The sequence below is a fragment of the Panthera uncia genome, chromosome F1, assembly GCF_023721935.1.
Source record: "Panthera uncia isolate 11264 chromosome F1, Puncia_PCG_1.0, whole genome shotgun sequence".
In the NCBI taxonomy this organism is placed as follows: Eukaryota; Metazoa; Chordata; class Mammalia; order Carnivora; family Felidae; genus Panthera; species Panthera uncia.
The window spans coordinates 14527367-14795171 of record NC_064813.1 but is presented as its reverse complement, the minus strand read 5'-3'; the positions used below and the strand labels follow the sequence as shown (position 1 = coordinate 14795171).

Here is a 267805-nt window from a genome sequence, read left to right as displayed (position 1 = left end):
TCAACTGATGAATGGATAAAGAAATTGTGGTTTATATACACAATGGAGTACTACATGGCAATGAGAAAGAATGAAATATGGCCCTTTGTAGCAACGTGGATGGAACTGGAGAGTGTGATGCTAAGTGAAATAAGCCATACAGAGAAAGACAGATACCATATGTTTTCACTCTTATGTGGATCCTGAGAAACTTAACAGAAACCCATGGGGGAGGGAAAGGAAAAAAAAAAAAAAGACGTTAGAGTGGGAGAGAGCCAAAGCATAAGAGACTGTTAAAAACTGAGAACAAACTGAGGGTTGATGGGGGGTGGGAGGGAGGGTAGGGTAGGTGATGGGTGGTATTGAAGAGGGCATCTTTTGGGATGAGCACTGGGTGTTGTATGGAAACCAATTTGACAATAAATTTCATATACTGAAAAAAAAAAAGTAAAACTTCCACCATACATCTCCCCATACAGACCAACACAACATGAGTCTGTTACACAAAGTGAGTCTGTTCCTTTTTTCACATGATATTTCTTCAAACATGGAAGCACATCAATTCTTCCTTTTTCTCTTTTGAGGCCAAATTTTCTGTCTTTCATTGTTTCCTTTGTAAATTGTTTCCAAGTCCCTGATCATTCTGTTATTTTCCTTTGTATGTGCTCCGATTTATCAGTGTGTCTTAAGACATAAACTTCAGAGGTAAACACAATAGTAACAAGAAGCTCAATGGCTTCACAGTACATTACCATAGACATTCTTCTCTTCATTCTGTGGCCAGACTAAGATGGAGTTAGTGTTTTTCACAGTTGACTCATATTTAGAAGATATGGATTAAGATTCTGTCGGGGCGCCTGGGTGGCGCAGTCGGTTAAGCGTCCGGCTTCAGCCAGGTCACGATCTCGCGGTCCGTGAGTTCGAGCCCCGCGTCAGGCTCTGGGCTGATGGCTCGGAGCCTGGAGCCTGTTTCCGATTCTGTGTCTCCCTCTCTCTCTGCCCCTACCCCGTTCATGCTCTGTCTCTCTCTGTCCCAGGAATGAATAAAAAACGTTGAAAAAAAAATTTAAAAAAAAAAAATTAAAAAAAAAAAAAAAAAAAGATTCTGTCATTTTAGGGGCCATCTGGGTGGCTCAGTCAGTTAAGTGCCTGACTCTTGATTTCAGTTCAGGTCGTGATCTCACAGTTCCTGAGTTTGAGCCCCACATTGGGACCTGAGATGACAGTGCAGGGCCTGCTTGGGATTCATTCATATTCTCTCTCTCTCTCTCTCTCTCTCTCTCTCTCTCCCCCTCCCCTGCACTCTATCTCAAAATAAATAAACTTTAAAAAAAGATTATGTCACTTTAGTGATGTTCTAAATCCTTTGCCAGGTATTATGTGAGGGCATACAACAGCAAGAGAAGTATGGTGTTAACTTCAGATCCTAGGCTTTTGACGTTTTCAGTATAGTTAGCTTATAGGCAAGAATTCCCTCTTATTTGAAAAGAATGAGATCTTCCCATTTGCAACAACACAGATGGATCTAGAGGGTATAATGCTAAGCAAAATAAGTCAGTCACAGAAAGATAAATACCATATGATTTCACCCATGTGTGGTATTTGAGAAACAAAATAAACAGACAAAGAAAAAAAAAGACAAACCAAAAACACTCTTAACTACAGAGAACAAACTGATGGTTACAGGGCGGGGTGGGGGGGGAAGGGGGGGCTGGGGTAGAGATGGGTGAAATAGGACATGGGGATTAAGAAGAGTACACTTAATCACGATAAGCACTGAGTAATATATAGACTTGTTGAATCACTATATTGTATACCTGAAACTAATATAACACTGCATGTTAACTATACTGGAATTAAAAGGAAAAAAAAGAAAAAAGAAATAGCTGTGCCCCTCCCCCCCCAAGAAAACAAACAAAAAAACCCCCCAAAAAACAAACAAACAACAAAAGAATTCCCTCTTACTTAATACTTTCCACGTGGGTTGTAGGATTTATTTTAAAATTTAAACCTCATTCTGATTTTCTGGCTCTGATTGATGGTTCTTCATCAGCAAACCTGTTTATAAGGTTCTGCCTCTCAGAAAGGTTTCCAGGAGCAAAACGCAGTGAACCTGAGAGCAGCTTCTCAGATCTTTGCTTTTTTCCAGGTATAATCTCAGATGCTAACTCACAAGTTTCCCTAGTTTGGGTGCTAATTATTCTGCTTATCCTTTCTTTTCCTTCCACGTAATATCTGTACTTTAATACAGGGTGAACTATAATGCTGCAAGCACCAGACTTGTAGTTCCGGATGGTCACATGTATTTTCTGTTAAGACCTTGGGAATTCCCTTCTGCTCTTGTTCTAACAAGTACTGATTTTCTGATCTCCAAGGCATGCACTGAGGTCCATGTTTTCCAATATTCATTCCAAAGCGGTACATGGTCTAATCCATCTAGGTCCTTCTTTCCTTATACTAAGCCTGCTACTGGCAAGAATAATGGAAAATAGTGTGAAACGAAGACTAAAACATTCCTAACCCAGCAACGTGCTGTAATGATCATACTTTATGATCTAAAGCATTTATAACCCTAATCATTTCTGCATATCTTTAGCATGCTACTGTCCATCTCTGGAGGATGCAATCAATAAGTATATGATCAGTGAATAAAGTGACCGGAACTATAGATGTTCCTCTACATCTCCATATACACCTAGACGCATAGGGTACTTAACATCTATCACAACCAAATGGACCAATTCTTTGCTTTGCCCACCAAATTCCTGCAGAGACAGATGGAAAGCCATTATAATAAAGTCCTATCTTTTTTCTCTTTGAAGTCTGCCTTCCCTGTTTCTGAGTCCTGGTCTTCCCTTCCCGAGACTCAATGCCTTCAGTCATTGTGCTTTCATTTCTCCACAGCCCTCGCTGCAAGACCCCACTCAGACTTGTACTCTATAGCATTTACCTAATTTCCCTCCAACAAACAAACAAGTAAATAAATAAAAAACACCAAACCCCCATCCGTCCTGTGCCCCTTACTCTCAGGGCCCCAAAATATGTCTAGAAACTGACCCCAAAAATCTAGTTGTATTAAGACAGGAATAATACTGATAGCTTGTTAGCCTAGTGGTTAAATGTACTAGCTTTTGGAGCCAATCACCTGGGTTTGAAGACCAGCTCTACCACCTACTAGTGAAAACATGGACAAGTTACTCAACCCTTTTGTGCCTCAGTTTTCTCATCTGTAAAACAGGGCCAATAATATCTATTTAATACAGTTGTTAGCAGTATTAAATTTAAAGAATTTTAAAGAATTTTAGCACATTATACATGCTAAGTAAACATTAGATATTACTCCTTCCAATTAATACTACCAATTAAACATTTTAGAGGTCCTGATTCAGATGAATCATGGTAACTACTCCTTCCAACTAGTCACTAATACCTAACAATTCATCCTCCTTAACACCTACTTAATGACTCCCATTTCCTCTCCCTGGGCCATTGCTTAAGTTTAGGACCTCATCTGTCTCTCTGGATTTCTTAAATAGTCTCCCTGGCAGAGAGAACGGTCTAAACTATAAACTTCAGTGCTTCAAAAACTTCACAAAATCTCCTTACTGTATGCAGGATAAAGCCTAAACTGTTTGGTACAACATTTAACATCCTCCAAGATTGGGGCCCCATCTACCTTTCTGGTTGTTTCTCCTCTTTATTCTCCATCACATCAATCCTCTGGCTACAATGAGGTGTTGTGTCCCCCAAACTCAAGTACCCTCTCTTCTATGCACTTTCTCAACTTCCCCCATGCCTGCACCAACACTGTACTAAGTTTACATTCTCTTACATTCTATGCAATTCCTTGCTTCCTTTTTTTGTTGTCTTCTCTCCTAGATTCTAGGATGGATGATCTCTGGGGATATAAAGCAGTCTGGCAAGAGTAGTGGGTGGGGAAAAACACAGGGAGTTAGTGGCTAAACTTTTTACTGAAAAAAATAGGGGAGACCTAGACATTAAAGACGTGTGGGTGATATACATAGAAGCCAAGCAGGTGTTTTCTGAGAATTTTTGTTTTATTTATTTATTTATTTTTAAAGATTTTTTTTTTTAAGTAATCCCTATACCCAATGTTGGCTCGAACTCACAACCCTGACATCAAGAGTCTCATGCTCTACCAACTGAGCCAACCAGGCACCCCTTTCTGAGAATTTTTAATGGGGAGGTTAATAGTATTTGGAAAAAGCAATGAGAATCAAGGACACACATCTCACCCCGGGTACCACGGTACAAGGGTTGTGAGAGAAAAAAATCGTTCACTTGAAAGGGTTGTGGGAGAAGTGGTGTCTACAAAGGAGATTTGGATTTCAGTTAGGACAAGCTAATGAAGACAGTAATGGAGGAAAAGGTTGTGTATTTAGGAGACTTTCCTTAGACTTGACTGTGAGAACAAAGACCAGAAGAAGGGTTTAGGGGATCTGACTGGGAAAAGATGGGTGATGGAGCCCAACCAAGGAATATATGGAGCAGTGTGAGGTAAAGAGAGGTGGGATACCATGAAGGTGAGCTCAGCTCTGACCACACTGCCTTCCTGCATTTAGTCCCCAAGCAGTTTGAAGTGGTGAGGTAAAAAGGAATAGTGAGCAGAGCTTGGAGCCTGGAGAGGGTCCCAACAGAAGTGTGCAGAGCTCTGTGGGTCTCCCTTTAATCCTGCCATGGAACAACTATAGGGGTTCAAAAGAAACTCTATGGGCTTGTTTTCAATCAAGTAGATGCTAAATAATAATTGGCTTTATTCACTTATCAATTATTTATGGGTGCCTACAATGTACAGGGCACTGTTCTAGACCCGGGGTAAACAAGTATGGCTTCTGTTCTGGAATTTACAGTTTAGTGGAAGACGGACAGTTCCTAGCTCCAAAAGGAGAGATAGGAAGTAAAACAGGAGATGTATACTAAGGTTTTCTTATTTTCTGAATTAACTTATGAGACTGATGGAGGTGAGACTGAAATCATGAGGCTGATGCTCAAAAGCCACTCAAGAAATTACTCATTACTTAATAATCATAATCTCTCAATATATGTCATTTTCTTGCGGGTATGCAGTCCTTCTCTTGAGTTAATTTTAAGCTGTAATTTACCAAGCACTGTCATTTAAATATGAGAAAATGTATGGAAGCCAATTTGGAAGAGATACTGGGTATGAGCAAATGGGAAAGACCCATGCTCCATTTCATTTTTCTGGGTGGAGGCGGTGCAAAGTTGCCCATAATGGAATGTTGAAGTGCCTTCTGCTGGAATGTGCCCTGAGCTTGGTTAGTCACACTATAAAATGTAAATACAGGTATTTAGGACCATATGCTCAACTTCAAGTCTGTATATTCCCTTTGTACTATGTTGGGTCCCTATGACTCAGCAGTTGAACATGAGGGAAAGAATGCCAAACTCAAAAAAGAAGAATGTGATCCATGGGAAGAGCATGGCTGACAGGAGAGTACTTGCCAATGAGAAAATACCATATTTTTTATGCAATTCGGGATTTTTTTAGGCAACGCAAGAGGAAGGAATGAATGGTGCATCTCAAACTCCATCACAAGAAGTGATGCTGCTTCCAGTGAATTCACTGCCCCAAGAGAAAGCAGTCTTGTAAATTTCATGTTAAGGCCAGGAATGCCAAGAGTGAGGTTTGGATAAGTTTTTAAAATTTCCTAGCCAACCTACCAATTGGAAAATAGGACAACTTTCGCTCTCGAGGGTGAGAAGCTAACTGCATCAATGATGTCCCTTTCCCTCCTCAGCTCAGGGACTTTACTGCCAGTATTCCCTGGGAGTCTCCTGGCCTAGAGAAAATTTTTAAACAAAAATAAGAGCAATTAACACCACTTCTCAGCAAGACTAGAGATTTCTAATGTAACCATTTTGAGAAAAAACTAATAAACCACCCAAAAGGTAAAAGGGGCAAGGCAAATTCTGTTCACCCAGAATTCTTCAAGCTTCTCTTTAGACCAGTCCATCCATCCATCTATTTGTCCATTTAGTTATTTACTTAGCAATCACTGACTGAGCAGTTATCAGTTATCTCACTGGGGTTCACCAGTCAATAAGACACAGTTCCTCTTCTTGAGGAGCTAATTCATAATGTAGTAACAAACACCAGACAACTACATGGGCCATTTCCATGTTACCTGGCAGCTGTTGTGATAGAATTAACACAGATACTATGGGGAAACATGATAGGGTAGGTGAATCAGCATAAGAGTCTTTGAGGAGGGGATACCCAGGCTGAGATGGAAAAGGAGTAAAAGGCAAAGGACAAAGGAGAAGACGAATGTTGATAGAAAACAAGGATGTGCTATTCATTCCTGGGTAAAACCCACAACTACTGGGTTTGCACCTCGGTTCAGTTCCCAGTGGTTTCTGCAGGAGCAAGGGATCTCTTGCAGCTACTACTCTGGCCCAAAGCAGTGAGGCTAGTAATGGTGGGGGAGGGTGGGGTGATATAAATGTTTTCAGAAGATAATCTGAAATGAAAGTTTAGTGATGAAAGCTGGAACCATATGGTAAAATTCTTCCCTTCAAAACTGACACTGAGGCCAGGACCTAAAAGGGAATGAAGTTAGTAAGTAAGAGAATAAAGATGAACATTCCAAGTACAGCAAATGCCACATGTCGAGGCAGACAGTGTGTTGTAGTACAGAGCACAAGGGAAGAGCCTGGCAAGAAGAGGCAAGGAATTTAGTGGGTGAAGACTAACAAGGTCTAGTAAGGTGGTCCAAATTTGTGAAATATTATTTTGAGTATCTCCCAAAGTGACAGACCTTTGGCCTATGAAGGTAATTACTGAAAGCAGCTAAAAGTCATTTGGAACCCAAAGTGATCAACAAAGTGGTGAATAGTCTAGAAGAGTTTTTTTAAATCCAAAACAAGGTTTGCACTGTGAAGTGATAAGATAAACACTCTTTTATTATAAGCTGTCTCTGAAGACCATCCAAAATAAAAAAAAAAAAGGCTCCTAATACGCTCTCAGAAACAGTATCTTTTTAAAATAAGTACAGAGTCCCCAGAAAGTGACTTCTTTAAAGTAATAGCACTCATTTAGATGCTTGTTATCTCAGCTGAGTTCTTCTTCTTCTTCTTCTTCTTTTTTTTTTTGAATCAGCTTAGTGAGATCTGATCACCCAGGTGTGTCCCCTGACAGTTGATTAGATATTTATGAAGATGGCATTAACATCGAAAAGCACACTCTAGATTTTGGAGCAATGAAATGATTAAGTCTTTGTGAAGGATATAACTGGGCCACTCCCCTTCTTCAGCTGTCAGTCTAAGCAGTGTCCTTATTTTTTCCTAGATTCCCCCCTGAGTTTCTTGCATAGGCAGAGTAGGGACAATGATGATTTTGCATCATTAACAGCCACAAAACCTCTCAGGAAGTTCCCTCTTGGTTTTACACAAGTGGTTTGACAAGTAGCAAACTAGGGCATAGATATGATGGGGTATACCATCTGAGGCTTCCCAGATTTTTATCACACAGTAAGGGTGGGACAGGGGAACCATTTTGATCAAGGAAGTTTTCATTCAAAAATGAATTACAGTTGGCTATTTAACTGACACATGGATCAAGATGCGGGGTTTAAAAGTCCTGGTTGAGTACTCTGGGCCCTTTTCCTGGATTTCAGAGAATCATGGTTTATTTTGTTATGTTTTGTTTTAAAAAAGGAAACATGACATCTGATCAACAAACACTCAAAGAGTTCACACTTAAAACATTTGTTGTCTGTCGATCTACAATGCAGAACTAAAAGGAATGAATAAGAGTCAAGGAGAGGTAGATTTCAATTTAGTACATGGAAGAATTTCTGTAATAATTAAAACTGCTTGAAAAAGAGATTGTTTATTAGGTAAGGGACCCCCAGCCTCACCCCTGCAGTCCCTCCCCATCACTAGAAGCATTTAAGCAGAGCTGGGCTAGATATACAGGATGGCCTCCTACACCTGCCAGGGTAGGGGAGAGTTAGTTTAGCACAGATTCTGAAATCAGGGGAGCATTCTAGCAATACAGACCTATTGAATTAGGATCTAGGGTAAGAGAAGGGGAGCCTAGTAATCTGGACTTTTAACAAGCTGCCCACGTGATCTAATGGGCAGCTATCCAGGCACTAGCACTCTACCTGGAGTATGTGAACCACTGGTCTAAAGACTATTTTCTGACCACTTGGTGAATTCTCATCATCTCTTGCTCTCTCCCACAAAACCTGTGTGTTAGTGTCAGTGATGGAAATCCATCATTTTACCATTCTGGTTGGGAATTACTGTCTTATTAGATGACCTTTGAGAATCTCTTCTTATTCTAAGATTTAATGATTTAAGATTAATTTATTAATTCTTAAATATGCCACTGAGGTAGAAAAAACACAGACTTGGGTTGAATGCACTTGGACTGTCTGGAAAGCAATTTTCTGACCTGGACAATATTAAACTCTGAAATAGACTGTGGGACATCTCTTCTTCAGGATCTTGGCAAACAGAAGACACTTGGGGAAGAATTTAGGAAAGGCCACTGTGAAATGCGGAACGACTGGAAAAAAACCTGGAAGTCCTTTCAATTCCTAGGATTCTATTTTTAAACCTGGCTAACATAAGAACAGCAGTATTTGGAGTAAAACCTTACTCCCACTTCCTTAATGGAGCTACAGAAATAGATGCTTCCCAACTGAGGAATAAACAGCATGTCTGGGATAAAAGCCAAGTTGGAACTCAGAGGTCCCCATCTCCACTTCTTAATACCTCAGTTTTTGTTTTGCTGTAATAAGCCATTTCTTGTCACTGCTTTGACTGATAATCCCAGCACGGTGTAATGGAAGACTTTCCTATCATGAAATCACTCTCATGGGGAGGGATAAGTGAACTATTTGCTTAGGAAGCCCTCCTTAGAAACCAAACTCCAGTGAAAAGGGAAATTGCTTTTCTAAAATGGGTAAGAGGTGAGCTTCACTACTGAAATAAACTCCCCCCCACCCATAGCCCAAGTTCTTACTAGTCTGTATTTTCCTCAGCTCAGTTATCCTTTCTGCTCTGCAGCAGAAAACCCTCATCTGAAGAAATGTTGGTAGAAAAATTCTCTTTTCTTTTTGCCTGCTTCTGCTTGGATAGGATAGGATCTAAAAAAAACCCAAGCTGGCTCTCTTCTGCAACTGCCCAAGGGTTCAAATGATCTCACAAACTACACCTTCCATTTAAAATTCAGAGGATTCCACTAGGAATTTCCAAATAGGCTGTGCATAAAAGTAAGGGCAATCCTATATTGATTTGCATCAAAGTAACATTGATTTGCAAGAGATTCATCAACTAGTTGAGAAAACATCACTGAAAAGAATTCTATATTCTAAAGCTATATCTGTGCCTCCATGGACAGACCATAGAAGCAATTCTTTCATGTGATCAGTATAATTTCTATACAAATAACCTATAAAAAATTTTGTGTCCCCAAGAAGGAAGGAGCATGAGTAGGTGCTGGTATGAAATTCCTCCTTCCTTAATGGTTCGCAGTATATTTCTTTTTCTCTGATGACTCCCTCCTGTGAGGTGGAAATTCACCTCTGTTTCATCATTAAGCCCTGAGAAGTATGGCTGTGATAGCAGTCATATAATTTTAAAGCAATGAAAGACCTTATTTGCTAGAATTATGGCAGGAACACTACCCCTCTTCAGAAACTCAGACTCTTCCAGGTTTATAGGAGAGGGCAGCAGAGGGGCTGCTGGGTCAGACTGGTGAGGAGGAACCAAGTGGAAAACAGTACCACTCTGAAGACACTGGAGAGAAGGGGATTTGGAGAAAGGGACTGACTTTTAATAACCACCATGAGTAATGTGGGGGGAGGACAGAAAGAGATGACCAAGAAAGATTTCAGGGGGTTTGCTGTATGGTGTCCTGTACAGAAAGTCTCTGTGGCCTCCTACACCCCAGTAAAGCTCTATGTAAGATTGTCAACACTTGGGGGCACCAGGTGAGGATTCTTTTTAAAGTGGCCCTTTATAGTGATGTGGTTTAAGGCCAGCATGATGGAAAGGACAGCTGGTCTGAGCTTTTACACTGATTAAATAATCATTCAAACCAGGTTTATTTCTGAGGTAAGCTCAGGAGGGCAAACACACATTTGAAATGTTTTTGCTCAGTTACTGAGTCTTAGTTATAGGTGAGTCAAAGCTGAGGCAGATATTCTGTAGAATTCTAATAAGATCTTTTAAACTGGCAAGCTTATACATGTCACATCTTTCACTGTGACTTTTAACTTTTAATTTTATTGCCATTTTAAGAATATATGTACACACACATAGTTTTTGCTTGTTTCTCATTTAGACAAAGGAAGTGAGGAGAGGGAGAGATATTAAGGATCTGTGGCCAATGCTCTGGACTCAGTTTTTGAAAACCCAAAATAGGAGTAGTGATAATCATCTACCTAACTTACTTCCTCATGATTTAACCTAAAATATATATCTTTTAGGTTTATTTATTTTGAGAAAGTGCACAAGCAGGGGAGGAGCAAAGAGAGAGGGAGAGAGAGAATCTCAGCAGATTCCATGCTGACAGCATGGAGCTCAATGCAGGGCTTTATCTCACCAACCTTGAGACCGTGACCTGGACTGAAATCAAGACTGAGCCACCCAGGCACCCCTCCACCACAAAATATATGTTAAATGAAAGGGGACAAGATGGTTTGCACAAGAAATCTATAAATATACTTTATTATAGTCATAGTCAAGGAGGTCAATAATTAAATCAACTTCATGGTAATAAAACTCAAAATAAAAATTGACAGATTTGTTCCTTGTGTGAAAAAAAGTTTTACAGCTTAGATCAAGACCCACTGTCACGGTGAGGTACTGCAAGTATTCCCCTTATGATCAGACACTGCATTAAAATAACCATTATCAACATCATTACTCAAGATTATTCTGGAATTACTAACTCCCATGACTAGGCAAGAGAAAGAAAACCAAACCCATAAAAGACGAGGTAAAATTACATTTTTTCCGCAAATAATAGATACATATACCTAGATTTGAAAGCCTTAGGGTCAATTAAAAAACTACCAACAACAAGATGTATCAGCATAGTGACTAGCTAAAAATTAATTCACAACAATCAATAGTCCTCCAATACAAAAATGAGTGACAAAATATAGTGGGGGAAAGATATCATCTACAATTTTTTTTAAAAAGGAAATACCAAGAAACAGACAATAAAAAATATGCAGAACTATCTAAACAAAGAAGAATGCCAGTCACATAGTTGGCCCTCAATAAATATGTTGTTGGGCAAAGGCATAAAAGAATGAATTGAAGCCAGAATGATGAAAACCACTTTGCGCTGGTAGAGGTAGAGAGATCTATGGACTCACAAAAGAGAATCTAGAGACAACCCCAAATCCATGTGGGAAATCAGCATAAGATAAAGATGGTACTTGAATCAGTAAAGAAAGATGGATTACTCAATAAATGATGCTTTGATAAATAGCTAGCCATTTATTTATTTATTTTTTTAATTTTTTTTAACGTTTATTTATTTTTGAGACAGAGACAGAGCATGAACAGGGGAGGGTCAGAGAGAGGGAGACACAGAATCTGAAACAGGCTCCAGGCTCTGAGCTGTCAGCACAGAGCCCGACACGGGGCTCAAACTCACGGACCGTGAGATCATGACCTGAGCCGAAGTCAGCCGCTTAACCGACTGAGCCACCCAGGTGCCCCTAGCTAGCCATTTAGAGAAACAAAAAAGCAAATAAAACTAGATTACTATCTCACCCCTTATATCAAAATAGATTCTTGATGTAGAAGAAAATAGAAACTTAATTTTATCATATGAACAGGCCTTGCTTTCTAAACAGAATCCAATCCAGAAACCTGAATAAAAAAAAAAATCTAAAAATTAAGATGTTTAAAAATTCATCAACACCAAGAAACAAATCGCCACAAACTAAGTAGAGGTATGATGAGCTTGGAAGTTAAATTGGATCTGGATTAATTTGTAATAGAAACTGAGTGAAGGAGGCAGTCATGAAAGCAAGAAAAACAGAAGAAACAATGCCAAGAAGATGAATAAAATGATTGAGTATAAGGTATAAGGGCAACAGAGGAGAAACAAAAGAGCACCTCAGGAAACAAATGGAAAGCTTGAGTCATTAAATGGTTCACTTTTGTTTTGACTGAGGCTCACTCAGAAGCACATCTGCTCCTCCCGAGCATATCAGTATGGTGATCCTGGTATTTGGATGAAGTTAACCATGATGCAGCTGAATAGGTACACGTCTAGACTAGAACTGACAATATGTGGCCTCCATTAGGTAAATGATTTGGTTACACTTCATACCAAAATACTAAAAACAGCAATAGGTGTTGTACTTTATGAGCACTATCAGTGGCAGCAGGTTTCTCCAAGCACAGATCCGAGGCCAGGCTGATGATAACCTGTGGGGTAACAGCAGAAGCAGGACTCAGTAGAACAGGCACTCCTCTTGGTGTTTTCCAATGAAGCTACTGCCACACTCCCACCAGCTGGTCAGCTCATTACCCTTTACACAGATGTAGGTGGAATATCCTGGAGCCACTTAATACCACAGGCAGCTTTGGAAGAAACATTCTCTCTGGTACTGAAAGAGAACTTAGTCAGCCAGGAAAATATGAAATGAGTGGGGAACTGTTTCTGTCCTTTGCCCTCTTAAGTGAAGTTTTCAACATGTGGATGCATAAAACAAGGACCAAGATTGATACGAGGGAGTTTCCACGGAAGTTCAGGGTGGGAGATGTTGTATCTGAGGTTTTGGCATAAACCATGCAAACTTGCTTGTGTCTCTGGCAGTTGAACTCAGTTGTGGGTGTTTTAATATCTCTCTAGGTTCCTGTGGCAGAGGCCATGGTTAGTTATTATCTACAACCCCAAAGGGCCAGAGGAACACACACCCATTTTTATCTCCCACTTTTCCTTTTATTGGGATGCATGATATTTGTACCTATTCTGAATGAAAATAATCAAGTCTGGGCTCCTGAGTCTTGGCCCTTCCAACACCACTAGATCAAGTCAGAACAAATTCATCTTTATGAGGAACCACTCCTGGCTTGAATTAAAATTTTTGCTAACCCTCAACGAATTATAGCTTCAAGACTTTTGTCATCAATGGAACCTCTTTTTTGGTACCACTGGTAATAAACCCATTAAATTCACACTCCAAATGAGGTGATGAAGCAAGACTATCAAGTCCCCCCTTCGATCTGCTGTATCATCTCACCCCTGCACTGGCACACCCACCATCTCCTGGCTCTACATACACTTTTGCAATCTAGGTTTGAGATGAAAGCCCCCGTTCTGTGGCAATCAATTCCCACCAGATGAAAGCCAGAAAAGAAACGTCACAGGAAAATTCTGGAGATCTACTGAGCCACAACGGACACATTTTTCTAACTACCCAAAGGATAGTGATTTGGCAAATATAAAAAAAAAACCTCAATGATATAAGTTGCTTTGTTAAATTCAATGAGAACATTTTTATCTCTCAAGGGCAGAAGTACAGTTAAAAAATTTGAAGGCTTTTTAACTTAGGTGTAAGTAATTTACCTAGCTCCTTACCCCTCCATTGAAAGACGTAGCCAACTTGTTCCAGAGATTTCCCATATGAAAATCAAGAGGGAAATATTGGAGGCAGGTTCTCAGCAAGCTTTCAGAGTCACATGTGAGAGCAGGATGTATGATGAATACACAGGAAGGAAGCAATAGTTCCCAAAGTGATTATGAGGCCTTGTAGGCAGAAAAGGAAATGATGGTTTCTAAATGTAGAAAAAAAAAAAAAAAAAAAAAAACACTTTGGCCCTTGCCAATAGGAGCTCACCCTAAGGCAGAAGACAGAGTCAACACTTGCTCTTTCCACATGGTTGGGCAATGGTGGTGTGGAGCTCTGAGATGAGTGGGCACATAAGAGCTAAGACAGTGAACTCAGCACATTCAGTGGCCATAATGTTCACCTATCTCATCTGAGCCTTAAGGCTATAGCTAGCTTGCTCACCAGAGACTTGAGGATTCAAGAGTGTGCAATTATGTATGTGTTTTTCCATTGTCATGGTGTCTAGTCCGTGTAAATGGAGATGCTATCCCACAGAATGCCCTGGTGATCTTACTCATTGCTGAATTTGCCACCCTCCATCACTATCTACATTTCTATATGTCTTGACCTGTTTTGACATGTCAAAAAAAATCCCCTCTAAAAATGTCATACATGAAAACAGTCCTTTACATAATTTTAGCATTTTCTTTACTTCCAATTTGCATCTTAACCAATGTAAATTTATAAAACACAATTTTATTTGATGATAATTAAGATACCTGAGCCAAGATAAATGTTATCAAGGTTTTAGATTCCTTTGTTTGCAACTGTCCCATCCACTCTGAATACTTTTTTATTTTTTAAAATTTACATCCAAATTAGTTAGCATATAGTGCAACAATGATTTCAGGAGTAGATTCCTTAGTGCCCCTTACCCATTTAGCCCATCCCCCCTCCCACAACCCCTCCAGTAACCCTCTGTTTGTTCTCCATATTTATGAGTCTCTTCTGTTTTGTCCCTGTCCCTGTTTTTGTAGTTTTGTTTCCCTTCCCTTATGTTCATCTGTTTTATCTCTGAAAGTCCTCATATGAGTGAAGGCATATGATTTTTGTCTTTCTCTAATTTCACTTAGCATAATACCCTCCAGTTCCATCCACGTAGTTGCAAATGGCAAGATTTCATTCTTTTTGATTGCCAAGTAATACTCCATTTATATATATGCCACATCTTCTTTATCCATTCATCCATCGATGGTCATTTGGGCTCTTTCCATACTTTGGCTATTGTTGATAGTGCTGCTATAAACATGGGGGTGCATGTGTCCCTTCAAAACAGCACACCTGTATCCCGTGGATGAATGCCTAGTAGTGCAATTTCTGGGTTGTAGGGTAGTTTTATTTTTAGTTTTTTGAGGAACCTCCATACTGTTTTCCAGAGTGGCTGCACCAGCTTGCATTCCCACCAACAATGCAAAAGAGATCTTCTTTCTCTGCATCCTTGCCAACATCTGTTGTTGCCTAAGTTGTTAATGTTAGCCATTCTGACAGGTGTTAAGGTGGTATCTCATTGTGGTTTTGATTTGTATTTCCCTGATGATGAGTGATGTTGAGCATTTTTTCATGTGTCGGTTTGGCCATCTGGCTTTCTTTGGAGACATGTGTATTCATGTCTTTTGCCAATTTCTTCACTGGATTATTTCTTTTTTGGGTGTTGAGTTTGATAAGTTCTTTATAGATTTTGGATACTAACCCTTTACCTGATATGTCATTTGCAAATATCTTCTCCCATTCTGTCAGTTGCCCTTTAGTTTTGCTGATTGTTTCCTTCACTGTGCAGAAGTTTTTTATTTTGATGAGGTCCCAGTAGTTCATTTTTGCTTTTGTTTCCCTTGCCTCCGGAGACGTGTTGAATAAGAAGTTGCTGTGGCCAAGAGGATTTTGATGGCTTCCTGTCTTACGTTTAGGTCTTTCACCCATTTTGAGACGTGTTGAGAAAGAAGTTGCCTGCTTTCTCCTCGAGGATTTTGATGGCTTCCTGTCTTACGTTAAGTCCTTTCATCTATTTTGAGTTTATTTTTGTGTAGGGTGTAAGAAAGTGGTCCAGTTTCATTTTTCTGCATGTCGCTGTCCAGTTTTCCCAGCACCACTTGCTGAAGAGACTGTCTTTATTCCATTGGATATTCTTTCCTGCATTGTCAAAGATTAGTTGGCCATACTTTTGTGGGTCCATTTCTGGGTTCTCTATTCTGTTCCATTGATCTGAGTGTCTGTTCTTGTGCCAGTACCATACTGTCTTGATGATTACAGCTTTGTAGTATAGCTTGAAGTCCGGGATTGTGATGCCTCCTGCTTTGGTTTTCTTTTTCAAGATCACGTTGGCTATTCATGGTCTTTTCTGGTTCCATACAAATCTTAGGATTGTTTGTTCTAGCTCTGTGAAGAATGCTGGTGTTATTTTGATAGGGATTGCATTGAATATGGAGATTGCTTTGGGTAGTATCAACATTTTAACAATATTTGTTCTTCCTATCCAGGAGCATGGAATATTTTTCCTTTTTTTTGTGTCTTCTTCAATTTCTTTCATAAGCTTTCTATAGTTTTCAGCGTATAGATTTTTCACCTCTTTGGTTAAATTTATTCCTAGGTATTTTATGGTTTTTGGTGCAACTGTAAATGGGATCGATTCCTTGATTTCTCTTTCTGTTGTTTCATTGTTTGTGGATAGGAATGCAACCGATTTCTGAGCATTGATTTTATATCCAGCAACTTTGCTGAATTCATAAATCAATTCTAGCAGTTTTTTGGTGGAATCTTTTGGGTTTTCCATATAGAGTACCATGTCATCTGCAAAGAGTGAAAGTTTGACCTCCTCCTAGCCAATTTGGATGCCTTTTATTTCTTCGTGTTGTCTGATGGCTGAGGCTAAGACTTCCAATACTATGTTGAATAACAGTGGTGAGAGTGGACACCCCTGTCTTGTTCCTGACCTTAGGGAAAAAGCTCTCAGTTTTTCCCCATCAAGGATGATATTAGCAGTGGGTCTTTCATATATGGCTTTTATTATCTCGAGGTATGCTCCTTCTTTCCCTACTTTCTTGGGGTTTTATCAAGAAAGGATGCTGTATTTTGTCAAATTCTTTCTCTGCATCTATTGAGAGGATCATATGGTTCTTGTCCTTTCCTTTACTGATGTGATGAAGCACGTTAATTGTTTTGTGGATATTGAACCAGCCCTGCATCCCAGGTATAAATGCTGGTTGGTCATGGTGAATAATTTTTTTAATGTATTGTTGAATCTGGTTGACTAATATTTTGTTGAGGATTTTTGCATCCATGTTCATCAGGGAAATTGGTCTATAGTTCTCCTTTTTGGTGGGGTCTCTGTCTGGTTTTGGAATCAAGGTAATGCTGGCTTCATAGAAAGAGTTTGGAAGTTTTCCTTCCATTTCTATCTTTTGGAAAACCTTCAAGAGAATGGGTGTTGGGGCGCCTGGGTGGCGCAGTCGGTTAAGCGTCCGACTTCAGCCAGGTCACGATCTCACGGTCCGTGAGTTCGAGCCCCGCATCAGGTTCTGGGCTGATGGCTCGGAGCCTGGAGCCTGTTTCCGATTCTGTGTCTCCCTCTCTCTCTGCCCCTCCCCCGTTCATGCTTTGTCTCTCTCTGTCTCAAAAATAAATAAAAAACGTTGAAAAAAAAATTAAAAAAAAAAATTAAAAAAAAAAAAAAAAATAAAAAAAATAAAAAAATAAAAAAAAAAAAAAGAGAATGGGTGTTACCTCTTCCTTAATGTTTTGTAGAATTCTAATTAGCTACCTTTCTAGAAAGCTACAGCTTACCTGCACCCTGACACTTGACATTTTCCTACAAGATTCCTCTAAGGTCTCTATTTCCTAGGTTTTGGGACTATTTTGTATTGTTTGTCAAATGCCATACTTATGTCTGTGTTCTTTTCTCCTTGACAAATATAAAATTCTAATGGGCTAACTCAATAAATCAGGCACAGGCCCACCAAATACTCCTGAATTTTTTGGCCTCTCTTTCTCAAGATCCAAACAGTTTCCTCAGAGGCCAAATTGCTTGATAGCTTCATGGGTATCTAATGAGGTGGACAGGGTGAGGCAACAGGCATAATAGGGCCACTTAATGTAGTTCATTGTTTTTGATGCTGGGTCTTTTCTGACTTATCATTATTTTTTACATGTCTCACTTGTGCGGATCACCTGCTAGGCACCTCCAGCTTATACTTAAAGAACTGTATTAGAATCAGTAATGTTCAGGATGATTAAGTAGATTTACATGTCTTTTGTGAATACATGGTAGTTGGATCCAAAATTATAGAATACAAATTGAGCACAGAAATGGTCATCTATATTGATAGAGATGAGGTTTCAGGTTGAGCCCCTATAGCAGATACCACTGGTACTCTTCCCAGATCCCCTCTAATCTTTTCTCATGTTTCTGTGTATCCTCACCAACTTCTGTGTGCTTTTTCTTCTAGTGCTCCCACCTAAGACTCCCCACAGGTACTCTCCTAGCTACCAGAGCTGTTTTTCCTAAAAGGGTAGGAAGCCAAAGAAGTCTTAGAAAGTGTATTCCACCCCCCCCCCCCACCACCGTTGTTAGCTGATGACTGAGTAGTGCTGGAATATGAAAGCCCAGCTCTCTTACATAACTCATAACCTGTAGTTTCCTTTAGGATCATACTGAAGCTACTCTGTAGGGCACTTTGCCTGAAATGGTATTCTTTCTTGACTCAGTCCCCTCTCTCTCTTATTTTCCTCAGTCTCTTACTGAGATCTGAGATTTCCAACCTAAGATAGCCTTTAACATGATTAGAGGTAAGGGTTACCAGAAATAGAGAATTTCAGTGCAGACTGTCACGCAAGAGAAGCCAACATTAAAAAGGATATTGATGGTAGTTTGCTGTACACAAAGCTATATGGGGATTAAAAGGTTAAAATGGTATTTAAGCTATTCTGAATTTGACAGTGATTAGGTCACTACATATACATGAAATATGGCCTTCATAGATTAGAACAAATCCATACTGGATTATAGAGAGATCTGTAGAAAAACAGCCATTAGAAATTCATAGTTTACAATCAGGAAAACAGATTAATTTCTGGGGGAAAGTATTCCATTCCCATACTTATTCTAATATTTTAGTCACAAATATACACTGAATATCTACAATACATACAAAACACTCTGCTAGGCACTTGTAGTTAGCAAAACCAATAGAGCTTAGAGTTTAGTGGAGAAGGCACACTAAAAACTAATCACATGTACAAAAAAATGGGTAAGCATTGCCTTTGTTAAGTGCCTTGAACAATATCTGCAAAGATCTATGAGAGCACATAACAAGAATCCAGACTTAGGCTAAAGGGCCATGGGTTGGCATCCTCAAAGTAGGAGTGTGTAAGCTGAATCTGCAGTATCAGAAAAGTTAACTGGGCAACGGACAGGAAAGAGCATTCTACAACAGATCAGCATATACAAAGCCCTTGAAGCAGTAGGAAAACATTCTTCAATTTAAGAGAGAAACTAGTTTTTACCAACTATTAAGAAAATCTCTCAAAAGGATTCGACTTTTGGTGTTAAGAATTCCAAATTCTTTGATTCAAAACTTTCCTAAGATACACAACAATAAACAATCTAACTTTCATCTGGGGGTAATTCAGACATTAGGCTTATGCAATTCAGTCATTTAGATAAATAACCATGAGCACTTATATTTTAATTTCAACTCAAACTATTTTTGCATTATTTAGAAACACTGTGATTAGAAATTCCATTGGAGGGAGCAGAAGTTTACCTCCTCTTGATCTCAGGGGTGCTCTGAAATCCTAGGTTGGTCTTTCAGCTCTGAAACCCTAAGGACTGGAAGCACCACTTTTAGTGTGGATCACCTTGAGGACATAGGGGGGAAAACCCTACTTCCAGTTCATGAAGATTGAATATCACTTTACTGTCTCACTTGTTACCTGCTCAACATTTCAGAAAGAAAAGGAAAAATTATGCTTTCAGGTAAGGATATATAGCCAATAGTTCATTTAGAAAGACTAAAAGTAGAGTGGCATTTAGGAAGAAGAAAACCCAGACTACCAATGCTCAATGAAGGCATGGCATTGGACTGGGTAAAAACTTCTAAAGAGTAATAATGGAATTCCCATGGGTTAAAAGAGTTATGACTTGACTAGCCTAAAAATTAATGGTGAATTTCCCTCCAGATTTTTCTCCATGCAAAGACTCATTTGTTGTGACTAAATTTCTTACACCCCATTTCAGTTTTAATAAATAAATTTTCCCTAACTGAAGATGAAGGTATATAGATTTAAAGGATTGGGGAAGGAAGGTAATGATCTGCAAGGATTCTTATGAAACCCACAAAAGTAAACTTAAATCCCTTTATGAAGGGAAATGATATGTTCATTTCACAATGGCCAAGAGAGAGTGTATTCTTTTCTAATTAGTTATATACTTTGACCTATCCTTAACTCTTACTTCTTAGGAGTATATGAAGAAATTTTCAGAAGTTTAATTAAAAGTCTTAAAGATGCCCTAAAATAATTATATCGGCCCATAAAAATATGACTTCATTGTATATTCTCTGGCTCAAGCTACTTACCAGTGCCAGCCTAATATCACAGTTGGGTCAAAAGGCAGTCACCACCTTCTCTCAGTAGAAACATATTATAAACATATGTGATATTACATATGTTTGTACATGATATTACTTTTACAAAACTCTAAATCAAGTTTTCAATTCTATTCCAAATATTAATGCACCAACCAGTATTTTTAAATTTGGGCTAACTTCATGAAGGTTCTGAGCCAGTGAAGTTGTATTATCTTCAAACCTCAAATATTGTCATATGACCCTCAGAAAAATTGAGTATGAAGTATCTTTAGACATTTTTGTCTTCAATGAATCCCATGAAATTTTTATATGTCTGATTATTTTCTAAGGTACCTTCTATCTCATTTGTAATGAAATATAACCTATAAAAATCACAACTGATCCACTACCTAGTTAAAAACAAGCTTACACAGTTAGAAAATGACCTGGCATTTATACTGGTTCAGTCTGCTATGAATAATTAGGAGAATCATACAAAACATTAAATCATGAAAAAGCTTTGTGTTACATACTGGTATTGCCACATGTGGTTTTACGAATATTTTACAGCTGCTCTACTCGTTCTTCATCGACATATCCAAATACTCAATGACTAATGATGACACTGGTAGACATAAACTAATAACAGTTTTAGTCACTGAATCTTAAAACTGGTTAATGCACATTCTGAAACCCACTTGAAACATAAGAAGTTTGTTTAATTTTACCACAGGGACAATATTTTCAAGCCTTTGCTAAGGTCAATACCGCACCATGTTTTCATCATGACATTTAATTTTCATACAAGAGAAACTAAATGAGCTGAGTTTTGAGCTCAGCATGCTGGTAGCAGCTTCTGGCCTGTCCAGAAATTATTTATTCCTAGGCTGAAGAATGTCAAACATATATTTTAGAGAAGACATCAGTTATCTACATTACAATCCTAACAAAACCAGTTCAAAATTTCAAAGAATCATGAAAATACTTATTTGTATTTTAAAAGTCATTTTAAATCACTTTAACTAACTTGAGATATCCATACTTTATAATACACACACACACATACACACACACATTGATGAATATAACCAAGTTGACACAGTCAGTTTCAGGCATAGTTGTTAAATCTCATTGAAAATAGAACCCTCTTTTCACTATGTTCTTTTCCTCAATTTTATTATAATCTAAGGTAAGGCAATATTATAGCATGCTGACTGTTACATGATTCAACAGAAAATTCAAAGTGAAAGGAATCAAATTTTATTCTGATTCCATAATTAATTCATGCATTGTTAAACAGTTTTGTTTGGGGGTGTTTTACCTTTGGAAATGAACTTTCAGAGAAATTTGGCAGCACTACACCTTCAGTGCTTTGCTTTATCTATGCTGACTATATATCAAAATAAAAACTTCAGAATTACAACTGTCAACTCTCAGTCATTGACACTAATAGTGAATGAAAAAAAATATATAACATATACAAATATATATTATATAATTTATTTATAATTAGCATCTACTTAAAATCCAAAGTCCTTTGCTTTATTTATTACACCCCCTTCTCAACAATGTGTTTCTATCAGAACTTCTAATAAGTAGCAAAATTGACTAACTTTCATCTTTTCTATTCACTTTACACTTTCCTCTCTAAGGTTTTCATGATCAAGGATACAAGTCTAAAAATCTCTAAACCAGGAAGAGAAGAGCAAAGATTCTAAAAGCTTTCAACAGAAACAATTCAAAAGAGTTAGTTCTTGGTCATCTGGTTTGTGGTATGCACAGTTCTCTTGCATTTCATTCCTTTTTTAAGTGATTGGAAAAAGCAGACATCAGAGTGTTGATGGATCCTCCACTAATTCCAGAGGTCTAAAAAATATTCTGAAAGGTAATAATTCTAATAAAAGCAAGTGTCACCTACACATTAGTAACTCATTTATAAGTGGGAGGGAATACTTCTTGTTTAGTTAAACATTCCTTCCAGCACATAGTAACTGAGCATCGTTTGGGTTGTATTGTGGAAAAGTGTAAGTTGGGAAAAGGAGTAGAGAGTTCTCAGGTGAAGAGAGCCAGGACTCAGAGGCCACCTACAAGTCTGTGAAAGAGTCAGGGATGCCTTGATGAAGACGGTCAGAGGGGAAATAGGGAGCAATGTTAAGTAGAAAGATGCTTTTGAGGTAAAATTGAGAGGACCTGACCAGTTGATTTAACGGGGTGAAGGAAGAGGAGAAGTCTAGATGATTCCAGAATTTTCAACTCAGATAATGGAGGAAATAAGGGGATTAGTAATAGGGAAAGACAATGCAAGAAGAACAGGGCATTTTAGGTTTCTCTATGGTGGTGACATGTAGAGAAGAGATAATAAATTCTAAATTAGACCTGAGGTAATCTGCAGGAGGAAGACAATGGAAGAAATTTCTAGGAATCAGTTATAAATGTGAATCTCTAGTTCAAGGGAAGTTTAGGGTAAGGGTAAAAGACATGTTTTAGGGCATACAGGTTAGAGCTGAAGAGAGAACTGTTGGAAACACTCCAAGTAAGAGCGAAGGGCAAGAAGAGAACAGAACATGGAATGCTGATAAATAATAAGAGACAGAAGAAGAGTCAAAAGAGTAGTAGAGAGGAAGAGAAGAAGAAGAAACAGAATCTATCTTGAAGTTGAAGGAGGAAGACTTTCAAGAAAGAAGAAGTGGTCAATAATGTTAAATACCATAGCCAAATTCAAAGAATGAGAATGGCAAAGAAGCCACTGGATTTGGGAAATAGGATTTTTTCACCAGTGACCTTTGAGAAGGTCAGATCAGAAGGGGCAGAAGTCAAATTTCAGTGAGTAATAATGCATGAAAGGTAAAAATGTAGAGATGGCAAGTAAGTCCTATATCAATAAACCGGGTAGGAAAGAAAATAAATGGTGGTTAAGGGATGGTGTAAAGTTTTCAGAAAGGGGAAATAATAAACATATCTGTGGGTTGAATGTTTGGAACTTATGGAGGGAGGGAGAGAGAGAAGGGGGGGGAGGGAGGGAAATGGAGATGCAAAGAATGGAGTGAACTGATGAGACACAATTCCTAAGGATGCAAGAGGGAATGGGACCAACAATTTAGGTGGAAGAATTCACCTAGCAATTCAGAAGTATCTCCTCCACTTCAATAAGGGGAAACAGTGAGTGAAAATATGGGTATAGTATAAGAACATTTTTACCCAATAGTGTTTCTTTTTTCAATGAAGCAGGAAAATGGGTCACCTGCTGAGGCTCTGAGCAGAGTGGAAAAGTTTGGTGTGTTTTCTGTGAGGAACAGGAACAGAAGCTACTTGGGAAGAATAAAGAACTGTTCAGCAAGGTAGACTGAGATTAGGGATGATACATCTGTCATGAAACGAATCATGCACTTTTTCTCCAGGAGGTTACAGCAGACCTAAATCAGAGCCAGAATAATCACAACACTAAGTCTCAAGCTCAATGTTTTCAGTTAGCAGCATAATGGGGAGATAAGAAAAGCTGTATGAGATACAGAGATGATGTACTTGGAAGGAAAGTGAAGGCAATTAGGGACATGGGGAAATAGATCTAATAAATCAGATCAAGGGAGCTAGAATTCAAATTTATTTTAATGATGAGCTTTACTGAGAATGAGGGAGAGATATATAGAAGGATAAGAGGTTGTGGTCAAAAGGGAAATTTCAGAGTGCAAGACTTGAAAGGTCACACTCTTCCAGGTGCTGACCCAGTCCAAAGCATATCCATATAAGTGTGTTGCTGAGTAGAGAGGATGAGATAATTGGAGAAGAAAGATAAAGTTACTATGAGGATGTTAGATAAACCATCAGCATAAAGAATAGAATGGGATGTTGAAGACCAACTGTGTCCCAGTTATTAAATTATGCATCAGGTATGGGGAGTAGCCTTCAGTTGGACAAATGACTACAAAGAGAGTGACAAAAGGGGGAAAATTTAATTGCAATTAATAATATGTTAGTTAAATCACATAGGGTATGAAACTTCAGCCACATGACTCTCGTGAGAAAAGAGTATTGCAGAGTTAAATGGCATGACTTTCAGTGGAGTACAGGCTGTTGAGCTAAGGGCATAATTGGGAAGAATTTGAAGGTGAGCAAAGAAAGCAGACCCAGCCTCCCAGGCTCAAGAGAAGGAGCTACAAGAGAATCAGTGCTTCTACCTAAGGAGGTTTTAAAGGAAGTGGTATTACTGAGAAGACAGGTGAATAAAGAATATAGATAAAAGGTGGAAATGGGAGAGATTTCAGGATAGGTGTTATTGAAGGGATAAAAACATAGACTTACCAAGAGTTTGGTGTCTGTGCATAATATTAAAGCATAATACAAAAACAGCCTTCCTACATAATTTAAGCAGAGGACTAGAAGATAGAAAATACATTGCTTTTTAAAATTATAGCATCTTTAAATTCTAGAGCATTATAAGTACTCCTGAAGTATTTCATAAATGAATGAGTTAAGTAATTGAAATATTTTATCCATCTATAATGAACAGGAGGTTTGGGGTCATTTGACTACTACTGGTTTATACTGAGCCAACTGCACCCTCTAGTTTTACTGCCGTTGGCTCAAAGTTTATTCACAAAAGCTTAAGTTTAAAGATACAGCCTGTGACTATAGATGTAAATAAAGTTAATTAGACACAAGGGGCTTATGTACATTGCTTAAGCCTCTTCTTGAGCCAACCTAGCTTTATAAAAATAGATGTGTTTCTTTCTAAAATTCCATGGTTTTTGAAAGATGTTCCAGAAAAGATAAATTCATTGGAGGTGATTTAGAAACCATCAGAGAAGCCAAGACTAGGAGATGTAATTCCATGTTGAGGCTCTACTGTCTAATTTCAACAGAGCACTATTGCTTTTATCCACTTATAGTTGGTATTTCTTTTTCTTTTAATGTTTATATTTATTTTTGAGACAGAGAGAGACAGAGCATGAGTCGGGGAGGGGTAGATAGAGAGGGAGACACAGAATCTGAAGCAGGCTCCAGGCTCTGAGCTGTCAGCACAGAGCCTGACACGGGGCTTGAACTCGTCAACTGCAAGATCATGACCTGAGCCAAAGTCAGATGCTCAACCGACTGAGCCACCCAGGCTCCCCCTTTGGTATTTCTATAATTAGATTTTCTTTCCTTTATCTATCTTTTTTTTCTTTTCTTTTCTTTTCTTTTCTTTTCTTTTCTTTCCTTTTCTCATTTCTTTTCTTTCCTTTTTTTTCTTTTCTTTTCTTTCCTTTCTTTCGTTCTCTCTCTCTCTCTCTCTCCTTCTCTTTCTTTCAAAGGTTGTGTTGTGGAGGAATGTTATTTCTCTGAAAAGAGCACAGATTTTCAAGTCTAACTAATAGTCCAGGGCTCACAAAGAGACTAGTGCCTGTAAAATCCCTGATTTGAAAGTGTACTCTGGGAGTATGAGTGAGGCAGAGGTAGACCTGTCCTTACAGAGCATGTAGCCCAGATTCAAACCAGATCAATGCCTGACACTGGATTTCAGTGGAGCCAGGTTGTAAATTATATAGGGTCTGAAGGAAGAAAATTTCTCTGGAGAATGATGACATTATCCTAGTCCTCAAAAACCGTTTCAAATAATGAAATTTTTCAAATGCAAAATCTATCAGAGAGTAAAAGTCATACACATGGGGAGACAAGGTAACATAGGTGAAAACCAGCACAAACAACAGATACAGAAATAGACCCATAAGAGCTCCAAATACTATGGTTATCAGATACAATTTTAGAATAAATCTGCTTGTTATTTTCAGGGAGATAAAAGATAATATGGAGATTTCAGCAGGGACTAGGGATTACATTTTTTTAAAGTAGCAAATTTGAAAAGAGCTCTATAAAAAATCCTACAACATTGAGGACAACCAGAAAACTGGACTTGTCCTACTGCCTCAAAAAGTAAATCTCCTTGATGGTATCAGAGAGTTAACAAGGCAGTGAAGAATTATAGGGGAACAGATGCATAGATGGACACTTGATTTATACCCAGTGCGGGAAAACATATTTTTTAAAAATAAATAGTGTTGGGACAATTAAATGTCTATAGGAAAAATGTGAAACTTGACCCTACTTCTTCACCCTGTACAGAAAAAAATCAATTCCAGATATATTCATGACTTTGGAGTAAAGAAAGAATTAATGAGGTTACTAAAAGCACTAACCATAAAGAAAAAGCATACTAGCCGCAAACAACATGGAGACAAGGAAAATTTGAAGATAAAGAGAGAAAGAAAGTTGATGGTACAAGTTCCCTGAAGATCCAGGAGTGGAATCGGAGGGGAAACACGGGTGGAAATGCTGGTTACGCAAAAAGAAGCAGGTTATCTCCCTGGAATCCAAAGGGAAAAGGCAAAGATACAGTGCAGATGCAGGTAAGCTTGCAGATGGCATTTCATGAAGATGGGCAGTTCCTACCTATAGATTTTTACTTTTTTGGCATAGTAGAAGGGGAGAGAGGTAACGTGTTGAGCCTGTGGGACAATGTAAGAGATAGGACAGGTAAGAGGTTTGAGGACAGCAGATAAGCTCTTCAATAGTCATTATTAGAAATGGGAGCTAGAACTGATGAAATACTTGGCTGTTTAGCAGTTAAGATTTAGCACCATGTTTTTATCATGAGTCCAATTTAGCTCAGTAGGCTGGACATAAAAAGAGAGAGAAAACAGTTGGATTGACATATATGATTAATAGTTTGGGTCTTATCAAACTGGTAGAATGGAGGGTCAACAGCCAAAGGTGTTGATCCAATTAATTATTAAATAATATTAATAAAAGTGATGTATTATGTAGTTTAAGCTACATGGAAAAGGAAAAGGACAGGGAGGGGCTGACTGCTTGGGGATTAGGAGGGATCAAGAGACTGGTGATCCTGTTGAGGTATGAGAATAGAGACTAAAAGTAATCAAGTGATAGAATTGGAGGACGAGAAGATGAGAGTCTATGACATGGGATCAGAGTATCTGAATTTAAGATTTTAAAGGAGAGTATGGGTGAATGATGTCAAGATCCAGTGTGTGATCACTGGAGTATGTGGCTTATGTGGAATATACATAAAGGTCACTGGAGTGGAAAAGACCAAGAACTTGAGAGGCCAGGGTGTTATACGGTCTTCCTATGTACATAGTGAATTCACCAAGAATGACAGCAAGGTGGGCATATGGGAGAACACTATGAGCCAGGCATAACAGGAAGACAACAGATAAAAGCAGAAAACGATTCTATACTGAACCGAGTTATATAGAAAGATTTCTCGTAAGACAAATTTAGATCTCTATCCATGTCTCTCTCTATCTACCTATCTGCCTATTTGTCTACCTAATCTCTATCATGTCTATCTTAACACTATCGGTCCATAACTGTTTATACATGTATAATAGGTGGACATGCTAAAGATTCTTTGCAATGAAGTAACTGGCTTGTGAGTGTTGTTACTGATGGGTAGATACTACTGTAATTTTTCATACATCTTGAAAAATGACATGATTGATTCTAATGCTTTAATATACTAAGATGTTTGTACACAATTTTAGCTGAATCACATATTGGCCTTTTCCCTCCCCTGCCACTTACGAGAAAAATTCTTCTGACTACATCACTGATCAGTATCCTGATTCTATTCATAAACATACTACTGCAATTCTTTCTAATCCTTTATCACCTCTGTTGATAAAATGGAAAAACATTCTATCTCCAATTACATACTATTGAACCCTGGGGTAAGAAACAATAGTGTTTTATCTGAGAAGGTATTAGAAGTAGGCTGAATGAGGTAGAAGAGGCTGTGTGTGGACTTCCTCAAATATTTCTGGCCTAGAATTCCATTTCCAATTCAAGCTTTTGGAGTAAGCTCTGATTGATCTCTCTCTCTAGGTTTCTTCAAAAAGGCAAATACCCACATCAAAAGGATAACCAATAAACTCCTGTCATGTTGGTGTAAACTAATTTATCAGATCACTCTCCTACAAGATCCCTACAGGGTAGGAAGACCAAGCAAACATGGAACATTCAGGAATTTTCAAGGAGACAAGCACTGGCTGAACTGAAGATGCAGCTATAACGCCTTTGTCTTTTCTGCTTTATGCAAAGGCTTTTCCAAAAAAGGGGTCATGTATTCTCATATGCTTGCCCTCTTTAAAATAAAGCATATATTTATACACGCATAGATAGAAGATTAAGAAATTGTATTACATATAAATCCCAAGGTCATACACTGCTTGATAAAAAACCTATCTCATTAAACCAAAGACTTCAGAAATCCTTTATTTATGTACTACTTTTGTTTCCTAATTTCAATGGACTCTAGGAATAATGATAGATGTGATAAAATTCACATGGTGCTTAGGACAAGCCCCAATGACAAGAGCTTTTCATCATGTTTGCTATCTCAATGTCACGTTTGTCACATCCCAACAACCAAAGGAATTCACCCTGCCAAGCCCACATGCAAAGCACAGAGAAACAGACACTACTTCATGGAAGGAGCTATGAAGTCACACTGCAAAAAGGAGAGCACACAGGGATGAGAAGAATGTTTCACCGTTTTTGCAAATCAGTATATTCAAGAAAGGTGTGGAAGGACACGTAGTAAACTGATAATATTATCCACTTTTTCAGGGGGGATCAGCAAAGGAAACCATATTTTATTCACCTGTATTTGCTTGACAACTACATAAAGCACTCATTACCCTCATAAATATTTTAAGTAGAAAAAAGTAGTAAATTTTAAAAGCTTATGATGATTCCAATCTTATCAGCACAAGTTTTATTTTATGGAAACCTTAATCATTAGCATTTAAACTAATAGAAAATAGAAAACACCCAAATAATGCAATTTTGTCGATCGCGTAGCATTATTGAAGGAGACCAGACCAAGAAATAACTTCACTGCATGATCCACAAAATTGTTTTGCAGTTTCACAGCTCACAGATTGCTTTTCAGTGGATATATCTAGGCTTCTAATACTGAGTTTCACTTTCAAATGTCAAATGCACCCTTCAGGAAATACATATGCTCAGCCCGTTACCTTCGCTTATAAAAAATCTACTGCCTTTTCAGTTAACACTGACAGATGAAAGGACATTCTCTGATCTTTTGGCCAAGAACCAGTCATATAAAACCTCCCTTGGGCTCTAAGTTAGTAATATGAAATGTACAGTACTAGTCACAAGTTTTTTATGACTCAGAATTTGCAAAGAATTTGACCGGGTGTCCTTTCCTAGTTTTGGTGTTATCGAGTCTGGGGAAACTAATATCATAATGATCTATAAAAATGCCTCAGGTCTCTGTCTCTTTAAAGTAAGTATCTTTGCACTTCTGTCTCCACCAAGGGAATCTGGGATACAAATCATACGATAGTGTTTATGACACACCCAGTTCTGTTCTGCAGTTTGTACAGACCCTATTTTGTTCACTAGAGTGCTTTATTATGACTGACCTTACTACTCTCCTCCAGACTATAATACCAAGAGCTTTTGTACTAAACTATGTAAGAGGGTTGCCCTTTGCATTGTCTGTCATGTTGAAGAGCTTCCCTTTGAAGAACATCTTTCCACCACATTAACACCCATATCTCAGGCCCTTTCTGCCCAATAGCCAAGTAATCACATACTACGATACTGTATATGCTACCCTAAAACACAGGGACATCCAAAGGCATGGTACATCAGATAAGAGAGTGAGGACTCCCGTCCACCAGTCAGTCATCACCCTCAGTTCTTTTTTTTTTAAAAACGTTTATTCATTTTTGAGAGACAGAGACAGAGTGTGAGCTGGGGAGGGGGAGAGAGAGAAGGAGACACAGAATCTGAAGCAGAATCTTAAGGGTGCCCCTTAAGTTCTTTATTCCTAGATTTTACTGTCATTTGGAAAGCATGCACATGAAAGTCACCTGATCTTGTACCAACTTCTGGTAAAATGAGTGACTGTCCCGCATAGATTTTATGATTAAAATTTCTCCATCTATCAACACCCAAAAAACAAATAATCCAGTGAAGAAATGGGCAGAAGACATGAATAGACACTTCTCCAAAGAAGACATCCAGATGGCCAACACATGAAAAAATGCTCATCATCACTCATCATCAGGGAAATACAAATCAAAACCATAATGAGATACCACCTCACACCAGTCAGAATGGCTAACATTAACAATTGAGGCAACAACAGATGTTGGTGAGGATGCAGAGACAGAGGATCTCTTTGGCACTGCTGGTGGGAATGCAAACTGCTGCAGCCACTCTGGAAAATAGTAAGGAGGTGCCTCAAAAAATTAAGAATAGAACTACCCTACAACCCACCAATTGCACTACTAGGTATTTATCCAAGGGATATAGGCATGCTGTTTCAAAGGGGCACATGCCCTCCAATGTTTATAGCAGCACTATCAACAATAGCTAAAGTATGGATAGAACCCAAATGTCCACCGATGGATGAATGGATAAAGAATATGTGGTATATATATATATATATATATATATATATATATATATATATACATGACACACACACACTGGAATATTACTCGGCAATCAAAAAGAATGAAATCTTGCCATTTGCAACTATGTGGATAGAACTGGAGGGTATTATGCTAAACAAAATTAGCCAGTCAGAGAAAGACAAATATCATGACTTCACTCATATGAGGACTTTAAAACACAAAACAGATGAACATAAGGGAAGGGAAACAAAAATAATATAAAAACAGGGAGGGGGACAAAACCTAAAAGACTCTTAAATATGGAGAACAAACTGAGGGTTACTGGAGGGGCTGTGGGAGGGGGGGATGGGATAAATGGGTAAGGGGCATTAAGGAATCTACTCCTGAAATCATTGTTGCACTATATGCTAACTAACTTGGAAGTAAATTAAAAAAAAAATTGGGGACGCCTGGGTGGCTCAATTGGTTAGGCGTCCAACTTCAGCTCAGGTCATGATCTCATGGTTGGTGGGATCTGCACTGACAGCTCTGCACTGACATCTTGGGCTCTGCGCTGACGGCTTAGAGCCTGGAGCCTGCTTCTGATTCTGTGTCTCCCTCTCTCTCTCTCTGCCCCTCCCCCACTCGCACTCTGTCTCTCTCAGTCTCTTGAAAATAAATGTTAAAAAAATTTAAAAAAAAATTTCTCCATCTATGTGAATTGTTCTAAAACAGTTTGGTTAAAATCATAAATTGGCTGAAAACAAAAATGTTTCCCATCACTGCTTGTCAACTATATATAATGTAGATTATTAGTATTATATTGATTACTATATTATGTTAATAATATATTATTTTATATATTATTTATAGAACATTATATATTATTATTGTATAATTTTATACACATGTAATTTCTGTGTATCATGAGACCATTTTATAATTATTTTATGCTACAATTTGTTTTAAGTATTTTCTTCAGAAAGTGGTTTAGGCATCATTTTTGTTGCACTTGTTTAAAAATGTTCATTTAGGGGCGCCTGGGTGGCTTGGTCAGTTAAGCGTCCGACTTCGGCTCAGGTCATGATCTCACAGTCTGTGAGTTCGAGCCCCGCGTCGGGCTCTGTGCTGACAGCTCAGAGCCTGGAGCCTGCTTCCGATTCTGTGTCTCCCTCTCTCTCTGACCCGCCCCCATTCATGCTCTGTCTCTCTCTGTCTCAAAAATAAATAAACGTTAAAAAAAAAATTTAAAAATGTTCATTTATATTTTAGTATTTCTACTTTTCAAATCTTATAAAATTACTTTAAAGTCACTGGTTAATATTTTTAGGAATTATAAAATAATATTTCTCTAAATAAATTACCCAAAATGAATCAGTAAGTATTTAGAGTGCCTACCCAGTTGCTCATTTGCCATCAATTTTTAAGCAATCTTATTTTAAGCTTTTAAAAACATGCTTTAAAAGTTACTTTGTCCACTTTCTATAATATTTAACTATGTTTTCCTAAATTTTTTTAACAGAAGGTACTGTCATAAATCATTCTTTTTATCTACAAATCATTCTTGATAAAGAAAAGTAAAACTTTTCAAAAAGAACAAATGAACGTCTGGTTTTCTTTTCTTTTTTTTTTGTCAAATATTTTTGAAAGAGCATCATGGTTTAGAATGTTGCTTTGAAATTAGACTAAGAAATAAAGAAACTGGAAATATTTTCTAGATCTTTTTTTTTTAGTTTCATAGACTTTATTATACCATTCACCCTAAATCCTCAAATACATGATTACTGCTATCCCCTTTTGTAAACAAATGATTTTTGTAATAAAATGGTAAGCATCACTGGGTGAAAAGCTGCAGAGATTGGAAATATCCATTTTTGACCAATATCCTAATTTTAACAATTGTTTCCAACCAGTTGATTTGTAGAAAACCATCTACCTTCAATTTGCCCATATTAATACTCTCATTTTAAATTTCAAACATACTTGGGGCACGCTGGTGGCAAAGTCGGTTACGTGTCCAACTCCTGATCTCAGCTCAGGTCATGATCTCACAGTTCGTGAGTTTCAGCCCCACATCAGACTGTGTGCTGATGGCACAGAGCCAGCTTGGGATTCTGTCTATCCTCTCTGCTCCTCCCCTGCTTGTGTTTGCTCTCTAAGTAAATAAATATACTTAAAAAAATTTTTTTTTAATTTCAAACACAAAAATTACATTCCAAACCTCAAAGTGTTAGAAAACTATTTCTCACGTTATTCATGTAGTCTAGGTGTTTACTGTATAAAAGGGGTTTCATTGTCAGCTGGTCACAAAGACTGTATTAGTGATAATCATCAGAAAATCTAGCTTCAACCACCCCTGAAACTTGAATGTCTGTTTCTCTGGAACATTAGGAGGTTTTTCTGAACATCAGTTGGTTGCATTTGCCCACTGCTCTAGAGTTTTAAAAGATCTTTTTATGGGAGTCTGCTAAAGGTATTCTTTCCTCCTGTCCACCTGGTATACAGCACCGCCTCTGAGATTCTGCCTGGTAGCACAAAGAAGTTCTAATTAGAAAATGGATGCATGAAACTGGAGACACTAGGCAGGGAGCCAAAGTTGAGCTATTCGAGGCAGCACTCTCCTGGGTGTAAGAGTAAGGCTAAGCTGTAAGGGTTCTCTTTTTTTGTTGGCAAAACTCACGCACTATCAGAGAAAAGTCTCTTCCTGGCCCAGGCCCATCTCCATAGTTCCAGAAAACTCAGGAGGCAACTACGCTTGTCTGCCTTCATCACCAGCACCACCCAGAGTAATTCTGAAAATGACAGTTATTGGTGTCTGTGTTTTGGGAATACCCTTGTTCCCAGAATCATGGTGCTTGTTAGCACTGGTGGCTTCCTCCTCCTCATTCTACTATCAAGAAGCAAAGAGGTTATCAGCTTTGGAAAGGAAAGGTCAGCCCAAAAGCCAGGCTATTCAGGATTTTCCCAGTAGATACTATAATGACACTTCTGGGATTACGTTCTCAGGCCTGGAATGTCAAGAAACATGACAGGGCAGGATGACAAAGGTAAGAGAGCTAGCTTGGCAATCAGTAGACTGTTAGTTCTAACTCTGTAAGACAACCTTTTGCCTTCCCTATATAGTCCCTCAATCTATGCTTCTATCTGCCTTCCTCCCCGATTGAGGACCCAGTTCCATCATTTATGATCCCACACCATTTTCGTGTGGAATCCCCCAAAAGGAGATAAAGACTCACGTGCCAGTAGTTTAGCTGAAAGGTTGAAAGGGGAGTGGAGAAACGAGACAGGGAAGGGAAGGCAGCCAACAAAGGATGTTTTTTCTGGAGGGGACTGGAGATCAATTCTGTGATTCTGTTACCCAGGGTGACAATATGGAGCAGGTACCTCAGAGGAATCTTGCCAGTGTGTCAAGAAGGAGCTGAGGAATTTATACACCAAATTCCTTTGAGGGCTGCCCTGGGAGGTTGTAGGCATTCTGGTGCTGTGACCTGTCATGCAGTTGGGCAGAGCATCCTTCCCAAGGCAACCTTCAGGCCAAGGCAACCTTCAGGCCAAGTGAGGTCCTGGGCAGGAACACACTGCGGGTGAGTGCAGGGTGGGTGAATGTCTACCTTTCCCCACCCTTGTATTTGATAAAGGAATAAAAAGTAAGAGGGAGAATGAGAAGGAAAGAAAGTTTACAAAAAAGAAAAAGAAAAAAATAAAGGGGGAAGGAGGGAGAAGAAAATTTGATTTCATAATTTACTTCACATCTACTATGTGTAAAGCACCTCATCCACTTCTCATAGCATCCCTATGACACAGGCATTTTATTATCCTCATTTTACAGATGAACAGACTGAATTTAAAGAGGTCAAGTGAAATCTTGCCAAGTCATACAACTGACAGGTTAAGGAGCAGGGGGATTCAAATTCAGGCTTTCCTTTTCTGCTCAAAATTCTTAGTAGTTTCCTGTTCCTTAAAAATAAAGTCTCTCCATGAGCTGATGATACAATTTGATGGAAATGAAGACCCCTGGCCACGGAGTCAAAAGAACAGAGCTCCAGTGCTGGATATGCCAGTCTCAGCCCCACTGGCTTCATGCTCCAGTCACCTTCTCTCTCTAGGTTTCATTTTCTTGGCCAGTAAATTAAGGAGCTAGATTAAAGGATGGTTAAGGCATCTGCCAGCTCTAACAGCTTAGCATTCTTTTCCACTGTTACCTTCTGTTAGTCTTCTATGCCCAACTATCTTCCAACTAAACTGGAAAAGCCTTCATTCTCCTAGAAGCTCATGCTGTTCCAACGGTCTTGTTCTTCCCGAGCAGCTGTCCCTGCCTAAATCTTCCATATATTCCAAACGTTTCTCTCCCAGAAAGGTTTATTTTATCCCTCTAGCTAGAAACAAGATTCTCTGAAGTCTTCAGAGAAACAACATTTCTCTGAATTCTTACTGTATTTTCTTTATATTTTCCTGATTAGGTCAAATTCTGTGTCTTGTCTGGGAAGTTACCTTATACACAATTATAAGTCACCATGTACAACACGGACTCTGGAGCCAGATTGCCAGGACTATTCTCCCAGCTCCTATACTTCCTGGATATGCAAACTTGACCAAATTATTTCCCTGCTTCTGTTTCCTCTCAGTGATATGGGGATAATCATTTTAAATGACGTTAATGGGGTTTATAAATTTAAATGAGTTAACATATGTATAGTGTTTAGAGCAGTTCCTGGCACACAATAACCCCTATGCATGCATTTGCCATTATTATTCAAAATCATTAGCATTTTTGTTTTTGTTTTGTTTGTTGTACTTTGAGTATGTTCTTTCTCTTGAAATCTTGTCAGTGTGTTATATATACCATTATTATGTTTGTACCTGTCATTATCTTTCTTTGTTTCTTCCCTTCTTTGTTTTGTTTGATTGCTTTCCTTCTGCAGAAGTCCTTATCATTTGCTGTTTTGTATTAGGCAATATGTTCTATTAAGATCCTTGGGAGTTTTTCCTTTGTGGGTTCATCATTTCCTACCAAAACATACAACATATATTAAACACTTAGGTGTGTAATTTTTTGAATGAACAAACATAGGAAATAGAACAAATAATATGTACTTAATAAATATAGACATTGGTACTTCTCCCTCCACTCTACTCCCAAGTATGAGATCCTAAAATTAAAACCACTTTCAATTGTATTTTCTACCCTCAACTCTAGCCAAGAATAGACTTTTTTCTTAGGTATTCATTTACAATAAAACTGTATCTCCATCATTCTTTTCTGCAAAACTCTAAAATACCTACCTGACAATGTATTCCTCTGTGGGTAGAAATTCAGAATATCTGGGCTACTAAGACAAAACTCTGAGTGTTACCTTCAAAACAGTCTAGAATATCAACTGATAATTCTTCAAGTCAACATGAATTAGTTTCTTTACAGATAAGATAAAACATAACTTTTCCAGGTATTGGTGATATCATCCCATCGTTGGGGGATACTTTTCAAATTTCCCTTTATTGTTTTTAGCTAGTTTGATTGATTAAATCTGCAATTCTGGCTACACAGAACGTCTTGGTCAAAATGAAGGGAATGAGATGAGTTTGTATGAGGGTCAACAAGTTTAGCTCATGTTTCATTTTCTTAAAAACCCATGGCTTTAAAGACATTGACTGGGCAATGTCCTCCTTATCATGGACAATCATAGTCATAGTATTAATAAACTATAACTTCCTTGAAGATAAAGTATCTTATTCATCTCTAAAAACCCTAATCCCTAGCACAGATGTAGTAGATACTACTATCTACCCAAATCCCTTCTCCCCTTCTCCCTTGCCCATAGACACCCAATTTTGTTTAGTAATTAGAATGCCATCTGCTTTCAGAGACACTAAGCCTCTCTCCAGCTCTGAAAGAGAGGGGTGAACCTTTATTTGTCTCTGTAAACCAATAGTGGTAATCTTAACCCCTCTGTCCATGACAAATTAGGAATGAGCATGTGACACAATTCTGGCTTATGAGAACTGAGGGGAAACCTCTTAGGGACTTTTTGGGAGCACTGACAGTATTCTTAAAAGGGAACCAAAGACAAAGACATTCTTTTTTTAGCCTATGAACACTGCAACCTGCATTTGATTATGCCTAGAATTGTAGCTGCCATCTTCCATCTTGAAAAGAATCAACCCAAGACCATAAGGAAAACTCTGAGGATGGCAGACCTGAAAGTGAATAAATCTGGCTCCCTGATGACACCTTTGAGTCATTAACTTAACCAACCCTGAAACTCCTCTCCCTCTAGACTTCTTGTAAGAAAGAAACTTTTGAGCTGATTTTTCTGTTACTTGCAACTAAAGCATCCTAGTTAATAGAACTGGGGTATTTGTATGATTAATTACCTAAATAGCTTTTAGTAGTAGTAGTACCGAACAATAACAAAAATAGTAATAAGTTACAACCTTTATTTTACTCTGTGGAAAACAATGTACTGGGCACTTGTATCAATTATTTCAATTTAATACCAAATAACTGATTGAGATAGCTTCTATTACTCTCATTTTACATATAAGCAAACTGAAGCCTCAAAAGGATTAGTAACTTAATGTAATTCTTACAGTAAGTGATAAGAGTCCAGGTTTTGAACCTAACTCCATCTGACTGGATTCCACCATTTTTCAACGACCTTACATTAACTCCCAAATTAGTCTGTTTTCGTAATTATATTGTGAGTAGTTTAGGATTATCATCCCCACTTGAATGAATGAGGCACCCAATAGGTTATGTGATTTGCCAAGGGCTACAGAGGAAAGCACTAATTCAAATATCTGAGTCTACAGAAATTCACAGGTCTAAGAAATTGAATATTTCTTCACTGCTATTCCATCACTTTTAAACTGGTACACATTTTATCAGTTTGGTTTTTTTTTTTCCTAGATAACACAGATTACCTTGCATAAATAAACAAAACTGCCATTCAAAAGAGGCACAGAGAAGTCACCCATGGATGTTACTATAGATTACAAAGGGTTAAAAAGCACATTTATTCAATTAAAAAAAAAAAGACCAGGGCCAACTTCCAGAATGATAGTGTGAGGGGCACAGCAAACTCTCCCCAACAACAACAACAAAAGCATGTAACTAGGTAAAATTATTAAAAATATAAGTAAATATAGTAATCATTTAAAATCTCTACAAATTGTTCCAAGGGCATCCAGCAAATGGAGAAATATTCCTTAAAAAAAATCCACTACATCTTACTAAAAACAGCAAGAGACTATAGCATTTAAGCTGGGACTCACTCTATTGCTGTCCCTACCCCTCAGCTCTCTCTATGTTATAGAAGTTCTATCCTAAGAGAGAGGCAGGCTGCTATATTTCTCATCCCCCTCAATCTCATGTGGCAAAAGCTCTGTTCCAGGCATATGGGTCCAAGAGGGCTAGGGCTCCCTTCCCCCCACCAAAGCCCCCACACACTGAGTAGAATCTCTGCTCCAGGCACAGCAGGCCAAAAATTGGGGGACTCCACTATCCTTGAACCAATGTGCCTTTAGAAGAGTTGTTGCCCCAGGAGGAGCAAGCAGATAAGACCAGGGACTATAATCTCCCTCCAGTAGCTGCTTGTAGAAGAGGGGTATCACTTCAAAAGGAAAAGGGGCACCTCCAGCTCTGGTTCATCAGTGAGGAAGCTCTGCTCAGTGGGGAGAGGTACATTATCGGGACAAAACTCCACAGCTCTGCCTGAGGAAACTGACAGTATTTGTAATACTGTATGGAAAATGTCATGACTCAGGGCACTGTAAAAAACAAGGGATACCAATGGAGAGGAAATGAATGGACATTATATCTTCTTAATAGTATAAATAAGCAAAATGGCAGAAAAATCAGAAATCTAACAGGACGAACCAGAGACATAAACAACCAAGAAGAGCCCTCCTAGGATTATAGTCAACTCTGGGCTTCAGAAAGATTGTGCACATGTACTAGGCTGCACCCACCCAGGAACAATCAGAGCAGGACATGAGACACACTTAAAAACATTCCCCCAAGCTGCTCACAAATCAACCAACAACAGGCAGACATCTCACTGGTACTAAGGGCATAAATATAACCTCCAACCAAATACTGACTGAACAATAAGCTACTCTGACCCAAAGGCAACTCCTAGGAAACCAGGCCTACAAATAAAATCATATACATCTCCAACAGTGTGGAAGACTATGTGCACACCCAAGGCCATGCCCTTTGGGAGTAATGGGAGAGGAAAAATCTAAGCTACTAGTCTGTAGATGAAGGTAGGGGCAAAAATGTAAACTCCCTGAACGGTTATAGCAACTTTGAAGCCATACATATAGCTAGTGATAAAAAGTAAAAATCTGGGGCGCCTGGGTGGCTCAGTCGGTTAAGCGGCCCACTTCGGCTCAGGTCATGATCTCATAGTTTGTGAGTTAGAGTCCCATGTCAGGCACTGTGCTGACAGCTTGCTCAGAGCCTGGAGCCTGCTTCAGATTCTGTCTCCCTTTCTTTCTGCCCCTCCCCCTCACATTCTGTCTCTGTCTCTCTCAAAAATAAACAAGCATTAAAAAAAATTTTTTTTAAAAAAAGAAAAGTAAAAATCTAACTGGCCAAGAAGGCTTAAGCACAATTTTTGACCAATAAATGGCTTATACTGAAATATGGGCAATCCTTTTAGCCAGGCTAAAAGATAAAAACAAGAAAAAAATTTTGAGCAGGACATCAGAGGTTGCTGCCCACTGTGGAGGGAAGTAGACTTCAAAGAGTAAGGACAGCTAAGTCACTAGACAAACAAATGCCCAAGCAAACAATGACAAGATCAAGCCCCTGGGGGTGGGGAGTGGGCATCAAAGTCCAGAGTCGTTACATTATGTTACTTAAAATGCCCAGTTTATAACCAAAAATCATGAGGGGGAAGAAACAGGAAATTATGATACATACATAGGGGAAAAAAGCAGGTAAAAGAAACTGTCCTGAAGGGTCCCAGATGGTATACCTAGCAGATGATGACTTCAAAGTTGCCATCATAAATATTTTCAAACACTAAAGGAAACTATTTCTAAAGATTTAAATAAAGATTTAAGTCTTTATTTAAAGATAAAATAATGACACCTCATCGGAGGAAAAAAAAGATAGAAATTATAACAGATCGAGTAAACATTATTGAGTTTAAAAGTATGATAAGCAAAACGAAAGATTTACTAGAGGGTATCAACAGTAAATTTGAGCCACCTAAAGAAACAATCAGTAAACTTAAAAAGAGATCAACAGAGATCGTACAACCTGAGTAACAGTGATAAAAGAATAAAGAAAAGTAAAGTCTCAGGCAAATTTGGGACACCATTAAGAACACTGACATATGTATAATGAGAATATCAGAAGAGGATAAATAGAAATGGACAGAAAAAATACTCAAAGAAATAATGACTCAAAAAATGTTTAATTTCTCAAATTTGATAAAAAAAAAAAATACATTCTACACAACCAAGAAGCTCTATCGACTCTGAGTAGTATAAACACAGAAATCCACACCTGGACACATCATAGTAAAATGTTGAAATCTAGGAATAAAAAGAAAATCCTGAAAATAGTAAGATTAATACAACGCATAATGTAGAAGAGAACAACGATAGCTGATATCTCACCAGAAACAATGGAGGTCAGGAAGGCAGAGGGATGACATATTTAAATTGCTGAAAGTAAAAAAAAATCCTCCGCCAAAAATTTTAAATGGAGCAAAACTATCTTTAAAAAATGAAAGATATTCTGCGATTAAAGGAAAAAAAATCTGAGAGAATTTCAGCAATTTGCTAGCAAACCTGACTTACTAGAAATGCTATAAAGAAGTTCACAGGCTGGGGCACCTGGCTGGCTCAGTTGAAAGAGTATGGGGCTCTTGATCTTGGGGTTGTGAGTCTGAGCCCCACATTGGGTGTAGAGATTACTTAAAAATTGAAAATAAATTCTTAAAAAAAATAGAAGTTCACAGTCTGAAATCAAATGCTATCAGGTAGTAATTCAAATCCATGTGAAAAAACAAAAAGCTATGGTAGAGATAATTATGTAGGCAACTATAAAAGAAAGTATAATGGCATATTTCTTATTTCTAATCTTAACTGATTTAAAAATTAACTGTATGATACAATGTATACACAGTTGTATTCTGTAACCTAAAACATATAGAAATATAATATTTGAAAATAACTACATAAAGGGTGTTAAATAGAAAAAAACCATACTGAGTGAGAAAATAACACCAAATGGTAACTTGAATCCACAAAAATAAATGGAGAAAGCCAGAGATGGTAAAGAAGATTAATATAACAAAGTCTATAAATATATACTTGTTCTCTTCAGCTTTTAAAAATAGATATAACGGGGCGCCTGGGTGGCTCAGTCAGTTAAGTGTCCGACTTCAGCTCAGGTCATGATCTCATGATACGTGAGTTTGAGCCCCGCGTCAGGCTCTGTGCTGACAGCTCAGAGCCTGGAGCCCATTTCAGATTCTGTGTCTCCCTCTCTCTCTGCCCCTCCCCTGTTCATGCTCTGTCTCTCTCTGTATCAAAAATAAATAAATGTTAAAAAAAAAATAGATATAAGATTACATTAAGTAATAATTATAGGAATATATTTTTGGATTTGTAACTTATGTAGGCATAATATATGTAACAATAATAGCACACAATGATAGGAAAAATGGAGCTTTATAAAAGCCAAATTTCTATGTTTCATTGAAATTAAAATCAGTATAAATCTAAAGTAATTTTGGTAAGGTAAGAGTATATTGAGACAGGAACCTGTTGGGATGAGCACCGGGTGTTTTATGGAAACCAATTTGACAATAAATTTCGTATTAAAAAAAAGTATATTGCAAGTTCTAGAGTAACCACAAAGAAAATAATTTTTAAAATAATATTTAAAAAATAATTTTTAATAAAATATTATTTTAAAAATTATTTTAGGTTTTAAAATGTATTACTAGAAAATATTCCCTTACTACAAAAAGAAGATAGTAAAGGAGAAACAAAGAGGGGTAAAATAAAACAGAAAAAAGGTAAAATGGCAGATATATCAACAATCATATTAACAACATTAAATGCAAGTGGATTAAATCATCCAATCAAAAGGCATGATTTATCAGATGGGATTAGAAAAAAACAAGTTCTCATAAACCAGTATCGTATCATATGCTCATTCCTGATTTATCATTGACAAAGAGGTTGAGATTGCCACTACTGGCTTACAGGCATTAATAAAGATTCACCCTCTCCCTCAGGGCTGGAGAGAAGCTCAGTGTCTCTGAAAGCAGATGGCATTCTAATTACTAAACACAATTGGGTGTCTATGGGCAAGGGAGAAGGAGAGAAGGGATCTGGGTAGACAGTCAATAGTGTCTGCTACATCTGTGCTAGGGATTAGGGTTTTTAGAGATGAATAAGATATTTTATCTTCAAGTAAGTTAAAATACTATGACTATGATTGTCCATGATAAGGAGGACATTGCCCAGTCAATGTCTTTAAAGCCATGAATTTACCAGATGCCCTTCAGGACAATCGGCCATCACCCAAAGCAAAGAGCAGTGAATCTCCAGTCTGAAGACCTGTTTACTAATGACTGCTTTGGTCTTCTGTTTTCTTAAGGAGTTAAATTTATATCATCAAAGGCTCTTATTCAAGTAAACAACAATACTCCAATCTGGCTATGCATGAAAATCACTTGGGATGTTTCTACAAGTAAGATTCCTGGATCTACCCTGAAGGGCTACTCCAAGGAACAAATCAAAGCACACCTGGTGGAGGGTCCAAAATACCACTAAGAGTAGGGTAATAAAATAACCAAACTCACAACAGAGAGCAAGTAACAATCTCTGGAAAAACACCTCCTGAAAGGCCAGGCCCTGGAGAGTGTATGACCCTCCTTTAATATAGCAGTGCTCCCAGGTACAGAGCACACAACAAGCTTTTAAAACATATAAGGGATGGAAAACTAGCCAAAATGATGAAACAGAAGAATTCTCCTCAAAAGAAATTCCAAGAAGTAGCAACAACTAATGAATTGATCAAAACCAATTTAAGCAATATAACTAAGAATTTAGAATAATAGTCATAAAATTAATTGCTGGGCTTGAAAAAAGCATAGAGGACAGCAGAGAATCTATTACTACAGATATCAAGGGACTAAAAAATAGTCATGATGAATTAAAAAATGCTATAAATGGGGTGCAAAATAAAATGGAGGCAGCCAGAGCGTGGATTGAAGAGGCAGAGGGGAGAATAAGTGAATTAGAAGATAAAATTATGGAAAAAGAAGAAGCTGAGAAAAAGAGAGATTAAAAAAAATCCAGGATTACGAAGGGACAATTAATTAGAGAACTAAGTGATGCAATCAAATGGAACAATATCCATATTATAGGAATTCCAGAAGAAGAAGAAGAGAGAGGGAAAGGGGCTGAAGGTGTACTTGAAAAAATCATAGCTGAGAACTTCCCTGATCTGGGGAAGGAAACAGGCATTGAAATCCAAGAGGCACAGAGAACTCCCTTCAGACGTAACTTGAATCGATCTTCTGCACAATATATCATAGTGAAACTGGCAAAATACAAGGATAAAGACAGAATTCTGAAAGCAGCTAGGGATAAATGGGCCTTAGCATACAAAGGTAGACACATAAGGGTAGTAGCAGATCTATCTACTGAAACATGGCAGGCCAGAAAGGAATGGCAGGAAATTTCAATGTGATGAACAGGAAAAATATGCAGCAAAGAATCTTATACTCAGCAAGTCGGGCATTCAAAATAGAAGGAGAAATAAAGGTTTTCCCAAACAAAAGCTGAAGGAATTCATCACCACTAAACCAGCCCTACAAGAGATCCTAAGGGGGACTGTGTAAGTGAAATGTTGCAAGGACCATAAAGTACCAGAGACATCACTATAAGCATGAAACCTACAGATAACATAATGACTCTAAACCCGTATCTTTCAATAATAACACTGAATGTAAATGGACTAAATGCTCCAACCAAAAGACACAGGGTATCAAAATGTATAAAAAAACAAGACCCATCTATTTGGTGTCTACAAGAGACTCACTTTAGACCTGAGGATACCTTCAGATTGAAAGTGAGGGGATGGAGAACTATCTAGTATGCTACTGGAAGTCCAAAGAAAGCTGGAGTAGCCATACTTATACCAGACAAATTAGACTTTAAAATAAAGGCTGTAACAAGAGATGAAGAAGGCTATTATATAGTAATTACAGGGTCTATCCATCAGGAAGAGCTAACAATTATAAATGTCTATGCACCGAATTCAGAGACCCCCAAATATATAAAATGATTAATCACAAACATAAGCAACCTTATTGATAAGAATGTGGTAATTGCAGGGAATTTTAATAGTCCACTTACAACAATGGATAGATCATCTAGACAGAGAATCAATAAAGAAAACAAGGGCCCTGAATGATACATTGGATCAGATGGACTTGACAGATATTATTTAGAACTCTGCATCCCAAAGCAATGGAATACACTTTCTTCTCGAGTGTGCATGGAACATTCTCCAAGAGAGATCACATACTGGGTCACAAAACAGACCTTAATAAGTATAAAAGAACTGGAGCACCTGGGTGGCTCAGTAGGTTGAGTGTCTGACTTCGGCTCAGGTCATGATCTCGCAGTCTGTGATTCGAGCCCTGTGTCAGGCTCTGTGCTGACCGCTCAGAGCTTGGAGCTTGCTTCAGATTCTGTGTCTCCCTCTCTCTTTGCCCCTCCCCCGCTCATGCTCTGTCTCTCGCTCTGTCAAAAATAAATAAACATTTAAAAAAAATTTTTTAATAAGAACTGAGATCCTACCATGCACACTTTCAGATCACAATGCTATGAAACTTGAAATCAACCACAGGAAAAAGTTTGGAAAACCTCCAAAAGCATGGAGGTTAAAGAACACTCTACTAAAGAATGAATGGGTCACCCAGGAAATTAGAGAAGAAATTTAAAAAATATGGAAACAAATGAAAATGAAAATACAACAATCCAAACGCTTTGGGATGCAGCAAAGGCAGTCCTAAGAGGAAAATACATTGCAATCCAGGCCTATCTCAAGAAACAAGAAAAATCCCAAATACAAAATCTAATAGCACACCTAAAGGAAACAGAAGCAGAACAGCAAAGACACCCCAAACCCAGCAGAAGAAAAATAATAAAGATCAGAGCAGAAATAAACAATATAAAATCTAAAAAAACTGTAGAGCAGATCAATGACACCAAGAGTTGGTTTTTTGAAAAAATAAACAAAATTGATAAACGTCTAGCCAGGCTTCTCAAAAAGAAAAGGGAGATGACCCAAATAGATAAAATCAGGAATGAAAATAGAATTATTACAACCAATCCCTCAGAAATACAAGCAATTATCAGGGAATACTATAAAAAATTATATGCCAAAAACTGGACAACCTGGAAGAAATGGACAAATTCCTAAACACCCACACACTTCCAAAACTCAAATGGGAAGAAATAGAAAATTTGAACAGACCCATAACTAGTGAAGAAACTGAATCAGTTATCAAAAATCTCCCAACAAATAATAGTCCAGGACCAGATGGCTTCCCTGGGGAATTCTACCAGACATTTAAAGCAGAGATAATACCTATCCTTCTCAAGCTGTTCCAAAAAACAGAAACGAAAGGAAAACTTCCAGACTCATTCTATGAAGCCAGCATTACATTGATTCCCAAACCAGACAGAGATCCAGGCAAAAAAGAGAACTACAGGCCAATATCCCTGATGAATATGGATGCAAAAATTCTCAACAAGATACTAGCAAATCAAATTCAACAGCATATAAAAAGAATTATTCAGCGTGATTAAGTGGGATTCATTCCTGTGCTGCAGGGCTGGTTCAATATTCGCAAATCAATCAATGTGATACATCACATTAATAAAAGAAAAGATAAGAACCATATGATCCTGTCCATCGATGCAGAAAAAGCATTTGACAAAATACAGCATCCTTTCTTAATAAAAGCCCTTGAGACAGTCGGGATAGAAGGAACATACTTAAACATCGTAAAAGCCATTTATGAAAAGCCCACAGCTAATATCATCCTCAATGGGGAAAAACTGAGAGCTTTCCCCCTGAGATCAGGAACATGACAGGGATGTTCACTCACCGCTGTTGTTTAACATAGTGTTGGAAGTCCTAGCATCAGCAATCAGACAACAAAAGGAAATCAAAGGCATCAAAACTGGCAAAAATGAAGTCAAGCTTTCCCTTTTTGTAGATGACATGATACTCTAGGTGGAAAACCCAACAGATTCCACCAAAAGTCTGCTAGAACTGATACATGAATTCAGCAAAGTCGCAGGACACAAATTAAGTGCAGAAATCAGTTGCATTTTTGTACACCAATAATGAAGCAACAGAAAGACAAATAAAGAAACTGATCCCATTCACAATTGCATCAAGAAGCATAAAATACCTAGGAATAAATCTAACCAAAGATGTACAAGATCTGTATGCTGAAAACTATAGAAAGCTTATGAAGGAAACTGAAGAAGATACAAAGAAATGGAAAAACATTCCATGCTCATGGAAAGGAAGAATAAATATTGTTAAAATGTCAATACTACCCAAAGCTATCTACACATTCAATGCAATCCCAATCAAAACTGCACCAGCATTCTTCTTGAAGCTAGAACAAGCAATATCCTAAAATTCATATGGAACCACAAAAGGCCCCGAATAGCCAAAGTAATATTGAAGAAGACCAAAGCGGGAGGTTTCACAATCCCAGACTTTACCCTCTACTACAAAGCTGTAATCATCAAGACAGCATGGTATTGGCACAAAAACAGACACATAGACCAATGAAATAGAATAGAGACTCCAGAATTGGACCCACAAAAGTATGGCCAACTAATCTTTGACAAAGCAGGAAAGGATATCCAGTGGAAAAAAGACAGTCCCTTTAACAAATGGTGCTGACAGAACTGGACAGCAACATGCAGAAGAATGAAACTAGACCATTTTCTTATACCATTCACAAAAATAAACTCAAAATGGATGAAAGACCTGAATGCGAGACAGGAAACCATCAAAACCCTAGGGGAGAAAGCAGGAAAAAAAACCTCTCTGACCTCAGCCACAGCAATTTCTTACTTGACACATCTCCAAAGGCAAGAGAATTAAAAGCAAAAATGAACTACCGGGACCTCATCAAGATAAAAAGCTTCTGTACCACAAAGGAAACAATCAACAAAACTAAAAGGCAACCAACGGAATGGGAAAAGATATTTGCAAATGACATATCAGACAAAGGGCTAGTATCCAAAATCTATATAGAGCTCACCAAACTCCACACCCAAAAAACAAATAATCCAGTGAAGAAATGGGCAGAAGACATGAATAGACACTTTTCCAAAGAAGACATCCAGATGGCCAATAGGCACATAAAAAGATGCTCAACCTCACTCCTCATCAGGGAATTACAAATCAAAACCACACTGAGATACCACCTTATGCCGGTCAGAGTGGCTAAAATGAACAAATCAGGAGACTATAGAGGCTGGAGAGGACGTGGAGAAACAGGAACCCTCTTGCACTGTTGGTGGGAATGCAAACTGGTGCAGCCACTCTGGAAAACAGTGTGGAGGTTCCTCAAACAATTCAAAATAGATCTACCCTATGACTCAGCAATAGCACTGCTAGGAATTTACCCAAGGGACACAGGAGTGCTTATGTATAGGGGCCCTTGTACCCCAATGTTTATAGCAACACTTTCAACAATAGCCAAATTATGGAAAGAGCCTAAGTGTCCATCATCTGATGAATGGATAAAGACATTGTGGTTTATATACACAATGGAGTACTACGTGGCAATGAGAAAGAATGAAATCTGGCTGTTTGTAACAACGTGGATGGAACTGGAGAGTATTATGCTAAGTGAAATTAATCAGTCAGAGAAAGACAGATATCATATGTTTTCACTCTTATGTGGATCCTGAGAAACTTAACAGAAGACCAGGGGGGAGAGTAAGGGGGGGGGGAGTTACAGAGAGGGAAGAAGGCAAACCATAAGAGACTCTTAAATACTGAGAACAAACTGAGGGTTGATGGGGTTGGGGGAGAGGGGAAAGTGGGTGATGGGCATTGAGGAGGGCACCTGTTGGGATGAGTACTGAGTATTGTATGGAAACCAATTTGACAACAAATTATATTTAATGATAAAAAAATAAAGCCATGGGTTTATAAGAAAATGAAACATTAGCTAAACTTGTTAACCCTCATACAAACTCATCTCATTGCCTTCATTTTGACCAAGACATTCTGTTTAGCCAGCATTGCAGATTAATCACTCAAACTGGCTGTAGAAGACACAATTTAGATTCAAAGATACAAATAGGTTGAAAGTAAAAGGATAGAAAAATATATTTCAAAAGAGAGCTTGGGTAGTTTTACTTATCAGACAAAATACACTTTAAAACAAACAAAAAAATGTTACTAGAAATAACAGAAAAATTGCATAATGATGATCAGGTCAGTCCATGAAGAATATATAATAACTGTAAACATACATTCTCCTAACAACTGAGCCCCAAAATACATGAGGCCAAATCTAGAAGAATATATGGGAGAAAGAGGTAATTTAACAAAAATAGTTGAATACTTCAATACTCCGTTTAAATAATAGACAACACAACTAGGCAGAACATCAACAAGGAATGAACAAGGCTATAAAACAAATAGATCTAACAGACATCTGTACAACATTCCACCCAGTCACAGCATAAGACGCATTCATTTCCAGTGCACATGGAACATTCTCCAGTATAGATCATAAAACAAGTTTCAATACATTTAAAATGAGTGAAGTTGTACAAAGAATATTCTCAGACCAAAATTAAATTAAATTAAATTAGAAGTCAATAAAAAAGAAAATGGAAATTCACAAATATTTTTTTAAATTAAAACTCCTGAATAAATGAGTCAAAGAAGAAAATAACAGGGAAAATTAGAAAATATCTTCAAGAATTAAAATGAAAACACTGTGCCCAAAAATGGAATGCAGTTAAAGAAGTGCTCAGTGGGAAACTTACAGCCAGATAATGAAAGGAAAGGACAAGCAGAAATGCAGTGATATATTTATTCAGTAAGGAACTTGGGCTGGAGTTAAGGGACCAGATTCTTATGCGGGGTCTGTCATAAAGTTCCTGTGTAACTTCAGTAAGTCATTCAAATTCCCAAGACCTCCACTTCCTCATCAACAAAGTAAAAAGATTGGGATAAATATCTCCAAGGTCTTTTCTAGTCTTTCATCCTATGGCTCTTAGTTAGCAAGTGTCCTAACTAGCTTTTCTATTTCCCTCTGTGCCTTTAAAAAACAGGTGAAGCTCACTCAGCCTGTTTTCTTGTCATGTTGTATGATTCTAGACCATCTTAGATTTGCTGTTTTAAACTTCATTATTGTCACACAGACTCACCAGTTACTATTTTTTTGTGTTGTCTTGTTCCCCTTCTAATCATCCCTTACTTTTAAAAGTAGCATTCTCTTGCATGTTTGAATATTCTCTTCCCTCCCTGTATGAAGCACTGGTTCATTTTTAAAACTTCCTTCTCTGGCTTTACATATTTAGAGTTTCATCGGTGACCTCTTGAACATTTATGTTTTTCATGGACCCCTTCAAAAGGACCCCTTCATGGCACTTTGGGCAGTCTAAGAATGGTTTGTGAGTTGCATACTGGATGAAAGATCCACTTGCAGTGTCAAAACTGATTATGTTCCAGGTAACAATTTTCGCTCAGCATCTTAGTGTAGACTGGCAAATTCGTATCTGATGGCTTTCCTTAGGAAAGAAGTTATTCTCTAGCTCCACAGAAAGGTATTCAATGTCACTGATCTTGTTACATTTCTATTTCCTGAAATACAGGAGTAAAATGGGAGGCAATTTAGGATGGTAGATACTTTCTGCCAACATCTTGGCAAAGACAGAAAAGGCTGAGAGGTTGCCTTGTTAACTTCAGATAATCAAGAAGACAGGACCAAGGAGTTCTGAATTGGCACAGCCAGCAAGAGAAAAGGTGAGATACTGGAGAATCTAATCAGGCCACAGATGAGGCACCATGCTGCCAACAGACACTTGTAAAGAAATGTACTTGATCGATTACCTAAAGAACCTCTAGCATCTGGACTTTACTAGCCATATGCTCACTAATTTCATTCAAAGGTCAGAAAGTTTGAATTTCTTTTTTTTTAATCAGTGGTGTGATATGTATACATTTATTACCTAGATAATGTGGTACAACATACAATCAAAATATCACTTGGGCATCAATATGCTTCCAGGAAGATAGGCAGAGTATAGCTGCTGACAAGTATTTAATTCAAAACCCTAAAACAGTTGCTAATAGTCTCAACACCTGTACTCAAATCTTTTCCTTGGTTTTCATGAGTAAATAAGTGTTTATTAGGTACCACTAAGTGTGCGCATGAAGCTCTGTACGGACCCAGTGTTTTGTACTTCATCATATGTATTTTTCAAACTTTTCTAAAGAGAGCAAGACTGGTTTACATCATTAAGGGAGGATTTGACAACACAAAAACAAATGGGAAGGGGGGGCTGAGAGTGCTCTTTCTGCATAGCTAGAAAGGACTTTTAAAAACAGGTAAAATCCTGAAATGGGTAGACTGGGAGCTTCTCTAGAATTCTTTGTCCCCCCCCATCCAGAGGCCCCTCCTCCTCCTGCTCAGTAGGGCCTATTTAACTATTTGAGTTATTCTGTCCTCTCTTCCCTCTCCTTCCTCAAAGCCTGTTCCTCATTTAAAAAAAAAAAATAATAAATATATATATATAGTTCACTGACATCATGTAACCTGGTGTTCTCCCTCCAGCAATTTTTGTATATTAAGTTTCACTCTTAATTATAAGTGAACCTGTCTACCACTCCAACCTCACCCTCCAAAGAATTTCAAGCAGCAGTCAAGAGACAATCTGAGGAGCAGGCGGTGGGAAGGGGGATTTTATTAAAGTTTTCCCACACCTTAACTGTCCTATGTGATTCTGAAGCTGGAGCAAATGGCCAGGAATGCTATGCTCTCAAAGGCCACACTGCCAGTCATAAAACTGGCTTGGGTTGTGCACAATCATTTCATTAAGACAAATTTCATAAAGCAAAATTGACTCTGTTAAAAAGGCAGAAAATGTTCTGTCAGCCCAGTTCACGTTAGTTTAAGACTCTGCATAGAACTCCCTTCCCTTTCAAAAGCTGCCTTAGGGCTTTTAAGAATCACAGACAGTCTTGGGGCGCCTGGATGGCTCAGTCGGTCGAGCATCTGACTTCGGCTCAGGTCATGATCTTGCGGTCTGTGAGTTTGAGCCCCACATCCGGCTCTGCGCTGACAGCTCAGAGCCTGGAGCCTGCTTCAGATTCTGTGTCTCCCTCTCTCTCTGCCTCTCCCTCCCGCTCATGCTCTGTCTCTCTCTCTCTGTCAAAAATAAACATTAAAAAAAATTAAAAAGAATCACAGACAGTCTGGGTCTCCACAGCCAGTGTATTCAGGGCACTCCTGGGAAAGGAGTGAACCCCTTCATGAAAATGTGTTCTCCTGAGAAGCTACTTAGCACCTCTTCCCTCAGCACCTGCAGACTTTCCACAAAATTAAAAGCAAGCTAATGACTTTGTGAGTTCAAGCCCACGCCCCTGCCACCCTGGTTTTATTTACCTCCTCAGTGCTGCACTGCAATCATTTTTTCCCCTGCACTTTTTGATTTTCTTAGATTTACAACAGAAGTACTCACTAAAGCCAATCCACTCTCTATTGGCTTAAAATTGGTCAGTGGTGAGACAATATAACAGAACTGAAACTTGAAACTGTGGACAGACTCACTTTTCTGGAGATGAGTCTGCCTATTTGGGGTGACAATGTGTTGTCAGTACTCTGTAACTGGCAGAATTGATTTCCTTCCCGGTATTTTCTCCCTCAGTCCCGGGGGGGGTGGGGGGGGGTGCAAGCAGCCCAACCTGAAAACCTGTACAGGCATATACATTCTGGTGGGAAAGGATCAGTGGTTAAAGCAGAGTGCTAATGGAGGAGAGGCGTGACTGGCCTTTCACCAAGGGCACTCTGAATGCCAGGGATTCGTAGGAGCTGGCCCTGGCACTGAGAAATTTCTGCTGAGGGAATATGAGAGAAAGGTTCAAAGCAAACTCTTCTTTTTTATAAAAAATTTTTTTAATACTTATCTATTTTTGAGAGAGAGCGAGACAGAGTGCAAGCAGGGAAGGGGCAGAGAGAGGGAGACACAGAATCTGAAGCAGGCTCCAGGCTCTGAGCTGTCAGCACAGAGTCCAATGTGGGGCTTGAAGCCATGAACCGCGAGATCATGACCTGAGCCGACTAGGCCACCCAGGCGCCCCCAAAGCAAATTCTTCTGCTTATTCCTGGGAAGACATCTTCTCCAGAAGGTGGCCCATTTTTTTTCTTTAACTATAAAAGACTTAATTTAACAAAAAAGATTTCTTGCTCAACTATCTTTTGTATCATATATTTAATTTAATTTTATAAGTCCATTTATTTATATTGAGTGAGAGAGAGAGAGAGCATGGGAGGGGCAGAGAGAGACAGGGAGAGAGAGAATCTCAAGTAGGATCCACACTGCCAGTGCAGAGCCCAATGTGGGGCTCTGACTCATGAACTCTGAGATTATGAACTGACCCAAAATCAAGAGTTGGATGCTCAGCTGATGAGCCACCCAGGTGCCCCTCTGTATTTTCAATTTTAACAATTAACATGGCACAGGGAATTCTTTATGCTAATGTTATAGTTCCTTGGTTGAGCCCTAACACCAATATTTGCTTTATTTTTTTTTTTATTTGAGCAGAGTTAACACACAATGTTACATTAGCTTCAGGTGTACAACACAGTGACTGGGCAAGTTTATACATTATGCTATGCTCCCCACAAGTGTAGCTGCCATCTGTCACAAAAATAGACACATAGATCAATAGAATAGAATAGAATAGAATAGAATAGAATAGAATAGAATAGAATAGAATAGATAGAATAGAATAGAATAGAATAGAATAGAATAGAATAGGGTCCCCCCACAAATAAAACCACGCTTATCTGGTCAATTAATCTATGATAAAGGAAGCAAGAATATGCAATGGGAAAAAGTCTCTTCAATAAATGGTGCTGGGAAAACTGGACAGCCACACGCAAAACTATCGAACTGGATCACTTTCTCACACCAGATACAAAAATGAACTCCAAATGGATTGAAGGTGGCCCATTCTCACTACCCACTCCTTCCTCCCTGTGACTCTGTCCTGTCCTGACAACTTACTTCACACAGCCAGATACTTGCCCATGGCATGCTCTCTGTCCCTCGGATATCCATAGAGTGTGGCTCCTCCAAAACACAACTGTCATTGCCCCATGTCGTCCTGCAGTAGAATTTCTTCACACACCCAGCCTAAGTTGCATCTCTCATCCCTGCCTGTGTCACTCTCTATTCTGTTACCCTGTTTTATCATCTTTGCAACTCTCTCTCTACGAAGTGATCCTGTTTATTTGTTTCTGTGGGTTTGTTTTGTGTCTTACTTTCCTCAACAAAGTGTAAGGTCCAAAAAGGCAGGAATACCATCTTTCTGACTCACTGCTACATCTCCAGTGCCTGGGAAAGTTCCCAGTACACTAGGGACTCAAAATATTTCTGGAATGAATGAACTTATGAATATATGGGAATTTCTGCAGGTAAGAAGATAGCAACTATATTCAGAAATGGAGAGTCTGTAAGCCCTAGGTTAGCTCCTTTATGTATCCTACCCCTACATTCTCATAAACAGAGTACACAGAGGTGCACATATGGAATCAAATTTCTCAAGTCAGACTGTGAATTCAGGGTAATCAGGTAAAGTAATGGACTTTACAATATCACATATTTGGATACATTTCTCTGAAATCCAGCTTATCCAAGTAGGTAAGCATACAGACCCTAAAGGGCACTGCTGAGGCCATAGTCTGTCTACATAGGGTGGCTTACTTGTGTGACCGTATACAAACAGACTCCTCTGTGCTTCAGTTTCTTTGCTTATAAAAGAAAAATAGATTACTTCCCAAATTGGGTTGCTGTGAAGATTAACTGAGTTAATTTAAGTAATACGCTTAAAACAATGTCTAGCATGTCATAGCACTATCAGTATTTTCTATTATTACTATTATCATTCTCATTTCTCATACTGTGCTTCTAAGTGATGGGAATTTAAACCTCTTTTGCCACAGAATCTGACAGTCTGGTGAAGCCTATGGACCATTTCTCACAATAACGCTTTTAAAAACATAAAATAAACAAGATAATATTACAAAGGAAGCAAATATATTGAAATATATTTATTAAAATTTTTAAAAACTGTGATATAGAAATATATCTTCTTTTTAAACACATTAAATAATAAGACATGCTGGCAGAACTCATAACCACCAAACTTTTAAGTCATGAAAAGCTAAACAATAGTTCAAGATATTAGCAACAATGAAAATATTTGTGATTTCTTTTAGCAAAATTACAGCTACTGCTAATACTATGATGGTCATCACTAATAATTGAAGGGAAAGCTAAATTCTAGTTAGAGGTTAGAGAAGATGAAGATGCTAATTTTTTCCCATTGCAGTTCAAAGACACGATCATATCCACAGTTGATGTAATCCAAGATAAGAACTTCTGCTACAGGTACTGCTTCTGGCGCCTTCAACAGCTATTCCATAACTTTTATATATGTATTTTTAGAAATGGATGTGATTTGATTCCTATATATATATATACCCAACAGAAGTGGCCATGCACACACACACACACACACACACACACACACACACACACAAATGCTTATTACAGTCTGTCTGAAATGGTGAACCCACATATCCACTGACAAAAATTTGTTAAAAAGAATTTTATTAATCTGCACCCTATGAAATACAAGTTTTGTTTTTGTTGGCTTCTTAAGGAAGAAGATAAAGGCTGAAAACTGTCTCCATATACCAACATAAAAGACACTCTCAATAGCATTATCCCATTTTTGTAAAAACACAATTTTATAGATCTACTGATTAAGAGTGGTTATGGGGGTGGTTGATTATGGGAAACTTTCACTTTCTACACATTACGGTAATTTTTCTTTTCCAGTCGGCCTATATCTTCAGTTATCAAAAACATGATGATTACTTTTGAAAAATCAAACCCAGCCTCTCAAGTTTCCTGGCATCCAGAAGCTTATATTTTAATGAATGTGTAGAAAGTCAAACATAGTTATTACTATTTTGCAAGCCTGTGAGAAGTCTCAGAAAGATAACCTCTGGGGCTTTTCCCAGAATTCCTACATAAAAAATGGTGCTGCGGTTCTCAAGCCACAGTCTATTGGTTTTGTGTTACTCAAACATGAACTAGCATTTAATCTCAAAAGCTTTGAAATCTTTTTGGTTTAGTTCTGCTAATATTTCTGTTTCTGGAGCCCTCTCTCTACCCACTCCTTAAGATTGTTGCTCCTTGGGGTGAACCAACTGCTTAAATAAGGTCCATTTGCCCATTTCTTGTACTCTATTCTGCCTGCAGCAAAACATTTCTTTGCATTTACTGCCCTCCGCAAGCTCCATTCCTGCCATCAGGTCTCATCCTCTCTTTAGAGAAGAGAGCAAACTTCAGGTTAGGGAGGCTGTTGTGGGCATGGCAACTGTACAGCCACATCTGCAGATACATATTTAAGCATCACCCTGCAACACAAAGTTGATGGCAACAGTTTGTTCCAGGAATCCAGGCTTCTACAAGAAAACTGCCACTCCTCTTCCTTTCAGTTGCACATCTCATCACTTCTCAACTCAGAGGAAGCTAGCTCTTGCCTCCACCATGCTTCTCTCTAAAGTCTCCAACAAGCTCCATGCAGGCTGCTGTTCTTTTCTCATTTGTCCTCACGAAATCGGATACTGTTGCTCACCGACACATTTATGAATGTTTGACCTTCTTCACTTCTGAAGTGAACATCATGCTATTAATTTTCTTCTTTCTTCTCCTTCATAGACCCTTCTTTTCCACTCTTAAATGTGAGTGTTCACCAAGTCTCCATTTATGGTTGTAGAACTATAGCCCATAAGCACCTCCAAACTCAGCATGTCAAATCTTAAATTTGGCATTTTTCCCCAAACCTTCTTTTCTTTATTCTCCATTTCCTACCCTAATGCATAACACCTTGGGTTTCTATTTGCTCAAGGCCAACCATGAAGTACCCTGCTAGAATTCTCCTCAACCTCACAGCCCAACTTCCCTTTTGGCTCTCTAGCTTTTACCTCCTTAAATCTCTTCAATCTACCTATTTTACCCCATTATTACCTTAATTCAGACTCACATTACTACTCCTTACCTGGACAAACGCAACACTCCCCTAACTAGCCCTCTTGCCTGTACTTTAACCAGCCTCTATTTACAAATTATATATATTCATCTGGGAAATGTCCTTATTTTAAAAACAAGTTTAAATTGTGAGGCCCCTAAAGCAAAGTTATGCCCAAATTCCATATTCTATACTACACCAGATTTACTCTAAACACTGCAACTTCACAGGAAAACAAAAAAATAAACAAAAAAAAAATTTGGTCACAGGCAACAAAAACAAAAATTGACAAGGGGGACTACTTAAACTAAAAAGCTTCTGCACAGTAAACAATCAACAGAAGAAAAAGGCAACTTATGGAATAGTAGAAGATATTTGCAAACCCTATAACTGATCAAGGGTTAATACCCAAAATATATTTAAAAACTCCTACAACTCAATAGCAATAATAACAATAATCTGATTATAAATGGTCAAATGACTCAAATAAACATTTCTCCAAAGATTATATGCAAATGCCAACAGATATATGAAAAGGTGCTCAACATCACTAAATATCAGAGATACACAAATCAAAAGCACAATGAGAGCTCACTTCATATCTGTTAAAATGGCTATTATTAAAAATCAAAAGATAGGTATTGTTGAAGATGTGCAGAAAAAGGAATCTTTGCACACTGTTGTTGGGAATGTAAATGATTTAGCTACTATGGAAACCAGGATGAAAGTTCCTCAGTAAATTAAAAACAGAAATAATATTTGATCAAGCAATCCCACTTCTGGGTATATATTAAAGGAAGTTAAATCAAAATCAGAGATATCTACATTCCCATGTTCACTGCATCATTATTTACAATAACCAAGACATGAAAGCAGCCTAAACGTCCATCAGTGAATGAATGGATGAAGACAATGTGGCAATAATGGAATATTATTCAAGCCTAAAAAAGAAGGATATCCTGCCATTTGTGACAACATGGATGAAACTGGAGGACAACATGACAAATAAAGTAAGCTAAACACAAAAGGACAAATACTACACAATCTCACATTTATGAGGAATCTAAAATAGTTAAGCTCATAGAAGCAGACAGTAGAAGGGTAGTTGAGGGGAGGGGGAAATAGGGAGATATCGGTCAAAGGGTACAAAGTTTCAGTTATGCAAAATGAACAAATCCTAGAGATCTACTGTACAGCATAGTGCCTATGTTAACAATACTATACAATATACTTAAAAATGTGCTAAAAGGGTCTTATGTTAGGTGTTCCTATCACAAAGAATATTAATAAATAAAAGTGGGAGGAAGCTTTTAGAAGTGATGGGTATGTTTATGGCATTGACTAAGGTGATGATTTCTTGGGTATATACTTATCTCCAAATTCACCAAAGGTACACATTAAATGTGTACAATTTTTGTATGTCAATCATACCTAAATAAAATGGTTTAAAAAAAATAACTAAAAAATACAAATGTCATTTATTCTGTCAGAGGGAAAAAGTTCCCTAAATAACTTAGTGACACTATTAGCAACCAAAAACAAGGTACAATTTAGTATATAAGAATGGATGTAATATATGAAAGTAATAATAATAATAAATAATATTCTATTAAGAAGGCCATGCTTTCTGTGAAGGCAGCATTCATTCAAAGAGATTGAATATACATTTCCTTTATTGATTTTAGAAGAAATGGAATATACAAAGAGTTATACCTCAAGATCTATTCACAGGTATTTCTAACAAAGATTCAAGGCTATCAATAAGGCCATAGCAGGCAGTGATACTGGAAAAGACAAATCTCTTTTGGGGACATCTGTAGCCAATAAAATAAGAATTTCTTTATTAAGACATAACTGAAAGGAAAAAAAAAACAAAGCTGGCATCTCTGGCTTTCTTAAAGCAGCCTTGAATTTGTACCCCTAAAATGCATTTTCTCCTCTCAGCCTGTCTTTAACTTCTTCCATTCCTCTCAGAAGCACAGGGAAATTCCGATGTTCTCCTGTGTCACTGACCAAAGATGAGCACATCAACTGTGGTAGAAGCTGCTAGTTCCCTGGTGACTGTGTCAGAAACCCATGTATTTCTCCAGGTATTACTCAGCACACAATACCTTCAGTAAATAAACAGTTTGGGCCTCCTTTAGGGTTCAGACAATAACAACACAAATGAATCTAAGTGAAGGTGGAGGTTGGAGGTGGGGATGAGGTCAGGGTGGTAAAAGGGAGAGAGAGAAAGAGTGATATGAAGGGAAACCCCCTTCTTGACTCTGGGCACAGCTTTTTTTTTTTCTCTTCTCTAAAGTATCATTTTGCATCAAACCCAGCTTAATGAACTTACCCCTCTGTTAGACCCTGTGGTGGGGTTACAAAAAAATTTTCCCCAAGTTGTGAATCAATCTATTATTATACATGGAAAACAACTGGAAAATAACATAGGGCATTTTATTAGCAAAGGTTAGTTATAATCAAATGATTCAGAATTCTTGCTTTGAGTAGCTAGGATAAAGAGGTAGAGGAGCCAAAATTTATTAAGCAGGTTTTTCTGGAAAACATGGAGCCTAAACTTATTTTGGAAACGTAAACTATTTTGAATGGCAGAGTACAGGCATCAGTATATCGTAAGGAGTTTGGCCAAATAAATTGGGCTTGCCCTTCTTACAAAATCCTAGAAACTTGAAATCTCTTAAGGAATTTTCAAAGGTCATTTTATCTTAAGCTTTACCTCAATTCTGCTTTCCTTCACAATTATTTAAAAACCCTAATAACAAATTTACTTTGATTTTATGCTTAGTTACCACTCTTTGTGCAGTCCTAAGAATCATGAAAGAAGAAACAGCAAAACTAAAATCTCAAAATAAAATGGTCCTCTTCCTCTTTCACTTTCCCTGATCTTCATGAGCAATGTAGTTCAAAGACATTAGGTAGGACTGAGCCTGACAGGCATTAAGACATGGGGTGTAGGAGGAATATCTTGATATAAGGTGTTGCAGCCCATAAATAGTAAGGGTGATGTCTACACAGAAGTCATAACCCAAGTAAAGTGAGTAGGGAGTCCATGAATAAGGATAGCTTGGCATGGGTGGGAGAGCCTGACCAAGGTTAGTAAGATTTCCACAATGGAGGGAGGCCCGAAGTGGCTGGTGAAAGTGAGAAGGATGCTAACTTGAGTGTACAAACTGGTCATTCTTGTAGGGTTCTGCGAAGAAGACATGATGTGTCTGAGTCCAAGAAAGATACAGAGGCCATCAACATAGAAGGGAGTGCAACCTAGGGTGTTGAGGCTATCTGTATGGGAAGGCAGCCTGGCGAGATATCAGAGTCTAAGTAGACTGATAAGGGCATCCACATAGATGGGTAGAACTACACAAGTTGTCTGTGTCCAAGTGGGATGAAGAGTGGCAGTCCAGTGTCAAATGTAACCTGAGCAAGGTGAGAAGAGCAGAGCAGCCTTCTGGGGAGCATTTAAGCCTGTAAAGCACCAGAGGGCGTTAGCCTGAGAATGCAGTCAATACAGGATATTTGAGCTCAAGTGGTGTCTAAGGTCCATTTAGGAATTAGGGCAGTAACAATAGGAGATTAGTTACAAACAGGGAGGTTGGTCAAATAAGAAGCATATTCAGCATAACAGAAGCCTGTTTTTTCATTATTGGAAAAGAGAGTTACAAATTTAGAAAGGAAGAAAATTGGAATAAATTATGTGGTGTTGGATTGGAATTAGAAATACTGGCATGAAACTGTGGATTTTAATATATATAGATAAGGAAATACAGACGAAAATGTGAATTATAGAAACAGACACACAAAGACACACACACAAATACGTATATTCCTCACTTGGTCTGTTCTGAGAGGGCCTGGGAGCAGTGACAACCCAAGAATAATGAGCACATCTAGCTTTCAGATCATGGTTTCTAAATATTGTCCACTAAACGGGACCAGAACTCCTTAGAGAAATGCCTGCCTCCACATCTGGGGTAGGAAAAATACAAAATGAGTCTGGAATGTCTTGCTATGCCAGAAAGTAAGAAAGTGCTCAGAGAATAATCAGGGTGTATCAACAAACACAGAATCCAAATCCAGATTGAAGAGGCTCCTACTGGCCAAACTACAGGCAATTTCAACATCTAAAATAAATAATGGTAGCAATGCATTTTAATCTTCTGAGTAAAATGGGAATCTGCAAGACTATGTTAATATAAATAAGTGAAAAAACAAAGTTTTATTTGAAATGACATATTTACTTAGTCTCAAAGCATCCCCTTCCCCAAACACATATGACTTATAAAGGGGAAAACAGTAACTTTGCAGTGGGCTAGAGTGGGTGATATCACCTTAATAAAATGATCAAATTAGCACCATCAATATGACAAATCAAAATTGTATGCTACCCGATACGATGCAAAGAGAAGAACACAACATCACTTCTGTGCTGTTGCCTGCCAAATAACCTGAAATCTGATCATGATGAAACATCAGAGAAAATCAAACTGAAGGACACTCTATAAAGTAACAAATCTGTGATTTTCAAAAGTGCCAAAGTCATGAAAAGTCAAAGAAAGATAACTAAAGATGGAAGCAAACTAAAAAGACACAACTAAAGGCAATGTGTGATTGTGAACTGGATCCTTTTCTTATGAAGGACATTAATAGGGACAACAGCTAAAACGTCAGTGGGAAGATAAAACAGTGTGGTGGAAATGTGTCAATGTAAATAAAATTTCCTGATTTTGCTGGTTGTTACGTGTGGTTATAGAGGAGAATGTCCTTCTTTGTTAGGAATACAAGTTTTTAGGTATAAAAGAGCATCCTGCCAGTGACTTACTTTCAAATGAGTAATTTACTCTCACATTTGAATATTATAACTTCTATGTAAGTTTGAGATAGTTTCAGAATTTTAAAATGGTAAAATAGTCATACCACGTGTGAGGGGCTGTCAGGGGTCTGACAAAGGCCTTAAGTGAAGTCTCTCCAGAGTGACTCAGTAGGAGAGCACACAACACTATGGGACAGCATACCCTAACCCACCCAGCGACCAAGGGAATGACACATATGTGTGTCTTCATAGCAGACATGTCTTGATCTTTGTGTAGGGCAGTGCTTTCTCATTCTGAGTCATCTGGTAAAATGAGCTTCCTCTGATCTTTTCAGTAAAAATGATTAAAAAAAAAAAAGCCCTTCCCTCTTGAGCCCATTCCCATTGTAGGTGAGCATCTAGTAATGGGATGCGAGAGGAACAACCCTGAATTTGGAAAGTTAAAACGTGGTTTGACCTTGGCCTCTCTGAGAACTCTTCCTTCCTACCTCAGTGGTTGCTACGAGCATTAAATGAGATATGTATAAAAAGTCTTTGTGAAGTGCTGCTGTGCATATGCTAGCATTACATGCTAGGTCCGCATCAGAGCTTACATGAGGCAAAGTTAAGAAGTAGATGAGGTTACTTTTGGTTCCCTTCCTCTACTTTCCTTTTCCTCGCGTGTAGCCTTCTGAACTTACCTGCAATCTCGTGTTCTCAACAGCCCACTGCATTACTCTGTCTTGACCACTTGGAAATACCTCTCCCATCTCTTTACCAAAATTCTAGTTGTTGAGTCAGCAGAGGAAAACATGTTCCTCAATCACATATCTCAATTGCCTTACCATGTGCTAAGCCTGTAGGAACAATCTAGAAGGTACAGAGCACAAAGTCTCCACCCTCAAAAAGCTTGTACTCCAGTTGAATTACTAATACTTCTAGGAAGTGTTTTCATCTTAAAGGAGAATATTTTATTTTATTTTATTTTATTTTATTTTACTTTATTTTACTTTATTATTTTTGAGAGAGAGAGAGAGCATGAGTGGAGGAGAGGGGGATTGATAAACAGAGAGTGAGAGAGAGAGAGAGAGAGAAAGAGAGAGAGAGAGAAAGAGAAAATCTCAAGCAGGCTCCACACTCAGGGCAAAGGCTGACACAGGGCTCAATCCCATGACCCTGGGATCATGACCTGAGGCAAAATCAAGAGTCAGTCACTCACCTGGCTTGAGCCATCCAGGTGCCCCTAAAGGAGAATGTTTTTAAAGATGGTATGTTGATGTCAAAACATACATGTCCAAGTGAGCTAATTAAGCCCTATTACAGATGAGTCCCAGCCTGAAGCATAGTATGGGGATGGGGAGGGAAGCAGTATGATGGATGATGGCTACGAGAAAGGTGACCATTCTCAAACTAAGCCTCACTGGGTCTGCCATCTAGCTTCCTCACCTGTATGTACAAATAACGTAAGATTCTTACCTCATGAAATTGTTGGAGGATTAAGAGTTGATACTTAGAATAGTGCCTAGTACTTAGTAAGTACTAGGTAAATGCTAAATGCTATCATCAAATTATGAAACTGTGGAAATAAGGCAATTCTAGGCAGCAAATGACACAGCTCTAAGTAGAAAAGAAGGATTAGGAAAAGCGGGAGGCACTGGAGAAAGAAGAGGAGGAAAACTGCTGAGTATTCAATCACCCACAGGACCTCAATTTTAAAGCCTTAAATAATAATAATAAATCCTTAAAATATCCTTAAATACCTTAAAACCTAAATAATAATAATAAAACCTTAAACACGCTGCCTGTGAAATAATTGTGCCCATGGCAAAACCTCATATGTAAGGTGTGTATATGCAAATACAGTTAACAGAAAGAACAGGAAAATGAGGTTTTAGCTAACATCAGGGGAATAACATTGGTTTTGTTGGTTTTAACCATGTGAACAATTAATACTCACTCAGACACAAATACTCACAGAACTACCAATCTCAGACTGAGAATACAGGGTTTCATGGACTGCATCCACTCTCACTATATCCATGATGTCATCTCGGTGCAATCACAATTTTCAGGTTCTTAGCGTGGCACGTTTGGCTTCACCACTCCTTATATTACTCTATTTGGAACAATGTGTGCCTTCTCCCAGGTGAGAGGGTGAGGAATAACTGAGAGAGACTTATCATGAATCACCTTGCCTGTTTTTCCTTTCTGAAGGGAATAGGTAGCAAAATCTAAAAAGGAAGCATAAAAAATAGCATGACTGAGAGCACTACCATGTCAGCTTGTGTCACTCGTGCTCTAAATATTTAGCAGGAAATTTTACCATCCAAGCCATGATCCACTAAGCATTTCTTTGCAGCCCCTGCCTCGCATAAAACCCAACCGTCCCCCAAGCTCAAACAGCTATGTTAAGGTCTCCTTTGCTAATGGCAAAGGTTATGATAGTTCCAAAATGCATTTTCTCACAGTTGTAGGTTAAAGTTTTAATAAAATGAGATTTATTTTTTATCTATTTATATTTATTTATATTTAGCTATTTAGATAGAAATTAAATTATGCTGGTCTAAAGAAAGCCATGGTAATATTTTTTAATAAAAATAGCTAAATCTACTGAGAAGTTATTATACACTAGATAATGTACATTATCCAATCCTCACAAAACCTATGAGCTATATGATTCCCATTTTACAGATAAGAAAACTTAGACTTGGGAGAGTTAAACAACTCGTCCAAGTTACATACCTAAAAAAGAGCAGAACCAAGATTTTAATTCACACTGTTAAAAATTAAAGCTCTCAAACCTACCAAATGGGAGAAAGTATTTGCAAATAATATGTCCAATGAAGGGTTAATATGCAAAATATATAAAGAACTTATGCAACTCACCACCAAACAATCTGATTGAAAAATGGACGAAGGACCTGAATAGGCATTTTTCCAAAGAAGAGAGAGACGAGATGGCCAACAGACACATGAAAAGATGTTCAACATGACTTACCATCAGGGAAATGAAAACAAAACCACAATGAGATATAAAAATCAAATATCATATGATCCAGTAATTCCAATATGGTGTATTTACCCAAAGAAAATGAAAACACTAATTTGAAAAGATATGTGCACCCCTATGTTTACTGCAGCATTATTTACAATAGCCAAGGTATGGAAGAAGTCCCAAGTGTCTATCAATAGATGAATGAAGAAGATGTGATACAGATATAGATATAAACACACAATGGAATATTAACCAGGCATTAAAAAAAAAGTATGAGATCTTGCCAGCTGTGACAACATGCATGGATATATGTGTGTATATATCCATCTATCAATGGACACTTGAGCTAATTCCATAATTTGGCTATTGTGAATAATGCTGCAATGAACACAGGGATGCATATGTCTTTTAGAATTAGTGTTTTTGTATTCTTTGGGTAAATACCCAGTAGCAGAATTACCAAATAATATGGTAATTCTATTTTTAAATTTTTGAGGAACCTCCATAGTGTTTTCCAGAGTGGCTGCACCAGCTTGCATTCCTCCCAACGGTGTATGAGGCTGCCCATTTTTCTGCATCCTCACCAACAATTATTTCTTATATTTTTGATTTCAGCCATTCTGACAAGTGTGAGGTGATATCTCATTGTGGTTTTGATTTGCATTTCCTTGATGATGAGTGATGTTGAGCATCTTTTCATGTGTCTTTTAGCCATCTAAATGTATGTCTTCTTTGGAGAAATGTCTGTTTATGTCTTCTGCCCACTTTCATCAAATTATCTGTTTTTGGGGTTGTATAAGTTCTTTATATATTTTGGATACTAACCCTTTGCTTCTGTTTCCCCTAATGTATCAGCTTATATTACTATTGTATACTTGCCAAAACTAAGAAACTAACATTGACACATCACTGTTAATAGGTTATTAAGTTAATTAAGTTTCAAAATTTTTTTTGGATTTCACTAGTTTTCCTATTAATGTCTTTTGTTGTTCTAGGAGGCGATCTAGGATGCCATAGGACATTTTATTGTCATTTCTCCTTAGTCCTCTCTGGTCTGTGATGGTTCCTTTCTTCCCCATCCTCTTCAGGAAGGTTATGTCATGCATTTGTAATGCGGTTTGATTTATTTGACACATTCTGCATTCCATCCTGAGACCTTTCCAATATTTTGGTTGACTTTTTAAAAATTTGCATACAGTGAAGTTTACTCTTTGTGACGTACACTTCTATAGGTTTAACAAAAGCACAGAATGATATATCCATCACCACAGTACCATTCAGACCAGTTTCATCACCCCAAAAATTCCCTTGTGCAGCCCATTTATAGTCCAGCCTTCCTACTTCCTCAAACCCTTAGCAGGAAATGATCTGTTTTCTGTCTCTATAATTTTACCTTTATAGAATGTCATATAAATGGAATCATACAATAAATAGCCTTTGGGGTTTAGCTTCTTTTACTTAGAAAAATACATTTAAGGGGCGCCTGGGTGGCTCAGTTGGTTAAGCGTCTGACTTCGGCTCAGGTCATGATCTCACAGTTTGTTAGTTTGAGCCCTGCGTCGGGTTCTGTGCTGACAGCTCAGAGCCTGGAGCCTGCTTTAGATTCCCTGTCTCCCTCTCTCTCTGCCCTAGCCCTGCTTGTGCTCTCTCTCTCTCAAAAATGAATAAATGTTAAAAAAAAATTTTTTTTAAAGAAAAACGCACTTAAGATTAATCCAGGCTATTGCATAAATCATCAGAAAGCAAAGGTTTCACTTCTGATAAAGTTTAAATTTATTAACTTTTTCTGTTACAGATTATACTTTTTGTGTCATATATAAAACTTACTGCCAAATCAAAGATCTTACAGATTTTTTCTCATATTTTCCTTTAGAGTTTTATAGTTTTATCTCTTCCATTTAGCTTTATGGTACATTTTGAGTTAATTTCTATGTATTGTATGAACTAAAGGGTCATGCTTCATTTTTTGCATAAGAATACCCAATTGTTCTAGGACTTCTTGTTAAAAAGACTATCCTTCTCTTATTAAATTGCCTTGGCACCTTTTGTTTAAAATAAATTGACTACGTATAGATGGGTATATTTCTCAGCTCTCTTGTCTGTTCCACTAATTTTTAAGTGTCTCTTTAGCTCAATACTCAACTGTCTTCATTGCTGTAACCTTATGATTATAGCCTTATAGCCATATAATTTTTAAAATCAGAAAGTGCAATTATTCCAACTTTGTTCTTCTTTTTAAAAATTGTCTTAGCTATTATAGGTGTCATAAGCACTCTATGAAAGCACACACATGAGTTGTGTCTTTCCACAATGTCAGCTTTACTCAGTCATAAAGCAAGGTCAAGCATGTTCAGGATTCTAAACTCAATGACATTTCACCATGTGGATTAACTTGGCTTCTTACAGGGCACACAGAGCAGAACAGAAGACATTTCACACAACAAACAAGGTAACAGAGTGGGAATGCAAGCTGGTGCAGCCACTCTGGAAAACAGTATGGAGGCTCCTCAAAAAGCTAAAAATAGAACTACCCTACGACCCAGCAATTGCACTACTAGGCATTCATCCACGGGATACAGGTGTGCTGTTGTGAAGGGACACATGCACCCCCATGTTTATAGCAGCACTATCAACAGTAGCCAAAGTATGGAAAGAGCCCAAATGTCCATCGATGGATGAATGGATAAAGAAGATGTGGTATATATATGGATGGATATATATATCCATATATATACTCCATATATATATGGAGTATTACTTGGCAATCAAAAAGAATGAAATCTTGCCATTTGCAACTACGTGGATGGAACTGGAGGGTATTATGCTAAGTGAAATTAGTCAGTCAGAGAAAGACAAAAATCATATGGCTTCACTCATATAAGGACTTTAAGAGACAAAACAGATGGACATAGGGAAGGGAAACAAAAATAAAAACATGTACAGGGACAAAACAGAAGAGACTCATAAATATGGAGAACAAACTGAGGGTTACTAGAGGGGTTGTGGGAGGGGGGATGGGCTACATGGGTAAGTGGCATTAAGAAATCTACTCCTGAAATCATTGTTGCACTATATGCTAACTAATTTGGATGTAAATTTAAAAAAATAAAAAATTAAATTAAATTAAATTAAAAAAGAAAAAGATACCAGAGGCATAGGAAGTTAACAAACCAAATGCTAAGTCAGTCTATGGATGCTCAGTTGAGATAAGGCCTCAGTCTGGTCCAGATCAGGTCTAGGCACTTACTGCTTCTGTTCAAGCAGTGAAGGATCTCAGTTCTGTTCTGAGTTCAGTCAGGCAGACCTTCAGCAGCAGCTGCCTTTTTCAAGTGGTCAGACAGAGGGGTCATGTCTGAAGTGTCTGATAGTTTGCTGCAAAAGTCCTTCCATTTTAATGGGATTTACATTATTGGGCCCCTGAAGACCTCCTCTGCTTCTGCTGGTTATCAGTTTTGGGGTGTCAGCTGATGCTAGTCTTGGCAATGTCTCATAGCTGCAGTACTCTTAACCATTTGCCTCATTGCTTAATACAGGCCCCTGCTTGACATGAGTGACTCCATCTTGCTCTCTACAACACTTCTTTTGCATATACATGCAAATTTATAACCAGCTTATCTTTCTACCAAAAAGGCTGATAAGATTTTGATTGAGATTATATTGAATCTATATATCAATTTTTAGATAACTGATATCTTAAAAAGATTATGTTTCTGATCCATGAACATGAAATGTCTTATTTACGTCTCTTTAATTTCTCTGAGAATGAAGTGTTTCTTAAAGATGAACCAGTAATAACTGACAGTTAAGATACACACAACAAAGCCACAGGATTTAGAACTATCTAAGGCACTTTAATGTGATGACAAATGGCTTTATATATTTCAAAATCCTTTCAAGGAATGAAAATTTAGTAATGTATATCATAATGATAACCCAAAGTCATTTAGAGAGTATTAAGTGATATCTAGTGTACCGTTTAGTAAGGCAAAACAGTATATGCTTTTTAAAGGAATCTTTTAATTAATTAAGAGTAGTAAAAACAAAGTATGGTGCTTAAAAGAGTAAGTGCTTAAATGAAAAATCCACTAAAAAGAACATGTCATTTCCAATTACACTGAAATATTGAGAAATCTCTACAAATGACACCCTTCATCTCGTTGTAGAAGTGAGACAGGCAGGCCAGGTTTCTCCTGCCTGGGGAACTCCCTAAGAGAGAGAGACAGGAGTTTTTCTTTCACTACATTTAGGGTTTTGCAGCATGTTGTTTGATCTTGTTTTGTGATTTCAGAAAGTGGCTGACAACGTGCAGGTGCCTCTAAGAACTTCCCACAAGAAACGCAATCTGTTTTTTCTCAGAGAAGAACAAAAAAAAAGGAAGCCCTGGTTTTCTTGTAGATGTACTTTGGTTTCAGACATGAAAGTGGTCAGGTTTGTTTTTCTTTTTCTTGCAACTCTAAGTAAATCTCCTTTGACCTTACAGCTTTGGTAGCTGGAGAAGTTAAAGAGCAGTAAAGGAACTTCAATCACTGTGGACAATTGTTTCATGAGTCATACTTTTCTATCATTCTCTGCTGAATGCTCCATTAAATGGATATTAGAGCCTAACTAAATATTTGAACTATTCCACTCAATCAGGGCCAAAAGAAATAAGCATGGCTTGGGAATCTTTTCATAAGTTCTACATAGGCTCAGCCCCAGCAGAGTACCTGGGAGGAACCAATGAAAATGTTCTTTTTTGTTAAAAATTCCTATTGGCCTAAAGATCATTAACTTTTTGCTTAAAGTTATTAATTTTTTTGGAAATCTGTACTGGTATATAATGTTTTCATTATATAAGGTTGAATACAGGAAGAAAAGAAAAATAAAAGCCAAGCCTATGGAGGATGCAAACAATCATTTAGCATTAATAAATCTTGTTATTATTGAAAAACACCTGGAATCCAATTTTAACCAGTTCTCTAATCCTTGGTAGCAGAGAAATAATATCTCATTACAAGATTTTTCTTTTTTCCCACAGTGATTATGGTCTATGAATGTTTATTTCTTTTTGCCCAGAAAAAAAAAAAGGAAAAAAAATACCACAAAAAATATAATCAATGTTTGCTGTCAATATTAATAAAATGTAACATTTTTCAATAGTTAACTTTAAATTACTTAGTCTTTAGTACATTTAACGTTGGGTAAGGAAGCAATTTAATATGCTTGGCATTATGTGAGGTGAGGGTGGCCAAAATCAAGAGTGCTCAAGATCAACTGTAGTTCTTAAAATGACTTTGTCATTCAGACACTGAGTGGGGGAAAATACAGTAAACCAGAGTAGACAGATGTTCTTCAAATAGTGGCTCTAATTTCATCACAATCCTAAGAAGCCCTCTGGCAATTGCACTGGCTGGTTTGTTCCATATATGCCTCTACCCTCACCACCCTCATCACTTCATTCCATGATTATTGCAGGTATTACTAGGCTTTCTGCCTCCTGTCTTTTCTTTGCAGCAACAGATTTAATTTTCTAAAACACATCTTTTGTCATGTCACAGATCTGCTCAAAAGCACATAGTTTTTATTACTAAAAGGAGAAAATAACAACTCTCTAACATGGCCATCAGGGAAAAAGCATAGTCAAGCTTCCATCCTTTGGTTCTCATCTGCTGACTGATCTCTGAAGCCCCTTGGCTAAGAGAATGTTCTTGGGGTGGAGCTCGGAGTGAAGCAATGATGTACTAAGGCACCATCTTTGAAGAAACAAATTATCTGTGCTGATTTTCATCTGTAAAGCTTTGCTTAGTGCTGGGCCTATTTATTGTTAAAACTTAACTTTTTTTTTCTATACATATTAATTCATTTAACAAACCTCCGTTGATCACCTATCTGAAAGTCCTTGGGTTTACAAAGATAAATAATACCCTTTACTCAAAGAACTTATAGGTTAATGAGGGAAACAAAACTATTGTAATTCTCAAAGAGATGTGATCAAGGAATACTGACAGCCTAAAGTTTGCTGGGGAGGGACGGGAGGTTTGACTCACTCTGTTTTCAGAGTCCATGAGAAGGAGTTATTCAAGTTTGGTCTTAAAGAATAAACAGGAGAATGGCAGACTGGGCAAAAAAACAGGCATTTCAGGCAGAGAAAACTACGTACATTGATACCAAGTGGCTTACCACATTCAGGAACTTCCAAGTAGTTCACTGTGGCTGAGTGGTGAGAATATAGTTAAGGCAAGGGTCAAATCACAATGAGTCTTGTGAACCACAGTAAGAATTTTAGACTTCATTATGTAGAAAATGGAGTAGTTTAAGCAAGAAATTAGCATAATCTTATTTTCCTTCCAGAATATGGTTCTAGCAATTCTCTGTCCTATTTGATCTTTTAAAGGCTTCAGTTGACCCATGTCACTTGTCAGAGAAACCACATAAAAAGGACACCTGCACTCTACCTTGCAGCTCATCCATCCGTGCCCATCACATACTCCAAAACTCCTCCATCAGATGTCAGGGGCTCTTTGCCTCCTTTGGTTCCATGTTCCACCTTCTGAGTCTCACCATTCACTGATGATACTATTGTAGACCTTTTACCCTTCTGAGTATAATACTGGCATTTACCAGTTAGCATGATGCAATGCAATTCTGGGGTTAAAAGCTCTGCCTTACATGACAACATCCAGTTTAATCTTGGCCTCTTGAACATAGCTCCTTTCTTGGACTTGCCCAACTAGAATAGGGACCAAACAAAAGTAGTAGGAAGGCTAAGTTAATTACAGGCAGGTTAGAAAGGAGACAAGGAGGAAAGTTATGGAACTATTGCAATGATTATGTGTGAGATAAACTAAGAAAAGGCATATATGAAAGTGAGTGAAGAAAGTCAAGTAAGCAGAATTTAAGAGTCTAAGTAAGGTACAGAGGAATTACTTTTGGGTTCCTTACTGGGGTGACTAAGTGGTCCCATTTACTGAGCTCAAGAACAGAGGAAGCAGATGTGAGGGAGAAGACCACGAGCACAGTTGTGGTTCTGTTAAGTTTGTAGTGCCTGACAGACATTTTGATGGGAATATCCACAGGCAGCAAAACATCTAGGTTTGGAACTCAGGAGAATCTGCACTAGAGATCTGGCAGTAGTGAAAGAGATAGGCAGGAATGAGATCATCTACAGAGAGTATTCAGAGTGAGGAGAGGATAAAAGATGAAGTCTTGTGGAACAATAACATATAACAAACAAGTAAAAAAAACAATATCCAGTGAAAGAGACCAAGCACCAATGGCCAGAGAGACAGAAACAAGATGCCTTCATGACTAATCTGATATTGAGAAGTGTTCTGTTGACAGTAGAGAGAACAGTTTCAGTGAAGTTATAGCGATAAATTATTTTATTGAGAAAAATGGAAGCTGAGGAAGTGTGTTCCGGAAAAAAAAAAAATGGATAATTTTTCCAGAACCGAGACTATTAATGAAAGGAATAAGATGGTGCAAAAGCTGGTTTCAGAGGATTTGAGTGAGGTGGGTGCCATGTTACTTTTATAAACAGGAAAGGCCTGAATATATTACTTTACTTCAAGGGAAGGAGAAACTGGAAAATAAACCTGAGAGGGGACAATTGCCGGACCGAGACGCTACTGGGGGCAGGAAAAGACTGTATACAGAGAAGAACATCCCATCCATGCAACGAATGGAGATGGGCAAAGATGACAACAAATAGTGAGTCTGCAGATATGGAGGTGAGAAGCTGAGAAAGTTAGTATTGTATCTGCTCACTCTGATATTACCTTTGATATGGGAAACCTGTAAGTTTTACATTGGTAAAGGCTTGGCATTGCCACTGATGGAATTGCAGGAAAAACCCACTAGCGGTTACAAGGCAGTTGGTGGCATTAACTTGTCACTCCTGTGACTTCCAGCAGCTGAAATGTAACAGTATAAAAAGTGGGTAACATGGAAAAAAGTTCAGATTTGATCACGTAGGACTGACCCCAGTTGAAAATTAGTAGAGCAGGCATAGGGGAGATTGTTTGAAAGAGAAGAATTTATGCAGTGTACCATAAGGTCTGGACTAGAAAGTACAAGAATGAAGTTGGGAGGGTAATGGAGTAGGTGGGAAAAAAAAGCAGCTGAAAATCTGAGGTCTTTTTGGATGAAATAGTGAATAATGTTGAGAGAAGGAATGTCAGGATGTTAACTGAGATGGTCTAAATGTTAATCAAGGTTGGGTGCCTGGGTGGCTCAGTAGGTTGAGCATCCGACTTTGGCTCAGGTCATGATCTCACGATTTGTGAGTTCGAGCCCCGCATTGGGCTCTGTGCTGACAGCCCAGTCTGGAGCCTGCTTCTGATTCTGTGTCTCCCTCTCTCTCTGCCCCTCCCCCACTCATGCTCTGTCTCTCTCTCTCTCTCAGAAATAAACATTAAAAAAAATTTTTTTAATGTTAATCAAGGTTAAAACTGAGGACTTTAAGATTTCAGAGGTAGAACATTTCCAAATGATGACAATGTTTGGTATGTGACCATAGGTGTCATTTGAGAAAGCATGGTGTGGGTCATGGTTGTTGAGTAGATAATGCCAAGGTACTCTGAGGCTGGGGCATTCGGTGCTCTGTCCCCTAAACACCAAGGTAACCCAAAAATAAGTATGACTTAAGAGTTGAGGTGCAACCCTTGGATGTGGATAAATGACAATACAAATGGTAGATGACACTGTCTAGGACAGGCAGAAGACAATGTAACAAAGTGGCATGAATTGAGAATGATGAAAGTCTATAAAGAGTGATTCTGGAACAGTGATTCTCAAACTTAACTGTACTCAAGTCTCACCTGGAAGGTTTGTGAAAACACACATTGCTGGGCCCTGTCCCTAGAGCTTCTGCTTCAGCTCTGGGGGCAGGGCCCAGCAATGTGTGTTTTCACAAATCTTGCATTCCTAACAAGTTCTCAGGTTTGGGGACCACTCTTTCCAAACCACCACTCTGGAAGCATCTTATAATGAGATTTCGATAGGGCTGAATTTTTCAGATGTAGAGGAACACGCAGTTTCCCTAAGACATGATGGTGGAGAGGGAGAGGCATTCCTGGTTTCAGTCAAGGGAATAAGTGGAGAAATCATATAATCAAAGTAACCGAGGACGCCCTGCAGCAGCGGTGCTATTTCAAGCTGCTGACATTAGAATCTGTGCTCTAGGGGTCCCTGGGGGGCTCAGCTGGTTAAGTGTCCAACTCTTGATTTCGGCTCAGGTCATCATGATCATCACAGTCATGGCATTGAGCCCGGCCTTGGGCTGGTCATGGAGCCTGCTTGAGATTCTCTCTCTCCCCCTCCCTCCTCAAAATGAATAAATAAACTTTAAGAAAAGAATCCTCAGGATGTGGTGCTGGGAATATTTAAGACCCTAAATTGTTTTATTTACTTCTCTGCTGAGATAGGCTGCAATAGGCCCTGTGGGTATAGCAGCTTTGGGTCAGTTCTGACAAATTGAGCAAACTTTGATTAATCTACTGTTATTCATTTATTATTCAAGCTCCAGTCTATGTATTCCAAATGAAACAAATAAGACATGGATTGTGCTGGTTCTGGTCCTCAAATGAGTGAGTGCTAGACTGAGTTTAGTATCAAAGCACAGAAACAACTTTGAGCATCTTTCCTATAAAAGTAGTCTCTGGTGCTCTGAATGAATGCTTAATTTTAAAGTGTCACGAGAAGCCAAATGCATGCCTCAAATAACTGAGGTCTCTCAAAAAGGATTATTTTTATTTTATTCATTTGGATGCTGATAGCCCCTTACCTAATAAATTGCCACTGCAAAGTGGTTTTTGATAGTAAGTCGGTAAGCAGTATATTTCTTCCAGAGACAACATTTTAAAACTGGTCCTCAAGGCTAGCCTATCAACCTAGCAAGAAAATGCTTCATCAGGCATGAGTTCTGCTTACCTAGGTTTTATCACACATTGAGCTGTGTACAGATATGTGGAGATGGGAGTATTACACAGAAGGTACACTCAAACCTCACACAAGTTGTTCTGCAAATAATTCCCATCTATGGAAATAAATGCTGATGAGTTCCTAATTAAAAAAAAAATTAATTGAGGAGGGAAGGAACTCTATTTTCGTAGCGTGGAGTTTCCTGAGGATGTGAGGAAATTCTGCAAGGGGTACATTGAGGCTCTAGGGAAAAAGCATAGATTGTATCAAGAATAAGGAAGGTCCTTTATGGAAATAACTGAAGATGTCTAGGTTATGAAGCCCTGTATTAGCAAAGACCGAGATACAAAGGGTGTCTGGTAAACCCAGAGCTGGGTCAGCCACCTATAAATTTTGTTCTCTTAAAACAGCAAATGGAGTTTAAAGTCTTTGTCTTCTCATGGTGAAACTAGGGGTGCTCTGAGATATGGGGAATGTTCCAAAGTTCTCTGCTTATGTGTGTGGTTGGTCAGCTTGTAATCCCTTGAACAATGGGAAAGTGGAAGACAGAAACTCCTGGGGGATTTTTCTCCTGATTCAACAATGTTCAAGGGTGTTGGCCTTGGTGACATAGTCCCATGTGCAATACCAAGATTTGTGTTGATGTCTAGAGATGGGCAGGCTTATTTGGAGAGTACCTGGAATTTAGATATTAACTAACCAATACAAAAATGTAGGTCCTTTAAATATGTGAAAGTGTTGAATATTGATAGTTTTTTAATGATGCCTATAAAGCCTGTTAATAAAAGCACTTTAAGCTTTGTCACTTATAACATTACAAATCATATTTTAATTATAAAAGCTCATTTTAATAGCTCTTTGAAACTGTGGTGAGCCCTACAAGAGCCAGATATATTTAAATGGCTTTGTGGAGGTTATTTTTGTTCAGACTATTTGAAAGTTTCTTGTTGAATAAAACATTATTTTCCTATGAATCTATAAGAATTTATGTTGTGGTGATGAGGCTACCTGAATGGCATATTTAGTAATTGGTTTTAGAACTTGAGGAAATTTTGTTGACAAGTGGCTTACTTAAATTGAGATTATTCTACTCTCTTTTTGGTCTTTTATTCAGTTGTATAAACCTTCATAGCAAAACATCCTACGATTTAAAAAAAACAAACACCTATTTACTTTATATGTCATTCACAGAAGTCACAGCTTCCTTTTAGTTCTATTATTTCATTTGAAAAAGACCATAATTTGTCTGTTTCTCCCATTACTATTTAAGGGGTGACTGAGTTTTATTCATCTAGCTGGAAAAACAATATTAGGCTTCCTGGCCTGGGAATCCTCAGTGGGTTGGAAATTCTGCCCTCTGGCCTTGAGGCTCTGCCAATGGAGTCACCCTTCCTTTCTCAAGAAGTATCACGTGCTTGCAGCTAAGTTGTTTAATCAGTCTGTCTCCTGCCTGTAGAATTTTGGGAGTCCAACAGTCTTTCATTTATTTCATCCTCTTTCTATCCATTTCAGTCCAAGCTGACAGTGTTTCTGTTGGCATAAAATTTTCTGGAAACTTGTGGATCTCCTGTGTATGCCACAGGGATTTACTCCATCACACAAGAGAGACCTGCATAGGTCATCCCTAGATAATTCTATTTTTAATTTTGGCTTCTGCTGAGGTAGGTGGTGGGGCTCCATGAGTCTCTAATCTAATCACACATCTAATCTCTTCAAAGAGTCCCCTGTATGACTGAATACTATGATATTTGGTTCCTTTCAAGTCACCAGCAAAAAGCTGTCTAGCCACACCCTGGCCTTTATCACCAGAGTTCGTTTTCTTAACACTGAATCTAATTTTAGCATATTTTGCAGTCTGGATAGACTGAGAATTTCCCAATTCATGAAATCTTGTTTCCTTTTCAACTAACCATCTTCCCAAAGTTTATCTGTCTTCACACATTTTAGTTATAAGAAGCCAGTAGAAAACAGGCTATATTTTCAACAGTGCTAGAAAATCTCAACTAAATCTCCAAGTTCATCACCTACAAATGCTGCTTTCCACAAAACTGCAGGACACAATTCAACTAAGCTTTCTGTCATTATTTAACAAGGATCAGCCTTCCCTCCAGTCTTCAATAACATGGTCCTCATTTTCACGTAGCCCTTACCAGCAGCACTCCTGGTGCTTCTACTAAAAGTCTGTTCATGATGATTTATGTATTCTCTAAGACAATATATGTTTTCTCTACTATGCTCCTTACTTCTTCCTGAGTCCTCACTAGCAGAATCATTCACATCCATGTTTCTACTAACGAGTCTGTTCAAAGCATTATAGGCTTTCTCTATTATGCCTCTCAAAGTTCTTCCATCCTCTGATAACTGCCCAACACCAAATACTTCTGCATTTTTAGGTATTTGTTACAGCAGGACCCCAGTCTTGGTATCAAAATCTGTCTTAGTTTTCTATTACTGCTGTAACAAATTACCACAGACTTAATGACTTAAAACAACGTAACTTTTTTGTTGTTGTTTAAAATTTTTTAATGTTTTTTTTAATTTATTTTTAAGACAGAGAGAGACAGAGCATGACTGGGGATGGGGCAGAGAGAGAGACACACACAGAATCCGAAGCAGGCTCCAGACTCTGAGCTGTCAGCACAGAGCCCGATGTGGGGCTCGAACTCACGAACCGTGAGATCATAACCGTAACCTGAGCCGAAGTCAGACGCTCAACTGACCGAGCCACTCGGGCACCCCAAAACAACACAACTTTTATCTTACTGTTCTGTAGATCGGAAGTTTTGTGGGCTAAAATCCAAGAGTCAATAAGGCTGCTTTCTTTTGGAGGCTCTAGGAGAAAACATATTTCCTTGCCTCTTCCAGTGTCCAGAGGTTGCTTACACTCCTTGGCTCATGACACCTTCTTCCATCTTCAAAGCCAACAGCTGGTATTTTCTAATCTTTCTCACTCTTAATTTCTGACTCTCTAAGGCCCCTTATGATTACACTGGAACTATCAGGATAATCTCCCCATCTCAGTATTCTTTTCTTGGGCGGGGGGGGGGGGGGGGGGATAGCACACAAGGAGGGGAGGGGCGGAGAAAGAGAGGGAGAGAGACAGAATCCCAAGCAGGCTCTGCACTGTCAGAGCAGAGCCCGACTCAGGGCTTGAACTCATGAAACAGGAGATCATGACCTGAGCCAAAATCAAGAGTCAGATGTTTAACTGACCGAGGACCCAGGAGCCCCTCCCAATCTCAATATTTTTAATCACATCTGCAAAGTTACTTGTGCCTCCTAAGGTAATATATTCACAGGTTCTGGGGCCATTATTTTGCCTCCCACAAAGTGGGAGCTTATTTATTTGAGTCTTTTCCTCTTTCCTAATGTATTTATTTAGTGTTACGAATGTTTCTCTCTGCACTGCTTTGGTCATGCCCTACAAATTTGGTAGGTTGTATTTTTGTTTTCACTCACTTTAGGGTATTTTTTTATTTCTTTTGAGATTTCCTTTTTGATCCAGGGATTATTTGGAAATGTGATGTTTACTTGCTAAGTAAGTGACTTTCTCATTACCTTTCTGTTATTAATTTCTAGTTTGCTTGCATGGTGATCAGAGAACACATTTCATATCATTTCAGTTCTTTCAAATGTGTTGAGATTGGTTTTCTGGTCCAGGATATTTTTCTTGGGCACCTGTAATAAATTCTGCTATGTTGAGTAAATTATTCTATAAATATCCATTATAACCTATTGGCTAATGGAGTTCAACTCTACCTTTGCTGATTTTCTGCTTAGGTGTTACAATAAAATTTTTTTAATGTTTCTTTATTTCTGAGAGACAGAGAGAGATCATATGCTCATGAATGGAGGAGGGGCAGAAAGAGGGGAACAGAGGATCCGAAGTGGGCTCTGTGCTGACAGCAGACAGCCTGATGAGGGGCTCAAACTCAGGAGCCTGAGATTATGACCCCAGCTGAAGATAGACGCTTAATCGATTGAGCCACCTAGGTGCCTCTGTTGCGTAAATTTCTTGAGAGAGAGTTTTTGAAGTTTCTAACTTTCAGGTATGGATTTGTCTATTTTTCCTTTCAGTTCTATCAGTTGTCGCTATTTTTACTTTGCTATACATATTTTGTAGCTCTGTTGTTTGGTGTATACATATTGTTACTTATTGGTGGATTGACTCTGTCATTATATCCCCTCCCTCTCTGGTAATTTTCTTTGCTTGCAAGTCTAATTTATCTGATATTAGTATAGCCACTCTTGCTTTCTTTTGATTAATACATACAAGTTATTATTTTCATCCTTTTATTTTCAACTTGCCTATATCAATATATTTAAATTTCTTGTATTTGAGTTTCTTCTAGACAGAAAATAGTTGGGCTATAATTTTTAATACACTCTGGAAATCTGTGATGTTTAATTAGTATATTTAGACCATTTATATTTAAAATAATTATTTACATGTTAGGGCTTAAATCTAACATTTTAATTTTTGTTTTCTGCTTTTCTCTATGTGTTTTACTTAATCTGATTTCTTTTTCCCATCTTATTTAGGATTGCTTCAGAATTTTTTACATTTCAATTTTGATCATCTATAGTTTTTCATTGTGGATTTTGTATAGCTTTTTTAGTAGTTGTTCTAGATATTATTTTATATATACATAATTTATCAAAGTTTGCTAGTGTAGTCATTTTACCAGTTCAAATGAATCCTTATATTAGTTTTCCAGAGAAATAGGATATATAGATATATCAGAAGATTTATTATAGCAATTGGCTTATGCAGTTATGGAGTCCAAGAAGTTCTATCACCTGTAAACTGAAGAACCACGAAAGCTGGTAGTATAATTCAGTCTGAGTCTGAAGGCCAAGAGGGGGCCACTGGTGTAAGTCCCAGAATCCAAAGGCCCAAGAACCAGGAGTTTAGACGCCCAAGGGCGGGAAAAGATGAATGTCCCAGCTTAAGGAAGAGAGAAGAATTGCCCTTCCTTTACCTTTTTGTTCTATTTGAGCCCTCAACAGATTGGATGATGTCTGCCCACATTAGTGTATCTCTTTACTTAGTCTAATAGAAGAGAAACTAATTTCTTTGAGAAATAGCCTCATATGCACACCCAGAAATAATGTTTTACTAGATAATAATGCTTTACCATACCATAGCCCTTCAAATTGACACATGGAATTAACCATCACAATCCTTATTTCCCATTATGTTCTTTTACCCTTTATAGTATAATTATCTTAAATATTTCCTCAAAATACACTCAGAACCAATTAGAAATGGTTACATTTTTAGCTTCAATAATCAAATAAAATTTACAAAACTCAAAAGGAGAACGGATGTCTAATGTATTTACTCATGTTTTTGTTCACAGTGTTATTGCTTCCTTCTTGATATTTCAAGATTTCTCTTTATACTCTTGTATGTTTAAAGAACTCCCATGGTGGTGCCTGGGTGGCTCAGTCAGTTAAGCATCTTGACTTGGGCTCAGGTCATAATCTCATGGTTCGTGAGTTTGAGCCCCATGTCAGGTTCTGAGAGCCTGGAGCCTACTGCAGATTCTGTACCTTCCTCTCTCTCTGCCCCTCCCCTCCTTGGGCTGTCTATCTGTCTCTCTCTCTCTCAAAAATAAATAAACATTAAAAAAAAATTTAATAAAAATAGAATTACCCTATGACTCAGCAGTAGCACTGCTAGGAATTTACCCAAGGGATACAGGAGTACTGATGCACAGGGGCACTTGTACCCCAATGTTTATAGCAGCACTCTCAACAATAGCCAAATTGTGGAAAGAGCCTAAATGTCCATCAACTGATGAATGGATAAAGAAATTGTGGTTTATATACACAATAGAGTACTACGTGGCAATGAGAAAGAATGAAATATGGCCCTTTGTAGCAACGTGGATGGAACTGGAGAGTGTGATGCTAAGTGAAATAAGCCATACAGAGAAAGACAGATACCATATGTTTTCACTGTTATGTGGATCTTGAGAAACTTAACAGAAACCCATGGGGGAGGGGAAGGAAAAAAGAAAAAAGAGGTTAGAGTGGGAGGGAGCCAAAGCATAAGAGACGCTTAAAAACTGAGAACAAACTGAGGGTTGATGGGGGGTGGGAGGGAGGGTAGGTAGGTGATGGGTATTGAAGAGGGCATCTTTTGGGATGAGCACTGGGTGTTGTATGGAAACCAATCTGACAATAAATTTCATATATTAAAAAAAATTTTTTAATAAAAAATAAAGAACTCCACTTAGCCTCTTTTTTTTCCTGAGGTTTATAATTTTTTCAGCCTTACTGAGGTATAATTGAAAAATACAGTATATTTAAATATTGCATACTGATATATATGATAATAATATACTACAATATATTTTAAATGTACAACATGATGATTTGATACACATACATTTTGTGAAATGATTTCCTAACCTTTCTTATATGGTAGATCTATTGAAAACAAATTCTCTTAATTTTTCTTCATCTGTGAATGTCTTGATTACCTCTTCACTCCTGAAGAATATTTTTAGTGGATGTAGGATTCTGGGTTGATAGTTCTTTTCTATTACCACCTGAAAAACATTGTACCACTTATTTCTGGACCTATGTGATTTCTAATGAGAAATCCACTGTCATTCAAACTGTTTTTCCCCCAAAGGTAAGGTGTTTCTTCTTGCTTTTAAGATTTTTTTCTATCTTCAGTGTTCAGAAATTTGACTATGAGGAGTCTTGATGTGGATTTTTGGGGGTTGATCTACTGGGGATTTTCTTAATTTCTTGAATCTAATCTTTGAATACTCTTTCTTTTCTTCTCCTGGGACTCTGATGACATGGATATTAGATATTTTGTTACAATCTTACAGTTATCCAAGGTTTGGTTTATTTTTTCAGTTTTTTCTTCCTCCCTGTTTTCAGATTTGGGTAATTTCTATGTAAAATCTTTTGCAAATTCACTGACTCTTTCCTCTGTTCCTTACTTTATGCTATTTAGCTCATCCACTGACTTTTTTATTTTGATTATAATATTTTTAGGTTCTAAAATTTCCATTTGGCTCTTCTTTATATCTTATAAATATTTGTTGAGACTTTCTATATTTTGCTGAAATGTTCTATTTTTTCACATGTTTCAAGCATGTTTATAATTGCTTGCTGAAGCATTTTTATGATGGATGTTTTAAAACTTTGTCAGATAATTCTAATAGCTCTGTAATCTCTGTGTTTGCATCTATTGATTTTTTTTATTTAGTTTGAGATTTTCCTGATTCTTGGTATGATGACTGATTTTTTATAAACATGGACAGTTGAGTATTGTAAGATTCTGAATCTTATTTAAATCTGGCGTAGTTGGCTTTCCACTGACACTAGTCTGACAGTGGAAGAGGAATATACCATATCTTCACTGCCAGGGAGGGATATAAGTCCTGGTTGGTCACATGGCCTCTGTTGACACTCAAGCTGCTCAGTAAGTCTGCCATTTGGGTCCTCCAGCCCCAAAGAGACATGAGGTAATCTGTGGTAATGGATGAGATGAGGTATCTGAGGTAATGATAAGACCCTTTGCTTTTCCTCCAAAGGAAAAGCAGTCTTACCTGAAACAATTCTTTTCTTCTGCTGATACGTTTCTTGCCCTACCCTCCTTCTATACACATCTTCCCTTTTGTACAACTCCTCAGAGCCCCCCTCTACTTGTTAGATGCTATGCCCCCAACTCATGAATCATGAGTAAAGCCACTTAGATCCTTAAAATTTACTAAGTTTAATTTTTATCATTTAACAGGCTTTTTTGTTTGTGCTCCTTAGCATTTCCAGGTTGTTGCCTTCTTCGGTTCCAAGTCTGGGATATACAGGGCAGAGATACTCCAACAGAATAAGGAAATGAAGACATTAATGGTAATCAGGAGTCAATGCAGAAGAGAGGTGAAGGAAATCCCCACTGTAATGGAGAAGGGAGATCCCAGGGTTGCAGGTGTACAGGAGACCTAAAGAACAGCCAGTCCAGATTTGAGCAGGCATTCAGAGTACTCCAAGAAAGATTTCCAAGAAGCTAAAACTAACAGAGCATGTGATAGTTGAAAATTACTGGAAACATTTACATTTATGGTGGAGAATCTTAGAAAACTAAACAAACATACCAAAGAAAGACAATTATTAATTCTAGGGAAAAGAGAAAACAAACAGTTGTACAAAAAAAGACTTGTATGTAATTGTAGTTTCCTACATGGCATGGTATAATAAGAAATATATTTGATCTTTGTCCCTTGTTCCTGGCACAGAGTACCCTTGGAATTTCCTTAGTGATAGGAGTGTCTTCTATTACACTACAATCCCCTTTTAAACATACCTGTGTTTATGCTAATGAGGTGACTATTAGTGGGCTCCCAAATAGTTTCAGGATGGGGACTGGTAGCCAGAGGATCCAACCTTGTGATTACAAGGTTGGAATTTTTAACTCCACCTCCCAACCTCCAAGGAGAAGAAGGGGCTGGAGGTTGAGATCAATCAACAACGGCCAATGATTTAATCATTCGTGCCTAGGTAATGAAATTTCCATAAAAATCCCCTGAACAGGGTTCCGAGAGCTTCTGGGTTGCTGAAATAGTCAGGTGCTGGGAGAACACGGAAGAGAGGGCATACAAGCTCTGTGCCTCGCCTCCCCCCTACCTACCTTGCCCTATATATCTCTTCCACTTGGCTGTGTTGTGTTGTATCCTATATAATAAACCAGCAAGGGTAAGTAAAGCACTTTCCTGATTCAGTGAGTTATTCTAGCCAGTTATCAAAACTGAAAAAGGCGTTGTAGGAACCCCTGGATTTATAGCTGAGCTGGACAGAAGAAGAGATAACCTGAGGACCTGATACTTATGACTGTCTGAACTGAGGACAGTGCTGTGGTACTGAGCCCTTAAACCTGTGGAGTCCAACTGAATTCCAGGAATTGGTGTCAGATTTGGCTGGTGTTAGGGAGGAGAAACCACCACAGACATGGCTTGGCTTTGAAGAATTTTTATATAATTGTAGTGATGTAAATTAAATATCCATCTTACTGAAATTACAATAGAATTATAACATAAATTGAAAGAGAAAGTGTGGGGGGGGCAGAGAGAGCTCATGTGTTTTGGGGTGGGAGGGCAGTAAAAAAGTATTAAATCCTCATCTCAGTGGAAAGTCAACAGATAATGCCTGAAACTGAAACAAATCAAGACATAGCCATATATTAAGGCTATTTAGAAACATGAAGGTAAATGCAAAAGGAACAGCCTATTGGATGTAGGGATGGTGTTAGATAGAGAAGGGGTAGCGGAGCCTACTTTATCTTATGAGACATCTTCCATGTGAATGTGTAACTTTGAGTAACATAAAAATAAATTTATTTTTGAAAACTTAAATACAAAAGATCACTCTGGAGACAGCCAGGAGGAGGTAGAAGAGATTGAAGTCCTCACTGATATGGAGATCAGTCTTGGATATAACAGCCATGAAAGGCTAAGTGCTAAAGCCCAGAAAAAAGATTACAGCCATGGATCTACATTTGCCAAGGAGCAAAGTATCAATGGAGGTAAGTGAAGCCAAGGCTGACAAAAAAAACTGGTCAGGGTAAGAAAGTCAACAACTCAACCCTGGAGAATGCCAGCATTCACGAGGAGAAGGAGAAAGAGGTGCTGCATAGGACAGTGTAAAGAGACAAAGAGAGATGCAGATAGCAAAAGACAGTGTGTCTCTGAGACCAGGAGAAAGAACAGTGTCAACATGAAAGGAATCAACGTCAATGTGAGTTGCGAGGAAGTAAGTAAAACAAACACTAAAGAGTCCACTATATTTGGCAGGAGTGGTTTAAAAATAACGGGAAGTTAAGTGTAGAACATTCTGTTAAAGAGAATGACTGTGACAAAAGGCAGGAGATAGGGCAGAAGCCACATGGGAAAAGAGTCAAACGTGGGCTATTTGTGTGTTCACTTAATGTGTGTTTTTTTCTGATTACAAAAGTAAAATACACTTTATAAAGAAATGCTGCAAATAAATGCAGAAATCATATTTTGATATATTATCAATATATTTTTCATTTCCATTCCTTTTTAACCATGTCTTCTTCCTCATTTAAACTAAAAGGAAATATGCACATTTTTTCAAGGAAGAAGAATAGTTTAGAAGTGGGAAAATAATTATTTTGGGTTTCAAAACCAAAGATTTTTTATTCATAAGAGCCTCATATTTTAAGATTCATGAACATTTTACCCTATAAAACTCAATGAATCTACCTTGCGCCATAACTAAAAAATTTGGAAAAATATAGAAGAATTAGTTTTCCCATCTCAGACAGATAAGCCTCCAGACTTGGAGAAAGGAAAGGAAAAATTAAGGAACTTGTCATATTGATATATCCCTGAGACAGGGCTTTCCCCAGGAGCTCCGTCCAGGTCAAAATAGGGAGCAGAGGACATGACAGAAAATACAGGTGAATTTGAGAGATCCCAGAGAAGAGAAAACCTTATCTGATTTTCTCTGAGTAACCTGGGGCAACATATCAAGTTTTGTGGAATTCTCCATACCTAGCATGATACAAGAACATGACTGTACCATGGACACTTGAGATTTATACAACCTTATCAAATTTCTCATACTCTGGGTGACGCAGAAGTACCCAGTAAGGACACAGAATTAACTGAGAGAAAACCAGACTCAGAGAGGCCTTACAGCAAGACAAGAAAGCAGAGTCATGAGATGAATGGTCTGAGATTAGAGCCCAGAGAGGAAATGACATCTGACCTTCTTCCAATACAGACAGCTGTCTCTGATGGCGGAGAGCTTGGTCCCCAGACCCCACAGTCTTGACTTGCTGCATACTCCTGGAATTTAGTCATAGCTCCAGGACACTAACAGTAAATTTCTACCTCCCAGCAGAACTGAAGGCTGAAAATAGAACTTAGGTTTAGCTGTAGAAAAGCTGAGGAAAAGTTGTGGCTTTTATCTTACCTTAGTTACAGACTGAGATTTGTGCCCATTTCACATACAAAAATATGAAGATAAAAATATAACCACTCCCCCATATTACCAGCACTCTTAGCATTCTGGTGTATTTCTTTATATTCCTTTATAAATCTGTGTATGAATGTATTTGTAATTTGGGATCAAATTTCCTATATAGTTGTGTCTACCACTTTTGAAAAATTTTTAGGCATCATAAAAATGCATTCTAACTTTTAAATATTATTCTGGAATATTATTTTTTAATGTCACAGATTTCATTATGTAGTATTATGTATCTAATTTTATTTTAGGTTCATTTTATGAATTTCTTCATCTAAGGAGATAAGGCAAGGTGAGTATGTATGAAGATCATTGATGAACTACAGGAACAATTATAAGACAACAATAATCGTAATTTTGCCTATTAGACTGGAGATTTATTGCCTGTGCTATTAAATGAGATAAAGTAATTGAATGAATAATCATTAGACCTTTGATCTCAATGAGTAAGTTAACCAAGATGAAAACAAAATTTAAAAAAATCACCTCTTATTTTAATGTAATAATGTTGGGGGAGATGGGCTCTGGTCTTTAATGGTGGGAAGGGGGTGGGGAGGGGAGATACTATGAGAAAATCAAGCTCTGGTCATAAGTAAGGTTGGACTGCTGAAGTATATGTCCTTCCTGTTCTGACACTGAGTTGAGATACACATGAACTCTGATATTGTCAGGAACATGAATTTTTAGGGAGACTATAGTGCAAGAAAGGTCACTAACATCATATGTGGCATTAGTCACATCCAATAATAATTAGCCATTATCCCAAAAGATAATGATCCAAACCAGAAGACCTTCCTACTCTGGAACCAAAGAAAGGGTATTGTAGATGATAGGCTTTCAGTACCATTGCTTCTTTCTTTGTTTCATCACACTCAACACATAGAACTCTTACCCTTTTTAAAAAATGTTTTTAATGTTTATTCTATTTTTGAGAGACAGCCCACAAGTGGGGAGGGGCAGAGAGAGAGGGAGACACAGAATCTGAAGCAGGCTCCAGACTTTGAGTGGTCAGCACAGAGTCTGATGTGAGGCTTGAACTCACAAACCATGAGATCATGAGTTGAGCCAAAGTCAGATGCTTAACCAACTGAGCCACCCAGGCACCCCAGAACTCTTGCTTTTTAAAAAAAGCCTATGTTCAATTTGATATTGGCTCAGGCAGATGGCAAGAATGGACATCTGTTCATCTGTCCTCTCACTTTTCTCAAAAAATATCCTCATTCTCTTTGGAGAATTCAGCCCTCCTCATTCTTAGGCATGTTGTTTGGCTAGGATTGATCCCAATCCAGTTCCAGAAGTGAGAGCTAAGCCAATCAGCATATTATCTCCTTAAGCCAAGGAATTAACTCAGAATTTTTAAAGTAGCTACTGAAACAACTTCTTCCTGTCCTCTGGCTGCGCAGTACACAGATGGGAGATTTACACCACTATGGTTATGCTGGGTGGGGAACTGCTCAGAGGCCTGAAAACAATGCCACCACAGCCAATTGCCATAAAAGGCAGAACAACAACAACAACAACAACAACAACAGAAAGAAACAAAGTCTACTGAGATATAATGTGAGCCACTATATTGGACATCAGCTGAAACCAAACACAGTTTTGATGCTTCCAGTTACACAAACAAATAAATCCCTTCAAATTTTTAAGCAAATTTGAGTTGGGTTTTCTGTCCCAAACGATACAACAATACCTGAGATTAATGACTTAGGGAGAATTTGGATAAGCCATTTCCATCTGACTTTACTTTCTCTAGCTGACTGAAAATCTCTCCTTAAATACAGCTTACTATCATTCTTTTAAAAAAAAATCACACATTGACATTTAAGCTTTGAAAAGAGATGCAATTTTATTTAACTGTAAATCTTCAAATTTCCCCCCACCAAAGTTATATTTATAAGTAGAGAAAATTGGGGGCTAAAAAACGTGAGTATTTTAAGTTTCTCTCTAGAAAGGTGGTACAACCACTTATAAGAGGACCCGTTTTAAGGTAGTAAGTGTTGATTGTGTTTGTAGTTATAGTAGCTCCCTAAATATGGGAGAAATTTGAATATGTTTGTAGGCTTTAAAGACTTGACTCGGAGAAGGAGTGGTTAAAAATACAAGATGGGAGGAAAATACAGGCCTGGATAGCGCTGTCAGTTAAGCATCCAACTCTGGATTTCAGCTCAGGTCATGATGTTACCATCATGATATCGAGCCCCAAGTTGGGCTCTGCACTGGGCATGGGGCCTGCTTAAGATTCTCTCTCCCTGTGCCCTTCCCCCGCTCAGGCACACACTCTCTCTCTCAAAAAAAAATACAAGATGGGGAGGAAGTGCCTGATGAAGAAAAATATCCCAGTCCTACAAGAGACAAAAGAGGAAATCTGGAGTGTAAGTAGCAAATGTATCAATGGGCAATTTTTTAGACAGATACCTCCTACTCAGAGTAGCAGGAATGGAATCAAAGATATATGTACACATAATGAAGTCTCAAGGTAAAGGGACAACAAAATGGATTAACATCAAGTTTTCACTTTCTTATAGGCAAGCCTATCTGCTGTAAGAATGATGATGAGGGCTAAGGAGGTTTTAACCGGAAAAGATGGAAAATAAACTCCCTTGAAGCAATCCAAGAAGAAGGAGAGCAAGTCCACAGAAAAGGATTTTAAGCAACATTCAGCTCAGTTTGAAGATCACTCAGTTGTGATTTTCTGCAGATGAACACAAGAGCCCATAGGAAAATGTGAAAAAGGTAGTCTGTTGGATAGATCCAGTGTCAAGGTATTTTAAGAAAGGTAAGAGAAGCTCAGGCAATGAGAGATGCATCCTGGGGGTGCCTCGGTGGCTCAGACGGGTAAGCGTCTGACTTGGGCTCAGGTTATGATCTCGCAGTTCTGTGCTTTGGATTTTGTGTCTCCAGCTCTCTCTGCCCCTCCCCCGCTTGTGTTTTTTCTCTCTCTCTCTTTCTCTCTCTCAAAATTAAATAAACATTTAAAAAAAGAGAGAGATGCATCCTGGGGTCTAGGCCAAATAGAAAAGGAGATAGAATTAGAGAACAGGAATTCTTAAGGGTCTGGATGTTGGAATCTCACTAAAGTTTAGAAACACAAAGTGAAAGGGACCCATAAAAAGTTGAAGGACATTAAGGGAAAGGGAAAGTGGTGAAGAACAAATAGAAAATCCTGAAGAGCATCGAAATTCAAGAAGCAGCCAGAGGCAGGTTCAGGAAAAAAGAGAGAGAGAGAGAGAGAGACTGAGAAACAACAAAACAAAACAAAACAAAACAAAACAAAACAAAACAAAACAAAACATCAGAGAATTGGGGAGAAATGGGAGTCATAGAAGCCAAAGGACTTTCAAGAAGATAATCGTCAACAGTATGAAACTGAAAACAGAACCCTGGATTTGGCGATCAGTAGAATATTAGTTATCAACAGCAATTTCAGCAGAATAGTGATTAGAAATCAGATTAATAAGGTTCAGTAAACAGAAACAACTACTGGAAACTACTGGGGGCTTGATGAATGTGCAAGACCTCAGCAGAAACAGAAGGGATGAAGGAGAGTCACAGGTAGGAGTTTAGCCTTGGAGACGATTAACCATTTCCTGAGACAGGAGAGGAGAACTCTATATAAAGTATGGGAAAAAAGTTGAAGGATTCCTGACATTTTCCTCCAATACTGACTCATAGTAGATGCTAAAAACACCATATTGAATTTCTGAGCTAAGAGTTTCTAAAATATCTCTTTAAAATAATGGTAGGAACTGGAGGACATTATGCTAAGTGAAATAAGTCAGGCAGAGAAAGACAGATACCATAAGTTTTCACTCATATGTGGATCTTGAGAAACTTAACAGAAGACCATGGGGAGGGGAAGAGAGGGAAAAAAAGTTACAGAGAGGGAGGGAGGCAAACCATAAGAGATGCTTAAGGACTGAGAACAAACTGAGGGCTGATGGGAGGTGGGGGAGAGGGGGAAGTGGGTGATGGGCATGGAGGAGGGCACTTGTTGGAATGAGCACTGGGTGTTGTATGGAAACCAGTTTGACAATAAATTATATTTAAAAATAAATAATTAAATAAAGGAAAAGAAAAAAAATAAAATAGAGGTATGTTAAGTTTATTAATATTCTTTTTTTTTAAAGTAGGCTTCACACGCTAAACAAAGCCCAATGTAGGGCTTGAACTTGACCCTGAGATCAAGACCTGAGCTGAGATCAAGAGTTGAACACTTAATTGACTGAGCCACCCAGGTGCCCCAAGTTTATTAATATTCTTTAGAAAGTTGGCATTGATCTCAGAAATCTTGTATTGGAAACAAGAACAAATTTATTTATCTATTTTTGGTAAATTATTATATAATTATTTTTATGTATTCTCATACTATGTAAAAACTAATTATTTTATTTTAATTTACATCACAAGTGAACTATCAAAATATGTAAACTAAATTATTACAAATGTATCTCATTTAACCGTACCTAGTAGTTACTCTTAGTTTCCCAGTAATTTACAAAAAGGGTTTTTTTAAATCATACATTTTGTGTCTCCATGGTTTGCCAAAATAACTTAGCAAGTATGCTACTTTGTAGAAAAAGAAAAAGATCATATACCTTGCTCAAATCACACCTGAAACAACATCAACTTCAAGACTTTCACAATAATTGCAACTATTCCATCAAAATATCTTATTAAGGCTAGAATTAACTTTTTATATTTGTAGCTGGGTTAAAATACCATAATGGTGAAACCGAAACTTTGTAGCAACAGTTTTGACCTTCTAAAGCAAAGTCAGTGAGCTCTGTCTATAAAGGGGCAAATAATAAGTATTTTAGTCCTGAGAAGCAGTGGGCGAGCCATATGGTTTCTGTGACAACTACTCAAATCTGCTATTATAAAGTCATAAATAATACTAGATAAGTGGGTATGGCTGTGTTCCAATAAATATTTATAAAACAGGCAGCAGGCCAGACAAACCCCTCTTCTAAACAAGAACAGTTTCCACAATCACTTCACTTTTTGGAAACTGGCTTAGATGTACAAACTGAAGACCTAAACTTTGCCTTTATTTCTTAATGTACTGTGCAATCACTGATTCTTTTGGCACAAGCTCTATAACAATCACCTTATAATCATTTATAAAAGAAACTTTTAGACCAAGTTTTTTTTATTTTAATACTGGGAACTGTATCTTTGAAATCCAACTTGTGTTTCTTTAATTTAATATTGACATGATGTCAGATTTCCTGCTTTAAATATAATTTATTACATTGGATTTTTAAAGTTTAAGTGGGTTTGCATCTTTTTAAAGTGTATTTTTTAATATTTGGTTATAAGTACACTTTGTTTATTACTTACTTTGGTACTAAAATAAAATTGCATAATTAGTAATTTCAAAATGAAAATTACCAAGTACCATAGAAACAGAATTATTATTATCAACTGTGGCAATCCATCAAACTGATGCAATTTCTAGGACTCTTTTTCTTTTTACTACATTCTTGGGTATTTAAAAAGAAAGTCACAAATGGACTCCAAAATGGAGCCATTTAGGCCAAGACACTAAACAGGGGCTTAATATTTAACATAACTGCAGTTTCAACTTCCTTTAAAATGTAATTTTAACAGCGAACACCAATGAAGTAATCTGTCTCAGGAGTCCTCTCCATCCTGGGAAAAAAGAGGAGGTAATCTGCAGGATAAGACCCTCTGCTCTTTCCCCCTAAAGCAAAGTGACTTGGCCTAAAACAATCCTTTCTTTTGCTAATTAACTTCTTGACTCCCATCTTTCCTATAAAAACCTTCCATTTTGGGGGCAACTGGGTGGCTCAGTCAGTTAAGCGTTGGACTCTTGATCTTGGGTCAGGTCATCATCATCTCATGGTTTCTGAGATGGAGCCCCATGTCAGGCTTTATGATGACAGACCAGAGCCTGCTTGGGATTCTCTCCCCACTCTCTGTGCCCTTTACCAGCTTGCTCGTGTGTACACGCTCTCTCTCTCTCTCTCTCTCAAAATAAATTCAAAAACCTAAAAATTAGGGGCACCTGGGTGGCTCAGTCGGTTGAGCGTCCGACTTTGGCTCAGGTCACAAACTCACGTTTCATGAGTTTGAGCCCCATGTCGGGCTCTGTGCTGACAAGCTCGGAGCCTGGAGCCTGCTTCAGATTCTGTGTCTCCATCTCTCTAAGCCCCTTCCCTGCTCGCACTCTGTCTCTCTCTTTCTCAAAAACAAAGATTAAAAAAAATTTAATAAAAAAAAAAAACCCTAAAAATTGAAACCCTTCCATTTTATACCCCTACTTAGAGTTCCTTCTACTTGCTAGCTGGGATGCTGCCCCATTAATGAATTGCTTAATAAAGCCAATTAGATCTTCAAACTTACTCAGTTGAATTTTTGTTCTTTAACAGGTACACTGACTGGAAAAGCACTGTGTTGCACATAGAATAGACATGAAGCCAGGAGTGGGGCATATGGAGTTTTGTAAAGCTATAAGTAATAAGGTGGTTTCTTTAAGAGGAGTACAAAGCTATTTGGGGGAATAAAACATTTTCGTTTGAAGAAATATTTTAATAAGCCATTACTTATGTAAATATGGACCCCATGTTTAATCTAAAAGAGAAAGACAGCTCAAAGGGAGGCTAAATTTCTCTGTTTAATAGAGAAACAGAATTTCGGCATTCTCTCCCAGTGAGGCTCTTGGAAAAGGGGACTAAAACAAGGCCTAAGGGAAAAGTGGGTGGGCAGACCAGAGAAAAATTGTGTTGTGAAATCACCTGAGGCCTAAGCCTAAAAATAAAGTGAGTTGGGGCATCTGAGTAGCTCACTGGGCTAAGCGTCTGGCTTTTGACTTTACCTCAGGTCATGATCTCATGGTTCATGGGTTTAAGCTCTGCATCAGGCTCTGCGCTAACAGTGTGGAGTCTGCTTGGGATTCTCTCCCATTCCTTCTCTCTCTGCCTCCCCAATTGTGCATTCTGTCTCTTCTCTCTCTCTCAAAATAAATAAATAAACTTAAAAAAAAATGATGAAGTGAGAAATAAGCTGTGCTGTGGATTGTTAAGGAACATTAAGAAAAGAAAATGCACAATACTGAACTGTATCTTGCTTCTGATGAGGGAAATAAAGGCAAGAAAAATGCAGTTTAAATTAAATTCCCTTACAGCCTGCAGCCCATTGATAGATGTCAGAGACCTCCACTGTGTAACACTCCCCAGGATGTTTATGGCTGCCTTAGTGCCTTAATGTTTACACTTCCTTAAAAACTAAATGCAATGTTATCTTGACAATAACTAAATCTTCAGGGTCCTGTGAGACCCTGCTTTCCGCATACTGAAATTCCTTAAAAACTAACTCTATCTCTACCCACCCCCAACCAAAAAGTATACAAGCAGCCACTCTTCACAGCCCCAGGGTAGCTGTTTCTGCCCACAGGTCCTGTCCCAGTGCTTTAATAAAATCACCTTTTTACATCAAAGATGTCTCAAGAATTCTTTCTTAGCCGTTTGCTCGCAAAGCCCTCTTCAAATTTCATCACTTTACATTGTGTCATGACCCCACTGGGATATTCCCAAACATACAATTTAGGTCCATGAAACACACTGACCTTTGGGCAGTGAAGGGGATGCATCCACATCCATCAAATATGTAGAACAAAGGCAAAGAAATGTCGATAAAATTAAATTGCCTGGGGCGCCTGGGTGGCTTGGTAGGTTAAGCGTCTGACTCAGCTCAGGTCACGATTTCACAGTTTGAGCCCCGCATTGGGGTCTGTACTGACAGCTCAGAACCTGGAGCCTGCTTCAGATTCTGTGTCTCCCTCTCTGTCTGCCCCTCCCCTCCCTCTCAAAAATAAATAAACATTAAAAGAAATCAAATTTCCTTATAACTTGCAGCCCTTTGACAAATACTTGAGCCTGGCAGAATAGGACATTCCTCCAGGAACTCCCAATCTTAATGTTAATGTCTTGTTGGAGGCAAAAGGAACCATAGCTGGACAATCGCCAGGCCTCCAGGGTCCTGTAAGTCTTCTTTAACATATGAAAATGAAAATCCTTTTGGAAACTTCCTTTGTCTTTACCTCCCCAACTCCAAAGTCTATAATCAATTGCTCTTCACAATCCCAGTGTGGCTCTTCCTGCCCATGGGTCCTGTCCCTGTGCTATAATAAAAACACCTTTTTGCACTGCAAACGTCTCATAAACTCCACTTCAGATCACGTCACATACATGGTATGAAGTGGGAGAGAGCCAGAGAAGGTGACAGAGGGCCAGAGCCAGGGTTTGGGAGCGGGAATACACCACAGGGTAGCCAGGAGTGCTCCTTCTCCTAATTCCCTGGCTACCCCTTCTCATGCGCCTGTGCTGCCTCCTTTCTACTTCCGAAACTCTAAACGCTAGTTGGGCACCGTGACTCGGTCCTCAAACCTCTTTTCTTCTCCACTTACATTCATTTCCTTGATCAGGGCTTTTAAAAAGGTAGAGTTTTAAAATTAAAAATTAGTGAATTGAGAAGTCAATTTAGAGGACATGACCACTATTTTTTTTAATGTTTTATTTTTGAGAGGGAGAGAGAGAGAATGCAAGCAGAGGAGGGGCAGAGAGAGAGGTACACACAGAATCCACAGGAGGCTCCAGGCTCTGGGCTGTCAGCATGGAGCCCAATGCAGGGCTCGAACTCACGGACTGTGAGATCATGACCTGAGCCAAAGTTGGATGCTTACCTGACTGAGCCACCCAGGTACCCTCCCTATTTTTAATGTCACCAAAAGTAGGCAGGGCAATAGTCCCCACAGGGCAGATGGCACCTGAGGGGTCTGGAGGGGCTCCCTGGAATGGTGAAGGAGCTTGTCCGGGGAAATACAGAAAGCAAAGATGAAGTACAGAAGCAGCTCTAGGATTTTATGCCTTCAAATATGACTTAAGTAGAGCTTTGGAGGATAGGAAGGATGTAGACGAGTGAGTTCAGGCTTTGTGCTGACAGTGCAGAGCCTGCTTGGGATTCTGTCTCCCTCTTTCTCTGCCCTTTCCCACTTGTGTGTCTATATGCTCGCTCGCTCGCTCTCTCTCAAAAATAAACATGTTTTAAATTCTACTTTCCATCTATGATGTAAGATATTTATTTAAAAGGTGAGAAAAAAATAGACCTGAAAATTAACCAAAATGGAAGATTAACAAAGCAATTACATTAAAAAAAAAAAAGTCAGAGAAAAAATTGAGAAGTAAATGAGAATACACAGTGTTAAGTTCAGAAATACAGATGAAGGAGAAAGAGGGAGCCAGCTGCAATTGTCATATGTGAGGGTCTGAGGAAGTCCTTTGAGCCTGACTTCTGCTCAGGCAATGGGAGACAGGGAGTGGAGGACTGCGGGATCTCCTTTCTCCAACTGATAATTCATACTACCCTCAAATGAATGCTCTGAATAAACCAATTCCACTAAATTTTTCAATTACAGTAAGATCTAAAGCTCAAGAGCTGGACATATAAGACCCTCTAGAATTGTTCTTGAATCTATGTGGTCACTTATCTTCCATGTATTCCCAACATGAAACCTCCTCTAAGTCCTTAATTTCCTGGCACATTCTCACAGCCAAGCCCTGCTCACAACCCCTCCCCTGCCTGGAATACATCCCTCACTCGTCTTAGGAATTTCCTGATGAACTTGTTCCTCAGCTGCCTTCAGTACCCATGTGTCTTATGGCAGTTTACAAGGCTACAGAAGTTGAGTCGCCCTGATTCTAAGGTACCTACCCCCTAGTCATGGACAACTTTTGCATCAGGGCCTGTTTTTACTACCATATTGCTCTCCCTTCTTGAGCCTTCCCATGCTCCATGGTTTTACTGTCTTCTCAACTCCTAAAGTTTCTATATTACCTGGGAACTCAACAGAGATGTAAATCAGACCTACTAAATCAGACAACCAAATATTGCTAGAATGTAGGCTCTGGAGTCAGACTACCTAGGTCTATATGCCAGCTCTACTCCTTTACAACCTTTCTCTGCCTTAGTTTCCTCATTTGTTAAAGGCAGATGGCATCCTAGTTGCTAGGCCCTCTGCATCCCAACTGTTCCTTCCCACTCCTTCACAGAACCAGCAGTTAGATTTCTCAAATGTATTTCTGTATGTACTTCAACGGCTCTCGTGCACTTTCAAAAAAACAAAGCCTCAGCCATGGCGTTCAAGGCCCTTCATGACCATCCACCAGCACATTTCTTACCATTTTCCCCCTGGCTGCTTATACACAACCAGAACTAAATCCCTTGCAGCTCTCTAACTGCTCAGAGGAGGGATATAATTTCATATTGTCATTTTGCAGCTATGTGGCTTGGCTCGTTCTGGAACTCTCCTCACCTCCCTGAAAACAACCAGCAGCCCCTTCCCAACCCAACTCCTCAGTGACTGCTTCTTTCCCCCATCCCCTCTGTAAATGGTCAGTTCTTTCTCTGAATTATCATTCTCCCTGACATATAAGCCAATTTTACAGCTGCAGCTCCTTGAGGGTAAGGGGAACTTGCTGGGGACACTAACACGAAGCACAGTGGAAGCACATTGGAAGCACATGCTCACTGTGCTTTTCCTATGTGAGGGGGAGAAAAATGTAGCATGAGATGCCAGCTTACCTGTCTGAATCTCCCACTAGACTATAAGCCCTGTGATGGCAGTGACATTGTCTAGCATGTCTTATCCCTGTATTTCCAATGCAACCTCAGTGCCTGCCATGTGCTCAGTGCTCAAATATTTACTAGATAAATGAACAAGTAGAAAGCTAACAAATCCTATTAGAATTGGAATAGCTTCCTCATGAAAAGGTAAGACAAAGAAATGGAAGAGGAGTATTACTCATTGTGACATCAAGCACTGTCTATAAATCACCTCACTGAACCCTCACAATATGTGGAAGTTGGAATTCATCATCCCTCTTTAAGAGAGGATAAAACTGAGACTCTGAGGACCTGGGTGGCTCAGTTGGTTAAACATCAGACTCTTGAGTTCAGCTCAGGTCATGATCTCACAGTTCAGGGTTCTAGCCCTGCATCGGGCTCTGGGCTGACAGCGTGGAGCCTGCTTGGGATTCTCTTTCCCTTTCTCTCTGCTCATCCCCTGCTCTCTCTCTTTCTCTCTTTGAACACACACTCTCTCCCTCTCTCTCTGCTCCTCCCCCGCTTTCTCTTTCAAAATAAATAAACTTAAAAAAAAAAACCAAAAACCTGAGTCTCAAAACAGTTGAGGTAATTCGCCAAACGTCAAATAACTAGGGTCATAAGTCACATTTGAACTGAGATCAGTCTGATATGAAAACTTCCACTAAATGGCTTGGAAACTTTGTCCCTAAGAAGCTTGTTACTTAAGTGATAGAAGGGGCAATGCCAATAACTGGATGCCAGAGTGAAAATGTGGCAGCTATGACATAAGAAGAAGGACTGACTGGGGAGAGCTGGGTGTCTCGGGGAGGGGCAGTATGGGGTAAGGGAAACAAAGATGAACAATGGGGAAAATGGCAGCTTGCTGATGAGAAACACTGCGAAGAGAGGACTGTGCATAATCAAAATGGATAATAAAAAATAAGGGAAGAGGGCCAAGAAAGAACGAAAGAAAGAAAGAAAGAAAGAAAGAAAGAAAGAAAGAAAGAAAAGAAAGAGAAAGAAAAGAAAGAGAAAGAAAAGAAAGAGAAAGAGGAAGAAAGGAAGGAAGAAAGAAAGAAAGAAAGGGAAAGAAAGAAAAAAAAAGAAAGAAAGAAAAGAGCGCAAGGAGCCTATTAACAAGGGCAGGAAATGCTGAACATTTTTGGAAACAATTTGAACATTATCAAAAGCAAACCCACAGGGCCTTTCTGCACCTTCAGCAGCTCAGGCTGCTAAATGAATTACAGTAAAATCCAGAAGTAGGGCAGAAGAGGAGCTGTGCGTAGGAGTTCAAACCACGTCAGCCTCAGGCAGGGGGGATTGCCCCAGGGGACAGCCAGGGACCTGTCCAAGGTTTGAGAATGTCACCAGAAGTAGGCAGCAACACAGCCCCACAGGGCAGATGGCAAGAGGATACTCTCTGCACTCAAGGGGTCTGCAGGGGCTCCCTGGAATGGTGAAGGAGCTTATACGGGGAAATACAGAAAGCAAAGATGAAGCACTGAAGCAGCTCTATAATTTTATGGCTTCAAATATGACTTAAGTAGAACTTCGAAGGGTGGGAAGGATGTAGACAAGTGGAGAGGAAAAGAGAGGGTATTTTAGGAGGGGAAATATCCTAAGACTCCAGGGCAGGAATGAGCATGTGAGTGTCAGCATACACTCATTCATGCAAGGGCAGGGGGACCAATAAGGGGCACTCATGTTTGTACCAGGAAATGAAAGGAGACAGAATTGGGGGTGCCTGGGTGACTGAGTCAGTTAAGCATCTGTCTTCAGTTCAGGTCATGATCTCCGGGTTCCATGAGTGAGTTCAAGCCCCACATAGGGCTCTGTGCTGACAGCTCAGAGACTGGATCCTGCTTCGGAATCTGTGTCCCCCTCTATCTCTCTGCCCCTCCCCTGCTCACGCTTTCTCTCTCTCAGAAATAAATCAACATTAAAAAAATATATTTAAAAAGAGGAGACAGAATTTTCTATATATACATATAATCTCTAGCTGAGTGTGGACTGAAGTTCTGCATGGAATATACTGGATCACAGCATCATTTAAGACTAGATGAAACCCTAGAGAACCTCCTTACAGGCCTCTCATAAAATAGGACCAGTGAATTCACAGGACTTGATTGAGGAAGTATGACAATGAGAACCAAAGCATATTTTCTATTGTTAAATGATAAATAAGTTAAAGGATCATGCTGTTTATTATTAGGACATTTCTGAGAAGTAAAAAGCCAGCCTCCCTCCCTCCTTCCCTTCCTTCCTGTCTGTCTGCCTGCCTTCCTGCCTTCTTTCCTTCCTCTATCTTCCCATTACTAAATACCAATTGTGTTCCAAAGTACATAGTACATGAACATGACAGATGGTCCTTGCTTCATGGAGCTCCAATTCTACAGTGAAGGAAATGGGGCAGTGGAGGAGGGGGAGGCTATCTGGTTCAATAAACTGCACTTGACTCTCTTGTCCCAAAGAAGGAGAAACTGAGTGGTTCATACTCAGTTTTTATTTCTATATCCCAAGTATATTCCTAACTTGCCATAAAAATGGCTAAGCTTAACAAGAATTAAAATGATATAAGTAGTTTACAGATTAGGAAACACAGTGACAAAACATGTGGGAAAGGTGCAGGCTTTGTAATAAAGAAATACAATTTAAAACAAGTATGAGGCCCTATTGCATATTTACTGAATTAATTCTTTAAATGCATTATATGACAAAGTAATGAATTGGTTCAATCAGACAGTATATAACAAGGGCTAGAGGATTTGTCATAGCTTATGATTTAGCCATCCCATTTTAACAAAAACATTTCAAGAAAAAATAAATAGAAAAAAATAGAAATATCATTGTTTATGACAGTTTCAAAATTTGAAAAAGCTGAGAGGACCAGCAATTTCCAAAGCTTCCTCAGCATGCCCCAGGACTTCTTGCCAATATCCTGTCTTCACTTGTGCTCTCCCTAATGGAAGGTTCCAGACATAGGATAAAATTTCCCATTAAACTGTCCAAGAAAATTCAATCTACTGAGTTTTAAAATTATTTTTTTAATTTATTTTGAGAGAGAGAGCATGAACAAGGAAGGGGCACAGGAAGAATCCCAAGTAGGCTCTGCACTGTTGGCACAGAGCCTGAGGAAGGGCTCGATCTCACATACCTGTGAGATCATGACCTGAGCCAAGATCTAGAGTGGGACGCTTAACCAACTGAGCCACTCAGGTGCCCCAAATTATTATTTTTTTTAAATCAATAAATCAGAGAAGGCTATCTTCACGCCAGAAATATTCCCCCATTAAAAATGAATCCATTACAGGGGCGCCTGGGTAGCTCAGTTGGTTAAGCATCTGACTTCAGCTCAGGTCATGATCTCGTGGTCTGTGAGTTAAAGTCCTGCATCGGGCTCTGTGCTGACAGCTCAGAGCCTGGAGCCTGTTTCAGATTCTGTGTCTCCCTCTCTCTCTGATCCTCCCCTGTTCATACTGTCTCTCTCTGTCTCAAAAATAAACGTTAAAAAAAATTTTTTTAATAAAATAAATGACTCCATTACAAGTTGGTTTATTTAAATTTTTTTAAATTTTATTTTTATTTATTTTGAGAGAGATAGAGCACACAGGGGAGGGGAAGAGAGAGGGAGAGAGACAGAATCCTAAGCAGGTTTTGTGCTGTCAGTGCAGAGCCCGATGTGGGGCTCGAACTCACAAACCGTGAGATCATGATCTGAGCTGAAATCAAGAGTCAGATGCTTAACAGACTTAGCCACCCAGGCACCCCACAAGTTGGTTTATTTAAATGACAAATTTCCACTAGCATTTAGTCTGATTTTTATATTAATTATTTGGCTGGTAGCTTGAAACAGAACTACCTATTGAAATGTCATCAGATATGAAAATCAAATTCCTCTTAAGTAATTTTAAAGGTAAAGAAATAAGATTTTAGTATCATACACAATAAAAGGCTCCCTGTCCTGTGATCAAGTGGGAGTAGCTCCTGGTAGAATCACAGAGGCTTCTGCACTTTGGGAAGTAAGGTGTGCCAGGACCTGTGTTTTCCTAAGACCGTTCTGCAGGCATTAAGTTCCAGGAAATGTTAATTGGTGTCCCTCAGAGAAAGGCGTTTGGAGGTTAAATTAGAAGAAAACTTAAAAATACAAAGTGAAAAACTTTATTGCCCATAGGATATTATGTTCTGTGTATTTCTGGGAGGGAAATCTCTACTAAAGCTACTCATAAGCTTATCTGATAAAGGAATCCTGTTTGCTAGAGGCATCTGAAAAATTAATGCTGTACAAAAGACACTCGGGAATATTTAGGTTCATTTTTAATTAACTTTGTATGAAAAACAGCCAATAAAACTTTAATCAAAAGCTATTATTTAGTTCTGTCCTCTGATCCTTACTATTTTACATAATTATAATTCATTGCATATACTATTTTAAACTAGGTTTCTTCCTTGACATTATTCTTCATTATTTCCAAGTATTGACACAGTTAACATTATCATCATTTCACATGGGTAATTCTTTATCTGCAATTTTGAAATACCATAGAGAAGACAGCCATTCTCAATTCAACATATGTGCAATGTTACTGTTTAGCATATGGGGTTCCCAGTACTTTTCCTGCCCCAAAACACCATAGGGAAAAAAATGCAGCCCCATCAGCAATAATGGCTCATTTTGCTGACTGTTTCAGAATCTTCTGGGCATATGGGGGAAGGGGCAGGGTAAGATTGTAACTGGGAGAAGACCCACAATCTTCACTGGCCTTCCCCTCTACTGTCCTAGCTGGGAATTGCTGTCTTAGACTCTGTAAATTAGACACAGCTCCAATCCTCAAGAAGCTTACGAAAAAATCATCAGTTACACACACACACACACACACACACACACACACACACAGACTTACATACACATATAAAATATAATATAATACTGGGTGTAAAATAAAATCATGTAATGCCAAAAAAAAAAAAAAAAAAAAAAAAAAACACCAGTACCAAGATACTGCACAGAGATGGAAAATTATTATTTCAGCTTGGGAATTACAGAGTCCACCTGCAGGCAGACATAAGTCTTTGCTTCATCCTTTTTCTTCACCCCACAAATCCAGTTCATCAGCAAGTCCTACAGGTACCACCTCTAAACTTTAACAATAGAGAACACTTACTGAGGGTTTACTATGCACCAGCAACTTTTTAAAGTGCTTTATAAGTATATTACAATATTTCTACAAGTAAATATCATCAGTCTGATTTTACAAAGAGAGAAACTGAGGACAATGAACCATGTTGCTGAGGGAGGACCTTCAAAGGTCCCATCATCTGTGCTAAAATTGGGATGCGGAGCCCAGGGAGTTTGATTCCAGAACCTGCACCTCAATCTCAATGCCATTCTGTCCCCACCACTCAGAGCCCTGACCTCTCTTTAAATCATCTCCTTTACTCTGGAAGAAGCCACCCTCATCTTCTGCTTGGACTTCCAATGGCCTCAAAAGCTCTTCTTGCTTCCACTTTTCCCCCTTGTGAATCCATTCTCCCTACATCATCCTGGGTGATCTCTCTAAAATATTAATCAGCTTATGCCACTCTTTGTTGAAACCTTTCTAGTGTTTCCCACTTCACCTACCTAGGTAAACTTCCTACCAAGATTGAGCACACAGAGCCCTGAATGATCTGGCCTCCACTCAGCTCTCCCACCTCATCCACACCAGGCCCCCGGCTTCCCTTCCATTCCAGATCTTTCCCTCCTTAGGGACTTTGTGCTTGCTCCTCTCTGCCTGGAATGATATTCCCCACACTCTTCACACGACAGGCTCCTCTCACCCCTCTAGGCCTCAACTAACTGCTATTATCTCAGATAGGTCCTCCCTGACTGGCATATCCAAAAAGCTTCCCTCTGCTTTTCCCTCTCAGAACACCACATGTATTTCCTCCACAGCACTCTCCTTGAAAATATTTTTATCTGTTCACTTATTAACAAATTTCCTCACTAAGCTATAAGCAGACAGGATGCTGATCTCCCTTATTCATTCCTGCTTTTCCAGCAATTAACACAGATCCTGGTACAGAGTTGATGCTTAATAAATATGTGTTGAATGAATGAATGAGGAGTAGAAATTTATAAATAATATGCCAAATTGAAATCGCATGTGCCCAAGTGGCTTGTGGCTGCCTCAGGTTATAATATAGCATAACAAAAAAAGTGAAAACGTAGGAAATACAGCAGTGTCACAGATCCCTTCCAGAACGTGTGGTACAGTGTCATGGGACACGAGGTAAAATGATTTTGAAGATCTAGAGCTTCAGGACTTAGCTCAGTCACTGATTTATCTTAGAAACCATAGGAAATAAGAAGAAGAAGAAGAAGTAGAGGAAGAAGCAGAAGGAGAGAGGGATGAGGGGGAAAAAATGCTTAACATTTATTAATCAGGCCTTGCTCTATATGCTTTTTATGTATAAACTCAATGACTTCCTATAACAACTACTCTGCTATCCACTGCAGCATAATTAACTACCTCTAAACTTAGTGGCTTAAAACAAAAAGCATTTAGTTATATCTCACAATAATGTAGGTCAAGAGATTGGGTAGGGCTCAGCAGGACCTCCTGCACAGGGCTCAGCAGGACCTCCTGCACAGCAGAGGCTTGAGAGTATTCAACTGGTGAACTGGTTGTTGGAAAAGCTGAGACAGCCTTGCTCACATGCCTGAGGCCTTGGCAGTGATGGTTGGAAGCCTGGGCTCTGCTGCGCCTTTCCCTTCTCTCTCCCCATGTAGTGTCTCCAGAGAGTAGCAGAACTTTCCACACCAAAGCTCAGGGCTCTAAGAGACCAAGGAGGAAGGTGCCAGATGTCTTAATGGCTAGGCTCAGAGCTGACTTCCGGTTTACTCTACTGATGATAGCAATCACAGCCCGGCCCAGATTTAAGGGGAGGAGAAATAAATGCCAGTTCTTAATGGGAGAAGTGACAAAGAGTTTGTGGTTTAATCTGACATAATAATCCTCTGAGGCAGGGTTACTATCATCTCCAGACATCGGCTAAGCCTACTGAGGCAGATTGTTGGTAAACCCAGACAGGTCTCTGCCTTAATTTCAAAACTGGTTAAGTTGGGATAGTTAATATCTTTCCTAACTATGTTTTACAGAGTGAAACAGTGAATAGATTATCGAGTAACAATCATGTGTAGCATACTGTGTTCACCACTGCAAGAGGGAAAATGAGGAACAAAAACCCCCAGTTTCTTGTTCTATGTGGGAAAATTACTTGAAAAATAGAAAGAAAGAAAAAAAAAGAAACCATAAAGTACATTAACAAATGAATGACGAAAGAAAATGTGGTATAATACATACTATTCAATGTTAGTCTTTAAAAAAGAAGGAAATGTTGCCATATGCAACAATATGGATGAATCTGGAGGACACTGTGCTATGGGAAAGAGGTCAGCCACAAAAAAGCAAATACTGTCTGCATCCATGTACACACAGTATCTAGAACCGTCAATCTCACAGAAAGAGAGTAGAATGGTGGTTGCCAGGTGCTGGGGAGGACAGGGAGGTGGAGAATTGCTGTTCAACAGGTATAAAGTCTCGGTTCTACAGGATTAATGTGTTCTAGAGCTCTGCTGTGCAATACTGTGACTACAGTTAACCATACTGTACTCTGCGCTTAAGAATTTAAGAGGGTAGACCTCACATGAAGTGTTCTTACCACAATAGAAAAAAAGACATTTCATTAAAAAGAATGAACTATAGGGGCACCTGGGTGGCTCAGTTGGTTAAGCGCCCGACTTCGGCTCAGGTCATGATCTCATGGTTCATGAGTTGAGCCCCACGTCGGGCTCTGTGCTGACAGCTCAGAGCCTGGAGCCTGCTTCAGATTCTTTGCCTCCCTCTCTCGCTGCCCCTCCCCCACTCATGCTCTGTCTCCCTTTCTCTCAAAAATAAACATGAAAAAAAATTTTTAAAAGAAAGAACTATACAGATAATATGTGCTGTATAATACCTATTTTCTTTAAGATATTACATATTCATGTGAAGAATATAACAAATTGGTATTTCAAATTCTTAAATAAAAACAAACATACACCATATGTTTGTATGAGGAACTGTATGACCTATTCCAAATAAGACTCTGAAAAAAACAACAGAATGAGCTTCACAAGATCCAGGTGCTGAACCTAACTCTGTTCATGGCTTGTGGGACCCTGGAGAAGTCACTTAACCTTTTTTGGGCCTATTCATCTATATAACAAAGGACTGCACTATATGACCACTAGGTCTCCTCCACACTTGGGTAGCTAGGATACAAGATTTTAAAAATGCTTTTGTGACACTATTCACATGTGCTGTGGGACAGACAGCTCCATCTCCTAAAACAGCACCTAGGTCCTGGTTCCACAAGAGAAGTCCTATTGGTTGTTCTAGGTTGGAGCCCCTTACAGAAGGAAAAGATCCATGATTTTGTCTTTGTGACCAGCATGCTCCATTCAATACAAAGTGTCTATCTTAGCTCTACTGCTAGCAGATTCTTGCTAGCACAGCAAGTGTATGATAAGAAGAGAGATAATATGGTTATACCAGTCCCAGAGGCAGAAAGCAATATTGTTCACTATGAATCTATGTATCCTGGGAAATTTAAGACACCAAATCAGCTCATTCACAAACAGCAAACACAATCTTCAGCAGCTGCTACAACAAAATACCATAGACTTGGTGGCTTAAGTTACAGACAGTACTTTCTCACAGTTCTGGAGGTTGGGAAGTCTAGATCAAGATACCAGCAGATTCAGTTCTTGGTGAAGGCCCTCTTCCTCCATCGTAGGCTTTTCACTCTATGCTCCCATGGCCTTACTTCCGTGCATGCACATGGAGAACATCATCTCTCTTTCTCTTCTTATAAGGGCATGAGGGTCCTACCCTCGTGACCTAATCTACACCTAATTATTTCCCAAAAGCTCACCTCCAGATGCCATCGCATTGGGGTTTATAACTCCACCATACGAATTTTGAGGGACTCAAACATTTAGCCCATAATAATGTTTTTGCCCAATGGCTCCAGAACTCAACATTCACAAAAACACATGGAATATTCATTATCTCAGGGAATGTGTACTATACAAACTTCTCTTTGTTTCATGCTTTTCTTCCTCTCTTAGGACTATAACATTGGAAGGTCAAAATAATTATCACAGAAAAACAACAGCAAACTTTCATTTTCCAAGCTAGTCACCACAACAAACACACATTCTCGCCCTGAGCTTTGTAGAGTTCCCTTCATTTCCTCCATTACTGGCTATCAGTGGTTTGGGTATGACACACCTTCTCTCTCACTCACAGCCATAAAGTAAAGGGTACAGAGAGAGAGTAAGACACACGAAGCCATGACTCATTTTTGCATCTTTTGGTTTTTGATCAAATGCCAACAGATGGCAAGAGATAAATAAATGAGTCTTCAATAATGGGGTAAATGGAAACCAGTAACATTATGGGTGATTATTTAAGTTTCATTATTAATTTTCTTCTTCCTAAAATTGTAAATAAATGCAGTACAATAGGCAAAGGATACAATCCCAATACCTTTTGGGAGTAGAGAGAAGCTGTCCTTTTTAGCTACATGTGTGATGTACTCACACTATATGTAAGAGGTGAGGTAATAACTCTTCAACATAAAACCTCAGTGTTTTAGGTCACCCTGGAAAATGTACATTATTTATGAAACAAACTATAAAATTAGTTTCTCTTTCAAAGTGTTTTTGAACATTTTCTTTCCTTAAAAGCAGCACAAAGGGGAAAACTTTTTCTAAAATGACCTAGATCAACATCCCCCAAAACATATCCAAGATACAGAGTTGGAAGGAACCTGAGAGAATCCAGCCTCCTCTTTCTACAGAAGAAGAAAACTATAGTTTAAAGATAAATGGCTGGCTCAGGACAAAAAAGCCAATGAACACTCATGCTCATCTGTGTCAGGGTCCCCAGAGCCTCACGAGAGATCCCTTCCAATCATCCACAACACCTCTGAAAGTGGCAGTCCTAGCATTCATAATCTTTATTCCCCTGGATCACAGCATTCTGAGAAGAGCTAGAAAATGAAACAGTGGTTCTTTTTTTTTTTTTTAATTTAAAAAATGTTTTTAATGTTTATTTATTTTTGAGAGAGAGAGAGACGGTGAGCGAGCAGGGGAGGGGCAGAGAGAGAGGGAGACAAAATCCCAAGCAGGCTCTGCGCTATTAGCACAGAGCCAATGTGGCGCTCAAATTCACAAACTGTGAGATTATGACCTAAGCCAAAACCAAGAGTCAGGCGCTTAACCAACTGAGCCACCCAGGCAGCCCAGTGGTCCTCCTTTATAAGCACAGTATCTAGAATGTAGCAGGCACTTATAAATATCTGTGGAATGAATATATCAAAAAGTACATCACACTGAACAGAAAAAATTCTGACCTAACAAAAACATCTCCCCTCCCAAAAGAAAAGTCATAAAGATGATAACAAAGGATTTCTCTAAGTGTGCCTTGATGTAAGATTTACCTCCCAACATTATTTTAAACTCTTTAGGAGCTGGGACTGTATCATTCATTTTGCCTCCCCGACACCAGAGTGCCAGGAATGTTGTTACAAAAGCCCTATTTTTGATCCCGAAATCAGAACATGTAACATTTAAAAGGATTTTTGTACCGCTTCTTGGGGTGGCGAACTGTCCGGCAGATGCAGTGTCATGTTATTACTTTTACTGAGCTATAATTCACATACCATGTGACTCACTCATTAGAAGTGTACAATTCAGTAGCTCACCACCTGTGCAACCATCAACCCCAATAAATTTGAGAACATTCTCATCACCCCAAAAAGTAACTCCACATCCCTTAGCCATCACCTCCATTTCCACACCAATCATAAGCCCCTGGCAACTACTAGTCTACTTTCTGTCTCCAAAGATTTGCCCACTCGAATATGCAGTCTTCTGTGTTTGGTTTCTTTCACTTAGCATAATGTCTTCAAGGTTTGTTCATGTGGTAGCATGTATCAGTACTTCATTCCTTTTTATGGTCAAATGAATGATATTCCAATGTGTGGGTACAGCACATTTCGTTATCCATCCAATAGCAGATGACAGTTGAGTTATTTCCACCTGTTGACTATTATTAATAATGCTAACATGAACATTCATGAACACATTTTTTGTGAAGACGTAAGTTTTGACTTCTCTTGTATAAATATCTAAGAGTGGAATGGCTGGATAATTGGCAGACGAGATTTTAATATGGAAATATTTTAGTTAGCAGGGTATCTGTTATGATTTATTTGGAAAATGGGACACACTAATTGAAGTAATATCTGTCTGAAATAAATTTTGCCAAGCCTAAGAGAGAAGTTTATCAATATTTGTTGGACTGACTTTGAGTACATGGCCAGCCAATCCTTATCATTTCCCTACTGTAGACTGCTCCATGTTTCCCTAGTACACCTCTCCTTCTATCCAATAAGTCCATGGAAGGATTCTGAAAATGTATACTTAATATTTATAGAGGGAAAAATATGTTTCTATAAAATTTCACTTCACATTTCCTTAGATGGGTTCTTAAAGAGACTTGAGTCCCCTGGAAAATCTCAATAAAACTTTACATTATAAAATTGAAATAAAATTATTAATCATTATAGCTAGCAGACTGTTTTGGATCAAATTTGACAGAACAGTAAAAATACAATTTATGTGTTATAGACACAATGTATACTCTATTATAATCCTCTTCAGATTCAATGTGACCTCTAATTTGGGTTCATTTTATAAGAATGTGACATTACTATTTTTAAATTATAATAGAACTTCATATACCCCTGTTCTCAAAAATGGTCTGGTCACATGTTTGAACTTAACTGATAGTTAGTTCTTGATCAGTAGGACAACCATCACCTGACATGGAGCATTGTTTATTTGACAAAATGTAATCCACTTCATATGCTTTATGTCTGTCTTATGACATAGTTTCCAGGAACTCATTGTGGTGAAAACTGGGACTTTCTGCACCAGTATGTTGGACTGTACCCTCCCTGACCTCACCACCAACAATGTTGAAGATGACTCTCCAGTTGTGTTATCAAGGTAGCACTGGCAAGAATGTGGTGTGGGGACCTTGGGTCTGGTGGGTCAGACTCTCAGCAATCTACTTCACCAGAAAGTACCTGCTAGCTAGTGATAAGATTTTGCTCTTAATACCTCTCTCTTCAGAGAAAAATTAAAGGCCTTTACTGTTATTCACCAGGCTGATTTAATCCCCCTGGCTGTTGATCTTCAAAATATGATAATACAACGGAAAAGTCAGGCACCTTCCTTGTGCTATACTGCTATAGTAAATGCTCTGAATGGCACCTAAGATTCAGCTGGTTCCTAAATTCTGAGTTCAACTATTACAGCTTTCACAATAATTATAACTCCAGCACCCTCTCAATTATAATCATGTAAAATGTGGTCCATCAGCCTATTCTATCAAGGTCAGGATTATTATATTCAATTCAGAGATTATGTGATAAAGGGCAATATGACTTTAGAATGCCTGAATTCAAGCCCTGTTTTTCCAATTTGTAAGATGGTTATTTTGGATAAATCACAATCCACCAGAACCTCAGTTTACTCTTTTTTAAACTGGAGGTAATTATAGTATGGCAGAGTCAATATATATGTATTTGCCAAATCCTATCTTATCCTCCTCTTCTTAATCAACAGAAAGATTACATTCTCAGCTTTCCCAACAGGGAGCTTGGGGCCATTAGAATTGGACTGTGGACAGGGAGATCTGACCTTTAAATAAATCCCCTTAGGACCTCTCCCTCTTTCTCTCCCTCTCTCTCTCTCTTTCTCTCTAATATGGTAAACTCAGAGGCCATGTGTTGAGATGCATTGTTTTCTTAGATTCCATATCTGTCTATGTTGCATCCATTAACCAAACTAATCCAGAACAAACTAATGGCCAAAGTTATTTACATCTCCTCTGCCATTCAGCTTTCCTGAGAATGAGAAGTACATGAAAATCATTACAAACCCCCCAACCAATCCCAAGTTCATATCCCCAACTACCTTCTTTTTCTAATCCTCACATACCAAGCCAGTATTTCTCCTGCCCTAAATCATCCAGGGCCAGATACCAGACAAAAACTAGAGACATCACCTTTATAGTCCGGAACCCACAAACATTATTCAAACTGGCCAATCCTAAGCTGTTTCCCCATTCCTGTCTTCCCCACAGAAAACACAATTAATAGCCCTGGGCTCTCCCCTTGCTCTTGCTTCTGCCCTCTAACCAACTATGACACTTCTCCATGGAGCCTTACATGGTAGCCATACCTCTTGTTTCCAGGGGAACTATGAATAGCAATAAACTTTTCTTTCAATAACATTGATCTCTCCATATCTCCATGATATGGAGAGATCTATAAAGGTCTTAACCTTTATAGATTAAGACCTAAGCACAAATCAAGATGATGGCCTCATAAGATGAAGCATCCTTCCTGACCAGCACTGGTGTTTCCATGACTGGGTAATTAATGTTTGTTTTGTTACATCATTTGGAGGGTAATGTGTCACTACAGCTTAGTTGAACATGACCTCAATACAAAATCCTCACTTCCCAGCTTTATTTCAATGACTGAGAAAAAATACTTGTATGCAAAGTATATAACAATTTATGGTACAAAGACATATGTTCGGAACTCAAAAATTAGTAGTTATTAGGATGATAATTCAACAACAATGTCTAAAAGTAATGTCTATAAACAAAGCAAGTATGATCTATTTATTACTCCATCAAGTGAAAACAGATTTTCACCACATATGGAGCAGATCATTTGAAACCTGACTTAAAACCAGAAATTGCATTTTAAAAAAAAGTACACTCTGGCAGTTTGTTCAAAGGGATAAGGAGTCATCCCCGCATAAACTGGAAACAAGAACAAAAATATGTGCTCACTGGGAGTGGCACTCTGTGTGCTTAGACGTCACAGACAAAAAACAATGAATTCTAATGAGAGCCCATACTGAAATACAAGGGCAGAGGATATAAATTAGAGGCACTGCTTTACTATGCAGTTTCTTCGTACATGGACAATGTACGTAGCCAGGAGGATTTATTTATTAAAAGGTAATGACTTAGTTTGTATAGCTCTTTACAGTTTACAAAGCACTCTAATATTCTAACAAAAGTCATATGAAGTGATTAGGGAAACTGAATGCTGTCAGTAACAGAAAAGAAGAAAGTTCCCTGTGTACAACAGCAAATGACTGCCCCTACCCACTTCACATACTACTTCCAGAACTTAGAGATTATATTTTTCCTAACAGGTTCAAAACCATAAAAAATTAGAGGCCAAAGGCACTGACATTACCTGATGCTTGTTAGAAATTCAGATGCCCAGGGGCACCTGGGTGGCTCAGTCGGTTAAGCGTCCGACTTCGGCTCAGGTCATGATCTTGCAGTTTGTGGGTTCGAGCCCTGCATCCGGCTCTGTGCTGACAGCTGGGAGCCTGGAGCCTGCTTCAGATTCTGTGTCTCCTTCTCTCTCTGCCCCACACCCCCACTCACACTTTGTCTCTCTCTCCTTCAAAAATAAATAAACATTAAAAAAATATTTTTTTAAAAGAAATGCAGACGCCCAGAACCCACCTTAGACCTACTGAGTCAGATTTTGTATTTCAATAACATACCCACGTGCTTCCTATGCACATAACATTTAAGAAGCTTTGCTCTTGGGGCACCTGGGTGGCTCAGCTGGTTAAGCATCTGACTTTGGCTCAGGTCATGATCTCGCAGTTCATGATTTCGAGCCCCGCCATTGGGTTCTGTGCTGACAGCTCGGAGCCTGGGGCCTGCTTCAAATTCTGTGTCTCCCTCCGCCTCTCTCTCTCTGCCCTTCCCTAGCTCTCTCTCTCTCTCTCTCTCTCTCTCTCTCTCTCTCTCAAAAATAAATAAACATTTAAAAAATTTTTAAGAAAAGAAGCTTTGCTCTCTGAGAGTATTTACAATTGCATGCCTGAGATTTGGGAACCTCTAAATTGAACCAGACAAAACAGCATGTAAATAAGGGAAAACAAGTCTAGGATATGACTTCAACTAATAAATCTGAAAACATAACCCTTTTAGTGTATTATTCACAGTGTGTTCCGAAAGTGGAACCCATCAATGGAAAGGGAGACAGATTGCTTGGAATCTAGAAAAGCAAATCCCAATAAAATGTTTTCCCTATGTCTTCTGCACTATTTGAAAAAGATGGCACTGTGACCTACCAATCCATATATCTCCTCTGAGAGATGTAGGGTACATTTGATCATCGAGGTTGAGTGCTCCATATATTATTCTCATAATCTAATTTTATGTTTTCCATTCAACCCACTGATTATAATTTGGCTTCCCATTTCATGTAGTTTTTGTACATGGAGAAGAACTTGACCAATCAGACCAAAACATTCTAGATCACTGGCAATTGTACCTTCTATTATTACTTAATATGTTGGCTGCCTAACATCAAAATCAGTTGATTATGAATGTGGTCAGGACAAACAAGTCTCCCTAAGTCCACTATGAATACACAAATAAATTTTGTTTTTCTGAACATTGATGACCACTTCCTAAAAACACAGCCATGTGGGGTTATGGTGGAATGGCCACATGATATGTTGGGATAATAACAAACATTTATTAAATGGTATATTCCAAAAGTACTTTTCCTCTATTAAGGAATTTAATTCTCATAAGTCATGTACTGTTATCCCCATTGTATGGGTGAGAAAACAGAGGCACAAAATCATTAAGTAACTTTACTAAGTTATAAAGTGACAAAAAATGATTTTAACCCAGGCAGTCTGGCACCAGAACCTGCTCTCTTGACCATTGTGTTATACTGCCTCCCTTCTGTCTCTCAACAGTTGTCACATAGTGGCCTCTTCCTCTCTACTTCCCCTACCCATCCTTCTTGGATTAACTTCAAAAACATTGGTAGACCAAAAGTACCAGGAACTAGAGCTCTTGATATAACCAGGAGATTAAAGCACCAAGACTCAGTGGGTGACTCTTTCCCCTATGTGGGTGAGGATGCTCCCCTGGGGCTTGTAGGTTAAATACAGATATGCTAGATCTTAAGAAGACATTCTCTACCTTACACCTCCTTGAATTTGTTTCTCCCAGTCTTGAGATTAGAATGGTACAGAAGCCAAGGCTGGAGAGGACTAGGGAAGGAGCAGAGGACAGAGTTCACTTTGGTGGGGGCTTAGGCAAAGAGGTATCTGATTAACTCAAAAAGTAACTCCACTGGGGTTTGGGCTGAGAATTCTACAGAGATACAGAATGTGCTTTCCCTTACCTGGACCTCTGTGGGTATATTTCTCTTGGGACGATCCCAGGAAATGGCCGTGGCCATGCAAAACTCAGATTTGCAACCCTGGATCTCTGGCCAAATACTAGCGTTATACACATGCCAAACACAGCAGAAATCGCCTATCATTTCACAGATAAGAAAAGTGGTAAACTGTGGAATGGAAATCTTTACCCTAATCACCATGAGAGGGACAAAATGGGCCTGTAACAAGTTCACTAAGGTGTCTCCTATAACCTTTGTAGTCTTCTGCTGTAAATGACTAGAATTGTCGAGTGATCTGTTCTTGTGACATTAGATGAGTTCTTTACAATCTTTTCTCTGCCCAGCACACCTCTGAGAAACAATACATTTCCATTAAGTTAGAGTCACACGTCAAATGAGATTTGTAAAAAATTACGTTCCCCTTCCCTCCAGTACTAAAAAATGAAGTTGTGCTGCTCATGATTAAGAAGCATGTAGCAATATGCTAAATAAATGTCATTGCCCTAGGGAGAGAAAACCAGTTTAGTAAAAAATGAGCAGTAGTGAGACTTCAGGGTAAACCTTAAACTGAACCTATATACTCAGCCAGTTCACACATGTCTAGTGACTCATAACTGAGCTTCTTTTTCCCTCCTGGGTCTTGGCAACAACAAATAAAGAATGTTCAAACAGGCAATAACTAATAACTGCATTCTATGTTTGCTAAAAAAGCAAAATATTTTATTGTGTATTCATAATTTATTTAACCAATCTCCCAAAGTTCCCAAATATTTGCCATCTATGTCTCTAAGTTTATTATTATGTAGGAAACACTTACAATAACTTCCTGAGGGTCATGAGGGAGTGGTTTGTACATGACCACCCCAGCAAATGAAAATGTTACCATTCAGTGATAACTAATTTCTTTACAAACATTGATGATGCAGTTGATGAGCTTATTCGCTGTTCATGAAGAACTGTATAAGCCTCTAAGGAGTTATTTTGTTAATATTTTTTTTTAGAAGCTAGATGCAGAATTTCCACAAAATGGGAAATAAAACAGGTCACCCATTTTTACTTAATCCAGAGTATAAGGTTTGTTGAATTTGAGTGTATTTCTGACAGTTTGAAGTGTTTTATGCACTTCTGAACCACTGTTTACCTTTTCAAAGATTTAAGAGTTTAAAGACTTAAAAATGATTGACGTATGTGCAACCAATTGGAGTGCAAGACACTCTGATGAAATGTGAAAGACAGGTTCATGACATATCAAGGGGAGACCAAAGAGTCTACCACATCAAGATGAGACTCAGCAAAACTGAAGCTGGTGGACAATTTTTTTTTTTAACATTTATTTATTTTTGAGACAGAGAGAGACAAAGCATGAATGGGGGAGGATCAGAGAGAGGGAGACACAGAATCTGAAGCAGGCTCCGGGTTCTGAGCTGTCAGCACAGAGCCCGACGTGGGGCTCGAACTCACGGACCGCGAGATCATGACCTGAGCCGAAGTCGGCCGCTTAACCGACTGAGCCACCCAGGCGCCCCACTGGCGGACAATTTTGAAGGCAGGGAAGGGCAACTGTAAATGAAGAGAGCTAAATACCATAAATTAATCAAGAGAAATAGCAGATGGAAAGAATCAGTAGGTGAGAGCATAACATATGAAATAAGTTAGAATGATGAGAACAGCAATATAAGATACTCAGGGTAAAAGTTAAAAATAATTCAGTGCATATAATAATTTTAATAACTATTGAGATCAGCTAGAAAGAATTTATGGTATTCTTTGTATAACTAATAAGAAAACTTGAGATTAACACTTTTACACTTATATTTTGGTGCCAAACAATTATTTTTTAAGTTTCAAGGGCTCACTGAACCAAATCACTGGGTCAAATATGATCACCAAATCATCATCCAGAAGGTCTGCATAAGTTTATTTTTCTACCAAGTGCCTATTTCCCATATCACTGCCAACTCTGGAGTTTGATTTTTAATTAAAAATTTTCCAGTGTGCTAAGTAATAAAATCCTATAATATTATTGTGATTTATCTATTATTTCCAGTGCAGTTGAACAGTCTTTTGCATGTTTCTTAAATTTTTCTATTTGTTTTAAAATTTCCTAATGCCTCTTGTCCATTTTTCTACTGGAATATTCATTTTTCTCTAATTGACCAATAAAAACTTTCATATATTCTTGCCACTTATATGCCATATATGTTAAAAAATATTCTTCATGATTGGAAATTTGCCTTCTGGTTGGTTCAGACAACTCTGGTCTGTTTGAGAGGCATGCAACTGAGTTATAATCTGTTTAGGCTCAGAGCAACTCTGTACCTAGCTGACCTTCCACACTCACTGGCTTTCACTGGCTCTCCAAAAACAAAAGTCTCCCAAGGCTTATACCTGGGCCCTCTGCCTTTCTCTCCCCATGCCTCTTCCTTCATAAGCCCATTCACTCTGGTGGTTTTAACAACTCTAAGCTCATAATTCCTTAATCTATACAACTGCCCTTGATTCAGTCTGCATTGTAAGCCAGTAGTATGGTTTCATACACCTGATGAACCTTTTCATTAAAATTTCCTTTGTTCATTCACTCACTCAAATTCATACAGTACCTCTCTTAAGTATACCTAGTAAACAGAAGTCTTGTGAAGCTTTAATACCTCAAATTCAAAGATTTCAAAGCAAAGTCACCTGCTGCCCCACAAACTATCCTTCTCTCCCAATTTTTCTCTTTTTGTTAATTGTATCCCCAACTTTCTGCTATTTTAAACAGACACCAAGAATGTCATAATTCTTTGCTCTCTGTTGTTACCACATGCAATGAATCTCTTCTCATTTTTCCTCTAATGGCTCAAAAATTAACTTTTTTCTTTTTTTCACACTGCTGCCATTTTGGTCCAAGAACTCATCATCTGGCAGCTGCTGAACTGCCCTAATTTCCTAGTAGCCTCACTGAGTCCCATCTGTTTCCCACTTCAATTTGTTTTGTAACTTATGCTGGATTATTCTTATTGCGGTATGGCTCTCAATATGTCATTTCGCTGTTCAAGAATCTCAAGTGCTTCCTTCTGCCTATGGAAATAATCCTGAAATCCACCAGTCCCTCATTAGAAGTTTGTGATAAGCTGATTCTACCTATCCTAACTCATCTCCCTCTACTCCATATCAGAAACACAATGTTTGCTTAGCGTCATTTCTGTACTGTCCTCCACATAAGACTTCTCACCTTTGCTCACCAATTCTGACTATATCCCTCACTTCTAACTGTCCAAACTCCATACAGCCATCTCTTCACAGCTCAGCTCAAGTCTTCTCTCTTCCAGGAAGCTGGCTCCAACTAAAACCATCACTTAGTTTTCTTAGAACTGGAGCAGATCTCACAGAATGCCCTCAAGAACTCTGAGCTTCAGAAATCTCAAATTCTGTTCAACAACAATCTACTGAACACTCACTATGCACAAAACTCTGGGACAGGAACTGGGCATAAGAAAAATGAATAGATGTGATCTCTCCTTTCAGGGAGTAGTGCCCATTGGAAGGGACGGGTACACATGTCATTTCATTCAAATAAGTGGAGTCCTAGGTTGGAGGTAAACACAGTGCTGTGTGAATGAAAAAAAGAAGTCTTTAATCCAACTACAGGTTCAGGAAAGCTTCCAAGAAGAGATCCATGTACAAAGAATACAAAAAGTAAGAGCTATTAAGACAAAGAAAGGTGAGAAGGCTTTTGAGACAAAGGGAACAAAATAAATATAGCCAGAGACATAATCAGTAGGAGGCGAGTGAGGAGCTAGAAGCAGTATCATTAGATTGTAATGTTGTGACCGAGAACTGGTGAGGGATAAAGACAAGAAGCAACCAGAGAAAGTGAGCCAGGCATGTAGGGGTTTGTAAACTATATTAAGAACTTTGCACTCTGATCTATAAATGGTGAGGAGCCACTAAAAAAATGTTTAAACAAGAAGGTTAAATGATTGGGTTTTGCCAATGTCTCTTTACTCTCTAGAGACCAGATTTAAGGAAAGAAAGCCAAAAGACAGGAGACTACATATTGCAATGCTCCAGGCAAGACAGGATAAGGGATGTTGGTATCAGGGATGGGGTTAAAGATACAGATTTGAAAAAAATATTTAAGAGCTAAAACTATTAGGTTCTGTTGATTGGCTAGACATAGAAGGTTCAGGGAAATGAGAAGTTTTACATGGTTCCTAAGCCTCTGTTGAGTCTTGTTTGTGCAACTGGATGGTGGTGCCAGTAATTCAGCTAGAAATCAAGGAACCACAGTACACTGTCGGAGGGATTGATGGTGAGGACTAGAGGTGGTGAGCAGAGAGTGACAATGAGGACAATTTTGGATATGCTGAGTCTGTGATTCCTAGAGGATACATACTAAAGATCACATATGAAGTCAAAGATAAAAATAAAAATTTGGCATTGATCATCATTCCACTGCAAGATAAAATGATGATAGGTATGAGATCCCCCAAGCAAAGCATGTAAAGAGAGAAATGAAGACTTTAGAACCCTGGAACTTACCAGTAAGTGGTAAATGGATACACAGAAAAGGAAGAGTCCATAAAGACAAGAGAAGAATAGTTAATACTTAAGAAGCAAGCCTGCCAGGACAGTTTGGAGTCAAGAAAATAAAATCCAGAGAGTTTTAAGATGGTGTTTAAGATAAGGACTGACATCCTTGGGTTTGGCAATATCAAATTTGCCAGTGACCTAGAAATGAGCGTGGGCTCTAAATTGTGAGGAGTTGAAGAGTGGATGAAATGGAATCATGAGACATAACTTAGCTGAAAGGAAAAGGAGGAGAATTAGGGCACAAGTAGAGAGGATGAAGGACCAAGAGAAAGCTAACTAAGGCTCAAGGAAAAGTGATTACAGAGGCACACAGTGAACTAGTGCTGCTCTTTGACTCATGGCTTTAAAGAGAACAAAAGAAAGCCATACACAGTTCAGCACGCAAGTACCTCTTTCAGTCATAAGAACAGAAAAGAAATAAAGTCGCATGCACTGACACTGCCTTTGTCACAGTTCAAAACACATCTATGTCTAAATTATGGAATATTACGAAGTTTCTGCTCTTGCCAGGAACCAGAAGCATAATAAACTGCTTAGGCGTCTCCTGGAATAACTCAATTCTGGAGTGGAATCATTTTGCTTTCAGGCTAATCGAGAATCTTTTCTATGAGGAGTCACTGCACCCCCATATGGCCAGCCTTAAGAATAGCATTTTTCTCAACTCTCCACAGGTAGATTCTGGGTTGAAATACAAACAAACAAAAGAATTCTGCAGCTGGAAGAGACCTCAGAGACCCTCTCCTTATTGTACACATGAAGACTTGCTTAATTTTTCAAAATGTCTTTTTATTTTAACTCACACATTGATGTCCTATGCCTATATAAATGATTATCTGTAGATAAACACAGACAGCAAAAAACATATACACAATCTGTAAGTCTTCATTCAAAGCTCAGGGTAGCATCCCTATTAGACTCTCTGCTTTAAGTCCAACAAGTTGGTGAAATGCAAAAACCCACACAGATCCTTGTTACCCAACGAATGTTTAGTAACAGCCATACTGCCACAAGGTTAGCATGCTATTTTATATAAAGTGAGCCATTTCAAGTTATATTTTAAAAATGTACACGAGCTCAAAATGAATGGTAAAATGTGAAACATGCCTACTGAGGATCAAATCTGGAATGGTTATTAGAATGTGAATCTTAAGATAAAAAATCAGTTCCATATTATCATTTTGCATTTCTCTTTATAATTTTTTGTCTGGTAAGAAAAGTAACAGATGTCATAAAGAAAACCTGGAGATTTCTGGGGCGGAGGGAGCATTAAAATCACTCAAGGGGCACCTGGGTGGCTTAGTCGGTTGAGTGTCCAACTTCAGCTCAGGTCATGATCTCACGGTTCATGAGTTCGGGCCCTGCGTCGGGCTCTATGCTGACAGCTCAGAGCCTGGGGCCTGCTTCAGATTCTGTGTCTCCCTCTCTCTCTGCCCCTCCCCTGCTTGCTCGTTCTCTCTCTCTCTCTCTCTCTCTCTTTCTCAAAAATAAATTAAAAAAATATTTTTTAAAAAAATCACTCAAAATCCCACAACCCCAAAATAATCTTCCTTAAGATTCTGGCATTTTCAACCCCTTCTAAATGCTTTAAGTTAAAGATATCAAATTAGACATTTTATTCACCCCATGAATTTAGCTGAGAATTAAAAAAAAAAAAGATTTCTCATATTTATAGAAGTCACCAACTCAGAGACTTTAAACAAATGTCAAACAGTTAAAAGCTGACAAGGTTTGGGCAACCTTTGTGCAAAGGTAGCATCTTTAGCCAGGCCACTCACTTGCTTGTTACCACTGTCCTTAATTATTTCTAACAATCCTTAGTGTGTTGGCTTCTACCTGCATCTTTTTATCTGCCATTCCAAAGATGTTTCTGCTGAATTCTAGAATATTTGGAAAGGGAACACCCCAAATCAACAAAACTAGAATACTAAGCTTTGAAATGTTTCAAATCAAAGCAATGGTCTCCTTCTGAATGCCACATTAATAGGAGTAGTATTAGTAACAGTGATGGTAACAATTTATGAAACTCCTATAAGTGCTTTATAAAATCTCTCACTTCATCATCTTGGCAACCAGATTTTACAAACGAAGTGTTGCTAAGAAATGGCCCTATTTCACCCAACTAATGTTTAGGTGGTAAGCCTCCTGCCCAAACCCTGTTGTGCTGATTAAAGTCTATGTGCTCTCCTGTATACCCTTCAACTCAGGCTAGCTGAGGACACTTCTTTCACACAGCTTTCCCTACTCTTGAAGGCTGCATGTAGGTGGTGACATAAGAAGCAGAAAATAGAAAGGCGCCTGTGTGGCTCAGTCGGTTAAGCATCTAACTCTTGATTTCCGCTCATGTCATGATCTTATGGTCATGAGTTCAAGCCCTGCATCTGCACTGTCAATGTGGAGCCTGCTTGTGATCCTTCCTCCCTCTCTCTCTGCCCCTTCTCTGCTCCCCCATCTCTGTCTTTGTCTCTCTCAAAAATAAATAAACAAACATTAAGAAAAATAAAGCAGCAGAAAATAGAAAACAGCCCCTCCATTTGACCACATTTCTATCACATGCCCAAAGCCTGGCCCACACTATAGCCCTGCCAAATATCCCAACTGTGGTGACTGACTCCTATGTTTCCCACTCACAGTCTTTCCCATTAACTTCCCCAAGGGGATTTTATAAACTCTCAGAAAATTAATAGCAAACTATGATCCAGCAGTTCTTTTCAGCTTATCATTTCCTGGGAGCAACATGATATTGGCACGACTGCACTTTCTATACACAAACAGATTTATGCTTATCACTCAGCTTTCCAAAAGCTATCCAATATATAGGATTCACATACCTGTGGTGAACTGTAAACCTTAGCTGTCACGGGCAGATGAAGACATGCATGAATGCAGGATGGTGGCTCCTGCTTGGAGCCCTCCTGGTCCAGTCCATGCACTCATGGCTCTAAGTCACACCAAAGACTAGCTGACCTGGGAAATACGGGTTTACAAACAACACCTCTCCAGAGTGCTTCTAAAGGAGAGGAACACAAAAAGAGGCATTCTCCACATCAATACAGACCACCCAGCTCTGCCACCTAACTCCAGGATACTAGCTGTGTTATCTGAAAAGAAAATGACTTTTTTGTGGGAGCATATAGGAAACATCCCTTATAAACCCCCCAAGTGTACTTAGGTGACAGAAGTAGTAGAGAAAAATGGTCAAGAGATCAGGCTTTCAGATGAATTCAAACCCAGACTCCAAACCCTGTTGGCTATCAGTCAGTTTATGTAATTTATCAGAATTCATTACCTTTATCTATAAAATAAGAGTTGTTATGGTCACACAATTTTTTGTTCCATCAATACCATTCACACATTTGTTGAACAAATACTGATGATGCATTTATTATATGCCAGGTGCTGTATTGGCATATAAAATGCATCAGTTAAGAAAAGAAAGAGAGATTTATAAAAATTCCCTGTCCTTATGGAACCTGTATTCTAAAGGAGGATATAAATAACAAATAAACATGGTAAATATGCATTATATTAGAACATGAGTTCTGGGGTACCTGGGTGGCTCAGTGGGTTGAGCAACCAGTTCTTGATTTCCACACAGGTTACACTCTTACAGTTCATGAGATTAAGCCCTGAATCAGGCTCCAAGTCCTGACAGTGTAGAGCCTGCTTAGAATTCTTTCTCACCCTCTCTGTCTGCCCCTCCCTTACTCTCTCTCTCAAAATAAATAAATAAACATTAAAAAAAAAAAAAAAAAAAAGATAAGTCCTATGAGGGAGAACAGAGGATTAAAAGTTTGGGGGAAGGGGGGGGGGGGGGGGGGGGTGGTGTTGCAGTTAGCAATTTTACATAACAGGCTAAAACAGGATTCAATGAAAAGAAAACAATTGAGCAAAGACTTACAAGAGTGAGGTAAGGATTACGTGACACAATGTAAAAAAATGGTCTAACTACATATCACTCATGATATACTAAATGCTTGTTAAACTATGATTGTAATGTTGAAGAGGAGGAGGAAAGGACAAATGGAATGTACAAAGAGATCAAGGTCCCAGATAAGCAGATGAGTGGAGTAATGGGCTGCAACATTTGGGCTATTCTTAGGAATGTGACACTCTTCAGTAACAGTAACTATTATTTATAGAGCATTGTCTATATGCTAAGCAGAGGACTAATTTTTAAAATACTTTAGCACATATAATCCTTGTAAATAATCCTTATAAGGCCAAACTGAGGCTGACAGAGGTAAGTTATTTGCTCAGTGACACAGAGCTGTCAGTAGATTAGGGGTAGCCAGAATTGTGGCCAGGTGTTTGTTTCTGTCACTGGCACTCTTAGTCTCCACACTGCTCTCTACCTCTCAGATTTGTTCCCAGATACCAGAGAGACTAGTGGAAACATGGGTCATAAAGAGGAAACAGACATGTACAGAGTGGCAGGTCCAGGACTAGGTAGCTCCCTTCATCTGCATTTGATCATGCTGCCTCACCAAGCAAATCTAACCTGAATACTACATAAATTAGACGTAAATTCTTAGACAACAACCCACCATAAACAGAATATAAGACACTGCAGAATCACCCTATTAAGTTTTAAAATAATATATTAGAACTTCTTTGAGCCAGACAGTCTTTCCCAAAGTGTGCTTCTAGCAGCCTAGGCCCAAAAGAGGCTATACAGTAAAAGAAAAATTGGTGTCCCTTACAGGCATGAGAGGCCCCATGTCTGCAGAGTCTATCCAGTGTGCAGTATCCAGGAAGACTCAATAATGCATAAGTGCTGACTGACTTGTACAGAAAACTGTGCAGCCTGGTTCAGTTCAGTGCTCCATATGTGCAGTTGACCACAGAAGCCACCTACCATGTAGGAAAAGTGGGTCTGTGGTGCTGAGGCATGCCGCTGCACACAGGGAGGAAATGGACAGTGTCTTCAAAATTTCTTTCAATCTAATGAGAAAACATAGCTTCAACTTAAGCTCAAATCTGTGTTTAGAAAGAAAGCCCTCTCATGCACTGAAATGTTAGGGCGGTTGTACACATAGGCCTTAGAACACAAGAAAACAAAACTGAGAAATTTTACCCTATGCCTTGGTTTCACGGAGTAATGGGCAGAAACTGAAACCAACAAACATTTCTGTTAACAAGTTCACGTTCTGGAACCCTATGATCCAGCAATGTTCTCAAATGATCTAAAATGAACAAGAGGTTTCCCACCACAAAACTGGAGGATGAAACCAGCCTACCATATCCCACAATGGACACAGCAAGTTAAAGGGCTCATCACGTCAACACAGAAACACTGAGAGGAAAGGGGAAGGGAGGAGAGAAGGTGAGACACCTCCTCCCCCACTTTCCCTGAGGCTGTCAAGTCTGCCACTTGCCACATGAGTGACACCATGGACTTGGGCAGCTCCAATATACAAAAGAAAAAAAATTGGGGGAAGTGACATGGGGTGACATTCTCCATGAGAGAGATGAGTAATAGTGTCAAAATGTGCATGGTCTACTGCCCCTACAAACTTTAGCATAACACCTCCCCCATCGAAACGGTGAGCCAGCAACAAATAGCAAATGTCAGAGAAAACAAATCTCTTACAGTTGGGTCTCTTTCAGTCAAGGCTGCAGAGGGAGGCGGCCAGCTGAGACCACAGAGGTGGTAAAAAGTCACACCATGAAGCTCTTTTGTACTTTTACACACAGGCAACATTACCAAGCATCCCTATGTGCCAAGGATTAAAAAAAAAAAATACTTGATCTCATTTGAATGAATATCAAGGGCAGCCACAACCATTATATAAGGAAAAAGCATAAACCCACCATATGATAGCAATTTGTTTAAAAATACGCTCACACACAGACATACGTTTGTGTGTCCACATATATGTGTGTATTGTTTGAGTAGCTAACTACAAGAATATATATTATGCAGATATAGTCACAGGAAAAACAAAAAAGAAAACACCCTAATGTATCACTGATATTTATTTTTGGAGAGTAAAATTATTAGTAGTTTTTAAATTATTTTCCTTACCTTATTCTACATTTTTTAACTTGGACTTAATTTCTTTCTCAAGTCCATCTACTCTCCAGCTCCCAAGTAAAATATCCTCCTCTCCAAATCTCTTGTTCTACTCCTCACCCTGCATGATTACTACTGTCAGAAAAAAACAATAAATGTGAAAGGTATAAAATAAAATCCAGGAGTAAAGACGCTTAAAAAGGGGATGAACTTAATATTTATAGATTTTTCTTTTTTATTTCTGCATACTCTTACACATTTTCTTTCTTTTTTTTTTTTAATGAAATTTATTGTCAAATTGGTTTCCATACAACACCCAGTGCTCATCCCAACAGGTGCCCTCCTCAATACCCATCACCCACCCTTCCCTCCCTCCCACCCCCCATAAATCCTCAGTTTGTTCTCAGTTTTTAGGAGTCTCTTATGTTTTGGCTCCCTCCCTCTCTAACCATTTTTTTTCTTCCCTTCCCCCATGGTCTTCTGTTAAGTTTCTCAGGATCCACACAGAAGTGAAAACATATGGAATCTGTCCTTGTTTGTATGACTTATTTCACTTAGCATAACACTCTCCAGTTCCATCCATGTTGCTACAAAAGGCCATATTTCATTCTTTCTCATTGCCACGTAGTATTCCATTGTGTATATAAACCACAGTTTCTTTATCCATTCATCAGTTCATGGACATTTAGGCTCTTTCCATAATTTGGTTATTGTTGAAAGTGCTGCTATAAACATTGGGGTATAAGTGCCCCTATGTATCAGTACGCCTGTATCCCTTGGGTAAATTCCTAGCAGTGCTACTGCTGGATCATGGGGTAGCTCTATTCTTACACATTTTCTAAATTTCCTTCTATAATCAGGAAAAAAAATTTTTAAAGATTAGGAAAATCTCTCCAGAATGACCATGTAAGGGCACCCAAAAAGTAGTGTCTCCATAAAAGCAATGACAAATTGGGGGGGGGGGGGGGACTGTCAAAATCCATTTTTTTTGAATTTTGGAAATTAATCAAAGTCTTGCATTTATTCAAGAAAAACAGCTGAATCTCAGTATGAGCAGTAAACTCTGTGGCATTTTAATTTATCCCACTCCCATTAACCTCTCCTCAACTCTAAGCTAGCCTTGAAATCCAACAACCTTAGAACTATGGTAGCTGTGAAAACCAGCATCCTAGCAACCACTGGCAGAAGCAGAATGGTTTTGAAGCTCCCCCGGAAGCCCCAGGCTCAAAGAATCATCACTGTTTGGTCTGTATGGCAGTTTCCTGAAAAAAGCCTATTCAAAAGGTTTGTTGTTATCTGATCTGATGCAGAGCTCACTCTAAAACAAAAGACCTACCTTCAGGACACTTGCTGAAAACCATCTGATAATTGTTTAATATCTGCATTCACCCATGGCAGTGATATCACAGGGCCAAACAAGAAGCTAGTTAGACAATATGGAGAATAAGATCTCTATAGTGGGTTTTAAAAAGCTCCAACATGTTCCTCCAACTGATCCTCACATTTGAGCATCTGTGCATGACTAAAAACAAGATATGAAAAGGCTCTAATCCCTCAACTCTATCTGAGCTAGAAGCTTTCCACAAGCAGAAAGCAAGAGGTAAGGCAAAGTTGTGAACTTCCAGAGTGTTGAAGGCCTGCCCCAACACTCGCAGTAAAAAGGAGACTTACTGATTCAAGGAATTTAAGGAAATTTCCACCCAAATCTTAGTTGATCATTAAGCTAAGTAAACAGAGACATCAATAACTTTACACAACAAAGAATACAGACTTCATAGAATTATGTCCACAAAGCTAATAAGCAAACAGCAGCAATGAAAACAAGCAAGAACAACAACAAAACTATGGGAGAGGGAAGTCTGATTTTCAAAACTGCCACATTACATTACTGTAAGTGTCCAATATTAACCAAAATATTAAAATACATGCAAAAAAACCCAGAAAGGATGGCTCAAATACAGCAGCCATTAGAAAATCTCCTTAATAAAGCCGAGATGTTGGGACTTAGTAGACGAAGACTTTAAATAAGCTATTATAAGTCCATTCAAAAATAATGGAAATCATATATGAAGAATTAAAAAAGTATAAGAAATTAAAGTAATTAATTAAGGAAATTAAAAATATCAATAAAGATACAGAAATTATGGGAAAGGGAAGAGAATCAAATAGGAATTCAAGAGATTAAAAGTATAATAACAAAAAAGTACAATAACAAAAATAAAATATTTAGTAGAGGGAGTTGACAAATTTTAACTGACAGCAGAAAGAATCTACAAAATGAAGGTAAATTGAGATCAAGATTGAGATACCCAGTCTAAAGAACAGACAGAAAAAAAGCATAAAGATAAAATGGACACAGTCTAAGAGTTCTGTGGGACAGTATAAAGTATATAAACATATACATAATGGGGGACCCATAAAGATGGGATAGAGAGAAAATGAACTTATGGCTGAAATTTTCCTGAATTTGATGAAAAACATTAATCAATGCACCAAAAAATCTTTAATAAAATCCAACCAGGAAAAACTGTTAGAGAAACACACCTAATCACACCATAGTCATACTGTAAAAAGACAAAGAGAGAATCTCAAAAGCCACAAGAAAAAAAAAACTCATCACATAAAAGAAACTGCAATGAGATTAACAGCTCACTTTTCATCAGAAACTATGGAAGTCAAAAAGTTAAAAAGAAAACATACTCAAAGTGCTGGAAGGACTCTCAAGCAAGAAATCCGTATCCAGGAAACTTTCCCTCAAAAATAAAGAACATAAGATAATTTCGGAAAGCAAAAACTGAGAGAATTAATTGCTATCAGACCTACACTACAAATAATAGTCAAAGGAGTCCCTCAGACTCAGTTAAAGGATACTGGATAGTAACTTGGATCCACAAAAAGAAGTAAAGAGCATAAGTAAAGTTAAGTGCATCAGTAAAATATAAATGACAGTATAAATGTATTTTTGTTTGTAATTTTTTCTCTTACCTGCTTTAAAAGACAATTGTGTAAAGTGACAATTATAAAACTATGCTGATGGGCTTATGATATATAATGACATAATTTGTATGACAATAATAGCACAAAGGAGAGTGAAAAGACTGGAGTGATAGTGGAGCAAGTTTTAACAAAATTAAGTTAAGATATTAACTGTAAGCCCCAGGGAAACCTCTAAGAAAACAACTTGAAAATATATGATTGAATAAAAAAGAAAGGAATTAAAATGGTACACTAGAAAATAATACACACACACACACACACACACACACACACAACAGTTGGAAGTCTTAGCCTCAGCAATCAGACAACACAAAGAAATAAAAGACATCCAAATCGGCCAGGAGGAGGTCAAACTGTCACTCTTTGCAGATAACATGATACTCTGTAGGGAAAACCCAAAAGATTCCACCAAACAACTCCTAGAACTGATCCATGAATTCAGCAAAGTTGCAGGACATAAAACCAATGCACGGAAATCGGTTGCATTCCAATACACCAACAATGAAGCAAGAGAAAGAAAAATCAAGGAATCAATCCCATTTACAATCACAACAAAACCCATAAAATACCTAGGAATAAATCTAACCAAAGAGGTGAAAAATCTATACACTGAAAACTATAGAAAGTTTATGAAAGAAATTGAAGAAATCACAAAAAAATGGAAAAAGATTTCATGCTGCTGGATAGGAAGAACAAATATTGTTAAAAAATCAATACTACCCAAAGAAATCCACATATTCAATGCAATCCCTATCAAAATAACACCAGCATTCTTCACAGAGCTAGAACAAACATTCCTAAATTTCGTATGGAACTAGAAAAGACCCCGAATAGCCAAAGTGATCTTGAAAAAGAAAACCAAAGCAGGAGGCATCACAATCCCAGACTTCAAGCTGTATTACAAAGCTGTAATCATCAAGACAGTATGGTACTGGCACAAGAACAGACACTCAGATCAATGGAACAGAATAGAGAACCCAGAAATGGACCCACAAAAGTATGGCCAACTAATCTTTGACAAAGCAGGAAAGAATAGCCAATGGAATAAAGACAGTCTCTTCAGCAAGTGGTGCTGGGAAAACTGGACAGCGACATGCAGAAAAATGAAACTGGACCACTTTCTTACACCCTACACAAAAATAAACTCAAAATAGATGAAAGGACTAAACGTAAGACAGAAAGCCATCAAAATCCTTGAGGAGAAAGCAGGCAAAAACCCCTTTGGCCTTGGCCACAACAACTTCTTACTCAACACATCTCCAGAGGCAAGGGAAACAAAAGCAAAAATGAACTATTGGGACCTCATCAAAATAAAAAGTGTCTGCACAGCAAAGGAAAGAATCAGCAAAACTATAAAGCAACTGACAGAATGGGAGAAGATATTTGCAAACGATATAACAGATAAGGGTTAGTATCCAAAATCTATAAAGAACTTATCAAACTCAACACCGAAGAAAACAAATAATCCAGTGAAGAAATGGGCAAAAGACACGAATAAACACTTCTCCAAAGAAGACATCCAGATGGCCAACCGACACATGAAAAAATGCTCAACATCACTCATCATCAGGGAAATACAAATCAAAACCACAATGAGATACCACCTCACCCCTGTCAGAATGGCCAACATTAACAACTCAGGCAACAATAGACATTGGCGAGGATGCGGAGAAAGAGGATCTCTTTAGCACTGCTGGTGGGAATGCAAACTGCTGCAGCCACTCTGGAAAACAGTATGGAGGTTCCTCAAAAAATTAAAAATAAAACTACCCTACAACCCAGCAATTGCACTACTAGGTATTTATCCAACAGATACTGGTATGCTGTTTCGAAGGGACACATGCACCCCCATGTTTATAGCAGCACTATCAACAGTAGCCAAAGTATGGAAAGACCCTAAATGTCCATCAATGGATGAATGGATAAAGAAGATATGGTATATGTGTACACACACACACACACACACACACACACACACACTTGAGTATTACTCGGCAATCAAAAAGAATGAAATCTTGCCATTTGCAACTGCATGGATGGAACTAGAAGGTATTATGCTAAGCAAAATTAGTCAGTCAGAGAAAGACAAATATCATGACTTCACTCATATGAAGACTTTAAAATACAAAACATGAACATAAGGGAAGGGAAGCAAAAATAATATAAAAACAGGGAGGGGGACAAAACATAAGAGACTCTTAAATATGGAGAACAAACAAGAGGGTTACTAGAAGGGTTGTTGGAGGGGGGATGGGCTAAATGGATAAGGGGTATTAAGGAATCTACTGCTGAAATCATTGTTGCACTATATGCTAACTAACTTGGATGTAAATTTAAAAAATAAAAATTTTAAAAAGGTAAATTTTACCACAATTTTTTAAAAAAATATTATGGGTGAATAAATAATATTAAAATGTTTTAAAAGATAGCAAAAAGGAAGACATAATACTACCTTATTAATAGTTACATTAAATGTAAATGGATTAAATATTCTAATTGAAAGGTAGATACTGGAAGAATTGGTTAAAAACAAAGAAACAAACAAAAATATGACCCAATTATCTGTGGTGGACAAAAGATACATTTTAAATTAAAACACACAAGTGTGTTAAAAATAGAGGAATGGAAAAAGATATATTATGCAAGCAGTAACCAAAAGAGAGCTAATGTGCTATACTACTATCAGACAAAATATACTCTGTAAGAAATTTACTAGAGACAAACAAGGACCTTTTATGATGATAAGGGTCAATCCATCAAGAAGGTATGACAATTATAAACACTGATGCATCTAATGACAGAATACAATGTATAAAATATAATGCACAAAAACTGACAGAACTGAAGAGAGAAATAGAAAATTCAACAACAGTAGTTGAAGGCTTCAATAATCCCTTTCAGTAATGGATATAGCAACAAGACAGAAGAACAACAAGAAATTAGAGGATGAATAAAACTATAAACCAAGTATGCCTATCAAAACATCTATATACTCCCATCCGCTCCACCATCAACAGCAGAACACATATTTTTCTAAGTTCACATGGAAGAGTCCACAGGGTACACCATAAAATAGGTCACAAACAAGTCTCACTAAATTTAACAGACTGAAATCGTAACAAAGTACATTTTCAGACTATAGTGGAATTAGGGATCAATAAACAAAAGGAAATTTGAGAAAATGACAACACACAGAAATTAATGCTTTCCTAAATAACTAATGGGTCAAAAAAGAAATCACAAAGGTAATTAGAGAATATTTTGAGATGGAATAAAAAAAAAAACCCACAACATACGAGCATTTATGTGATGCAGCTGAAGCAGTGCCTGGGAGGAATTTATATCTAAAAATGCCTGTATCAAGGAAGAAGGCATCAATAATCTAACCTTCCACCTTAAGAAACTAGTAAACAAAGAGCAAATTAAATGCAAGGACACAAAAGAAAACAGTGAAGATTAGTAAGGAAACAAATGAAATAAAAAATGAAAAACTTAGAAAGCTCAATGAAACCAGTAACTGTCTCTTTGAAAAGCTCAACAAAATTAACAAACATTTATCTAGACTAACAAAGAAAATGACATAAGACTCAAATTACTGAAATTAGGAATTAGCGGCACCCAGGTGGCTCAGTTGGTTAAGCGCCAACTCTTGAGTTTGGCCCAGGTCATGATCATGATCTCACATTCATGGGATTGAGCCCCACATTGGGCTCTGTTGTAAGCATGAAGCTTGCTTGGTCTCTCTCCCTCCCTCTGTCCCTTCCCCTTTCTAAACAAACAAACAAACAAACAAGCAAGCAAGGAAACATTAATAAAAATAAAGCTAAAACACCACTACAACTTTACAGAAATAAAAGGATAATCACGGAATACTGGGAACAACTGCATGTCCACACATTAGATAACTTAAATGAAGTAAACAAATTCTTAGGATGATATAAACTATCGAAACTGACTCAAGGGGCACCTGGGTGGCTCAGTTGGTTAAGCATCCAACTTCAGCTCAGGTCATGATCTCACAGTTTGTGAGTTCAAGCCCTGTATCTGGCTCTATGCTGACAGCTCAGAGCCTGGAGGCTGCTTCAGATTCTGTGTCTCCCTCTCTCTCTACCCCTCCCCAGCTCACACTCTCTATCTCTCAAAAATTAAAAAAAAAAAAAAAAAAAAATTTAAAAAAAAAGCACATTGAAAGAAACTGACTCAAGAAGAAATTGAAAATCTGAATGATTATAACAAGCAAAGGTATTAAATTAGTCATTTAAAAACTTCCCTCCAAAAAAACCCAAGCCCAACTGGCTTTACTGGTGAAATCTATGAAAGGTTTAAGGAATAATTAATACCAATCACTCACAAACTCTTCCAAAATATAGAAAATGAGGGGCTCCTGGGTGGCTCAGTTGATTAAGCGTCCAATTCTTGATTTGGGCTCAGGTCATGATCTCATGGTTTGTGAGTTTGAGCCCCATGTTGGGCTCTGTGCTGACAGTCAGAGCCTGCTTGGGATTCTCTTTCTCCTCTCTCTCTGCCCCTCCCCCTCTCATTCCCCCTCTCCCTCAAAATAAATGAGTAAACATTAAAAAAAAGAAAAAAGAAAAGGAAAGAACACTTTCCAATTCATTCTACGTTATCCAGAAACCAAAATCACACAAAGACATTATAAGAAAAGAATACAGGCCAATATCCCTCAGCAATATAAAATCAAAAATACTCAACATAATACTAGCAAACCAAATCTAGCAACAAATAAAAAGAATTACATACCATAACAAAGTGGAATTTATCCCAGGAATCTAAGGCTGGTTTAGCCTATAAAACCAATCAATGTAATACATCACATTGATAAAGTGTAAGTCAAAAACTAGAGGTTGATCTCATCTGATGCATAAAAAGCATTTGACAAAATCCAAACCCATTCATACTCAAAACATTCAATACACTATGAACAGAACATATTTTCCTCGGTCTGGTAAAGGCCACCTATGAAAAATCCACAAGTAACATCATAATTAATGTTTTACCCCTTAGATCAGGAACAAAACAAAGATATCTCCTCTCACCACTTCTATCCTACAGTACACTAGAGGTTCTATCAAGGCAATTGGGAAAGAATAAGAAATAATAGGAAATCAGATTAGAAAGAAAGAAAGAAAGCTATCTCTATTTGCAGATGACATAATCTGGCTAAAGACACCCAGAAAAAAGCTATTAAAACTGATAAACAACTTTAGAAAATCTGCAGGATACAGATAAATATACAAATATCAATTGCATTTCTATACACTAACAACGAACAACCTGGAAAAGAAATTAAGAAATAATACAATTTATAACAGTATCAAAAAGTAATAAAATATTAGGAATATGTTTAACAAAAAATGTTAAGTCTTATACCTTGAAACTATAAAACATTGTTGAAAGACATTTAAAAAGACAAAAGGGGAAAAACAGCCCATGTTCATGGATCAGAAGACTTAACGTTTTAATGTTTTAAGACTTAATGTTGTTTTAAAATGACAATAGTTCCCAAATTGTCCTATACATCCAACACAATGCCTATCAAAAACAGTGTTTTTATGCAGACATTTGCAAACTGATTCAAGAAATTAATGTGTAAATAAAAATGAAATAAAATACCTAAACAATCATCAAACATAAGACAATAAAAAGAACCAAGTTGTAGGACTCACAATTTACTTTTCAAAACTTACTATAAAGCTACAGAAACCAAGACAATGTACTGACATTCAGATAGACATATGGATCAATAGGACAGACTTGAGAGTATAGAAATAAATTTTTACATTTATGGTCAACTGATTTTTGATAAAGGTAGGGAAAGAATAGTTTTCTCAACAAATGATTTTGGGATAAATGGATATCCACATGCAAAAGAATTACAGTGGATCTTTACACAAAAAATTAATTCAAAGTGGATCACAGACCTAAAAGTAATAGTTTTAATCATAAAACTCTGAGAAGAAAATAAAATGGTAAACCCTTATGACACTGGATTGGGCAATGGATTCTTAGATATGACTCTAAAAACATGAACAAAAGAAAAAAATAGATTAAGTGGACTTCATCAAAATTTAAAACATTCATGCATCAAAAGACACCATCAAGAGAGTGAAAAGACAACATAAAACGTGGAAAAATACTTTTGAGTCATTATTTGATAAGGAACCTATATCTAGAATGAATGTATACAGAGCTTCTACAACTCAACAATAAAAAGACACCACAGTCAAAACCATACAAGCAGATATTTCTCCAAAGAAAATATACAAATGGCCAATAAGCATATTAGATGATTCTCAACATTAGTTGTTACGGAAATGCAAATTAATACCATAATGAGATACCATTTCATTCCCACTAGGATAATTAAAAGCAAAAATATAGAAAATAACAAGTGTTGGCAAGGATGTGGAGAAACTGGACTTTCACTCAACACTAATAAGAATGTAAAATGGTTCAGTTATTCTGGAAAACTGTCTGGTGGTTCCTCAAAATATTAAATATAGAGTACCATGTGGCCCAGCAATTCTACTCCTAAGTATACATCCAAGAAAAATGAAAACATGTTCATACAAAAACTTGTAAGAGAGGGGCACCTGGGTGGCTCTGTCTGTTAAGCGTCTGACTTTGGCTCAGGTCATGATCTCGTGTTCTGTGGGTTCGAGCCCTGTGTCGGGCTCTGGGATAACAGCTCAGAGCCTGGAGTCTGCTTCTGATTCTTTGTCTCCCTCTCTCTCTCTGCCCCTCTCCTGCTTGCTCTCTGTCTCTCTCTCTCTCAGAAATAAACATACATACATACATAAATAAATAAATAAACAAACAAATAAACTTGTAAGAGAATGTTCTCCAACATTATTTATCATAGCCCCAAAGTAGAAACAACCCAAATGTCTCTTACTTGATGAATAAACAAAATGTGATATATTTATACAATGGAATATAATTCAGCAATTAAAGAGAAATGAAGTATTGATGCATGCTATAACATGGATAAACCTTAAGAACATAATGGTAAGTGAAAGAAGTCAGTCACAAAAGATTACATATGTATGAATCCACTTATATGAAATGTCTACAATAGGCAAATCCATAGGGACAGAAAGCAGGTGTATGCTTTCAGGAGACAGGGTGCAAGAGGAGAATGGAGAGTGACTGCTAATGGGTAGTTTCTTTTGGGGTGATGAAAATGTTCTGGAATTAGATAGTGATGGTTGTTGCACAATTCTGTAAATATACCAAAAAGCACTGAGTTGCACAGTTTAAAAGGGAGAATTTTATGATATGTAAATAATCTCATTAAAACTGTTATTGAAAACCATTAGGAAATGTTTAACAGGCAACAGGATGTGTTTCCTTCCTCTCTCTGACCTTTTCTCTTCTTCTCACATTCATTCACTTGTTTGGAATTCGTGGTCTGGCTCAGACTGAAATCTGTAAGGCCCTCTGCCACACCCCCCTGCTTTGCATATGACGACTCTGAATCACCACCAGGAGAAGTAACCAACTCACTGAGTTAAGGTGTGTGATAGTGCCAGGGGATCTACAATGAGCAGTGTTCTCTCTAAGGCCCTTTGGGGCTTTCTATTCACCCATGAAGGGAAAGGACATGCTATAGGAACTAAACTCCAGGGGTTCTCTTCCTTCCCAGGGACTTCCTAACCCACAGGTTAACTTTAGAACCTTTCAAACTAGACTTCCTTTTTCCTGGTTGTCCTCTTCTTCTCTCTCCAACCCCCTGTTACATTCTCCTCTTCTGTCCTACTCCTCACCCTAAACACCTTTCTCCTTCCTCTAACTCAAGCAGCTTTCCTCAAAACCCCCTTCTCTCCTGTATTTATCCCCACATCCCCTCCAGTATCTCTGCTGCTGCATCCCCAGGGCCCTACCTCCCAAACCTGGCCATAAAACAAGGATAGGTGATTTGAGCCATGTGATGGTCTCCCAAAGAATTAAAGTCCATCACCAAATTTCCCTACAGAGTATTTAACAGATAAAACTAACAAGTAGCTCTTTAATATGCATTGTTGGCTTCTGAAGACTGAAACATCTTTATTCCCTGCACATGTCTCATCTTCTTCTTAACACCCTCAAGCTAGTGTGAGTGATATCTAACAAAGGAGAAGAAAAGTCAAGCTTTCACCTCTTTGAGGAGTGGTAAGTCCTTCCAAGAGGTTAAAACTTGGTTAAGCATAAGAAATGAACTGATACTTAGACCATGAAAGTGAACGCTTTGCATTATTACAGGACACACACACACAAGCTCAAATATTCTCCAATGACTAGACGAGTTGTTTGCAGTAGATGACCTTTCCTCCTACACTTATGAGGATTTCCTAAGAACTAATCACACCGATTGGGTAAGACAGTTCTAACCCAGTATCTCTCCAACTCCCTTCAGAAGTAGGAGTGAGGTATCTCTGACACGTCATATTCCTAGTCTCCAGGCTCCTAGTGAGCCCTGGGAATGAACTCACATGGCTAAATCAGGCTCAGGGATGCAAAGAATGGAAAAGTGAACTTCAAACCAACAACATTAGGAGTTTCAACTGCTCATTCCTCTTGCTGCCCTAGGGCTGGCTGCAGGACCGGCTTTACGGATAGGTGGACTGCACAGTTGCAGAAAGCCATTTACTTGGTTTAATGCTCTCATGTCACTGTCTTGAAATTCTTAATGACTTCTTAACTAGAGCCTTACACTACCATTCTGCACTGAGCCCCCAAAATTATAAAGCCAGTCCTTGCTGGCTGATACCTGTGAGAAGAGGGACATGTGTTAAGTCAGCTTTGGTCCTCTTCTTCCTCCCCTCCTGTTTTGCAACAGATTTCCCTGGTCTGCTCCTCATATAGGAGACGGCAAGGAAAAAATAAGGGAGAGTTGAGAAGGATATATTTTTCCCAAGTATATAAGTAATCAGTTTAGGGTCATTATTCTTACTTCACTAGGGAAGATGAAGGTTTTTCAGGTTTTCTTTTCAAGGAAAAAAGAGTCAATTGTGTAAGATGCAAAATATAGTGTGTGTGTGTGTGTGTGTGTGTGTGTGTGTGTGTTAACCAAGTAGCATTCACTGTGCTCCAGATCTTGCATCAAGAACTTTATATAAACCATCTCATTCGTTCCTCAGAACAAACTGAGGTAAATGCTACTATTATCCACACTTATGGATGGAGAAAATGATGCTTAGAAAGATTAAATAACTTGCCCTAGATCACATAGCAAGCAAGGGCACAACTGTATTGACTCTAGATCCAATCTAACTGCAAAACCCATGTGTTCCAACTCTGGCCTTTGCAGCCTGGGTTGAGGGTGGTTTGCATATAACCTCCATTGGAAACAACTACTGAATGCTGACTACGTGCCAAGCATTTCTTATCTATGAATTCACTTAATCCTTGCAATACTCTTCTGACATGGATACTTTTATTATCTCCATTATAGAAACAAGGAAACTAAGGGGCAAAAAAGTTAAGCAAATCGCCCAAGGTCACTCTACTAGAAAGGGTTGGGAATGGATTTTTATATCATACTATCTGGCTCTAGAGTCTGACCTTTTACCCATGACTTCATTCTGTTTCAGTGTAGGAAAAATTACCGAATAGAGCATAATCCAAGATTTCTTCTGAGCATAAACCAGTGTGGAAAAACTACCAGGTTATTTCTTGAAAATTAGCCATTCTCCTAAACTGACTAAGGAATACAATATTCTGACATGAGAATGCCCTGATACGTTTCCCAGGACTCCGTACTCAAGGACTGACAATTATTATACATCCCCATAGCAGTCACCATGTCCTTATCGCCTGCCTTCTCCACAATCCCTGTACCATTCCATGAAGACATGCCTTCTTTCCTTCTCCCTCAGTTTTCAAGGGTCTCTTAGCAGCAATTCTTGAATCTCCTAATCTAAGAGACATGAGGAAACAGGCATCTAGCCCACATATATTGATGGCTATCTCCTCACCAACCCCCATCAAGCCACACTGTCCTTCCTCTGGCCTGGGGCCTCCCAGCTAGAATAGAACCAGCTCACTCTGAACACTAGCTGTGACCTAAGAGGGATGAACAGTGGCCAATGGGAGAATTTCCAGATGAATAAATTCGATGACTTTCAGGTCTTCCTGTGTTTTCTTAGCCCACCATTATCTGCCCAGTCTTTTTCTGGGCAGGTGAGGACCCTTTTTTTTTTCATAAGAAAACAGTCCTGCTTTCTCTCCCCAGAGTGGCCACAGTGTAGGAAACCACACACTGACCTATATGTAGTGACGACTTTGACATATGTGGTTTAGAAATGCACCCATTGAGGAGGAGTTGGGTCACTAATCTTAGCAGTATCACTGGATTATTTCACTGGTTTTTCATGCAAGTTCTAGAGATAGAAGGGGTTTTTCCCTGATGGGGTGTAGAGGAAAAAGAAGAATGAAGAAGGGGAATTACTTGTGACATTCGCCTTCCCACTCTACTAGATGACTTGTTATGATAATTTCAAAGGACACTGATCAATAATATTAACAGTTCTGACCCCCAGAATGGACTGAATTGCCATGACACAGAATTCAAAGACAAGTTGGATTTTCCTCCAAAACGTCTGGAGAATGCCTACAGAAGGTTCTCAATAGATATCTGAATTAGTACTGACTTGTATTTGTTTGTACTAATTTCCTGGATGCACTTTTGCCCCAGCTAGACTATAAGCTCCATGAAGGAAGGAACTCTCTGACAATTCTGTTGCATGGTCCATTTCACATTTCATGGTTCTGAGCATACTATAGGAATTCACAATCAAGGATATAATAGAGTAGTTGAGTATCCAAGAGATACTTCCTCGATACTTCCAAGATACTTCCAGGTGTGCTTCCTTGGAGCACTCCGGATAAATCAGAAATATTTCAGATTTCCAGGGTACAAGCTATTAGTTTGTTAAGCTATCCTGAGATGGGAACAATTCTTGTGTTTGGGGCTTACTATAAGAAAAGAAAATCTACATTAGGTTCTTCAATTCAGACATTTAACTATACAAAAATCATATCAATAAAGTAAGCTATGTGTACTGTACATCCTTGAGGCCCAAACAAATTTAAGAGTAGCAAACATTAGCTCTCACACCCTACATCTTTTTTTAAAATAATAAACTCTTAAATTTTCAAAGTCTTTACATATTCATTATAAAATCTGAGCTCATATTGACCCCCAGGGCAGGGAAATACACACTCAGAGAAATTGACTTGCCAAATGTCAGAAAGTTCAGGGAAACTAAGACAAAAACAAAAACAAAAACAAAAACAAAACCACAAAGGGCTTCTAGTGCAGTATTATTCTTCCTTGGTCATCTACTTTCTTGGCAACCATCCTTTTATTCCAGTTGTTGACAAGAATGCCTTGAATATGAATTTCAATGAAGTTTACAAATCACATACAGAAATTATATCATCGTACATACCAAAGTCTAATTGTGTTAGTTCATTCTGTTCATATTAATCTACCCAAATTCCAATGCATCTTATTTCTTTTCTTCAGTTTTATTCTTGACTATAGTTCACAACTTCTAATTTGTCATCTACACCTTAGTCACAATTTCTATTTTCTGGCTTTATATTTCAGCAAGTTCCTTGCTGAAGTTATTGCCCATTCAAGTTATTGTCCACTTGCTTAGACCAATCTGAGTGTGGGAGGTATGTGTATGGGTGTGTTCATGTGTGTGTGATTTGACAACTAAGGTCTGTTTATTTGGTATTTGGCTTATTTACAATTTTTCTTCTTACAAAAATGTGAATGTTTTTTGTTTTCAAATGGGATGAATAAATTTTTATATTGGATTTTCATCTCCCAAGGATTTCTTTTTTTAATGGTTGTCTTACTTTGGGTTACACAAAAACAGAAGTACTGTGTACAGGCAATTTATTTGGGAAGTAATCCCAGAGAAAGCAAGGAAAATAAGACAAGGAGAGAAGAGCCAATAAAGGAGATGTTAACAGGTGAGTTATCAGTGTGGGCAACAGGGAGAGATCCTTGATGAGGACTTTCTGAGAAAAAATATGGAATGCATCTCAGAATCATACCACTTTCCCTTGATACATACACACATACACACACATACATGCACACGTTTCCAGGTAGCATTTCTTGCTCTGAAGGTTGATCTTAGTGACAAAAAAGTCCAATATTAGGAATCCAGATGGTCTCATACTTGTCAGAGAAGGAAGTTATGGCATGAGCTAATGAAACCAACACACTGAGTTAACAGATACTTGACCATTCTACTCTAAGGACACTCTAGTCAACCTGACTGGTTTATGAGTTTGTTTTGCTGAAGTTGACCAACCACTGATAAGACTAGCTGAGATGGGAACAAATGGAGAAAAATTCTTCCAGTTGCACAGGAGGGGCCAAGCATGAACAAAAGTAACCTCTGTGACAACACACCCTAGATCTTACTCCTCCACTCATGTTTACACTGCCATTTAATGAACATGTGGTCCCATAAAGAGATGGGATTCCTGAATGTTTGTGCTCAGAAGGGAGAGTACCTCCCTTTTTCTGTATACACAATTAGCATATTCCATTCAACCTAACTACCCTGTGACATCCTGACCTCTTATTCTTAAATATATTCAACCCAGCCCTTCAAGGAGACAGATTTGAGAAATTTTCTCCCCTATCCTTGCTTGGCACCCTGCAATAAAACACTGTTCCTAGCCACAAAAACCAGTGTCAGTGCTTGGCTTGCTGCACATCAGGTAATAGATTTTTGTCTGGTAACACTAATAGGTATAAAGAAAACTTTCCAGGGGCGCCTGGGTGGCTCAGTCGGTTGGGCGTCCGACCTCGGCTCAGGTCACGATCTCATGGCTTGTGAGTTCAAGCCCCGTGTCGGGCTCTAGGCTGACAGCTCAGAGCCTGGAGCCTGTTTCAGATTCTGTGTCTCCCTCTCTCTGCCCCTCCCCTGTTCACACTCTGTCTCTGTCTCTCTCAAAAATAATTAAACATTAAACAAAAAATTTTTTAAAGAAAAAACAAAAAAGAAAACTTTTCCAGAACTAGAACAAATTCTAAATGCCTTACATGATGACAGTCAATGCTGTTTTATGACCCATGAGCAGAAATTTGCCCATTCTCAGACTTCATCTTCAAATGGTGAGAGAAGCTAAGGTCAAGGTCAAAGAATTACTAGTAGCTACTTACAGCAAACCCAAGTGCAATACTGTTTGAAGACAAACTCACAATAGAATAAACTCAACAATAAGCTTAGCAAAATCATCCTTAAAATGTTTGACTCTAAGTAAAATAGCTTGACCTGCTCCAACCTGGGCAAAGCTTTCTTTATACCTATTAGCTGATTCTAGTGCTAGAGCTGACTAGTATGAGCACCATCTGTGTTTCTGACCTTGATCTTTTTTTGACATCTGAGATCCTAAAGGATAACATGGAGCAATAAATTTAGTTGTTCCTAGTACCATTCACAGATAATTTATACTCTTGGGAAATATTGTCTTGTTATATTTTTCATTAGTTAAGTTTAATCCTACATCACCTATAGATCCTCAGGTAAAGCCTCTTTGCTATTAGGAATACTTTTGGAATAACAGTATATAATAATAACATAATACTTCTAATAATAACATAACCGGCTGAAAATCTTTTAAATTTTCTTTTCTAGAACCTATGCAGATGTCCTTTTGAAGACATGCTTATTTATTCCTCATGAAGATCTAATTTTACTGCAATCTCTTAATGCCACACTAACATAAATGTTAGCGCTTAGGGAGAAAGGTATCTAACAAAAAGTATCAAAATAAGAGAAAAGTGCTGCCAGAAGGCAGATAACTTTTCTCTCCCAAAATTAATCAGGAAATAGAAACAAAGAAAGTAACCAGATGCTAATAAGCGATTACACCCAGAGGTAGCACTTGGACATAAAAGAACTTTGCTATGTAATATAATCCAAGACATTTCAGGAAAATATGTAAGTGTGACCTTACATAACTGACCACACATCTGTTCCATTTTCTAAGTCTAATTAATTAAGAACACAGTAGCAATCTACAGGGTAGCGTATTTTTCACAAACAACTTCTATAACCCGCATAAGAACTTCATGGAGTAAGTAGTAATCCCTTGATTTTACAGATGGTAAAACGAAGCTCAGAAAATTTAAATTATTCACTTAAAGTCACACAGCCAGTAAGAGGCAAATCTGGGACTTCCTCAGGATCTGAGACCCAGTATGAAATCCCTTCCCACTGCACCAGGACTGGCTTCCACACATGAGGACATGATTCTTTTGTGCCCAGGAAGATGCAAACAGACTATTGCCCAAGTCGTCACTGAACAATTTTAGGTACAGACACAAGGAAAGGGAAGAAAAAGAGTGGGATGGGAAGAAAAACAGAAGAAGGGATTTCTTTGAAGTTTGAGAACAGTAATGGTTTCTAAGCAGTTGAATTAAAGATAACACGCAATTTTCTTAAAAACTTTCTTCATGATAGTTCTAGACACCTGAGTAGTTTCTATCTCTCTGACTGCCTCAGATTCCAGACCTCTTCACTTCTAACCTGGTGTACCCATCATGAATGGTATCAATTCTTAAATGGAAAAGTATTTACACAACATGCAATTTAGATCATCATATACTTGTAGACCTGTAACGAATTTACCTATAATTAAGAAATTCTTCCCACCCTCTGATGGGTACACATGGAAGTTAAATGAAGCTCTCTGAAGCCTTCTTTGATATGCTGTCAAGTAGCCAAACTTGACTGAGAATCATTTATGGTATAATTGTCTCTAAGTCCTTCCATTTCTTTAAGTATTTCCATATTAAAAAAATGGTTTTATTCTGGCTTTTTTTTTTTACATTTTTTAATGTTTATTTTTGAGAGAGAGAGAGAGAGAGAGAGCGAGGAGGGGAGGGGCAGAGAGAGAAGGAGACACAGAATCGGAAGCAGTCTCCAGGCTCTGAACTGTCCGCACAGAGCCCGATGCGGGGTTTGAACTCATGAACCATGAGATCATGACCTGAGCCAAAGTCAGATACTTAACTGACTGAGCCACCCAGGTGCCCCTTTTCTGATTATTTTTAATGATAGAAAGCATTACTGAATATTAATGATTTCTTAGACACAGTGCCAAATAGACATAAAAAAATAAAATTGGAGAGGAGATACAAGATTCTGAAAGATCCAACTCAAGCTACACTCCAAAACTGTCTCTTTACCACATTATCACACCTTCGAGGACTGTTATGTCAACATGGCATCATTTCTCAGATTTGTCTGCATATTATGGCCACTTCTGAGTCACTTCACTTCCATAGCCACTTCCTGTTAAAAATCCCAAGAGTCACAGACTCTAAGAATTTTAGAGTCAGAAGGGACCTCTGACATTGTGTCTGCTTCCATGGTGCATATAAAGGTAGCAGTGAGGGGAGCCCGGGTGGCTCAGTTGGTTGGGCGTCCAACTTCGGCTCAGGTCATGATCTCACGGTTTGTGGGTTGGAGCCCCACATCAGGCTTGGAGCATGCTTCGGATTCTGTGTTTCCCTCTCTCTTGGCCCCTCCCTCACATGTGCTCGCTCTCTCTCTGTCTCTCAAAAGTGAATAAACATTAAAAAAAATTTTTTTAATTAAAAAAAAAGGTAGCAGTGAAAGCTATTTGTTGCTACAAGTATAAATTCAGGATGTGAATTTTTTTCATTTGTAAGGTGTGATTTAGAGGTGGCAAATTAGGGTGAAGCTAGACTCCCTCTGACTACCCTCACACCCAAATTCAGCTTATTAGAAGGAAGGGAATGGGGTAAAGGGAAGAGAGGGAGCAAATCCATAATCTTCTTACATGGAGTGAGTTACCACAAGGTACTGAATGGAGGAAGGGTTGGATGTGTGTGTGCCCCATAGAGAAATATCTAGTATAAGATGACTACTAAGGGGCGCCTGGGTGGCTCAGTCGGTTAAGCGGCCGACTTCGGCTCAGGTCATGATCTCACAATCTGTGAGTTCGAGCCCCGCGTCGGGCTCTGTGCTGACAGCTCAGAGCCTGGAGCCTGTTTCAGATTCTGTGTCTCCCTCTCTCTGACCCTCCCCCGTTCATGCTCTGTCTCTGTCTCAAAAATAAATAAACGTTAAAAAAAATTTTTTTTAAATAAAAAAAAAGATGACTACCAAGAGATATCAGGTCTGCAGTGTCTGGGTGGCTCAGTCAGTTAAGCACTCAACTCTTGATTTCAGCTCAGGTCATGATCCCAAGGTTGTGGGATTGAGCCCTGTGTCTCACTCCATGCTAAGTGTGGGGCTTCAATAAGATTCCCTCTCTCTCCCTGCCCCTCTCCCCTGCTTGTGCTCTCTCTCTCAAAAAAGTATTTTTTTAGTTAAAAAGAGACATCAGGCCTTAAGTAATGTTTTAAGATTGCTTATCGATCTGCTTGCTTCCTCTTCCTATGGGACACTATTCCTACATCAAAGCCAGTCAATGAAAGAAAAGCAGCCTGCTAACACATGCTGAAAGTGTGGTTAAAAAAAAAAAAAAAGAAATGAGAAGAAAGCAGTTTGCCTAGTCCCAGTCAGCCCTCATATTTCAAAAGTAAAACAAAGAAAGCAACTTTCAATGCCTCATCCAAATCCTCCTGTCAGCTTCTCGAATAAAAGCATAGAGTCCTCATGTACCCCCCCTCTTCTCAAAGACTATGTTGGAATACCTCACTTGAATAGACCTGCTTCCACCAAGAAATGCTCACAGAGTACATCTGCTGGATACTCAGTGTCCACACCAGATAAACAAGAATGTTCACAAAGCTCACCATTTTGAAAGAGTTGGGCACATACACCATCAATCTGTTGTTCCTGGAGCCAGATGGCTGTGGATAGTGAGTTGTCAGCTGGATTCTTCCCTCTGCTGCCCTTAACGGGAAGAAAAGTTCTCTATTCCTTCTCAGAGCCATCTTAGCCTTCTCTCTTGGTTCTCTCTACCACTTCCATCTTGTTTCTCCATCTTCACTCTGTCTTCGTTTCAACTTCCTCCACTGACCAAAGCAGCCATCACACTGCTCACTCTGCTGATGTGCTGAGCACAATACTCATTTTACACACTCCATATTTCAATGGAGTTCACATGGACTGCCTGGTAACAAAACAAAAACAAAATACAAACAATACAGTCATGCTCCTTTTTAGAGAAGTTGGATCATTCGCTGAATTCCATCAGGATGTGAGTTATCTCCAAATGTATGCTATTACTTCAATCTTAAATGTTAGAGAGAGACAAAAGTGTGGGCTTGGCCCTGCAGGAAAGCAGTGGATCCCTTCAGTATAATTTGGGACCCAAAAGGGGATGCTGGAGATTGGGTGAGGATAGGAGGGATGTGAATGAGGGAAGAATAAAGGCTGTAGAATCACAGAGCTACCAGAAACTTCAGAGATCATCTGATCCAATTGCTTAATTTTTACAGATGAGAAGATAGAGTGCCATATACTTTAAGAGATTATTCAAGATCACCTTGCTGGTTATGTGCTGCTAAGAGTTAATTCTCCAATGCAGCAATTTTCTGGTTTATTTTTTAATTGTATTGCTTCTGCAAAATAAGGAGGCTGGATGTTAAAGCACACCAACCATCTACTGTATAGCATATAACCAGACTCCTTTTTCTTTCACCCTAATAACTAGACTTCATTTTTCACCCACTCCATATCCAACCCATTCTCTCTTATGTCTGGAATACATATGACTTGCTAATCCTCTCATTTTACCATGTTGGGTTAGTGATTTTGGAAGTGACTTCTGCCCCTCACCCAGGTCTGACTTTGTTTCTGGTACTCATTCACTCTCTGCTTAATTCTTCAGCTTAACACATGATGCCCCAAATAGTTCCCATTCTCCATCTCCCACTCCTTGTCTCCATTCACTCCTTAGGGCACTCAGAAATGAGTTAGATGTAGCCTTGTTTCCCTCCTCTAGTCTGCGCTTGCAGAAAACCCCATAGGATGGATGCTACACTTGAAGGGATTCATGGCTAATAACCAGAATGGATTCCTTGAAATGTCACTGGGTACTACTCCTGTAGTACAGACACCTTATGTCTAACAAGGATCTCCACCTAATAGCTTTAGTGTAAGTTCACACACCCAGTAACTCTGACCCAAGAACCAATGCAATGGAGAGGCCCACAGAAATCTGAGTTGCTACATCTTGAACAACTCATATTCCATCAAAAATGCAACCTGTCCCAAGCTGTGATTGACTCTAGAGGAACCCAAGCTCCTTTACCCCGCAGTTATATCTCCAGAGGGCAGCTGGGGCCAATTGGTCTTCCCCATACTTACATTTATGGCATCCTCTCTTGCCTCCATGATTTAATTTCTATATCTTCATCATTATCACTGTTCTGTGCTTCTTCTCCCTTGAATCTTCCCTAACAATCTTTCCCATACTTTCAGTCACCCCCTAGCACATCCACAAATGTGTCACTCAGAATCACTCCAGATTTAAAAGACTGAATTCAGCCACTCTCTGAACGCTCCCACTCTCTGAACGCCTTTTACTCTTGCATTTCTCTTACTCAGTTACCTTCCCTACACCTGCTTTTTATCTGAACCAGATCCATCAATCCAATGACCCTCTCCACCTTCTCCCAATTAGCCCTTTTGGTCCCACTTCCTTCCCTAGTTGGCACTCTGCTCTAAATATTAAAAAATGCAGCACACCATTCCTAAGGAACCTCACCCATTCCTACTGGGTCATATAGTATCAAATCTTGTCTCTAGCCCAGATACTTTCCTTAAAGGTTGATACATTAAACTAACAGACACTTCTTCACTGAAGATTTCACAGACACCAAAAAATCAACCTCTCCATAACTAAACCAATTATTTTCCCAGTAGATTTGTTCTCCTAAAATGGAGTAAGGTTCTGGCATCCATTAGAGAGAGAACTTCTTTCATCTATGCCATGACAACTACCTACCTGTTTAATAATCTAAACAGAAAATCCAAATCATAAAGTATGCCTCATACATGCCTTCCCCTGCTACTGCTACCTTGAGAAAGCATAGACTCAGATCCCTTAGACAGTTATCAACAATAACTCTTTAGTAGGGCTGCTTTCAGACAGTAATGATAGAATTAACCAAAAGCAGTTGCAACTCTGAAAGCTATCCACTGTCATCTACACATGGTCTGGTTAACTACATTTTGGGTCTTCCCATTATGAATCCTGACAGACTTGATCTATTATATGACCTGCTAAACTTCCTTAATCTCTTTAGTCTGGCATTTTAGATACAGCTTGCCCAAAATTGCTCATGGAATAGTTTCTGCTCATTCAGCCTAAGCCACACATTTCCTATAAGTTTCTTTTTTACTGTCTGATGACCCATTTAAGAAACCAAGGTTTGTAAGTTTATTAATCACCTGATCTTTACTTATTCATTGCCTGAGTCCTTCACTATGAGCTTCATAAAGACAGTGATATTTTTATTTACCACGTTTGTATCTTCAGTGCCTGGAACAGTAGCTGGTGCATAGTAAGTGCCCAACAAATATATATTTGTTAAATACATGGAAAAAAAAAATAAAGATGGCTCTCGGGCTTCTAGTTGGTGATTGATGGCTGGAGGAGAAATGAATATAAGGATATTATTTTGGACTTTTAACAGCTTAAAATTAAAAAAAAGATGAGAGATAAGAATAATACTAGGGAGGAAAAAAGTCAAAGTATAAATATGTATATTCAGCAGATACTAAATACATGGGTATAAATAAGAGATTTCGTGGTGAGGGGCGCCTGGGTGGTTCAGTTGGTTGAACATCTGGTTCTTGATTTTGGCTCAAGTCATGATCCCAGGGTCGTGAGATTGAGCCCCACATCAGGCTCCACTGAGCCTGCTTGAGATTCTCTCTCTCTCTCTCTCTCTCTCTCTCTCTCCCTCTCCCTCTCTCTCTTCCCCTCCCCTCCCTCCCCCTCTCTCTAAAAGAGAAAGGGTGAGAGAGAGATTTATTTGGTGGTGAAAAAAATTAAGTAAGGTAGGGAACACTAAATAGTTAATAAGAAAAAAGATATGTGAAAGAAAATGAGAAGGTCAAGAATTAGAACAGTACCTAGGTAATTAATAAATATAGAACTTTGCATCCTTGATAATGAAGCTCTCCTTGGTTGGGGGTTGAATCTATCATAATTATTCATTTACTAAACTTTAGTTATATGGATTTTACTCTAATAAATGCTTTAAATGTAGAACTACAAAGATGACACACTTCGGGACAATCAGGCAAAGAAAGCAGAGATGAAATCAAGTGAACTGGGCATGGAAAATGAGAACTGGATGGAGAGAAGTCACATCTGGAGAATTTTAAATATAATACTTACCACTAAAAGTAAAAAACCTCAATTGTGGAAAAAAAGAAACCTCAATTGTGTAACTATGCCCAAGTACTAAGATTCTTCAAGCTATAATAATGCAATTCACTGAATTCACAATTGTGGGCAAACTGCGATGCTACCCGTGACCCACTAACTATCCCACAATGTTTACAGCACCCCACTTTGTGAAAGGTAATGGGGAGACAGAAATTCATAAGATAAGTCTCAGTCCCAGAGGCAGAGACCTGAAGGAAACCAGATGATTAAAGGTATAAGACAATGATGTCTACATAGGAGTCCCAAGTAGAAGGGACTCCCTGACCACAGTGGTGATAATGGTAACATATGGAAAGGGCTTTTATGTGAGCAAGATCAGACATGAGCGTTTTCAGGGAGGGGGATTTGGGGTAAAGCATCTTTTGTTTCAGCACCAAAGACAACTGAGCACATGTCCTTATCTGAGGAACTGAGGTTATCATTGGCTTTCTCAATCTCCTTATCCTACGTCTAAACTGCATCCTCTCCTTTCCTTTCCTCCAGTCTCTGGGAAAGGGGAGAACCTTCTCCTGTTTCTCAGTTTCTCCCATTTCCTTGTAGATCTTGTTCTGTTGATTATTCAACTCCTCTTGCTACTATTCCTCAATCTCTCTATTGTCTATTAAAACTTGGTCACATCTTTCCCTTTCAAAGCTTACATATCTGACCTTAAAACACCATCCATCCACCCAAGATACTGCTCCAATTCCAACCCTTCAGGCCCTACCACTCTACAGAAACAACTCCAGCAAGGTCCACAAAACCCCTTAATTATCACATACAAAGGAATATTTCAATGTTTACCTAATTGATTACACTATTGCACTGTTTCCCAAAGAGTGTTTCCCAAAGACCCCAGTTCTGTGTGCTATTATTAATAGTAGTTATGTAAGAGGAAAGGGGAGATTCATGGTCAAATTAGCTGATGGAAGTTTACTTTGGAAATTAAAATGTATGGGTTTCTTTGCAGCAAGACTTCTGAGAAACACTAATATGTACATATTTTTTTTGTGATTCTGCAAGAGAAGTATGTAGATTTCAGCATTTCTCAGCTTGGCTGACCACAAAATAATTTTGCAAATAGTATTTCATGGGAGGATTATTCCTTGGAATAGTCCCGGAGAAACACTCCTCCTTATCCTTTGACATAACTGATCATTTGTTTTGACATTTTTCCTCCTTTAATTCTGATACCTCATTTTTTGCTCTCCTACTATATCCTTCCACTTCTCAAACTTTGCTTTTTCTATCCGACCTTTAAACATTAGTATTTTGCTTGCTTCTATATTAGATCTCTTCCTCTGAGCGTTTTTTTAAATTTTTTTTTCAACGTTTTTTATTTATTTTTGGGACAGAGAGAGACAGAGCATGAACGGGGGAGGGGCAGAGAGAGAGGGAGACACAGAATCGGAAACAGGCTCCAGGCTCCGAGCCATCAGCCCAGAGCCTGACGCGGGGCTCAAACTCACGGACCGCGAGATCGTGACCTGGCTGAAGTCGGACGCTTAACCGACTGCGCCACCCAGGCGCCCCTGAGCGTTTTTTTAATAACCTCATTTGCCATCCTTATTTTACTACTTGCTATGAACTACTGATTCCTAAATCCATGTGTTTGGCCAAGATCGCTCCACCGCATTTCAGACCATATGTCTAAGATCTTGTTAACTTTCCCACTTAAATATATTCCAAATATCTCTAACTCAACATGTCCAAAGCTTTTTCTTGAAACCCTGATCCTTTTTTTGTGTTTCCTATCATGCTGAGGAAGACCACTATCCATTCAATCATTTAAGCTAGAAATCACCCAAGACTTTTTCCCGCCTTCCCTCCACATATTATCAGTCACAAATCCTACAGTTATCCAAACTATGTAAATACCATAAGTACCTAACTAAACTATCTATCTAACCTATATACCTAAACTACCCAAGTTTCTTCATTTACCAATCACGTATTTATTGAGTACTAACTATACACCATGTACCAGTCTAAGTGCTTTGGATATAGCATCAAACAGATAAGATCCCTTCTACCATGAGACTTACATTTGTAGGGAGAAGATAAACCATATACACGTGTTATAGCCTGAATGTGTCTCCCCACAAAATTCGTATGTGGAAGTCTTAATCCCCAATATCTCAGAACATGACTGTATTTGGAGATAGACCCTTTAAGGAGGTAATTCAGTGAAAATGAAGTCAATAGCATGGGCCCTAATCTGACTGGTATCCTTATAAGAAAAGAGATTAGGGGCACCTGGGTGGCTCAGTTGGTTGAGCATCTGACTTCAGCTCAGGTAATGATCTCATGGTTTGTGGGTTCGAGCCCTGCACTGGACTCTCTGCTGTCAACACAGAGCCTGCTTTAGATCCTCTGCCCCCTCTCTCTCTGCCTCACCCACACTTGCTCTCTCTCTCTCAAATAAACATTAAAAAAGAAAAGAAAAGAGATCAGGACACACATGTACAGAGAGGAGACCATGTGAAGACACATGGAAAAGATGGCTATCTACAAGTCAAGGAGAGAGGCCTCAGAAGAAACCAACACTACTGAGACACTTTGACCTTGGGCTTCTAGCCTCCAGAATTGTGAGAAAATAAATTTCTGTTGTTTAAGTCACCCAATCTCTGACACTGTGTTTTGGCAGCCCTAGCAAGCCAGTATGTCACGTAAACCAATTTTTTTAAGAAAATTTTAGATGGTGAAAAGTGCTTTGAAGGAAATAAGACAGAGAAATGTGTTAGCAAGGACAAATGCCCAGGGACAGGGACCTGCCTAGCACATTCTAGGGAAGAAAGGAAAAAAGAAGGACAGAAGGAAAAAGTGACAGGATATGAGGTCAGAGAAATAGGCGGGGCCAGATCCAGAAAGAAAGCTCCAGCCCTGACCCAGCTGCAACTCTTGCACAAAAGTAAGAAGAGGAAGGAGCATGCTGCCTTACCTTCCCATGTCGTAGTCTGTGCAGGAGAGAAAGTGTGAAGTCTATTTCCTGCTTATAAAGCAAATCCTAACTTCTAAGACACTGGACTCACCCCAGAGGGCAGCAGACTCTTACCCATGAGATTAGTTACTCCTGTTTCTTTGGAGAGAACATGTAAGAAATAGACACACAGAAACCACCCCTCAGGTACTTCCCAGAAAGGATAGAAAGGTTGGTGGGACTTCCTTTCCATATGGGCCACAGAGGAATATGGAGTGGGGAAGAAAAGAGTCTTCCTCTAGAATCCACCTAAATTTTCTGTTATTAATTTCAGAAATCATCACACTTTCAGGTTTCTTACTAGTAAATAACATGCAAACAGATTCACCCTATTTCTCAGCAAAGCTGAGGTTGCATGATAGGCTGAGGCTGATGGCTGAAAACATTGGGAATCCATCCTGGAAAACCATTTCTATTAGTTAGGTGATATGGACCTAACTAATAAAAGACTCTGTTACACATAGTATATCACAGGCCCTTTGAATTTTCTCAGAACTTACACAGACTCAGGCCTATTTTTTTCCTCAGCAGCCATAGCCACAATAGGAATAGCAGCAGCAAGAGCAGTAACCATCTATGGACCATCTACTGGGCACAAGTTGTGGGGTGCCTGGAGGAACAGAGTATAAAGTGCTGTCCCCAGCTTTAAGGTCCAGTTGGGGAAACTGCTGTTCCCAGGACTTGTCTTGTTTATACAGTTTTCTCATCTGGACAGTAGATGTTTATAACGGCATACCTACTAGCCTTTAAGAGATGAAAAGGTTTAGGGTAATTTTCCAAATAATTATCTGGTGCACAGATAAAACCCACATGGTAGGCAGAATTCTAGAGAATTTTAAAGAACCCCCACAAGGTTCCCATCCCTTGGCTATTCAACACTAACTAATCTATGTATTGCTGTGAAGAGATTTTGCAGATGAAACTAAGGTTACTAATCAGCTGACCTTAACATAGGAAGAATTTCCTGGATTAGCTGGGTAGGCCCAATGTAATCACAGAAGCCCTTAAAAGCAGGAGTGAAGGCAGAAGAGTCACAGAGATGTGGCAGAAGAGGTAAGCAGAGGGAGATGAGGCAGAAGGGGAAAGTCAGAGAGATGTGAAGTGTGAGAAAAACTCTGAAGATGGAGAAAGGGGACCATGAATCAGGAAGTTCAGGTGGCCTCCAGAAACTAAAACCACCTCTGACCAAGTGCCAACAAGGAAACAGATACCTCAGTCCAAAAACCCCATGCAAGTAAATTAGGCCAAAATCCTGAATGAGCCTGCAAACAGGCTTGGGTACAGAGTCTTCAGATACAGGCCAAGGCCCTGGTTTCATCACCCCTGGTTAAGACTCCAAGCAGTCTGGGATGCCGTGACTGGACCTCTGAGCTACCCAAGCATGAGATAATAAATGAGTATGGTTTTAAGCTGCTGAATTTGTAGCAATTTGTTACAGCAACAACAGAAAACTAACACAGCCCAAGAAAGTTATTACATGATGGGGCTAACAAACAGAGAAGCTGACTAGGGAAGGAGCAGAGGGTGGCTGAATATCCTTTTACACAACTTTTTTAATTTATTTTTTTAATTTACATCCAAGTTAGTTGGCATATAGTGCAACAATGATTTCAGGAGTAGATTCCTTAATGTCCCTGACCCATTTAGCCCATCCCCCCTCCCACAACCCCTCCAGCAACCCTCTGTTTGTTCTCCATATTTAAGAGTCTGTTTTGTCCCCCTCCCTGTTTTTATATTAACTTTGCTTCCCTCCCCTTGTGTTCATCTGTTTTGTGTCTTAAAATCCTCACATGATTGAAGTCATATGATATTTGTCTTTCTTTGACTAACTTCGCTTAGCGTAATACCCTTTAGTTCCATCCACGTACTTGCAAATGGCAAGATTTCGTTCTTTTTGATTGCCGAGTAATATTCCATTGTGTGTGTGTGTGTGTGTGTGTGTGTGTGTGTGTGTGTGTGTATAAATGTTATTAGTTAAGGGAGGATAGGCTCTTCTACAATAACAGATAGACGCCCTCCCAACCAAATCTCAAGAACTCACAAAATAAAAACTTCTTTCTTCCTTTTTTTTAAGATTATTTATTTATTTTGAGAGAGAGAGAAAAGGTGTGAGTGGGGGAGGAGCGGAGAGAGAGGGAGAGAATCCCAAGCAGGTTCCGTGCTGTTGGGCTGCCGTGCTGTCAACACAGAACCCCAACGCAGGACTCACGACCTGAGCCAAAATCACGAGTGGGAAACTTAACCAACTGAGCCACCCAGCTGCCCCTAAACCGTTATTTCTCATGCTCCAGTGCAGGCTGGCTGCTCTCCCAGATGGCTCTCCTCTAAGTGGTAGCTCAGGGCTCAGGCTGTCTCTAACTTGTGGCTCTACAGTCTTGGAATCCTTTACTTCCAGTCACACAGATACAGGGAAAGAACACACAGAAGATCTCACAAGAAAGGTTTTATGGCCTAGGAACGAAGGTGTGGCACATAGGCCCAAGTTCTCTATTAGATCTCATCACAGGTCCCACCCACACACAAGGAAGCTGGAAGATGAAGCCCTCCTATGTGACAAGGAGAAAAACAGAATGATTTTATGAACAGTTACAACTTCTTCTGCCATAATAAAGGAGTATTTTTATAGGAAAAGGGTCCAAAAGACATTGGATTTTGAGTGACTTTGAAAAATTGTGTGACATTTGGGTGGTAAGATCATCAGGAAAGATGGAGAATGTTGCCTCTGGTCTTTGAGGTAGGTAACAGTTATTGGAACCCAACCAAACCTGTCAATGTGGGTCAGCTTATGCCCTGGGACGTTTGTGTATGTGAGCCAGAAGAGCTCTGTGCTGAAGCCATATCCGTAGGGACCAAGTGTAGATGAAGAAGTGTTGCTGAAAAATGGGAGTCTGGAACACCAAGAGCATCACTGCTACAGTGGACAAGCACTGCTGAAGCCATGTGCAGGGCTGGGTTTCAGCAGCAATCCTGAGCGGTGGTGGGCAAGAGACTGACCAGACCCCAGTCCTCTCCATAGCTAGCACTGGAAACAGGCTGAGTCCTTTGCACCAAGTAAAGCCTGAAGCTCCTAGTCAACTTAAGAAGGAAAGCTTTATAAGAGAAATTTTGGTCTCCTTGCCAATAAAATAGGTAGCAGTTCAAGCAAATAATTAAAAAAGCAAAGATGTCTCATGTTTAAATAATGTTTGTTGAGCAATTCATTCTCATTAACTGAAGAGAAAGACAGTATGAATAGAGGACAGGAAGGAGAGCTTCAGAATGGAAGAAATCTAACATGAAAAAAAGTAAGCAATGCATTTAAATTACTTTTATTTTAATCAATAATCCCTGGCCCCATAGCAGGGTAAGACAGACAGATCACCTGGCCAGAGCACCACCCTCTGAGAAATGGACAGCTCTATGTGAGGTGATTCCACTCAGGAAATTCAGGGCCCAGAGAACAGAGCATAATTTCTGCTCTGTGTATTGAGTCATGGGTGGAGGTGGAAGGATACCCTTCCAGTACGTAATTAAAGTACTGTGCAACTGTGGGGGTGTTTGATCAACTTCTTACATAAACAGGATCTACATGTGAGAACATTTTCAAAGGCTGAATGTGGAGCTCCCCTAGAGACAGAGGAGCAGCAGGTGGGCCGCCAGCCAACCAACCACTCAAACAACAGGACCAGAACTGACATTCTGAAGCCCACTGTGCTCCTTGCAACCTCCCCCATTGGCTCAGCCCACTCACACACAAACCTAAGAGAGGTACCTCTCACCTGTGGGTTGCCCCTACGCAAACCCCAACTGCACATCTGATCTAATCTACAGAGGCCTTTCATATAGAGAACACACTCGCTCAAACAAACCTCCCTCATGGGAAAATGGCATCTCTGCTCAAAAAGCCTAATTTTCCCTCGGGAACTATCAAATTATTTGCTCTCACTAAAAGGGTGGAATCACGAACTTGTTAAAAAACAAAAGCTGACCACTATCTCACAGTCTGTTCATCAGATCAACTGTTTGACCCAAGGGGTCTGTGATTATCGTGCTCATCTGGTTTAACCCAGGCTCCCCTCTGCCCATGCTGGGTAGCAGTTACAATCTCCTTGATCTCCTCAGTCCCTGAACTTTACTAACATGGGCTCCAAGCCCCCAAATCTTATCCTTTTTCTGGTATCCCAGGGTCTCCTGCTCCACTGAATGGATTCCAACCTCTCTCACTGTGGGCTCTATTCTCAGTTGTTAACTCTGTTCAACACGTGAGACCACTTGGCAGTGGGCCCTTGCTCCCACCAGACCTAACAGACCAGCAGCAAGCTTTGCCGTTGACTCCTACTCCTTTCCCCTGCCACTGCAGATTTTCTGCCCCAGCTCTGAATCAATCTCCAAAGAAGGCCCGGTATTTTAATTCACAGCATTCTTTACCACAGAACCAGGGAAATGTTCTCTAAGACTAGGCCAGAATGCACTCGAGTAACATTCTCCTGAGATTAACAAAAGTGATCCTCCTGGCACCACAGTAAATAGTATTCCTTTACATTGTACCAGGCATAGTACTAAGCCCTCGGGATGAACAGATGAATAAGGGACAATCCCTGTCCTAAAAGAGCTCTCTAGTTCTGTATTACTCTTGCCTAAATTTGGTAGGCACACAAGCCAGTGAGCTGGCAACTTCTTGAGCAAGTGCAGTGTTACAGATGCTCTAAATTATAGCACGAAGAACAGTTCTTGGTAAACCATAATTATTGGAAAGAACCAAGGAATTCCCCAGCTGGTATTAGGGGTAGCACCTAATTCTGGATTCTTTTCATTGAGCTTGAAGGAAAGGGAAAAACAGATTGTTCATCTGGTTTTTGGTTTTCCCTTCTGACAAGTTGCCAGATCATTGCTTTTATGAAGAATCTGTTATCCCAAAGCAACTATGTTTTCTGTGTTGCTCCCTGGAGGGTGACAAATATAACTGCAAACAAAACAAGCATCCTCAGGAAAACCAAGCTGAAGTAATCACATTGTATCAGCATGCTAGTACTTAACCTAGAAAAATAAACTATAAAGGGTGAAAGCAATAAATATATATTAATAGACCAGAAAAGCTTTAAAGTAATTTAGTCCTCACAAAGCCCCTAGGTACTTTATTGCAAAAAACACCTAGGTTCTTCAGAAATTTCCCAAGGTCAACTGCAGAACCAAGAAGAGAACCTCACTTTTATAATTTATGCATATTATAAACCCGGGGAATACTAACGGGTGAACTTGACCTAAAACTTTTCCCATGTCTTCCTTTATTCCTCCCCTTTTCATAAGATGTGGGTCTTCTGGAAATAGGCATGTTTGGAATTATGTGGCTATGGATGAACCTGAGTACCCCTAAGGGCTTTTGTTTTGTTTTGGTTTGGTTTGGTTTCTGGTTTTTGGTTTTTCCTGATGGTGTCTGAATATGCCAGTGTTTTCCTAAACCAAATGGGAAGCAAGAGAAGTTACAGATACAGCGGGGAGGAGAGAGAGTGGTATTGATCAAGGTTCACAAAATAAATAGACTTCTCAGACTTATGAATATCCCTGAATTACTGATCTCTGGGATTCAACTGCCCGTCACTATTATTATCCTATTCAGAGTTGACAGTTTATACATTGCTAATAAGTGATTCTCCCTAGACAATATGGGGTCTCTGTGAGGCTATATCTTAGCTTCCCCAATTACAGTTTCTGTACCCCCTTACCACAGGTTTCTTCCATTTAATACAGAACACTCTCCTTTCTATTATAAGATAAAGGTCAGAGTCAAAACCAAAGAGTTTCACAAAAACAATAACCGTCTTGTTCCCCACAACCTCTCTCTACCCCATAACCTCCCCAAAGGGAAAAAAATGCAAGAAGGGATCTTGGTTTGAATGGAAATTGATTAAACTTTTTTTTCCAGTTTCAACACTATTTTTTTTAAACTCTTGGTTTCTAGTGACCTTTCAAATACAGAATAATTAAATGCTGAATTTGTTATAATCAAAAAACCTAAATTCAAAAGTCATTCAACAATTTTGCCAACTCTTATTCTGGGGGCATACAAGACCCTGAAATTTTAGTGGTTCCTGCCCTCCTCCCAGCATTGCTATACCTTGTCAGGGATGCTGATGCACTTTAAATAATGTAAGAACTGACTCACAGCCCCAAAATTTCTCATAAGAATTTTATTCTGTCTTTAGAAATTCAGCAAGGAATGTTCCAGAAGCATGTTCAGCTACAGAGATAGACTGATAGATAGATGATAGATGATAGAGAGATGACAGATTAAATAAGTGTCAGATGACAGAGGATACATTAGATCAGACAGACAGATACAGATATACATCTAGCCTTCTCCTATATCTCCAGATACCTTACCTGTAGATAGCTGTATCCACAGCTGAACATATTTCACAAATGGCATATGTATCCACATGCGCGCACGTACACACACACACACACACACACACACACACACACACATTAAGATTCTGGTGCTTGGATATCCCTAAGCATTCCACCTTTTTGGAGTAAAAGTTTCTTAACTACTCAAATAAAGTGGTGCAAGTACCCAAGTTCCACATGGAGGAAATTCCTTGCCCACAGGACTGGGAAATGGATGATGTCTACTCTCTCTATTAGCCCACTCAGCAGCCTGATTCTCCATAACTGCCTGATTCTCAATTCTTGGGCCTGCTCTCCTAGCACTGCCTTGCCCACAGTGATTACCAATCTTCTTTTTATTCTCTAAAGCCCCACTAACTTGAAAGTGTGTGTGTAACAGAAGTTTAATGAAAATTTAGGGGCGCTGGGCTGGCTCAGTCAGTAGAGCATGTGACTCTTGATCTCAGGGTTGTGAATTCAAGGCCCATGTTGGGCATAGAGCCTACTTAAAATTAAAAAAAAAAGTTTCATGAAAATATAGAAAGAAGTAAGCATAGCTGAGAAACATATAGAAATATTGGTCTTTGCTGACCTAAAATTCCTTGACCACCCCCACCACAAGTAACATCCTACTTGTCAAGGACTTCCTTAGGTGCCCTATTGGGTGCCTCCTCCATGGATATCCTCCTATCTTTCATATTCTGAACCTCTCTCCCAGGCTACCTGGGTAGTCCTCTCACCTTCTTATGCAGGGTAATTCACCTCTTCCTTTGTTTTCCCCTCTCTCCATAGGACACTTACCAAAAAGACCCAGCAAAGTGATTTTTCTAAGCAAAACACTGTTTACCTAAGATGGGTTTATGCTATGACCAGGGAAAGCAAAAACAGCTATAGTTGGTTTTGTTTCAAATGACATTCTTTTTCTTTTTCACCACACATAGGCAAGCACTGAAGTATATGTATGTGTGTGTGTATATGTACATACCTCATTCTCCTTAAAAAACACACTCTTTTTCTACAGAGTGTGTGTGTGTACATGTATGTGGACTGTGTGTGTGTGTGTATGTGTGTGTGTTGTAAAAGACAATCAATAATAATTTAATAATAAATTACTTTGCAATTTAAAAAGATAAAAAACATTATTAATGAAAACAGAAATCCGGAGCTAATCCTTCTCTGTTTCCCCACATCCTATCTACTGATAAGCTCCGTCTCCAAAACATCACACCCCCTTGCGCTTCCCTTTTCCTCTGCTGCTACCCTCTGGCTTATGACCCACCACTTCTAACTCAGATATAACAGCCTTATAATGGGTCTCCATGCTTTCACTTCTACAATTCACTCTCTTCATAGAAGAGAGATTTCTTTTGTTTTTTAAAGTTTATTTTTATTTATTATGAGAGAGAAAGAGCAAGCAGGGGAAAGGCAGATAGAGAGGGAGACAGAATCCCAAGCCAGCTCCACACTGTCGCACTGTCAGTGCAGAGCCCAGTGCTGAACTGTGAGATCATGACCTGAGCCAAAACCTAGAGTTGGATGCTTAACCGACTGAGTCACCCAGGCACCCCAGGCGAGATTTTAAAGACACGTCATGACCTCCCTGCTCAAAATTCCTTTGGAGGTGTCCCAATAAAATGTAAACCCTTTCCCAAGGCCCTGCAGGACCTAGTCCTCATCCTCCTCTCTGACCTCACCTCCTGTGACTCCCCCTCTTGTTCCCTGTGTTCTTAGTACACTAGCTGGAGCACATCAAACTCATCCTTGCCACAGGAGCTTGCCACTTGCTTATCCCTCTTCACTGGGCTAATTTCTTCTTTAAATATCTTGGCTTCAATGGCACTTCCCTAGGAGACCCTCTCTAAGCACACTTTCTGATATAGGTCATGATGTTATTCTCTATTGAGTACTCATTTATCTGTGCCTCCAATAGAATATAAGCCCCATGGGACAGAGACCACAATTTTTTTGTTCTCTGTTATAAACCCTACAAATTAATACAATATGTGGCTTATAGCAACATATGGATGAGTGGATGAATGAATGAAGCACCTTCTCCTTAAAAGGTGTTGTGCAAGGAATTTTATATGTAGGTTTAAAAATATGCTTGTGCTTCCAGGATCTTACCTTCAAACAGGAGGAATAAGACTTGTAAACAAATAATGACAAAACGTCACAGTAATTCAGAAGAAGAAAAACACTAGTTAAGATAACCAAAGACTTTATAGATTAGTGATTATTTGAGATGAACACTGAGAAATGGGTAAGATCACAAAGGATGGAAATTACAATATTCCAGACAGAATAAGCAAAGACATATGTACAAAGCACCCTTGGGGGGAGGGGGTAACATATTGAGCATTTTGCTTAAAGGTGTTATGTGGGTGATGTGGGAAAATACAAATTGGGGTCAGAATTTTGAAGATCATGAATACCAGAATAAGAGGTTTAAGCCTGTAGTTTCCTAAAAGAATATTGATATGATTAAAATGAACTTAAAGTAATTCTTACAGTGGCATATAAGGTCAATTGGAAGGTGAATTCTTCTGCCAGGGCTGCCATAACAAAGTACAAACAAATTTGTGGCTTACACAACAGAAATTTATTTTTTCGGAGTTCTGGAGTCTAGAAGATCAAGCTCAAGGTTTGGGCAGATTTGGTTTGTTTTCAGGCCTCTCTCTTTAGCTTGCAGATGGCCACCTTGGCACTGTGTCCTTACATGGTCGTCTCTGTGGGTGCATGTAATGAGTGTCTGTCTCTTAATCTCCTCTCACTAGGAAACCAGCCCTACTGGATTAGGGCTCACCCTAATTACCTCATTTTAACTTACTAATTTTTTAAAGGCTTTTCTCCAAATACAGTCACATTCTGAGGTGCCAGGCGCTAGGACTTCAACATATAGGCTAGGATGGGGGGTGGAGGAGGGGAGGGAGAGACAATTCAGCCCATAACAGAAAGTGAGGGAGGAGAGGGAATCATTTTTGTGACTAAGTGTCAGCATGTTTCATCTTCCCTTTCTGAGTGTCACAAGGTCCCTTCCTCCCCTGTGGATCCCAAAGAAATTTTGGAAGGGTCTTGAATACATTCAAGAAGAAAAGAAACTATAATTTTGATGTAAGGAAACGGAGCACAATGGTGTCTAGTTAATAAGCATTGTCTGCCTTACTTTTCACAATAAAGTTCTTACAAAGTCAAAATCGAGTTTTAAAATTCTGAATGTTTGATCTATGAAGACCCTGAGGTAAAAGCTTTCTGTGGCCTTTGTACTTCCACCACCCACCCACAGACTGATTGTTACCTAAGGAATCCTAGAAATTTTGTAAAGAATTATGTTTACTTTTCTTATTGATTCCTGGCCTGGCCCATCTCCAACAAATGTAGTGAATGAAATTTATGTTCTAACTTCACTCCTGGCTCCACTTAAGGTCCCCACCCTGAGTTTTCCAATGCCTCATTTGTCTTATTTGTTTACTTTTTTTGTTTTCACTTTGTAAGCTCTGTAAGCTTTCTTAAATCCTCTTTGTACCAAGGTAGAGTATTTTAAAAAATAAATGTTGAATTAAGAACAGTCGCAAAACCTGACACTGAATTTAATAATTTTGTTTCATAATAAAAGTCCTACAAATCACAGTTCTTACTAGACATGTCTATGGCCATAAAACTAATGGTAAACTGACAGGAATAAACCGAGGGAGGAAGAAGAGAAGGTTCTCCTGTTGTAGGAGCCTATGTCTCATGGTCAGGTTCTCCCTGACTCCTCAAAGCAGCTGATTTCTGTAATCCTCCAACGATGCCCAACTAGTGGCTCCATTTACACACTGAATTGCTCCCTGTCTTCACTGCCCCTCATTATTAACCCTGTGCTCATTTCTCTGAAATCGGTTAGCCAGGAGGTATCCCTCTTGGTCAGAGCCAGGAGTTTAAACCCAGGAAGTGGTCACATGCATGACATTCCAGTGAATCCTATGAAACCACCAGCTCACTTTCTGACTGTACCTAACCTTCTGTCACATCCTAACATCAGGATCTGTCTTATGTATACATCTTGTCTCTCCAGGTGAACCATCAATTTGAAGGGAAGATTCATATCTTTTACTTTGGTGAGCCTCTCAAATAGGTCACAATGCTAGGGATATAGCAGTTCATCATAAATACTTACTGATATAACTGAATTCAGTGCCTCTAAAAAGGGCAGAAAAATTAGAAATAGCAACAGCCTAAGGATAAAGGGAAGCCACAGGTCCAAGAAATAACCTCAGTTAATTTTGTCTGTGTGGGAGCTTTACCGTGAGACCAGAAATAAACCACATGGGCGCTGACCACAGGACACTTAAAAGAGAGGAATTCAGCAGGAGGAAGGAAGGAGATTATTGCTCACAATGCTATTTGGAGAAATATTGAGACTCAAACAAGAAAAACTGGCAGTCAAAAACAGTCATAGGCTATATTAAGTAGGAAGAACACACAGGAAAAAATAAAAAGAATGAGAAGAAAACACACATTTGCTGAGTGCCACTGCCAGACACATATTATTTAATCTTCTCAACAAACCTGTGAGGTAGGCACACAGGGAAACAGGCTGCAACAACTCAACAACTTCCTAAACTCACACAATTTGTAAATAATGAAGCTGAGAGCTGAGGCCCAACCCGTGTGATAGGAAAGCCCAAGCCCATGATTCAATACTGCACACTGGGCAGTATGTGTGAGGGGTTCAGACAGAAATGCAAATAGTGGGAGATCAATAAGCTAAAAGAGAAGGATATTAAAAAAATGGGGTGAAGTACAAGATGTTCAAGGTAGAAGTTTCAGGATGAAAAATCATGAACACCAGGCCTATACAAAAACATACATGTCTGATCAGGATGGGGTTACTTCTTTAAAGGCACCAATCACCTCATGTCCACTTTAATCCACAAAATTTGATAGTTCAAATTTTTTGTTCCTCCTGGTCCCTGTGATAATTCTCTTTAAGTTCTCACAGTTAAGAGAACTTAACTTTTCTCACTAAAATGAAATTTCCCTGTCTTCCTCTTTCATAACATTGTAACTGGACACTCCCAAGAAACCAAGAAAACTGGTTATTTGTTTAACACATCTATTTTAAAAGATAATCTCCTAAGAGACTGAAAAATCAAGGCACAGATGGGAAGAAAATATTTGCCAAAGGAATTATACCCAAAATGTATAAAGACTTCAAATTTCAACAATAAGAAAAAAAAAATTTTTTAAATGGGCAAAAGCTGTGACCAGACACTCTACTAAAGAAGATACACAGATGGCAAATAAGTATATGAAAAGATGCTCGACATCATATGTCATTAGAGAATTACAAATTAAAAGAATGAGATACCACTACACAATAATTAGAATGGCAAAAACCCAAAACACTGACAACATCAAATGCTAATTAGGATGCGGAGCAACAGGAACTCTCACTCATTGCTGGTAGGAATGCAAACTCATATAGCCACTTTGGAAGACAGCTTGGCAGTTTCTTGACCGCTAAACATAGTTTTACAATATGATCCAGCAACTGTGCTCCTTGGTATTTACCCAAATGAATTGAAATCATGTCCACACAAAACCCTGCACATAAATATTTATAGCAGTTTTATTTGTAATTGATAAGAATTGGAAACAACCAAGATGTCCATCATTAGGTGAATGGATAAACAAACTTTGGTAAATTCATAAAATGGAATATTATTCAGCAATAAAAAGAAACGAAACTTCAATGCACATTTCTAAGTGAAAGAAGCCAGTCTGAAAAGGCTACATACTTATCATTCCAACTACAGGACATTCTGGAAAAAGGCAAAGGTTCATCACTTATAATGAATATTATCACACCAATGCAAGATATTAATGATAGGGAAAACTGGGTATGTATATGTATGTAGTTGGGAGTTAATACAGGAACTTTCTGTGCTTCCTGCTCAATTTTTCTGTAAACTTATAATTGTACTGAAAATAAACTTTGCTAATTAAAAACAAGGAAAGAAAAAAAAAAGATGGTACCAAAACATGTGTGTCTATTAGACTCAATAGCTAATGGTGTGAAAATTAAACCTATAGACATATGTACTTGATGAGGATTTTGGTAAGTTTGGCCAAATTTTAATTTTACTTTGTCCTCTGAGGCTGTTTTACATTTGACACAAGTCTTAAAGCTCCTTGTCATTTGAAAATTCTGTTTTTAATGAATATTGTTCTTTTTTTTACATATAATGAATCTACCAAAACAACTTTTCTCTTACTCTAAATTGGTGGAAATTTAATGCCAATGTTTCAAGTTGTTTTAAGAAACACGTCACACTATGTTTCATAATCATGAGAATAAAGGGGAGTTCCCCTCTAAAGAATGGATTTGTTTTGTTTTTGTTTAAAACAGAAATCCCTCTTTTAGGAATACTACTCTCATTTCATCCTTATCCACCACCTTTCTTCTTAAGCTCCAGGGACGAATTACCTTTGTAACACCAAGACCAAAAGAAAAATGAGAAAATGACTAGTGATTACATAGCTCCAACTAGAAATATAGTAAATTCAAGACAAATTCCACTATACCCTCTCCCAAGACACACAAAAAAGAAAACAACTCTGATGTTCATGCTGGAGAGTGATCATTTGCTTGTTATGACTTTATGTGGTTTCATAAAAGGCGAGGGACAGTCATTGTGTCACCGTGTTTGTAAAAACGGGGAAGAAAGAAGAGGAAGCAAATAACTCCTGGAAAGCTCAGCCCAAGTGAGGAGAGAAACTCAAGGGGCACCGGGACGCTGGGGAAATTCCTCTTAGGCTGGAAAGCAGAAAACTGAGACAAACATCAGATTTCAAAGCCATGGTTTACGGTACATCCAGGTTAGAAGTTGAAGGTAGAAGCTAAAAAGAGTGCTGGTATGAGAGTAAAATACTTGTGTTCAAAAGTCCTCTCTTTCATCAATTCACTTCTTTGGCCAGTTTTCCACTAATGATAGATGTTTAGTTCCTATTTCATTGTGTTGCTCTCAGTTGTATGGAGCAAGTGATGAAGATGGAGAGATTACAATTCAATATTCCAATCACAGTTAAGGCTTTGTGAGACCATTTGAACGGGGACTGGCAAACCCTTTCAGAGTTCTGATTCATTCTACCAGGCCCCTGTGAAACCATCAAAGAAATATCGAGAGTTCCAGGGCACCTGAGTGGCTCAGTTGATTGAGCATCCAACTTCAGCTCAGATCATGATCTTATGGTTTGTGGGTTCAAGACCCACATTGGGCTCTGTGCTGACAGCTCAGAGCCTGGAGCCTGCTTTGGATTCTGTGTCTCCCACTCTCTCTCTGCCCCTCCCCTGCTCACGCTCTGTCTCTCTCTCTCTCTCAAAAATAAAAAAAATAATAAAAGTTTTTTTAATATAAAAAAAAAGAAATATCAAGAGCTCCACCCTAAGAATCCTAATCCTCTACATGGTCCCTGTGAACAGGAGGTGCTAGGTAACAACTGGCCTTCCTTCTCAGCCTCTCAGTAATGCCCTTGACTCAGCTCTTGCAGCCCCATAAGGTAGTCAGCTTACCCACCTCATTCTTGGGTCTCTGGGTACCTAAGCTTTCTCCATTTTCTCCTCCTAACTGTATTCTAGCCAGCTGACTGGGATCTACTAGATGACTAGGTACTGCCAGGCATCATCTCTGAATTCTTTGTGTTCATTTTGAAATAAGATATGAAGCAATCAGGTTTACAAGGAAAGAAAAGTTATTCAATAAATATGAAGCAGCAAATTGGGATGAGTTAAAATAGAGAATGCAAGGACTCAAAAGATAATAAACTAAACTAGTAGTTCTCAAACTGGAAAAGCATAAAAACCACTTTGAAAGCATCTTTAAAATGAATAGGTACAGACATCACCTCAGATCCAGTGAATAAAAAAGGTAGGGGTTAATGTCAACTAAAAGTTTTAAAAAAATTTTTTATTTAAGTTTTTTAAATGGCAGGGGGTAAAGAGAAGAGTGTAATTTTTTTAAAGTTCCACAGTGATTCAGATTTTCAACCCTGTTTAAAGCCACTGGTTAAATACTGGGGTGCCTGGGTGGCTCAGTTGGTTAAGCGACTGACTTTTGATTTCAGCTCAGTTCATGATCTCATTCGTGGTTCATGGGATTGAGCCCTGCATCAGGCTCTGCACTGACAGCAGAGAGCCTGCTTAAGATTCTCTCTCTCCCTCTCTGCCCCTCCCCTGTTCGTGCTGTCTCTCTCTTTCTCAAAATAAATAAACTCTTTTTAAAACAATCAATAATTGTTTAATTTAAAACAATCAATAATCAATTTTTTCAGGTTAGCAGTCTGAACATTTATAATCATATACACTGAACATATATATGTATAGGAATAGAAGGTTTAGGAAACTGAACTGAATCTGGATTATTCCTCTGGAAGTTTAATTTTGTCATTTGGCTTTTTCTCTTAAAAGCTAAATGTCTCCAAAAATGAGTTAGTAGATAATTCTTTTAAGTTGTAAACTTATTCATAAGCATTTATTGCAAATGAACTTTAGAAGAAAGCTGCCATGTGTGTATGTGTACGTGTGTGTGTACATGAATACATGAGTGGGGATGAGTAGAGACCAACTGGCACAAACCTCCATGGGCTGTCCCCGATAGATGTTTTGACACCCTATTAAACGTTTTGAAAATCCCATAGGGCTTTAAGCCTCCTATACAGTCCGATCCTAGTCAGAGGTAAGTTTACTGGCATCACCCAGCAAAAAAAGGCAGGTCTGTGTGGGAGTAGGGGTAATTGACAAGTATGACTGGAGACTTGGGGGGCTGAGTAGTCACAGCTGTGGTTTAACTAACAATTTCAGTTTTGAGTTGCTGGGGCCCCCAAGAACTGAGAGCTAGAAAAGTGATATTTGGTAGACAGAATCTTCCAGGCACCAGCTCTGAAGACCTCCCACCAGAACCCTCAGATCACCAAGAAGCAGGAAATGCTCTGGTAGAACTGTTGGCGCCTCAGAGTCTCTGGCCACTTTCTTAAAGGCCACGTCTTAAGAGTTGGAGTCTGAGTTCTCTATTGTTTTCTGGTTCTCAGCCTAAGTTTTCTTTTCCTCTAAGTCTCATTATGGTAATCAGACAAATAGTTTAGTCTATGTGACTTCCACCATTCATTTCTTGGAGTACACTGGTTTTAATTTATAAGTAAAAATAATCCACATGTCAGACTTCTACTCATTCTTCAGGACGCTGTTTAGGTTTCACCCACACTATAAAGCCTCCTCTAACTACCTCCAGTGGCTAGATGCTCATACATTGTGTAGCAGTTGAATTTTATAGATATCTTCATTACAGAAAAACACATTACAGTGAAATTCATAACATGCCTATCTTCTTGAGGAAAAAGGCATGTTTTATTCACATGATATCTCCATTCTTAACTGGTTCTAAACTCAATATATTTCTTGGAAAAAATAAAATAATGAGAGAAAAGAATGGGAAGGGAGAAAGGGAAAAAGGAAGAAAAGGGAAAATACTTCTTTAATCTTATATTCAAACAATTATTTCTAGGTTATAAGAATTCAGTTTATCTTGGGCTCATGTAAATAGTTACTGGAATGAACCAAAATAGACTTTCACACAACAGGGAGGAAAAGGTAGTCACCTTTTGTTCCTATGAGGCCATACTCTGAAAGAATTTATGTCCTAGAAACACCTCTGATCACTGTATCTGGGAGTTCTGTAGTTCCCTCCCCAGATACAAGATGAGGCTGCCTTTCCTGAAGGCAAGAAAAGACTTTTCCTGAAAAGCTCTTAGGAATGGCCTAAGATATGCCTCCCAGTCCTCCAAGTGAAAAGAAGTATAAGACTCTACATACAGTACTTGCTCAATATATACTTACCAAAGTTACACAAGAATGCCTTGAAGAAACAGACAATTATGCTGAAGTGAATCATATTTTCACTTGAGGAAAATACACATATATGTGTGTATATATATGTGTATACACACATACACACACACACACACACACACACACACATACATATATACATACCAACTGCTCCAGAATGACTGAGGGCAAGGCTGAGATCAGCTCTCCATGTTAGAACTGCAGGCTAGTGGTCTTTCCAGGAAAAATGAACTCACAGTAAACAGACAGCTGGTTTTTAGCAGAATTGAAAAAAAAAAAGTTTTTAAAAGGGGACCACAGAAGAGTGATCTTCAAAAGTTACAATGAATATGGGCTCATGCCTGCTCTTCTGAAAGAAAAATGAACAGAAGTTCAGAAATTTAGAATTCTAGTTCTGTTGTTGACAAAGACCAGATGGGTGACTTTAACTAAATCAGTTTTCTGTGCTTCAGTTTCCTTATCTCTCCAAGTGGGAGAATAATCTCTGAAATATCTCTGGGTTGTTGTAATTCCAGGTCACAATTTGTGACCCACTTCTCAAATTTAACTTCTTAAGTGTTCTCTAACAACAGTTCTCAGAATGTAGACAATTTAAAAATGTGGAATAAAGGAATGGGTGGGATTGAATGAATTTTATGCATTAACTTTTTTTTTTTAATTTTTTTTTAACGTTTATTTATTTTTGAGACAGAGAGAGACAGAGCATGAACGGGGGAGGGGCAGAGAGAGAGGGAGACACAGAATCGGAAGCATGCTCCAGGCTCTGAGCCATCAGCCCAGAGCCTGACGCGGGGCTCGAACTCACAGACCGTGAGATCGTGACCTGAGCTGAAGTGGGACGCTTAACCGACTGAGCCACCCAGGCGCCCCTGCATTAACTTTCTGAGTCTGAAGCAACCTATTCTTCTAGGAAGGCGTTTTGCTCAATGAGATGAAAAGTATTCAGCAATTCCCAATAGCTTTTCAAAGCTCAAGTCATTGTGAGACCTTTTTGTTGTTGCTATTGTTTTCATGAACATCATATTTTAAGGACTTTTCCCCTATGACACGTTTTATATTTGACACTTTTCTTTCCATATTTCATGACTGACAGGACGATGGTAGGAAGGAGGTAAACAGAAAAGAGATGGTCAGTCTGAAAGGCATTTCTAGTTCTCATTTCCTCCTATTATATGAGGTCACTAAATTGTAAGAAAGGACATTAGAGCAAAAGCATCACAGACGAAGATATAAGGGTCCACATAAGTAACAAATGTTTGGGTTATTAAAGGCACAAGCAATACTTTAATTCATAAAAAAAAAACCCTTTAATAACATCGCAATAGACTGTTGCACAACTCTTACCAAGTACAAGTTGCTCAATTAAAATTTAAGAGGATTATAAAACAAGAAATAATAGGCAGCAGGTAGGCTGAATCGTTGAAGATGGACCAACAGGGAATAGAAAGAAACCTTCTGATAAATCAAGGAAAATCACAGAAATACAATGAGAGAGACAATAATGGCAACTGCCTGGAAAGGAGTTAATTTCCTTTCTTCAGATGGGGTTAGGCAGACCATCCCCTTCCAGAGGACAATATTAGAGTATTATTACCCATACAGTCCAGGCGGGCAGCCAGGTCCTGAGGTGGGCCCACAGGAGAGACTACCCCATGGAAGAGCCTAACTGATGTGACTGGGAAAAGGAATAATGATTGCAGAAGTAGCAGACTTGGTTTTCCCATACAAAAGGAACCTAAGAATCAATACTGAATGATGATGTATACAATTTTGAGATCTGTTGCTCCATTTTTCAGCTATTTCCATAAGTGCTTGGAAAAACAAATATTATTATGGTCAAAGAACCTAACCACTTAGAGGAACACATGCAGAACTTACACAAATGGAGAAAACACACACTTAAAGCTGAATAAGGTGCAAATCCTTCCTTCAAAGAGTTCAGTCTAAAACAAGAGTTCTTAACCCAGAGTTCATAAATAAAATTAAAGGAAATCCATTAAATCTAATCAAAAAAATATTATTATTTTCACTAGCTTCTAACTAAAATTTAGCATTTTCTTCAATTATGAGTGTAGGCAATAAACTAAACCTCAATAGCATTAACAGTAATTGTGACCTTGTCAACAACTGAAATCACCATTATTTCCACCTTCTTTACAGTCATTGCAGATGTTGTAAGCTACTGACCTAGTACATACCCAAGAGCCATTTATGCTTGCCACTACTGAAAGTACATTAGTGGGGCGCCTGGGTGGCTCAGTCAGTTGAGCAACCAACTTCGGCTCAGGTCACGATTCCACAGTTTGTGAGTTTGGGCCCCGCGTCGGGCTCTGTGCTGACAGCTCAGAGCCTGAAGCCTGCTTCGGATTCTATGTCTCCCTCTCTCTCTGCCCCTCCCTCACTCATGCTCTGTCTCTCTCTGTCTCAGAAATAAATAAACATTTGAAAGTACATGAGTAAACAAACCCACCAGTTAATTGTATTTACTGTATCAATAAAGAAGCACATATATCACTACAACATATATTTGGAAGTTTTCTTTTATATTTTGATAACCATATTTCAGTATCATTGGTTTGTTTTGTAATCCTATGTACACTGTTTTATAAATTTTAAATCATTCTAAAAAGAGGTTCATAGGCTTCACCCAGTGGCCAAAAGTTTTCAGAAGATTAAGAATTTCACATCTAAGAGAAGTCAGACAAGCACACAGCTTCTATACCAACCTGGCATTAAGTGTGGAGACTGTCTTTTGATAGAAATTTGGTTTCCAACCTTCTAGTTACTTCTCTGAGCTATCCCAGATCCTTCTAGTAAGTCCCTTTCCTGCTTATGTAACCTAGAGTTCATACCTGTTAAGTGCAATCAAGACTCTCAGCTAGTACAGTATTTAATTGGTATTTGTATATTGTGATTTTAATAAGTATATTTTATACAAAAAGTATAAATAGCCATAATGGGCTAACTCTAAAATATTACCAGTTTAGTAAGTCTCCTTACTGAATCTGCCCTAATAGATGCTGCCATCTACCTTATAGCAACCAGCAAATGACAGACAGGCCTAGTACCCAAAAAGAATTGAAAATGGAATTGTCTTGAAAAGTCAGCCCCATGAGTGGTAGCAATTTTTATATACTTATATAAACTGTCTTGAATACTTGACTAATGATTTAATGTATCTTTTTCCACTACCAGTATTTTCTTATTATTCTCTTACCAGTGCCCAAATGACTTGGTAACACAATAGATAGTGACTGATGGATCAGTGATGCAGAATTCAAGAATAATTGTTTCCTCATCCTTCAACCCAAGAGGATTTACTTATTGAAGAAAGAAAAGCAATCACCTTAATGCAGCACTCCCATGACTTGTATGTTCAAGGGCAAGGTTAAATTGAGATTCTACAACAAACAGGCCAAATAGGTTTCATCTCACATGCCCACTGGGATCTAGTGGTAGTGGATGCCTGGAGCAGTGATGAAAGTGTCTTGAAGCTCCCTCTTAGCTCAGCATGAAACAATGCCACAGTTAATTAACAACACTTGTCAAGGGCACAAAAATGGTGACATGAGTGCTAGCTATCTTCCATCCTAGTTCTATATATTTTCATGGAAAATTACCCAAATGGGACCACAAAGCAAGGTAGATGAGAAGAAAGACTCTTCTATTGGCTGAGTCTTTATGAACCCAATTTTGATTCTCAACAGGCCTGCTGAGATTTCTCAGCCTGGATGAGTGGTCCAATTTCATGAGCTCATTAGTAGACATAAGAATTAAAGATGTGATAATAGCCAATAATCCTCTTGGAAACTCTCCCATGATGTACCAGCTGACTAAATGTAAATTTATTTGAGTCCTTCTGTAGATCCTGAGTTCTTTAGCCAGCATCATTGCTCCTGATAATAAGGAAGACTTCAAACACTGGCAAATATTCAAAGATCCAAAACCAAATGCCTCTTCCTAGTTTACCTTGCTCAAACAGATGACACATACTACTCCCAGAAACTAGTAACTACCTACGTTGGTAAACACTCTGGCATTGGTGGCCTCTGCTATTTCTTCTTTCTAGTCATACAGTCCTTTTGTGCAAGGGTCACTCTTACTCCCAAGAGGAAAGTCAACATGACTCACTTTCAGAAACTGAAAGTACATCATGTCCACATGAGCAGTGCTGCCTACTGTATAACCACAAAACCACATCAGAAGAAGTCAGCTGCTTAGGAAGGAGAAGAGGCAATGAGCTGAATAAACTCACCCCCCATTCCAGATGGCCCGCCTTCCAGAGGACCTGCAGGCTCCTAGCTAAACAGATACCTGGGGCAGATGACAGATGCCAGCAGCAAGTGCTGTCACGGTCACTGGCTCTATTACTAAACACAATGACTTCCAAGGCCTTGTTGTGAAGCTGTGAGGTTGGCTTTGTTCTTCTTTCCCTTTCCTTTGGCATATTCTTCTCTGAGTTTTCACTCCTCTTCCTAAGCATCCAGTGCTCTCTTGACAAACCTTGTGTTAGGTGATTTGGGGGAGTGCTTAAAGGCCCTCACCCTGGGTGGTATTCTGGTAGGACTCTATGACTGAGTACTCTAATAATTCTTACCTAAAAGGTATGAGAAATGGAACATGGCCAAGGCTTTAATTGGGGATCAGCAATCACTCACATTAATCAGAACAGAGGCATGTTTGGTCATTTTTGTGGTGGCTTTGGATAATACTCTTGCTTTTGTCTATGTTCAGACATGATTATGAAGTGGTATTGTTTTTGCCTTGCCCCATTGTGATCCCAGAGTTGTTCTGTCAGATGTTAGAGTTCTGTGAAATTGTTTCTGTTCAACAAACAGCAAGGCCTAGTCATGACTAGAGTGCAAGGCCAGCCCCAACAACACCACGGCCCAGCTGATAGAGCCAAGCCTGCTCCTGGCTATCAGGGGCTGCTCTGCTTTAAATCCCAATCCAGGAGCCCCCCGGGTGACTTAGTCGTAAGCGTCTGACTTCAGCTCAGGTCATGATCTCAGCTGTGCTGACAGCTCAGAGCCTGAAGCCTGCTTCAGATTCTGTGTCTCCCTCCCTCTCTGCCCCTCCCCCACTCACATTCTGTGTGTGTCTCTCTCTCTCAAAAATAAGCACTAATCAATCAATCAATCAATCCCAATTCTGCAATATAGACTTATATCCTTCCCCCACCTTTTGCTTAAAACTGTTCTGTTTCCCATTTCCTCCTTCAGACAATTCACTCTTTCAAAGTGTCATAAACAGAATTAATCTCCATTAACAAGAGTTAAAATTTTGTCCCAGAGTGGTTGGAGGGGGGTCTTGTACTTGTATCATAGTAGTGATCTGTTAGAGATAAAGCAGACCCCTGATAAACCATAATGGTGAGACTACTAAACTGTGGAACAGAGTACATTTAGGACTTCTCCAATTAAATCAAATAGGCAGCTGGCTCCTCTGCCAACATACAGAGCTGGACCTGCGTTTCATCCCTACAACTGAACTTTGAGGTTAACTAATTCAATGAGGTTCATTCATGTAGTCCCACTGTTGATTTCCCAAGGCCATCCACAGCTCTGGCAGTCTCTCCTCTCACACAAAATCTCTTCTCATCTGGCTGGCCTGTCCGTGCTAAGTTTTTATTTGGAGATGCTATTTTTGAATTCATATTGGAACTTGACCTGCCAACCCTAATAAGTTGATTTCAGAATGAAAACGACTGTCCTGAACAAGCCACCCTCTTTGCTTGCCTTTCAGCTACTCTGCGGGCGGAGCAGGACACTGGTCTCATGAATTCTCTTCATAATACTCTGCTGCCACCTAGTGAAAAATTTATAATCAAACAAGCCCCTAGAATTGCCACTGACTACCTCTACTCACCCTCATATAACCCAAGGAAGCAGACACTTTTGTCAGCCCTAAACCCCCTTGGGCATCCAATGCTCCCAGAAAAGACCTGTCCACTAGGATTTCCAAGACAAACCCTTACCCCTCCTCTCTCTTGAGCCCCAGTACTGTGAGAGGAAAACTGCCAACTAAGAAGAATCTAGTTCTCTGCTAAGAGTCCACACTGAGACTAGAAAGGAAGTCAGAACAGAAAGAGTCTGGGCCTATAAAGAGTCCACAGTCAGCCCTCTGGGGTAAGCACAGCTGGAATTCCTAAGGATATCTTGTTGATTCTTCACAGTTTTGTCTTTGGTCTTAAGAAATAAATGCTATTGGGCACTTGGGTGGCTCATTCAGTTAAGGGTCTGACTTTGGCTCAGATCATGATCTCATGGTTTGTGAGGTCAAACCTCACATCAGGCTCTCTGCTGTCAGCACAGGGTCTGCTTTAGATCCTCTGTCTCCCTCTCTCTCTCTCTGCCCCTCTCCTAGTTCATTCTCTCTCTCTCTCTCTGTCTCTCAAAACAAATAAATAAATAAATAAATAAATAAATAAATAAATAAACTTTTTAAAAAAGTAAGAAATGCTATGGTAACATTCATATGTTTTTTAAAAAGAAAAGAAAAAAAGAAACAAATAACCATTTATTTTCCTCTGTTTATACTGGGCTAGACATTTTATTTAATCTTCAAAATAGCTCTTCAAGATAACATATTAACATCCCCACTTCACAGATGAGGCAATTAAGGCAGAGAGAGAGGCTAAGCAATGTGCCCAAAGTCACCTCGCTAGTTAGAGGAAGACTTGAGACTAAACTTCAGACAGTATGGCTTCAGAATCTGCCCTTTAACTGCTATGTTTTTCTGACTCTTTCTATGCCACCTGGAACACTGGTCCCTGAAGAAGAGAAAAAGGGAAGGAAAGAAACTTCCTGTCCTCTCCCTGAGACTTCCTCCTGTGCCTCTCCATCATCCTTTTCTCAGGAACCCTAGAGCCCTTGGACCAGATTCCCAGCTTCCATGGCCTCTAGAATACCAGTGTGTGTGTGTGTGTGTGTGTGTGTGTGTGTGTGTGTGTGTGTTTGGGGAGGAGGGGGGTGGGTGATCCAGATAGCTGTAATAAGGAATCAGCAAGAAAAACACAAAATCCAAATTCTCCTCCAGTTCTAACTAAGAAGAAATAACAATGATTATTATTAAAATATAGATTTAGGTGTGTCAGCAGAATATAATGTAACCTGAAAGTATAAAAAAATAACATATTTAAAAAGAAAATTAATTTCAAAAACCAAAGTAACTTCTGAACAATGCTTTCTGTGCACAGATAAATCAGGGTCATCAAAAACTTCACATGGATACATCTGAGACATATGAAGGACCCCAGGAATGGAGTGCTAGCATCCTAGCCACCTCCTCTGAGTGGTCAGCTTGCTGGTTCCTATCCAGAGAAGAGGTGGATGGGACAGCTTACTGGAAAGAAGGGCTGGGAAGTGTTTCTCTGAGAGATACTCCCAGGCAAACCTTTGTAAACATAGAAGGGGGAATTCAGAAAGGAGGAATTCCCTAGAAGGTCACGGTCTAGGTCTTAGCCATGGCAGAGACCAGGAAAGAAACCCATTGATGACTCTGGAATAGAGATCAAACTGGCTTCTCAGGGCCCATTCCAGCCCACAAATGTGTTTTGACTGGCTTACTCAGTGCTTTCTAAATTATGAATCAGTGCTAGCATCTGAAAATCAGGAAATCACACATAAATTTGTATTTCCAACTGATCTTTAAGAATTGAAAGATCTAGTAATACTGAGCCTACTTTCCCATATGAGTTCATCCAGGCCCTTCAGAGTACCATGTCTGGCAATGTGCCCACCCCACCAAGGCACTCACATAGCTTCTCTCTGGGACCCTAGAAGCAACTGAGTCTTTGGCTGCTGATCCAGTACTTGCTGCCTAGGGCCCTGGGACAGCCGCTCCACCAGACAGAATAGTACATACTAAAAACTGCCAGCCTATCTAGCAACCCAGCCCAGAAACAAGGGCATAACCACAGAAATCAGAAATAACACCAGGGCTATGGCCCTTCTCCCCATTTAAGAACTCCTACAATTTGATCTCAACTTAGCTTCCCAACATAATTTCCCATTACTTCCCTTATATAGCCTACACTGCAGCCACATCTCAATATTTACTATTTTCTGAATATTATTCCCAGATTTGCACCCTCTATTTGGAATGCCTCCTCTGTACCCTCAGCTACTCCATGTGTCCAACCTATACCCATGCTTTGAGGTCTAGCTCAAACTCTGCCTCTGTGAAGCCTTCAATTTCTATAGTCAGAACTAATCCCTCCCTCATGTCTCACTGTAGTATTACTTTATATGCCTACTGTGGGATTACCACAGTCTGACTTATATACCATTAGTCTACCATTTATGTCCACTTGTGAGCTCCTGAAAGACAGAAATTGCCTCTTACTATCTTTGGACCCCACTCCCTCTCCACTCACACTCCTTAGTTCCTAACAAAGTACCCTACCAAGAGCAGATTGTCAATAATTGTTGAATATATTTTTTAAAAATCAAAGATATGGTGTAGTATATATATAATATATACATATATACACACATAGTGGAACAGTATTCAGCCATAGAAAAGGATGAGATCTTGCCATTTGCAACAACATACATGGACCTAGAGAGAATTATGCTAAGTGAAATAAGTCAGTCAGAGAAAGACAAATACCATATGATTTCACTTATATATGGAATCTAAAAAAGAAACAAAACAAAAACAAAATAAAAGCAGAAACAGACCCATAAACACAGAGAACTGGTGGTTGCCAGAGGGGAGGGGGGCAGGAATACAATCAAAATGGGTGAAGGGTAGTGGGAAGTACAGGTTTCCTACACTTATTCCAGGAATAAGTCACGAGAATAAACGGTACAGTATATATACTATATACAGAATATAGTCTATGGTATTGTAACAGCATTATATGATGACATGATAGCTACACTTGTGAGAAAGGCATAAATGTCCTAAGTTGTTGAATCACTATTTGTACACCATGAAACTAATATAACATGGCCATCACCTACACCTCAATTTAAATATAAAATAAAATCAGGATGACTGGGTGGCTCAGTTGGTGTGCTGACAGCTCAGAGCTCAGAGCCTGAAGCCTGCTTCAGATTCTGTGTCTCCCTCTCTCTCACTGCCCCTCCTCCACCCAAGCTCTGTCTCTCTCAAAAATAAACAAACATTAAAAAATTTTAAATAAAGTAAAATAAAATAAAAATCACTGAGTGGGCACTGACTCCTACTGCCATCTAGTGACCATAATGTAGCATATGCCTAAAGACAGTGCCATCATGTAAGAACCACAAACATTCCAAATCCATCTACCCATTTTCTTTCTTTCCTTTATTTCTCCTTCCATCCTTCCTTTTTCTCCTTTCCTTTTCTCATTCCCTTCCTTTGTTTATTTATCTTTCATTCAACAAATAATTTTTGATCATCATCTAGGTGACAGACACTATGAGCAGTTAAGAATCAGTACAAGTGTGGATAGGAGCTTGGGAAGATGGCAGAGTAAGAGGACCCTCAGTTCACCCTGCCCACATTTATACAACCAGATATCACTCACATCTGTGTAAACTGGAGAATGATCCCAAGACTGACTACATTGGTTCAGATGGATATAACCGATATATTCAGAACATTCCATCCTAAAACAGCAGAATACACATTCTTTTCAAGTGCACATGGGACTTTCTCCAGAACAGATTACATATTGGGCAACAAAACAAGTATCAACAAATTAAAAAATATTGAAGACATACCATGCATCTTTTCTGACCAAAATGCTATGAAACTAGAAATTAACCACACACACACACACACACACACACACACACAATCTGGGAAGCACACAAATACATGGGCGTTAAATAACATGCTACTAAACAATGAATGTATCAGCCAAGAAATCAAAGACAAAATTGAAAAATACATGGAAACAAGTGAAAAAAAAATACACTGGTCTAAAATCTTTGGGATACAGGAAAAGCTAAGTGGGAAGTTTATAGCAATATAGGCCTACAACAAGAAGCAAGAAAAATCCTAAATAAGCAACTTAACCTTACATCTAAAGGAACTAGAAAAAGAACAATAAACTAAACATAAAACCTGCAGAAGGAAGGAAATAATAAATATTATAGCAGAAATCAACAAAATAGAAACTAAAAAAGAAAACAACAATAGAAAAGGATCAATGAAACCAGGAGCTGGTTCTTTTAAAAACATCAAGAAAATTGATAAACCTTTAGCCAGACTCTGACACACACACACACACACAGAGAGAGAGAGAGAGAGAGAGAGAGAGGGAAAATATCAGAATTGAAAGGGAAGAAGGGGGCCTGGATGGCTCAGTCAGTTAAGTGTCTGATTCTTGCTTTTGGCTCAGGTCATGATTTCATGGCTTGTGGGACTGAGCCCATCAGGCTCTGCACAACATAGAGCTTGCTTGGGATTCTCTCTCTCCTCTCTCTGTCCCTCCCCCGACCACTCTCTCTCTCAATAAATAAATAAACATTTAAAATTTAAAAAAACAAAACAAAACAAAAAGGGTACCTGGGTGGTTCAGTCGGTTAAGTGTCCAATTTTGGCTCAGGTCATGATCTCACAATCTGTGTGTTTGAGCTTCACGTTGGGCTCTGTGCAGACAGCTCAGAGCCTAGAGCCTGTTTAGGATTCTGTGTCTCCCTCTCTCTCTCTCTCTCTGCCCTCTCCAGCTCGTGCTCTGCCCCTCTCTCCCTCCCTCTCTCTCTCTCAAGAATAAGTAAACATTTTTAAAAATTTTAATTTAAAAGAAAGAAATGAAAGGGAAGAAATAACAAATGACACCACAGAAATACAAAATATTGTAAGAACATTATGAAAAATTATATGCCAAAAAATTGGACAACCTAGAAGAAATTGATAAATTCCTAGAAACATATAACCTACCAAAACTGAAGCAGGAAGAAACAGAAAATTTGAACAGAATGATTACCAGTAGTAAAATTGGATCAGTGGACAGTAAAAAACTGTCAACAAACAAAAGTCCAGGGCTAGAAGGCTTCACAGGTGAATTCTACCAAACATTTAAAGAAGAATTAATACCTATTCTCAAACTATTCCCAAAAATAGAAGAGGAAGTAAAAGTTCATAATTCATTCTATGAAGCCAGCATTACCCCCTCATATCAAAAACAGAAAGACACTATGAAAACAGAGAACTACAGACCAATATCTCTGATGAACATGGATGTAAAAACCCTTAACAAAATACAAGCAAACCAAATTCAACAATACATTAAAAAAATCATTCATCATGATCAAGTGGGATTTACCTCTGGGATGAAAAGGTGGCTCAACATTTGTAAGTCAATCAATGTGATACATCACATCAATAAAAGAAGGGATAAAAAAACACATGATTATTTCAATAGGTGCAGAAAAAGTATTTGACAAAAGACAACATCCATTCATGATGAAAACCCTCAACAAAGTAGGATTAGAGGGAACATATTTCAACATAATAAAGGCTAGAAAACCTATATGAAAAACCCACAGCTAACATCATACTCAATGGGGGAAAACTGAGAGCATTTCCCCCAAGGTCAGGAACAAGACAGGGATGTCCACTCTCACCACTATTATTTAACATAGTACTGGAAGTCCTAGTCATAGCAATCAGATAAGAGGAAGGATTAAAGGCATCAAAATTGGTAAGAAAGACAGGAATGCCTGGGTGGCTCAGTCGGTTAAGCAAAATTGGTAAGAAAGAAGTAAAACTTTCACTATTTGCAGATGACATGATAGTATATAGAGAAAACCCTAAAAACTACACCAAAAAACTACTAGAACTGATCAATGAATTCAGTAAAGTAGCAGGATACAAAATCACCATATAGAATACCAAGGCATTTTTATATACTAATAATGAAACAACAGAAAAAGAAATTAATGAAGCAAGTTCATTGGAAAAATAAAACAAAATTTAAAAAAACCATGGGGCACCTGGGTGGCTCAGTTGGCTGAACATCCAACTTTTGGTTTTGGCTCAGGTCATGATCCCAGGGTCATGGGATCGAGCCTCAAGTTGCATTGGGTTCTGTGCTGAGTGTGGATGGAGCCGGCTTGGGATTCTCTCTCTCTCCCTCTGCCCCTCTCCCCTGCTTGTGCTCTCTCTCTCTCTCTCCCCCTTTCTCTCTCTAAAAAAAAAAAGAAAAGAAAAGAAAAGAAAAGAAAAAGAAAGCAATCCTATCTACAACTGCACCAAAGATAATAAAATACCTAGGAATGAACCTACAAGGAAGTGAAAGATCTATACTCTGAAAACTATAAAACGCTGCTGATAAAAGACATTGAAGATGGGGGCGCCTGGGTGGCTCAGTAGGTTGAGCGTCAGACTTCGGCTCAGGTCATGATCTCGCAGTTTGTGGGTTCGAGCCCCGCGTCGGGCTCTGTACTGACAGCTCAGAGCCTGGAGCCTGCTTTGGATTCTGTGTCTCCTTCTCTCTTTGCCCCTCCCCCACTTGTTCTCTGTCTCTCAAAAATAAATGAATGAATGAATGAATGATACTGAAGATGACAAAAACAAGTGGAAAGATATTCCGTGATTGTGGATTAGAATACAAATATTGTTAAAATGTCCATAGTACCCAAAGCAATCTACAGATTTAATGCAATCCCTATTAAAATACCAACAACAGTTTTCACAGACCTAATTAATTAACAATTAAAATTGTTATGGAACCACAGAAGACTATGAATAGCCAAAACAGTCTTGAAAAAGACAAAAAACAAAAAAAACAAAGCTGGAGGTATCACAATCCCAGATTTCAATACCACAAAGTTGTAGTAATCAAAACAGTATAGTACTGGCACAAAAATAGGCATGTAAATCAACAGAATAGAAAGCCCAGAAATAAACCCCATTTATATGGTCAATTATCCATTCATCTATTGATGAAGGTGCACTGAAGATAAAATCTTTGACAAAGGAGAAAAGAATATGCAATAGAAAAAAGAATTCCCCTTTAACAATTAGTATTGGGAAACCTGGACAGATACATGCAAAACAATGAAACTGGACCACTGGCTTATACCATACACAAAGATGAATTCAAAATGGATTAAGGACTGAAATGAGAGACCTAAAACTATAAAAATTATAGAAGAGAGCACAGACAGTAATTTCTCCAACATCGAACAGGGCAACTTTTTTCTAGATATGTCTCCTGAAGCAAGGGAAATAAAAGCAAAAATAAACTACTGGGACTACATCAAAATAAAAAGCTTTTGCACAGCAAAGCAAACAATCAACAAAACTAAAAGACAACCAACCTACTAAATAGGAGAAGATATTTGCAAATGACATCACTGAAGAAGGGTTAGTATCCAAAATATATAAAGAACTTAAACAACTCAACACTCAAAAAACCAGATAATCCAATTAAAAACGGGAAGAACATATGAACAGACATTTCACCAAAGAAGCCATCCAGATGGTCAACACATGAATAGATGCTCAACATCACTCATCATCAGGGAGATGCAAATCAAAACTACAATGAGATATCACCTCACACCTGTCAGAATGACTAAAATCAACAACACAAGAAACAAGTATTGGAGAGGATGTGGAGAAACAGGAACCCTCACGCCCTCTTGGTGGGAATGCAAACTGATGCAATCACTCTGGAAAACAGTATGAAGGTTCCTCATAAAGTTAAAAATGGGACTACCCTATGATCTAGTAATTGCACTACTGGATATTGACCCAAAAAATACCAAAACACTAATTCAAAGGGATACATGCATCCTTATGCTTATAACAGAATTATTTACAATAGTCAAATTATGAAAGCAGCTCAAGTGTCCATCGATAGATGAATGGATAAAGAAGCAGTGGGGTGTGTGTGTGTGTGTGTGTGTATGCGTACACACACACACACACACACACACACACACACACACAATGGACTATTACTCAGCCATAGAAAAGAATGAAATCTTGCCATCTGCATCAACTTGGATGGAGCTAGAAGAGTATAATGCTGAGCAAACTAAGCCAGCCAGATAAAGACAAATACATATGATTTCACTCATATGTAGAATTAAGAAACAAAACAAACAGGCAAAGAAGGGAAAAAAGGAGAGAGAAACAAACCAAGAAACAGACTCTTAACTACAGAGAACTGATGGTTGGCAGAGAGAAGGTGGTTGGGGGGATGAGTGAAGTAGGTGATGGGGATTAAGGAGTACACTTGTGAAGATGAGCACTGAGTAACAGAAAGAAGTGTTGGATCACTATATTGTACACCTGAACTAATATAACACTGTATGTTAACTACACGGGAATTAAGAGAAAAACTTAATAAAAGAATCAATACAAATGTGATTAGACATAGAGGACTCCCATTGTCAGCCATGATGGAACAAGCCCACTACAGCCTATACTTCCTGATTATTTAAAAACTATGAACAACAAAAGCAACTATCTGAGAACTCTGAAAAGTTAAGAATAACAAGCAGATTAAGGAGGAAAAACTAAACTTGAAAAACCTATAAAAGCATGAATTTCTTTGGTATTCTTATTCTTTTGTTTTCCCACTTTGACCCAAGAAATTGTGTTGTTTTTTTTCTATTTTTATTTCCAGTTCTGCACTAAAGGTGCCCCAAATCATGAACCTGCCATGTGGTCACCACATTGCAAGAACAGTTCCAACACCTACAACTTTGAGGGTAAAAAAACCTATATCTGGCCAGAGGAACCAGAAGAGGGGAATCTTGTGATTCAGAAAGAATGGCGGAATCACTTTTATTTTTCCCTCTCTCTCTTTTCTCTTACCATTTTGTTTTGAGGGTTGCCCCAGTCATACAGAATTACATGTAATGTGTTCACTAGAACTTCAAGTTAAACTTTATCCTTCTAGTCACATGACCAGGAAAAGGAGTGCCTGAAAGCCAAAGGGTTTGGTAGAAATGTGGGGAGGAAAGACCTGAAAGAGATGTCCTAATTCTGCAGATAAAATATGTGAATTCACCTCTGAGTGCAAATGCACAGGACAGACCCAATGCAGCTTAGCAAAGACCTTGAAAACTTAATTAAGATGGAACCACCATCCAGAGAAAGTAAAACAAAAGTTGCAGTCTGAACTTAATATGAACGATTACCACCAAAACTTAAAAAATAACAACAAAAATCAGCATTCTCCACAGAATTTTAGTAGGGCCTAGAGTCTTTGAATATAATATCCAAAATGTCTGGATAAAGTCCAAAATTATGTGACCAATAAGAACTAGGAAAATCAGATCACTTCTTAAGGGAAAAGACAATTAACAGATGTCAAACTTGAGATGAGCCAGATATAAGAATCACACAAAAGCTTTACAACAGCTATTATACCAGATTTCTAGAAGCAAACACTCTTGAAATGAATGAAAGATAGAAGCTCTCAGCAGAAAAATGGAAACTACAAAAAATAAATAAATAAATGAATAAAAGAAAGTAAATTTTAGAACAGAAAAATATCTAAAATACAAAATTCAACTAAATTACTCAAGGGATATGATAGAAGGAAGAGTTAGCAAACAAGTACAGATCAATAAAACTATTCAATCTGAAAGACACAGAGGAAAAATGTTGGAAAAAAAATTTAAAAAACAGAACCCAGGGCGCCTGGGTGGCTCAGTCGGTTGAGCGTCCAACTTCGGCTCAGGTCATGATCTCACACTCTGTGAGTTCAAGCCCCGCATCGGGCTCTGTGCTGACGGCTCAGAGCCTGGAGCCTGTTTTGGATTCTGTGTCTCCCTCTCTCTCTGTCCCTTCCCCGCTCATGCTCTGTCTCTCTCTGTCTCAAAAATAAATAAAAAACATTAAGAAAAAAAAAATTTTTTTTTTAAATAAAAAAAATAAAAAACAGAACCCCAGGAACCTATAGGAAAATATCAAAGGTCTAATGTTCGTGTAATTGGAATCCCAGAAAAATATGAAAAAGATATTGGCACAGAAAAACTATCTCAAGAAATGATGGCTACAAACTTCCCAATTTGGTGAAAGAAATATATTTATAAATTCAAGAAGCTCAGAAAACACCAAACAAGATAAATTCAAAGAAAACCATACCCAGATACATCATAATGAATTTTCAGAATATCAAAGATAAAGAAAAAGTCTTGAAGGTAGTCAGAGAAAAGTGATACATTCCATACAGAATGATTCAAATGACTATGAATTTCTTATCAAAACCACGGAGGCCAGAAGACAATGGAACATCTTTAAAGTGCTGTAATAAAATGACTGTCAACCCAGAATCCTATGCCTACCAAAATATCTATCAAGAATTATGGTGAAAAGAGAACATTTTAAGATAAAGAAAAGCTAAGGTAACTCATCAGCAAAACTGCTCTAAGAAAAATGCTAAAGTAAGCTTTTCAGGCTAGCTGAAAATGATACAAAAGGGAGATCTGGAACTTCAGGATTTAAGGGAAAACAATGACATAATAAATGATAATGGATACATATAATAGGTTATTTTTTTCCTCTTGGGTTCATTAATGTAGGTATGACTATTGAAAATAAAATTATAACACTGATGGGATTTTTTTAATGCACGTAAATGTTATACATATGACAATTTTAACGTAAGGGGAGGGGAAGATAAAGGAAACTACATGGTTAAAACCTATACCCTTACTTTAGGTAGTAAAATATTAACTCTAAGTAAACTATGAAAGGCTAGGTATGTATATTATAATTCCTAGAACAGCCACTAAAAAAGAAAAAAAAAAGATATAAAGCCAAGAGATAAAACATAAATATAAAAATACTAGAATAATCTAACACATGGCAGAAAATGGTAAGTAAAGGAATCAAAACCAGAGAGAGGAAAATCTAAAATGCATAATTAAAGAGTAGACCTAAATCCAGCCATATATATAATTCCATTTAAAAGTAAGTGATCTCTAGGGGTGCCTGGGCAGCTCAGTTGGTTAAGCGTCCAACTTTGGCTCAGGTCATGATCTCACAATTTGTGAGGTCAAGCCCTGTGTCGAACTCTGTGCTGACAACTCAGAGCCTGGAGCCTGCTTCAGATTCTGTGTCTCCCTCTGTCTCTACCACTCCCCCTTCCCTGCTCATGCTCTGTCTCTCTGTCTCTCTGAAAAAGAAATAAACATTAAAAATATTTTTTTTAAGTAAATGGCCTCAATAACACCAACCAAAAGCCAGAAATGGTCAGACTGAAAAAACAAAAAGGCTCAACTATATGCTGTCTACAAGAATTCACTTTAAATATAATGATATTAGATTAATGTAAAAGAATGGAAAATGATAAACCATGAAATCACACTAACCAAAAGAAACCGAGAATGACTATGTTAATATCAAAGTAGATGTCAGAACAAGGACTATTACCAGGGAGAAAGAGGGATCAACATTAAGAACACATAACATTCCAGATATGTATGTAAAAAACAACACAGCTTCAAAATACATGAACAAAAAACTGACAGAACTAAAAGGAAAAAAACACAAATCCACAATTATACTTAGAGACATCAAAACACCTCTCATTAGTCAATAGAACAGCAGAAAATCAACAAGGACTGAGAAGACTTGAACAACATCATCAATAAAGTTGACCTAACTAATAAAGTATTCCACCCAACAACAGGAGAAAACACACTCTTTTCAAGTACACATGGAGCATTCAAATACACATAGAGTAGATCAGGGGTCAGCAAACTATCACCTGGAGGCCAAGTTCAGCCCACCATCATTAACTCTTATTGGAACACACCTATGCCCATTTTTTTGCATATTGTCTGTGGCTATTTTTGTGCAACAAAGACAGAGATAAGTAGTTGCAAGAGAGGCTATATGGCCCTAAATGCAAAAAGTATTTACTATTTGACACTTTACAAAAAAGCTACCTACCTCTGGTTCTGAATAATAAGGAAATACAGTGAATTTATGTGGGGAATAAACTTAGGAATTCCCTGGGCTTGTACCCGATGGGTTAACAAGGCATAAAGAATTACAAAGCCATAGGATGCTCACACCCAAGTTTGGGTAAACAAGATTAGGTAAATAAGGATAGGGAGGGTGGGGCAAAGGCCCCAGGATAGAGAGGGTAGGGCCAAGGCCCCAATACAATGGTGTAGGAGGTAAACAAAATCAGGTACCCAGGGCGAAAACACCCCCCTATTTAGTACTATAGCAGAAAGCTGCTTTCACAGGAAGGAAGGACCAAATTAGGTAAACAGATAAATGGGGCTACAGACCCCTGTGGGGTGAAGCTGCCCAAAGTGGAACTAATTAGCAAAAGAAAGGTGCCTTGTTGACCCTGAGGCAGCATGCTTTATCTGTCTTATCCCCTAGACTGGCTAAGATAAAAAGACACTGGTGCTTCTGTCTGCCTCATGTCTGCTCTTAACATCCATCTGCCCTATGCCAGGATTTTGTTTTATATTGACCTAAACCCCTAACAACGATATCCACAGAACCCCCTTTCCCTCACGCCCATGAGTTAATGCTCACAGATTTACTGTCTCTTTGTGCATGTCCATCACCATGTTTGTAAGCCTTCTGATCCTAATAAAAATGGAGCAAGGACCCTTAATCGGGGCTCTTGTCTTTTCCTGGACATTAGCCATCTCTCGAATTTTACTCCTGCGTCCCACTTAGACAAGAAAGAACTTTAGACCCAGAGTCTAGGACAAATTTAAAAGAATGGAAAACACACAAAGCAATTCTCTGACCATAATGGAATTAAATTAGGAACTGATAATAAAGATATTTTAAAATTTCCCAAATTTTTGGAAATTAAACAGCATCCTTCTAAATAACCCACTGGCCAAAGTGGAGCTCTTGAGACAATTAGAAAATATTGTAATCTATATAAATATGCAAATATATTAAAATTTTCTGGGAGGATATAACTAGAGAAGTACTTACAGGAAAATTTATAGCAATAGTGCTTATATTAGAAAAGGAAAACGATCTCAAATTATATTCTAAGCTTGCATATTATGAAACTAAAAAAATAAGAGCAAATTAAACAAGGGCAGAAGATTAGACAGAACTGTGTGCCTGTCTGTCAGGTGACCAGTCAGGCCACAGTCTATGTATGAGAGGAGGGGTCAAATAAAGAAAGGCTTAAAAAAAAATCAATCATTTTCCCCAAATCTCTGCAATTATAGAGACAGTACAAAGGATTCTGATTCAAAACCCATGGACCAAAATGAGGATGAAGGGGGCTTTATAACTTTAATTGAAAAGTATACAATAAAGAAGTAAACGCTACTAATCTCCTATTCACTTTGTGTTTTCATTATTAGTGAACAAAACACAAAATGTTTTTTAGTGTTGAAAACTAAAATGTTTTTTAGTGTTTTTTAGTGTTGAAAATCACTCAAGAAGGATTAAGAAGAATTAACCTGAATATTCTATTCTATTCTATTAATTTCTATTCTATTCTATTCAAGAAATTGAATTTGTAGTTTAAAACTTTCTAACAAAGAAAAGCACAGGCCCAGAGGACTTCACTGCTAAACTCAACCAAACATTTCAGGAAGAAATAAAACCAAATCTATATAATCTTGTCCATAAAATAGAAGAGGGAGGAAAACTTTCTAACTTATTTTATGATGCCAGCATTACCCTGATACCAAAACCAGAAAAGGATATTATAAGAGAGAAAAACTACAGCCCAGTATCAGTATCTTTCATGAACATGGACACAAAAACTCTCAACAAAATATAATCAAATCAAATCCAGAAACATATAAAAAGGATAATATACCATAAACAAGAAAGCCTTATTACAGGAAAGCAAAGATATTTCTATGCAACAACAGGAGAATACACATTTTTTTCAAGTGCACATGGAGCATTCATCAAAGTAGATCAAGGGTCAGCAAACTATCACCTGCAGGTAAAATTCAACCACCATCAATTTTTGTAAATATTTGATGACACTCCACCAAAGAATTTCTAAGGATAGCAAATAAATACATGAAAAGATGCTCTGTATTGTAAGTCATTAGGCAAACAAAATACCACTATCAACCTATTAGAATCCTAAGTTTAAAAAATAATAATTGACGATACCATGTGTTGAAACTCTTCATATATTTCTGGTCAGAAAGCAAAATGGTATAGCCACTTTGGAAAACAACTGGCCATTTCTTATAAATAAACCTTGTCTAGATCTTAAAAAAAAAAAGTTAACTCAAAATAGATCAAAGACCTAAAAGTATAATATAAAACCATAAAACTCCTAGAAGAAATTTAGGAGAAAATTTTTGTGACCTGACGTTAGGCAAAGAGTTCATAGATGTAGCACCAGAAGCATGACCAAAAAAGATAAAAAATGGATAAATTTGATTGCATCAAAACTAAAAACATTTGCTATGCAAAAGACACTGTTGAGCAAATAAAAAGACAGCCTACTGAGGGAAAAAAAGAAATTGATGATTATCTGGTTCAAAGGTTTCAATTTACAGATCAGAAAATGAAGCCCAGAGAAGACAAATAACTGCCTTGTCAAACTTACACAACTCACACATTGATGAAGCCAGAACTTTAGAAACCAAATCAGACAGAGGAGCAGCTGCACATTTTAACAACTCACATTAAAATCTCAGAATCACTTCAATTAAATTGATCAAGGCACTTAAAATCTTATTAGTCTTAATCTTTTATTTTAAAGTCAAATCAGCAACAATATTTAACAATTGCCCCTATTCATTGTCATAAATAGAACTCAGACAAAATCACCTAGAACTTAAATAAACACTAAAATGATCAAAAATAAGGTTTTGTATGACCCATCTTATTCCACTTTAACTCTTGTTTTATCCATTTACCCATACTGAGGTCACACATTAATAGCCTTTGTTGCATTCATCCTGAAAATCAGTTTTGTCTGAGTACATCCATAGAATCCACTGAGTAACCTCAAATACAAGGCAAGGAAGTTATCCAAAGACAAAATGGGTCCATCTGCCTGAGCCTAGTCCAGAGGCAGGAAGATTGGAGAGACAGAAATGTGTGTCTGTTTATCAGGTGACCAGTCATGCCACAGTCAGTGAGAGGAGGGCTCTAATAAAGAGAGGGCTAAATTGGGGCGCCTGGGTGGCTCATTCGATTAAGTATCCAACTTTGGCTCAGGTCATGTTCTCACGGTTCATGGTTTGAGCCCCGCATCCAGCTCTGTGCTGACATCTCAGAGCCTGGAGCCTGCTTCCGATTTTGTGTCTCCCTCTCTCTCTGGCCCTACCCCGCTCACACTCTGTCTCTCTCTCTCAAAAATAAACATTAAAGAGAGTGCTAAAAATATAAATAAATAAATAGACAGATAGACAGATAGATAAATCATTTCCCCCAAATCTCTATTACACAGAGAGTACAAAGGATTCTGATTTGAAACCCAAGGAACAAAATGAGGATGAAGGGGACTTCTATAACTTTAATTGAAAAGTACACAACAGGAAAGTAAAAGCCACTAATAATTTCATCACAAGAAAATTATATAATTAAATGAAGGCTCTCCCATTCCTGACACCCTTTTAGACTGCCCCAACCCTATTTGATCCAAGTTAATCCCCTAAAGAAACCATGGTTAACAGTTGTATAACTTTAGAGAAAGATGCACATAAAGTTTTTTAATGAGATTATGTTATGCATATTGGACTGAAATTGCTAAAAATATATCATAGTTAGTTTTCCAGGTCAGTATTTATTTTTGATAGCCCTCAGTATTTCATAATTTACCCAGTCATTTCTCTATTGATAGACATATAGGTCATTTCTAACTTCTTAAGTTAAGATTCTGGCTGAGGAAGAGTTTCCTAAAGGTTCTTAACAAAGTTCTAGTTCAGGAAGAGGAATTAGAGAAGCACACACAAAAGCATTCATAAAATGAGTAAATGGTGAAAAGGAATTTAAGGAAGGCTGGAATTCCAGTAAAACCAGACTTAACTTTACCTCAAGCTTTGTGACAAATAAGTAAGATAGCATATATAAAGAATCTGGCACAATACATGGCCACAATAAATGTTACTTTCCTTCCTACGGCATTTCTTCTTTTCAGTTCCTACCTGATAGAGCCTAGTATGTGGAAGAATTTTAAATTCCTGGGTTTGAGGCTGAAAGAGATTCAAGTGACCCCCTAGAACCATCCTGAAAGGCACTGCTTACTAACAGAGAACAGGTATCCCAAGACAAAACCCATGTCTTCTCTCTATACATCCTTAGGGTAATTTACTTACCACCCTGAGGAATTTGTTACTACCCTACAGAGATAGCCTTTGTCTCAATTCTGTTTTTGAGGATTTCCATTGCAATATCCCAAGAACCAAGGTCTCTTTTTAAAAATTTATTTATTTATTTATTTATTTATTTATATTATTTATTTATTTTGAGAGAGAGAGAGAGAGAGAGAGAGAGACAGTGAGAGTACATGGGAAAGCAGGAATGGGGGCAGGGGCAGAGAGAGAGAGAGAGAGAAAGAGAATCCCAAGCAGGCTCCATGCTGTTGGTGCAAAGCCTGACCTGGGGCTCAAACTCACCAACTGTGAAATCATGAGCTGAGCTGAAATCAAGAGTTGGATGCTTAACCAACTGAGACACCCAGGCGCTCAGAACCAAGGTCTCTTTACATTTGTCATCCACCATGGGTCACCATACTAGTAAGACTCCTGGGAGCTTTCCCTGTAATATACTGGAGTTCTGAAAATGATCATCATTGTATACATGAGAAGACTTTCTATAAAGTCTTCCTTAACCCCCTTCAGGAAGAATAAACACTCTCTTCAAATGTTTTCCCAAAGCATATGTGTTGCTGATAAGTTTATTATCACTCTCATCACATCCTTTTGGTATAGTTATTTTTTTGTTATTTTCTTTTTCAACAGGTGACTTTTCTTGACCATGCACCTCAATTCGAGGTATTTTTTATACTCTGCACCCCAGCTAATCATTCTGCAATCACTTCCAAGTATTACTACTGAGACTACTACTACTAATACTTTTAAGAATAGTTGTGAAAATAATTACATTAAGCTTTAAAGTTAACACATATCTCATCTGATTCTTAGAATAACTATGTTAAATAAATATAACAGATAATATTACATTCTTGGTTTCACAGCCTTAAAACCCTAAGCTACAGAAATTGGATAACTTACCCAAGGTTACAAAGCTAATAACTAGTAGCACTACCTCAAATCCCAGCCTTTTTGTACAACAATAGAAAAATATTGCTTCTTCACTAACAGTGGCAGTTAGACTGGATTGCTAAAGAAAATTTATAGGACCCAAAATGACAGTGCTTGCACAAAGGATACACTGTTGTGACAGTTTTACTGAAGGGATCTACATCACTGCTATAGATTCTCACAGGAAGTAGTCTGGAGAGGTCAGGTACAGCCTCCTACTGTCCTCCCTCTGATGGCAAATGCACAGAACTTGGAACTAGAAAGTCCAAAATGGAATCTCAACTGAGGTTTTTTTTATATTTTGCTGATCGCCTGGGCATATATTCCTGCTATGTAACCACAACAGCACAGCCATCCAAAAATCTCACTAAAACCAGGTGCAAATCATCAGTCCCACTCTTATCAAATGCTAACAGGCCAGTACAACCTGCCCCAAAACTCCTCAGAGCAACACCAGTAATCAATATGCTTCATGCCATGCAGGAACTGCAGCATGACAGCTCAGGCTGATTCCAGCTCAGAAGGAATTAACCCTCACTGCACGCTTCCCTCTGTTGTATTTGCCCTCTAGGGTGCAAAAACAAGTGCTGTCTTTGAAAACAAGAGCAATCCTGCACCCTCAGAGGAGTGCTTGAAGTTCCTGGACTTGGGAAGGATTTATTCCTGTTCCTAAAAGTGATAGGAATGCCATAAACAGGTACTATTTCAGTCTTCAGAGGTTCCTTCTGTTACTGAATGTTTACATTCATGCAAAGTATTGAGGTATTTCTTTCAGACACATGGTTGCATCTGAGAACCTGATAATGTCCCTGTTCTGCAGGAGCTAGGGAGCTATCCTGTCAATCTCATCTACCAGCTCAGTAACCCCTGCTTTCTATCTTATGCTCCCCTCACTTTCTCAGACTCCTCTTCAACAGATCATCTTAGTGTAAGGTAAAAATTACTAATTTGTTACAAAATTCCAGTCCCCAGAATCTGGTTTTGCCCACGAAGCTTCCAAGAGGCTAGGAATTTAGGGTTCTTCTGCCTCCCTCAGCATTGAGTCTCATTTCTGATGCTCTGGAGCTGGAAGAAGGTAAAATCTCAACTTTCAGAACTCTGGCTTCAGGGATCAGACACTTCTTTTAAAGACTGCTGCCACACCATTTTGATTACTGTAGCTTTGGAATATATTTTGGAATCAGGAAGTGTGATGCCTCCATCTTTGTTCTTGCTCAAAATTGCTTGGTCTGTCTGAGATCCTTTGAGATTCTATATGAATTTAAATTTTTTAATTTCTGTAAAAAAAAAATACTATTCAGATTTTGATAGGGATTGCAGTGAACCTATAGGTCATTTTGGGTATGTGAAAAATGATTCTTCCAAGCCATAAACATGGGATGAGTTTCCATTTATTTGTATCTTTTTAAATTTCCTTCAATGTTTTATAGTTTTCAGTGTACAGTCTTTTTCACCTCCTTGATCAACTTTATTCCTAATTATCCAACTAGTGAGTATATATCCAAAGGAAACAAAATCATCTCAAAGAGATATCTGCATTCCCATGTTCACCGCAGCATTATTTACAATAGCCAACCAGGAAAGCAACCTAAATGTCCATTGACAGATGAATGGATAAAGATGACATTTACATACAATGGAATATTATTCAGTATTAAAAAAAGGAAATCCTGGAGCTCCTGGGTGGCTCACTTGGTTGAGCATCTGACTCTTGATTTCAGCTCAGGTCATGATCCTGGGGTCATGGGGTCGTGGGATCGAGCCCCCCGTCAGACTCTGTGCTGAGTGGGGAGCCTGCCTGGGATTCTCTCTCTCCCTCTGCCTCCTCCCCCACATGCACTTTCTCTCTCTGTCTCTCTCTCTCTCTCTCTCTCTCTCTAAACATAAAATAAACATAGGGGTTCCTGGGGGGCTCAGTCAGTTAAGCATCTGACTTCGGTTCAGGTCATGATCTTGCGGCTCGTGAATTTGAGCCCCACGTCAAGCTTGGAGCCTGGAGCCTGCTTCAGATTCTGTGTCTCCCTCTCTCTCTGCCCCTCCCCTGCTCGTATTCTGTCTCTGTCTCAAAAATAAATAAAACATTTAAAATAATTTAAACAGGGGCGCCTGGGTGGCTCAGTCGGCTGAGCGTCCGACTCCGGCTCAGGTCACGATCTCACGGTCTGTGAGTTCGAGCCCCACATTGGGCTCTGTGCTGACAGCTCAGAGCCTGGAACCTGCTTTGGATTCTCTGCTCCTTCCCCGCTCATGCTCTGTCTCTCTCTCAGAAATAAATAAACATTAAAAAATTAAAAAAAAAATAAATACATAAAATAAAATAAAATAATTTAAACATAAAATAAAAATAAATAAAAATTAAAAAGGAAATACTGCCATTTGGGAAAACACAGGTGAAACAGAGAATATTACTCTAAGTGAAATGAGACAGACACAGAAGGACAAATACTACATGATCCTACTTACATGAGAAATCTAAAATAGTCAAACTTCATGTAAGTTAGTCAAACTTTATGTAAGAAGCAGAGAATAAATGGTGGTTGCCAGGGGCTGGAAGGACAGGGAAACTGAGAAGTATTAGAGTATAAAGTTTCAGTTATACAAGATGAGTAAGTCCTAGAGATCTTCTGAGTAGCATAGTGCCTACAGTTAACAATACCATATTGTATACTTAACAATTTGCTAAGATGGTAGATCTTATGTTAAGTATCATCACAAAAAATAAAAAATAAATAAGGAGAATAGGAGGAAACTTTTAGAAGTGATGGACATGTTTATGGCATTGATTTTGGTGACGATCTCATGGGTATAATCTTATCTCCAAATTCATCAGACTATGTATATTAAAAATGTACAGCTTTTTATCATACCTCAATAAAGTATTAAAAAAAAAAGACTAATGTCACTATAAAGCTTAAAGAATACAGTAGTCCCTCCTTATCTTGCAGGGATACATTCCAAAACCCCCAGTGGATGCCTGAAACCAAGAATAGTACTGAACCCTATATATCGTGTTTTTCCTGTAAATATCTATAAGTTTAACTTATAAATGAGGTACAATAAGAGATTAACAACAATAATCAATGCTAAAATAGAACAGTGATAACAATACATTATAATAAAAGTTATGTGAATGTGTTCTCAAAATATCTTATTGTACTGTACTCACCCTTCTTGTAATGATGATGTGAGATGATAAAATGCCTACAAGATGAGATGAAGACAGGCATTATAATGTAGCATTAGTCTACTAGTGACCTTCTGACCATCTGTCAGGAGGAGGATTATGTGCTTCTGGACCATGGTTGACCTGGTCTAACTGAAATCACAGAAGCAAAACCACGGATAAGGGGAGACTACACTACCTACAGCTGCCACTAGGTAGCACCAGTGAGCCAAGAGTGTACACAGGAGCGGAAAAAAATGAAAAGAAACAGGAGGAATGGATAGAACCAACATTACCTGAATATTTACTTATTCTTCATAGCAGCTCTATATGAGATGAGTATCAGCCTGACAGGGGAGAGAGAAATGCGCCCTCTAATTTCATATTCTGATACACCCACACATATCCTCATAATTTAACTTTCTGAGCCCTCAACTTAATGTCTCTATATCCCTGAGAAGGAAATATATGTAGTCATCAGACAAGTGATGAGACATTAAAAATGAGGGCAGATGAAATTATCAACATACATTTCTGAATGCAAGTCCCTGCTCTACTGCTCTACCACTGTATAAATTTCAACCCGTGCTTCCTTCCAACTCTCACATTCATGTAAGCCAAGCTTAAAAATCAGGTATTATTTAGCACCCCTTCCCTTGTATAGCAAAGAGGGTTGAAGCTCAAAGAATGAAGTTCCCCACAAGCATAGCACTAGTTGAGCTAAGAATCAAATCCAGATCTGCTGTCAAAGCCTTTTGTCTTTAAATTAAAACATGAAACTGGCAGACAGGGTCCCTGAATCATGACTAGAACTTTATGTGAGGTTTTTTGGGGGGCCAAAGAAAGAAAAAAAACTCTTTATTTCTAGGAAGGTGCCTCAGCCAATTTTTCATCCAAACTTCACATCCGCCTGACAGGAAGCAAGTCTGGCAGGGTCCACCCAGCAAGTCAGACACAGAGCTAAGGTGGAAATCCAGTTCTCCAGACTTGCTACAGAGGAGAGGCCAGCATTTCAGATGAAAGAAGAAAAAGTGAAGTAGCACTTCGAGGCAGAAACAGTGACTCTATAATAACAGTGACTAACATAATAATCATCACTTCTGTTTATCTGCTCCTTCCAACGGTTGGGCACTCTGCTAAGACACTTAGAACCACTCTACGAGGTACTGTTGTTGGTCACCTAGCATCGTTTTTCCTCTTCTTTCTGGAACAACATGCATTTTTTTCCTTTGGGGAATTGCCTCTCCTATACTCTTTGCATGGTGGTTGATATGGGTTTGACCCACCCTCACCTCTTAGAAGTGATCCTTATGTTTATCATGCCACCCCTCTGGCCCAGGGATTGTTCAGAGTATAAACACAAGCTAATTCAGGCTTTTGAGGGCATAAGAAGACATTTGCTAAGGACTTTTTGGAAAGGTTCTTCTTTCTTCCATGGAAACTACCAGAAGAAAAGCTTCCCACTTTGGGATAATGGAATATAAAGGTGTTAAATCTAGAACTACTGCAACCATTGTTGCTTCCCTGAGGCAAGACAGCCTGAGGGCATAGCTCATAAAAGAAGGAAGACCAGGCAAGAGAACCCTAAAGAAATGAAACTAGAGGCCTGATGACATTCTAAGTGTCTACATCAAACATTTGAAGTCAAACCTACTTGAAGACTCCAGATACACATGTCAATACATTTCCCTTAAGCTAGCTTGAGTTTTCTGTTCTTTACAACCAAAGGCATCTAAACTGATATGTAGAAGTACTAGTATTATCTCTGTCTTAAATGTAAGAAAATGGGGACTTAGAAAGTTGCCCGTTTGTAAGAAAATTTGACCCAGAACTCCCCGGCTGCAAAACCTTAGCTATTAATCACAAATCCTAGCCTTCACACACCAACATTCCAAAGGGAGGAAAATGCCTCTTGCCCTCTGGCTTTAGCTTGGAGCTTGCTAAATTCTGTCCCTTAATCATCACACTTTCTATATCTCCTCATCTAAATGCACACTTGAAGAACTAAGATATGACTAGATTGGCCATATGAGCTCACAGAAGCAAACAGGATGGTTCTATCTGATTTCAGAGGTGAGATACTATAATGACTCCCAGCCTAGAAACTGATCACATATCTTCAATGAGGATTTTCAACTGTTCCCTTTACCTAGATGCAATCATTTCCAGATCTCTGGTGACATCACAGAAATATCTGTCTAGTCATTGACATTGCCAGGCAGAGCAGAGTCCAAGCAAAATATGTGACAATGTGGCCTTGTAAACATACTGCTCATAGTACACTTGCCAAGAGGGTGACAGGTTGATCACAAATAAACCCATAGTATCATTGGACCACCTATGTAATGCCATTTTTGAATTTCTGCCTCCACTCAGATTCCACCTGGAGAAGATTCCCAAATGTTCCCAGTCCCAACTGTGCTCAGATAGCTCTTTGCCCACTTAATCAAACCTATGAAATCACCCAGGTGGAACTGCAGGATTTAATTTAATAATTCTAAAAAACAAACAAACAAAAAAACACCACGGGAGGGAGAGATGGAGGAAGGGAAAATCATCCAAATACTTCGCAGTGACTTTCCAGTGAGAGCCACCAGAAAGACTTTCCAAAAATATCTTCTCACAAAGTAACATGACTATAAGAGTTCATGCATGCCTCTTGGAAGCTAAGCTCTTTAGTCTCTGTGATGGAAATAGTCTCACTATTTCAAACTTGTTATTCACATTACTTTTTTCTGTTGTTGTTGTTCTTCACTATTACTCTGACCTTTTCTATCTTCCTTTAAACATGTCTCCACCTCATGACCCCGCTTGCTATACATGGCCTCTGCAATTAATGGAATTTGAAAGGTATACCCCAACTGCTGGGCTTTTTTCATTGACTATTCAAAATAATTTCAACTATTTTTTCAATCATTACATTTGGAATTCTGTTTGTACTTGAGAATAGGTCTCCTCAGACCACGGCAAAACACGATGAGTCTCTCTGCATTTTTCTACCACATTACAGCAAATTAAGTCACAGGGAAGGAGAGGAGGAGCAAGGGCAGGAAACCCTGCAGAGGCACAAGCAGATGAAGACTGAAAAATAAAGCTCTAAGTGGCCCCAACACAGTTAATACCAAAAGGGAAAGAAATCATGCCTTTCGGCAGGGAGGGGAAAGTCTCTAGGTGTTAAGTCCAAAAGTCTACAAATCAGTGACTTAATTCTCATAGACTGATACCCTATGAAGAATAGTTACTATAGCATATTAAGTACAACTGCTGAATAATGGGCATCAGTTGACTTGAAGAAAAACTTCTGTAGGGGCACCTGGGTGGTTTAGTCAGTTAAGCATCAGATTCTTGATTTTGGCTCAGGTCACGATCTCACAGTTCGTGGGATCAAGCCCCACCTCAGGGTCTGTGCTGACAGCATGGTGCCTGCTTTGGATTCGCTTTCTCCTCTCTCTCTGCCCCTCCCCCCACTTACATGCTCTCTCTTGCTCACGCTCTCTCTCTCAAAATAAACTTAAAAAAAAAAAAAAACTTTTAGTAACAAACACTGGAAGTAGGTTGTGTCTCCTGAATGACCTTCAGGACTATTCTGACCCTCCTAGCTCTCTGTAGAGCCCTACTCTGCTGAAGCAGCAACCAACTAATGTTTTAGACCTGCTGCTGAGGTGTCTCCCTGGAGGTATACAAAGGAAACCATCAGGAGAAGTCACTGTTGCTTAGCCTCTAAGCCCCTAGATGACCAATGAAGAGGTGGTCCTAGGGAGACAGACTTCACACAGAGAGAAAGACAGGGGTGGACACCTTCTTACAATCACAGTGTTAATGCTGAGCAGGCTTGGAAGTCATTTAGTTCAAAAGGCTTACTTTCCAGTTGACCCAAAGGGTAAAGTTACATGAGTAAGGTCACAACCCCAGTATATTAAAGACCAAGGAACAGAACCACTTTTTTCCCACCATGCTTTGCTTCTTTTCATCAGTTTTCACAAATCTTTACAAATCAGATTACAAGACTAAATTTCCTAAAACATAATCTCAAGGTTCATAAAAGAACTTGGGGTCAATTAATCAAACCTCCCTTATTGGAATCTCTTCTATAACATAACTTTTAATTGCTGTCCTATTTGTGCTTGAATAATCTCAGTGATGGCAAACTTATTATGCCCACAAAGCAAAATATTCTGTATACAGAGAGTTTGAATTGGATAAAAAAAAAAAAAAAAAAAAAAAAAAAAAAAAAAAAATTCTTCCTTACACCAAATAGAAATCTGGCTCCTTGAAACTTTCATGGGCCCTAGTTTTGCACTGGGGTCACATGGGGCAAAGAGAAACCTTCTTATGCCATGGTCCCTGTAGTTACTTGAAGATATTTATGTCTCCCATTACTCTACTCTTCTCCAGATTGTATGTATACTCTAGTTCTTTCAAACACTCTACATACCTGAGGGTTTCAAATCTCATCATGCATTCTGATCATTCTGCACTGGACATGCCAGTTTGTCCAGGACACACTCCCATATGGGACTTAATGAACTAACTTGGGAGCTCCAAGTATAGTCTAACTACTACAGAAAGGAGATCATCTCCCTTATTCTAGTCAACAGAGCAGCCCCTTGAACCACATTTAGGTCAGCAATATACAACTGCTCTTTCTACCTTCTCTCCAGTGTTTACCCCCAAAAGGGTAAAAATACTTAAATTTATAATCCACTGGACTAATATTCAATTGTCTTTGGAAATATTCCAATTCTAGACCAACTAAATCTAGATAAGCAAGCAGAACTGGCAGTCTATGGAGATCATAAGAAAAAAGTAGAAGGCAGTCAATAGTCCTTAAGATAGATGCTCATCACTTTTGTGTGGTTTAAAAGTTGCTCCTATTAGGCAGTTGATTAATGAAGTCGTTTCTCAAATAAACTGTGAACATCATGAAATACAAGAAGTAAGTAAGAGTGAGGCTATCAGCTTCTGGGGATTTATTAAAATAAAAACAGATATCCGTCTCTAAGCATGATCCAGGCAGTGTGTATAAAAGGATGGATGTTGGTAGACTTCTCAATGTCCCTTCCAGCCAGTTTACAGATACTAAATTTGTAAGTCACACTTCAAGACTTTGAAGTGATGCTGTAACATTAAACCAACAAAATAACAAAAATTTACAAGGTAATGTGGATCAACTAATTCTTAGAATCAAGCATCTACCCTGAAAAAATATGAAAGTAGACCATTCAGATGACAGAATGGAACTATCATTGTCCTGAAATAGATAGCTTCTCCAGGATTTAGGCCTTAGCCAGTTTTTAAATTACTGAAATGTCAACAAAAATGTTTTTCATGTGACAAGTCCATAGCATTGTGTCTAACAGTAAGATAAGCTTAATGGTGGTGGGAAAGTCCAGCTCCAGCTCCGTGTGGTTTTAAATGCTCACTTTGTAGGTGAAAGAGATCAAAGAGGAACTCTAAAACTGTCAAGTATTTTGTTTTCAAGGAAAAAAATTTTTTTTAAAGTCTAGTGTTGTGTTTTTAAATCTTATTTGTTACTAGTGGGAAGTTCAGATAGTTTATTTCTGTCTTGTGAATTTCATTGTGTGTTCAAAGAGTGTCATATCGACCTAAATTTACATTTAAGGTATGCATTGTTTCTGATCATGGTATTTGGAATGTGACCAGAGAGATGGCTGGATAGGGAGAGATCCTTTTTGTGTAGTTTGGGATGACGTAGGAATTAACAGAAATATGTTGACTAAAAATAGCATGGAAAAGTGCTCTAGAAAATTTCTGTGGTGAGCGAGGCTGTTCCATAATACTTAGTTCATGTCTCACAGAATGTCTTCATGAAATGGAAAAATAGATTTTTATATTGGTGAAAGTAAATCTTGCTGGGAAAAAAAAAAACAGTAATATGCTAGAGACTTTTGAAAACCAATATAAATTATTTGGGAGTTGGTTTTGTAGCTCTTTCTCTCTGGGTAATATAAGTGTATTCTAAAATATAGACTTCTGCCTCTACTCCCTATCACTCAAGAATGATCAATAGATACCCATGGGTAAAAATCTCCCCCCCAACACATACACTCAGGATCAGTAGGCGAACTTGCTTCTATTGCTTCTCTTTCTTACAAGCTGAAGAGGATGGCATGAGGCCTCTACAAATTAACTCAAGTGTGCTGTCTACCATGTTTCCTTGCTAACAATCACCTAATAATAAAATGAAGAGAACACTTAACCTGTTGCTTGGCCAAATGGCAAAACCCCCAAATACCAGTGCAGTGTGAATATTTGTGAGTTAAGGAACAGATTTTCTTTCCTGCCTGAGGGGGAAGTTGGGGTAAACAGAATTAGATTTAATTTGATTAGCAAGAGTCAACCAGGTTTTTCGCTCTCATAAAAATCACTGGTTCTCCAACTTTAAGGGGCACTGGAACCACTTGGAAAGCTAGCTAAAATGCACAATCCTGGGTCCCACAGGATTTTGACTGAATGGATTGAGAGAGGCCCTGAAAACTGCATATGAAACAAACACCATAGGTGGTCCTGGGTCCACACTTTGAGACAGCCCATTCTAGAAACCCCACCCACCTCCCACTGATACACATAGAATAGCTCCAAATAACCCATGTGAGTGATGAAATAAAATTCCAGCACAAATAAGTATTATTTTCCCTTTTCTTCTTCCCCCACCCCTCCTCTGGGTATTACTTCTCCTCACCACACTTTCTGCTTTCCCCTTTTTTACCGTTTCCTTCCCCTCTGTCTTTGCATTTTCAGCTATGAATCATGGACAGGCAGAAGAAAGTGTAAAGAAGAAAAGGTAGCAGAAGAAAAGGGTTTACTTGTCTTGATTTTCTGAGCACTGACTATCACATGTTAGTGGCCTTCTTAAATTCAAGAATTTTCCATGAGTCAGGTATTGATGATACAACTTCCTTATTTTACAGATCCACAACTTCTCTTTTCTTTTTCTATTACTGAATGCTTTGGAATCCACACAAGGGAACAACTGGAGAGGTAAAAGGAAAGGAAATTGAGTCTAACCTATTTTATTTATTACTTGTTAGCAGCTCAGAGACTCACCAGAAGAACAAAGGCTAGAGAACAAGAATATCAAGAACAAATTTGCTCACTCATTTTTCCATTTATTCTAACATCAACAACTATTTTATCTTTTTTCCAGAGCATGAGATAAAAATTAAATAAAACATAGTTTTCATTGTTGAACACTTGTTCCAAAAACAATTAAAAATCAAGAAATCAAAGAAAATCAAATAGAAGACTGAAATATATTTTCATAATATGACATCAACTTTGTTTCTAAAGCTTTGTTTCTAAAGCTAATGGATCTCCCTTCATTCACAAAGGATATCTTTACTTAGGTCACTCAATCTTCAAGTTTTCAATAAAAACAAATGAAGATGTGTTAGTTTACCTATTTTCCTTTCTGTAAATCCTTGGTTATTAACTTAGTGTCCCGAGATCCCAAGAGGCTCCAAGAACTTGGATGGGGGGAAAAAATGCATATTGATTTTCACTAACTTCAATCTGGTATGTAACATATTTTTCTTTTATGAATGTCATAAATAAACTACAGTAATACTAACAGTATTTGTGACTGCTGATAACAATCACAGATATTTTTCTTATTACATTACAGTTGTAAAAATATGTTAAAATAGCATTTACATTCATTGCTATATTAAACTATGATAGCTTGTAGACCAGCTGATACATCTTATTTAATGTGTTAATATATATTAATCTATTATAATTGTTCAAATATATTGGTATCTGTACTTCAATATAATCGATTTCCTGGGGCGCCTGGGTGGTGCAGTCGGTTAAGCGTCCGACTTCAGCCAGGTCATGATCTCGCGGTCCGTGAGTTCGAGCCCCGCGTCAGGCTCTGGGCTGATGGCTCGGAGCCTGGAGCCTGTTTCCGATTCTGTGTCTCCCTCTCTCTCTGTCCCTCCCCCGTTCATGCTCTGTCTCTCTCTGTCCCAAAAATAAATAAAAAACGTTGAAAAAAAATTAATCAATTTCCTTATTTATAACCTTATGTACTTTGTTTCCTGTATGTCAAATATTTTTTTTTAATGTTTATTTTTTTGAGAGAGAGAAAGAGAGAGAGCAGGGGAGGGGCAGAGAGAAAGGGAGACACAGAATCTGAAGCAGGCTCCAGGCTCTGAGCTGTCAGCACAGAGCCCAATGCGAGGCCTAAACTCACCAACCGTAAGATCATGACCTGAGTCTAAGTCAGACGCTCAACAAACTGAGCCACCCAGGCGCCCCTGTCAAATATTTTAAAAAAGAGGTCCACAGCATAAGAAAGGTAAGAACTCCAATAAATTCTCAATACCCTAATTCTGTGTCAAATTAAATAATCTTTAAACACAATATACTAGCTTAGGTCTCCATATGAATATGTTCAGTGACCACAGCTTAATAAGCCCTTGAATTCTGAATGATCATGAAAGTAAAAGACATTTACCCATAGGATGTCTCTGCAGGTATGCCCGTTTCTTTACTCATCATCCTTTATAAGGAAACCCACTAATTTCTCTTCAGAATTCAATGTCACAAAAATATACTACAAATAGATTTTTATGATTTTCTTTATTAAATACTAAGAACTATGTCTCTGTTTGTGTGTGTTCTTAGTTGTTGGTTTGCTAAGGCTGCCAGGAGGATCAGAGCTAAACGTAGTATCTGATATTACTGACAATATCATCCCAGTTTTGGTGTAAAACTGTTTCCCTTCCTGGGGCGCCTGGGTGGCTCAGTCGGTTAAGCATCTGACTTCAGCTCAGGTCATGATCTCAGGGTCCATGAGTTCAAGCCCTGCGTCAGGCTCCGTGCTGACAGCTCAGAGCCTGGAGCCTGCTTCGGATTCTCTGTCTCCCTCTCTCTTTGCCCCTCTACCACTCGTGCTCTGCCTCTTTCTCTCTCTCTCTCTCTCTCTCTCTCTCTCTCTCTGTCAAAAATAAATAAACATAAAAAAAAAACTGTTTACCTTCCCTTCCCTTAAAATAGTTTCTGATATATGTTTTAGCTACCCTGTGCTATAGGGTTTTTTTTAATTACAAGTTGATATAAAACATTTTTTGAAGTAGGAAGAGTGGGAATTATGAAGAGGTTATTCTTAATGGCTTTGAAGAATACTAAAGTCCTTTAGACTAAATATTGTCTAGATATTGTTCTCTCCTATCTTGGGAGATCTTTATCTCCTTTATCTCCTTTATCTCTCCTATCTTGGGAGATAGGATCTTTATTTCCCCCATCTAACTTCTAGAAGCTTTCTGAGTCATTAGTGTTCATGAGCCCTACAACCCTAATCAACTACTAGAAATGAAGGAGTTTCTGCACCGGATGTTATAAGCTGTTATGGGGGCCCAGGCAGGTCATGCCCACCACAGAAAGATTCCGCCAGCCTTAATAGAAATAAGCTGTCCCATGACATCCCAGTGATTCAGTTCTCCCAAGCATTAACGAGCGGTTATGCAAATATTCATGAACTGCAGAGGGACTTTGCCTTTTAAGAAGCTACTCACCAAACCAGCATCTGATTTTTTTAATCAATGCAATTGCCACCCACCCACCCACCACACTATTCCTCCCTCTTTCATCCTTATGCCCGTCCCCCCACAATCCAGGTACACTCACGTCACGGAAACTCCCAGAAGCTTCCCAAGGCTTCCCAAAGTCTTCCAGGAAAATCAAAGGAATAAACGTTCTGAGAGAGAAGAGTGAACCCACGTAGGTCACTTTAAATCCGGAATGAGACTCCTTGAAACTTTACTCTGAATGAAGCACCCATTGTCTCCACCCACTAAATGTTGATTTTGGCCTGACTCACTGCTATTGAGAGGAAGTAATGAGTTTTCTTACTGAGTTTCTGATAAAGAATAAGGAGAGCTAAGTGGTCTAACTTCAGTTCTGCCTTTGACCTTCTGGAGACCCTAGGCATATTTTACCCACTGGTTTCTCAACAGGCGCTAATGATTGAATTACTCCTTAGAAAGTACTCTGATCTCTTGAGAGGAAAAACTATAACCACAACCTACACAAGGGCTTGACTTCTGCTAGCAAAGAATGGTTTTCTGCTTAGGGAGTAGTGGTCAACTGAAAAGAAGGAGGAGAAGGAAGAGGGGAAGGAAGAGAAGGCAAAACAAAACAAACCAAAATGCTGAGGCTGAGGCTGAAATTTCAAAACTGATCTTACACACTGTCCTTTGCCAAAGTCTGTTTAATCACAATGATGATTTGAGTTTACACTAGAATCATAATTTCACGATAAAAATGCCATCCTTGAGAAATGGACAGATACTTCTCAGGAAATCAGAACACTAAAAACAGCATTAAATCATTCAATAAAGAGATAGTAAATAACTACTATGGGTCAGGCCTTGAAATAGAAATCGGGCATACTTTAGTGAATAAAACAAACATGGACAGCTTTTTGGTCTTTTTTGAGAAAGTTAAACATACATCCAACCTTTGACTCAGCAACCCTATCTCTAGGTACTTGTCCATAGGAAATGAACACATATGTACATAAAAATACAGTAAAATCTTGGATTGCCAGTAACTTGTTCTACTAGTGTTCTGCAAGACAAGCTAACATTTCTAATACATTTCAACTTGACAAACAGGCAATGTCTTGCAATAGGAGTAGTACGTGACACTGAACATCACATAATCACAAGTGACTGCCAATGGTTCTTGAAATTCACTTTGATATAAAAGTGCTTTGAATTACAAGCATGTTTCTGGGATGAATTATGCTCGCAAACCAAGGTTTTACTGTACTTGTACAAGAATGTTCATTATATGTATGTCAGCTATACTTCAATAATAAAAAGTGTTTGAAAAAAGAATGTTCATAATGGCCTTACCCATAATGCCAAAAACTGGAAATAACTGAAAATATCAGCAATAAGAAAATGGAGGACCAATTTTTTAGTGTATTCATGCAATGGATTGTTACTCAGCAATAAAAGGGAATAAGTTTTTGATATCTACAAAAACATGAATGAATCTCAGGCATTATGTTGCCTGTTCTTGGACAGGCTAACTAAATGTATGATAACATATGTCAGCAAGTGGTTACCTCTGGTGAGGAATCAATCAGAGAGGAGCATGAAGGAACTTTCACAGATGATGAAAATATTCCATATGTCATTATAAGTGGTGATGACGTGGGCATACATATTGTCAAAACTCATCAAACTGAACATTTCAAGTATTTCCTCCTTATTTTATGTAAATTCTACCATAATTTTTAAATAATCTATAATTATTTCTTCTAGATCATCTGCTTATTCTCAAAAGAGAGAGAGAAAAGAAAAAAATAACAAGCACAGTCCTTGTGAATCACAGTTCTTGTGGTGCAGTAATAGAAAATAATGGAGGTGTCCTATTGTGTGGTTGTAGAAGGCCTTTCTGAGAAGATGGCCTAAGAGTCAAATGGTGAAAAGAAACAGCCATGTAAAGAACCCACAAGTAAAGAGAAGCATTTTGAGAAGAACAAACGGTGTGTGCAAAGACCCTGAGGTAAGTGTGGTGGTTCCAGGAACTGAAGGGGCAGTGTGACTTGAACACAGTAGGTGAGGGCTTTGGGGAAGATGGCGGCATAGGAGGATGCTGGGCTCACCGCGTCCTGCTGATCACTTAGATTCCACCTACACCTGCCTAAATAACCCAGAACCGCCAGAGGATTAGCAGAACGGAGTCTCCAGAGCCAAGCGCAGACGAGAGGCCCACGGAAGAGGGTAGGAAGGGCGGCGAGGCGGTGCGCGCTCCACGGACTGGCGGGAGGGAGCCGGGGCGGAGGGGCAGCCTGCCGGCCAAGCAGAGCCCCCGAGTCTGGCTGGCAAAAGCGGAGGGGCCGGAAGGAGTGTGTTCCGACAGCAAGCTCGACTTAGCGTCTGGGAGGTCATTAAGTTAACAGCTCTGCTCAGAAAGCAGGAAGGCTGGAGGACAAAGGGAGGGAGAGCTGCTGAGCCCCGGACGACAGAGCTCAGTTTGGTGGGGAACAAAGGCGCTCGCCAGCGCCATCTCCCCCACCCATCCCCCAGCCAAAATCCCAAAGGGAACCAGTTCCTGCCAGGGAACTTGCTCGCTCCGCGCAAACACCCAACTCTGTGCTTCTGCGGAGCCAAACCTCTGGCAGCAGATCTGACTCCCTCCCGCTGCCACAGGGCCCTTCCTGAAGTGGATCACCTAAGGAGAAGCGAGCTAAGCCTGCCCCTCCTGCCCCCGTGCACCTTGCCTACCCACCTCAGCTAATACGCCAGATCCCCAGCACCACAAGCCTGGCAGTGTGCAAGTAGCCCAGACGGACCACGCCACCCCACAGTGAATCCCGCCCCTAGGAGAGGGGAAGAGAAGGCACACACCAGTCTGACTGTGGCCCCAGCGGTGGGCTGGGGGCAGACATCAGGTCGGACTGCGGCCCCGCCCACCAACTCCAGTTATACACCACAGCACAGGGGAAGTGCCCTGCAGGTCCTCACCACTCCAGGGACTATCCAAAATGACCAAACGGAAGAATTCCCCTCAGAAGAATCTCCAGGAAATAACAACAGCTAATGAACTGTTCAAAAAGGATTTAAATAATATAACAGAAAGTGAATTTAGAATAATAGTCATAAAATTAATCGCTGGGCTTGAAAACAGTATAGAGGACAGCAGAGAATCTCTTGCTACAGAGATCAAGGGACTAAGGAACAGTCACGAGGACCTGAAAAACGCTTTAAACAAAATGCAAAACAAAATGGAAACGACGACAGCTCGGATTGAAGAGGCAGAGGAGAGAATAGGTGAACTAGAAGATAAAGTTATGGAAAAAGAGGAAGCTGAGAAAAAGAGAGATAAAAAAAATCCAGGAGTATGAGGGGAAAATTAGAGAACTAAGTGATACATAAAAAGAAATAATATACGCATAATTGGTATCCCAGAGGAGGAAGAGAAAGGGAAAGGTGCTGAAGGGGTACTTGAAGAAATTATAGCTGAGAACTTCCCTGAACTGGGGAAGGAAAAAGGCATTGAAATCCAAGAGGCACAGAGAACTCCCTTCAGACGTAACTTGAATCGATCTTCTGCACGACATATCATAGTGAAACTGGCAAAATACAAGGATAAAGAGAAAATTCTGAAAGCAGCAAGGGATAAACGTGCCCTCACATATAAAGGGAGACCTATAAGACTCGTGACTGATCTCTCTTTTGAAACTTGGCAGGCCAGAAAGGATTGGCACGATATCTTCAGTGTGCTAAACAGAAAAAATATGCAGCCGAGAATCCTTTATCCAGCAAGTCTGTCATTTAGAATAGAAGGAGAGATAAAGGTCTTCCCAAACAAACAAAAACTGAAGGAATTTGTCACCACTAAACCAGCCCTACAAGAGATCCTAAGGGGGATCCTGTGAGACAAAGTACCAGAGACATCACTACAAGTATAAAACATACAGACATCACAATGACTCTAAACCCATATCTTTCTATAATAACACCAAATGTAAATGGATTAAATGCACCAACCAAAAGACATAGGGTATCAGAATGGATAAAAAAACAAGACCCATCTATTTGCTGTCTACAAGAGACTCATTTTAGATCTGAGGACACCTTTAGATTGAGAGTGAGGGAATGGAGAACTATTTATCATGCTACTGGAAGCCAAAAGAAAGCTGGAGTAGCCATACTTATATCAGACAAACTAGACTTTAAATTAAAGGCTGTAACAAGAGATGAAGAAGGGCATTGTATAATAATTACAGGGTCTATCCATCAGGAAGAGCTAACAATTATAAATGTCTATGTGCCGAATACCGGAACCCCCAAATATATAAAACAATTACTCATAAACATAAGCCACCTTATTGATAAGAATGTGGTCATTGCAGGGGACTTTAACACCCCACTTACAGAAATGGATAGATCATCTAGACACATGGTCAATAAAGAAACAAGGGCCCTGAATGATACATTGGATCAGATGGACTTGACAGATATATTTAGAACTCTGCATCCCAGAGCAACAGAATACACTTTCTTCTCGAGTGTACATGGAACATTCTCCAAGATAGATCATATACTGGGTCACAAAACAGCCCTTCATAAGTTTACAAGAATTGAAATTATACCATGCATACTTTCAGACCACAATGCTATGAAGCTTGAAATCAACCACAGGAAAAAGTCTGGAAAACTTCCAAAAGCATGGAGGTTAAAGAACACCCTACTAAAGAATGAGTGGGTCAACGAGGCAATTAGAGAAGAAATTAAAAAATATATGGAAACAAACGAAAATGAAAATACAACAATCCAGACGCTTTGGGATGCAGCAAAGGCAGTCCTGAGAGGAAAATACATTGCAATCCAGGCCTATCTCAAGAAACAAGAAAAATCCCAAATACAAAATCTAACAGCACACCTAAAGGAAATAGAAGCAGAACAGCAAAGGCAGCCTAAACCCAGCAGAAGAAGAGAAATAATAAAGATCAGAGCAGAAATAAACAATATAGAATCTAAAAAAACGGTAGAGCAGATCAACGAAACCAAGAGTTGGTTTTTTGAAAAAATAAAATTGACAAACCTCTAGCCAGGCTTCTCAAAAAGAAAAGGGAGATGACCCAAATACATAAAATCATGAATGAAAATGGAATTATTACAACCAATCCCTCAGAGATACAAGCAATTATCAGGGAATACTATGAAAAATTATATGCCAACAAATTGGACAACCTGGAAGAAATGGACAAATTCCTAAACACCCACACTCTTCCAAAACTCAATCAGGAGGAAATAGAAAGCTTGAACAGACCCATAACCAGCAAAGAAATTGAATCGGTTATCAAAAATCTCCCAACAAATAAGAGTCCAGGACCAGATGGCTTCCCAGGGGAGTTCTACCAGATGTTTAAAGCAGAGATAATACCTATCCTTCTCAACCTATTCCAAGAAATAGAAAGGGAAGGAAAACTTCCAGACTCATTCTATGAAGCCAGTATTACTTTGATTCCTAAACCAGACAGAGACCCAGTAAAAAAAGAGAACTACAGGCCAATATCCCTGATGAATATGGATGCAAAAATTCTCAACAAGATACTAGCAAATCGAATTCAACAGCATATAAAAAGAATTATTCACCATGATCAAGTGGGATTCATTCCTGGGATGCAGGGCTGGTTCAACATTCGCAAATCAATCAACATGATACATCACATTAATAAAAAAAAGAGAAGAACCATATGATCCTGTCAATCGATGCAGAAAAGGCCTTTGACAAAATCCAGCACCCTTTCTTAATAAAAACCCTTGAGAAAGTCGGGATAGAAGGAACATATTTACACATCATAAAAGCCATTTATGAAAAGCCCACAGCTAACATCATCCTCAACGGGGAAAAACTGAGAGCTTTTTCCCTGAGATCAGGAACACGACAGGGATGCCCACTCTCACCACTGTTGTTTAACATAGTGCTGGAAGTTCTAGCATCAGCAATCAGACAACAGAAGGAAATCAAAGGCATCAAAAGTGGCAAAGATGAAGTCAAGCTTTCGCTTTTTGCAGATGACTTGATATTATACATGGAAAATCCGATAGACTCCACCAAAAGTCTGCTAGAACTGATACATGAATTCAGCAAAGTTGCAGGATACAAAATCAATGTACAGAAATCAGTTGCTCTTATACACTAACAATAAAGCAACAGAAAGACAAATAAAGAAACTGATCCCATTCACAATTGCACCAAGACGCATAAAATACCTAGGAATAAATCTAACCAAAGATGTAAAAGATCTGTATGCTGAAAACTATAGAAAGCTTATGAAGGTAATTGAAGAAGATATAAAGAAATGGAAAGACATTCCCTGTTCATGGATTGGAAGAATAAATATTGTCAAAATGTCAATACTACCCAAAGCTATCTACACATTCAATGCAATCCCAATCAAAATTGCACCAGCATTCTTCTCAAAGCTAGAACAAGCAATCCTAAAATTCATATGGAACCACAAAAGGCCCCGAATAGCCAAACTAATTTTGAAGAAGACCAAAGCAGGAGGCATCACAATCCCAGACTTTAGCCTCTACTACAAGGCTGTAATCATCAAGACAGCATGGTATTGGCACAAAAACAGACACATAGACCAATGGAATAGAATAGAAACCCCACAACTAGACCCACAAACGTATGGCCAACTAATCTTTGACAAAGCAGGAAAGAACATCCAATGGAAAAAAGACAGTCTCTTTAACAAATGGTGCTGGGAGAACTGGACAGCAACATGCAGAAGGTTGAAACTAGACCACTTTCTCACACCATTCACAAAAATAAATTCAAAATGGATAAAGGACCTGAATGTGAGACAGGAAACCATCAAAACCGTAGAGGAGAAAGCAGGAAAAGACCTCTCTGACCTCAGCCGTAGCAATCTCTTACTCGACACATCCCCAAAGGCAAGGGAATTAAAAGCAAAAATGAATTACTGGGACCTTATGAAGATAAAAAGCTTCTGCACAGCAAAGGAAACAACCAACAAAACTAAAAGGCAACCAATGGAATGGGAAAAGATATTTGCAAATGACATATGGGACAAAGGGCTAGTATCCAAAATCTATAAAGAGCTCACCAAACTCCACACCCGAAAAACAAATAACCCAGTGAAGAAATGGGCAGAAAACATGAATAGACACTTCTCTAAAGAAGACATCCGGATGGCCAACAGGCACATGAAAAGATGTTCAACGTCGCTCCTTATCAGGGAAATACAAATCAAAACCACACTCAGATATCACCTCACACCAGTCAGAGTGGCCAAAATGAACAAATCAGGAGACTATAGATGCTGGAGAGGATGTGGAGAAACGAGAACCCTCTTGCACTGTTGGTGGGAATGCAAATTGGTGCAGCCGCTCTGGAAAGCAGTGTGGAGGTTCCTCAGAAAATTAAAAATAGACCTACCCTATGACCCAGCAATAGCACTGCTAGGAATTTACCCAAGGGATACAGGAGTACTGATGCATAGGGGCACTTGTACCCCAATGTTTATAGCAGCACTCTCAACAATAGCCAAATTATGGAAAGAGCCTAAATGTCCATCAACTGATGAATGGATAAAGAAATTGTGGTTTATATGCACAATGGAATACTACATGGCAATGAGAAAGAATGAAATATGGCCCTTTGTAGCAACGTGGATGGAACTGGAGAGTGTGATGCTAAGTGAAATAAGCCATACAGAGAAAGACAGATACCATATGGTTTCACTCTTATGTGGATCCTGAGAAATGTAACAGAAACCCATGGGGGAGGGGAAGGAAAAAAAAAAAAGAGGTTAGAGTGGGAGAGAGCCAAAGCATAAGAGACTGTTAAACACTGAGAACAAACTGAGGGTTGATGGGGGGTGGGAGGGAGGGGAGGGTGGGTGATGGGTATTGAGGAGGGCACCTTTTGGGATGAGCACTGGGTGTTGTATGGAAACCAATTTGACAATAAACTTCATATATTGAAAAAAATAAAAATAAAAAGGTTGAAATTAAAAAAAAAAAAAAGAACATAGTAGGTGATGGGGAAGCTAGCATGAGATGAGGCTGGAAGGGGAAGGCAGAGGTCAGACAATATAGGTCAGAAAGGCCATGTTAAGATTTTATCTTCAGAGCAATAGAAAGGTATTGAAGGGTTTAATACGAGGAAATCGTGTCATCTAATTTATTTGTTTTAAAGATCAATTTGGCTTCTGGGATAGAACTGGAGGAACACATGAGCTAAGTAAACCAGATTCTCTCTTAAAAGCCATTATTAAACCCTTACAGATTGAATTTAGTTTTTCAAGTGTATAAAGTAATTTTACTCTATCATATCAATCTTTTGGGCATAAGTGGCAAGTGTAAAAGAAGAGTCATTCTCTACTCAATGAAATGAGTTTGCCTTTTTCTGAATCTTTCATTCTTCAACCTGAAAGTACTCAAATACTCTTGACTACTGAATGGAGCTCATTCATTAAGAAATTCAGCCTTTGGGCACCTGGGGAGCTTAGTCAGTTAATTAAGCACCTGACTCTTCATTTCGGCTCAGGTCATGATCTCACAGTTTGTGGATGGAGCCCCGAGTCAGTCCCTGCACTGACAGAGTGGAGCCTTCTTAGGATTCTCTCTCCCTCTCTCTCTCTGCCCCTCCCTGCTCACTCACTAGCTCCCTCTTGGTCTCTCTCTCTCTCTCATAAATAAATAAAATTTAAGAAATGAAACCTCTTCTGTTGATACTGAAACTTCAGAAAGGACATACACAAAGCAAAGATAAAGGAAGAAGTTATCGCAATCAGCCAGTCTGCTGGGTCAACTCCAAATTAATGCCCACATTAGCCCTCAGGCTTTCTGCAGCTATCTTACAGACAAATGCTTAGGTTAGCAGAAAGAAAAGCAGTTTTCTCATGTCTTCCCCCAGACCTTGTCTCCCAACCTCACAAAGGAGATAGCTCAGCCTGCAAAGCTAACGTGGAAAATACCCATCAGATCAGCAGCTGAGGAGCCCCCAGAGACAGGATTTCTTTATGCACCAAAAACTCTGCAAACACCCTGAAGTGGTCTGATTATGCACAACTTGGAACAATGAATAAGATTCCACCCACATGGGGTTGCCTGATTAAACAAAAAGTAAAAGTTGACAAACAAAGGGAAAGAGTGACTGACATGCTCAGACATCTTATATCTGCCGTGGAAATCAATGCTCAGCAAACACGCGATGGGGAAATACTACATCGCAGAGATCAAAAGAACAAGCTCCAGCTGTTTAGTTTGTTTTCAGCCTGTCAGCCAAAGTAGGTGTCTTCTCACTCAGAAATCAGTAGGAGAGGGAATACCCACAGTGACCCCCGCCCCCTCCTCCCACTCGGAGAGCAAACTTTTACTTGAAAAAAACACAAATTTCCCCAATATCTTTAAAGTGCTAAGTAGCTTTAAGAGCAACAAAATAAATACAGGTAAAAAAGAACCACGATGGGGTCTAATCAAGTCATAAGCAGAAAAATAATAGACATATCACAGAGAATGAGCTCTAATATAGATACACTGGAACCTCATTGTCATGCCTCTGGCCAGGAGCTGCCAACCAGGGGTACCTGGGTGACTCAGTCAGTTGGGTGTGTGACTCTTGATTTGGGCTCAGGTCAGGATCTCACAGTTCGTGAGATTGAGCCCCATGTTGGGCTCCGAGCTGGTAGCCTCGAGCCTGCTTGGGATCCTCCACACGCCCCCTCCCCCACTCCAGTGCACATGCCCATACATGTTCATTCGCTCGCTCTCTATCTCACGTGTGTGCATGCTCTATCCCAAAATAAATAATAATAATAATAAAAAAGAAGCCAACCAAGGACCTTGATTTATTTCAACTGTCCAAGAGTTCTTCACTCAACATGAATTAAGCCCTGGCCACAGTACTTGCCACTCTTTTACTCCCAAAAGTCAACTCCTGATTTCTTTACTCTCAAAATCTATACTCTCTCCCCCCCACTACTCTCTTTCTCTCCATATATATGAGTTTAAATGCTGTGTTAAAGTAAAGGATCTGAAGGTTAACAATTGGTTCCAACAGACTCCTGGAAGGGTATTTAGACTCTTTTTAATTAACCATGAAGTTAAAACTCAGTATACTTCAAGCCTATTACCTAAAGGAGAATACATACATGAGGACTGCTTGTTTAGCTTCAGAACCTAAGCATCTCCATGTTATTCCAAAATGAAAATAAGGTAGTATTTCAAAAGGTACTAGAACAGCCAAACATTCAAGATGCCTTCATAGCTATTTCAGAAAAGGTGAAGCAGGCCAATGTTGGAGGAGGTCGTTAAGAGGACATGACCACTGGCTGACCCTCTGGAGGGACCCAGGTCACTGTAGGCTCCTCACCACTCCCCAATAAAAAGTGGCCTGCCTCTTTCTTTGGTCTCTCCTTACTCTCTGTATACAGAGGCCAGTTAATTAATCAACAGCCAACATTTTATTTAAAATATCTTAAGTGAATAAATCACCTAAGGGCTGGTTTTCATGGAATCTTGGGGGTCTTTAAAAGTGCTGAATTAGTAGTACCAGGAGGCGGGGAACGCCACAGCCCACGCTTGGGGCTGTTTTAGTTCTGGAGACCCTAAACCTAGATTCCCTGTAACATGTCCATGAATGTAGTCACTTCCTTCTCAGCCTGGCTGGGCAGTGCAGCAGATCCTGGGAGCTATCTGATGACCACACAGGGAAAGTGAGTCAAGAAGCCAGCACAGTAGAAAGCAGAGGACCCTGCAGGACTGCAGGGCTGCAGGACTCCACTGGGCTGCTAAATCCATACTAACCAAGAAGTATTGTCCTGCCTCTGAGCTTTCAGAGAAGTGAAAGAATTCCAAACCTTATCTTCAAGGCATATTTGAGTCTGGGAATTTTGCTACTTGCTGGCAAAACCATCCTGACACAGGGAATCAGCATTAAGCAGAAAATGTCTTTTGGGTGTCTCCTATGTGCCAAGCACAACACAAGGCACTTGAGTCCACTGTGGTGAAAAGAAAAAGAAGTCTCCCTTATGGAGTGCAAAACCCAGTGGGGAAGACACACATGAAATACATGAACACAAATAATTAAGAAATTTCTAGTGTGAGAACATTGGAGACTATGAGAGCTTATAACTAGGAGACCTAATAAAGTCTGGGGGACCCGAGACGACCTTCCTGAATAAAGTGATATTTAAGCTGAGTAGTGAATGAAGGTTATTTAAGCCAAACATGTGTGTGTATAAATGTGTGGCTGAGGAGGAGGGAAAAAGGAGGGAGGAATGGTTGGTAGTTTCCAGGTAAAGGGACAGCCTGGAGGTAGCAGGAGACTATGTGTCATCTGCTATATCTGAGGAACTGAAAAACATGAGGTAAAGCTGGAGCAGAGCAAGCAGGAGGTTCAGGAGGTTCAACTGAGGTTCAACTCAGGAGGGGTAACTGAGGTTCAACTGAGGTTCAGTAGGGGTAAGCTGTGTTAAGAATCTGAGGCTAAACTAAGTCAATGAAAACCCATAGCAAAGGAATGAGTGGCACAATCATGTGATTTTAAAAGAACATTCCAATATTAGGGTGACAAATGAGTTATTGGAGTTCAAGAGTGTGGCCAGAATAACAGGTGAAAAAGGATGAGGATGGGAAGACATCTGAGAGGATGGAGAGAATTTTAGTGGTAGACCTAACTATGGGTTGGATATAGGGGTGAAGGAGAAGTGAAATCAGAAAGGACCCAAAGATCTCTGACCTACACAGAGGGGTGGAGGACAATGCCATTTACTGAAATTCAGGACAAGGAAAGTAGAATTGGTGGTAGGGAGGGAGAGGAGGACCATGAGTTTAGTTTGAGGAACGTTCATTTTGAGGTACATGAGAGAGAGCAAAGTTTACTCTCCCTGTAGAAAAAATACATTGATAAGATTTAAGTGGGCTCAGAAATCTTGGGACCTAATTTACAACACTGAGTTTAGATACTTGAGATAGTTATACACACAACTGAGGGCTTAAGACCAACACACACACCTGACCCTTGTGGTTTTCCAGCTGGGTGAACTACCCTAAACTCCTACTTGGGTGTGGGGACCCATATAATGTTGCACTTTTCTCCTCTTTCCTGAAGCCCATAAAATGACCACAATGTACTGTTGAGATTACTAGAGGTGATCTTCGATGAGGTCACAAAAATAAAACTGAACTGAAAAAAGGCTTCTATCCCACTGCCTGTGCTCCTCACGTCAATGCAGGTAATCCTCCATTAAGGTCATGCCATCTTGGCAATCATTGTTTATTCTGCTCCCAACGGGGCACTGTAGGCCATTTCAACATGTGATCCTCATTGGCCCTAATATGGTCCAGATAGAGGACTTTATTCACTGGCACAATTAAATAACATGTCTATACTCTCAATCAGGGAGAACCTATTTCATTTATATTTGCTGCTATATCTATACTTAATAACTATTAATCACTATATATAAGGTACAGGTACAAGCAAATGACCTGAGTTATGTTTTCCTTGAGAAGAAAAAGATTGAAAACAACCAATAATCATGTTAAATTATTACAGACTCCTCTAACCAAGTCATCTAAAGGGAGTGTCCTTTATTTATGGCATATAAAATTTAGAATATAATTGGATGTTTAACATGGTAGTCATGGTGGGGAGGGAGGGCAGTTTTGGGTTTTGTGTTCTTCTTTTTTCCTTTCCCCCCACCCTTTGGACTGGATAAGGAGGAGCTGGCTTCATGGAAGAAGTCTATCAAATGAAAAACAAACAAAACAAACTGTTTCTGTCCAGTGGCTATAACCACAGCATTTTAAGACAGGAAAGACTGTCTGACTATGATTGATTTCTCCAATAATCATCACTGCTTTCCTCTTTTTGTATAGCCTCTTGCAATTATGGTAAAACGGCACCAGGACATGTTGAGATGAATCATCCATCCCCCTAAATGTCTGTTTAGGAGTTAACAGAAGTTACCAAAAGCAACTCTGGTCTAAGGCTCATCTACTTATAGCCCTTGTTCGTTATGAAAATTCTTGAAACCTCAACCAAAGCCATCTTCAGATCAGACCACAGCACCCTGCCAGGAAGTGTGTTTTCTTTCACACAATGGGACTCACACAAAAGCAATTTTCTTTTCTTCTGGAAGGAAAGGGGTTTTTGGTGTCTTGGAATGAGAGCTCAGACAGGTAAAGCTAGGAGAATGAAAGGTCAGGAGCTGAAGGACTGGTTTTAACAACTGGCTCACCCTAACATTAGACAAGCCCAGGCCAGTCTCTTGAAGTGAAGTCGTGGAAGGTAACAAAGTGTACTTGGAAGGAGCCAGGATGCAGGGCATAAGCACATCACTGAAAGAATGTCATGTAGATTGGGAAAGCGGCTGAGGAAGAGGGCACAGCCAAGGCGCTCTCTTTGCATTTTTCATTCAGTACATTGTGCCATGGCCCCTTTGTTCAGCAGCCCTCCACATGCACACGTGCTTGTTCCTATAGATTCTCCCAGGAAACAAGCGTTTCACCTGTGAGTTGTCTGGGTGGCTCTGAGCTGGGTAAGCCAGCAAGCTCCTCTTGTATTTCTTCTCCTTAGGATGCAAGGTATAAAGTTATAGAAGTGGAGAGAAGATGTACATATTGCATATGCTATGGATATCTTAATTAGTAAGGGGACTTATCCAAGTGAATACTACAAAAAATGCCTTCCCCCTGCACAGGGAAGACACGTAAGCCACGGCACAGGGCCAAGGAGCACTCTCCTTGAAGTCTGACCCTGTCTATCTAAACAGTGCTTCATACTCTCTTTCTCTCTGCCCATCTCTGGGTGTACCCTCTTTGTAAGTACCACCCAGAGCAGGGAAGAGGTAAGGTGGCTACCTCCAAAAGGATGAATAATTTTTTAGTTTTGTTTCTTCTCAATGACTCAAAATTATAGTTTGTTGAGAGGGGGGTATCACAGCTATGGACTAAAATAAGATACTAAAAAGATGTACAGGCCCCATCCATTAACTTGTTTCCTAACTTTCCCCTATGAAACATCTGCTCAGCTATAGTGAGAACACCAATAAATAACATTACCATTCCTCGCCTTTGTCTATGTCTCTCTGCCAGCTCCACTTGTCCATCTCTAAAGGGATGTGAATCCAGCTCTGGACCCAGATATTTTTCTAGAAATGGTTTTTACCACCTCATCTCACAGGGCTGATCTGGAACTTCCACTTTTTTTAATTTTTTTAATGTTTATTTATTTTTGAGAGAGAGAGAGAGCAAGTTGGGGAGGGGAAGAGACAGAAGGAGGCACAGAAGCTGAAGCAGGATACAGGCTCTGAGGCATCAGCACCGAGTCCAACTCGGGGCTCGAATTCACAAGCTGTGAGATCATGCCCTGAGCTGAAGTCAGACACTTAACCGACTGAGCCACCCAGGTGCCCATGGAACTTTCACTTTTATATATAGATCCTGTCTTACCAAGTTAACTGCAAACTTCCTGAAGGTGCTTGAAGCACCTAGCACAGTGCTGACTGTGCTAATAGAGGGCTTTTGGTAACCCTTAGAAGTAAATGTCACTATGAGAAAAGATCTTTAGAGATTATCAAATCCAGTCATCTCCTTTTACAAATAAAAGGTAAAAGTGAGGTGTTTTGCCAAGGTTACAGTGTCAACCAGAACTTAATCTTAAGCCTCATCCCCCCCACTACCAATCCATGTCTTTAAACTGTTGAATGATTGAGGCACCTGGCTAGTTCAGTCAGTTAAGCATCCGACTTCTGCTCAGGTCATGATTTCCTGGTTCATGAATTTAAGCCCCGTATCAGGCACTGCATTAACAGTGCAGAGCCTGCTTGGGATATTCTCTCTCTCTCTCTCTCTCTCTCTCTCTCTCTCTCTTTCTCTCTGCCCCTGTCCCACTTGCTCACTCGCTCTCTCTCTCTCTCCCAAAATAAATAAACTAAAAAAAAAATTACAAGCTGTTAAATGAATTGATTCCTTCTCTACCCTTGTACTCCCTTACCAAGAACAACCAATCAGAATCCCATATTTGTAAGGGGAAACTATTTGGCCATCAGTTCCGAATAAATCTGCGAAAGAACAGGCACCATCATCCTGAATCACCAGGACAGTTTAAAGAAAGGGGAGTAGATGAGGGACTTACTTCCTATAATTCTCCTCATTCTTCAGTTCACTTTCGACACTGAATTCCTTGCTATCCTGAGAATATGCCAGCAACTCTGCTACCCCAGGTCCCTTTGCACCAGTTGTCACCTCAGCTTGGTAACAGACAAAGCCCTAAAATCTCCCTTACTCTCCCCAAGTCTCTACCCAAATGTCATTTTTTTCAATGAGACTTACTCTGACCACCCTATTTAATACTATGACCTCCCTCCACCTCATACTCTTATAACTAACTCTCCTACCTTGATCTACACTTCCTTTGTCCTTTTGTCTTTTTGTCTACCCTGATCGATATCTCCCCTTATCACCTATTCATTTATCTCCTTATCACATATACTTATTCATTTATTATTTGTCTCCACTAGCTACAATAAAAGTTCCATGAGGATAGAAGTTTTCTTTGTGTGTTCACCAACGCATCTCAAGTCCCTAGAATGGTGCTTTCACATACATAATGAATGAGTGTGTTCAGGAACCCTCTCAATTCCAGAGCATTAGGGAACCATCTCTGCACATGGCTTTAAATGAAAAAAGACAAATCCAAAAGGGACTTGACTACTAATCAAAGTAGAAGTTCAAGTCTTAGGATCCCATTTTCTCTCTCCTTCTCCCACATAGGTCTCCTATGCCTCTCTTCAGGTGAGTAGCTATATAGGAAGGGATTTTCACTTTCCTAAAAAAAAATGAAAAGGTATGTAGATTCCATTCAACCACAAAACTGGGAAGGAATGGGAGAATGAGGCTATAAATTCTTATCTACTCTCCCCAAGCAAGGACAAATTCTCTTCTTTCAACAATTATGGAGCTCTCTGTGCCAGGAACTCAGAACATATTGGTGAAGAAGACAGAAAAGAACCCTGATCTCCTGGAGATTAAATTCTAGTATAATTATGTATCCTAATCCTCAGTCCTTACCAACATCTGTACCCAGATGCCCAATTATCAGAACTTATTTCCCCTGATGAGGAGAGAAAAAAAAACCCAAGTATTTGATGTTATACTCATTCCTTAGAACCCTGCTGCTCAAGTATGGACCCCCCAACTAACAGCATCAGCTCACCTGGGAGCTTATTAGAAATGCAGACTCTCAGACCCTATCAGGGCCTAATGAATCAAAAACTGCATTTTAATAAGATCCCCAGGTAATTCTTATGCACAGAAATGTTTGAGATGCATTTGCTTGGGAACTCTCCACTGAATACAAGCCCATTAGCATCACATAAATTGTGGGCAAGGAAAATGTGAGAAGTAAAGAGGAGAGAATTCAGTTCATTTTTCTTTTTGCTAATGAACAAAGAATATTATTTGATGCCATGGATGATAATAGAAATTGTAGCAAAATATTCTAAACTAATATCCTTGATCATTTAAAAATTCACAGAATACAAGGGTACTTGGGTGGCTCAGTCAGTTAAGCGTCTGACTCAGCTCATGATCTCATGGTTCATGGGTTTGAGCCCTGCATCAGCCTCCCTCCTGCCAGCACACAGCCTGTCTCAGATCATCTTGTCCCCTCTCTGCCCCTCCCCCACTCTTGCGTGTGTGTGTGTGTGTGTGTGTGTGTGTGTGTGTGTGTGCGCGCGCGCGCAAAAATAAATAAACAAAATAAATAAATAAACATTTAAAACAATTTTTGAATAACAAAAATTCACAGAATACAAGGCTGCTCTGAAATAAATATATGGTAATCATTTGCTAATGCTTTGTGCAGTTATACACTTTCAAGAAGTAGTATTTAAAAGTATTAAGTAAATATGTTTAAGAGCACACGCTCTGAGGTCAGACTTCCTGATTTCTAAACTGTCACTATATCATTAGTTGTGTTTCCTGGCCAATCTGCTTGGCCTCTCAAGTTTTAGTTTCCTCTTGTGTAAAATAGAAATAATAATACTACTTACCTCATGAGTTTACTCTGGGGACTAAATGGGGTAATATCTATAATAAAATAAGCATACAGCATACATACAAACTTTCTGTTGCAATATGAGAAAATTCTAGAGATCTAATGTACCACATGGTACTATACTTAATAATATATACTTGGAATTTGCTAAAAATAGATCTAAAGTATCCTTGCCGCAAAAAAAGTTACAAAAAAATTAAAAATTAAAAAAAGCATAATGTCCAGTATCTAATAAGCACTCAACAAATATTACCTTTTGCTAATATCATTATTGTTATTTGAATCAACATTTAACTTATTCAATAAATATTTTAGTAATAGGATACAACAATAAAGAAAATCATGATAGAGGATGAGGAGCCTACCTAAATAAGTTGGTCAAACAAGACCCCTCTGAGGAAACATGGAAACCTGGAGAGGGAGAACAGCCAATCACATAGAGTCACATGGCAAGAAGGAAAGAGCAGTTCAAAATTGACACATTTCATGCAGGGCTTCAAAGTCCAGAAGAAAGCGCTGGATTTTATTCATAATCAATGGAAGGCTACTGAATCATTTTTAGACCAGAGAGTGAATTGTTGTGGCTCCACTGTGGGCAAAGGTCTAGGAAAAGTCACTGGGACATGCAAAGATGAATCAGATATGGTGTCAGCTTCTAAGAAATTATCATTCTAATAATCTGACTTGAGATGTAATGCCAAAGTGGAAAATCCTCCTCCCAAGTCTTCCTGCCCTTCATTTCACTCCCTGAGCCCCTCCTCACTGAACATTTCCATGGCCCAGTTCATGTGTCAGCTCCTTTGTGGAACTTGTCTGACATCTGTACCCTGCGTTCCCATTCCTTGTCTGATCTGTCAGAGCATACCTGTGGAATACACAGAGCCTTAGTCTCATGTGACTGTAATTAGCGGTAGCCCTTGCTACACTTATTTAAGGCTGAATCTACCCTTTCTATCTGCAGTCTCACCAGAGATAGAATTACAATGCTGGCATGGTGGCACATGGTAGGTACTCAATAGATATTATTTGACATGAGAGAACTAATATTTGTTTACCATCTATTTCATTACAGCAAAAAATATGTGCCAAATTCAGCTTCTGCATTTCAATGACAAAGTAGAGACCCTGAGACTGGGGGTTTTCTTGAGGAAAACTATCTCTTTTAGCGACAACCCCTCATAAGAGAAAAATCTCAATCTGAAATGCACTTTACTAACAAGTAGACAAGTATTTTACTCACTTTATATGGTTTTTTTAAACTTCAGCCCAAGATTATTGCCATAGAAACCATAGGAGAATGTATCTACCACTAGTGTTTTGGGTCTATTTTTCTTAGCTTTTCCTCCGCACAGCCCTTTGTAAGATGCTTCTCATCTTACAGAAGGGGAAACTAAAGCACAGGAAGAGCAGGCCCACAATGAGTCAGTGATCAAACAAGCTCTTCCTGTGAGCGGGGTGCTCTGGAGGTGTCTCTGAGGCAGCCACGCTCACCCCTGACATCACCTCACTTTCTGCACTTCTGTCTCTCTCTTGTGTATTCTTCCGTATAACTTCAACTCTTCCCTTGTCCTGTGAGTCTGGGCCCGTGTCCTTGGCCAATCCCAGAAAATCCAGCCACCCCCACTCCAGACCCCTTACCTGGACAAAACCTCTATGATGGCTGGCTCACTTATTCTTCCTTAGAGCTACTCACCTCCTCCCCATGGCCATTCTCTCTCTGCCGCCACTTCCCCTGCCTTGTCCCAGATACTAATTGATTCTTCCAGCCCTGCCTCCCTTATCCTTGAAGTCCTATTCTTTGCAACAAATACAGAACTTCAAGATGACAAAGGTTCATTCAATCACACCCATTAAGATATCTTCCAAAGTATTAGTAACTAACCTGCTCAACCAGTCTGTGCTAATAGGAGGTTAAAGGAAAGGAAGAAAGGCCAACATGGAGAGGAGCCAAACTAAAGTACGCTTTCAACATTCAGGACAACTTAACTGCTGTGCTTGTTCACGACCACCATATTAACATGTTCTAACATAAGTTAGAAGTCATCTCTACCAAAACTGTTCTTGGACCCAAGAAGACAAGAGAAAAGAAATCCCCTTACTGAAGAATCTGTTACATGAACATAGATTCTTGCCGGGAAGGATTCAAAGGTGGGAAGGACCCAAAGCTTCCAGAGGACCAGAAGCTTAGGCAATATGAGTAGCATCTTTTAGGAAAAAGAATATAAACTGACAAACATGAAATACGGTACTAAAGTGAACACTTCTTTAGAATGAGAAATCATAACAAACAGCACATTTTTTAAAAGCTGATAAATATCAGAGGTGCCTGGGTGGCTCAGTTGGTTAAGCCTCCGACTCTTGATCTCAGTTCAGGTCTTGATCTCAGTCAGGGTTTTGAGTTCAAGCCCCGCACTGGGCTCCACACCCACTGGGCTCCACACTGGGTGTGGAGCCTACTTAGCCAATAAATATCACAAAATCCAAGGCATCCCAGGGCCAGAGCAGTGAAGAGCCCTGAAGTCGTTTCACCGGAGTTTGGTAACAATGACTTTAATCCTGGAGTTCTTTTTCTTTCTTCATTTCCTCCCTGCATTTTTTGAAAGGTTGTCTGTCTCCCTCTCCCCCATTTACTCACTACTAAATCTCTCCCTAATCACAGGCACTCAGTTCCAGTTCATGCCAATCCACTGAAACTAGCTTCTCAATTGTCCCCAGTGGTTCCTGGTCACCAAGTCAGATGGCTTTTGCTCAGCTTTCATGCTCCCAGTCTCTCATTAGCCAGAGACACTCACAACTACGCCTACACTCACAGAATTCTATCCGCCTTAGCAGGCAAGAGACTATTGCCACAATTTCCCTACTACACATGCTCATCTTACTCTTTCATTGGTTTTACTTCCTCCTTCCTTCTGCTAAATTGGGTACAACCCAAGGCTCAATCCTCAGCCTTTGCTTTTATCAGTCCATGTGTTTCTCTACCACCTCTCAGAGCTTTAAAAACAAGAATAACACCCAAATCTGTAACGGTGACCCTGACGTCTCCCCTGTGTGTCAGTCCTGTCAACTGGACACCTCTACATAAAAGTCCCCCCAGACCTCAAATTCAGCATGCTAAAAGACAAACTAATACCATGCATCCCAATACTAGTTGACCTCCATAGATACTGAAATTCAGTGTTTCTAAAATTAAACGCATCATCTTCTCCATAATTAGCTGTCTGTCCGAACTTCCCCCTTTCTATTAAACGTCTGACTTAAATGAATGAGTGTCAAGTCATAATCTCAGCAGAGGAAATGACACTCTCTTTTTTCTGTCTTTTCTGCATAAAGTAATTCATTCGGGTTTGTTCCTCATGAGAACAGGAAGTTGCTCTGAAGGGTTGTCTGGGAGAAAGAGCATCTGCAACCCACTTCATGAGGTTGGTTTAAATATAATTCTGTGTCTGTCTCCATCAAGACTTGGAGCAGAGGCTCCAGGCCCCACCAGAATAAAAGCATTTTTGTGGTCAATGATGCTACTGTGGTTGTAGCAGTTAACAGGAACTGTGGTATTTAAAAGGAAGGGGAACATTATATTACTGGCAAACAATAACAACAAACAAACAAACAAAATCTATGTACCTGTACAGTTGGTACACAAGAGTAAAAACAACAGTTAATCCTCTTCATAGTACCTGAAGGAATCAGAAAATGTCATTACCAATGGCAGCGAATGGCAGAGTTGGGGGGTGAGAGGGTAAGGGCTTAAGGAGAAGAAAAGGAGAGAAGAGGGAGTGGGGAAGCAGGAGAGGGGAAAAGAGAGCACTAACATAAAAATGGAAACTAACCCTTGAAGAATACAACTGACTTTTCAATGCCATAAAGGAAAAAAATAAAATTTTCTCAACTGGCTATTGAGGAAAGATGGATAGAAACTGACTAATCAGTCTCTAAGACTGACATACAGAATGGTTTCTGATGGAAATAGACCTACAAGTCTGAAGAGATGTTTTGCTGTGGAAACAGAACCCCGCCAAGAAAACAAGCTAGAATGGAAAACCAAGAGAATTAGGATCCATTTCCCTACAAAATCAAATGAAAGACCTACCCTGGGAGGGAAAGTGTTTTATTCAGGAAGAAATGTACAGATTGCTATTTTATCTTCTCTAGGTAATCCAGAGAATCCATGTGCATATTATAGCTCTAAGTGATTGGGTGGCATATACAGGGAATTATTATAGTAATACATACCCTCATTTATATCCTAAAGTACATAATATCACAGAATAAAGAAATACCTTCAATACTCAGAACTGAGCATGTCCAAATGACAAATGGTCAGTATGTGAATATTTACCTAAGGTTCTGTCTTTGGCCCTTGTTCATTTTCCCTTTGTGATCTTCACTTAATTTTGAGAATTGCACATAACAACTCCCTACTACATATTTTCATTTGTGTGACCCTCAGGGTTTTTGTTTCCATCCTACTCCCAAATAACACACTACCATTCAATAACACATAACACATTCAATGGCAAAAAACATTGATTCTCATGCTCATGAATTTGCAGATTGACTGCAATTCAGCCAACCTAGACTGGGCTCGACTAGGCAGCTCTGCTCTAAGCTGTGGTTTTGGCTCAGATCCACTCCGTATGTGTTTGTTCTGAGTCCCAGACTGAAGGGACCTTTTATTTTCATGGTAGGGATTGGATGCTCCTTCCCTGAGTAGAAACACAGAGTTCCTCTTATGGCTTAGCCTTTGAAAGGGCACACTATCATTTTTATCCGTATTCTGTTAGTGAAAGCACATCATGCAGCCAAGCACAACACCAAAGGCTCAGAGAAGTAGTTTTCTCATAGAAGCTAAGAAAGAGGAAGTGCAGACCTGCTGAATGATCACTTCATCTACTACACTTCTCAAACTCAATGTCTCCAAATCTCTCATCTGCCTTGTTTTTCTCTTTTAAATGACTGGCATTGTCATCTACCCAGTGAGAAAACCAAGAGTCATTCTAACTTCTGCGTGCCCTCAGTAACTCTTTATTGCCAAATCTTATTGGTTCTCATTCCTAAATTATGCAATTATCTATACTTAATTTAGGCCTGCAGAAAAAATTGTAATGATTCCCTGACTTCCTACTGACCCTTTCCATAGCTAGTTATTCTATTACCCTAAAATGAAAATGTTAGAATAATCAAGGAAACCTAGATAATGACAAATTAAAAAAAAGTTCCTTTATTAAAAACAGAACTCCAGCTAATAAATGTGGACACAACTATAGAATGTGTACACCCTAATGAAACAGTTAATTCATAAATATTTGAACTCATCAGATCAGGGCTTCTAAACCTCAGCATTACTAACATTTTGCATCATCAGACTTAACTGTCTTTCTTCAGCACTCGGCCATCCAAGTCCATCATCCTAATGATTTCACATCCCTTGAACATTTCAAATGCTTGAGATACTGCACCTGCCAACACATTCCCTTCAACTGCTTCCCATCCCAGTTCCCCACCAGCAAAAGATTTAACAACTGCACTACTATGACATGCCAGGTCTTAGAACTCCCCTCCCACTGGTCATGGGATCCTTAGTGCCAGCTGGCTGGTGAGCTATTCCACTCTAAAATTCTACTTTATAGTCTGCTTCCTCAGACCGACTCTCTTATGTTGAGTTCACTGGGAATAGACATTAAGAGAGAGACGTGTGGAAGATCTATTTATTGGGGTTTGCTCTCAGGAAGAACACTTGAGTGAAAGAAGCTAGACTCTACACAGAGAGAAAGTGAACTGCAGTGAAGTTGCAGCAAAGGCCACTGCCTATCCCGCGGGAGCTCTGGAGGTAGGATGGCCCTTTAAAGTTGTTGTGGCAAAGAGACAGCATACTATCCTATTAAGCGGTCACTAGATGCAGGTGCCTACAAAGAGGGTGTGAAACCCTGCACAAGGCAGCTTCCTTCAGCTGAGGGCAATCTTCTTCAGCTGTGAACTCTCCGTGGCCAACATTTTCAGATGCTGGGAAATGATTACCTCAGTCCTGAAGGGAAATGTGGGCAGTGCACTACATTACCCACTACACCTGTTAAATGTGTTCTAAGGTTTGAACAGAATCAGGTTCACTTTTTTTTTTTTTTTTGTATTAGGGGAGAGGGCGGAGGGCATATGACATCAGGACAGTTGAAGCACATAACACCTTGCTCCACCCTAACAACCTTTTATCTCATGCAGTGGTTCTCCACAGGGTCAACTTTGCCCTCATGAGCAATCATTTGGTAATCTCTGGAGATACTTTTGGTTGCCACAACTGGGGAGAAGATGGGGTGCTACTGGCTCTGGTATGTACATGCTAGTGATGCTACTAATCATCCAACAGTGCACAAGACAACACCACCCCCAACAAAGACGGATCGTGTCCAAAATATTAATAGTGCTGAAGAGTGAGAAAGTCAGGAGGCCTCTTGGCAGCATCAAAGAGACTCTAACCCCTAAAGTTGGAGGACAGAGCCATCTGAACATCAGGTCTAAGTTAACAGGCTCCAGAGAAATTTAATCTCAACTCTGGCAAATCCACTATGCCAGAGCAAGGACCCAGGTTGGAAAAAAATGGCACCCTGAGACTGGGAAATGGGACACTTGGGTTAAGGCATTCAAAAACCTCAAAACACCAGATTCCCAGGCCCGTTCTGGGCCTAAAAGAGGCCTACTCCTCCTTATTAAAAGTTAACATTCCCCTTGCTTGAAGATGACACAGAGGCCTCTGCTTTGCAAGAAAACACTTGCAAATATCAAAATTTACTTCCACCTCCCTCCTAGCCACCTGACAGATAACTAGGGTCATTCGCAACCTAACACATTATAGTGGGGAAGGCCAAACTCCACCACCAATCACCCTTCAGCCAAGATAGTAAATCAGAAACATTACTGCATGCTGGGAACAATGGCAGGAGTGGCAGTCCTCATCATATCTCCATTTAATTCACCAGTCTGACTCTTGAAGTAACCATGTGGATCCTGGAGGATGACAATGGACTGCTATAAACTCCATCAATACTACCTCTAAGTGCAGCTGTGGTGATAAATGTGAGGTCACCACAGCTTTGTTAGAGCAGGTTAGTGCTGTCTCAGCTACAAAGTACAAGCTATTGATCTGGGCAATGAGTTCTTTTCTGTCTAATCAAGACAACAGATCAGACACAGTTCACATTCACATATGGAAGGGACAACAGTCTTTGTGTATGGCCTTGCCCCAAAGCTATAACTCTCCCTCTGTCATAATATACTCTGAATGGGCTGGCACATCTGAGCACACCACAGAATATCACTTTAGTCTATTCTACAGATGGCACCAAGTTAATCAGCCAAGAAACGGCAAGTATTTTGGAAGCCTTGGTAAGATACATGCACTCCAGAGGGTGGGAGAGGTATCTCATGAAGACAGATCTCATCAGTAAAGACTGTAGGGGTCTAGTGGCCTGGGGCATAATTTCCCAGCATCTCCATCTCCCCTTGCAGTTACCCTTCCACCAAATTTACGCAGACTTCTAATCACCCCATTCTTTATGTCATGAAAGACACCAAAAAGCACATATCTAAAACTCAACACCCTCCCCAGAGACCTTGCTCCTCTCCTGGTTTTTATCTCCTGTCAAATGTCTCTACCACCCACCCACTGCCCTAACAGGAAATGTGGCTATATGCCCAGGCTTTAACTCTCCCTTTATCCCCACATCCAATTAATCACTGAATCCTAAATATCTCCCACGTCAGGCTTCTCATGTCCTTCTCCACTACTACTCTCATCCAGGCCTTCAGCATCCTTTTCCTGGGCTGACAGTGGAGACGAATATTTGAGTGGAAAGGATAACAATTTTGGAAACTTGTTGGTCATCTGACTTGTAGGTCTAGCCACCCCATAAGGCTGGTATGAGGAAAAAAATGGAACAAATGTGTAAGGTGCCTGACAAAAAGGTAGAAGTTCATAAATGACAGCAATCTGCAACATGGCTGTAAGTACTAGGGGTCCAAAAGCCTTCCCTGCTGATCTCACTGCCTTTAATTTCAAGTCTGGTTTACCTTACCAAAGTGATTATTTCAACAGGTAGATCTGGTTACGGTGCTGTGTTGCCCCCTTGCTGACATTTTTTCAGTGATTTCTATCTAACGAAATGAAATTCCCTTGCGTGATTAACAAGTTCATTTATGACCTGCCCTGTATTGTCTTTACACATTCCCCACCCTGTGCTACCACCACAACATCTTTATTCAGACAACACTAAAACATTTGTACATCTCTCAACAACCAATACTCTCTCACGCCTCAGTGCCTTTGCACATGCTAGTCACTCCACCTAAATGTTCACCTGCCCAGCTCCTACTCATCTCTTATGTTTTGGCTAAAAGCTCTTTCCTCCAAAGAGCCACCACTGAATCCCTCGAATAGATTTAAACACTATCTAAAGCTCCCATGAAGTTTATACTCTGCTCCACTCTTGCAAGATCCCATTATATCCCCCTGTAACTCTATTCATGCTATTCTCCCCAACTTTACTGTGCAACCCTTGAGGTCAGGGAGTCTGTCTTATTCATATTTGTACCTCACCTCACTCTCTACATGTGGTACCTAGTAAAAGCTGAATGAAGGAATGATAGCCACCATCTTGTGCATAAGTAAGTCCATATTTAATAACATAATAATGATAAAAATAGCCTAAAAATGCAGGAGTGTGCAAATACACCTTTATTTTATCATTCATTTCAATGTTTATTTTGTGTCCTCATTCCAGTGCTGCAGGAAATTTAGTTTTAATTTAACTCAGGGTTTTCTCAGTTAATTCCAGATTTCTTTTCCCACCCTTCCACCTGGATACATCTAAGTATCTCAGGTTGTAAAGTGTACCAAGGCAAGGGTAAGCGAAGGAGAAAAACCTGGCCCTTGGTGTTCACTTGGGTCCTTTAGCATCAGCTCAGACACCATCAATTCCATCTAATTTATAGTTGCTGGGCTATAATAGGACACAGCTACATTCTCCTTGCCCTACCTATTATGTCTCCTCAGGTTGGTGTCCATCTGTCTGTCAGTATCTCTTTCTCTCTCTCTCTCTCTCTCTCTCTCTCTCTCTCTCTCTCTCTGCTACATCCAGAACATATGTAGTTGTTTCACATGCTTTATGGGGCAAAAGGAAATTCTACACGGTCTTTCTGCTTAACTATTGCACATGGTCCTGTCTACTCCACTACACCCATACTATGCAGAGTGGAGGGAAACTTCTATAAAACTGTCACTACTCCTGGCTCCATTGAGATTATAAGCACAGTTATCATCTGCTCTCTGACCCCCCTGACTTCATATAAGATTCTTATCATATGTTCCTCCCATCTCCAGACTGTGCCTGAAGAGGGGTATGGAAAAGGTCCCTTTTCACAAACACATATCAGCCTTTAGTGTTCCAGTGAACATCACTGCTTTCCATCAGGGTACATCATTTCCTCAAAGGTAAAACAATCATCTAGTCTGGTATACAAAAAACTATCTCTAACTGACTTCTGCTTTTCCAAATCTAGAATATTTGTCTTTAACTTGATGACCTGTGCCTTTGGGACATGAGCTATTGAAACTTCAGAACATGGGTCCTTAGAACTCAAAATAAGCTCTTGAAACACAACCACCAAGAATCTGATTCTTTTCTTCATCAATTCAACAATCACTGATTAAGTACAAATAGGAACTATTGCAGGCTTTGGGGACACCTGGAGATAAGTCCTTTCCTTAAAGAGATTAGAGTCTGGTGGAAACTTATTTTCCTGTTTCTAGAACAGCCTGTCCTAGGGCAGTAAACATAGACAATCCTAGATGACTGTAGCATGGAAGGATGGTTCCTAGGCTCTAGAAAGGGGGGAAGGTAGCACATCAGTTAATGTGTAACTAAATGCTATCTCACTATACTATGTAAAGCCCTTCATGAGATACCCTACTTCTAGACTACCTTCTGTTTACCCCCACAAATACTCTATACTCCAGCCTTACACAGTGCTGACAATAACCACAATGGGTCATGCTCTCTTACCTCTTCATGTTTTTACCCTTTCTTTCCCAAGCAACTTTTTAAGTAGCTTCAACTGGACCTCCCTATTAAGCCTTCCCTGCCCACTACGACTAAGTTAGGGGCCCTTTACTGGTGCTGCTACAGTATTTGTGTTTACTCCTTTCCCAGCATTTGTCCCAAGGAATTAGCTAGGTGCTGGATTTTAATTTTAGCACCTCATCATTAACCCGTGAACCCCTTGAGAACAAGGGCAGTTTCTTTTATTTCTGTATCTTCATGCCTAACACACTGTAGATGCTCAAAGCAGATCTGTTGAATGATATGTAGCTTTTAAAATTAACATATTTTCCATGTAAAAAATTAATGTAGGTTGAAATTAAAAAGAAAACCATTGCAATGGTTTAGGAAATGGACAAATAGAGATAGGAAAGGGAAGGTGTCTGTTAAAGCAAAACTATGACAAAATCGGGAGATGGACTCCTTCACGAGGACTGCAGTAGCATCACAGGTAAAAACAAGTAACCCATAATGACTTCTTCCTTCCTCAGCCCTCCCTCCAGTCTCTCACCAGTGCCCCAGAAGCCTGGGCAATGCAGCCTGAAAGGGTCAAGGCAAAGCAGAGGAAATGAGCACTCAGCACGAGGGCAAATAGGGTAAGAAATGAATGCCATTATCTAACTTCCCAATTATCAGCCAACACCTTAGTTAACGGCTAATATTTTATTAGGTGTTTCTGGATAACAGCCTGAGAGCAGAACCTTTCAGAAAGCAGTATTGGATGGTTGTAGCTTTGACAAAGCAGTATTGGATGGTTGCGGCTAAAGGAGATAAAAGCATCAAAGAGTAAGAGAAAAAAAAACTAATTGTTTTAAGTCTAGCCCATTGGGAACTAAGGTTTCAATAACGTAGCTGGATATAAAACTATAAAACATATAGAAAAAAGTTGAGAAATGCACAAGCCTATATAAAAAACCTGCAGTAATTATAAGACATAAACATATCTGTATACAACTCAATATAAAAACAATAACAAACAATCCAATTAAAAAACGGACAGAGGACCTCAACAGACATTTCTCCAAAGACACACAGATAGACAACAGACACATGAAGAGGCACTCAACATCACTCATCATCAGGGAAATGCAAATCAAAACCACAATGAGATATCACCTCACACCTGTCATAATGGCTCTTATTAAAAAGACAAGAAATAACAAGTGTTGGTGAGGATGAAGAGAAAAGGGAACCCTCGTGCCCTGCTGGTAGGAAAGAAAGCACAACAATGCAACCACTATGGAAAACAGTATGGAGCTTCCTCAAAAAAATTAAGAATAGAACTACCAACCAATCCAGTAATTCCATGACTGGGTAATTACCCAAACAAAACAAAAACACCAACTCGAAAGATATATGCACCCCTATATTCACTGCACCATTATTTACAATAGCCAAGATACGGAAGCAACCGAAGTGTCCACTGTTAGAGTAATGCATAAAGAAGTTGTGATATACATATACATATGTGGTATACACGTATGGTATACATATACATGTACAATTCCAATATACAATGGAATATTATTCAGCTATAAAAAAGAATGAAATCTTGCCATTTGTGGCAACAAGGATGGACCTAGAGGTTATTATGCTAAGGGACATAAGTCAAAGAAAGACAAATACTGCATGATTTCACTTATATATGGAATATAAAAAACCAAACAAAACAGAAACAGACTCATAGAGAGAATCTGGTGTTGCCAGAGGTGGGTGGGGAGATGGGCAAAATGTGGGAAGGGGATTTAAAGGTACAAACTTCCAGTTATAAAATAAGTAAGACATACGGATGCAATGTACAGCATAAGGAATATAGTTTATGATATTGTAACAACTTTATATAGTAACATGGTAGTGGTGATCACTTCATAATATATATACTAAACACTGAATCACTACATTGTACACATTAAAATAATATAATATTGTATGTCAGCTACACTTCAATAAAATAAGTAAATATCTCAAATTAACCTGTTCTACATCTAAAATTTACACAATATTACATGTCAAATACGTGAGAAAAAAAAAAAGAAAACTGTAACTTTCCTGAAGGAATATAAAAGAATCAGTAAGTGCTGAGCCATACCATATTTTCTTATAAGGGTAGACTACATAGTGTAAAGTGGTCAAATTTCCCCCCAATTAAACTATAATAAATTGTATGTAATTTCAATCAATTCCAACACTTTTTCCAATTCTACTTTTCGATCCTGGAGAAAAATACTAGCAGAAATGCACAGACACATATATAAACATGACCTTCCAGCATTTTTTTGAAATAGCAAAACTCTGGGAAGGAACTACATGTCCCTTAGTAGAAAAATGACTTCAGCAATGTGGTGATGGGTCTATGTACACAGCCACTAGAGAGCAAGAGGTAGGACTGTGTTACGGGGTGAAGGGAGTGTTCATTGCGCTCTGTTCAATCATTTACTCAACACATGTTTATTAAGCACCAGAAGAAAAGTAGACATGGATCTAACTGGAAAAATACACAAAGGAAGAAAAAAAAAGACTAGGAAATAATTACAATAGATGCTGTAAAGGAAACAGTAGAAAATAGTGGGTGTAATCCTTGATTCATCTCTTTTCCATGCACCCAACACCCAATCAACAGGCCTGAAAATTCTTACTACCAACGTGTAGATCAAATGTTTCCACTTCCCTCCAATTCCCCTGTATGATGCTTTTCAGTGGCTTCTCATAGTACTGACCAGAAACTCCACAGCCCCCAGCCCAGTTCAGAGAGCCCTACCTGATTCGGGCTCAGTCTACATCTCCAGCAGCTCTCCCGCCACGCTCCGCCTCACAGGCCGTGGCTCCTTCTGTGCTAGACGCCGAACTCGCTCCTGCTTGGAGGTCGGCGCCTGCCTGGGGGCTTTCAACACGGAGGGATGAAAGAGCCACCCTCAGTGGCAAGTTTGGAAATGTATGTGGGACACATCCGGCTGCCTCAAAGGATTTCAGCCCGAGAGGACTTCGAAGTCAAATTGAACCGAAGAATAGAAAAACACGGAATCTCAAGCATAAGCCCTCAGGAGGCGGCTAAGACCACGCGAGACTGAGGTTCGTAGATGCGTGATTTATGGCAGACTGACGCTTAGTTCTTGACCAATGAGCATCCGCCCAGAATCTCTCCCCATCCTTAAGCCAATGAACGTACTGCTTGGACTCTGACTGGACTTCCCGCTCTTTGCACTCTGCCCCGTAAATGCAGCCTGACTCAAACTCTGAAAGGACCGCTTGGAGCTTGGTGCGGCACGCCTTTGACAATAGCCATTGCTCTGCAGCTCTGCAATCAACTGTATTTCTGCAGACTTGAATTTGTGTGAGTTTACCTGTTCAGTTGGGTTGACAGTTGTCTCAGTAATGAGGGAACTTAACGGCCCTTAAGCACTTAAAACTGCTATGCATATTGCTATGTGCATTACAGTCCTGCACAATAATGCATTGTGCATTGTTTTGTCCAAAATAACATGAACAGGCTGTCATCGCTGCCCGAGACCTTCTTAGCCTAATCTTTGTATTCCTGGCTCTTGTCATTTCATATATTTTTTTTTCTTTTTTTTTTAGTTTTTTTTTTTTTTAGTTTTTTTTTTTTTTTTAGGTAATCTGTATGCCCAAGGTGGAGCTCAAACTCACCACAGAGATCGAGAGTCACTTTAAATGGCACCTCTTGTGTCTCTTGTCATATTAAATGGCACCCCCTCAGAGAGGCCTTCCCTCTAATGTAGTTATCTAGTCTCTATCTCAATAACTTATTTTAATACCCTACATTGTGTTTATCAAATGATAATTTGTGTATTTTTTTGCTTTTTTTTTTTTTTTTTTTTAATTTTCTCCACTACCACCACCATCCCTGCCCCTAACTAGGACATAAGTTTAAAGGAACAGGGAACTTACCTGTCTTGTACACCACTGTATCCCCTAAACAAAGCATGGCACCTAGTGGGTGCTTAGTAAATGTTTGTAGAGGGGCGCCTGGGTGGCTCAGTTGGTTGAGCAGTAGACTCCTGATTTTGGCGCAGATCATGATCCCAGGGTCCTGAGATCCAGCCCCCAGTAGGGCTCCACACTGAGTGTGGAGCCTGCATGAGATTCTCTTTCTCTCTCTGCCTCTGCCCCTCTCGCCTGCTCATGTGCTCTCTCTCTTTCTCGATAAGATAATAAAAATTTGTAGAATGAATGAAGAATATTGACATTATCAGTTCTGTCAGAACAGAATTCTCCACCTGCCGAAAAAAAAGGCATACAGTTTGTGATAGTTGCCTATTATTTTTTTAAACATTGCTATATAAGCATATATATTTATAGAAAATTAAAAACACAAATGGGAGTAAGACAAGTTATTGTTATAGAATTAATCATCATAAATTGTGAAGTGTCTAATATCCATCTCAAGCTTTTATCAGGAAAAAAAAGAATAACAGTACTGGGCAACTGGGTGGCTCAGTCGGTTAAGCACCCAACTCTTGGTTTCAACTCAAAGTCATGATCTCAGGGTTCATGAGTTCTAGCCCTGCATCAGGCTTCATGCTGACAGTGGGGAGTCTGCTTTTGATTCTCTCTCTTTGTCTTTGCCCCATCCCTGGCCTCTCTCTCTCTCTCTCCAAATATAAATAAATAAACTTTTAAAAAAAGAATAACAGTACTGAATTCATGATCTTGGTACCTATTCATGAAAGATAGTCACTTTTTCCTATGAAATAAAAAATGCATTGATTCAATTACAGAGTCTTAAAAAAAAAAAGAATATTGACATTATAATGGGGGAGTATGAACCTGATTTAGGTAAGTTTCCTTGGTTCAGAAAAAGCCTGGTATTGAATTCTGTTTCTGCTACCCTGTGACCTGGGGAAAGTTACTTAACTTCTCTGAACCTAAATCAGTTTTTTCACTTACCAAATGGAGTTAGTAACACTTGACTTACAGAGTTCTGAAGATTAGTAAAAATAAATCTAAGATGCTTTGCATAATCCTTACAAAAAGGGAGTCAATAAATTGCAACTATTACTGTTATTTATTGACTTCATGGATTGGCTTAGGGCAGGAATAAGTCCTGTAATAAATGTCCCGTTATTTTTAAATAAGTTGATATTCTTACCCATTTTGTAAGCCATAAAGTATGGCAATGTAGGCTTGGAGATAGGGCAGAAAAAAACATACCCCAAGTTCACCTTCCTTTCAAATGTGGATCCAGCCACCTCCTCTACTGACTGCACCTCCACTCACTTCCCAGAGCAGTCTTTTCACATTCTTCTGGAAAGTTAGAAAGAGCCAATTTGCTATACCAGTCAACACGATCAAGTAACCCAAGAACAGAGTGCTAAAGTTCCCTGCATTGCAGTCTTTTCTTTGCCACCTTCCCAGAACTCTGCAGCAGCCTCCAGACTTTCTTAGAGACCAGAACACAACCCACCCAAACGATGCAAAGAGGATGCTGAGGTTTGAAATATCTTCCCTTGCAGCTCACACCTTAGAGTTCTGTTTAACACTTCTGTGTCTCTTGCTCATTACTGAGTCAAAGCTGTTTTTTCTTCTCAATGAAGACACAGTGAGGAGAATAGAACACATTTCATGTTACTGGAACCTCCAATTTCTTCAGTCTGCAATCTTTAATCTCTGTTATGAAGCTCTAGAATCGTAGTTCATTTATTTAAAGCCAGAGACCTTTGTAACTTCCTGAATCTTCCACCTGCCTTCTCTTCCAATCAGGAACAAGTTCTAGAACCTTCCCTTCCAGAAAATGTGCACCAAGTTCCCTTCCACAGACTGGAAGTGGTGCGGGTGTGGTGTTAGGGTTGTGTGTGTGAGAAAACTAAGACCTAAACCAAGTGAAACTAAAAGATCCTTACCCAGAGAAGTATTCGAGATAACAATAGATGCCCATCTGACTCTCCAGTCTCCTTTGCAAAGGTGCTTATCTAGTATATGGTGCCTTACATGTGTGGACACTTTCAGAGTTCGATAACATCAAGGGTGCCTCTTACTAACTCACACTCTTTGAAGTGGTTTACCCACAGAAAGCCAAGGCTATGACATGAGAACCAAGAAGTTCTATCCCTTCTGTAATGAGCAGCTGGAGGAGGGGGGATTCCCTAAGCAGCTCATATCTCCCAAGACAAGCCCAGGTTAAGCTGGGGGTTTTAACTATATATAAGGACAACAAAGAACATAAAGTATTCTCTCTCCCCAGGCAAATGTTTAAACAGTACCCTATTTAATTATATGTCATGATTTAAAACATAGGCACCAAAATGGCATCACACAAGGCTGTAAATATAATGAGCACAGAAGGTATTCAATATATTTAGTTAACATTTCTAGAGAAGCTGACACATGCCAACTGCTTTCATGTGTATTACATTATATGTTTAAAAAAAATAAAAGCAAAAGTCATGTGAGAAAAGTTTTAAAGGCTATGAAAATGTAAGATATTATACTTTTATTTTTATACCTCAGAATCTTTATCTGTTGTTTCTAACTGGTGTTTTTATGTTTGATGGCATTCATACATAATATTATAGGATTATGGGTGATTGATTTTGTACAAACTAAAACAGCAAGTAAGAATTTTTTTTTTAACAGTGACTTTATCAGGGGATGGCTGACTGGCTCACTCAGCACAGCATGCGACTCTGATCTCAGGGTCATGAATTCAAGCCCTACATTGGGCATGGAGCCTACTTTAAAAACAAAACAAAACAAAGGGTAAAGAGTTTATCAGGAGAGTTGCTGAGGAATATAACAACTCCACTGACCTATTTTCAGAAGTACCATTCCTCACAAAGTGGCTTCATTCCATTTAGCATTAACAATATTCCTATAAAATCATAAGAATAGGAATTGGTGTCCTCATTTTAAGAGGACACAACTGAATCTCAAGATATTCCCTGTCACTTACTCAAGGTCACACACATAGCTAGTTGAGTAGCAGAGGCTGGACTCAAACCCAGGCCTTCTGACTCCAAGTTCAATCTCTTTCCTTCTCACTTTGTTAAAACTGAGGCCACTGATGGCAGATGAGCAATAAGGGTGATTCAGATAAAAGACAGTAGAGAGAAGAAATGAAAGAAAAAGAATCTAAGAACAATTTCAACTATGACCTCTTTAGGGTTGTGGTATCAAAGATGTTTTATATTATATTTATTATATTATGCAGAATGTGGGCATTAACCAAAGTGAGATTTAAACTAAAATGCAAAGTGATAAGGAGTCACTGAAAATTAATAAGACTCATCTTGGGTGCCATGATCAGTGCTAAGAAATCTCTGCATGTGGAAAGAACGTAAGATGTAAGTTTTTAGATGACTGGGATTTAGTCTCAGCTCCACCACTAATTGGTCATGTCACATTAAGCAAGGCTCATAACTTTTCAGTGTCTCAGTTGTTCTTGTGTATAAAATGAAGACAACTATCTACCTTCTGAAGTTGTAATGAAAACGAAACAAGATAAGGTACATGAGAAACTTTATGTTATAAAATACTATAGGAATATTAAGCAGGAAAGAACTGTGACCAATGTGGGGAACTTACAATGCAGAGGATTTCAACTAAATCTGAAAAAGAACTTTCTAAAATGTAGTATAGTCCAGTGCAGTTATAGTCTCCCTTACATTTCAGCAAGCCCCTTACCAGGAAGTTTTCAAATTAAGGATGTGTTAGAAATGTGTTCCACCTGTTGGAAATGTGGCTATGAAAGCTTCTGCCTTGAAAGAGCAGTTGCTTTATATTATTCGTAAAAGACTTTTTATAATGTGGGCTGCCCAAGACAATGCCTCCCTGAAATTCTCGGAAAACTTGGAGAGAAGATTTGACTTCCCACAGAATGTGATATTGACTTCATGTTATTCAATTGAGATGTAGAAGAAAAGATGATCCCATAGAGCTGAAGGAGCTTCCAAATGGGATAGAAGAGATATCTGCCTCGTGTTTCTCTCTGAAGATAAACAGTTGGAAGGAGGAAGTTTTGGCAACAGTGAGAAAGTCATCACTGAGGCGATGCTTTCCTATCTTCTGGGTGAGCTGTAAGGAGCAGAATACCCACTTAGACATCTGTATTTCCAAAACTGGTTGGCCCTTAGGTGAATCCCAAAGGCTCCTGGCTACCATCAATAGTGTAAATATTTCTGGGGGTGCTTAGGTGGCTCAGTCAGTTAAGTGGCCAACTCTTTTTTTATTATTATTTTAATGTTTATTTATTTATTTTGAGAGAGAGAGAGAGCGAGCACTTGTGAGCAGGGGAGGGGCAAAGAGAGAGGGAAAGAGAGAATCCCAAACAGGTTCCAAGCCCAATATGGGGCTTGAACTCACAAACCACAAGATCATGACCTGAGCCAGAATCAAGAGTCAGATGCTTAACCAACTGAGCCACCCGGGCGCCCCAAGAGTCTGACTCCTGATTTCAGCTCAGGTCATGATCCCAGGGTCCTGGAATCCAGCCTTGCGTTGGGCTCTGTGCTGACGGCATGGAGCCTGCTTGGGATTCTCTCTCTCTCTCTCTCTCTCTCTCTCCCCCTCCCCTGCTTGTTCACTCTCTCTCTCTCTCAAAATAAATAAGTAAATAAATAAAACTTTTTAAAAATTAAAAAATATATTTCTGTGTAAGGTTCATTTCTCAGTCTGAAGACCCTAAGGAATGGGGTTCTAATTCTACTTTCCTAGGATCACCTCATTCTGTCTGGATGACTCAAAACCCTGGCAAAGGGGAAAATAAAACAAAACAAAACAGAAAAACAGAAAGTAAAAAATTTATCTCTAATACCAGAACTAAAACAGACCCCTTAGTAAAATGTAATTTAACATACAACTGGCACACTTTCAGATAAGGACCTGCAAATATCTGTGGCTTAACCCTACGGAAATCTTACAGTCTGGCTCGAAGGAGTCAGGATTCTCTCTCTAGTGCTCTTCTTCCAATGATCTATCAGTTCAAATGAGCCACACTAAAAATGATGGTCCCTGGTAGAGCTATTTTCCTACTAAGCTGTGGTAAGTCAAAACCTACTTCAGAGAATACAAGGTCACCACTCTGGGGGGCTAAGGAAAAACACGGGTTTTGTGTGGTTTTGGTTGTTTGAAAAGAAAGAAAACCTCAAACTACTGAACCAGAAGTAATCTTCATCTTCTCCTTTTTTTTTTAAGTGTTCTACTTTGAGTCTATCATTTCACAAAGTAATAATGGCAGATCCCATTTTAGTGAGCTAATCAAAAATATATATATATATATGTGTGTGTGTGTGTGTGTGTGTATATATATATATATACACACATATATATATTGGCATTCTTATGTTCCTACAGAGGTAAAGAAAAATAACTCAAGATTCCTGAAGGAACTGTTAGCATCTCTTTCCTGGAACAAGTACTTAAACCATGGTAAGTTATGGCTTTATCTTCAGAAAATCCCAAAGGCATCCTAATAGAGCTTAGACTTGGAGGGATAAAAGTGCCAGTAATACCACTACTAGCTGATGGCCTTATGTTTTCTCAGGATGCCCCAGTGCCATTCCTACTTCCTTTTTGCTCTGGTACCATTATCTAGAAGGGTCCATTGATTTCAAAAAAAAAAAAAAAGGTCCAGTAAACTTCCCATTACGCTTAGAACTGGTGTACTTGATGTTTGGAGCCAAAAGAGGAGAAAAGGGATAAGGAGGGTTTCATCATGAAGGCTAGGAATACAGACAAGCAGCCAAAAGAAGGGTGAATATATACCTCCCTGACTTTCTCCATGACGTACTGGTCAGGAAGCAGATGAATCAACAGAAGAGTTTTAAGGAGAGCAGGTGACACACTTCAGCATGCATCTTTGGTTTTGTTCATTAATTTATTCAACAAATATTTATTGAATATCTTCTAAGGGACAAGTTCAGCTCTAGTTACCCAGCAGTTTTCCCTCAACAGTCTCCTGAATAACTCCTGGTAATGCCACACACCAAATAGGTTTTTCTCATTTTCCAGTGCTAAGAATTAGGATGCACGATTTCTTCCATCTGTAGCCTCAAATTCCCATTAGATAACCTACTCAAAGCTGGATAAACACTCACATACATTCATGAGACAATACTACAACTAGTAGTGAATGTATTCATTAGGCTGAGAAACATACACATATGCCCCAAACTGAGAAATATTTGCTTTATAATTAAGGTTATTGAGTCAACAGCTATCTATTGAGCTCTTAATATACGCCAGGCACTGGGTTTGGTGATGAGGTTACAGTGGTAAACAAAGCAGAAAAGGTCTTGCTTTTGGAACTTTTATTCTACTGGAAAAAACAGATATTTTGAAAGTTGTCAAATAAAGAACATAACCACAAGTTATGCTAGTTACTAAGAAGGAACTAGAGAGCAATAAAATAATGAGAAAAAGAGGAGGCTCTAGAAATGGTCTGAGGAGGTGACATTTAAACTAAGGCCTGAACGATAAGAAGTCAGTTACATGAAGAGCCTGAAGAAGGCCATTCCTGGCTAAGGAAATGGAGCCCATGTATGTGGAGACAACCTTCTCAGATGTTTGTCTCTACCAGGAAAATGAGAAATGCAGCCATCACTGGAGAAGAGGAAAGGTAAAGAAAGGTTTGGGATCTTTTTAGTTTGGGTTGGGCTGTCTTTTATTGAAAAAGGATACTTGAACATATGTACATGCTGATGGAAACCATTTCATAGACAGTGATGGTTTGAGAATCCAGAAGAAAGAACAATTTTAAAGAGGCAAAGTAGGGGAGAGGAAAAGGGTCTAGTGCACAAATGAAAAGATGGCCCTCTTCCTCCACTATAAGGATAAAAGAAAGAGATCATGCAGATGTAGGTGATTTGTGTTCTGGTGGTATAAGTGAGGTTCCATAGTGGGAGAAGGTGATATGGCAGGTTTGCAAGAGGAAAAGATAAGACATAATTGTTTCAAACAGTGGAAAAATGTGCTTGGCAGGGAACAGAAGAAAAAGTTCTAGGTAGGATTAAATGATATGTGACCACTAATACAAAGCAGTGTTCTCAATCAAGTAGAGCTGATTATGTCTTCCCACCCCCAGCTTGGGAACATTTGGCATTGTCTGGACATATTCTTGTTATCACACATGGAGGAGGGAGCAATGCTACTAGCATCTAGTGGATAGAGGGCATGGATACTGCTAAACATACTACAGTGCACAGGAAAACCCCCACAACAAAAAATTATCCAGCTCAGAATGTCAATAGAACCAAGGTTGGGAAACCCAGATATAAAGTGATGTCATACTTACATATAGACCATCTCCAGAAAGCTACAGAAGGAGACAGTGATACACTCTGTGGGCAGAAATGGGACCATGGGGAACAATGAAAAGAGGGTTTACTCCATTCTTATACCCTTGTGTGCCTTTTAACATTTGTATTATATCCATGTATTGCTTATTCAAATCAATCAAAAGATAGAAATAAATCAGTGATAAAGAGTAATATATTTAAGTAGACAATAGATAAAAAATAAACCAATCTGTCTGTTTGGGTAATTTTTCTCCAGCAATGTTCAGCTTTTAGGATGCCAGCTTAAAGAAAATGGGATTTTTGCAAGGAGAATACAGTGAAGGAAGCAGAATATTCTGGAGTTGAAAATTTTTCCAAGATAATGAATCTAAGCTTATCAGAGAGAGGAGTAAAGATAAAGAAGGAGCTGATGGATATGTAAGGAATGATAGTTTATTGGAGGTCTCAATATGGTAAAAATATACATATTTTAGGAGAGAAAACGTTGAAGCAGTTGAGCTGTAATAGTAAGAGGTGATATTGTGAAAATAAGAAATCAAATTGTAAAGGAAAACCATAATTTTTTTTTTATTTTTAAAAGTGGTTTTTTTTTAATGTTTATTTATTTTTCAGACAGAGAGAAACAGAGCACGAACGGGGGGAGGGTCAGAGAGAGGGAGACACAGAATCTGAAACAGGCTCCAGGCTCTGAGCGGTCAGCACAGAGCCTGACACAGGGCTCGAACTTGCGACCACAAGATCATGACCTGAGCCAAAGTCGCACGCCTAACTGACTGAGCCACCCAGGCACTCCAAGAAATACCATAATTTTTAACAATAACAAAGTCTAAGGAGAAGCCATGGTAGTGAATAGTTGAAAAAAAAAATAGGAAAAAGTCATTGTGAGTGAAGAAAAGAACAGTGTAAGAGACCAGGGGTTTGGATGGATCCCTCAGGTCAATGGCTTCTTCTGGAGCATGAAGTGCCTCTCACAGAGTGGCTTATCAATAAAGATAGATGCTATTGTTTAGACAGATGCCATGTATCAATACTTTATGTACATATCAGCCATTTTTGTCCAAGAGAGGTCAAGTGACTCGCCTAGTGATTACACAGTTAGTAAGTAGAGGAACAAAGATTGAAGTTCAGGTTTTTCAGTCCAAAGTCTTGCCCCTTCCACTCTGGTATGGCTCTGCACCTTGGGGGGTGGGGGGAAATTGTCATCAAATCTATTGCAAGTTGGATGAGCTTAACACTGGCAATAGCATAGGTAATGAAAACTTTGGATAATGGGAAAGAGGCTGAGGGAGAGGGATGTCTGGCAATGACAGATTTGCTCCACAGTTCTTCTCACCCCAGTGAGTTCTTCTTAACTTGGCCTTAAGTCAAAATAAGTGAGGAAGCCATGGAGGAGAGAAATAATAAGGAAAAAATCCAAATCTTAGTGATTTCCAAAAAGCACATTCATAATGTTTATCTGTATTCTAAAATGTAATTTTTATTACATGTATTCTTTTCATTAAAATACACAAAATGTATATAAATACTGATTATATTATAGGAAAACAGCATCAACAGCTGACAATCAAAGAGTCTTGAGGACTATTTTGAGGACAGCTGAGTTCGTTGCCGAGAAGTACTCAAAATCTACCACTGAATGCGACCCATGTTTTCCTAACATATCCTTCCCAATCTCCACATTGTCCCTACTTAGGTAACTCTTCTAGTCACATGCATGTGAACATGTGCACATGCATGCACGCACACACGCACGCACACACGTGTGCACACATACACACCTCTACAATTGCACTGAAAATGTACATGCTGTGTAGGGAAAGGACCAACTTCCCAAAAGATCCCCCTTTCCACTCTGTTAGCATCACCTGGTAGCTCAGGCTATGCATTTAGAAATAAAGATGCCGCCGGGGTGCCTGGGTGGCTCAGTCGGTTAAGCGTCCGGCTTCAGCTCAGGTCACAATCTCACCGTCTGTGAGTTCAAGCCCCGCGTTGGGCTCTGGGCTGATGGCTCAGGGCCTGGAGCCTGCTTTCGATTCTGTGTCTCCCTCTCTCTCTTCCCCTCCCCCGTTCATGCTCTGTCTCTCTCTGTCTCAAAAATAAATAAACGTTACCAAAAAATTTGAAAAAAACAAAAAAAGGAAATAAAGATGCTGCCAATGGGACATTGGCCTTTTCGTCTCTTTAGCTTATCATGCAAGCCTAGTCTTCTTTTTCCATCCCTTATACACTCATGTCACATCCATATATCTGAAAGGCGGCCTCCCCTGAGGTAGACAGTAAACTCACGCCAAGAGGTGAGTTAATTGTCCTTTCCAATGGGCCAAAATGCTTTTGGCCACTTAAGATGAGTGTAGAACACCTTGGTAGCTGCTTCTCCCTGCCTCTGCATCTTCACATGGCAGCGAGAGTCTCACGTTCTTCAGTCATATTCCCCCTCCTGTCTGGCACATGGACCAGACAGATGGACATCTACAGTGAGATGAGGAACTGTAGACCTGCTGGACCCTGTAGTCTCAAGGTCTACTTGGCTCATGTCTTCTCACTTGACCTCAAGTGGGCTTAAGAAGACTCTCATTCAAGATCATATTCTCAGTGCCTGTAACAAGGAACCATATGGAGAGAATCCCAAAGTGCTTTTCTTAGAGCTTATATAAGCCAAAAAATGTCTTAGATTCCTCAAAACTGACCAGAGATAATTCAGATACATTGACATATAAATGGTCAGCACTGGTGAGATTGAATACTGCCCCCAGGTAGCTGCTGCGGGCCCACATCTGGCCAGTAGTGCAGTAGTTCATGATCTTCCCTTCCATCAGCACCAGGTCCTGGGGATACTTAGAGTTCCTCATATAGACCTTGTGGTTCAGGGGTTGGTTGTTGCAGGACTGACCCCTGAAGTTCACTTTGGAATATACAAAGTACATCCCAGTGTCATTGATCACAAGGCCACCCTTCTTATACTTCACCCCAGAGACAAGGGCAATTCCATATGTGTCTTCCCATTCCAGAGGGATGGATCTTGAGTTGGGCTTGCCTGAAATCAAATCAGAGAGGAGTGTTCAGCCAGGAATGCTCATGTATCCAACAAAAGAAGCTTCCAAGGCAAAAACTGTGGGCCTTTCCTTGAGCATATGACCAAAGTGACATAGCCCATATAGAATAGGCCAATGGGTCAGACTTGATCCATTACTGAATTCCTTCAACACCTCCATTAAATTGCTTGCCTCAGCTTATCATCTATACAACTGGGACAATAATATATATGCTAGTCAATTACAATGGGACATTATTGAAATTATTTTAGCTCTCTGGAACAAAGATTCTATAGTCGTCAGAACTAACACCAAAACTTCTAGGCTTCGAGGTCCCCCCAGTGAGGAGGAAAGCCAAACCCAAGGAACTCTGAAATCCTAAAGTTGGGAAGAATCTTTAGGGATCACCAGGTCCAACTCCTTGCCTACACTAAGGAGTCTTCAGTCCCCTACTTTGGGCTAAAATTCCCTTTCTTTTATGTCCCCACAGCTGTATATACATACCTTCACCAGAGAACACTCCCCAGTACTTAAATTACTGCTTATGTACCTGTCTTTCTCTATTAGACCTTAAGTTCCTTGAAGGCAGGAACCATGTGTTATTCATCTACATGTCCCCAAGACTTGGCACACAACATGTGTTCAATGAATATCTGTTGGTCCAAACTGGATCATTCTACAGCCTCTGCCTAAATAATTCCAGGGGCAGTGGCACATCAGTTTCTGTGATACTTTTCCACTTTCAGATGTTAATGGACTATACCCTGGAAATGCCCATACCACACTGTTATCAAATCACTTCACTCCACTACGTGACCACATGCAGGAAGTCCCGCAGTGCCAGGACTGGGCCTTTCTCTTCATTCCCAGTTCTACTCTTGCAGAAAGCAGGGTGAGGCTCTTCCAGAAAACCAGAAAAGCACTTACTCCCCACCTTCCCAGATCTCACCTCTTATGCCCATGCCCCAAATCTCATACAGTTCTTTGGAATTATTGAAGAGTGGGCTCCTGGTTGAGCTCCATTTCTCTAGTTCAGAATATGGCCTAGACCGCGGTAGGGGTTCAGTCTGCGTGTGAGGTTGACTTGACTAGAAACATAGGACCATTCTTGGGTGTCAAATACTGTCACCAGAAAGTAACAACTCCCTCAGAGCACAGTACCCAACCAGCTATGCAGCTTTCTGTCAAAGGCTTTCCCAAACCCCATGTACCTTCCAGATACAGACCTGTTAAATGGGCCACTTTTCTCAGCTCCTTTTTTTCAGAGGGTGGATTGAGTTGACCTGTATCATAGACAGATGAAAAATACATGTAAAAATGAGACACCAACCATTCTTTTGTTGGGACTCTGAACAGATCATTTAAATAAAAGTGATTTTTTAAAAACATAAGTGACAACAGTCTGACATATACTAATCATGCAAATCGAAACCATAGAACTCACAGGAACCTGTATTTCAGAAACAAAGAGGTCAAAAATAAACCAAATTGAAATAGACATGTGCACAGTTATAATGTCACAATAAAACAATAAAAAGGTTGATTTATAAAGAGCTATCAGATCAGTTACTGCATTTGAACTTGCCACAACCCTTTGAAGCAGACGTTATTGTTCCACCTTATAGATGGCTAAATGAGCTTAGAACTTGGGTGGCACTGACCCAGCTACTCAATATCAGAGAAGGATAGACACTCAGGTCTCCTGACTCCAAATTAGGATTTTTCTACTCTGGTTCTGCTGTCTGTAGCACTCCTCAGGACAGAGGCCAACGAAGACTGTGATTTCACCTCCTGGCCATTAGGTCTCCCCCCAGGTGGCATTTGACAGTCTGCCCAAATTAATCATCTTCAGATCTCAAATGCCTTGAATAGCTCCTCACTGAATATATAATTGCGTAAAAGTTTCCCCAGCCACACGATCTCTGCCTGTCTGACCAGCCTCATCTCTACTTGCTCACATTGGCCAAGGCTGCACAACACGAGTTCTGATATAACCTGAACACACCCAGCTTCCAGCCCCTGTGCCTTTGCTCATGCTGTTCCGTCTGCTCAAAACGCCCTCCAAACAGATCCTTCTGGAAAATTCCTATCAATCCTCTAAATACCACCTACAACACCTCTTTCTTTGGGAAACCATCCTAGGCCTTTTTAATCAAATATTTCTCCCTCCTTTGAAACCTAGAATCACTCTGTCTTTACCTCTCTTGTCAGTTGTGACTCCCCGTTTCTGAGGTGCCTGTGTAACTTGTCTTATTCCCCTCAGATAAAGGGCAAATTTCTTACTATATATTTAATCTACCAGAGTACTTAGCTCATTTTCTGACACAGGGCATATAGCCAGTAAATATTTGTTAAATTTAATTGGAGGAGTTAAAATAGACAATAGTTCCCAAAGTAGACATTGTGTCTCTGACTTCAGGTATTTTCATCAAACTGAGCTACCACTTAGCTAATGAATTCAGCTAAGGCATTCAAGAAAGATTCATAGAAAGGCACTCATCCACATCAAGTTCCTTGTGATTAGCCTGTAAGACTCACATACGGCATGAGAATGCCCCAGTCAACTCAGAATGTTACTTGACTAATCATTACCTCTCTAAACACCCAAGACCACCCACAATGAATGAGGTGTTAGTGAACAGGAAAGGCAAAACTGAGTCTCCTCTACATTCCTATACCACAAACCATCTGTGCAACTCGTCTGACATTCAGCCAAGTGCTGACAGGAAATGGAACAGAGAACCACATGTTGCGTATCTTTATATCCCTCACAGAGCCTTGTACAGTGTTATTCTCATAAAGGGTACTCAATAAAAGTATCTTCTGGATAAATATTGAAATAAACTGGAAATATGTCCTACGCTTCAGTGATGAATGTTTCCTGCCCCCAGGGTCTTTGCACATGCCATTCTCACTGCTGGAATGTTTTCCTCTATCCTCCCACTGCACCCGACACACATGCACACTCATACATACACATGCACACACACAGACACAACGCCTCCTTAGAGGGGACTTTCCAGACCACTCTATCTTATGTTGCACTTAGTACAATTTGAAATTATGCCGTGGCTTGCTTGCTTTTGTTTATCCTTTCCAGCTTGCTGAAAGCTCTGTGCAGGCAGGACCCTTGTCTCTCTTGTTCTCAATCATCACCCAACACCCAGCACCCAACCTGGCACATAAGAAGCACTCCAGGAACATTTGTGAATGAATAAAAGACTTAATGAGTTAACTGTGGGAAAATGGAAAGTGAAAAAGGAGCAAATAAGAATGTTTAAATAACTAGTCCTTCTAGTTCTTTACTAAGAATAAAAAATATGCATATGCACTTATATAGCCAATATTAACCTAAGCATGCTGTTTTATAACTTGTTTTTCTAACATAGAATGCACAATCTCCATGACATTAAATGTCCTTCTAATATATGGATTTTAGTTGCTGCGTATTAGGACCTCTGAATACACCATAATGTATTTAATCTCCTGTTAAGAGGCATTTAAGTTTCTTCTGACTTGTTTATTATAAATAGCCTAATAAGGAAGTGATGAACATCCTTATCTATGAGATTTTAGGTAATATCTCTGATTATTTTATCAAGATAAATTCTTTTTTTTTTAATTTTTTTTTTAACATTTATTTACTTTTGAGACAGAGAGAGACAGAGCATGAACGGGGGAGGATCAGAGAGAGAGTGAGACACAGAATCTGAAACAGGCTCCAGGCTCTGAGCTGTCAGCACAGAGCCCGAAGCGGGGCTCGAACTCACGGACTGCAAGATCATGACCTGAGCCAAAGTCGGACACTTAGCCGACTGAGCCACCCAGGCGCCCCTCAAGATAAATTCTTAGTGATGAGGTTGCATGGCAAATGAACACTTTTAAATTTTTGGTACATTTTTCCAACTGCTCTTCAGATAAGATATAGCAATTTACCTGTTCCCTGGCTGTCAACTAATGTTTAAGCAAACTTTCTCTCACATTTTGCCAATCTGTTTTTTTTTTTTATCTTTACTAATTGGATGGATGAAAATGGGTATCCTCTTGTTTTAATTTGCATCTCTTATCTTATTAATAAAGTTGCTAATTTGATTTCCATGGGATAATTCACCAATCTCTGGCCCATCTGGGTTGATGTAAAGAAGATACTTGTTTACTGGAAAAGGTAGACCTGACTCATCTGTTCACTTAACTTTTAGTTACTAAAATGATCCCAGAGAGTGGGTGAAAGATGAGTAATTAGGGACCTGTTTCACCAGCCACATTCCACTGATTTTCAAAGCTATTTTATTTTAGAAATCCTCCCAAGGTTTCATTTTTCTAACAAATATTTCTACTCTGCTTGAATACACCTGGACTTTCTAACACTTAGGGACTTGGACCTAGAACTAGAGACCAGAGCATCCAAAGGATGGCTCCTAAAGAGCCTACATTCTGGAGCAGTAGGATGACTTGGGTCACCTACGATAGGCACATAAGAAAATTTGGAAACAGCCTCCCCTCATTGGATGGCCAGTGCTGTCTTCTGTTTGCTTCCCAATTTCTAAGGATGAGATTTACCTATTGTCTTTGCAGACACATCTTGCTTCTCATCTTTATTTCTCATTCCATGGCCATCATAGACAGATGGAAGTTTCCCTATTTCCTAAGGCGCCAGTCTATATACTGGAAAGCCCTGTAGTTGACAAAGCATCAGGAGCCTGTGTTCCTTTCCTTCAACCCCAGTTCTACACCTGTGGTTTTGGGCATATCCCCTAATCTGTCTGGTATGTTGTTTCTTTTCTGAGAAGTGAGATGACTGGACTAGATTTGCTCCAAGCTCCCTTCCAACTCTTACCAAATCCAAAGTTCAGTGAACTTGGTTTAATAAACCAGAGCATCCTAAATCTACCTGTCCATTGTTTCCAAACTATATCCCAAAACTTCACAAGGTCAGTGTTCAACATTTTCATCTTCTCCCTTGCTCTGAATCTCACATAAAGGACTTTCCTTTATTATTGAAGGTAGCTCATGATTGCCTTTGTGGGGGAAGTTGGACTAGCCTTAGAAAAATGCCTAAAGTCTTTCCCCAAGTTTGCCAGTGAATGCAAAAGATCAACCCCAATGTGGATAATTAATTGCCTACTTTTTAAAAAACTTAAGGGCGCCTGGGTGGCTCAGTTGGTTGAGCATCCGGCTCTTCATGTTGGCTCAGGTCATGATCCCAGGGTCATGAGACCAAGCCCTAAGTCGGGCTCCATGCTGAGTGTGGAACCTGCTTAGGATTCTCTCTCTCTCCCTCTGCCCCTTTCCCCTGCTCACACTCTCTCTCTAAAAACTAAACTAAAAATAAAAATAAAAATAAAAGCTTAATTATATAATATATCCTATAAAATGTATATCCTATATATATCCTATAAAATATATCCCCAAAATTTTTTTAAATAAAGCTTGACTCTTGAGTAAACTCTTAGAGAATTTAAAGAGGAGAAGACTTTTCCCAGAAACATCTGTCTGTTCCCCCACCCTGCCCCCCTCTCTCTACGAGTTATAGCCACTGCCCTGTTCATGGAAAGCAGGAGCCCTGAGGAAGGGGACAGGCCTGGAGCCAGCTGCTTAGGGGACAAAAGTTGTATATGTGTGTCTCTTTCCAAAGCCAAATGGAAATTATTTTGAATTGTGTGCAATATTCAGTTATATTGGTTTTGAATGATTAAATTCACTTCATGTTTAGGGCAGCTCAAGGAACCAAAATGACTAGAGATTCAGAATTAGCCAGGATTCCTTTTGTAGTATACAATTATCCAAGAATGAGATGGAATTCAAGGCATTCCACCAACGTGGTTCAGCAGTGAGGGCTGTCTTTAGAAACTCAACATACATGCATGAAAGAACTCACCTATTTGTTTCTCCAAAGATGATGCTACGTGCTTTTGGCTGGTGGACTGGCAAAAGAGAGAGAGAGAGAAAAGATATATAATAAATATGAAGTTCTTTATGCTTAAGGAGGCAAAATTGTCAAATAAACCAAATAAACCTGAGAAGGGAATCTAAACACCTCAGAACCTTTCCTAACTCAGACTTTGGCCATGCAATTGTTCTTACCATGCCTCCATTTGTGTGTGTGTATGTGTGTGATTTGGAATAGTTCTAATATTTTTAGGTATTTTCAAGGAAATTTAGTTTGGTCATTTAAACGAATTCACTTCTAAGCAAGACCTCAAAGTTCCTTTTCTTTTTTAAATCACTAAGCTCTAGGGAGGGAGGGGTTCAGCAGACTGACTTGCCCACTGAGAAAGAAAGAACCAGAACTGCCAGTCCTATTTTGGCCCCGATCCTTTCCAATATAGAAAGTATTCCTTTCACTCGTTGGAGCTTCCATTTCTCTGCCTACAGAATAGAATCACTGGAATGATCCATTTCTTTTTTTTTTTTTAAGTTTATTTATTTATTTTGAGAGAAAGAGAGAGAGAGCATGCACAAGCAGGGGAGGGGCAGAGAGGAGAGACATAATCCCAAGCACGCTCTGCACTTTCAACACAGAACCTGACATGGGGCTTGAACTCACGAACTGTGACATCCTGACCTGAGCCGAAATCAAGTTGGACAGTTAACTGAGCCACTGAGGCACCCCTAGAATGATCCATTTCTAAGACAAGAAAAAAGGATTAAAAACTACTTCGCGGGGCACCTAGGTGTCTCACTAGGTCAAGCACCTTCCTCTTGGTTTTTGGCTCAGGTCGTGATCTCAGGGTTCATGAGTTCAAGCCCTGCATTGGGCTCTGTGCTGACAGCACAGGGTCTGCTTGGGATTCTCTCTCTGCCCCTCCCCTGCTCATACTTTCTCTCTGTCTCTCTCAAAATAAATAAATAAACTTAAAAAAAAATTTTTTAAATACTTTGCAAGTGAGACCATGATCCCTGTGGGCCCCTGTAGTCCCCCCCACCCCTGCCCTGTGGCTTCAGGGCACAGCCATCCACACAGCAGCTTACCTCTCTGAGTTCAGCCAGCTCCTTCTGGAGGTGGAAGAGCTGAAACATCCCCAGCCCCAGTCCAACCAGGGCCACCAGAACCATGAAAAACATCACAAGAAGACACAGCCCTGTGTTGTGGTCCCTCCTCGTCTTCAGAGGTGGCAATGGCAGTGGGGGCAGCGGTGGTGGCGGTGGTGGTGGCGGTGGTGGTAGTGTTGGTGGTGGTGGCGGTGGCGGCCTCCTTTGTCCAGGCCTTCCTGGCACAGAGGATGGACACGGGAGGACCGACCCAGGAGGGCCCCAGGGAGAGCTGGCCCTGCTGTCCACCCAGTAGATTTGGGGGTATGGGTAATTCAGGGGCTGCTGCATGGCAGCCTGTTCCTCGGGCTGGCCCCCAGTGAAGATGTCAAGGCCAGGACCGCTTTTTCTGAATGCTCCAGGGAAGAAAAGCCGGCTCTGTCTTTATAGAGTTTCCATAGGCAAGGGAAACACCTCTCTCGTTCTCTCTTTCCTTCTGTCTTTCTGCTTCTCAAAGAGACACCCACTCACTTTGCGTCTGAAGCTGAGAAGCCTCAAACCGGCTCAGAGCAAACCCCGGGAAGTTTCCGCCCACAATTTTCTGGTGAAAGCCTGCAAGGCCCCAGCAGCTGCTGCTGTGTTCCCTGAGATGCCTGTAGAAGAGCCTTGTCTTCCTTGGGCCCTGCGAGAGCAGGTGGTACTGGGTGTAGCCCCATGGGCTTTGTCCACTGCCCAGCACCAGGGAGAGTAGCCAGTGGGGTCTGTCCAGGCCCCCAAGGGCAAGACTGTGGAGCCTCAGCCAGAGGAATTGCTTGCACATCTTACCTTTCGCATGAGGGACTCACTCCCTTGCTGCTGTCCTTTCCCCACACCCAGGTACTCACACTGCAAAGCACTGTAACTCATGGGGTAAAAGTCTGCCCCACCCCCTCCCTAGAGATTAGACCCCAGGTGGCAACCCAGTGGCTGATATGCCTTTTGGACCCCATTGACCTGCTTTGTTCATGCCTCAAAATGTTTTTTGTTTCTTTTCACTGTTGTCCCCTTTTAAAACCTGGGATATTCCAGGGACACCTGTGTGGCTCATTTGACAGAGCAACCCACCTCGGCTCAGGTCATGATCTCCAGGCCCATGGATTTGAGCCCTGCATCAGGCTTTGTGTGGTCAGTGCAAAGCCCGCTTCGGTTCCTATCTCCCTCTCTCTCTGCCCCTCCCCAGCTTGTGCTTTCTCTCTGTCTCAAAAATAAAAACATCAAAAAATATGAAATAAAATTGGATATTCCACATTAAAATCTACATTTTTTTATTATTATGTTTTGAAACATTACAATACTGGCGTCCAGACCTGCACTGCTGCGGTCCTCTCAGAACAGACAGAGCTGCTCTAGGCCGGCCACCTGCTCCCCTCCCCACCATGCTTCACACCCCCCTCGCCCTGTGAAATGGCCTTCCTGGCCCCTGCAGGCATGTGTTTGCAGCCTGTGTTATGGTTGTCAGATGTAGTACTTGGTGCCCAGATAAATTTGAATTTCACATAAATAATTTTTAGGATCAGTATGTCCATACACAATGTGGGCAACACACACAAAAAATTATTTTCTGTTTATCTGACATTCAAATTTAACCAATTGTCCTGTATGTTTTTTTTACTAAAGATGGGAACTCTACCTGGACTGACATCACCCTTTTCTCTGGCTTCAAATACTATTTATTTATTATTTTTTAATATATATTTTAAAGTTTATTCATTTAGTTTTGAGAGAGAGAGAGAGAGAGAGAGAGAGAGCAGGGGAGAGGCAGAGAGAGAGGAAGAGAGAGAATCCCAAGCAGGCTTTGCACTGTCAGCACAGAGCCCAATGCAGGGCTTGAACTCATAAACCGTGAGATCATGACCTGAGCCAAAATCAAGAGTCAGATGCTTAACCGATTGAGCCACCCAGGCACCCCTTCAAAGACTCTTGAAATGCCAGTAACTCCCAAGTGCTTGGCTCCAGTCACAATCATGTTCCCATATAACCCATAAAAACCTCTCACAAAACCCATTTTCCATTTTACCAGAAGGCTCCACGTTTCAGATCTCATTAGCATTTATATCATGCTTTGACATTGCTGTGGCTATTCTGACTCTCCACCTGTGCCAAACCAATACCAAACTTATTTCCCGGCCACATTCTGCCCACCCACCTGGGTTCCCATACTACCTGTTTCACTTGAAACTTGTTTCAACTTGTTTCACTTGAAGTTGTCTTTCTGGTGACAACTTCAACTCCTCTCTCTTTCTCTTCTGCAACGTTTAAGCCAGGACTATTGATTTTCCCCCCAACCTCCTTCTCACATGGGCACACCCTGTCCTGTATTCTTCCTGTCATTGCCTTAGGTCACACTCTTATTATCTCTCACCTGCAATAGTGCAAGGGCACCCTGACTGCTCTCCCTCCCACCAGCTGTCCCAAGCACATATCACCCTGAAAACTGAGGCAAGAATCATGCTTGTGAAAACAAACTCAATTATCTCACTTTCTTGCTTAAAACCTTCTGTTGGAAGGTTTGATACCAGAAGTCGTCCAGATTCCCTAGCGTGAAACATGCATGGACTCTTTCCAGTTAGACTCCAACAGCTGGCACTGCCTCTTCCCCAGACACTTCTGCCCACATCCTACTCTCTGCCCATGAGACAGTGTGACAGGTAAGAGCAGAATTGACCGCACAAGGTTCTCACTATCTTTCAGAGGTGGGTAGGGTTAATGTGCTTTCAAACTCACATATGGCTTTATTCATAGTCATTAAAAATGGCAAGTTTAAAGTTCATAATCATCAAAATATATCATTTTAAGAACTCCACCGTATGGGGCCCCTGGGTGGCTCAGTCGGTTGTGCTTCCGACTTCGGCCCAGGTCACGATCTCACCGTCTGTGAGTTCGAGCCCCGCGTCGGGCTCTGTGCTGACAGCTCAGAGCCTGGAGCCTGCTTCGGATTCTGTGTCTCCCTCTCTCTCTAACCCTCCCCCACTCATGCTCTGTCTCTCTCTGTCTCAAAAATAAAATAAAACATAAAAAAAAAAAAGAACTCCACCGTATACAACAAAAAACCCAACAAACAAAAATGTTGAAAGTATCCTGAAATAACTCAAACAAAAAAATTGTAGAGTCATATTTTTAAACTGTAAAAATTTTACTGAAAATGGCAAAGATTCAAATAAGTGAAAAAACACACTTATTTTTCTGTCCTCTGGGGAGGACAGAAAGTGTTGCATGATGCTTAGAGCTTTGTAGTTCTACCTGGGTTCAAATTCCAGCTCTTCCACTATTAGCTGTGTGAACTGGACAGGTCACTGTCCCTCCTCTGTGCCACAATTTTCTCATCATAAAAATAGGCATGGTCAGCAAGCTGGTGCAGCCACTCTGGAAAACAGTATGGAGGTTCCTCAAAACATTAAAAATAGAACTACCCTACAACCCAGCAATGGCACTACTAGGCATTTATCCAAGGGATACAGGTGTGCTGTTTTGAAGAGACACATGCACCCCCATGTTTATAGCAGCACTATCAACAATAGCCAAAGTATGGAAAGAGCCCAAATGTCCATCAATGGATGAATGGATAAAGAAGATGTGGTATATATATATATATATATATATATACACAAAGGAGTATTACTCAGCAATCAAAAAGAATGAAATCTTGCCACCTGCAACTACGTGGATGGAATTGGAGGGTATTATGCTAAGTGAAATTAGTCAGAGAAAGACAAATATCATATGACTTCACTCATATGAGGACTTTAAGAGACAAAACAGATGAACATAAGGGAAGGGAATCAAAAATAACATAAAAACAGGGAGGAGGACAAAACATAAGAGACTCATAAATATGGAGAACAAACAGAGGGTTACTAGAGGGGGTGTGGGGGGGAGATGGGCTAAATGGGTAAGGGACATTAAGGAATCTACTCCTGAAATCATTGTTGCACTATATGCTACCTAATTTGGATGTAAATTTTAAAAAAGTAGAATTAAAAAAAAAGGGGCATGATCAGGTGTGCCCAGGTGGCTCGGTCAGTTAAGCATCCAACTCTTGGTTTTGGCTCAGGTCATGATCTCACGGTTCAGGAGATTGAGCACTGAGTTGGACACCATGCTGACAGCCTATTTGGGATTCTCTCTTTCCCTCTCTCTCTTTCTGCCCCTCCCCCACTCACGCTGTCTGTCTTTCTCAAAATAAATAAACACTGAAAAAATTGGGCATGATCACAACAGTACTTATTTCATAGGGCATTGTGGGCACTAAATGAGCCAAAGCATTTGATATGCTTAAAATAGTCCCTAGCAGCAAAGTAAGCTCTTATCAAATATTATTGTTGTAAATGTAGGAAATCTTCCCACATGTAATTCATCTGTAGACTTAAGAAACTGATGGTCTTCCACTAAAGATAAAAGAAGGTGGAGACAGGTTGCAGGGAAAAGCACAAGTCGATGCCCAACAATCAGTATCTGGATATTCTACCGGTGGACTGACTGATGGACTGATGGAACCCTCTGTTTCAGACTAAGATCCCCCTTGCTCTTCTCTCTCAAACTCCCACAGAAACTTCTAGCATTCTTCTATCAGAATTATGCTATACTTTCACATCTCCCTCTGCCCTGCTTCTTGATTCATTCTGTAATAGGAGGAGGAATAAAAATCATAATATCTGCCCCGACCCACCCAATGACCCCTAATCCTGGGAGAACCTGAACAGAAATAGAGGCCGAGAGCAGTCTTTAAACACCACTATTGCTCTTTGATAATGCCACCAAACATCGTATGTCCACAAAATCATGGAGAAATAAAAACCATAAAAAACAAGAATAGGGACTCATCACAGGGAATACTACTAGAACCTTGCTAATTAGCAGAAACAATCTTTTCAAACCAGATTGCTGGGGCGGGGGGGGGGGGGGACATATATATTTGCGTTTGAAAGATGCACTGAGGGCGCCTGGGTGGCTCAGTGTGTTAAGCATCCGACTTCAGCTCAAGCCATGATCTCACGGTTCATGAGTTTGAGCCCCGAGTGGGTTTCTGTGCTGACAGCTAGGAGCCTGGAGCCTGCTTGCGTCTCCTCTCTCTTCCCCTCCCCCGCTTGTGCGTGTGCGTGCTCTCTCGCGCGCGCTCTCTCTCTGTCTCTCAAAAATAAACACTAAAATTAAATTAAATAAATAAATAAAAAGGAAGGAAGGAAGGAAGAAAGAAAAGCACTGGAGGGATGCCTGGCTGGCTGAGTCATTACAGCATGCAGCTCTTGATCTCAAGGTTTGTGAGTTTGAGCCCCATGTCGGGTGTAGAGATTACTAAATAAATAAACTTAAAAAACAAAAGGTGCACTGAATAAATAAATCAAGGGGCCAGCATGCTGGCAGCTCCCATGTGTGGGAAACTAATTGAGGAACTTTCTCATCCTCACCTTATCCCTCCTACTTCCTCTGGCAGCATCTCTGATTCTGGAACCAGGGTTCCTTGAGGATGGACGGGGCAGAAAGATTCAGAACTGGGATTTCTTTCAGAAAAAGGTAAAATTGCCAGTCGTAGAGATTTAATGGGACGTGGGTGAAACTTGAGAGCAAGTTTAAGTGCAGAATCAAATCAGAGAACGCTCCTTGTACAAGTTGTTAGAATTTTATAGGCATCTTACCTCATTAGATGAAATTCAAATTATTTTTAATGATGGTCCCTCTAGCGTTGTAATTCTCTTCAGAAATTGTCCTGACTCTTTAGTAAAAGAATTCCAATGATCTTTCCCCAGTGTGGCATGTTAGCTACATGGAGGTTAAGAGGACAGAACAGGAAGCAGAAGGGACCCTTCTTTCTGGCCTTCCAGTGTTTAAGCCAGAGAGCTGACTCAGTGGACTGTGGCCTGAAGCTCTAGACGTGACTCAGCAGTAGCCCAGAGAGCTCCATGGTGGACAGCAGCTAACTCTTCCCTGGGGACAGGGAAAAGACTAAAAAGACAGGGATAACTGAGTACTAACAAATTACATGTGGTACACGGTCTATACTGTTCACTATCACTGGGTGAAAACTCAAGAAACATATGTTCGCTGAGCTAATAAATACAGAAGAGTCTGAAGTCAGAAACAGGACTCCTGTGGGAATTAAGATTCTTCTGGAACCTCACTCAGTGATGCTGTGTGTTCCTTCTCCTGATGATACTCTTCAGGTGTGGTTGGCCTGCTGTTGACATGGGGGAGCACAGCAACATTGTCCTTTCCCCTCCTTTCTCTGAGGCCAGCCATGTCACTCCTTCAGTTGCCATTGATGGAAATGTAATTCAGATTGTGTCCATCTGTTTTTAAAATAACACTTCAGGGGGTGCCTGGGTGGCTCAGTCGTCAAATATGGGACTTCAGTTCCAGTCTTGATCTCATTTCGAGCACCACAACAGGCTCTCTGCTGTCAGCACAGGGCTCGCTTTGGATCCTCTGTTCTCTCTCTCTGTCCCTCCCCACTTGTGCTTTCTCTCTGTCTCAAAAATAAATAAATATTTATAAATAAATAAATAATAATAAATAAATAAATAAATAAATAAATAAAATAAGACTGAGCCTGGATGGCTCAGTCTGTTGGGCAGTCGACTCTTGGCTTCAGTTCAGGTCATGATCTCAAGGTCGTGGAATTGAGCCCCGAGTGGGACTCCCTGCTGAGTGTGGGGCCTACTTGGGATTCTCTCTGCCCCTCCCCTGTGCTCTCTTACTCTTTTGCAAGATAAATAAACATTAAAAAAAATAAAAAATAATAGTAAAATAACACTTCAGTGGCTTCCCATTGTCGTTAGAATAAAGTCCAGTATCTTTAGATTGACTTCCAATCCCCTCGTTATCTGGGCTCTTCCTTCCTCTGCAACTCTCTACTCTCTTCCTCTTATGACACACTGTGGCCACACAGGCCTTTCAGTTCATTAAAAGTTCTTGCCCACCTCAGGGCCTTTGCCTGAGATGCTGCCATTGGCTGGAATGTTCTTGACCCCACCTCTGCCCTACTTTATTTATTTATTTATTTATTTATTCATTCATTCATTTAGAGAGCACAGGGAAGGGGCAGAGAGAGAGAGGGAAATAGGGAGAGAATCCCAAGCAGGCTCCGTGCTGTCAGCACATAGCCCAACTTGGGGCTTGAACTCGCAAACTGTGAGATCGTGACATGAGCCGGAATCAGCCACGCAGGCAACCCACTTCTGCCCTACTTTTATATGACCAGCTCCCAGGATCCTTCAGTTCTAAACTGAATATTACTTCTTCAGAAAGGTTTTCACTGGTCATTCCATTTAAATGAGAGAATCCCAGTAGTATTCTCTCTTATAATACTCTGGGCTTTTTAAACTTTTTTGGTACTTATCCCATTTTCATAAATAGATACAGGTACAGAGTCATGTCTATCTTCTGCACTCTATTGTATATCTATCCCAGCATGGTGCCTGATAACTAATGTGCATGCCATAAATAAACGTTGAAACAATTCTTACCAGACACCCCCTACGATAGTTGATAGCACTCTCAAATTACAACTCATTCACTTTCTCAATTTCTCATCAAATTTTGGCTCTTAAACCCTGAGACAAGTCAGAAGGCATTAGAAAAAAACCACACAGGCTTACACCAAAGCCATCCATCCTGTTAATAATCCAACTGGATCTCAGAGCAGCCGTTGGTCTTTTCTGCCTCCAGATGACTTCCTTGCCACCCAAATCATGTCCCAAGAAGGCAGGGAAAGTCTGTCTTCCCTCCTGACTCAAAAGTTTTAATACCATCCAGTGCAGTCACTGTTTCTTTCAAGAGACTTACCAAGTTGCGTGCAGTTAGAACCCTGTTAACCCTGACATGATAAAGTTTAGGTGGCGGCTCAGCAGATTGACCATCTTTTTTTTTTTTTATAGTTTTATTAAAGGGTAGTTGACACACAGTGTTACATTAGTTTCAGGTGTAGAGCATAGTGATTCAACTTCTTTATATGTTATGCTGTGCTCCCTACAAGTGTGGCTACCCTCTGTGACCATATAATGTTGTTACAATACTATTGACTATATTCTCTATGCTGTACCTTTTATTCTGGTGACTTATTCATTCCACAACTGGAAGCCTATGCCTCCCTCTCCCCTTCACCCATTTTGCCCATCCCCCCATCCCCTCTCCTCTGGCAACCATCGGTTTGTTCTCTGTATTTACGGGTCTTTTTTTGCTCTTTGTTGTTCATTTGTTTTGTCTTTTAGATTTCCTGTGTAAGTGAAATCATACAGTATTTATCTTTCTCTGTCAAATTTATTTTACTTAGTATAATATCCTCTAGGTTCATCCATATTGTCACAAATGGCAAGATCTCATCCTTTTCATGGCTGAGTAATATTCCACCACACACACACACACACACACACACACACACACACACGGGAGCATGTATCTTTTCAAATTAGTGTTTTCATTTTATTTGGGTAACCAGTAGTGGAATTACTGGACCATGTGGTATTTCTATTTTTAACTTTTTGAGGACCTCCTTCCTGTTTTCCACAGTGGCTGCATAAATTTGCATTCCTACTAACAGTGCATGAGGGTTCCTTTTTCTCTACATCCTCACCAACACTTATTATTTCTTGTCTTTTTTATTCTAGCCATTGTGACTGGTGTGGGGTGATATCTCGTTATAATTTTAATTTGCATTTCCCTGATGACATTAAGTACCTTTTCATGTGTATGTTGGCCATTGGTATGTCTTCTTTGGAAAATGTCTATTCAGGTCCTCTGCCCATTTTTAATTGGATTATTTATTTTCTTGGTCTCACATTTAGGTCTTTAATCCATTTTGAGTTTATATTTGGGTATGGTGTGAGAAAGTGGTTGTCCATTTTCATTCTTTTGTAGGTAGCTGTCCAATTTTACCATTTATTGAAGAGACTGCCTTTTCCCTACTGTATATTCTTCCCTCCTTTGTTGTAGATTGACCATAAAAGTGTGGGTTTATTTATGGACTCTATATTTTGTTCTATTGATCTATGTGTTTATTTTTGTGCCAGTACCATACTGTTTTGATTACTACAGCTTTGTAGTATAAGCAGACTGACCATCTTTTCTTCTGAGTCCTTGTATGCAAGTGCAATAATACATTGGAACCACTGGAAATATTGGTTACTAAATCATATGAGTGACAAAATTGCCTGGATTTCTGACCATTGGAAAAGGAAATGGCTAATGTAGAATCTAGAATAGAACCTGGTATTAAAGGCACTCAATAAATAACTGTTGATGAGATTAAAGACTAACACAAATAAATTAAGTGACTTGCCTAAGGTCACACAGCTATTGGTATTTGAGCCAAAATTCTAACCCCAAAAGGGCAAAATGTGAAAGTGATTAGGAAACAAGAATGCTTGAGACTACTCCATGAGTAGCGCTCCCAGGTGCATAGGGCTGGGAACCAGCTGCCTCTAGGGCAGTGAGGAGGTGGGACAGGGTGTGGGACACACCCTAAACAACATCTATTAAGATTAAAAACACCGTCGGATGCCTGGGTGGCTCAGTTTGTTAAGGGACTGACTTGGGCTCAGGTCATGATCTCACGGTTCATGAGTTTGAGCCCCGAATCAGCCTCTGTGAGGACAGTTCAGAGCCTGGAGCCTGCTTCGGATTCTGTGTCTCCCTCTCTCTCTGCCCCTCCCCCACTCACACTCTCTCTCTGTGTGTGTGTGTGTGTGTGTGTGTGTGTGTCTCAAAAATAAATATTTTTAAAAATATTTTTTAAAAAAAATTGGAAATGCCTGGGTCTTGTGGGTTCTTTTATGAACCCCTTATTGATGTTTGAAAAGCTTCATCACAAAAACACATGTCATGGTGGGTTTGTGGGAAAGGCAGATGCACCAAAGACTGACTCAAATGTCAAAGTCGTTGTTTTTGTCACCCACTGCTTCCTTTGAGTGTCTAGCAGATGTTGGGGAGGGCTGTGCAGCTGGATGCCTCGAGAGCCTTCCATCCTCAGGGTCTCATGAGGGGCAACCTTTGGCACACAGCCTCTGAGTCTGTAATATGTTTGCTGCCTGGGCCTTCGGACAACAGGAAGAGGTCAACCTCAGTCCAGTGAGTGAAGAGCCCTGAGTTCAGGACCAGTGTGTCAATCTACAAATGAGGCTCTCACCTCTGAGCCTTGTTTGCAAACCAGCTGCAATACTGTCGTACCAACCCCAAGCCTTTACACGGCTCTCAAATCGCATGGCTTGAATAATGTGGCGGTCATCCTGCTATGCCCTTTATTTCACTGATGTGGGCCTGAGCTCCAGAGGTGAGAGGATTCTCCCGAGACTATAGCCAGTGCATGGAAGAATGAGGGTGCAAACCTGTCTTGTCTCCTGACCACTGCCCCACCATGTTGTAAATACCTGGACAGGAAAAAACAGCATGTATTTCTGTCCAATTCTATCTCTACATTCCTGAGCACCAGTTCATGCAAAGCACCATGGAGGGTGCATAGACATACCTGTGACCATGGCACAGTTCCTTAAGGAGCGCCTCGGTGGGTGGGATGTCCCTGCTGTCTTCATATTCCCTCAAATCCCCACCAGCCTTTCCTGGCCCTCGTAGTCAAAATGCTGACCCACTGTTGTGTTGGGATGGCTGGTGGGGAAGAGGAGAAGGAAAGGAACATTCATCTCGAGACTACTATATTCCAGGCACTCTATACATTCTCGTATTTGCCTCTCAAGCCACCTTCTAAGATAAGTACCGTTACTTCCATTTCCAAATGATTAAGAAAAGTTGATGGACTCAGGAAGTGGCTGAGCTTAGATTTGAATTCAGGTCCTTCCACCACACCACACTGTCACTCTTTAGCCTTCTCTTCTTCCCTGAGCCATCCTCCGGTCCCCTCAGATGCTCACACGCCTTAAGAACCTTTGACAAGAAAGTTCCCCTCCCCCAGAACATAACACCAAAATCCTGCCTTGTCATTCTAGGGAACCTGGATTCTAAGCTGAAGGTCTTCCTTCTCACTTCTCAATCTCCACACTACCACCCACCCCACCCTTCCATGCCCCTCCTGTTTTTATAACATCTACTTTCCTGTGAAGCCACACTCTCAACCATTAGCTATACCCCCTGCCCCCGCAAGGCACTGTATTCCAGGCACTGAGGCTTCCCAGACCCCACCTTCCCCTTCTCCTCAACCTCACCTCCAGACAGGCAGCCCAGGTATTGTCAACTCCTCTATTGACAGAAGAGGACACGAGAGCCCAACAAGGCTGTCCTTCCAGGAGGATTTCCCTGCCCAGCCCACACCTCCACTCTTCAGGGTTCCTGCTGCCAGACCTCACTGCACCACACTGTGTGTGGTTCCCATATCATGTTGCTTGGGTTGTTCCCTTTCATTCACAGCTAATCCTATTTTATCTTATTCTAGCTGCTTAGCTTAGCCCAATATTTCCAAATTACACCTGGGAATATCCTCTGCCCGCAATGTCCTTTTGTCTTCCTGGTGAACTCTTCCTTCCAAAGTCAGTTCAGACAATAGCCAGTTTGTGAAAGCCTTCCCTGGGTACAATGAATCCCTCCATCCTCAAGGTACCCACAGCCTGTCTATTGTAACACAACACAGAAAGTCACTGGGAATCTCTCCTATTTCCTAGACTCAAGTATCTTCACTAATGGGACACTTTTTTCTTTGTCAGTTTTGCAATCTGCAATCTCTAGCCTAGAGACTGATGCACAGGAAATGTTCAGTAAATATTTCCTGAGTATTGCTTGTCTATATATACCTGATGGGGTAGAACTAGAACCAAACAGTGGAAGGTTCTGCTCCACTAGACTCCAGGTTCCTCAAGGGCAGGGAGACAACTTCTTCCATCAGTGGATTGGCACTGTGCCAACAGTCCAAGTGCTACAAATGCAGAATGAGCCACCCCAGGCTATGATCAGTTCCCCATTCCAGGGGATGTCTAAGCACTGGATGCCTTAACAGAGTCACTGATGCCTTGACAGAGATTTGGGGCAGGCAGCTGCACAAGGTATTTCTGAGCTCCCTTTTAGCCCCAAAGACGATGGTTCCATGGTGAGCAAGAGGTTGGTTTATAGATCAAAAGACGGACAGGAAAAGTAGACGCAGAGGAATGGAAGAGAAAGAGGCACAAAGGTGGAAAATAAAGGGTCCGTGAGGAAAGGGAGGCTGAACACTGGTGAAAGGGAGGAGATTGGAAAGATTGGATGGAAGAACAACGTGAGAGAGTGGGGGCTCATTAGCCACAGGGAAGTGCTTGCACACCATCATGACCAGCTGCATGAGACCCCTGCTAGTCCAGAGTCAGGAGTCGTAGAGAATGTTAAAGCTGACATGCTGAAAGCCACTGCGACAAGAAATCAGCCAGAAATGGATTTCATGCCCATTCCACCGAAACAGGAACCTGAATCCTAGAAAATCAGTTGCAATTGACAAAAACCAAGCCATACAGGAACACAGGGAAAGCCCTTACTGCCCAGTGCCATCCGGCTCCTCTTGACGTGCTGCAGCCTGGCCAACCCTGAATCGACACGCCAGGAGCACCAGGCCCGGTACAACAGAATTTGCAGAGGGCAACCCACCCCCAGCTCTAGCGACCACTGGCTTCAGAACCCATCCCTTTCCCAAAACATATTGCACATTACAGGCGGTGAACCGTAGGCTGAGCTCTGGGACCAGTCCACCTGCCAGACATGAAATAACAGGAGACCTGTACTCATGTGACTTCCGCTGCAGATCCTGCTCTACCTTCATTCCCTGTTCTTACCAACACACAGCTACCTGGTGCCCCAGGACCGTTTACAAAGTATCTGAGTAGTCATGTTTATAGAGTACCCATTATGTCCAGACACTGAAGCAGACCCTTATGTGGATTCTCATGCTGACTCCTCAAAATAAGCCAATAAATATCATCACTGGTAGATAAGGAAACTAAAGCTCAGAAAGGTTAAATAATTTTTCCAAAATTACACACACAACTATTAAGTGGCAGAGCCTGGATCTAAAGTTTATTTATTTACTTACTTATTTTTTGAGAGGCTGGGGAGAAGGGGTAGAGAGACAGAGGGAAAGACAGAATCCCAAGCAGGCTCCGCACTGTCAGTGCAGAGCCCAATATGGGGCTCAAACTCAGAAACAGTGAGATCATGACCTGAGCCGAAGTCAAAGTCAGATGTTTAACCAACTGAGCCACCCAGGTGCCCCCCCCCTCCCCACCCCAGTTCCAGATTTAAACCAGTTCCAGCGTCCATGACCCAGTGCCATCCAGGAATGGAGACTTGTTCCCCTATCCCCTATCCCAGAATCCCTGCCCACATGTCCCCTCCTCTTCCGCTCAGGCCCTGGTTTGCACACTCCTGTCTTCTAAGTCTCGCTCACCTGCCCCAGGCTCTCCTCCCTGTGTCATGCCCTGGCACCTGTGCCTGAGCCCCTGAGGCAGCCGGAGGACAGGTGCCGGCGAGCCTACCCAGGCACCTCCCAGCTGTCTCCTGCCCCACGTCTCACTGCTGTGGGGGTGGGCCTGCCTGCCCTTTGATTGCCAGCTTCAGAAACCCGCCCCCATCACCACTACAGAGGTTAACCTTTGCATCTTGCTGTCCACATCTCTTCGGTCCTTCCCCCCACAGAGCTGGTTTGAACACACACTGAGACCTGAATGCATCCCCAGGCAGCGACTGACAGATGGCTGAATCAGCTTCTTCGCTGTAATCGAACCCAGGAGCGCCCTCCGCCCAACACTGAGCTTACACTTGCATGGCTCCCTTACCACGGTTACTTGACTGTAAAGAAAGGGAGATCTCAGCCCTGGGTCTGGCCCTCCTCGGAGTCTGATCCTCTAAGTGGGGGCGGGGGATGGATTTCAGCTGCGGGATTAAAGGCCTTTCACTGTGCAGCTCTGAATTCCCTTACCTCACAGCTCTGCACCTTCCTCATGGCTGTGAGGTGAGTGCTCCTCCCACACCTGCAGCCTGCCATGTGCGCATTGTGTGTGTGTGTGTGTGTGTGTGTGTGTAACCTCTTGCCCGGATGCGCTCCGGTTAACCGCTGCACCACGCAGGGCAGGGGGGAACCTGTGGGGACAGGCGCAGAGAAGAAAGACGCCGATGAGCCGGTACCTGTGGTCACTAAAGCAGCTTCGTTTTCCCAGCACTCCCTGGGTTGATTCACTTCCAGCTGCAGCTCCACAGGGTGAAGCAGGTCCTGAGGAAGTGGTCAGAGGGCAGCAGAGAGCGCTTCCTTTCACACAAGGCCTCCAGGGCAGAAGCGAAGCCTCGTGACATCTCCATCCAAAATCTCTCCTGCCCCACAGCCCCTCTCTCCGGTTTACAGACGCACATTTTCTGTGTTGTCCATTTTTTCAGATCCTCCTATACCTGTGTAGAGTTTTCCTTCCAGGTGGGAGATCCCTGTGTTTACAGTCATGGGAGCTGGAATACCTCTTAGCACTCAGCTCTCTGCTCGCCCACGTGTTCATGTGTTCACTCGGCATCCACCATGTGCCCTTGGCACAGACCCTGCCCTTGGGCTTCACACAGTGTGACCATGCAGCATGACCTCCTCATTGTCTGTCCAGCTGGAAATCTGAGGAGAAAGACCTTCCCAAGCCACACTGAGCATCTCTTGGCTGGAGGCATAGCATTTCCAAAAATAAAATCTCACAGAGCAATTACATATTAAAAATGTTATAGTCACAGGTTTCTCGTGCATGGATGTCTCCTTCCCTGCCTCATGTTCTCGACGCTTCAGGCATGCGGGGGGCATCTTCTTGCATTGGTAGGCAGCTTCGTGCACAAAGTCAGTGGACACCTGATAGTTGATTGTGTCCCAAGAAACTAAGTCCAGTCCACGCTAAAGATATCCATGTGCCATGTGGCACCTCTCATCCTGAAAGGAAGGTTAAATGTTATTGTCACTCTGACACTCCTCTTGAATCAGGCAGAAAGCTTCTTAGTTTTATTTTAATCCTAAATTCTGCCACCTAAAACTTGGGGAAGGTACAACCCATATTATTAAGGATTTGAACTATCAGCTAAAAATCAGCTGCTACGAAGGGAATGGACTATACCAGAGAGAAAACACCTTGCCCCAAACCTAAGGAGAACACTGAGAACCAGGGAAATAGTGAGTTAGTTAGCCTCCTTCAGGTTGCTAGTGGCAGAGCCAGGGCCAAAACCTCTATTCTCCCTATATCAGTCAAGGTCAGCTGTGTCCCACAGCAGGCTGAGAACACCCTGACCTCTCTGGCGATGTGGCTCAAACCGTGTGACATTTTAGTTCAATTCAGACAAATCTATCATGTTTTTTTGTCCCCAAGGTAATTGGTTTTAGCAACTTTACATGTGTCCCCATCTAGGAGTAGAAATTGGATTTCTTGATTATTTTGCTGGACTGGAAAAAGTGAAATGGTATTTGCCCTCTGGATGATTTCCCTCCACGAGAAAATATCCAAATTTCTAACAAAAGACAAAACAAAACAAAAACCACCAACACCCAGCTCTTATAATGGAACCGTGAAGGGAGTGGAAATGAAGAGACCCAATTTAGGAGCCCAGCCCTTAAGGCTTAGGCAGAAAGAAGGGTTCCTATAGGAACACTTACATGTAGGAAGGATGCAAAAATCCTTATAGAGTGACTGTACTTGCCCACTGAAATCTAAACTTGCCCCCCCCCACCACTGCCCCATAGTTGGTAATAACAATCCAATTTTCTTCGAGGGACCACCTGCCCTCCCTCTCTGTCCAAGTGGTTCAGTTGCAGCTGATCCCACCTAGATGCCCTCCTGACCAGTCATTAAAACCATGAATCCCACTGGCCCCAGTGATTGGAGCTGAGAGATGGGCCAAGACAGATTCTTAGTGATATCATCATCTGAGTATCTGAATCCAGCAGGGCCTTAATCTTGGAGTCCTACCCCTATGTTTTACAAGTTATGGAAGCGATAACATTTCCTTCCCTTCCCTTCCCTTCCCTTCCCTTCCCTTCTCCCTCCCTCCCTCCCTCTCTTTCTCTCTCTCTCTCTCTCTCTCTCTCTCTCTCTCTCAGTATAAGCCCATTTGAGCTGGATTTCTGTCACTTGGAACCAAAAGAGACCTACCTAATGAGCCCACAGCAAGGACACTGAGTGGGTGCTCAAAGAGAATGAGAGCTTCAGTGAAAGGGTAGTGACAATATTTTGGGCACCTGGCCTGAATCCTGCTAGCTCCTGAAAGAAGGAAAATTCAGCACCACCCAAATGGGGGTGTGGTGCAGGCCCTAAGGAGGTGCCCTGGTGCCACAGCACAGCTCACCAAGATAGCAGAGCTCATCCTGAGCTGACATCTAGTCCTCCACCCACCGAACCTTCCAGTGAGATTCAGGGTGAGAATATGAAACTGCTTTTGATGAGGTTTCACCCACTCTGACTCCTACAGTGCTTTCCGGGTCCCCAGAATATAATTTTTCATTTAGAGGCACCCAAAGATGCCCAAACTAGAGTTCATCATCAGCCACACTTTTTTCTATTGCTGAAACCCAAGCTTCCTCCATTTATAATAGACATCTATCTCAAAGTCCTTCTTTCTCTGTGACTGCTGTCCCTCCCCGTGTTCACCCGGCACAAATAGGGTGGACATCGGCCCTTTAACAAAAGTGCAGTATTAGACCTTCATGACTTACTGCAAATCCTACCTTTTGAGTAGATGCTTTGATTTCTTGTTGCCTTTCCTGGTACATTTCCTGCTGATCCTTCCTTCCCATCTAGAGTTGGAAAGAGTAGGTACGTTACAGACTAATGTGCCACCACACAGCCACCAGCTAATCAGTCATTCTACCAACCTCTGCTGACCATCAGGCACCACACACCACTGCGAGATACAGTGGAACACACCATATCCCCTGTCCTCAAGGATTTTACCCAGCAAACCATCAGAGAGGAACTTATTTCTAGCTCTCACGTTGCAAAATGGGCAGGCTAGAGACACAACACCTCTTTGAAGCCCATGCCATGCTGTGTGCTCTACCTATCTGGCCTCATCTATTCAAAACACATTTACAAGATCTGGCAAAATTCCCTTCCCAGAGTGTGACCAATGCAGGTCGGCAGTCACTGGGAGTGGGCAAGGGGAAGGTGCGAGTGTAGGCGTCCTTGGTTCTACATTTGATCTTTGAGACCCTTGGGGCCAAGCTCTGTGCTGCCTCCAAGCCTCAGAGCAGGTGGCCCAATCAGAACAGGGCACTGAAGCAACGGAGTGATCACGTGACTGTAACTGATTTGCAAGACCAAGGATGGCAAGCACTCTAGATGCCTCCAAATTAGCCCTGGGGTGAAAGGGAGAGAAGTCCTATTTGAGTGAGGTTGGGGGAATGGACAGAGAGGGGGCTTGAAAAATTTAGCTCTTCTTGTTTATTTCAACTGTATGTTTAAAAACAAACAAGTAAGAAATTGCTGCGGCTGAGGTCAGAGAGGTTTTTTCCTGTTTTCTCCTCTAGGGTTTTGATGGTTTCCTGTCTCACATTCAGGTCCTTTATCCATTTTGAGTTTGTTTTTGTGAATGGTGTGAGAAAGAGGTCTAGTTTCATCCTTCTGCATGTTGCTGTCCAGTTCTCCCAGCACCATTTGTTAAAGAGACTGTCTTTTTTTCCATTGGATGTTCTTTCCTGCTTTGTCAAAGATGAGTTGGCCATACTTTTGTGGGTCTAGTTGTGGGGTTTCTATTCCATTCCATTGGTCTATGTGTCTGTTTTTGTGCCAACACCATGCTGTCTTGATGATTACAGCTTTGTAGTAGAGGCTAATGTCTAGGATTGTGATGCCTCCCGCTTTGGTCTTCTTCAAAATTACTTTGGCTATTCAGGGCCTTTTGTGGTTCCATACAAATTTTAGGATTGCTTGTTCTAGCTTCGAGATGAATGCTGGTGCAATTTTGATTGGGATTGCATTGAATGTGTAGATAGCTTTGGGTAGTATTGACATTTTAACAATATTTATTCTTCCAATCCATGAGCACGGAATATTTTTCCATTTCTTTATATCTTCTTCAATTTCCTTCATAAGCTTTCTATAGTTTTCAGCATACAGATCTTTTACATCTTTGGTTAGGTTTATTCCCCGAAGTCAAGGGAATTAAAAGCAAAAATGAACTATTGGGACCTCACGAAGATAAAAAGCTTCTGCACAGCAAAGGAAACAATCAACAAAACTAAAAGGCAACCAACGGAATGGGAAAAGATATTTGCAAATGACATATCGGACAAAGGGCTAGTATCCAAAATCTATAAAGAGCTCACCAAACTCCACACCGAAAAAACAAATAATCCAGTGAAGAAATGGGAAGAAAACATGAATAGATACTTCTCTAAAGAAGACATCCAGATGGCCAACAGGCACATGAAAAGATGCTTAACTTCACTCCTCATCAGGGAAATACAAATCAAAACCACACTCAGATATCACCTCACGCCAGAGTGGCTAAAGTGAACAAATCAGGAGACTATAGATGCTGGCGAGGATGAGGAGAAACGGGAACCCTCTTGCACTGTTGGCAGGAATGCAAACTGGTGCAGCCAATCTGGAAAGCAGTGTGGAGTTTCCTCAAAAAATTAAAAATAGACCTACCCTATGACCCAGCAATAGCACTGCTAGGAATTTACCCAAGGGATACAGGAGTGCTGATGCATAGGGGCACTTGGACCCCAATGTTTATAACAGCACTTTCAACAATAGCCAAATTATGGAAAGAGCCTAAATGTCCATCAACG

At 39.5% G+C, this 267805-nt stretch overlaps 1 protein-coding gene and 1 long non-coding RNA gene across 2 annotated transcripts; both read right to left on the bottom strand.

Moving 5' to 3' along the window:
* Positions 1–32810: 32810 nt before the first annotated feature.
* LOC125925159 (uncharacterized) lies at positions 32811–165396 on the bottom strand. The gene is made up of 3 exons (XR_007458717.1): positions 164971–165396; positions 142005–142324; positions 32811–35607 (listed from the first exon to the last, which is right to left on the bottom strand). It is a non-coding gene; the product is annotated as an uncharacterized LOC125925159 (long non-coding RNA).
* Positions 165397–239879: 74483 nt separating this feature from the next.
* FASLG (Fas ligand) lies at positions 239880–250076 on the bottom strand. The gene is made up of 4 exons (XM_049633968.1): positions 249064–250076; positions 247970–248015; positions 243318–243374; positions 239880–242093 (listed from the first exon to the last, which is right to left on the bottom strand). Exons 1-4 carry the CDS (start codon positions 249412–249414, stop codon positions 241699–241701), a joined length of 849 nt encoding a protein of 282 aa, XP_049489925.1. The 5' UTR covers positions 249415–250076; the 3' UTR covers positions 239880–241698.
* Between the last annotated feature and the right edge of the window lie 17729 nt (positions 250077–267805).

Excerpts from the sequence above, each read along its gene's own strand:
- FASLG (XM_049633968.1), bottom strand. The coding sequence starts at position 249,414 with ATGCAGCAGCCCCTGAATTACCCATACCCCCAAATCTACTGGGTGGAC. Across the intron at positions 248,016-249,063 it reads AGCTGGCTGAACTCAGAGAG|TCCACCAGCCAAAAGCACGT; the intron begins GTAAGCTGCTGT and ends CTCTTTTGCCAG. Across the intron at positions 242,094-243,317 it reads AAAAGTGGCCCATTTAACAG|GCAAGCCCAACTCAAGATCC; the intron begins GTCTGTATCTGG and ends ATTTGATTTCAG.